This window comes from Rhinolophus sinicus, chromosome 3, assembly GCF_057876585.1.
Source record: "Rhinolophus sinicus isolate RSI-liver-muscle chromosome 3, RSI-T2T, whole genome shotgun sequence".
Lineage (NCBI taxonomy): Eukaryota > Metazoa > Chordata > Mammalia > Chiroptera > Rhinolophidae > Rhinolophus > Rhinolophus sinicus.
Genome location: NC_142503.1, coordinates 28,869,991 through 29,158,348, shown reverse-complemented (window position 1 = coordinate 29,158,348; position 288,358 = coordinate 28,869,991). Strand labels below are relative to the sequence as shown.

Here is a 288,358-nt window from a genome sequence, read left to right as displayed (position 1 = left end):
TGCTGGTGAGGATGTGGAGAAAAGGGATTCCTTGTGCACTGTTGGTGGGATTGCAAATTGGTCCAGCCACTATGGAAAACATTAATGAGGTTTCTCAAAAAACTAAAAATAGAACTACCTTATAACCTAGCAATTACACTTCTTCTGGGTATTTATCCTAAGAAATCCAAAACACTAATTAGAAAAGATATATGCATTCCTATGTTCATTGGAGTATTATTTACAATAGCCAAGATATGGAAGCAACCTACATTCCCATCAATAGATAATTGGATAAAGAAGATGTGGTACATTTACACAATGGAATATTACTCAGCCGTAAAAAAAGAATGAAATCTTACCATTTGCAACAACATGGATGGACCTACAGGGTACTATTAAGTGAAATAAGTCAGACAGAGAAAGACAAAGACCATATAATTTCACTTATATGTAGAATCTAAAGAACAAAATAAATGAACAAATAAAACAGAAACAGACTCATAGATACAGAGAAGAAATTGATGGTTGCCAAATGTGAGGAGATTGGAGGGCTAGATGAAAATGGTGAAGGGATTAAGAAGTACAAATTGGTAGTTACAAAATACAGCATAGAGAATGCAGCCAATGTTGTAATAACTACATATGATGCCAGGTGGGTACTAGACTAATCGAGGGATCACTTTGTAAATTATATAAATGTACAATCACTATTCTACGCACCAGAAATTAATACAAATAATATTGAATGTCAACTGTAATCGGGAAAAAAAAAAGACATTGCGTTAAAGAAAATGGAAAAAGAAATCATGTGTATCTCCAACGGCCAAATGAATAGGAAGAAGCAGGTATATGGATGATTCCAAACCTACTTTTGGCAATCCAAAAACCTACTTTAGGTGTGTTTTTTTCTTACTTGAATCAGCTTAATTATACTATTTCAAAAAGCTTAAAATAAAACAACCCTGTATATATAACTAGCCCTTTCATCTTCCCAGTACCCACTTTATATTCAAAATGGGCTAAACATTTGTCAAGCTGATATAAAAAATTTAGCAAACAATGTTCGTGATACTCTGAAAATTTGCTAATACACATCTTTCCTAAAGTAGGGAAATAGTTGCTTTTGTTTTAATGCTATTATTAAGATTTGGTAAACATGTTATATCCACTCAATACTTAAATATAGAAGGTGACAATACTTGGAAAGTTAAAAGCATTATTTGTACATATATACCAATAGATAAGTAAGGGTTGAGTGTATTTGTTTTTTCTGTAGATTGGCATACAGGACCTAAAAATAAAATGTGAGTAGGGAAATAAAAATACTGGAGAATAGCCTTTTTCCAGCTTTATTAAGGTATAATTGACAAATAAAATTGTATATATTTAAAGTGCATATGTGCATATATGTATACACTGTGAAAATGATTCCCACAATTTAGTTAATTAACCCATCCATCACCTCATATAGTTACCTTTTGGGGGAGAGGGAGAGGGGAGTGAGAACACTCAAAATCCATTCTCCTAGCAAATTTCAACTATACAAAACAGTTTTATTAACTATAGTCACCATGCTGTATATTAGAGCCCGAAAACTTACTCATTTTATAAGCTGAAAGTATGTAGCCTTAAACCAATATTTCCCCATTTTCCCCACACCCCAGCCCCTGGTAACCAGCATTCTACTCTCTGTTTCTATGAGTTCAAATTTTCAAAGTCCACATATAAGTAAGATCATACAATAGTGATCATTCTGCCCTCACTATATCCCCATACACACATATACGTTCATAACAACACTTCTGTTATGTGGTTCTGAAATAGAACAAATGCTGAAGATGAAACAATGTAATTGAAGTTGTATGGATGATGGGCTAATTTTATGGTTCACATTTTGTTATATGTCCAAGGGACCACTCAGTATGCAGAGGACAGGATTTCACCAAAGACAGATGATTTCAATCTGTCAGTCATTGGAATCTCACCAACAACAGATCCTGGAATTAGTTCATCACCACAGACAGAAACTGGAACCATGAGAAAAGTTTAGAACTATCTTTGGATTTTGGTCAAAATAGCATAAGATGATATTCTTATACTATTCTTATATGATAGTACCTTTGGGGGAGATAAAAGATTGTTACTTTGAAAACTAAGTTATGGAATGGAACAGGGTCTATGAGTCTTGGGAATAGTTAAAAATGGCAGACTCAGCAGACTGGTGCAGCCATTATGGGAGGCAGTTTGAAGGTTCCTCAAAAAATTATGGGGCTGGCCCGGTGGCTCAGGCGGTTAGAGCTCCATGCTGCTAACTCCGAAGGCTGCCGATTCGATTCCCACATGGGCCAGTGGGCTTTCAACCACAAGGTTGTCAGTTCAATTCCTCGAGTCCCGCAAGGGATGGTGGGCTCCACCCCCTGCAACTAAGATTGAACACGGCACCTTGAGCTGAGCTGCCTCCCGGATGGCTCAGTTGGTTGGAGTGCGGGCTCTCAACCACAAGGTTGCCAGTTTGATTCCTTGACTCCCGCAAGGGATGGTGGGCTGTACCCCCTGCAACTAGCAACAGCAACTGGACCTGGAGCTGAGCTGCGCCCTCCACAACTAAGACTAAAAGGACAACAACTTGAAGCTGAATGGCACCCTCCACAACTAAGATTGAAAGGACAACTTGACTTGGAAAAAAGTCCTGGAAGTACACACAGTTCCCCAATAAAATCTTTTAAAAAAACAATTATTGGCAGTTAATTAAAAAAAAAAAATTACAAATAGAATTACCATATGACCCAGCAATCCCTCTCCTGGGTATCTACCCAAAAAATCTGAAAACATTTATACATAAAGACACTTGTGCTCCAATGTTCACTGAAGCTTTGTTTACGGTGGCCAAGACATGGAAACAACCAAAATATCCTTCAATAGATGAATGGATAAAGAAGTTGTGGTATATATACACAATGGAATACTATTTGGCGGTAAGAAAAGATGATATAGGAACATTTGTGACAAGTAGGACGGATCTTGAGAGTATAATGCTAAGCGAAATAAGTCAGACAGAAAAAGCAGAGAACCATATGATTTCACTGATATGTGGTATATAAACCAAAAACAACAAAAGAACAAGACAAGCAAATGAGAAACAAAAACTCATAGACACAGGCAATAGTTTAGTGGTTACCATAGGATAAGGGGGGTAGGACGTGGGAAATGAGGGTAAGGGAGATCAAATATATGGTGATGGAAAGAGAACTGACTCTGGGTGGTGAACAAACAGTGGGATTTATAGATGATGTAATACAGAATTGTACACCTGAAATCTATGTAATTTTACTAACAATTGTCACCCCAATAAATTTTTTTAAAAAATGGCAGACTCAGAAAGCTGAATTATGTAAGTTTGACCAGTTTAAGTTTTCTCTATCATTTTATCTCTTTTTTTTCCTCCTAGAATTTCATAAAAATTATAATCTACCTAATCTGGGCTACAGAGAAAGCCAGGAGAAGGATTTTGGTCAAAGCCTTTTTTTTCTTAAATGAAAAGTAACATTTTATTTCCTTTTTTTTTTTTAAATTAAAAGGAAGCAGCAAACAAAGGAGACAACAAAGGATTGACACAAGGGCTCAGAGTAAGAGAACCTTGAGGAAATGGTAAGGTTGGGCTGGAAGGAAGGGAGGCCACTTACTTTCAAAAAGTGTAGATTAGATGATAATACTTTTAGTCTCTTATGGAACTTATCTTTAATTTTAGATAAATACCATGAAAAAACCACCATTAGAAAAAAAATATTTTTAATTAAAAATCATGAGCTTTCTAATAACTTAAGCAATTTTTTTTAAATATCTGATTTTAGAGAAGGATATGAAGCTCAAGATTCCAATTTACCACCAATATTTTAAATTATATACATGAAATGTCATACCTACTCAATTGGTGATTATGCAGAAAGTCCACTGGTATAATTATCAAAACCACCTATAGAACAGATGCAGATATTGAATGCTCTGAAAAATTTTATTTGGACATAGACATATTTTAATATGTAGAAATAGGCAAGAGGTATATAGATGATAGATGATAGATAGATAGATAGATAGATAGATAGATAGATAGATAGATAGATAGATAGCCTCTCAAATAAATATCTTTTTTATTGTGGAAAAAAAAACATAACATGAGATCTACTTTCTTAAAGCACAAAGTTGTACAACAGCTCTTCAAAGAGAATATCTTTAACACAGGTTGAACTCTTGTAGGACTAAGTGTATATATTTAATAATGAAATTTCTGGAAGCTAAGAAATTCAATTCTAATGCAGAACAGCTTTTTTTTAACTTTGTACCATGGTTGAAATTTCCCAAAAACCTAACTAGTGGAGATATTATACATGTACACATTTGTTTATTTATATATTTTATATATCTATGTATTATAAATAAATGTATATTGTATATTTCCCTTCCTAGTGGAAAAAGTAAAATACATTATTAAAGATTCATCTGATACAGTTAGACTACATTATGATTTAACAAGACTCATTTGGAATTCTAAATGAGTATACGAGGGTTGAGAACTTTCTGAAGTTTTTCTTTCAATGGAATAATAGTGCATTACTAAAAATTCAAAGCTCGTTGATTCCAAAAAGTTTCAAATATTTTTTAACCTCTGAAAGAGTTAGCCCTTTGCTCTGAGAATGAATACATCTTTCTTAGAATACAAATGGTAAATGATATAATGGTAACTATTTTACAGATTTAATGTCAGCATTTCTTAGAAAACAAATGGTAAGTGAAACAATTGTAACTATTTTTATAGATTTAATATCAGCATTTCTTGCTATTCTATCAGATTTTTTCACTTTTAAAATGTGTGCTATTTTGAAACCTGTTTTCACTGATTTTAGCTACATTTAGCTAGCAGTGTTGGCATATGAATTGGTTTAAATTCTCATTAGCTTTTAAGCCATTAGGTAACTCCTTCATTTTCCATGTCGCCTCTTAAGGCATTTTAAGATTAGAAGATTCAAAGCTAATTTTATCACCATGACTCCAAACGTTATGGATCTGTGTTTTCAGTTAGCTTCACATTTGAACATAAACTCTTCTGGGAGTAAGTTTCAATCTCAGAGAGAGCCTACAATATTGATAAGCTGCTTTACCCATTCAGTCCCTAATGACCATTTAATGCACTCAAGAGTCACATACTAAGAGAGTCTCTGTCAAATAAAACTGTCCCAAAGTCCCTAAATGAATTTCAGACCTTGATCATTTCAGGCTAATTAAATGGAAAGAAGGGATCTAGCAATCTAGGAAATTGAGCTTGCCGGACAGTCTTAGATATACAAATGATGTAATTGTAAAATTCCAACTATCAGTCTATAGACTCTAGAGAGTTCAAAACAGTTTGAAGCATTCTATCTTGAATCTGCTTTTGTAGTAAGAAAATTGCATTTTTTGTTTACTGTTCACCTTACCCGATAAATCATGCAGACTTTGTCTTTTAGGGAATGCTATCCACCTAGTTGATTACCAATACAGCATTCAATTTTCAATAGAACCTACCTTTTTGTATATACTCCTTTTGAAGAAATAATTACATATTTGGAAGTTAGAAATTGGTCCTTTATACCCACTTGACCTTTTTTAAATTTCTGACAGAGAGCCAGTAAGAACGAAGTGGCTAAACCATAATTTCTATTAATATCTGCAATTTTCTGAGTTTATTTAGCTTATTCTTACCTTCTTTCTTGAATAAAATTGTTAGAAGTCATAAAATGCCAAAGGAAAGGAAAATGAAAATCAAGTCGCCAAAGGCCAAATGGAGTAGAAGAGTGATTTTTCAGTATATTTAGATGTATCATTTATTTATTCATTCATTCATCAAATGTTTACTGAACACCCATTATGTCCAAAATTCTACCCTAGGTACTAACAATAAAAAGTAAGGAAGGTAGTAATGTAATCCCTACTCTAATGGAGAGGAGATAAACAACAACAAAACAAACAAACAAATAAATAAATGAACAAGATAACTCCAGATAAAATAGCTCCAATTGTTTAACATATCAATGCAAATAAAAATTTATACATAAACATAGAAACACATATCAACATATATATAAAGACAAACACATATAAAAGCTTGGCATCTGCCACTCTAAATGACTGGGATAGAATTTTTATCAAGCATTTGTAACCAAGGAAACGGTTCTCAGAAAAAGAGATATTTAAGGGAGATGTGCCAGCAAAGCGTTTTTAAAAAGAAGAAAAAGTAAACTGAGAATTTTTCTCCAGATCCTTTCAGTTCTTTGGATGATGAGAGAGAGAGAGAGAGAGAGAGAGAGAGAGAGAGAGAGAGAGAGAGAGAATATATATATATATATATATATATATATATATATATATATATATATATCCATTTGTAACACCAATCAACAAGGCATTGGCAATAGGCAATAACAGAAATATCACATCTGCTTGAAATACAACTTAATAGGTTCATTATTCACCCTCTTCTCTCTTGCCAACAGTTAGAGGAACAACCTTAATATAATTTAAGCTTATAAGTGTAAATGTTTTTGTAAATACTTATAAGTAAATAAGTGCCCAGATGCTGTTCTGAATGACAGTCTTCCATCCAGTGATATGCTAGAGCTGGCTCATACCAGCCCATGAAAGCCAATAGTTAAATTTTCAGGAATTTGGTCATCTGGCTGACATCATATTGGTAGCCTGAATCAGCCACAGTGGGATTGTTTATACCACAGAAATCGACAAACACTAACAATCAGAACTTCTTTTATTTTTCAGATCCAGTTATGAAATATTTATCACTTCTTCCAGTTAACAATAATAATAAATAATTGTAATATTAAAAGCTATCATTTTTCAAGCCTAACTTAAAAATTCATCATGTTACGACGTGTCAAGTATTGTACTAAGTACACATCCTAATTTAATCTTCACAATAATCATTTGAGGTGCAACTGTACTTGTGTATTCTTATGAATGATGATTAAATTTCATGCATACATAGAGTTAAGAACCAAATATGTGATATTAATTTAAATGACAAAAGTCCAACCCCCTCCACAACCATCAAGTGAAATAAATTTGTTCACTGCAACCAATCTAGTATATTCTAATTAGTATACTAATTAGTATATTCTAATTAGAAGCAAAATAGTCATATTAAGCCTTTAAAGTTATTAACAATTTATGTGAAGTTAGTTTATTAGATTAAATAACCAGCACAGCAACCAGAGAATGAGGCAGGTATATTTTTATGGAATAAGAAAATTTTAGCTATCTAACTAACACCAAGCTCATAAGTTGGCCAAGGGATATCCCTAGAAACACTCATAACCAGCACAATATAAGTTTTGAAAAGTGTAATGCCAAACTGATATTTCAATTACCTATATTTTTACATCAAGCTAAATTTTCATAGTTACTTCTTATAATAAAAATGTTTTCTGAGTAACAACATTTTTCCTTAAGAATAAGATTCATTATTTCTAACATTTTATGTGAATTATCTGGTATATCAAAGAAAACTGTCAAAAAGAGATGTCCAAAATGCCTTCTCAAGAACATTATTTTAAAATGTTAACATTGGTTGTCGCTGGGTCATTTTTCTTCCTTCCACATGATATTCTGCTATTTTTCCAAACTTTCCATAATTTCCAAATTAAATGAAGAAATTACTTTTAAAACAATTTCAAGGGAAATAATGTTGCATTTGCATTTATTTCTCTGCCCATTTGTGAGGCTACAGAAGAACGCTGAAGGATTTAAAAATTACAGATTCACTAGTAAAGTCAAATTTGCAAAGCACTTTACTAAAACAAATACATATTTATCTTTGAGCTGCAAACATAATTCAGTTTTTTTTAGATAGTAAATAAAAAGTGCCTTAGTTGCCCCTTATAATAGATTTTAAAACAGAATAGAATAGAATTTATTTTCCATCTTCAAGTCTAAAATGTGGTTTTGAACAATATTTTGTTAATTTCTTCCCCAAATCCCCTTTACCTTTAATCATGTAAAGCTTAACTTCAGAAAGAAATTCAAAACCTATTTTTCAGATGCTTTGATAGTTTATATCTGTCCCCTTCACAGCTTTTGGCTCCACATACCCCGACACATATAAATGGTACATGCTTTATTCAAATCTTTACTCTTTTAGAGCTTTAAGAAGATTATTCTTCAAAAGTGGTGCCATTGAGACTTGTCTACCAGGAAATAAGAATAATCCATATCCTTTATGTTTACTGAAAATTTTCAATTTGACTATTTAATTTGTGGTGAGTTCAAATCCTGATTTTTCTTCATTTACAAAGAAAAATTAGTAGCAGCCATTGGAAAGTACAATAGCATACCAATTCAAAACATTCTCACTCTTTATTCTTTGAGATTCATGAATTTTTCTTGCTAGGCGTCTCAAAATAATAAGAAATTTCAACATTTGGCTATAAGATACCAATTTTTAATTAGCTCTGAAGTGTGAAACACACTGCTTACCGATATTAACTACTAGTTGAAAATGAACTTTTACAATGTTCATTTTTACAACGTGAAGTCACAATGTTACTTTACATTTTTCAGCTCCCACAGAAATTATACACCAATAGACAGATTCACTGATGGGCAACATGGCAAGACTCATTTGACAATCATCTTTTACTAAGAACTCTTTTCACTGGTAGGAAATTAATATGAATATCTTTTTTATATTGCCAATATTACAACCACTAGCAAAAGCTGTCCATAATAGAAGATAACACACAGATAAACAGAGATAGAAATATAAGTTTTTCTCTGTCTTAGGGTTAAATCTTTAAACTGCTCTTTAAGTAAAATGATGTTATAAGTTTTTTTCTTCCTACAAGCCCATATTTACACTTTTACATCCCCCAGTGTCTAAGCATCAAATTTCAAGTCGTCTTATTTAAAGATACATGTGGGGTATACCACAGGCAAGTAATCATAAGCATTGAGATGTGAAATAAGGCCAGTGAAGTCGATAGACATGAGATGACTATGCAATATGACATTTAAAATATGTATTACTTATCAAAGTGAAATACAAATCAAAACCACAATGAGATACCAACTTTATACCACTAGAATGGGTGTAAAATCAAAACCACAATGAGATACCAACTTTACACCCACTAGAATGACTATTTTCAAAAAGATGGGCAATAAAAAGGGTTGGTGACAATGCAGAGAAAATGGAACTCTCATACATCCTTTGCAGGAATACAAAATGGTCCAGCTGCTTTAGATAATAGTTTGGCAGTTCTTTTAATTTTTTATTAAAAATGCAAACAATTAATTACTGCATGACAGAACAATTTCTCTCCCAGGTTATTATACCTAAAAGAACTGAAAACAAGGTCACAGAAAAACTTGCACACAGATGCTCATAGCAGCATAATTTGTAATAGCCAACAAGTGGAAAAAACTCAAATGTCTGCTAACTGGTGAAAGAATAAACAATATGTGGCACAACGATGCAATGAAATATTATTCAGTAATAAAAAGAAATGTACTGATGCATGCTACAACATGAATCAATATTGAAAATAAAAGGCTAAATGAAAAGAGCCAGATGCAAAAAGACACCAATTATATGATGTCTTTACATGAAATGTCCAGAATAAGCAAATCCACACAAATAGAATATAGCTGCAAAGGACTGGGATATGGGGATTGACTGCTAATTGGTACAGAATTTCTTTTTGTGGTGATGAAAATATTCTGGAATTAGATAGTGGTGATGGTTATACAAGTTTGTGAGTATACTAAAAACCACTGATTTATATACCTTTAAAAGGTGGGTTTTATGGTAAGTGAATTATTTCTCGATTAAATATTTTTTAATTTTTTTAGTTTACTAATCAAATATTTGGCATATACAACTAGTTCCCTAACCAATACCCACACTTTCCTCCCTCCTTTCCAAGATAACTCCTACTGGGGGGGGGGGGGGTGAAAGAGAGAAAAGATAGCAAGATTCCTATGTTTGTTTGTTTTGTTTATTTGTTTTTAATACATTAACCAGTATACGTTGCAGCTAGGAGTAACCTTGTGACAGTTAGTTCTGACTAGTGAAAGTTGACCAAGGTTTCTAGGAAAACTGAGTTGAGGCTTTCTGGGAAAGCTCTGCTTCTCTGATATAGATAAAACCCCCTTCCTGTATTTCCTCCTTATTCCTTCCTGGAACATGCGTTTGATGGCTGAGCTGCAGCAGCCAGTTCGTGACTGCGAAAGTAAAGCCAAGAGAATCATAGAGACCTCAGCCCTGATATCCTTGATCTGCTAAACCAAACCCAATAACTGCTTGTCCCTGAACTACTCATCACATAATAAAAGTAAAGTAACTATTTTGTTAAGTTACTATAGTTGGTTCTCAGAAGCCTAAAGCAAATTTTTACCAATAAAGAATATAAATTTTAAGGAGTTTTATTTCTCTTTAGTTGATAAGGTAATAAAATAAACACCTTTTTGAACTTTATAAAGTTTGCACCAGCTTAAAACTGTCCATTTTCCTAAGGCCATAATTTACTTAGCCAATAATTAAGACAAACAACCTATGTAAAAAATCACCATTTGAAGATGATTCCTGGAAACCTGCAACTGCCTTGTCCATTAGTTAATCAAGTCAAATGAGTTTCCAAACTATAAGTTTCCCCAAGAATTTTGTGCCATGTAAAAGCAGGTCTTCCCAGATAAATATCTATGCTTTTATTTACTAGACAATGAGAAATTTGTATAATCTGTCTTATTTCCCTCTTAGTCAACTGATAGGGAGTTAAATTTTGCTCTCATTACAATAATTATCTCACCTCAGGTACTTAAAAAAATTGCTTTTCAACTGCTTCTAAAACTGAGGTCTTCAGCAAGACTGTGCTGCATACAGGTTATGAATATCTTGAAATTTCATGTAAAACTGTTTTGGAATAAAGGCCCATCACTTTCACTGAAACCTCAAAGCAGCTTGTGACATCTCTCTCAAAATGTTACAAATCACTGCCCTATGTGGTTTTTAATGTCTTGATTTTCATTTCTTCTCAAATTCTCCTTTTTCCAGATAAAATTGATGTGTAAATTATTTCAAAATTCAGTAGCTTAAAACACTTCATCAAAAAGACAAGAGATAAATGCTGGCCTGAATGTGGAGAAAATGGAAACCTTGTGTACTGTTGGTGGGATTATAAATTGGAGCAGCCACTGTGGAAAATAGTATGGAGTTTCCTCAAAAAATTAAAAAACAGAACTACCATATGATCCAGCAATTCTACTTCTGGGAATATATCCAAAGGAAATGAAAACACAAACTCAAAAAGATATCTGCACCCCCATGTTTATAGTAGCATTATTTACAATAGCCAAGACATGGAAACCACCTAAGTGTCCACCGACAGATGAATAGATAAAGAAGTTGTGGTATATAAATACAATGGAATAATATTCAGCTATTTAAAAAAATAAGGAAATCCTATCATTTTGATGGAACTTGAAGGTATTATGCTGAGTGAAATAAGTCAGACAGAGAAAGATAAATAAATACTATATGATCTCACTTTTATGTGAAATCTAAAAATAAAAGAAACACTTACAGAGAGTTCAAACTTGTGGTTACCAGGGGCAGAGAGTGGGGAAGAAAGGCAGGAAGATGGTCAAAAGCTCCAAAATTCCAATTATAAGATAAATAAGTACTAGGGCTGTAATGTACAACATGATGAATATAGTTAACACCTCTGTACAATATACAGGAAAGTTGTTAAGAGATTAAATCCTAAAACTTCTCATAACAAGGAAAAAAATATTTTCCCTTTTTTCTCCTTTCTTTCTCTTACAGCTAAATGAGATGATGGATGTTAGCTAAAACTATTGTAATCATTTTACAATATATGTAAATCAAATCATCATTCTGTACGCCTTAAACCTATACAGTGATGTAAGTCAATTATTTCTAAATAAAGCTGGGGGGAAATTATTACCTCTCAAAGTTTCTTTGGGGGAGAATTCAGGAAGGGCGTGGCTTGGCAGTTCTGTCTCAGGGTCTCTTAGGTGGTTGCAGTGAGATGGTGGCTGAAGCCTGGACATCAGGAGGCTGGAGATCTGGGGGGTCACCAAGCATCTCTTTCTCTTCATGGATTCTTAGGGTCTCTCCATCCAGTTTTCCTACATGGTGAGTTTGAGCTTCTTCACAGCATGGTGGCCTCAAGGCAGTCAGAACTCCTGTCTGGCTGCTGAAAGCTTTGAGAATTAGTATTCAATGCACAAGGCAGCTATTTGATACTCTTTTGGTTGAAGCAGTCACTAAAGCCCACTCACTCAGATCTAAGGAGAGGGGACGGAGCTTCTACCTCTCAATGGGAAGAGAGACAAAATTTGTGGACATATTTTAAAGCCACCACACCTTGAATATGTGTGCATTATAAATTATTAGTAAGTTAGGTAACGGAAATTTTCTTTATAATTCAGAATCAAACAAAAAGCTCTTAGGATCCCACATTATGTCAAACAATAATATTATGCCTCATTGCTTTTCTTAAGTATAGTCTTCAATATCTGTGACTAACTTTCGTTTTTGGTTTGCAAATCTTTATATATAACAAATTATATACATAAATAATTCTGTAATTATTTTCATAAAATTGAAAGATCCTGCTCTAAGCAAGAACAAGCATACCATGACTTAGCTCATATATCCAGATTTTAACCATAAAGCTTGCTCAAAGCTGGATGTTCCTGTATCATAACTGAGAGTGTGGCACACTTTTGGCAAAATTTCTGGGTGAATGATTATGTTAATGTAAATTAAAATTTTTATTCATGAGTCATTAATTTGTTTATTGAAAATAAATGTAAAGTTTAGCAGATAATTAACAATTCTGAAATCCAACTTTCTGATATCCAAATCCAATCCAAATCCAGCCAAATTTCTGTGCTAACTTCAAACCATAAGAAAATGCTATATACAAGTATTTGGAAAATTAAGTCATTTATTCCTCAGATATAATACTTAACCTCAGCTCACTATGTCCAGCATGTAAACACATCTGTAGACAAAGAACAGATCACCACACAATATAATAGATACTATATATTAAGATGTAAAATATTGTAAACCTGACAATAAAAGCCAGTCCAAGAGAACATGAGAATTTGAATCAGGTCTGTGACCCATACAGCTTAGCTGTAACAAAAACAAAGTCAGTCCTAAAACAAAGTCATTTTCTCTGAAACACATTTTAGTCATTCAAACTTGCCTCAATGGCCCACTTACTACTTATTATACATTAATTTATTTTAAACTGTTATTAGTATATTTTCATTCTACAATTCTTTTTCTCTAAAATCTTACTGCTCTATTCATGGTACTATTCCTTTATATCCTAAAGTTTATCTCTTTCACTCTTCAAGGAGTTTCCCCACTTTTAAGATACTGAAATGTAGAAAAGCAGTAAACCTGCCACTGCCTACAAACCCACACCCACCTCACATTGACCCTCTTCAAGCATGGGCCCCCACTGAAACTGGTTTTAATCTTCCTAGCCCAGCGTCATAAATTTGTTTCCTCCCCATGTTCGTTCTTCCTAACTGATCTAATTGCTCCCTCCCCTTCCCACCACCATCTCCAACAGCATGACAGACCTCTGAAGGCTCAGAATTGAACAAGAACCATTTGGGACAGTGAGAAAGCATTTCCTATCTCTTTCTAAAACACTTTCAGCAAGTTTATAAATTAAATTTTCCATGGACTTTTAAATCTCAGTAGAATGGTATGGAATCAATGGCCAGGAAAGGACAGAAACAAGAGATTCATCAAGATACAGGTAATGTCCTGGTGCTCAGTTTAGACCAAGAAAACAGATGTCCCCACAGTTAGTTTTCCATTAGAGCTTTCCATTGCTAATCAATATCCTACTAAAGGTCTCGTTTTCTGGCAATAACTCATGGCCAGCTGCATGAATCCAGAGATACCTCTAGTAACATATTATTATACATGTGGATCTTGGAATATGACTGAAAAAAAAACAAGATAATTTTAAACAAGGTTTTTAGAACATATGCAGACACAGAGGAGACAGGTCTGTAGACCTTTTGGCAGGCCTATTGCCTTATTTATTTCTGTGTCTACTGCATCCAGGGTAACTCCAGGATTATCATGGCCCTCAAAACACATTGACTGTTGAATCTATTATTTATTAGACAATCCTACAATGTTATAACAAAAATAGGCCTTAAAAATCATCTAATCTAACCTCTTATTTTGCAATGAAGAAACTGAAATCTAGAGACTTTATCTTGGCAGAGCCTTGGGAACTTGCCCAAAATTTAATAGTTAGGTAGCTGACACAGCAATTAATCATTTTTCCATAACAGCATGTTTTATCTTACAAGTTTCCTAAAAACTCTTTTTGTTTATATAATACTTCAAAGACATAATTTTCCAAGGAATAAATATTCACACTGTACAACCTAAAAAATAGGCTCCCTTGACATAACAAGTTAATTTAGTTGACTATTTCCTCAGTCTCATACACGTTCTAATTGCTGACATTAAACTGGGCTTGTGTTCTCACCTCACCAAACTCCTGCCCCATCCAGATTCCTGAACAAACTCTACATAATCTGGCTTCATTGATTGAGTCTAATGTCATTATGCCCAGCTACTTTATGCACTGCTAATTATGTAATATATGAACACCAACGAGGCCACTGAAATATCATGATGTGAACTACAGTAGAAATTCATAAGCAGAGTATCTCCAAATCCACTGAGCCAAAGCCGTGGATCACTGTTTTGGGCAAAGATTCACATTCACTGCTATTATGTAGGTTTCCATGCAGATAATTATCTGCCTTAATAGAGAGTAACTTTGGGAACAATGAACTCAAACCACTTGAAAAAGTGAGATTCCACAGAGATTCATTTCAGTGCCTTCCATGAGTCTGGGTGTAGCTCTTACCCACTCCCACTAGCCTCATTGCCATTTGCTCCCCACTCAACTGGTCTCTTTCCTATGTGTTTCGACAAGAGGTGCCTGAGAGTAAAGACGATGTGGAACTATAAGCCCACAAAGGGAACTTAAATCCCTTGTCCTTTGCATACTGCTCCTGATCATAGTATCTGCAAACCACAATAACAACATCTGGGAAATAGAGTTAACAGCATTGAAAAAAGCCTCCAGATGTCACATAGCCCCATTTTTTGTACCCAAGTCAGACATTCTCTAATGATAACAAACAGTTAAACATCTCCAAGGAAAGAGCTGTTATAACTTCCTTTGATATCTATCATACTAACTATGATAAACTGATGGAGTGAATGTGGTATAAGCCACGTTCTCATAATCCAGATGGCTCTCTCTTATACAATGGAATTCTCCCTTAGATGTCAACAAGAATGTGGATGTCTTTGCAGAGTCATGTGCAAGAAAATACACAATCTGGCTTTTGCAAGAGTATTTAAGGGAGAAGAGAATACTAGGAAGAAATGGAGATGTGGGGAGAGAGGCTTTGCTTGGTTAAACATTCATTGTCCCATGACATCAATATTTAAAGACTATGTGCCCTTGCCTTGCTCAGCTAGCACTATTGGAAGACAACTATATAAAATGAAGAGAAAAATTGACCTTCGAGCACACACATTGCATCTGAGAGATGATGAATCACAACCAAACAAATCCCTTATATTCTGGCCATTTATTGGTAACACTCCAGAAATAAAATGAATCAATAGTTTCACTCTTCATACCAATGGATTCTGTCTACTTAAAGTTTTGAGGATTTAACCAATATGTTTTCTTAAAAGTGAAAAATAACTGTAAGTTTTTGTCAATGTGGCAATGAGGGTAGCTTCATCAATGGAAAATAGACAACTAAATGTAAAAATCAGGTAAATAAATAAATATATTAAGGTTGGTTTCCTTGACTATGAAAGGAGAAAACATTTATTGAGCGCTATTAATTTTATTATTATTATTATTGTTATTGTTATTATTTTCAGGTGTACAAAACAACATAGTGATTAGACATTTACACCCCTCACAAAGTGATAACCCCAACAAGTCTACTACCAATCTGACACTATAAATAGCTATTACAATACCATTGGCTATATCCCTTATGCTGTACTTTATATCCCGTGACTATAGGTTTTTTAATTATAGTTGACATTTAATATTATTTTACATATTAGTTTCAGGTGTACAGCATAATGGTTAGGCATTTATGTAATTTATAACGTGATTCTCCCAGATGAGTCTAATACCCATCTGATACTATACATAATTTTTACAATATTATTGACTATATTCCCCATACTGTATTTCACATCCCCATGACTCTTTTGTAACTATCAATTTGTACTTCGTAATCCCTTCACCTTTCTCACCTAGCCCCTTAAACCCTCTCAAATCTAGCAACCATCAGTTTGTTCTCTTTATCTATTAGTCTATTTCTCCTTTCTTTGTTCATTTATCCTGTTCTTTAGATTCCACATATAAATGAGATCATATTATATTTCTCTTTCTCAGTCTGACTTATTTCACTTAGCATGATACCCTCTAGGTCCCTCCATGTTGTCACAAATGGTAAGATTTCATTCGTTTTTAAGGCAGAGTAATACTCCATTGTGAGTGCTATTTATTTTTAAACTATGCAATTCTATGAGGCAAGTACTATTACAACTACTTTTACACACAGGAAAATTACACAGCTGGCAACTAAGAAACAGTGTCCAGATTAAAAATCTGGAGTATCTGCTTCTAAAACTACATGGTCTTTCAATTGGGCCACACAGAAAAATATAGTTGTCTTCTAATTTCTCCAGCAAACAAGAACAGAGTTGTTTTCTAGTAAGTAATAATTTTTACACTTTGTAGTTACTGGAAACTTACTTTTTAAAGGTGATTTATTAAATAAAGAAGCCAGGGTTTAGATTTTGTGATATTGAAATACATTATCTACATAAGTTGTGATTTTATGCCTTCTTAAGAGGATCTCTGAACTCTCTCTCCCCATGCTACCTCTCACATGGACTTTTGGAAAGATAATCCGCCCTGAAAAGAGAAGAGAATGGAGACAGAAATGTTCCTAGGTGAATTCCTACCATATGAGTAATGGATAGTTTGTACCACTTAACACTCTATCATATATTATAATCATTCAAATAAATGTCTTAGGTCTCATACTCTTCTGTAAGCCTTTTGTAAGCAGGAACCATAACTTAATCATTTATAGATTCCCATAGTAGGCACAAATAATCTTTTGCATGAATTCATTTCAGTCAGAAAACTCTACAAAGATTGGTTGAACATTGAAGGAAGACTTTTAACCAAATATATATTTGTTGACTCTAATCAAGTATCTTATTCAAAATACATTATTAAAGAGCTGCTGGTACCCTGGCATACAGAACTAAATATGCATGTTTCGACAATCAGCTTCCTCAGAGCCTTTCTGGAAAAAGGAAGACAATAACCAACAGTTGCAAAATATCAGTATTCAATGAATCCTTAAAGATAATCAACTACAACAACATATTTTACTAATGAGGAAACCTTGGTCTAAAGAGGTTAAATAATTTGCCTAATGTCACATAAGATCATGGCAAGCCAGTGCTAAAACCCAGGCCTCCCATTTAGCAACGAAGTACCCTGTCGTTCACGTGCATTGGATCATCCTTCTTCTCATATTTCTGAATGAATAAATAAACTGACAAGTCTTACCAAATATGCAAGTTACTGGACTAATACCATACTAAGGGCTAATAATATCACAGCCGGCCTTCATAAGAATATGAGTCTTGCTTCCCCAAAAGACATAATTAGATATGTACTATATAAATGGATGTTTATAATAAGTTAGAACAAAATTATACTGCATTCCCAACTCACCTTCATCTATTTCCATTACCACTGAGGTTCACTGAAGCAGTCCCCTTTTTCTTATTGAATTTGTTGTGTTCCTGCTTATATTTTTGAAGATGCTATGATGAAAAGTCAAATTTCAGTGAAGTTCTTGGAATGCTTCAGTACCCACGTCTCAAAATTAACAAACCCAAAAAATGTATTTTTCCTGCCTGCTTCTTCTGTCCTCCCATTCTGCAGGTTAGTTTACAACAAAAGGGCTACATGAATCATGATTCGGGATGGAAAATATGTGATCTCAAGACATTCTCAGTATTTTGTGGCTGCTGGGGAGAGAAAGCAACAAACCCTGGGAGAGGGGAAGCCTGGGGAAAAAGAGACTCCACTGATAATCTTCTGACTCCATTTATTTGTTAGCAAGAAACAAGAAGAAAACCACCAAAGCCATAATTTGCAGGTCTCCTTTGCCAGGGACACTCCCAAAGGCAGCACATCCCACTGCGGTCTCATCTCATGACTTTTGACTGAATTCTCTTGAAAGAATGGCACTTCAGAGCGCCACTGTGAGTGCCCCTGCTGTACCCGGAACTTCCATCCTCATCCTTCTTTTTAGCATTTATTTGTTGCTTCTTTTTTTAATGTTGTTTTTTCTTTTCATTCTTCTTCCTCTACTGGCTCCCTTAGGGTCCAGTTTAGGAAAAATATACTTCTCATTCCTACTTCAGTTCATCGTCTTTTTTATTATTATTATTTAAATCGAAGTAACTGATATAAGAAGCTTTGAGAGACGCAAGTGAGATAAACAGAAATTCAAAGCTGATAGAAAGAGGATTTACCAAAAAAAAAAAAAAAAAAGAGCTACTGAAATATGATACAAATGAGGCCCCCTGACAACCTGGAAAGAATAAGGCAATTTCACTGAAGATAATTGTTCTTGCATAGGTCATTTCCATTCCAAGGCGAAGATTGTTAATGGTTCACAAAAATCCATGTTCTTCCCTTTTTCCTGGCCACACAATTATAATAGATTTCATAGCTTTCCTCGCATTTGGGTCGGCAGTATATTGAATTCTAGAAAACAGAATATGAATGGAAGTGATATGTGCCACTTTGAGACCTAACCAAAATAAATATTAAATATCTTCCTCCACGTTTTTTTAGCCTCTGGCTGTCAGAGAAGGCAATAAACACAATGATCTTAAGAGACATGTACTGAAAATGCCAGACCCTCAGTGAATCTGAGTCCCTGAGCAAAGAGCCACCTTAAAATAAATAAATGTCTATTATTTTTCAGTGACTATACATTTTGCGTCTACTTGTCATAGCAGTTCGTGTCACCTTAACTAATACACATTTCTTTGCAGGGACTATAATCAAAGAACAGATATCAAGATACCTATAAATCACTCCAAACCTGCACTAAATATAGTTTTTACCTTAGATGAATTCCTGCACTTCTTTGTATCTCCTAATATTTGTTAGGAACAAAAGCAATAGAGGTTAATCAGAGTCATAGAACATTAGAATTAAAAGGTCACCTAGTCCAGCTTCATTATGACACAGATAACAAAACTGCCATCCAGAACAATGAGTCTGTGTGAACCAGATCTCACAATCACATACAGGCAAAGTTGGCATCAGAATCCAGGACTAATATTCCAGCCCAGGGCTCTTTTCTCTAAAAGTTTATCATGAAATGATCCCCCAAAAGGGATATTTCAATTAGCAGGGGAAATAATTCACAGATATGTTAACTGCCATTCATTCTATTTGTAGTGCTATAATTTAAAAAGTATCATTTGATTTTGTAAGACATAGTAAGACTCTATACATGGATTATATTGTGCCTAATGGGAGAACCTCTACTGCCTAAGAGATAAAAGACACTCAATGAATCACTGATTAACAATATCGACTCAAAACCAAGTTTTTAAAAGTTATATATATCAGGCAATAATGGCACAAGTGTATCAAATGCCAAGTTTTTCTTGCTATATCACTCCTGAATAATCAAATCCAAAATACTGGAGAACAAATAGTTGAGTCTGTAAACCATGCTCAATTTCTTGAAACCAATAATCTATTTCTCTGATGATTTATTCCCCAAATCTAGCAAAGTGTTTGACACAAGGAGCAACTTTGATAAATGTATGATAGAACTCATTACATTTATCCCAAAGTACTTTTATGCTATAAATTTTTACATCACTATTATTAACTACAGTAACCTATCCATTAATTATCTTTTAATATGTAATAACCTGCATTGCAAGCTTTTTTGGCAGAAAGTGCAACACGTGCTTACACCAAGAGGCGGAATAGTGTAGTGACCAAAAGCATGGAATGGCCAGACAGCCTAGATTTTAATCCTTATGCTACAGATGACCTTGGACCCTTTATTTAACTTCTCTGTATCTTATAAGTCAAGTACGGGTGCTGATAATAACAGACCATATCTTGTTTAGTATGAGTATTAGCAGGAAAACAATGGCACACTCAAACAGTGTTTCAGGAGAATGTAACGAAGGTACTATTTACAAATTTGTGGCAGGGAGTCAGAGCATCCCTGAGCTAGCAACAGCAAAGAGATTTTACCACCCCTCAGCCTAATGGATAAGAGGAGGAAGATTTTACCAGAATTCAGAGAGAGTGACTGTCAGGAAAGACCAAATAAACAGGAACTATGGTCTTTGAGAAATGGATGCAGCCAACCCATAGTGACCCAAAAGGGAGGGAACTAGGGTAAAAAGTATGATGTCCTCACTTTTCTTCTACCTTCTGATCTCATGCTGGAAACTCTCATTGGCCAAACACAACCAGAGACCATAAAGTAAAATGTTCAGTCCCAAAGGTTGGCCTGTCAAGGCCCAAAGCAGAGTGTGGAAGGATAGAGAGTGTCTGAGAGATAAATAGAAAATGAGCATACCTTGTAAAATGTTTGTGAAGACTAGAAGTGCTAACATACATAATGTTCTTACAGTAGTGTCTAGCACCAGGAAAGTACTTGCTATTATTCTTTTTTAGTAGATTAGCAGGATAGCAAATAACCTGAAACCACGCTGCCTGGAATCAAACTCCAGTTTTGCCTCTTACTAGGACCACGACCTTGAACAAGTTTCTTAATTTCTCTCTCCCTATTTCTACTTCTGTCATATGGGGATAAAAATAAAGCTCTCATGAAGTTATGTGATAATTAAGTGACTAATACATGTAAAACAGTTAGAAGCATGCAAAAATTTTTATTATTCTGTTCACTCAAGAAATGTTGACCTCAACAAGATTTTGGTTAATTCTGGTGCAACGAAACCTGGAAAAAAATACCTGTTCAGCTGAAGTAATTCCCTATTTATTCCAAGGAATTGCGTAGAAGGCTTGTCAATATATCCAGTGCTCTATAATCCAATATGTCAACTAAACACATACTTAGGGCACCCTCTAGGCAAGGATAAAGGAAATAAGAGAAGGAGAAAGGTTAAGAGAGTGAGAAAAGTTGAGTTTTGATTGACTTATCAGGAAATCTAGACAGAAGCCATCTTAATTTAGGCATACCTCTAAGTTTCAGATAGCTCAGCATTGGTTTACTTTGAATAATATACTAGGGGTAGGAGAAGATGAAAGACATAGTCTTCCCAGTACTTGAGGTCATTCCAGGTCTTCATTTAGTGCTGGGACACCACTATTGCTTTACCTGTGTGTGTGTGTGTGTGTGTGTGTGTGTGTGTGTGTGTCCATTTTAGAGATCATGTCATCTCTTTTCAAGATGAAATAAAAAAAACAGGGAGCTTAGATGGAAAATGGGATATAATAATTGGACACTTAGCATATAAAAGCCATTATGTTGGGCTCTGTCCAACATGTAGACCTTTATCAGAATTACTTTCATTTTTCATTTAGCAAACCTTCTAAATAATACAGTCTCTCACATTTAAATGCAACTTTAAAAACAGCTTCCCAAGAAAAAATATCTCACTCTTTCATCTTTCAGGAAAACTTCTACCCACACAAAAATGTTGAAATACTTTGTATTGCGAATGCTCAACAAACTAAGCATTTCAAAACCAACCATTTCATGGGTTTCTCTATTGAAAGAGGAAGTGTACACTTTTTTTTTAACTGGACATTGGCGTTCCCAGATATCACAGAATTTGATGGTGAGAGACAGTACAGCTTTTAATAGACTGGGGATGCTTGTGCTGCCACTGATCAGTGATGCTCCTGTCGTTGGCTAAGACTGAGAGCGGATAATGGGACTGGGGGGGTTGGGGAGGGAAGGGGTATTTAGAGGAGACAAAGTAACTGAAGAGTGGACCAACCAAACCAAGCCCATGCTTCACGTAACTTACCCATTTTGCCTGGAGCCCTGTCTTCAACCCAGTCAAACACAGAACCCAGAAGATTCCTATTCCTCTTTCTTATTTTTTGATACCACCAAGGACCATTTAAACCCCAACAGCCACATACCATTTCCAAAGGAGGAAAAGAACAGTCAGGTCCCCACACCTCCTGGAGTTAAAAATTTTTGAAATACATATTTTTAGTTCTTCAAAAAAAAGTTTAGTTTTCAAAAACACTGTTTATAATAAATCATATGTCTCTGTTTTTAAATTGTAATCAACTATAGGGTGAGAGCAGCTCTTTTATAAAAACTCTGAAATTAAAACAACCACTTAACACTCCAACCTAATGCCTGCAGTAAATCAAATGTCTTTGTTGTTTAGATTTTAGCTGAACAGGTCCATATAAAAAAGGAGTTTTAACACTATTTATAAGAAGAATTGTCTTTCCAAACCCATCCAACAATTTTTTCATTCTTTAGGTAAAAACTTCAGCAGGAACTTAAGTGGGGTATAGGCAGGCTACCAATAACTTTTTGTGCCAGAAGTTATATAGCAAGGTCAAATTTTAATGTACACACAAATATACAGCAGCTTAAAAGAAGCAGTTGTACAAAAAAAAAAGTATCCAATAAATCATTGCCAACAGGCTGGGAGAGCATGTGTGTTAAACCACAGCTCTGTCACTAGTATGCTGTGTGACCTTGGACATATCACTTAACCCCTCTGCTTCTCAGCTTCCTCCTATATGATCTCTCTACTACTGATCCTACTGTGTTTCCCAAAAAATAAGACCTAACTGGAAAATAAACCCTAGTATGATTTTTCAGGATGAAATCCCCTAAACATAAGCTTTATTGAGTCTTTTGGAGAAAACATTGATATAAGACCCAGTCTTATTTTGGGGGAAACACGGTATGTTTTTCCAGGTCCAACTAAGAACAGTCTGTGTTTTCCTTTACAGTCTCCCAAAAGGCATTGCTTCATCACTCTACAAACCTTTTTCTAAGAGGAGCATTACCCCATGGCTATTCTTCTATAGACAATACAGTTCAAATTCACTATAATAAGAGAAAAGCACATTTAAAATAAACTGAGATACTATCTTTTCTCTTATCAGACAGATAAATATTTGAAATCTTAACAATACATTTTGTTGGCCTGGCTACAAGGGGAAAGATCTTAGAAACCATAAACTCTAGTAACAATGAGCAGCATGGCTAGTGATCCCCCTTGTTTTCTAAATACCATTCCTTACTTAAAGGAAACGGAGCTCCTAAGGAAGTGGCTGATTTCAGGGATGTCAGGGAAAGTATAATGTGAGCCTGATATATCTTACTGGTGAAAAAAAAAAGTGCTCAAAAAATGATAAGAGCATATCAAAAGGACACTGGAACCCTTTGGGAGGACCCCAACTAGCCAAATGCATAACAATTTGAGCATGAAAAGAAATAAGGCTAGGGCCAGCCCAGTGGCTCAGGCGGTTGGAACTCTACGATCCTAACTCCGAAGGCTGCCGGTTCCATTCCCACATGGGCCAGTGGGCTCTCAACCACAAGGTTGCCAGTTTAATTCTTTGACTCCCACAAGGGATGGTGGGCAACACCCCCTGCAACTAAAATTGAACACGGCACCTTGAGCTGAGCTGCCACTGAGCTCATGGATGGCTCAGTTGGTTGGAGCGCGCCCTCTCAACCACAAGGTTGCCAGTTGGACTCCCGCAAGGGATGGTGGGCTGTGCCTCCTGCAACTAGCAATGGCAACTGGACCTGGAGCTGAGCTGCACCCTCCACAAATAAGACTGAAAGGACAACTACTTGAAGCTGAACAGCACCCTCCACAACTAAGATTGAAAGGACAACAACCTGACTTGGAAAAAAGTCCTGGAAGTACACACTGTTCCCCAATAAACTCCTGTTCCCCTTCCCAAAAAAAATCTTTAAAAAAAACAAAGAAAAGAAAGAAGGCTAAATAATATGTTACAACCTATTAAATAAAATAGGAATTCAAGAGTCAATACTGATAATAAAGAGATAAATAAATAGGGGCGTGAAGAGGGTTCTTCCTTACAGTAAAATTCCAAGTGATAAATGTGAAGGGAGAATAAGAGTTTAAAATCAGTGCTTGACAATCATCACAATAATAACTGGTACAGGTAACACTCATCAGTGGTTGCTAAATTTTAATGAGAAGGATATTTGCATGGTCCCCAAATGTCTCCTCTATTGCTTATTAGTTTTATGAGAGAAAATAGTAACTCTACAGTGGAGAAACCAGAGAACGCGACCAAACCAGGTCATCAAAAAGTGACCAAACGAGCTTATCAAAATTAACATCACCAATGAAAAGCGACCAAACATCATACACTTCACAAGTGATAGCCTGAGAAGGATACAACATCCTTGTGTAATATTCTGTCTAAGAATGCATAACCTGAATCAAATCATGATGAAACATTCAGACAAATTCAAATTAACAGACATTCTATAAAATACTTGGCCCATTTTCTTCACCAATATCAGTGCTCTTAAAGGCAAAAAAAATATTGCTGAAGAACTGTTTCAGATTAAGGGAGACTAAAGGATCACAGCAATTAAATGCAATAAGTGATTTTACACTGGATTCTCTATTGAAAGGGAAAAATAAGTTTAAAAGGACATCACTGGGCAGTGGGAAAAGTTGAAGTATATATTTCAGATTAAAGTATCATCTCAATGTTAAATTTCCTAAATTCGGTGTCTGTATTATGGTTATATAAGAGAATATCCTTTTCCTTAGGGTATACACAAGAAGATTTCAGGAACTAAAGAGGCATGATGTATGTAACCTATTCTTAAATTGTTTATGATAAAAAATAAATTATAATGTTTTTAATATACAATCTACCCCATACTAGAAAAGATAGAGTATGAGGTTTAAAGACAGATTTTGGTGCAAACCCTGTCCTCACCACTAACAGTAACTTGGCTTTTGGCTTTTGACAAGTTTTAACCAGTCAGAGCCTTAGCTACCTCACTTGTTAAACTGGAATAAAAGACCTGTCTTAGAGTAGGTTGTAAGTATGAACAGGACCATCTATGTCTCAACAAAGTGACTAACGGCATAGAAAATACTGAATAAACTACTAGCTTCCTCTTTCGGCCACCTCTCCCTTCTAACAAAATGCTAAGACATTTTAGAAACTCATTAACTCTTTTAGGCTGCTACGATCCAATGAAGTATGTGCAACTATATTTGTCATCAAATCAATAGAAGCAGCCTCAAACAGTAACACACAGTGCGTTGATCCAAGTTCTGTATTACTTTCTGTGAACAGTTTCATGAGGCAGTGGAATATTTGTGATGAATTTGGGGTGACCTGGATTTGAAAACCAGCTCTACCACTTAAGTAAGTGTTGACTTTCCAAACCTCAATTTTCTCACCTATAAATCATGCATAATATTACCTTGCATGATTGTTATAAGAACTAGAAAGAATATGTGGCAAACAGTTCCTGGCATTTAAAAAAGTGATACCATAAATAGCAAATATTACTATTATGGATACCAGTGAATGTCTACTGATTCAGTTTTATAATCCCTGACAAGAGTTTTGTTTGTTTTTTAGTATAAATGAATACACTTATGAGAAGAAAAATGTATGGTATAGAACTTATTAGAGTTTTTGTGCTCAATCCTTCACATTCCCTCGTTAGGGTTGCCAATCAAAGGCAGTACAGTAGTGCCCCTCCCCCATTATTCATGGTTTTGCTTTCCTCGGTTTCAGTTACACATGTCAAATGTGGTCCGAAAATATCTATGCCATTCACCTCACTTCACGGTACCCCATAGGCATTGTATCATCTCACATCATCACAAGAAGAAGAAGGATGAGTATAGTACAGTAAGATATTTTTAGAGAGAGCGAGAGAGGAACTGATTAAGAAAATTTTCAAAGTAAACCAAATTTCATTGAACACTGAAATACCATGAGCAAATCTGGCAAAACCACCAACCATGTAATATTAGGTTCAAAACAACTAAAGAAGTCAAATGCTTGAAATTGAACCCCAGAATCTTTGAAAGATCACATCCAAAGATGTCAATCATATTGATGCAGATAGTGGCACCATAATGAAGCAAGTCAAGTGTGACATGAAAGTCAACGTTGAAATTTTAAAAGTGCATTCACTTTCCAAACATCAGTATAAACATCCCAGATGTTGTTCCTCTTCCAATCCACATTTAGGATAGGCTTAATCCACTAGACCTGTTGGACTGAACCAATCTCAGCCAATCTAGAGGAGACTTCAGGAGAGTAGACTTTTGCCATTTCCTATACTATAGTTTCTTTCCAACAGTGATGCCAATTAGAAGATCAGGTAAAGCAATATGTATGCGATCTGACAATTAAATTTGCAAACTTGTTGCAACGATGTTGCTAAACTTTTTTGATATCAGAGGGATTATGAATTTGTACCAACTGGACAAACAGTTAACCAAGTTTACCATTTAGAGGTGCTGAAAAGGCTGCATGAGAAAGTTAGGCGACCTGAACTTTTCGCCAACAATTCATGGCTTTTGCATCACGACAATGCACCAGCTCACACAGCACTATCTGTGAGGGAGTTTTTAGCCAGTAAACAAATATCTATATTGGAACACACTCCCTGCTCACCTGATCTGGCCCCCAATGACTTCTTTCTTCATCCAAACATAAAAGAAATATTAAAAGGAAAACATTTTGATGACATTCAGGACATCAAGGGTAATATGACAACAACTCTGATGGCCATTCCAGAAAAATAGTTCCAAAATTGCTTTGAAGGGTGGAGTAGGCACTGGCATTGGTGCAAAGGTGACCATAGCGATATTCAGCAATGAGCTATGTAGCACTTTTTCTAGGATGAATTCACGAACTTAATTGTCCAACCTCATATATTCAGTTAATGGCATTATCTACTAAAATTAGATCAGTCAGCCAGAGAAGCCAAGAATGCCCCGATCAAGTAGGCTCTGTTTTGTATATTTTTATCAAACTGCCTCACATTTTACTCCTTTACTTTCTTTTCACTTGATCTAGATGCCTTCTTTATACTTCCTTTGAGAAAGTTATACAGGGTCACCCACCTTGGACATAATTAGGCCAGTTCTTCCAATTCTTTAGACCAGGAGTGTCCAAATTTTTTTCAACATTTTTTACCAAGGGCCATATGCGGTAAAATACACAAACAGCCAGGCCACTCACTCGAGGTGAAGTACGTATTGCCTCACCTGGTTTATTTAAGTAAACTAAATATATTTTTGGAATTTGTTGTGGGCCAATTAAAAATGGATCACGGGCCGCAGTTGACCCGTGGGCCGCAATTTGCACACCCCTGCTTTAGACTATCATTTTAATATAGGAGGGGTTTGGAGTCCCATTTGGTTAGGTACATATGTAGGCCTTTTTTGGTAGCAACAGTTAATAACCTTAAAGCCAATTTTTTTGGTCCATATATTATAATTCTCTGGTCAAAACTTTAGAAGAGCTTTGCATTATATCTTGAGATGCCAATTGGTATTAAGCTATTTCCACTGTCCTGTATTTTTGTCTTAGTTTCTTGGTGCAGGTCACTATTCTTAAATTATCCTTATACCTGTGTACTCATTTCTATCACATGGGACCTGCTTTTACATTTGATCTTACTTCCTGTCACATGGGACTTTCCCATGTCTTTGGTTGGTTAACATTGACCCTGGGTACACCAAGGTCCATGTTGAGCCAGTTAGAGAAACCAAAACAGTTTGTAATCAGACACAAGCTTCCAGGAGAGATTCAGAAAGGTAGAAATAAGTCACACTGACAAAGCATTGCTAAGAAGGGCCCTGAATTACATGCCCACTGTTTCACATACTTGAATTAGGCCTCAAGTAAACCATGACCATCTTTGTTTCCATCCAAGGCAACTGCATTATCCAAGAGAATCTAAAGATAAGAATTCCTTCTTGACTTTCTGGACCAAGAGATCATCATTCAAATAATGCTATACATACCAAAGAAACAGTCATAATAGTCATAAAATTCTAGAGATAAGAGAGAAGAAATTTACATTAGTGAGAAACAATTGAACCATCTGAAAAATGAGATATAAAGAAAATACCTTCTAAGTTATTTAATATAGCTGCTGACTCATGAAAAACACCACATCCAGAAGAAGCACATAAAAGAAAATAAAAGGAACTTCTAAGGCCCCAAGTTTCCAGCCAAAATCAGTAAGATAAACATGAAATAATCAGTAAGATAAACATGAAATAAAATGGCTATGGTATTTTAACCCTTTAGCAGTTTAGCTAGAAAGTGAATGATTCTGGAACAGAAAACCTCAGGCCTCCAGGTCATGTATTTGCTCCCACCTGTGAGCAAGGTATTGTCAGTTTCCTGGGAAACCGTTTATTTTAATTGTCAAATGTTTTCCTATAGTTCTTTGAGAAGATCATCACTATCCATGTTTTTCAAGCATATTTTTCCAAAAATATAATGGTTCTGAATTCATTTTTAGTTAAGCATACTGCTTTCCAATGGAGACTCTTTCCAACAAAAACTTTACCTTACTTTCATAGTCTACAGGTTCTCCTTATCGTTCTAGAACTTACTAATCGTCATTCCAAAGCCTACAGTGAATGAATGTGACAAAAGTGAAAAGCATAGACTACATTTGTACATAAGATACTCCCTAGGATGCTAACCATCAAAGCAATAACTCCTAGCCTTCTTCCCACAACTTCTTCCCAAAAATTCCACACAAATTTATCCCCCAAGATCTCTTATTCTTCAACCAGTTTGTCCACCAAACCTATGTTATCATGCCCTCATTCGATCCCTCCATCACTCATTACATAACAAACAGTGCAAAGATCGATCTTATGCTATTCCATAAGTTGAAGAAAATAAATTTCTGTTAACCAGACCAAGCATTACTGCTGAGTAGAATATGATTTTCTGCGGAGTAAAAGGTGTAGCTATATCCAGAACACTGTTTTTCACCTATCAAACTCTATACCTTTATCACAGATCTTTTATTATTATTCAACAAATACAAATGGTAGCAAAGCTTACATGTCCTTCAAGATCCAACCCATCTTCCATGCCACTTTGTTTGAGTTCTATCTTTCCAAGCAGGGTCATATCCCACCAACAGAGGATCATGTAAGAAAGCAGGAGTTCAGTTCCAGGGTGATCCAGGAGTATCTCTTCTCCCAGGTAAAACTAGGGGTGAATACCAGAAGTTAAATGTTGGGTCCTGTGTAAGAAACCCATTCTTCTCCCTGCACCCCCAACCTTGATCAGGCTGTAAGTTTTTCGTGGATAAATTGCAGCAAACTATGCTATTGTGGTTTATAATAAGAAATATATATTTGGTCTTCATCCCATTTCTGGCAGAGAGCTCCTAAAACCCTTGGAATTTCCTAAGTGATAAAAGCCACGAAGGTCCCTTTTGTTATGTTAGTAAGGTGACTTTGGATCCCCCTTAAAGATGGGGAGGTAGTTGCCAGGAAACCCAACCTTGTGATTAGAAGGTTGGAATTTGCAGTCCCACCCACCCATACCACCATATCCAAGGAGGGGAACAGGGCTGGAAGTTGAATCAAATACCAATGTCCAATGATATAATCAATCATTACTATGCAAAGAAACCTCCATAAAAACCCAAAGGGACAGGGCTTGGAGAGCTTCCCGGCTGGTGAATACATAGAGATTCGGGGAGAGTAACACACCTGGAAAGAAAATGGAAGCTCCTTGCCCTTTCCCCATACCTTGCCCTATGTACCTGTTGTCTGGCTGCTCCTGAGTTATATCCTTTCATAACAAAGTGATGACCTAATAAGTAAAATGTTTCTCTGAGTTCTGTGAGCCGCTCTGTCAAATTAATTGAACCCAAGGAGGGGAGTCCTAAGAACCTCTGATTTATAGCCAGTGGGTCAGAAACACAGGGAACAACCTGGGCTTGTGACCAGTATCTGAGTAGCGAGGGAGAGCGGTCTAGTAGGACTGAACCCCTAACCTGTGGAATCAGATGCTGTCTCAAGGTAGATAATGTCAGAATTGAGTTGAATTCTTGGACCTCCTGCTAGTGTTTGAGAATTGCTTGGTGCTGGGTAGGAAGCCCCTCCTAACTCACCCCCCAAAACCCTGCTGGTTGGAAATTGAATCTCAGAACACTAAAAGAAACCTGTACTCTTTAGTCCTCCTTTCCCTCGTATAGAAATAGAAATTCATAAAATTAAAAGATCCCCAAAAAAGGATGTGGTTAAGCTCACTCCAAGACAAAAACATTTTTAAAAAATAAAAGAGAAGTTAACCCTGTTCTGAAATTAACTGCTCAGAGTTTGAGAAAATGTCCCTCATGGCCTGTTTCCTTATGCCTGGCTAATGCCCCAAGTTAAAATCATAACATTGGCTCCGCCCAGCTACCTCACCTAAATCTCTGTACTAAACCCTGTCTGGGATCCCTGAATATATGTGCTTTCTCTGCTCCACCAGGCTGCTGCAGATGCTGAGTTATACAGCCTCTAACCGTGGACTTGCCTATAACCTCTGCTCTGTTTGAACCTCTGAATGTCCACCCCAAACTGTCTTATCAAAATCCAAAAGAAGCCCAGTTTGTCCTAACCTCTGAGGCTCCAACCTCCAAAGCATCCCTAAAACTCTCATTAATCCCTCCACCCTCGGCCCTGCCTCCTCTGGCCCTCCTTTCTCCTGACCTAACATTGTTGACTGCTTACCACTAAGTCCAGATGCTAACTTAGAAGATATCATGAAACTCTTCAGCCAATCCTTCAACTTAATGAAGAAATGATGAGAGGCCCAGAAATAGTTTCCATCAGTTCTCACGACAAGCAGAACAAGGACGTCAGCTGACTTTTCAAACAAGAGTTATAATTAAAGTGATTTGAGGAGGCAATTGACAGAACTATATTTTTTTGGCAAACAATTTTACCAGATTGCAAAGTTGGGGTTGTATTTTAATGATTCGAGGAGGGTCCCCTAGCCACACGTGTGTGCCACATGTGTATACACTTGTTGGAGTCAGGTTTTAATTGTTGTTGAATTATAAAGTGTCACTTTCACAAGAAAAATAAAAGTTAATCCTTTTAAGGGCATTGGCGTTACATAACCATCAAATATTTCAGCCTCATAGATAATTTAGGACAGTTTTTAAATCTTGCTACATTCTTCCACAGTTTTCTTCATTCCAATCTTAACGTCAAAGGTGAAATTCCTAAATGTGTAAGACTTAGATCTTCACATTCAGTTTTAGTAATACCTCTACACAACATCACTAAATCATTTCTTCCTTAGGGTTCACCACTGGTCATTTACTGTGTGAATAGTGAAATATGCAGTGTTTTTGAAAACGACACAATAATGCAGTAGAAGACATAATGCCTGGACCCCTCATTCCATCTGCCTCTGGTTTGTGTCAGGCTGACACTCTGTAGGTCAGTTCACTCATCCTTAATACGTTGTTTAAATATACAGTAAAAGCAATATTCATAGAGTGGTATAAATATCATACCCCAAAATGACAACAGTTTTATTTAAATACTTCCATCTTCTACAAAACTCATGGAGAGTTCAGCGTTTCCATAACTTGCGATTTAAACAGACCAAAAGAAATGCTCTGAGATGGATGATACAAAAGCAAGCTACAACAAGAGACATAGCGCTTTTTCTGTAAGTCTCCTTTTCAAACATCGTTGCTTGGCAACTTTGGGGGAGAGTGCTCATGAATATATGGATTATAAGGTGTTAAAATCTGTTCCATAAAATACTTCTCTTTATAAAACCCTTTCTCCATCCCCACTGAGGAAGTCGTTATAAAAAGAATAGATGTCAGTGTCAGCAACACTAGACTGCATTTGTCATTACGGCAACAAGACTAAGAATTAAACCTCTCCATGTAAGATGAAACTACAGAGACTATTAATTTGCTGTACTTAACTTCACACACAGGTGAATTATTATAACACACGACCAGAAAGTAACATATATTATCAACAATTTTGATGTCCCTACTGTCTGACTTTGCTGATATTTAAACAACTTGAAATTGACATTGGGTCTAGGAAGTGCTCTGAAAGGGGAAAAAAATCTTCATTTTTATCCCAAACAACTGCTAAATAAACGTGTGAGTTAGCTCAGAAATTAGAGAATAATTTGCTAAGACTCTTCTTTTAAGTGCTTATCAAAAATAACCCCAAATCTAGAAAGAGTAAGATATTACCTTACAACATGAGAATTTCTGAAACAAATACCTGCACTTCGGTTTCAAAAATTGTTATAATATTTATCATTATGCATAAAGAGAGTTGATGTCACTTGGAGAAAAATATAATCAAAACCAAAATAAATGTTAAACTTGATATTTCATTTGATCATTAGTACCACATATATTACCTCCTCTATTACGATGATTTAAATTAAAATGCTAAAATGAATACAAATAAATAAGCTTGGTTGAAACAAGGCACATCGAAATAATTTTTGTTTTGAGAAGAATACATGGCATATCTTAACAAATAGTTTCAGTAGATGAAGAGCTTCCTGACATGAAAGATGACAACAGATAGTCAATAACACCAAGGTAACACTGAGTCATAAACCAAAACTTTAGCTGAAAGCTTCAAAGACCCAAAGAATTACTGGTGAATAACATTTAAATCCATTGATATGAGAAGAATTTTAAGTATTTTTCAAATGCAGATGTCTGTAGAATAATGAATTCAGTGAATACTTGACTTTTATTGAGAACTTTTTTAAAGAAAACCCATCTACTGATGGCTCAGCAGCAAAATTCATTGAAATTCAATTGTTGTCAAGTGGGGCCCCCTTCCTCTGCTTTTTGTAATTGTGGGCAAATCTAGACACAACATTTGCCTGCAGTGTGAGCCAAAGCCCCAGAAGCCTGCCCAGATTCTATCCTTTCCAATTTACTTTGACATCCTCAGTTCCTGTCATAGGAAATGAACATTAGCCTCTTGTGCATCTCGCCTTTTTGGTGATGTCCCGTCTGAAAGACCATTGTCAGAAACCAGCCAGTTCTTACCTGACCCAGACACATAATTGAAATGCAGTTCTACAGGTGTTTGGCAGATGAACTAAAAGAGAAGCCTCTGCAATTTCCATTGTCATTCTATAACCCCACTGTCTGGTTCTTAAATCATGTTTCTCCTTCCTCTTCCTGAATTTAAGTGAATGTTAAAATTAGTTAATAACGTAAGACCACATTGTAATTTCTGTCACTGACTGAAATTGTCTAAGTTGGTGTACTGTTTTCATCATTTTGCGACCCATTCCACATTCTGGCAAGGATCTACTCCCAGTTTGACATGATTAACTGTGGCATTATTCATGGAACGATGAAGAACTTGTCCAATAGTCAATTCACTTGTAAGATGTAATACTTTGTAAGGTATTGCAAGGCCTCAGCCTACATACAGTCTTCAGGAAAACCAGAAAAAGAAAAAAAGTTACATGTTTGTTCCTTATACACAAGTTACTTCTGATAAAATTTTCTTACGAGATTGCTGGGAATTCTAGAAGAAAATGGACTATTTGTTCCTCAGCAGAAAATTTTAAAGCCACAGGATAATGGTTTCAAAGAAAGTAATGGAAAATGATGAAATAACAACAATGCTATTACCCTTTCAAGGAGAACTACCAGCACATTTCAACTGGGTGGTCTAATTATTACAAATGAGTATTTATTTTTTATTTGTTTGTTGATAGTATGACTTATTCCAAAAGGTTTTTAAAAACTTATATTACAGCAAGATAACTTTAAAATACATATGGGGGGGATCAAAGAAAAACTAAGGGGACAGAAAAATGAGAGGGAAAAATGATTTCAGTAAATAAAATTCATGTTATGTCATTGGTCTTACTAACAGTATATCACAGATTATTGCTATTTAACTAATTAATTATTAAGTTACTAAAACTACAAGTGACAAAAGCATTGCTTAAAGAATGAAGATATGATATTGAAGACCTCTCAAAGTTGTTCTTGAAATGAATATTGTAGAATTCTTTGTAGGGCAGCCAGCCATTGGTGTCACTAACAGTTGGACTTATTTTACATGGGAGGCAAAAATGCATGAGATGCTCTGTTGTACTTTTAGTCCCCAAGTTCCTAAATATTAAAGCTAACCTGAAAGAGTAGCTTTATTGTGAGTTTATATTTATCTGTTAGGGACCATGGCATGAAAATTTCCCACACATATAAGTATTCGTGATTTGAATCCTGAAAGCTGATGACAATTACAGATGAGCAGGGGCACCGTCAAACACTTAGAATCTGAGCCCAGCTCTCTGACTGTTGACTGGAAAGCAGTTTGTCCACATCTGTGGAAGAAAACTTACCACTGGATTAAGCAGTGGGGGGGAAATTATTCCCTTTCCCCAAAAAGCAGTCAATACTCTATGGTTTGGGGTGATTTATTACTCTGTACCGTGAAGTTGGCACCCACGAAACTGACTCACTCTTCACGGAAATATTCTATTCAAGAATCCTGTGCATGATATGTTCTGACACTAGTGATTTTTTACTAGTGCCTTTCCCTTTTCCCTCAAGTGGCAGAGATGAGAATTGCACTGGCTCCTCCCCCATTGCTGCTTTCTCTATTGCCAAACCAGGCATGTACAAAACTGAACATAAAGAGAAGTTCAACTGATTTTAAATGCCTCTTGAGGCCTTTTATGCCACTCTATCCTTTGAAGGCACCATGGACCTTTCTATACTGGCCAAAACATTAGCAACATTTTGAGCTAATGTTAAAATTTTCATCTTAAGTCACTGTTGGTTTTTACTGGCCTTTCTCTTGGCCCCAGTGGGGTAGGGTGTGATCATGTTCCAGCGAACATCAACATGCTGAGTAGTGTTGTTGGAAACACAATGCTTCATTTCACAGTGTGGAATTGAGAGTTCCAAAACTGCTTCAAGATTGGTTCCAGCCCAAAGTTAGAATATGTCACAAGAGATGGCCAAATTCTCCTTGCTATGAATGAAACACTCTGGTTATTGGGAGGTTAAGACATGTTGAAACATGCCTCCAGAACCTCTTACTTTCATTTCCAGAGGCCTCCTTGGTGTATCAAGGACCAGAATAACAACCGACCTTTCGGTAGTGCTCTTTCATACTACCTATCTCTTGAATCCAGGAAAGTAGAAATAACTTACATCAGTCTATCCAAAGCTAATTATCAAAACACTAAGAATAATAGCAGCAATTCCTACTTACAGAAGGCCTACTTATATGCCTGGCACCATACTAGATGCTTTATTATGTTATTTCATTTGGTCCTCATAACAGGTTTCTGAAATTGATTTTATTCCCCTCATGTTACAGAGCAGGAAACCAAAGTTAGAGAAATGAAGTAATTTGTCCAAAATTACCCAACTAGCAAGTGCTTAGGTTTAAAAAGTGTGAACCTATTGAAAAGTTCTTTCAACACCTTGGAGAAATGCATCATACAAATTATAAATTACTTGAAACTTATGAAAATTTTTTTCCACACCAGCCATGAATTATTCAGGAATATAATTAATAAAACATAGAAAGCCACGTGGACAGCACAAATTCTGCCTCCAGTCCAGACAAGCTGCCTAGCCCGGTACTATGTTCGTGAGTCTATTGCAATTTGCTATTTGTTAGCCTACGTAAATTAAATAATGGCCAACTAGTGTCAGTAAGCTTCAGGTCATCCCAGGAAGTTGGGGCTCATGGGGCATAGGCCACAGTCATTGGTTAACTCGTAGTGCACCCAGATATTCAAACTAGCTCAAGCTCCCTGAAAACACCCTATTTGTTTCAAGAAACCCAGCAAAATTCTATCCAACTGCGGGCTTAGAAAAATGCCTACAACTAATCCAAGGCCTGCGGGTTCATTGGGAGCTAGTTTGAGAGGTCAAAGCTTACACACAAGGGAAAACAAAACATGTGCGAATGTAGCTGAATCTTTCCTTCCAAAGCAATGCTGGAAAACTCATGTAAATATACAAATACGCTGAGCTGTATTGTGAAAGGAGCCATTTGTTTTACTAACACAAGTTGGTATGGTGCAAGATTTCTCTTGGCAAATAAACAGAACACAATGGAAAAATTTGTAAACAGTGGGGTTTTCTGGCAATTTTTTAAAAACTGAATGAACAGCGTTTCCAAAAGGTAAAAAACCTTTTCCTTTTCCTCAATCCCCCATGAGTTATTACTCACATATAATCACGTTAAAAGTCAAAGCAGATGAAGAAATACAGCTCAACGATCAGCAGAGCTTGTTAAAAGGACCATTTGGTCACTAGTGAGCTAAACTGCCAAATGCTCAACTTGGGAACTATGTAGGCCAAGCCATACTAGCCAGAATGAGAAGTCTCTCAATGACGGTCGCATGCTACAGTTCAGGAGGTGAAGAAATCACTCCTCTTCCCAGAATTCCTCTGACGTGTAGTTATTGCCACAGTGACGAAGGTTCAAATACAGAAATTGCTTTAATTACCAAATGTTGCTACGGAGACCAAATGTTCTTGCTTAAAGACAGGTTTCATTGAAAATGTGCTGGCTGAAGGTCAAAAATATGGAGGAGAAAAGTTCCCCAAAAATAAGGTATATGATGTCAGCTTAAGAAACCTCAGCCTAGTAGTCACGACTCTCTCCTGAGCAGATCCCAGACCAAATGGATGAAGTCTGTCTTTAGCAACCTTACATTTTTCTTTATACTTGGTCATTCAAAATGATTGAACACATACACACCATTTTTGGAGTCATTGTCTGACTCATTTCATTCTTTAACATGCTCAGAAGTACATTTACATTATGCATATTTTAAAGATGCAAATAACATTGTATTAAATCTTTTCTTAGATCAATTTATGTCCAAAACGTTTTTTTTCTTTTTTTTAATTATGTCCAAAACATTTTAAGTGAAAACTTTATATACTTTGCCATACATAGTTATACAAAACTACTCATAAAAGATATACATTGGGTTTTACTGCTAAGAATCCTTAATCACTTTGATAGGGCACAAATTCTGGTACAATTCTAGATCTTTTTCTCTGTATTCCATACTAGGTCTATTCCACCTGGTTTGTACTGGAATATATCCTTACTTCAAGGTTTCCGCCATCAAAGTTCATAGATGTTACTTAAGTACTTATAGTCTGTCTGCTCTCAACAAAGTAACCAATATCAATAATCTCTTAACAACCTGCGTGTATATTTTATACTCTTCTGCATGGTCATATATCCATATATAAGCATATCCGTATACGTATTTTATATATATATATATATATCATTTGATATATATGTGTGTATATATATGTAGATAGATGATATAGATATAGATAGATGATATAGATATAGATATAGATATAGATATAGATATAGATATAGATATAGATATAGACATAGATATAGATATAGACATAGATATATTTATATAATGTTGGGAATTTGATTTTTAAAAATGAGGCTACATACAGAATAAACTTTTTTTTCACTTAAGAGTATACCATGGAAATCTCTCCAAGTATTAATTTAGCTCATTCCTTTTAATGTTGTTTAATAGCTCATAGTAAGTATTTGCGACAATCTAATCATTTCTCTGTTGGAGATTCATTTTGTTGCCCCTCTTTTCCTATTAATGCAGTACTATCCAATTAGAAGTAAAACACAATGGGATATATATAAAGGCTTATTCTGTATAGCTAGAGTGCATGAGGTCTACTCCATATAGAACACAAAGAGGATTATTCACACATACTTTCTATTCCTTTGTCCACAGGCAACTAAGTCCTACATGACCTGGTCCTTGGCCACCTCTCCAACCTCATCACGAGACATTCTCCCCATACTCACCCCACTAACCAAATTCCCTTTATGGTTATCCCTTAACTGCACCAAGAACCCTCCAACCACCGACCTTTGCACTTGGTGTTCTTTATGCCTGAATACTCTTCCCCAGAAGTCGTTGGCTCCCTCCTTCAGTTTATTCAAGCCTCTGCTTAAATGTCCTCTCCTCAGAGAAACCTTCTTTAATTATCATATTTAAAATAGCCATGTAACTTGCTATATTTGTCTTTGAATCCCTGATCACTACCTGACATTATATTACACAATTATATAATTATCTCTTTTCCTCCATTAGAATGTAGCTCCATGCCTTTTCTTCCACAGTACCCCACCCCAGACTCTAGAAGAGTGCATAGCATATAGTAGGTGCTAAATAAATATTTGTTGAAAAAACGAATGAAAAAATAAATGAATGAAAGGGGTTAAAAAGGGAACACTATGATTTAGATACAATACATGTAGACTTTGAGTCTTTTAGGAGAGCTGTAATTGGAGGCATTTTGCCTGAATTGACTCTAGCATGCACTTCATCTTGTATTAGTACTTTATGTTACTAAATCTTCTGCACAAGCATAGACAGTTAAAATTTTATATGAAGATAGGCAATTGGATAATGGCCCTAAAGATTCACTGTGCCATTTGTACTACCATACACAGTTGCCTGAGCTCCCATTTAATTTCACTCTTTGTGATCCTTTTGAGCATAAACTGCTCGGTTATTAGTGGAGACAAATGACAACACTGAAGAAAAACATATCCCTACATGTGAAGGGTGTTCTGTTTCACTTTTAAGCATAATAAAAAAAAAAAGAACAATGGAAAATGGGTGCTGAGTTGTATTGTTTCTCATTTTCCTTTGAGTCCAATATAATCCAAAAGATAGACACTCTCAATATCTCCTATTTCAAACACTCATACTTTGCATATAAATTTGAGCTTCAGTTAAAAAAAAAAAAAAAAAAAGAGCTAGTTAACTGGTAAGGAACAAGCACTCTATGAAGTGGAAGTAGTCGAAGATTCCATTAAGCAAAATATTAGTAGACAGAGTTAAATCTATTTTTAATGGAACAGCTGACTTGTCATAATTTTACTGTTTTTTTCTGCTTCTGGGGCTTTCTATCAGAGGGAGCAAATTGAGCTCATTGCCTCCACCACAAGCTTTGTGAAATTCTACTTCTTGTACTGGGCAGACTCAGAGAAATTTTCCAGCAGATGGAAGGAAGTAGATTGACCAGATGGTGGAGTGACATGGGATTCATTGAGAAAAATCTGCCTGTGAATCCCTCCATCATTATTACAGAAGTGTAGTGGAGCTGTGCCTTTCCTAGTTTGGGTTTTCTCCCTTCATCCCCACATCTACTGGAAGGCATCTTTGGTGACAATTTTCGTTTAACTTCATCTGAACCACGATGCTGACTGCGCGGACGAGTGGTTAGAGCACAAGCTCTGGGCAAAGGGGCTGCCGGTTCGATTCCCACATGGGCCAGCTGCACCCTCTGCAACTAAAATGAAGTTAATGAGCTCAGCTCCCAGGTGGCCAGATGGCTCAGTTGGTTGGAGCGCGGGCTCTCAACCACAAGGTTGTCAGTTGGACTCCTCGACTCCCACAAGGGATGGTGGGCTCCTCCCCCTGCAACTAACAATGGCAACTGGAACTGGACCTGAGCTGAACAACCAAGATTGAAACGACAACAGACAACAACTTGACTAAGAAAAGTCCCGAAAGTACACACTGTTCCCCAATAAAGTCCTGTTCCCCTTCCCCAATAAAATCTTTAAAAAAAAAAAAAAAAAAAAAGACACTGACAAAGACAGCAAAGTGGAGCACATACTTTTTCTTTTTAATTTATCAATGAGTTCTATAGCCGACTATTTGTCAGACATTGCTCTAAGCATTTAAAAAGATACCTCATTTAATCTTCATGTCAACCTTATTAGTTCAATGGTATGATTAATCGGTTAATTGATTTGTCCAAGTCACATAGCCAGAGACTAGCAGACCCAGGATTTGACCCTAGCAGTGTAACTAGAGAGTCCACACTTATAACCACAACTATGCTGCCCTGCACACCACTTGCCTCTGACAGAGTGAAGAGAGCAAAGTCTTATCTACAATTTTTTTTCTTTTTAACAGAAAAAGCTGTTTGGAAAAACTGTCAATTGAAAAATGGAATAGCAACAAAAATCAACCACAATTTTCTGTTTTAAAGCATATCTACTACTTTAGCAACACCCAGCTTAAGAAGGAAACTTTGTTTATGAAGAAAAATAAGTAAAATATTAATATTTAGTGTCCTGGATTTAGGTCACACCACAATTTTTGCCAATGGTAATTTCACTTGCATTGATCATTTAAAAACTTGTTTCAGAAAGAGGTTCTATTCCACAGGAATACTCATTTATAAGCCTTGTAATCTGTGGTTAATTCATATAGGATTTCATTTACTCAATTTGTAAAAACAAAGTTAGGCTAGGTTTGTGTTGTATATACATTTGATTGTATGTAATTAAGACTATATGAGCTCAGTTTTCCTATTATATCTAATAATATTTGACAGCAATTTTTCAGAATGTTCTATACTGTGGGGAATTTGTCTCATGCCATGTGATATGAGACAGGGATTGAGAAAGAGATTATATGCTTTGAGAGAGGAAAATGTTAAGAAGAAATTATTTAAAAAATATATTAACTAAGAATGATGAATTGAAGAATATCATCCCATTACTTTGCATTTTATAGTTCCTCTCATCCCACAATCTTAGGTCTCAAATAAGATCTGCTCTCTTTATTCCAAAAAGGAAAATTTGGTTACAGATTAATCAGTGGCCAGTTTGTGATAAAATAAGCACTCAAATTTTCCACTGATTTTAAAAAATCAATAAGAAATATTTCCTGCCCTCTCAAAACAGCAATAATCCAAAGCATATTATTAAAGCAGGTTAGAAGAAAAGTACAAAACCTGTTTGAGAAAAATTATAAAATTCTTTGAAACTCACACAAGTAGAACAAATGAAAAGACATACCATGTTCTTGAAGAGAACCCCACATCATATAGATGTCTTTTCTCCCTACATTTATTTATAAATCAATGAAATCCAAATAAACATAGATTTTTTTCAAAAACTAGGCAAATTTCTTATAAAGTTTGAAAGAAGAAATCAGATAAGCAATAACATTAAGCAATAATCTTAAAACAAGAGCAATGAGAAGGAGTGGTCTTACAGACATTAAATATATTTTAAAGTCCCGATAATTAAAATTGTATGATATTGGCTCATGAATAAACAGACCAATAAAATAGAAAATCTAGAAATAGACCAAAGTGTACATAGAAATTTAACATATAATAAATACAGCATCACAAATAGTTGGGGGAAATTAGTTCTTAAAAAGTGGTTTGAAGACAACTAAAGAGGCATGTAGAGGGGAAATAAACATACCCAGATCTCACACTAAGTGAATTAGGGATCTAAATGTAGAAAAAAAAAACATAAAGGTACTAGATAAAAGCATGGCCAAATTTATGAATAAGCTGAGAGTGAGAAAAACTTTCCTAACTTGACTCAAAACCCAGAATCAATAAAAGAAAAAGACTGATATATTTGAGTACATTTTCACAAATTTAAAAATAAGAATAATATAATAGCCCCACTTATCCATGAAGAATATGTTCTAAGACCTCACTGGCCAAATTTCTGAATAAACTGGGAGTGAGAAAAACAGGAAAATTATAACAATATACTGTAATAAAAGTTATACAAATGTAGTCTCTCTCAGCAAACAAGCACAAATTTATTTTTCCTTCACAATTTCACAGATAGATTTGTTCTTACCATAGAGCTTAGCAATCTCGTCATGTGAGTTTTTTTCTTATTAAGTGGAGAACTTTCACCTTTTCACTTAAAGGAGGCACTTCACGACTTCTCTTTGGAATATCAGATTTGCCAGCATCACTACTCTTAAATTTGGGGGCCCTTATTAACTAAAACAAGGGTTACGTGAACACAAGCACTGCGATACCTTGCCAGTAAACTGGAAGTGTACACAGCACGGAGATGCTGGAAAAAGACACGATTCACTTCTGGGTGGGACGGAGCAGGATTCACGAGATTTCATCACACTACTAAGAACGGTACCCAATTTAAAACTTAGGAATTATTTCTGAAATTCTCCACCTAATATTTTTGGACCACAGTTGACTGCCAGTAACTGAAACCTCGGAAAGTGAAACCACGAATAAGGGGGAACTACTGTAATTTTTGCAAGGCAAAAAACTCCATAAGCAAAGTAAAACCGCAAATGACAAACTAGGAAGATTATTTGAAATTTCTATCGCAAAGGATTCACGCCTTTAAGATAAAAGGATTATATTCATCAAAGTAAGTTAGACTTTGCTGTAGTAACAAACAATCCGAAACATTTTAGTGACATAGTAAAGCAACATTATTTCTCACACTGTATGTTCAGCAGGGAGCTCTATAATCATTTTGCCTCAGGGACCAAACTGATGGAGGCTTCATCTCAATACATGCTTCGACTTGGCAGAGGCAGGGGGAAAAGGGTATGTCCAGGTTCTTTAAGCAGCTCCTGAGAAGGCACTTCAATTTGGCCAAAGCAAGTCTCATGAAGATGCAGAGTTCTATAGGTGGGAGTATTAATTTTTGTGAACAGTGGTAATAAACCCTACAGAGTTTCTAGCAATTTGGAAAAAATAGGAAACAAACCTATATATGCAAAATGACCGATAGATACATTTACTGTAGGGTTTTTGAATGGTAGCACTATTGACATTTTCAGCCAGATAATCCTTTGTTTGGGACTGCTGTCTCATAAATTATGAGATGTTGAACAGCTCCACTGGCACCTATCCATAAAATGCTAGCAGAACTACCCTCCAGTTGTGCCAACCAAAAAAATGTGTCTAGATACTGTCAAATGTCCCCTAGGAGTAAAATCACCTGCAATTGAGAACCAATGGTTTCAGAAAATGAAATGCAATTGACTCTTAAACATATGGTATCTACTCAATCGCACCCACAATACGAGAAATGTAAATCAAAACTACAACATACCATTTACCACTCCTAAGATCAACATAATCTCTTCACAAGGCTATGCAGAAACTCCAAAATAAATGGAAAAAGCAAGGTATAGGAAAGTGTTTAAAGTATGAACTTTTATCCAGAAAAGGAAGAAATACAAATGTATTTGTATTTATTTATATTTTTGAAAAGAAACCATAGCAGAATAAACTAAAAAGGATCACCTATAAGTGGAGGTTGGGGAAAGAAATGGGAAGAGTACAAGAGTGCAAGTCAGACTTCCCTAAATATACCTTATTTTATGGTTTTGATTTTGGACATGTTAATGTTCTACATAATCAAGAAACAACATGTTTTTTTTTAAAAAAAAAAAAGAAAAGCAATTGCGTAAATTGAAAAATAAATAAACCTAACTGAATACAAAGTTGATGGTATAACCACATAAAGAAGAATTATTTCAAATATTTTAAAATACAGCATTTGTATTATACATCAATAGTGGACTATATCCTAGGGATGCAAAGTACCACACACAAATAAATTTTAAACTACCTTTAAATGTCTTATTGTTAGCAGTGATATCATTGTTATTTTGAAACTATTATATATAACTCCAATATTATATATAATATATAACTCCAATATTATATATATATAGTAAATAAATAATATATTAATGTCATTAGGAATCAAGATTCATTGTAAAAGAGGAATACCTGTAAAATTACAGTGATTAAATGAAAATCCTGTAATCTTACATTTGAATATGAAATATCACAATAAATTCATGATTTACTTTTCTATTTCTAAAAAACAAATATTTGTAAAGTAGTTCTGGGAACAATGACAACACAGTAAAAATGAGCATACCTAACATCCAGATCTCTAAACGCCACTTGTTGGGAAAGTACTATACAAGATGAGCCTAAGAACTTGTCATGCCAGAAATCAAGAAAACTACCAGAGACCACCAGGGTCATGCCATAAGGACAGAGAAACCAACTTGAATGAGCTCACTAGCTGAAGAGGGCTCTTGCAGAGCAAAGAAATTTTTAGCATTAAATAAATAAATAGGGCCTGCCCAGTGGCTCAGGTAGTTGGAGCGCCATGCTCCTAACCCCGAGGTTGACAGCATGGGCCAGTAAGCTGACACCCTCTACAGCTAAGATTGTGAACAATGGCTCTCCCTAGAGCTGGGCAGCTGTGAGCAGCGGGAGGTTGTCGTGGGCTGCCATGGGCTGTCGCGGGCAGCTGTGTGCTGCTGTGAGCTACAGTGTGCTGCCAGTAGTAGCCGGTGGCCAGCGTGAGTAGCCGGCCGCCAGCGAGAGCTCCATAAGCTGCTGTGAGCAGCCAACCGACAATCAGCAACCAACTGCCTCAGCCATGGGGAGCACAAGGCTCATAACACCAGCATGGGCCAGAGAGCTATGTCCTACACAACAAGACTGAGAAACAACCGGTTTGAACTGGAGTGGGGGCGGGGACCGAAGAAGGAGAAAAAAATGAATAAATAAATAAAATAACACATCAAATATATGAAAATCCATGAGTTTATCAAGACTGAAGAAAGAACCTACAACCACCACCTCTTTGGTCACCATTGAACTTACAAGGTACCAACTCATTCTGAAATAATAAACTAATAAAGGAAAATAACTATCTTGTCTTTTCTACGTAAACTCTACTTGAGGGCAACCAATTTGTTGATGAGGGTAAGAAGAATTCCAACTTTAATGTGGAAGGAATAATAAAACTACGCAATCATCATAAATGGCTGCTAAAACCACTAGGTAAAGGTTGTTGGGAACCTTTAAAATAGGGGTCAGGCTGAAAACACCTGGGCCCATTAATCAGTGTTAACATTGTTAAAAGTGAGATAACTTGAGGTTATATGTCTCCTGATAGGATACAATTAGAAGTACACAATACCTCTTATGAAGTAGTCTCAAAAAAAATTTAATTTGAATATAATGTCTCTAAATTTAACAACCAATTTATAGGAAGTATGTGAGATAAAGGAACAAACTAAATGATGTCATAAAGACGCTATCAGCCAAATTCAGAGTGAGGGACATTCATTAGCACAAATGACTTGATTTCTTCCACAAATTAATGGCATTAAGGAAAAAGGGGATAGAGGGGCAGAGAACCTGTTATGGACTGAAGAAAATTTAAGAGACATCAATTAAACATAAATTAAGCCTATTTCAATCTTGCTTCTAATAAGCCATCTGGAAAAAAAAAAAAAATGGGAAATTTTTAAATGGCCATAGATTTTATATTAAGGAATTGTGATATTTTTATGAGGTATAACAATGGTGTTGTGACTATACTTTTAAGCTCTTATCTGTTAGCAATACCCACTAAAGTATTTATAGATGAAATGATATAAATTCTGGGATTTGCTCCCAGTCGTTTGTGGGGAAGGAAAGAAAGCTGAGGCATGGGGGCAGAGAGAAAATAAAATTGGCAAAGTGCTGGCAATTGTTGAAGCTAAGTGATGGATATATTGGAGTTCAGTATACTAATTATTTTTGCTTCTATGGATGTTTGAAAAGTTCCATAATAAAAAGATTTTTTTAACTTTTGGTCGAGTTCAGGTATGATATTGTCAATTATCAACACCTCCTCCCAGAACCTTTCTAACAAATCTTCCCTCATATGTCTAAGAAGCATATAGCTCATGTTTTTGACACACTTATATTATGTTCTATTCAGCTTCCATCCTCCTTACTCATTAAATATCCAAATTCTACATTTCCCCCAGGCCAAGGAAATAAGGGATTTAATACAGACCTAGAAAATAATAGACAACGTGCATCAGCTGCTTCCACAAGCTAGTAACATCATAAATGCATTGTTTGAGGGCCAGCCTGGTTTAGCGTAATATTGGGTTTACTTTGACAGATGAGAAGTGTATTTGTCAGGATCCTTAATGCAGATGTTCCAAAACAAAGACAATATTTAGATATCAAAGCTAAATGAAAAAATGAAACAGTCCCAAGATACATAAACTGGATTTACAACTCCTCTTTGGCACCACTGCTTCTCTGTGGACCACACCACAGAAGGGTCTCATTAGAAATATAATACATAGACAGGGTATGTGACAACTTTGTGATCCTCTGATGCTTCAGGACTAGTGGGCTGGATGTGCAAGCAACAATATTGAATAATCCCCAAACAACATTTTAAATCCCTTTAGGAAATATTTGGTGCTATTGAAAAAGAAAATTTTGACACAAAGAGCAGCTAGCTGTAAGAACACTGTTATACCATTTTAAATGATAAAAATTAAACTTCTGAAAAAATACTTCCCTGTTGTAGAAAGCACACTGATTTGGGGGTCAGGCAAAGCTGCATTCAAATCTTATTTCCATCACTTGCCCAGGTGTGTATTTCCATGGGCAGGCTGTTCAACTTCTCTGAGCTTCACTTTCTTAATCTGTCAAGCGGATATGAAAAAGGCTTATTTAACGAAGCTGTTATAAGGATTAAAGAATATCTAACATACACACACTTATACATACAAACACACAAGTGTTTAGTAAAACACATAATCAGGACTACATAAATAATAGCTGTTATAGAATTAACAAAATGTTCTAGCCATTTAAGATGGAAGGCTCTAAAACTACTTTGCTACAAATTAGAAAAAGAAGAATACAACAAACCATTTTAAAGACTATTTCAGATGCATAATACTTTATGGATCATTTATCAATGCTGAATACATGTCTCCTCTGATGTGGTAGGAACAGATATCTAACTCTATGTACATTTTAAAAAAATAAAAAGCCAAGGTTCCAGTCAAGAAGGCAGAGTAGGTAAATGCTGTGCTTACCTCCTCTCAGGATCATATCAAAATTACAACTAAACTACAGAACAACCATCATTGAAAATCACCTGAAATTTAGCTAAACAGGAAGTCCTACAACTACAGACACACAGAAGAAGCCACCTCGAGACTGGTAGGAAGGGCAGAGACACGGAACAGGCCAGTCCCACATACATGGGTGACCATTAAAAATTAGGAGGGATATCTCAGCTGCAGAGGTCCCCGTTGGAGGAGCAAGGGATCCCAGCCTCACATTAGGCTCCCCAGACAGGGTTTCAGTGCCAGGGAAAGAAATCCCCATAACTTCTGGCTGTGAAAACCAGTGAAGATTGTGGCTGAGTGAGACTAGGGCAGCTGAAGTACTAGGAGTTCATCTTAAAAGACCCACACACAGCCTTACTTGCTTATAGACTCAATCACTCTGAGTTCCAGTGTTGGGGCAGCAGCTCAAAAGGCGTCAGGGACATACGGGGAGGAACTGAAATATCTGGCTTCAAAGCGAGGATTGGAAGAGCGGCTTTGAACAGAGGAGCTGGTGGAAGCCATTATTTCTTTGTTGAGCCCTCCCCCATCCGAGCATGCAAACACAGGTGGCAGCCATATCTGAGTCTCCATCAATCTGGCTAACATCATTCCATCGCCCTAATTCCCTGAGACCCTGCCCCACCCAACTTTGAGGCATACCAAAGCAGCTTCCAGTGGCTTTTCCATGTAAATGGCTTGTCTTGGCTCATGTTGTGGACTTTCCTAAAATCTCTCAAAGGTTCACAAAACCCAAACATGTAGTATCTGGCTTCAGCATGTCCCATTCATTTGGCTGAGCATCCTTAAACCCGGCACTAGCAACAGCTGGCCTCAGTTCATGGCTTGGTTTCTAGAGGCACCTCCAAGCCCAACATGGGTGGTGGTCATCTACGGATTGTTTTGTGGCTCATGCCAGGTGGCCTCGGCCAGGGCACAGGCTTTGGCTGAACTTGGCCTGAGGTGGGGCCCCTCCCATGAAGCCCTGGGGCTGGCATGCCCAGTGGCTAGCTTCAGATTCCACCAGAGCATCACCCAGCTCCCTCCAGGGATGACACACCCACAGGGCATGCTGGGCAGACACCAGATCCCTGCTAAAGTGAATCCTGCACTGTAGGGTCAGCCCCTGCACAACAGCTCTTCCACTGTAGTCACGGCCAATCTTCACAAACAATCAGCCTGAGGGTCAATCCCTCCCATTGGCAAACAGCAACCAAGCTCAACTACAACAGGAGAGCCCATACAACCCATAAAAGGCACACAGCTGTAGCACCTGGCTCGGGTGACCAGAAACACTGCACCACTGAGCCCTACATCACACCTACTACATGAGGTCACTCTACTGTCTAATACATAGAAACAAACACATAGAGGCAGGCAAAATGGGGAGACAAAGAAACATGTCCCAAAGAGAAGAACTGAACAAATCTCCAGAGAAAGAACTAAATAAAATGGAGACAAGCAATCTACCAGAGGCATTGTTCAAAACACTGGTTATAAGGATGCTCAATGAATTCAGGGAAAACTTCAATAAAAAGATAGGAAATATAAAAATGGAGATAAAAAACAACCAGCCAGAAATAAATAACACAATAACTGAATTGAAGAACACATTAGAGGGAATCAACAGTATATCCATGAAGCAGAGAATCAAATCAGCGGCTTAGAAGATAAGATAGCAGGAAATACCCAATCAGAACCACAAAAAGAAAAAATAATCCAAAAAAATAAGGACAGTTTAAGGGGCCTCTGGTACAACATCAAGTGTACCAACAATCACATCATAGGGGTACCAGAGGAGAAGAGAGAGAGCAAGAACTTGAAAACCTAGTTGAAGAAATAATGATGGAAAACACTCTAACCTGGTGAAGGAAATAAATATGCAATCCCAGAAGTACAGACTCCCAAACGAGGTGAACCCAGAGAGACCCACACCAAGATACATCATAATTAAAATGCCAAAGATTAAAGACAAAGAAAGAATCTTAAAAGCAGCAAGAGAAGGAGTTAGTTACCTACAAAGGGAGCTTCCATAAGACTGTCAGCTAATTTCTCAACAGAAACTTTGCAGGCCAGGAGGGATTGGCACAAAATATTCAACATGATGAAAAGCAAGTACCTACAATCATGATTACTCTATCCAGCAAAGTTATCATTTAGAATTGAAGGACAGATAAAGAGCTTCTCAGACAAGAAAAAGTTAGAGTTCATCATCACCAAACTGGAATTTTAAAGGGACTTCTTTAAGATGAAAAAATAAATTAAAAATATGAATGATAAAATGGTAATAACTACACATTTATCAACAATTACTTTGAATGTGAATGGATCAAATGCTCCAATCAAAAGATAGGGTGGCTGAATGAGTAAGAAAACAAGCACCTTACATATACCCTACAAGAGACTCACTTCAGATTGAAAGACACACAGAATGAAAGTAACGGGATGGAAAAAGATATTTCATGAAAATGGAAACAAACAAACAAAAAAGCTGGTGTAGCAATATTTACGCCAGACAAAATAGACTTTAAAACAAAGGCTATAACAAGAGATTAAAAAAAGGAGCCAGTAATCCCACTTCTGAGTGTTTATGCAAAGAAACCCAAAATGCTACTTCGAGGGGATATGTGCATCTATATGTTCATTGCAGTATTCTTTGCAATGTCTAAGATGTGGAGGCAGCCTGGGTGTCTATAGATGGATGAATGGATAAAGAGGAGGCGGTACATATATACAGTGGAATATTGCTCAGCCAGGGAAGGGCATGGGTTCTTGCCATCTGCAGAGGCATGGATGGACCTGGAGGGTATTGTACTGAGTGGAGTATGTCAGATAGAGAAAGACAGATGCAATGTGATTTCACTTATAAGTGGATTCTAAAAATAAACAAACAAAACAGAAACAAACTCATAGATTCAGAGAACTTTCTGATGGTTGCCAGACGGGAGGGGATATTGGGGAAATGGGTGAAAAAAGGGGAAGTGATTAAGTATAAATTGGTAGTTACAAAATAGTCACAGGGATGTAAAGTACAGCATAGGGAATATAGTCAATAATATTGTGATAACTATGTATGGTGTCAGATGGATACTAGATTTATTGGGGTGATAGATGGGAGGGAGTATGGGGGACAAGGTGAAAAAGTTGAAGGCATTAAGAAGTACAAATTGGTAGTTACAAAATGGTAATGGGGATGTAAAGTAAAACATAAGGAATATAGTCGATATTCTATGGTAATAACTATGTACAGTGCCAGGTGATTACTAGATTAGTCAGCGGGATCACTTCTTAAATTATATAAATGTCTAACCACTATGCTGTATACACCTGATATTAATACAAAATAATCGAATGTTAACTGTAATTGAAAAATTAAAAATGGGGGGAAAAGGTGAAGGGAAATAAGAGATTCAAATTTCCAGGTATAAAACAAATAAGTCATGGGGATGTAATGTACAGCATAGGGAATATAGTCAGTAACATTGTGATAGCGTGGTACAGTGTCAGATGGTTGCAGGACTTACCATGGTGATCACTTCTTTAGGTATAATAATGTTGAATAACAGTATGTACACCTAAAACGAATATAATATTGTATGTTAGGTATATTTTAATAAAAATCTTTTTGTTAAAAAAGCCAAAATTACATTATGGAAAATGCCTTGGGTAAAGAGAATAATGGATCAGTGGAAATCTCAGTTCTCTACTTCCTGTTGCCACTCATGAAATTTCCATCAATCCATTGGCCACATCATGTTGTTTCTCATTGATTCCTGCCCAGCCTGGTGTACAATTCCTATGGCTATGCCCACCTTGTGTGCTTATCCATTATCTAGCCTCTAAAATGCATTTACCTTTTTTCTTTGTCATGTAAATATTTTATTGTCCATTTTTTATAGTATAACTTCACCAATTTATTAGTAAGGTCATTTCTAATGTATGATAACTTGGGTAGGCTAATTTTCACCCCTTGTTTTGCAAACTTACCATTTATGGAACAAACTAATAGTGTCAACATGCCATCAGTCAGTTGCTCCTTCTTTGGCATTTGCAAAACACTGTATTCATTTGTATTGATAATAATAATAGCTAATCTTTTTTGAGTACTCATTATGTGCTAATAACTCTACTGTGTCTAAAATGCATTAAATAGTATAATCCTAATAACAACCCTATAAAGATGGTACTATTATCTCCCTTGTATAAATGGAAACTGAGGCTTAGAAAAGTTAATTACTTTCTGCAATTCACATAGCTAGTATATGGAGGAATTGAAACTAAAGCTCAATAAGTCAGATTCCAGGACCCTTCTTATTATTACTATTACATATTAGTATTTAGGATTCTGTCTTGTAATTATTGTATAAGCTCTTAATACTACTTATCAAATAATAAGGATACAACTCCAAGCCAGTAATGATCATGTCTCATTCATCTATGTGTCCCCAGATGACCCTGGTACATATGTAGACAATCAGTCTTTGAAGAATAAAGAAATCAATTGATAGCACACAAAAATACAAAGTCTTCAGTAAAGTTGTTAAATTCTGCTTTGTTTTGTTTTTTAAGCAGATCTGAAAAATTTACTATTACCCATTTACCAACAGAAGAACATTTTAAGTTAAAAAAAATTCTGATCTATTAATTTAATACCAAACCCCTGAGAACTTTACATAAGCAATATTTTAGGAGGCTAGTATTTTTTATGTACTTCAAAGTCAACTCGCTTGGCCCTCGCGTAGATTCCTAATTCTACTAAAATCCACCTCTCTGCCTACTCTGTGCATAGCCTGAGAAATTCAGCGTGGCTAGAGAAAAGCAAACCACCATACACTTTACATTTATTTCCAGTTACCTAAAAAGGGCTCTTGATGCTGCCTGGCAATTCTCATTCCCCTACTCCATTCACTGTCCTACCCGCCTAGAAATGGATTTTACACTTCTCTATACGAACTGCAAACACCTGTGCCTCCTCCCTATCATCTCTAAGCCTTAGTTTGAATTTCAGTGAGAAAACAGAAGCCATAAGAAGTGTAACTTCCACGTGTTCCCCCCACCACATCTACTACTCTCTGTACCTTGCCTTCCTCTCTGTTAGAAATGGTGAACTTGCCATCTTCTGTCCATGTGTATGCACTTCCCATCTGCTCTCACTGAATCAAGCTCATGCCTTCTGCAGTTGTTCCTACTCTCTTCTACATCACCAGTTTTACTCCCAACTGGATCCGCAGAATTATTTTCTTCTTGAAACATTTCCTGCCCTTGGCTTATAAGACATCACTCCCTCTTGATTCTTTTTCGTCTTCAGGAGCTGCTCTTATGTAGTAGTCTCCTTTGCTGATTTTTCCTTATCTGCCAAAACTTTAAATGTTGGTGTACTAAGACCTCTTCTGTTCTCTATCTATACTCACTCCTAGGTTATCTCAAGTCTATGCTTAATATGGAATTAATGAGTTAGGCATTGAAGACATACGAACTCCAAAAGGAAACTTTCTGCTTGATGTATCAGAATGTCTGGTAGAAAATTGTAAGTAGATGACATTCTCACCATTTGAGTCTACGTTATTTAATGACATGTATGTATCACCTGCATTATCTTGTTTAGCTTGTGGTATGTGCTCCACCCTTTGTGAAACAGTGGTTTAATGGCTGGTCAGACACCTAACAAAATCAGGTCTACTATTCTGATGTCTCAATCTCCACAGTAGATACACCAGCAGAAGCGTCCATGGACCTGACAGGACCCATTTTATACCTGATCAATGCTGAGATGGAAATCATCAACAGTTGTTCCTGACTTTATTTCTATGTTTCCAAGCCTTATTCTAATGGACAAATTTTTTCTTTGAGTATGGTTATCCTTTTATCAGGAAATAGTCAAAACTTTTAAACCAAGAAACAATTTGATCTCTTCAAGGTAACTTTGTAAATCTCTAATCTGATATAGTATGTGTTTATCATCCATTTTAACTCTTAGAAAACAATCTTATTTCCTTCCTTTTCATATTTTTAGAAGGTCATTTACTATTTCATCTGTGTTCTACCTATAATACTATGGCAATCTGTTGGAGCAGAAGTGCGTAGGTATATGAGCAATGGCCAGATCTAATGCCATAGAAGAGGCAGCATTAGAGCTCAAGCTATAAAAATTAATTTGCTTTCTCTAGGCGGAGAGAGGAAGCAAAGTTAATCCAGGCAGAAGGAACAGCATGTGCAAGGGCACAGAATTATGAAAATATAAAATACATCCAGGGATTGATAAATACTCAAATACAGTCCGGGAAGATATGATTCAGTTTAAACAGTGGATTATCAGAGGACACAGCTCCTGCATAAATAACAGAAACCAAAATTCAGACAGTAGTAATTAGTATGACACAGAGGTCAAAGACATCAGAATTTGGAGTCAGATTTGTGCTATCACCTCAGCTTCAGAAATTATTCTTTGTATTACCCGGGGCAAATCACTTAACATTATAAGCCTCCATCTTCCTACCTCTAAAATGGGAAATAATAAAGAATTCTACCTATCTCATAGAGTTATTATGAGGATTAAATTAGATAATATCGTAGGCGAGTGGTTCTCAACTGGGGGTAATTTTGCCCTCCCCTCCCCAGGGACATTTAGTATGTCTGGAGATAGTTTTGGTTGTCACTACTGGAGGATAGGAGGAGGCTGCTACTGGCGTTTAGTAGATAAAGGTCAGGGTGCTACTTAATATCCTGCAATACACAGGACAGCCCCTTATACCAAAAGCTTCCTTGGACCAAAATATTAAAGGTGCTGAGGCTGAGAAACCTTTACTTGCCTGATGCCTAGCTTATAGTACGCAGTCAGTAAATGTTATCCAGAAAAAGGAGGGAGGACCAATACTGCTGTACGAAGGAGATGAGTTCACTGCAGCTGCTTTCTGTTATGGTGAATGTCAAGCCACCATGACCTGCTGCCATCAAGTGCACCCCCTCACCCCAGTACCAGCTGTCTTTCTACCCAGACAACTGGTCATAGGGTGCCTAGATAAGAGTCACGGACTGGTGGGCCCTGCAAGAGCAGTCAAGCATCCCACCACAATGCAATTTTATAAAACAAGGAGAGGAACCAAACCTCCTTATAACTAACACACAGCCACCATCTCCTGTCCCATGACTAAGTATCTCCGGCCTGAGAACAACCAATGGCAAGATCCGGTAACCATGGTTGGCAGTTCATTTGATCCACTATCCTTGAAATAGTGAATCATCATAACTCAGGTCTAGTGGAACAGACATGTATTTTAAAAGGCCCACAGCATACTATTTAAACAGGTCTTGCATATAAAACCTGGGAGGCCAAAAGACTTCTGATGATCCCTCAATCCAAAAGATGATGTGTCAAGGCTAAGAATGGCTGGGGACAAGAACGGAGGATGCCCTGACGAGTATATGCTAAGCTTCAGCTAACAACACTTTGGCAGAACAAAATACAGAAGCAAGGCTCTGCCAACAGAAGCTTGAGCCACAAACCAAAAAGCAATCTGCATGTATATATGATGTGGAAAGAACTGCTTGTCAGATGTTGGTTTTTCTCAGCCACAGCCTCACATGCAGTGGTATCATCTTCAAATTGTGAAGGACAGTTTGATTCTTTAACTACCCAGGCATGAGGGAAACTAATGAAGGCTGATGCCCTATGTTGACAAGTTAATGTCTCAGCAGGGAAGACCAATTAGGAAATGTGTCATTTAGGGCGCTGCCTATACTTTCAGAATCAACTCAAACAATGTCTTTGTTTGAACTGACATCTCGGAGTAATGGATAAATGCTGAGGCTCTGGAGTCAGACAGAACTGGGTTTGAATGCTAGCTGCACCGATCACTGATGATGTAATATTTCCTCAATGCTAGAATGAGGATGATAATAATGGCTATTTTGTGGAGTTGTAGTGAGGATTAAAGGTGATATTTCAGGTAGAATTCCTACCACCACGCCCAGCGCAGAGTAACTTTTGGTTAAATACCTGCTGCCTCATGGCTGTTAGTGTCCATCAAAGAAAGCACCTTATTTTCACATATTATCTCCTATCTTTGAGAGCAAAGGACACAAGCCCTGTCAATTATGTCACATGTTGACCTGTGAATTGGGACACAGGGGTCCATGTACACTAAATATAGAACTGTAAATAAAAACTGTGACTCGTGAGTTTATAATTCTTCTTAGATGAGAACATAACCTTTCTTCCGGTTTGATATATCAACTCAAATATTTGTCCTTCTATATTCTTTTTTACATCCATATTGCCACCATTTTGAGAAGAAAAAAAAGTTTATTTCTTCCTCATACACTTTTCTTTCTTTGCCATGATATTGGCCAATAATTGTGGCAATCTTCAGATATATCCATCAGCAACAGAATTCCATGGGGAGAAGTTTGCTATCAGTCACTGCAATCGTTAAATCTCAGGAACTATAATGAGAAAACAAAAACATCTTTTCCTAAAATTCAGAAGTAGCTAAGTTCTCCCAAATACCACATATTAGAACATAAATGTTTCTACCAAACTTTAAGAGACAGTTTGCTCCCTAAAGAAATACTTGGTAAAATATGTCAGTTTCATAGATACAAGCAGAGTAGTAATAGGTTAGAATATTAGAATGAGCAAAAGAAAGGAAAGAAGCATGAACTTAATTAAATTGGTATTTCCCATAGCTGTTTTGTGACGAACATATCAGTCTTCATTAGTATGTGAAACATAGTAAGAAATGACATGAAAGTTAACTTTTTTTTTTAGAGCTTACTATGTGTCAGGCACTGTTCTACTTCTTTTGCACATATTGTCACAACGATGGTATGAGATGGAAACTATGACATCCACGTTATTCAAGATAAGGAAAGGAAAGGTTAGAGAGATCAAGTGTCAAAATCACACAGCTAGAAATGGGCAGATATGGGATTTAAACTCAAGCAGTATGAATCCAGAGCCTTCCCTTTCAATGTCTACACTTTAATGCCTCTGAATAAAAGTAAAGGAATATTGCCTATCAGACACCATTTAATAGCTGTACAACAACCCGTTTCACAAATAACATTATGAAATGAAACAACACTCTCATCATGTAACAATTTAAATTGTTTTGCTTCCAGACAGAGATTCATGTTGTATTTTAAGGAAAGTAAAGAAAATGTTTTAATTCACTACCCTTCATCAGTAAGTCTACAAAACACTCAGAATTTGGTGACTGTAATGGTCTTAATGAGCTTTTTTTTTCTTCCAAGTGTTTAACATATTTACCAGAAAGAAAGATGAAACTTTCTCCAAGTAGTCTAACAACTATAAAGGGCTGTCTTAAATTTTTCTGATTTTTTTCATTGCCTCATTTTTTTTAATTCACAAATTTCCCTTGTTTCACTTAAGTGAATAAACCATAGATTCAAATTTTCTTCTGATTGACTCACAAGCACCATCTAGTGAAGAAACAGAATAATTACAGCACCATTCCCACTGGTGACCACGATGTAATCTGTATTAAATGAAGCCAGAATGAGCACCATTTTACCATTGTTCTGAAACAGAATAAGATTTGTTCAATGCACATATTATGGACATGGTATAAAATATTCCATATTTCAAGTTCTGTTATGGTTTTGAACGTTTAGAAATTGAGAATTAGCTTGCTATTTCCTACTCCCACTGGCTGTCCTGTTTCCAATGACTGTGGGTTCTCAGACAGCATTTTAAGTAGCACATTTCACTATACTATTATCTCGGGGGTTTTTTTTAAGTTTGGTTTTCTATATCAGCCCAAACTGCTTTCTTCCTCTTCTTTCTCATTTATCACACTAAAAAAAAATGTTTAATATATTCACCTAGCAATTTATCAAGGACAATCTCTGCCCTCAGGAAGCTCACAATCCAGTAGATGTAGACTTTAAGGAAATAAAGTATTACAGGTGTTATGATAGTGTAGAGTAGAAGTAATCAATTTTAATTAGAAGAGTCAGAAAGAATTGGCTACCATTTTGCAATTTCATCACAGGGCAAGGAGCACATGTTTTTCTATAGTAGGAGTCCTCTTAGTCAATCTCCATTTAACCAACTCACCACATTAACTGAAGTTCTCCATTACATCTGTAAAACATATTGATTCGTGCCCACTTCTCACTGAGTATTTAGAACTAGAAAGTTACTCTAAAACACTCATGAACTTCTGTTCCTACCAGTTGAGTAGAATGCTTACCAAGAGGCAATTGGATTTTGTTCCCAAATACATTTATGCCAGTTTTAGTTGTAGTTACACAATATTAATTACACAATTTAAGTAAATACTATAGCAATCAATCAAATATGTTTAAAAAATAATGTCAAATTAGGTGGGAGTGAGACAAGTACAGAAATCACAAAAATCTGGAAGGATTCTGCATTCAGATAGGTTTGAAGGTGTTTTTCTTGCTCTAATTTTTTTAAAAAACCTGGAAATCTTAGTGTATGCTTATAGATACGTTTTATGCAAGAACAACAATGCACAGCATTCCTAGAACTTCAAACTTTAAAAGGAAGTGAACAAATGATAATAAAAGGAATAATTACCAAGAATAATATTAAAAAGTGGCATAGAGGTTTAAGAAGAGTGACAAAGCCAAAGTACAGAATGAGCTCAAGACTTAGAAACATAGAACAATAAACTGGGCTCTTTAAATTGTTTTTAGAGAAAAATGAGAGCACAAAACGGACAAGTCTTTAGACTATGGTAAACAATGTGATAATAACAAGCAACAGAGAGAGAGTCGATTTCCTCAAACTTTATTTTCCTTTTTTGTAAAGTAGAATGAACTTTAGCTGGAAAAGGTAGAAGAGAGGTCTTTATAAACAACATCCTAACCCCTCTAAAATGTGCCCAAATGAGATTTGTACATGCTATTTCCAAGTATAACTCCAGAACATTCCTTGAGATTGCTGAATCTGTTGTCAGTCATCTTTGAGGAATCAAGACAAGCAGGAGAAATGTTAAAAGATTGCTAGTGGGCAAATATATTCCTGGCCTTCCAAACATGGCAAGAAGTAAAGATTGCAAATGATGGACTAGAAATATGCTAGTCATTCTCAACTACATTTTGAAAAATTATTAAAACCTCAGGCCATAAGTACTTGAAAAGGGAACAATGTTGAGTGTGAATCACGATTAGTTCATAGGAAACAATTCCTACCAAAACTAACTCATTTGTTTTTGTATGTTTATTAGGCTAGTCAATTTCTTATTTCTGTATATTTTTAAAAGACATTTAACAAAGCTTTTAAAGATACCCTTCTGAACAAACAGTGAAGAAATGTGAAAAATAGATTTATTGCTTTTTGTATCTAAATTGTCCTGATTTAGCAGATCAAAGTCAGCCTTGGAGAGTAGTCTGTGGCATTCGTTGTCCAGTTTCATCCTAAACCCTGCAAAATAAAGACATTATTTTTTTCTCCATGAATTCAATGAGAAAATTGATGCCATGCTTGCCGGTGACATAAAGCTAGAAAGACTAGTCAACACATTGGATGGCAGAGTCAGGATCCTTCCTGATCCCAAAGGATAGAAAATGGTCCCAAATGAGTCAAGGTTAAAAAAAAATTACAGCGTGTAAATGGGACAAAAATTAATTATCAGCAGCATGTGCAGAAAAAGAGTTAAGTATTTTAGTTTAAGTCCTAAAAATGTTTTCTTAAAAAAGTGTCAAAGAGGTAATGTACTTACAAACTGTATTAAATATAGTAGAGAGGACATATTTTCCACAGTGGCTAGTCAGTGGTGTCAAATGTTACAGAGATGTCCAAGAAAATGAGTTCTGAGATTTACATCTGGTGATAAGGAGGTCATTATTGACTTTCAAGAGAGTCGTTTCAGCTAAATAATTAGAATAGAATCCAATGAAAAAAGTTTTTGAGTGCAGAGAGTGTGAGCAAAAATAAACTACCCATTTGAGAGCTTCGATTGGTAAAGGAAATAGCTTTTAAGTAAAGAAGATAAACAAATATCGGATTAATATTGAGCTATCTTGCTTTAGAAAACTTTGGTAATTTTTATGCAATTGAAAGCAAAAACAAAACTATAATTAAAACTCAAGAGCTATATTTGAGTGCCTTAGATTATTATCCAGCTTCAGCTCTACTCTGCCTCTAACAATCCATAAGTTTTTGTATTTTATATTAGTTTTACATTTATCATATAAATAAGTGTATCAGAAAGACTAGCTCTGGGGTAATATAGAGGAATTAGAGTAGAGTTTAGCAGAATTATTGGGCTACAGTAGTAAAAAGGAGAGAGGAGTCTAAAACTGTAAGCAACTGCCGACAGAAAGACCGTTTTCTACAAAAACACAAACAGCTCTACTGTAAAGAAGCAGTGTCTGCAGGGAACATGGGACCAGCATGAGACAAAGAAGAAGGTCCGAAGATGATGAAGAATCCAGATGATGACAAAGAGGACCAGAGATAGAGGCAGCATAAAGATACTACCTACACCAGACTGGACTACAGGCTTTGTAACTGTCTAGTAAGGAAGGAGTGGTAGTTAACACCAGAACCGTGATGGGGTTTGTAGTTGAATTATTTGTAGCTTGTTGCGTGGATCTGTATGCTTAAGTATATAACGGTCTTTTTTAGCTACACCACTAAAAAAGAAAAAGAGAAACGGAAAACTCAAACGCGGCCTGCACTTGAAAATGAGTAGTTCCTCCTAGGAGTGAAGCACATGATCCTTTCATGGCACCTCACCAAAAGGACAGATTCTGTATTTCTAAAAGATGAAGAAATCTTTCAGAAAAATTGACTCTGCCAAACACATGCATGAAGTTAAGCAAATGTCAAATTGGTACATTAAGCTGTACTTCTTTGCTTCTTTGTTTAGCAACCCGAACAGTTCACAAATTACAAGTAGTTCCCAATTTACCAAGAAGTTGTTTTCTAAAAGTGTGTTGGCAAGTCAGTTCTGTGACAGCATAGTATTGTGGTTCAGAGTGGAGCCAGACCGCCCAGGTTCAAATCCTGACTCTACCACCTACTTAATTAATTGGACTCTGTCTTCCACAGCTATAAAATGGGATAGCTACTCAAAGGATTGTTCTGTGGTGACTAATGAGTTATTACATTGAAAGCTCTTAGAATTGTGCCTGGCATGTAGTGACTATTCAACAAATGTTCACTTATTATAATTAGCACACTTCTAGGAGGGACACAGTAAGTAGTTCCTAGAACAGGAGGATCAGAGGATCAGAGAAGGCTGTAGTTATGGGAAGGGACAAGAGAGAAATATGTCACCATGGATTTGGTAAATGTCTGTACGTCTTCAGATACATGAAAGGAGACTTCTCTCTATGTTACATTTCCCAAAGGGTTTATCAAAACACATTTCAATTCCAAAGAGCATGTTAAGCAAAAATAAAGAAATATGCTTAATTAAATTTAAAAAGTCAGTAAGTAATCAGATGACAATGGGAAATGCTGTATATTATGTCCTTTTTTTCTTAGAGAGTTACAGTGTGCATTATCAATCCTGTGATTAAAAAGAGAAAAATACTGTTCAATTTTGATTAATCCAGCATTTCCTAAACTTTTGTGACCATAGAACCCATTTTTCTCTTACCTGCCATTAGGACCACATTTTGAGAAGTACTTCTCCAGGTCAGTTTATTTCCCATAGACTCTAAATTCAAGAACAAACAGCAGTTATCCCTAAGGAAATAAAAAAGCAGGCTTTGACTCACAACTCTCAGAGAATTATAAAAATGCTATTCATAATTTCAATATTGATTAAACCATGATTGCTATTCTTGCTCAACCCATCCAAAGTCAGAATAGCAATGTCAAAATAAAACATAAAATGCCAACACTTCCTTTTCTCTGCTCATTTTAGTAAAACCATTATAATTTTTCTATTTAATTATTGCAGACTTTAATGAAGATAACTCTTATAATTGTAAAGTGTATTAAAGCATTATAGTTCTTCCTTAATAAATCCAAAATTGTTTAATTATAAAGAAAGGGAAGCTTTTAACTATTATTGCATGGAGTAACAGAAATAATGTTTATGGCAGCCTAGTGATGCTTTTACAATGCATGCTAGTGCTCATGTTAGCTCTTCCTAGTTTTCTTCCTTCTGGGTATGTCTTTATCCATGGGTTTAAATGCATCAGGCATTGTAAGGGAGCCCACATTGCTCTGATAAGTCTTAATTTCAGCACAGCTTTAATTTCCCTTCTTGAAACATCTCACAGAGCTTTTAGAATGCCATGTGCCTGTTTTCTTGCCCACAATAGTAATAAAACACTCAGTCCAGGCATAAAAATTTCTAACATAAGAAGGTAAGAGAAAATTTAATTGTTCAGAATTTCAGTTTGTTCATTCATTCATTCAGTCACTTAGCAAATATGTATTGAATACATTCCATGTGTCAGAGTATGTGCTAAGTATTTAGAACACTACAGTGAAAAAAATAGACAAGATCTCTATCCCCTTGGAGCTTATAGTCCCAGGGAGTGTAAATATAATATAATTACATATAAAAAAGGCTGAAGTGGAAACTACTCTGAAGAAGAGATATTTAGTTCTATGAGCACCTATAACAGAAGAATTGATTTAATCAGGGGGGTCTGGGACACGTCCCTAAGAAAGTATTAATGCATTCAAAAGTTGGAGGAAGAACAGTAGTTAACTGGATGACAAAATAGGGAGAATGGCTAGCAGGAAGAAGCAAATCTGTGGGCAAGGCCCTCTGGCAAGTAAGGCCCTGGTACCTGTCCCCCTCAGGTACCCATTTCCTAGGAAAGAAAACACACTAATCCTGGCTTAATGATGAATAACAAAAAATAGTTTTGTGACCAGGGATCGTTGATGTTCGTTCATGTGACCAGGGATCATTGCATGGAAATTCTTAGCTTGGGGGGGCGGGGAATTTATTATTTAAATAATGTTCAAGTTTTACGTACAAAAAGAGGATGATAAGGAAGATATTCTGAAGTGAGCAGAGTTTCCCAGTGTCTCCCAACTCACACTGCCAAGAAGAATGACTATGCATTTTCCCATGGGAAAGAGGGAAGTGGGGACAATGGAAAGAACTAATAAGGAATCTAAGAAAGGGGCAAAAAGAGAAATAATCAGAACTAAGTTAATGCATAGTTTTTAAAAAAGACAGAACAAAGCTTGTTATTAAAGCTCTTCCATTGCTGTGTAACAAACCACCCCTAAACAACAATTTATTTCTCAGAAATCTGTTTGTTACCAATTCTGGCAAGGTTCAGCTTGTGGTTTTTCTGCTCTTTGGATGTTGCGCATGCAGTTGCTTTCAGCTCATAAATCCAGGACAAACTCTGATCCTACAGCACTCTCTCCAGGTTGCTTCTTTATAGCATGGCAACAGGCTCCCAAATGGGAACTGTCCAAAAGCCACTCCCCAATACACAAGCACTAATCAAGCCTCAGGCTGCACCCCATTGCTAACACCCCATTGGCCAAAGCAAATTACCCGGTCAAGCCCAGAGTCAAAGGAGGACTGAGTCACATGTGCAAGAACAAGTTCTCTTGGAAATTTCTAAAAATGGTGTAAGTCTTTCTGTTTGTGTGCATATACTATCACCAAAGTATCATTAAAAATATTTAGCCTCCTCCTTTTATCATATCTACAAATATTCTCCACACATACTCCCTGCCACAAAGAAGGTAAATTTTACAAGTGTCCTAAAGTCCCTCATGGCATTAAATTGTGCTCTTTAGAAAAAGCAATCATTTAGATGGAAGAATCAACAACTGAATTCATCATTCAGTTCATTTGTAAAAGGCAGTGAAATGTGAGTCACCAATTTTTCCTATTTGTTAGGAGAAATGGTTGAAATTATTAAACAAGACCCTTTTTTTGTAATTTGACTAGTTTTATTGTTCTTGTTTAAATAAGACATTTGATCACCTGTGATTTCAATGACTTACGCCATCCCCATTCTTTATCACCACTAATAACCATAAATTGGCTATGTTAGAATTCATGATGTGTTGTAAGGGAACTGTACCAGTTATGGTTCAATCAGGGAAGCAGAACCACTATAAGTGATAGGAAAAAAAAGAGATTTACTAAGAATTGAATTTTACGCAATTGTGGATGCTGGTGAAGGCTGTGAAAGGCTATGGGCTCTGAGTCTGGTGGTAGGTGTGAAATGACTATAGGAAAGCAGGGCTGACAGCCGGACAGGAAGTGGGGGAATGAAGACAAAGTGGAACCTTTTGTGTCTGTCTCGCACAATCACCCACACAGGTGACCTGCAGAAGCTAGCGTCCTTCACCACGGAGCTGCACACACGCCTTGCCCAGGATGTCAGAAACTAAAAAAAGAGATCCAGCAGAAGCGAGAGGAGCTGGGTCCCAGCTGGGGTGCATGGCCAACATGTGCGCCTGGAGCTGAGTCACAACGTGCACAGAGCTGCAATGGTGCCTCGGACTCTGAACAGACCTTCACAGTGAAATGGCGGCTGCTTCGCTTCATCTCCCAATCTTACTCAGTTTCTCTAGGGCTAACCTACAATCAGACAGGCAAGGAAATTCTAAGGAAATTCTGGGAAATGTACTTCCAGCTTAGCTAAGATGACACAAAACTATAATCACTATGCTTACCACCCATCAGAAACAGGGCTGCTTCTTACCTGATAGACTGATCTGAGATGAACCCAGAAGGTAAAGAATACCCCCACACTTTGGAAAAAGGCAGAGAAACTACTAATACTGCTGGAGAGCTCCTGCCCAGTTTCAATTGACTCAATATTTTCTTGGTAACTTGAGCCTTCTGTAATACAAAGAATGGAGTTCCTCCTTCCTTCATGCTCTGATAAAAATGGGGGAAGGAACAGATTATGAAAAATACTAGAGACATTATTTTTTATTTTACTTTTGATTGAGAGCAGCATAAGGAAAGGGAAATTAGCCAATACTAAAATTGACAAATGACTATTAAAAGGCATTTTTTTTAAATATGACTATTCTAAGTCATGACCCCCAGCCTGCTCCCCACAATAACATTAAAAATGGTAGTCCCATAGCAAAAGAATTTTATTTAAAATATTAATAACTATTAATTTAAAAAATCAATACTGTGCTACATACTTGAAGAGAATTACTTCCTTTGAAATATCTTTATTTCGTGAATTTTCACATGCTTTCTCCTCCATTTCAATGCCTGTTTCTTCTTTGTCTGATTAACCATCTCTTATTCATCTTCCAGAACCCTACTCTGCAAAAGTGCCCCAGAATTCCCTACTCTTACCTCGGGCAACAATAACCAATCTCTTCTGTGAGCTCCCTCTATAACTTAAAAATCGTTTAATTTTTGCACTTACACCAAACTATAATTTTATTGTCCTTAAATGCATTCCATATTACACTGCAAGGGACCATGTCACAAGTACCTGCACAGCACATGGCACACAATAAATTGTTGTTCTTGTCATTGCTACTTGACCATATATTTTATAGATGGAAGACCAAACCAAGTCAACGGTGGAGGGAACAGAATTCAAAACATTTCAAATATAAGCAATTTCTCACATCATCTTATAATCTAGGAAATGTAACTTACTACTGCCATTAGCTCTTTTAGGGCTTCTTCTCCTTTGAATTGCAACTCCTCACTCCATATCCCTTCCCAAATTCTTGTGCCAAAAGTCCTGATTTTCCACCCCTTTGACATCTCCTACCTCCATTTGGAATCAAAAATTACCACCATTTGGACTTTACCAATCTCATGAATGCTCCTTTGGTCCCTCTTTTTCCAGGGGCTTTTCCTCCCATAACATGGGAAGTGAATGTTCCCCCATGATTGGTAATGGACGCTTCACTCTTCTCCCCTTGGGTTCCACCTTGACAAGGCCCTCTCATCCGACAGGCTCATACATCGGGAGAACCTACTATGCTAAGTTCTACCTTATTGCCCCACGTTCTCCCTTGCAATCAATTCTAATTTCATGTTCAGGTAATGCGAGGAAAATATTATATCACAGCAGTTTTAAACATGTTTATCTTCTTTGTTCCATTCTGCTCACTTTCCTTTGTTTCTATGGGGGAAAAATATTATTCCAGAGGAGCAAAAACTTATGCATAAAATATGAAACATGACATTTATTGAAATGACCAAGCACTTGTAATTTAAGAAAGAAATATAATTAATTGGCAGAAGATATGGTTCTTGTTCTATCTGCCACAGGGTAATTATGGGAAGATTATGATGTTTATGTTCCAATTTCTCCAGTGAAAATTACAATAATAACATATACAGAAATCACTATTTAAAACATATACATATATTACATGACTACAAAAAAATTAGATGGGCTAGAAATGCAAACCTGTATTCTTAAAAAGCCAATAATTATCAAAAGAGCTGTGTTGTGACCTTTCTGTCTTTGTTTTAGATGTGCTCCAACTGTGAATGAATGGTTCTTTTCAACCTTTGGCTATAGATTTAATACCAAAGCACTGCTGATAAACTAGTAGATTTAGATAGTAGAACATTTTACATTCCTCATAGGGCAGACAGAAAAAAGAAACCCTTCCCCAAAATCACTCAATGTCTCACTAAATTTTTAAAAATACAGCTATCTGAAGCAATTCATTTAGTCTCAAGAGAATAGTTAAATGGCTCCTCAAAATTTCTTTACTTGAAGCATTTGGATCAATTCCATTTTACATTATTTAAATAATAGAGCACTTTCTACTCTCTTTTGGAAATAACATTAATATTCCATTCTCATACAATAGCTTTAAAAAGTTTCACCCCAAGTATAAATTGTGGTAATAGGATAAATTTACCAAAATATGTTGAGATTATCATACTCTCCACCTTATGAATTTCTTCCTTCCTATTCCATATTGCTTTAAACCTTTTAACTTCTTTTATTTCATTTAGACCAAAAGCGAATTAGAGGATGACAATGTGCAAAGATATCAGTAACCAAGACAAGACAGGACAATATACACCTCAGAGGATACCAGACTGGACAGATGAAGACCAAGAACCCAACTCAAACTTTGATGCCGTATAATTCACCTTGCTCTCCACCCTACTTTGCCTCTGAATGAAGATGTGTTGCCAGGAGTCAGAGAAAGAGAAGGAAACATCCTGAACTAAGGTCAAGTTTCCATCACCAGGGAAAAATGGAAGCTCGAAAGAGGAATTAAGTTCAGTTATAGAAAAACGAAACCATATTTTGGCACATCTGAGTTTGTGGCCTGGGAGATGAAAATTCACGGCAAAAAGCTTTGACCTGACTGTCAGGTTGGAAAGTGTCAGATGTCAAAGCAGACGAGGAGGTTGAGCAGGTATGGTCCTGGAAAGCAAAACCCAGAAAGATAGTGGGTTTTGCTATCTACTGCAAAGCCTCCTTTATTCTGCTCCTGAGTAGGAAGCATCCACAGGATTTAGGCTGTTGTGTATGTGGCAAAAATGGCAGCATCTGCTTAAAGAGAGGATAGGCGGAAGGCCAAAACAAACCATGACTGGATTACCAGCAACTTTTGTAGTAATATATCAAAGCAGCAGTTTCTTGTTTCCTCTATGAAGGCATTACTTTTTCTTTCTGTCATTTTGTAAGTTGTTGGCATCTTATTGCTGACATTTTAACTGGGTTAGAAAATATAAATAGTTTAGTGTAATGTGGCTCTTCCCTTTCATGCATAGCATCATTTCCTTTAGCTGTTTCAAACAGACATCAACAAAGTACTTAAGTGGACCTTGCTATCAGCCAGATCTGAATTTGTCTCACTCTGCCTTTTTCTGTTGTAGGATGCCCTGAAAACCTACAGGATGCATGGATATGACGTTTCACACAAAATGAGTACTCATTAGCAGCTACTGTTACTATTACCAACCCACTGAGGTACTAAAATGAATGAGGGGCAGAGTCTTCCCATCTAGAGCTTTTAAAAAGCTAAGATAAACTTTCAGATGAGCACTGAATATATATGGTCAACTAGAATATACATAATAATGCATTCCTCTTCCTCTACCCTGCATGGCAATATATTTATTAAAATGCCTTTATGCTTATTTTATCAAAAGGTGACATACTCTAGAAATGTAAGCATGACCAAAAGTGATTCACTACGTAGAAAACAGTAACACCTTCATATTGATGCCATTATCCAACTACTCATCCTGGGCTCATCACTAAATTCACCCTTTGGTGCTGCTTGTACAGACAATATTCTGGGTAAGATGCATTACAGCAAGGACCAAAGCCAGTATAGGTACTGTGAAATTCTTACATGTAAGAATTTGTTATAGTCTTTGAATGTTCTACTGGTCTCATTTACAATGATGATTCTAATTCCAATACGACCATGTTTCCAAGTTAGTATAATTATACGCAACACTAATGAAGCAGTGATCCCCAATCAGACATAAGGGTGTGGATCTGAAGTATGTGTGAACTGCCATGCCCATTTATATCCCAACGGGACAAAATCACAAAGCTAGCTATAATTTGCAAGAACAAAATTTTCCTTGAATCAGTAAAGTCCTGAAAGCTTTAAAAGGCCTTTTCTAGAAGGAGTAATTTCTGAAGTATAGTGTTCTAGTAAACTGAAAGAGTGTAATAGCTCCCCCTTATCCAAGAGAGATATGTTCCAAGACCCCCAATAGATGCCTGGAACTGCATATAGTACCAAACCCTGTATATACTGTTTTTCCTATACATATATATCTTTTTACTTAAAAGAAGCACTTTACAGCTTCTCTTTGGCATATCCGAATCACTGGCATTGCTACTCTTGGGCTCTGGGGCACTATTAAGTAAAATAAGGGTTACTTGAACACAATATCAACCTGATAACCAGAACAGCTACTCAGTGACTAACAGTTGGGGAGCTTATATAGCACGGAGACACTGGACAAACGGATGATTTACATCCAGGGCAGGCCAGAGCAGGACTCACGAGAATTCATCACGCTACTCAGAACAGCATATAGTTTAAAACTCATCAATTGTGCATTTCTAGAATTTTCCATTTAATATTTTCAGACCACATTTGACCGTGGCTAACTGAATCTTTGGAAAGCAAAACTGAGTGATAAGGGGGGACTGCTGTAGTGACAAAACATTCTAAAGATAAAACTATGACATTCTGTTTTATCCCTCTGGGGAAGAAATCATCTCCCTCTGACATAATAAACAGGAGTTATTTAGTCACATTTTCTCCCATTTCCCTGGAGAGTTTTAGATGTGATCTTTCAATTCTAACCCAGTGCTGCTGCTATCTGTGTGTGTGTGGCAGGGGGCTAGAATCACAACGTGTGAATAGAATTAATCAGGCACAGCCCCTGCTGTACAGTTTAAGTACTGTATTCTTGTGGAAAGTTCACTCCCTAACTGGGAGAAAGAAAGGGGGTTGGCGGGGACAAGGTTGGCTGATAGCAACTCATTGGCTTTTGGAAAATCAGTTCCAGAAAAGGACTGGTTTAGGTAAAAGTTGACTAACTAAATCTAATTCTAGACCTTATTGTAGAAGTTTCCAAGTACTGCTTTTTCTAAAGTAAACCAAAAACAACGTAGGAGAAAAAGGGAAGAAAAAAAAAGAAGGCCTTATTTCAATTTCTAAATGGTCCATTTGCATGGGTTTTTACTATTCCCTACATCGTATCACATTGCTGCTGTGTGTTTTTTCATCTTCCTAAATGCAACAGGAAGGAGAATAAGAAAAATTTTATTAGATCTTCATATTCTACCCTTACAATAGGGGAAATAGAAGCACCTCCGACCCCCTGCTCTGAATCCTCACTTCCCTCTTCCCTTCTCTCCATTGTGGGGGTAAGGAACTAGCCATTATCATCCCATGTGTCACCTGCGTACCCCAAATCCACATTCCCTCCTCAATTCTTCCCAAAGCCCAAGACAACCACTTCTACTCTCTGCCATTTTATTGCTGCCATGTATACTTCCCTCCAGAACTCAGTGACCTTAGGCGAGCTACATAACTTTCACCCTCTCCATTCCAGTACCCTCATGGCATAGCAATGACCCAAACAATGCCACCCAAGAACCCAGCTCTCTGAAGCTCTGGTTTGATCAATGGGTGAAATTTGAAATATCCAGGGGTAAACTGAACTCCATATCCTTGAGGCAATCTGTTAGTATTCTTCTTCACAAATAGGCTTGTGGAAAGAACTGGAATGCAGAGTTCAAGGCTGTATGTAATCTTTGGCAAGAATATGAAGTGCAAATATACTTTATATAGAACAAGGCAGTCATGTTTTGACAATCAACATGACAGAGATATAATCTCTATTACTTAGGGTTCCAGTTTTTAAAGTTCTTAATAATCATAAACTGACCTTTCTCTACCTATCCAATATGATTTTCCACTCTTGCCCCAAATAAATTATCTACTATGATCTCACTAATTTTTCCTTCCACTATCCTAATCATTATATGTAAGAGTTTCAATATTGGTCACTCTAATTACTGTCTCATCACCTACATCACTATTTTGCCAGCATCCAAAAGATTTCCATCCAGAATTACAGTGCACCACATTAAATGTCTATAATCACTTAAATAGTGAAGGAAACAGTTCAATTCCTTAGCGCAGTATGTAACTTCGAAGAGATAAGAATTTAAGAACAGCAATCTTGAGTGCTTCAAAATTCAAACATTACCATTTCTACTGCTTTACCAAATCAACATTTTAAAAGTTTCACTTAAGAGGATCTAATACCAATTCTGCACAAACTCTTCCAAAAAATTGAAGAGACAGTACTCCCTAACTCATTTTATGAGGCCAACATTACCCTGATACCAAAACCTGGTAAGGACAGCACAAAAAAAGAAAACTACAGACCAATATCTCTGATGAATACCGATGCAAAAATCCTAAATAAAATTCTAGCAAATCGAAAAAAAAAAAAAAAAATGTTAGTGCCGATCACATTTGTATAGTAATGAAATGTCTACACGCGTATTCCTGACAGCTCATCTCCAGAAACCAGATCTCATGACCATGTGTACCCCCAACCCTTCATTAGCGCTTAGCACATCAGAGATATTCTAAAAGTATGTGTTGGATACATTGAGTCTCTCAAAATGTGGAATAAGGTGAGGAAAGGTACCTGGCTGAGATGAAAACCAATCTCTGAGTAATAAGCAGTCCTCTCCAGAAACAGCCCTTCCGAAGACATGACATGAAATTATGTTCCTGAGGAAACATGGAAATCACCTAAGTTCAACCAGAGTAACTGCACGTCCTCAGATATCTAATGGGACCCAGGACAGTCAAGGGTTTATCTATTGAATTGAAACTGGACATTCTGAGGGAAGGTATTATTAATATGTTAATAGATCCATGTGGTTTGCATGGAGATAAAAATTTGTCAAGATCAGTAGCATAGTCCAAGGAACAAGAAGAAACCAATCTCATGCTTTTTATGTCCTAGAGATGGGGACTTCCACATTTGGAGTGCCAGGAAATCCCACTTAATCCCCACAATAATCCTTAAAGCAGAAATCATTACTCCCTTTATAATGGAATAAAACACTGAGGTCCAGAGAGAATGAGAAAATTGCTCTAAGTCTTGCTATAACTGAGAATCAAATCCTGATCTTTCTATCCCCCCAAACCTGGGCTTTTTCTACTTCTCTATACAGAGTCCAAAACAGCATTTAAAGGATATTTTGAGTCTACTGCCTTTGTTCAGTAAATAATGCCATCAGTAAGATACCTCTTGACTTTCCTTGGGAGCTTCCCCACAGGGGAAAATAAGACAACAAGAACTTTTTCACTCCCATTATAGTTATATTCTCTGTATTTCATTCAAAAATGGAGGCTGGCCTCGTAATCCGTATCTGACTATATTGATTAGTCATTAGGATTGTACTCCCTTCTTGATGGATGGGAAAGATAAATAAATACCTAAAAGCCCAAAGTTGGCCCATGGTGATCCCATCTGCAGACAGTTCTGCCACCATGAACAGCGCATGTAGAAGCCCAGGCCAGGAATGCTTGGTACGCATTTATCAGCCATCATTTGTAAAATAATACCATCAAAGCAGCACCGTGACACTGAGAGGTACAGTTCTAGGAGAGTCAACTTTTATTCAATACAAGAAAAAACATTTCCACTTCCTTTGTGATAAAGTGGGTCAGTGAGTCTGATGCAATGTTGTATTGGAATTCGATGATGGTGGATCATGTTCTAAGCTTAGACGGTGGTGATTGCTTAAGTCCCACAGGCAGGAAAGGCAAATCCAGACCCAAATATTGTGTCTGTTCCTAAGAGAAAAATCCATTGATCCACCCAGAACGAAAAGAGCCTGAGGTGGTTAGCTTGCAACCAGGTGGCCAACTGGTCTTCACAAGGATTGATACTGTACCAGGGTTGAAGTATAACATTGCCTGCTGAGATGGTATAGTTGAAGGAGCATGAGTTATGAAGTAAAAAGACATTGGAATTCCAGCTGAGCCACTTACAAGCTGTTGTACCTTCAGCAATTTACTTAACACACATGAGGATTTTTTTTCTGCATCTGAGCAGATGGCTAGTGGTCTATTCACATACTGGTACATCTCTTTTTCTTCTTTTTCATTTCCCCACTTACACTCTTTGAAATAAGCTAGCCCAAAATGTGTTGGTAATTTTTGCATGAAGTCATCTCTCTTCGTGGCATACAGAGATACTCACAGTGTTCTAATGACTCCAGTTCTTTATTCCATGGATTTAGCTAAATTTTATGGAAGAATAACATACATACAGAAAAGTGCACAAATGACAAACGTTTATCTTAATGAATTTTCACAAACTGATCAACCTGTGTAACCGGCATCCATATTACAAAGTTGAATATTATCAGCATTCCAGAGTCCCCTGTACACTCTTCTGGTCACTACAACCAACAGGTAACTACGATCCTTATTCATAACACCAATAAGAGTACTGTAGAGATTCTTTTGCTTGGGGCTTCTTTCATTAAACTCCATGTTAATCTCCATGTTAAATTAATGTTGTTAACTACAGTTTTACTCTTCATTCCCATTGCTATATAATATCTCATCATGTGAATATACAATTTGTTTATCCATCCCTCTGTGGACAAGTATATAGATTATTCCAGTTTGGGACTACAATAAATAGTGTCGCTGTCAAAAAAAAAATAAAAATAAAAAATAAAAAATAAATAAAAGTTTCACTTAGAAAAGTGGTGGGTTTTTTTTTCTCCTTGCTAATTAATTTTGCCGCGATGGTTGGATATAGCCAAATGAATATTTCCATCCACTGACTGCGGATGGAAACTTCCAGAAAGGAAGTTTAGGAAAGCGGATGTACATTTTTCTGTGTTTTTGTGTTATCCAAGAATGAATAACAATAGGAAAATTTTTATGCATAAAAATGCCACTTATATACAAAGCAGCTCAAATTGTTATTATAAAATGCAAATCTAGTCAAAATGTCAACTTTTTGGTTTTGTGGATTTCTGACACATTTTGAAAAAAAAACTTCAAATCCACGCAATGAAAGAGTTAACTTAATTCTTCTTTCCTTTGAGAATCTAAAGAGCAGCAGCTGGATCATACATGTTGCTGCCACTGGAGTAAAGAGTTTGAGGTTTATTTTTTTGTTGTTATTTTTTTTTTTTTTTTTACCATTCTGACCCAATAACATTTGTTGGCAAAGACTCTCAAAAACTGGCAAGAGCCATAAATTAGATATTTGAACTATTTTCCCTAGCGATACAAAAGAGCTGTCCAACTTTCCAGGACTAAAATGCTTTTAATTCACAAGACTTATGCCTTAGGGGACTAGAAAATTTGCCTCTAGTCAGATGAATACATGGGTTAGGAGTTATTAATTATACAGAATCAGGCTATGGGATCAGATAAATTGAACTAAACCCTAAAGCTGACTGATACATAATCTATCCCATATTTGCATTGGACAAGAAAACAGCAAAATCTAAAAATTAGGGTCATGACTTGGAAGAAATAAGAAAGGCGTAGGCCCACTTTCCATATTCATTACCAAATACATAACTATATCCCACGACTCAGTGAAGGTCTGAAAGCCTACTGCATGAACAGATTAGTCCTATTAGTCCTCTCTATTTCAATCCCTAGGAAAAAAGAGGATATAAAATGATTTTTAAAAAAATGCATATACCAGAAAACTGTCCAAAGTTAGATATAGACATAAATATGCATAATGTATACTCGCAAAAGCTTATGCATTTACTTACATACACTTTTTTCTTAGATGAGTAACTTAAACACAAACTCCCAACTTAAGACAATCAAGAAAAAATAAAGGATGGTTCATAAGGCCTAAAAGACAAATCAACATTAGCATTTCACTGCCTAAGTGTGATTCTTTTCTTGGTATCAGACTGTAAGATGCAATGGATTTAAAAAAAGAAATTATTTATATTTGAATATGAAAAGATATAGTGGGGGCCGGCCTGGTGGCTCAGGCGGTTGGAGCTCCGTGCTCCTAACTCTGAAGGCTGCCGGTTCGATTCCCACAAGTTTGCCAGTGGTTCAACTCCTCGAGTCCCGCGAGGGATGGTGGGCTCCACCCCCCGCAACTAAGATTGAACACGGCACCTTGAGCTGAACTCCTGGATGGCTCAGTTGGTTGAAGCACGTCCTCTCAACCACAAGATTGCCAGTTTGACTCCCACAAGGGCTGTGCCCCCTGCAACTAGCAATGGCAACTGGACCTGGAGCTGAGCTGCACCCTCCACAACTAAGATTGAAAGGACAACTTGACTTGGAAAAAAGTCCTGGTAGTACACACTGGTCCCCAATAAAGTCCTGCTCCCCTTCTCCAATAAAATCTTAAAAAAAAAAAAAGAGAGAAATATATAGTGAACAATACAATAAAAAGTCATATATACCAATTGTATGACTTATCAGAAAAGGAGGAATAATAAAATAGGTCGGATGAAAATTATTTTTTTGATTTTAGACTTCATCATAAGTAATAACACAAGACTATCAAGCTTTTGGAATAATGTAAGAAATTATGTTTCAACAATATCCTTTAATATCCTAACCAAAAAGTAAAAAAAAAAAAAAAAAAAATACAGAAGCATGAATTTTTAAATCAACTAGCATAACTAGATGACAAAGGATTAGTGAGTATCAAAGAATGAGATCATCCAGGGTGGCCGGTTAGCTCAGTTGGTTGGAGCGCGGTGCTGATAACACCAAGGTTGCTGGTTTGATCCTGCATAGGCCACTGTGAGCTGTGCCCTCCTTTAAAAACAAAAAATCCTAAATTTTAAAAATATAGAAAAATATTCAGCAAAAGTGAAAATAAATTAATAAATCTAAGTATATTTATACTGTTTAAACTGAATGCAGCAATTACCTCAAAAAAAAAAAAAAATCCCAGTTGCTGCTTTCCAGATGTATCTATTTACAACTACTTTGAGAAAGTAAACAGGCATGAGTAAAGATACTGTCTATTTTCTTCTAATATTACTAATTCAGTCTTGAGGTTATTTATAACCTGAGATCTACTAATAAATCACATTTGTCACTTAAAAATTAAAAAGGAGTCTTTCCTGCTTTCAAACACTCAAACACACACACATACACAATCTTAATTTCAGACACAGCAAAACAGAAACTGTTTAGCAAACCAACAGATAATGTGAGTTGTAAACTCAGTAAACATGAGCATTAGCATTAGTGTAAAAAATTTTGTACCAGTTCTTTTTCTGGTTTAGAGATAGTTTTTATGTGTTAATAATTGTTTCAACAAACTCAATGCCAAATTAATTATATATAGAGAGAAAGATATTCTAAGTAGTCATCACACATTTGACCTATGGAAAGCTTTTTACACTGTAGCAAAGTCACAAAGAAAATCTATACTTTTACTGCAAAAGAAGACATGTTCTTTACTGGTACTTAAACAAAGAGATAGCTTTAAAAAAAAAAAGTGCCAGTGAGAAACATGGCATCGTGAGGGGTCCCCCTTGATCTCTCCCCTTGATGTTACAAGTTGAATACCTATTATTCCAATGAAGGATTCCCTGAGCAACACATAAACATGTCTGAGAGATCCACACATCGAAACATCTGAAGGGGAGGCGAGTAGGGAGAAGAACAGAGACTGGAGCACAGATGCAGCCCAGAGCTCACTGCAGTCCTGGGACAGGGGAGGATACAGGCTGCAGGTGCATTCCCTGTGGCCCCAGCTTTTCTGCCTGAGTGACCAGCATATGACATAGCTGAAACCAGCTACTGGCGCAGAGAATAAATACAGAAGTGTGAGAGCTGTGATCTAGCAGCCACAATTACAAGGTAGAAAATAGTCAGAGTCTGGTTTCTTCCCCTAATCCTTCCAGAGGCAGCAGTAGGTCCCAGAAAAAAACTGTAGCAGTCATAGGTTCAAGAGCAGAATATCTACAACCCCGAGAACTGGAGAGATAGTTCCTGAGCAGCAGATACATACTGAGGCTAACCCCAGTGAAAAGAGTGGAGATATAGGGGCAAGGCAGCTGTGGTCTGAAAGCTGCCCTTACTTGGATAAAAAGGCCACAACACACCAGCGGCCTCTCCCAGCCCAACCCACCCCCACCTTTCACAAATGATCCAAGCAGGGGCACCCAAGTCTGCCCAGTGAGTGCAGCTCTGCATCGGCTGCAGGAACAGCACTGGGATTTCAGAGGCTCAGAACCTCATCACCCACCACATCCTCCCACAGGGGTGGTGCGCTGAGAAAGAGGCAACTTGGTCATAGAGATGCCCACCTCCCCAGGAAATCTTCCACTGTGAGAAGCTGGAACAACGCAAGAGAGAAAATAAAACATTCCAGCACTACCTACTGGAAAACAAAAAAAAGACCTCTTCCTGTCAACCTGCTGAATTCATTCCAGTAAGAGAAATAATTCATGCATAACCAAGGTAACAAGGCAATTCAGAAAGAAAATGAGAAATTTCCAAAAAAATAAACTTAAAGACATGGAAATATGTGACTTAAATGACAGAGAATGCAAGATTGCAGTTCTGAAAAAAATCAACGAAATCCAAGAAAACGCAGATAGGCAATTTAATAAACTCAGAAATAAAATCAATGAACAAAATGAATACTTTGCTAAAGAGACTGACATTTTTTAAAAAGAATCAAATAAAAATTCTGGAGCTGACGAACTCAATAAAGAAATTAAGAATGAAATTGCAAGCTTAGGAAATAGAGTTTACCAGATAGAGGGAAGAATTAGTGATAACGAAGATAGAAATCAGGAAATGACACAAATGGAAGAAGAGAGACTTGATAATTAAAAGAAATGAAAGAACTCGAGAAGAACCATCTGACTCCATCAGAAAGAGCAATATAAAAATAGTGAGTATATAAGGAGAGGGAGAAGGCACAGAGATCCTATTCAAACAAATAGTCAATGAGAACTTCCCAAACCTATGGAAAGAACTCGATCCACAACACCTAATTACCTCAATCCTAACAGGCCTTCTCCAAGGCACATTATATTAAAACTGTCAAAAATTAAGACAAAGAAAGAATTCTCAAGGCAGCCAGGGAAAAGAAGACAGTAACCTACAAAGGAAAGCCCAGTCGATTATTATCAGACTTTTCAGCAGAAATTCTACGAATCAGAAGGCAGTGGAATCAATTATTCAAACTATTGAAAGAGAGAAATTACCGGCCAAGAATAATATATCCAGCAAAGTCATCCTTTAGATATGAAGAAGGAATAAAGACCTTTCCACATATATATAAGCTGAGGGAATTTTCCACCACAAGGCCTGCATTACAGAAAATACTGAAGGAGGTTATTCTACCTGAAACAAAAAGACAAAAAGATACAAGCTAACAGACAGACAGAAGCAAGAAATGACAACCCCTACACAGAATAGGGCACTATACACTTAAACATAACATAAAGGGTAAAGGAGATAAAAACAAAAAAAGGGAAGAACACAATTTGCTACTGAAACTCACAAATAAACTCACAGCATCAATAGAGATAATTTGCTACAACAAAAACATAAAAGAAGAGGGGGTAAAAGTCTGAATTTGCAAAGGGGAGTGGAGATAAGATGCATGCTGAAGAAAAAGGACTACCAGGCGGCCAGATGGCTCAGTCGGTTAGAGTGCGAGCTCAGAACAACAGGGTTGCCGGTTCGATTCCCACATGGGCCAGTGAACTGCACCCTCCACAACTAGATTGACGATAATGAGCTGCCATTGAGCTTCCAGTATGGCATCCAGATGGCTCAGTTGGTTAGAGCACAAGCTCTCAACAACAAGGTTGCCAGTTTAATTCCCACATGGGATGGTGGCTGTTCCCCCCCTCCCCCTACAACTAGACTGAAAACAAGGACTGGACTTGGGGCTGAGCTGTGCCCTCCACTAGACTGAAGGACAACTTGACTTGGAGCTGATGGGTCCTGGAAAAAACACAGTTACCCAATTAAAAAAAGGAAAAAGAAAAAAAAAGGACTACCGTATATAAAAAAAAAAAAAAAATCCATACCTGAGACACATACCATAAAAGAGTAAACAGAGGGGGAAAATCACCACCAAACTAAAATACCAGACAGGCACACAAAGGGAAAGAAACAATGGAGGCACTGAGCTACCAGAAAACAAGAGATAAAATGGCTATAGGTAATGGCCTCATATATCAATAACCCTAAATGTAAATGGACAGAATTCACCAATAAAAAGGCACAGAGTAGCAGATTGGATCAAAAACAAAACCCAACTATACAGCCTCCAAGAGACACATCTCAACTACAAGGACAAATATAGACTCAAAGTGAAAGAGTGGAAAATGATACTCCAAGCAAATGGCATCCAGAGAAAAGCGGGTGTATCAATAATTATATATGATAAAACAGACTTCAGGATAAAAAAGGTAACAAGAGACAAAGATGGACATTTCATAATGATAAAGGGGACAATACAACAAGAAGACATAACATTTATCAATATACCAGGGGGCCACAAAAATGTATACAAGTAAACACTGGTCAACCTTGCTCAAGCAGTAGTTTGCCCTAATCAGAAGTGTCTGGATGCTGATGGTAACCACTTTGAGCACCTCTTGTAACTGCAGAAGTCAAATGTGATCTGTATTCATCTTTTGTTATCAGTATATATTTAGTATTACAATTTGAATAGTTTTCCATTCTTAAAATGTGTATACATTTTTTTGGTACCCTCTGTATATGTTCCCAATCAGAGAGCACCAAAGTATATAAAGCAACTACCAACAGAACTAAGGGGAGAAACTGACAAAAACACAATTATAATTTGGGATGTAATTACACCTTTGACAGCTATGAATAGATCATCCAAAAAGAAAATCAATAAGGAAATATCAGCCTTAAATGACCCATTAGAACAAACGGACATAAACGACATTTAGGAACTTTTCATCCCAGAACACCAGATTATACCTTCTACTCTAGTGCATACAAAACATTCTCAAGGATAGCCCATATGTTGAGACACAAAACTAGCCTCAACAAATTTAAAAAGATTCAACTCCTATCAAGCATATTCTCCAACCACAATGCTTTGAAATTGCAGATCAACTGTAAAAATAAAGTGGGAAAAACCAGAAATGTGTGAAGATCAAACAATATGCTACTAAAGAACAATTGGGTCAAAGAAGAAATAAAAATAGAGATCAAAAGATACATAGAAACAAATGAGAATGAAAAGACATCTCAAAATTATTGGGATGCTGCCAAAGCAGTAATAAGAGGGAAATTTATATCATTACAGGCCTATCTCAAGAAACAACAAATATCCCAAATAACCAACCTAAAATTACATCTGAAAGAACTAGAAAAAGAGAAACAAATGAAACCCAAAGTCAGTAGAAGGAAGGAAATAATAAAAATTAGAGACGAATTAAATTAAATAAAGAACAAAAAGACTAGAAAAAAAATCAATGCAATACAAACCTGATTCTTTGGAAAAATTACTAAAACTGACAACCCCCTGAATACACTCACTAAAGAAAAAAGAAAAGATACAAATAAAGAAAATCAGAAATGAAAGAGAAGTTACGACTGATCATACAAGAATACTATGAAGGACTATGTGCCACAAATTCAATAATCTAGAAAAAATGGACAAATTCTTAGAAATATGTAACATTCTAAAACTGAATCATGAAGAACTGAAAAATCTAAATAAACCAATTAACAGTAAGGAAATAGAAACGATCATCCAAAACCTCCCCAAAAGCAAAAGTCCAGGAGCAGATGGTGTCACTACTGAATTCTACCAAACATTCAAAGATTATTTAATACCTGTCCTCCTCAAACTCTTCCAAAAAATTGAAAACGAGAAAACACTTCCCAACTTACTTTATGAGGCCAACATTAACTTAATACGAAAACCTGGTAAGAATAACACAAAAAAAGAAAACTACAGACCAACATCTCTGATAAATACAGATTCAAAAAATCCTAAACAAAATACTGGCATATCAAATACAATACATTAAAAATACTATACATAATGACCAAGTGGGGTTCATTGCAGGGGTGCAACAATAGTTCAACATATGCAAATCGATCAATGTGATATACCACATAAACAAATTAAAGATAAAATCACATGATCATATCAATAGATGCACAGAAAGCATTTGACAAGATACAACATCAATTTATGGTTAAAACACTTAATAAAATGTGTATAGAAGAAAAGTACCTCAACATAATAAAGCCACACACAACAAACCCTCAGCTATTATCATACTCAATGAAAAACTGAAAGCTTTCCCTCTACGGTCAGAAATAACACAATGATGCCCCCTCTCACCACTGTTATTCAACGTAGTATTGGAAGTTCAAGCCAGAGCAATCAGACAAGAAAAAGAAATAAAAGGCATCCAAATTGGGAATGAAAAGTCAAACTGTCACTTTTTACAGATGACACAATTCTTTATATACAAAACCCTAAAGACTCCACAAAAAAACTATTAGAAACAATAAACAAATAAAGTTGCAGAATACAAAATCAATGTACAAAAATCCATTGCATTCCTATATACTAACAATGCAATTTCATAAAAAGAAATGAAAAAAAAAATTACTTTGCAATTGCAACAAAAAAGAATAAAATACCTAGGAATAAACTTAACAAAGGATGTGAAGGACCTATACACTGAAAACTATAAGACATTACTAAAAGAAATTCAGGAAGACTCAAAGAAATGGAAAGATATTTCATGTTCATGGATTGGAAGAATCAACATAGTTAAGATGGTCATATTACCCCAAAGCAATATATGAATTTAATGCAATCCCCATCAAAATCCCAATGGTATTTTTCAAAGAAATAGAACAAAAAAGTCATAAGATTTGTATGGAATCACAAGACACTGAATAGCCAAAGCAATCCTGAGAGAAAAGAACAAGGCCGGAGGTATCACTTTGACTTCAAATTATACTACAAAGCCACAATCAAAACAACATGGTATTGGCAGAAAAACAGACACACAGACCAATGAAATAGAACTGAAACACAGAGGGCTGGTCCGGTAGCTCAGGCGGTTAGGAGTCCATGCTCCTAACTCCGAAGGCTGCCGGTTTGATTCCCACATGGGCCAGTGGGCTCTCACCACAAGGTTGCCAGTTCAATTCCTCGAGTCCCGCAAGTGATGGTTGCCCCCTGCAACTAGCAATGGAAACTGGACCTGGAGTTGAACTGCGCCCTCCACAACTAAGACTGAAAGGACAACAACTTGAAGCTGAACCGCACCCTCCACAAATAAGACTGAAAGGACAATAACTTAACTTGGAAAAAAGTCCTGTAAGTACACATTGTTTCCCAATTAAGTCCTGTTCCCCTCCCCCAATAAAATCTTAAAAAAAAAAAAAAAAGAACTGAAACACAGAAATAAACCTACATATATATGGGCAGATAATTTTCGACAAAGGAGCCAAAAATATACAACAGGGAAATGACAGCTTCTTCAATATATGGTGCTAGGAAAACTGGAAAGCCACATGCAACTGTGTGTTGCACTGCTACACTGCTACCGTGTTTCCCTGAAAATAAGACCTAGCCATACCATCAGCTCTAATGCGTTTTTTGGAGCAAAAATTAATATAAGGCCAGGTATATATTATATTATATTATATTATATTATATTATATTATATTATATTATATTATATTACATTATGTTACATTATACCTGGTCTTATAGTAAAATAAGACCAGGTCTGATATTAATTTTTGCTCCAAAAGACGCATTAGAGCTGATGGTCTGAATAGGTCTTATTTTCGGGGAAACGTGGAACCTGTCAGCAGTTACCAAAATTAACTCAAAATGGATCAAAGACCTAAATATAGGACCTGAAACAATAAATTCCATAGAAGAAAGAATGGGTACTAAACTTATGGACCTTGGGTTCAAAGAGCGTTTTATGAATTTGACTCCAAAGGCAATGGAAGTAAAAGCTAAAATAAACTAATGGGACTATGTGAAACTTAATAGCTTCTGCACAGCAAAAGAAACCATCGACAAAATAAAGAGGCAACCAACTGAATGGGAGAAGATTTTTGCAAACAGTGCGTCCGATAAAGGGCTAATATCCAAAATATACAAGGAACTCATGCAACTCAACAACAAAAAAACAAACAACCCAACTGAAAAATGGGCAGACGACCTGAAGAGACATTTCTCCAAAGAGGACATACAAATAGCAAATAGACATATGAAAAAATGCTCAACATCACTAATCATCAGAGAAACGCAAATAAAAACCACAATGAGATATCACCTCACCCCAGTCAGAATGGCTATCATCAACAAGACAAATAGTAACAAGTGTTGGAGAGGCTGTGGAGAAAAAGGAACCCTCATACACTGTTGGTGGGAATGCAGACTGGTGCAGCCGCTATGGAAGGCAGTGTGGATGTTCCTCAAAAAATTACGAATAGAATTACCATATGACCCAGCAATCCCTCTCCTGGGTATCTACCCAAAAAATCTGAAAACATTTATACATAAAGACACGTGTGCTCCAATGTTCATTGCAGCTTTGTTAACGGTGGCCAAGACATGGAAACAACCAAAATATCCTTCGATAGATGAATGGATAAACAAGTTGTGGTATATACACACAATGGAATACTATTCGGCGGTAAGAAAAGATGATATAGGAACATTTGAGACAACATGGATGGATCTTGAGAGTATAACACTAAGCGAAATAAGTCAGACAGAAAAAGCAGAGAACCATATGATTTCACTGATATGTGGTATATAAACCAAAAACAACAAAAGAACAAGACAAACAAATGAGAAACAAAAACTCATAGACACAGACAATAGATTAGTGGTTACCAGAGGTTAAAGGGGTGTGGGGTGGGAGATGAGGGTAAGGGGGATCAAATATATGGTGATGGAAGGAGAACTGACTCTGGGTGGTAAACACACAATGGGATTTATAGATGATGTAATACAGAATTGTACACCTGAAATCTATGTAATTTCACTAACAATTGTCACCTCAATAAATTTTTTTTAAAAAGGCAGATATTATGAACTGAAAAAAAAAAAAAAAAATGGGCAGAGGGCCTGAACAGACCCTTCTCCTAAGAAGACACACAAATGGCCAACAGATACACGAAAAAATGCTCAACGTAACTAGCTATTAGGGAAATGCAAATCAATACAATGATTCGCAAATCAAAACAATGAGATACCACCTCACATCTGGTCGAATAGCTGTTATCAATAAGACAAGTAATAACAAGTTTTGAAGAGGCTGTGGAGAAGAAGGAAACCTCATACACTGTTGGTGGGAATGTAAATTGGTACAGCCACTATGCAAAACAGTATGGAGTTTCCTCAAAAAATTAAGAATAGTATTACCACATGACCCAGCAATCCCTCTTACGGGTATCTACCCAAAAAATCTGAAAACATTTATCCATAAAGATATATGAACCCCTGTGTTCATTGCAGCATTATTCACGGTGGCCAAGACATGGAAACAACCAAAGTGTCCTTCGATAGACTACTGGATAAAAAAGATGTGGTACATATATACAATGGAATATTACTCAGCCATAAGAAAAGATGAAATACTGCCATTTGTGACAACATGGTTGGATCTTGAGATTATCATGCTATGCAAAATAAGTCAGAAAAAGTCGAGACTCATGTGATTTCACTCATATGTGGGATATAAAACTGAAAGCAACAAACAAGACAAACAAAAACTCATAGACACAGACAACAGTTGAGTGGTTACCAGAGGGTAAGGGGAGAGAGGTGTGGTAGAAAAGGGAAAAGGGAGTCAAGTATATGTGATAGAAGGAGAATTCACTCTGGGTGGTGAATACACAGTGCAATATACAGTTGATGTGTTATAGACATGTACACATGAAATCGATATAATTTTACTAACCAATGTCACCCCAATAATTTTAACAAAAATTATTTTTTCAAAAAGTGACACCAATTCTCCCAAATGGGATCAATTACATAAGATCTCAAACACACTCTGATTTGGAAAAAGAAAATCTTGTAAACAATTAAGACAGATTAAGTTCATCTATTTTATAGTAGCAAGTCTTCCCCAGATGTTAATAATAGGCAGAGCTATTCGATTTTAGCCTTTTGTCGCCAGAGACAATTGCTACATCACTGTGCAAACATAATGAACTCATTTTATTAGGCAAATAGTTGAATTCCATTCAAGTGCACTTAGTACAGTATTACACATTATAAATTGACAGCAATTAAACAGATCTCCAATTAGAAATGGGGTTTTTAAAAATACAACTAATACTTATTTCAAAGTATATGTTTCACTAGTGTCCTAATGAAACATACAAAGCAAAAGATTTAAATGTTTCCAGCATCTCTGGAAGATTATCCCGTCCTTTAATGTATTAAAATAGAAGTGAGAAAAATATACCCCTGAAATCTAGAATTGAAAAGTACAGTTTGAAAAATTGAAACCAATTTGATATGACTGATTTTGATCATGGTTAAATGTTAAGAGGACAGCTCAGGAGTCGATAAAAGTTTAAAATTAGTCACATTTGCTGAACAAACATAAATGCAGGTGCCTGTAAAGTTTACACTGTGCCAGATTTTTCAGATCCATGTGTAGTCAGTCTTAAAATCCTAAAGACTTACGTTTTTTAAAACATTACTGGCTAATGAGGAGGAATTTTTTAAAAATCCAAATGGATTACATCTAAAATGAGGCTGTTCTTTCTCCTTTTATAAAATACTTTTAATTCATAACACAAAAGATATGCACAGAAAGACATTTAGAATGCTCAATCCTTTTTTAAAATTGAGGGATCACTGCTCTGGAAAATCTCCCTGTATTTCCTTTGCTTTCTTCAGAGTCTTCCTTTTCTTCCAAGAGCTTTGTTACAGATGTACATAAGCTGTACATATTGATACTTTATTTGCCTGTTCCCACAGCTGAAGAGGTGGCTCTGTTAGACAACACCTTCGTCTTTAAAATTTACTTCTGGTAGGATTCTCTAACTTTTGCCTGCAGTGCATCACATGTCTTCTTCGCGTCTCCTAGAAGCATGGCCGTGTTAGGTTTGTAGAAGATTGGATTGTCCACTGCAGCATAGCCAACACCCAAGGACCTCTTCATAACAATGACCTACAAAGCAAAAGTAAGTGAGAGAGTGTATTTAACAGATCTTGCTAGGACGTCTTCAGCACACAAACATTGCCCTGCCCTAACTCTGAACAAGGCACATACCACTACTAATTCTTTAGTATAGAGACATTAAAAATATACAAGGAGTATTTTTAAATGCATATTTACATTGCATTAACTTTAATTTTTTAAATGTGTCCATACTCTTACACCCATGAGAAAAAAAGTCATGTTAACAATAGTTTATCTGAGTGATAAGATTATTAAGTGATTTTTTCCTTAGTGTTTTTCTCTATAAAAGACTATGTATAACATTTTCTAGTCAGAAAAATAAGCATCTTCTGAATATGCTAAAGAGAACAAAAACAGTGTAAAAGCTTCTACTACAAATCCTAAGATGAATGTAGCTGAGTGGGAAAATGGTAAGTTTCCTATTCCATCACTTTAAGGTCAAATATATCAGAAAGTTCTAACACAAAAACCCAAGAACAATCTAGCTTGTCACAAGGAGAGTGCTGATAACTAATACAATGCTCCTACACAGCAAAATGGAAGGGGTACACCCATCTCTAATACTGATGTCGCAGAAACATATACAATTACACAGGTCATGGATGTCGCTGCCCTGGTGCATAGCAAGTCAGTTCTTACTGAAATGAAAAGCCTTCCTATGGTTTCCTAGGACATGTAATCTATCCCAAAATGGCAGCAGTACAAATATGTTCATGCTTCCAATAGCATTAGTACAATAATGTACTCTGCAAACTCTCAAATATTAACGACCAGTACAATATTTGTTCATATACACACAAACAAGTATATGGTATATCTACTCAATCATCACAAATACTAAGTTTGAAACTCACATATTTATAATAAAGAGAAACAAGATTAAAAGGGAAATGTAAATTATGTGATTATGGTTCTGAAAATGCAGATATGACTTCGGAATGGTAAAGAGAGGTGCCCACTGCTGGGGTAAAGGAAAATGGATGAGCCTCTGAATTCTCTGCAATCTAGCAACTAGCTTTTTCAGAAGTAATGTGCATGTACAGAGCTTGCTTCCTTATGCCATGTTGCTGTTTGGATTTCCAAATCACCTTCCTTCTAGACACCCCATAACAACATACAAATTCCCTTTCAAAACAACTAAATGAAAAAATGTGCTCGTCTTCATATATGAAGGCGACGATACTGGTTCTCTGTCCCAGAGAGAAGCCATCTGCTTCACTGGACTTGACCTGGACTTTGGCCAGACTCATTCCAAAAGCTCACAGCTCTTTTTTCAGCTGTAGTTACAGATTTTGTTAATCTATCCACATAATCTCATCTAGTTCTACTCATGATCAGGGCACTCATTCAGATTCTCTGGTGACCACAGAACCGACAGAAGCTGCCTAGAGAGAACTGGACCCTAAACATACTCTAACTCCTGGGCCTCCTAAAAAATTGTCATTTCTCATCAAGTGACCAAGGCAAGTGCTGTATATGTATTTTAAGAGACCTCTGATTACTGGAATGAAACACAAGTCAGAAACTTTACCTGCTTTGATTTCCAGACCTCAAGAACTGGCATGCCTGCAATAATAGAGTTGGGGTCTTCTTGAGCAGCTGAATTAACAGTGTCATTAGCTCCAATTACAAGGACTAAATCAGTGTCTGCATAATGAAAGAAAAAAAGATAAAACATGAAACTCAAAGAACTCACTTTCACTTCTTTTGAGGCAAATTAGAGAGGTCTGATGACTTTACAAACATAATAATAACAAAACCTAATATTTATAGAATCCACACTTGTCCCAGGAACTGTACAAAGAGCTTTATCAGAGAGGTTCCGTAACTTAACTAAAGTCAAACAGCTAAAAAGCAATAGCTCCTGCATCTGAACCTGAGCATCCTGACTAGAGCTTGCATTATTATGCTTTACCTCCCCACAATGGATCTACCTAATGTGACTTTATAGTTCTTTATTATCACAACATGATCTTGCCAGTTACATTATTTTATAATATCTGCATTCCATTTTCAACTTCTAAAATGACCACTTAAAATGCAATTTGATATCTAAAAGAAAATGGTCTAAGAGCCTGTACTATATTAAAACTGTGTCCATAATTCCTGGAACTGGCAGGTTTCACACATAATTTAGCAACAGTGATATCTGAAAGAGGACACAAAATTAAAATGGCCAAAATTCCCTCTTTAAAGATTATAATATAAACTACATTAGAAATTTACCAAAAATGCCAGGTGAGTCTAGAAATACACACGATTTCATTATTTTTCTCTAATAAACAGTATTTTCACATTTACAGTGCATACTTGTCAGAGGAAACTGGTTTAATTATAACAAACATGATCTTGGGCCAAATGTCCTTAGCATTCAGCATCTACCCAATGACAGCCAGAAAGTACAGCACCTTACCTAGTGAAGTCCTAGTACTTCCAGAAAACAGAAAACGACTTTACTGACCATGAATTGATACAACTGGAAACCAGTAAACACTGCCAGAATCAGGCACTAAATTATCAAAGGAAGCAATTTTATAAATGAGGAACCTAAGGTTGAGTACCTGGTTCAAGGTTACAAATGAGTGAGAGTCAGGACCTGAATTCTAAAGGCAGGTCTGTTCAGAGTCCCTCGGCAATGCGCTCCGCTGCACTGCCTCCCAGGGCTTTCACCATCCCTCAGCTCTCCTCAGAGGAACGAAATGACTCGTGCTACTTACAAATCTGGGGCCCCTTATTCAGTACTGCTTTTCATTTATTTAATTTCAACTTGTACCTACTAGGAACAGCTTACTCTTCATTTGACTGTAGGTCTTCAGTGAGCCCACAGTTTATGTCTTAAGACTGGCATTGTTTTCTTCACACGAAGATTATTTAAATGTCACCAGCACACCCATGACTTACCTGGGAAATCCTGGTTGATCTCGTCCATTTCCAGCACGATATCATATGGCACCCCAGCCTCAGCCAGCAGCACATTAAGCTGACCAGGCATGCGGCCTGCAACTGGGTGAATTCCAAACCTAGACATGAAACAAATGAACAGCTGGCCTTACTTAATGGGCCAAAATGTACGGAGATCCCAATATCACCTCCAAATCTGCACACTTTGTTCTTGGCACCTCTGCTTCTCCTGGTACTATCTGATCTCCACAAGCAGGAATAGAATTAGCCCAGATATGTAGGCAATCTATAAATATTGAAGTTGGAGATTTAATATCTCAGTATCTCAGTATACACAAACCATAACTCTTCTCAAAAAAATAAGAGTAACTTTAGAACCTGACTCTTCTATATATGTTTTAAGTACAATGAACTTCCAACAACATTAATATATAATATCACCTTACATTTAATAAGCACTGTGTTCTCTCATTATACTTTCTGATAAATCTTGAATCTTTAAAACCTTCTGTAAGTCAGCATGGAATTAAACATTTGCCATGAAAAATCAACATTATTCCATCAAAAGGTAGACTCTACATTCAACTGTAACCTCTATGTTCAAAGGCAGGAAAATAAAATATTGTCACGTACATAAATTAACAGACTACAATCTCTTAGAGAATGATACTGAAGCATTACTCCACGTCACAAAAGAAATAGGATAGTAACACTCTGGAGTGTTTGAGAGACAGAGTAATACACAAATCAGAGCTCCATACTCTACTAAGGCAAAAGAAACTGACTCATCAAGCAATTTCTTTCAGCCACAGCCATAATGGCATTTTTAAAGTCATTTAATCCAACCTCTTACCCACTGTATTGATCTTTGTCTCCTGAGCAGTGGGCACAATGCCTGGCCCATAGGAAGGACTCAATAAAAAGCGAGTGAGTGAATGAATCCAGTGAAGAAATGCATTTTATAGTATGTCTTGGCAGGGATCCATCCAATCTCAGCTTAGATACCTTCAGTGACCAGAAACTTACCCCTTCCTAAGGTCTATTCCATTACTAGACAATCCTGATAATTTTATCACACACACACACACACATACACACACACATTATATTAAGCCCAAGAGAACCCCTATCTCATCACTTTCCAAGGTCTGTAGTTTTGCCATCTGGAGCCATGAGTTTGCTCCCTCCTTCATAACGTAGATTCCTTTCAGCTATCCTAGGATGCCTGCTAAGCAAGACATTCTCAATTTAACTATTCAATGACTGACAAGGTGTCCAGATCCATTGCTGTCCTAGTTGCCTCTTCCTACACTAGCAATGCCCAGCTCAAACCTCAGTCCCCCAAACAATATGCTGGATGTGATCTAGATGCATAAGGCACAGCAAGAAAATCACATCCTCAGATCATTCATTGATGAAACCTAAGTCGGCATTAGCATTTACAGCTAGCCCAACACATTGCTGTCTCAACAAAACTTGTGGTCATTTAAGATGCCCTGTTACTTTTCACAGGAACTGTTTCCAAGCCAGGCTTCCCTCCCCACTTTCAATACAGGTCCTGTTAGGAACAGATTAAAGAAGCATAAGAATCGACACCTCCCAAAAGCAGACCTGAAAAAAGCTATAAAATGGCTATTTATGTTGTCCAGATAATTGACAAATGGTTTTCTACACCATTACAACTGATCGTGAAGAGTCTGAATTGTTGAGTCTTGTAATTGGGAAAGAAAAAAGAAAAAAAGACATCAAGTGACAGGTGTTTTCTTTTATCAAATGCTCCTTTATATAATCTTCCTTCTGGGATCACTGCATGTTCCTAAATAACCAATTTATGTTTAAAAAAGACAAAACTCAGGGCTAAAAAGAAAGAAAACAGTTATCTCTAGGTGGTTGTACAACAGATAACTTTATTTCTGATTTTTTACAATTTAGGGCAGCTGAAACAAACTCAGTACTTTAGTTAAATTGAGTTTTAGAGCTGCATTCCTATATTTAAAAAAAAAAAGAAATGATGCATCTTCTTTGCAGAGGGGCTGCTGACATATATTTTGACATAATGGCTAATACTGACTCTAGAATGTGCTAGGCAATTTGCACAACTTTTTTAGTAAATAGTTAAAAGCTGGGATTCAAACTCAGATCCTTCTGCCTCAAAGTCTGAACTTTTACCTACTATACAATATAGTCAGGAGAATCAAGCCATTTAAGAGACGTTTTTGTTTAGATAACAGCTCAGGTTAACCAGTTGTGTGATGTTATGTTAGGCAAGTTTACTTAATGACTCGCTGTCAGTTTTCCCACAGAGTAGTAACCAGCTGTTATTATAAGCTCACATCATGCCAAGGGCTCCATAAAACTGTGTAGAAGATGTCTGAGAAATACGTATTTATCTCTGCTTGAATAGATGAAATATGGAGTTACAAGAACCCAATGTATAGTGTGCTTTAAGAAAAACTGAGAGCCAAGAAATTTTCATCAGTGCTACAAATTATAAAATAAACATTAAATACTTGCATGGACAAATAGACAGAGGAGAAAAAAATGTCTCAGTACAGCAAGGTAAAACATTTATCAGCACTTCTTCAGTGCTGGCGATGTGGATCTTGAAAAAATTACTGGGAGTAGAAGGTAGAAATGAACTGCATAGAATGAACTATTAACAATCTATGATTCTTTTAGAAGGAATTCATCATCTCTTCCCTTGGTGAGCTATCTGTAGTTTTAATTTAGTGAGAATAAAATTAAGGGCCGTTATCATTTACTCTATCTAGACAGTGGTCACCCTCCCTCACCACCTCATAAGGTTTTAAGTTCTTCAACCACACATGTTCCTATCATTTTTGTGAATATAATAGTTCAACACTTGAGTAAAAATTGTTAAATGTTCTCTAAAAACAAGATTGCTTTTTTTTTAACTAGACATTACTATCCTATTGTCATCTTCTGTACCACACCAGAGTTTTTGATTGCTCCTGAAAACAAATGAGGCAAAATACTGTCAATTTATGTTCACACTCTTCATATAGTAATACAAGCTATATTCAGCACTACTGCAGCTGTTTTCAAACTGTCTCAGAGAAAGCATTTCCAAAATGTTCCACAGACTCCTTGATTGAAATAGCTACCTTAAAATTTTAATATTTTTACAGTGGCAATAAGATAAAACATTTGCAAAAAAAGTTGTCCAGGCATCAAAGTATATGCTCATTAAATGGGAGTTATTGCTAAACCTCAAATCTAAAAACAAATATCATTTTAAAATTTTAATAATAATACGGCATTTTAAGCATGAATACAAAAAGACTTGGAAAGAAAATGCATTATATGGAAATAACCAAAATATACTCTTAAGCTTACTGATTGCCATGAATTTTGAAAAAGACAAAATGAATGGAAGTTTCAAAGTGCCTGATTTTGTGAACAAGCGTCACAAGTTTTTAGTTCAGGACTTTGAATCTTTTTTCTATGATGAGGATGGCTAAATAATCAACCCTTAGATTCATGGGCAATAACAGAATCAGTAAGAAAAAGATACTACCAGGCACAGAGAAGGTGAAGTTCACTTAAGTGTAATAAACAATTCAAATTTCAAAAAAGAGGAAAGACTGAATTTGTGTAATCCTTGCATAAAGTGAGAATAGAAGGCAGAGCACAAAACAAAATGCACATGAGAGTGACATGGAACGTGTGGCTTTAAAGGCACACATGAGACTAAAGTATGAAACATCAGAAAGTAATTTGAATATCAAAATAAATAAGGATAGTAATAGATTATAAACCACTGGCGAAAATGGGAATTCATAAGTCAAGACTGATAACAGACTCATAAGTCAAAGGAAAGAACAAAGGGAAGGAGGAAGGGAGGGAGAGAGAAAGGAAAGAAGGGAGGAAAGAAGGCATACTCTCCCCACAATGGTAGACTATCAACTGATAACTGTGGTATAAAACCACCATTTTGCAACCATCATAATAAAAACTGGTTCAGATGAAAATCATCAGCACATGTTCAACCTCGGGAGTAGAGTTTGATGAAGTGCAGGATATTTGTAAGGTCTTAAAGAGAGCTCAAAGCAGTTTGCCCGTCCCTTACTCTTACTTCAACAGAAAAAGAAAAAAAATGTTAAAGACTTTCATTGCTTTCTCTGAGAGCTACTTTATTGAAAATGAGTAATAATAAGAATGAGTAGTTGTTAGAAATAGTAACCATCTATACTTTTTGCTCAACAGGCATTTGATTAAAGGACAGAGTCCATATTTCTCTTTCTTCCCAGCTAATAATTCCTTCTAAATACCTAACAAAATAGATTACCAAGATTAACAAACCAAATCTCAGTCAAGAAGAATTTAAATTGAAACTGTAATTTCTTACGTATTTTAATGCACTGTTTGGTATACATGGGTACTGACAGAATATTTTAACTCAACGTCCTTCTAAATAATTTGTGGGAGAACTAAAGGCAAATAGAACGTGCCCCAACAAAGGCAGACACCATGTAATTAAATGTTAGGATCCTGATGTGTCAGTTTTTAAATAATGATGGAACAAACTAATTTCCAAAAGAACATAGCTTAAAATCAAAAATTTTAGTTTGAAAAAAAGGTCATTCTGCTTTACAGAGAGGTTCTTACTAATGCATCGAACGTATTATTAATCAGCTGACTTTCATTCAAAATTAATGCTAATTTGTATTTCAAATGTGTCCATTTCAAGTCAACATTCCAAATTAACACAGGCTTGTTTTCCCACATTCAGGAAAAGATACTGTAACTTCTATCACTGACGAGACCCAGTGCTTAAAAGGATCAGAGGGTGCTTGGATAAGGTTCAAGAGAAACACAAAATATCTAACCACTTAGAAAATAACACACTCTGCGTGAAAAAAAATCAACTGGCTAGAAAAACAGGCAAAACTTTATTTTTAAGCAGATTAAATAAAACAGAAGTTCACCAACTAGTCCTCATTTTCATACAACAGAATAAAAAAGAAAATGGTCTTAAAATGCAAAAGAAAGAATTGGAATTAAATTTTGAAAACAAAGACTCCCTCTTAATTTTAAACAAATTTCCCAGTTTCAGCCTTCTTTTCTGTAGATCGGGGAGACAAAGGCTCATGAATCTGAGCTGATGTACTAACCACCTGTTCAGTACAAAATGGACTCAAAAGTATTCCACATATAAATGAGAAGGATGGTTGATTGGCAGTGGACGTAACAAAGACAGTTACGACAGCTGAGATATCACTTTCATGGATGGGAGGAGGGGGAGGGATCAACCAATGGTCTTAACACCATTAGTAAGAGAGAGGAGCAGCATAGGTGGGACTCAGAATTTCCAGAACTATAAGACATTGCTCTACCTCACTCCTATAGTAATATTTGCCATGAATTACTCATTTGTACTCTTTGGAGATGTTAACAGTAATCTCGGACACCAAAAAATGTCTCTTCCTCTCCCAATCCTCCTGATCACCAATTAGTATTTCCTGCCAACCCTTCGCCCCGCACCCTCTCCCCCCCCCCCCCCCCCCCCGCCCTTTCCTCTTCTCCAAACCTGATTGGTGAGATTTTTTTTTAAAAGAGTCACTGTAGTTCATGACATCAGGGTCTGTATTAGTTTCCTATTGCTGCTGTTAACAAATTACCACAAATTCAGTACCTTAAAACAATACAAATTGATTCTCTTATAGTTCTGAAGGTGAGAAGTCCAAAATCAGTTTCTCTGCACTAAAATCAAGCACTTGGCAGGGCTGCATTTTTTCTAGAGGCCGTAAGGGGAAATCCATCCCTTGCCTTTTCCAGTTCCAGGAGGCTGCCACCATTCCTTCTGACCCTCCTTCCTCTCTCTTATAAGGACCCTGATGACATGAACCCACCCGAATAATCCAGGATAATCTCCCTACCTCAAAATCCTCGTTTTAAATCTACAAAATCCCTTTTGCCATGTAAAGTAACATATTCATAGATTTTTAAGGATTAGGAGGTGAATATATCTTTGGGGGCCATTATTCACCCTACTACAAACTGCCTTTCAAGTCCTCAAATTCCAGCTAATAGGGCCTCTATTAGATGAATAAGCACTGAATATACACTTTGAGATTTACTTCTGGATTTCAATTTGGTATCCCTTCTTGATTTTAGTATTTTTTGTTTAATTTTTATTTATTTGTTTGTTTTTAATACTGCCTTTGCTTATTTTTCAATTAATCCATCTGGCTATCATCATTAGGAGGTGTCTTGGACCAAATTAGAAATCGAAGACCTCCAAATGTATTAGTTATTATTGTAATATTTGATTAGCTGCAGACTTCATAAAGACAGTGTTTCTTTTGAGCTAGTTGGGAAGAGTAAATAATAACAAAGCTAACCAACATGTTATGCTGAATATCCCAAAGGACAGATCACTTTACATCTGTTTGCATAATAATCTATTATACCAAACTTTACAACTCTAAGATTGGAGAAAAACACATACAAGGCTATTACAAGAGAATGCCAATGTTTTGAGAGAAATAACAGAACACGCTAAATTTGTAGAAATATGTATGTGCATGTTGAGTCAGTGTGAGTTTATAACAATTCTGGCCCATGGAACTGGCTAATCTCCAAAGTATGTATTAATGTTAATTATATCCGACATTGGTTGGCCATGACCGGCAATTTCCAGGAACTGACGGCCAAAGCTCATCAATGTTCCATCATCACATGAAGAATATCCAGAATTCCAAAATGCAAAGCCTACTAGCCTTTTAGTTCTTCCCTTTGAACTATGAAAATTATTTTTATTGCGTACATACTTAACAAAACAGAGTCAGCTGTCCCTGACCACAAGATTCTACAGAAGGGAAATAACTACTAAAATGAGATCACAGAAAGATCTTTCATGCTCCCGGACCTCTTTGTTTATATACCTACTCCTTACGATGCACTGGATCATAACAACTGGTTGATATGACTGTGCTCTCCAGACTGGGAGCTCCTTGAGTACAGGAACCATGTCTTATTTATTTATCAGTTCCCACAATACCCAGCATTCTATTATATGTACTCAATTAACATGGGGGGATGAATGGAAGGGGTTTTAAACAATATAGTGTGCTCAATAAGGTATGCTGACTACATAAACTTTCTGTCTCTTTTTAGAAAAAGAATTTAGGGAAGTAGTATAGAGTAGCAGTTAAAAAGCTCTACACTTGTCTTATGAGGGAGACCACTTCAGGGACGGTGTAGATGCCTGACCACTGTGCTATATACACCTGAAGCTGAGGCTGAATAATAATGAATGTCAACTATAATTTAATATATATATAGTCACAGGATGTGGAGTACAGCATAGAGAACAGAGTCAGTGGAATTGTAACAGCTATATACAATGTTAAAGAGGTAGTAGATTGGGGAGTTACCACTTTGTAGAGGGGGGTTATCACTTTGTGAGGGGTGTAAATGTTAACTATTACATTGTTTTGTACACCTGAAACTAATTTAAAAAAAGAAAAAGAAAAAGCTCTAGAGTCCCACTGCCTGAGTTTAAAACATTTGGACAATTTACTTCTATGTGCCTCACTTTCCTCACATGTACAATGGGATTAATAATAAAATCCCGTCAGAGGATTATTGTAAGATTTAAGTGAGACAGTTCATGTAGAGAGCTTTTTATATGAAGCACTTTAGACCAATGCCTGGCACACATAAGCCTTTAATCAATGTAACCTGCAACTATGATATTCTATTCAAATACTCTTTTTGTAATATAAATGTTCTGAATTTTTCAGATAAATGCACATTTTAATGATCATTTATATAAAAAGAAATGCACATTTTTACATTAAAACAAATGCTGGTTTGATATCAACATTTTCTAAGTTGGTTTTCTAATTATTATCTTGAAATCTCAGTAAACATCAATATAGTCCAATAAAAGCCAGAAATTCTTTGTACTCACAACTACATCAAAACACTAGAGAAACTATATAATTAATACAGATTGAGGCAAATAACTGAATACTGAACTCTTTGGTCATAACTAATATTCAAATACAGATTTACTTTGATAAGAGTCAAATTTCAAACTGCCGTATTTAACCTTTCCACCGATAATATTAGACACTTTTTGCCCTGACAACAAATATCACCAAGTCAGAGCAATCTCTTCAATTATCTTGAAGCGAGAAAAATTTTAACATTTTTTGTTACTTTCTCTCTCATACCGTGTTTCCCCGAAAATAAGACCTAGCCGGACAATCAGCTCTAAAGCGTCTTTTGGAGCAAAAACTAATTTAAGACCGGGTCTTATTTTACTATAAGACCCAGTCTTATTATATAATATAAGACTGAGTCTTCAATTAATTTTTGCTCCAAAAGACGCATTAGAGCTGATTGTCTGGCTAGGTCTTATTTTCGGGGAAACACGGTATATGAAAATGATAAAGTTTTTCAAGGAACACTGTAAAATAAAAGCTAAGACCTCAGTCACCAATTAAAAATAGACGCAGGCACAGTTAAAAAAAAAAAAAAAAAAAAAGTTTAATAATCTACTCAAATGAAAAACCTAATCTTCAGAGCCTTTTAAATTAACTAAGAAATAATAAAGCATATAAGCTATTCATGAATACCACATGAACTGGGTAAATTGTGGTAAGGGAGCAATTCAAAAAAACACCATAATTTTTTAAGCCTGGTTTTTAATACATGATGACAAAAACCCCACTGTTAGACTTTTTTAAAACCTCACATTTGATTTCAGATACCACATGTTTTAAAGGGGACACAACAACAAGAACTCCCATGATCATGGACCATGGAGACAATATGTCCTGACCAGGACACATTATAGCAGTGGTTCTTGGACATGAGGGGCTATGAAAGGGTATAAAACATTCACCACATGGATCCTACCACAACTGTTCAAATAAGCTACATTCTCCTTCTTGCATTATGGAAATATCCAGATTTAGTTCAGCAATAAACCATGAAGAAGAGCCATGTACCCCAAGTCAAGATAAGACAAAGAAACTACAGGGACAACTGTGCGCTGGTTCTAAAGTATTTAGAGTGTTTTCTCCATTTTGCAAACTCTTGTTATTATAAATAGTGAAAAGGATCTCCAGATTTTAAAATACATATATATATATATATATATATATATATATATATATATATATATATATATATATATCTTTAAACCCTCAACTATTTGGTTAAATGTTTTGGGAGTCGTTGTGCAAAATCTATTTTCATACTCAAGATATTCAAAGGGTTAATTTCTTTTCTTTCACTGTGTTTTATATTTTAAAGTCAAACTGCATATAGGACAATGTACATTGGTAGCATTTTGGAATTAGGTCTTCCCAATAACATCATCCCACAATTCATCTAAATATGTTATTCTCAATTCCTAGGAGAAAGACAAATTAACTAGGAAAAAGACATAACAAAGGGAAAATTTTAAAAAGCGTTAGTTTATTAAAAGCTTACTTATTCTTCCTGTTTTCAAACATAAATATTTATCAATCAGTAAACCTTAAGAGTTAAAATAGACCTTAAAGATTCTCCAATGCAACTGCTTCCTACGGCAGGAATCCTTCATTTAGAATTACACTACAATGTTCAGTCACAAAACAGGTTAGGAGTTCCACTGTAGATGTCATACGTAATAGAGTCCCTGGTATGGGCTACACATATTAAGGACCTTTATATTCTATGTTTGCATGTGGCAGTGTTCCATTCTGAGGAGCGTCCATGAAGGTAATAAAAAGTTGTGTGACTATATTCAATTTTTTTTTTAATTGTGCATTTCACCTGTGAAAAATATGATGGGATTTGAAACAGAGGTTTCTTTGGTTTATCACTTTCTGATCAGAATGTCTAATTGAGTTACAGGTCACTTATTAAAAGCACAAGAAAAAGTTATTTTTTAAAATAACTACAATAAATGTTTAGAATAAAACCTCATAAGACATCAAGCAGGGTAAATGTGACACAAATTTCACCCTTGCTGGTGAAAAGGTTGGGACCAACTGGGTAGAATTAGCCTATCCATCTGAAGAAAAACATGGTTATGAAGCGGAAATAAAATCTTCCTAACAAGGCAGACGCTGCCCACAAAAACTAATTAATGAAAAAGGCTGTGGAATCAACTTTCTGGCAAAGCTTCTTAGGCAAAAGGATAGACACCCAGCTTTCTAAAATTGTGAAAGTCCTTCTTAGAAGCAGTGGTTCAGACGAACTCACTCATACAAGTCCAAATGAAAAAAAAATTGTTCATTAAATTTCCTAGGCCTGTCCAACAGCCAGAACTGGAGAATGTTATGTACCTTTCTTTGTTTTTGTGAAGGCAAATAAGGGCTGATCTGCTACCCTGATCTGAAATCTGGTGTTCATCCATGGTCTGCCTTTCTTCAGGAAGAAAATGATGAATGTTAAAGAGCTTACAAAAATGTCTCAGGGTCACAATTTTTCTAATACAGAATTTAGAACCTGTTCTATGACGTGGATGAGGAAATGCCTGACAAAAGCCAATGGTCATATTTTCCATGTGTACATGCGACCTGTGGCACTGAGGCCATCCAAAGAATGAGAAGTCATCAAAGGAGGATCAGATAAGGGGATCCAGTACAAACACAACGGAGTCCTCTGCAGAACCATGTCTCAACCTGTTTTCCATTCTGAGGAGATCATTAAAGATTGTGTCCAAATATGGCTTTTCCATCACTAAACCAAATCCAGCTACCAAACCCAGAATAGAAATTGTATGACTACTGACAGTTTTCATTTCAAAATAACCAATAAGACTATGAAGAATGATATCAAAGAAAAAATTAAAATTATAATTTGCCACTAATGTTCTGATTATAAACTGGCACATTGCAGAGATTTAGTAAAAATTATGCATAATTTCATCTTTCTGTCTGAATAACTCTAATGATGTTGTTGAATGCAATGGTTAGTGAGCTCCATAAAATGCAAATTATAAGATACTGAGGAATCTGAACATGAAATGAGAAGGTTTATATTTACTTATACCCTGCCATGTTTACATGAACCTTATTGAAGAAAATCAGCTCAGAGTTTATTATGACTAATACTAGAACTAAGGGCCAAAAATCACCCTGATGATCAGAGGCAGTGGTTTCATCAATTGTGCGAGTTTCTCCCTCAGACCACTGAATTGTCTGTGACAGGGTTTCCAAGGAATAAGTCCTCCAATAGTACAGCTGACAGAGGTTTTACAAATTACCGAAATCACAGACAGGCGTTTAACATAGTCTTCTGTTCTTTCCACCACACCAATATGCTGTGGACGGTATAAAGCCAAATGTAGTGTGGTCAACATTCGGAATCTGGGAGGAAGATGGCCACTTCCTAGGAGCACAACAGACACCTTTGATCTGAGAGGTTACTGGCAAGTCAATGCATAGGCTGAACACAGATGTGACTGAACACATATACTTTCTTCGGTTTCCCTCTTTTCCACCAAAAGTTTCACTCATTTGACCAAATACACAAATAACTCCCATCACACCCACCTTCCTGCCACCACATTTCTCAAGAAAGCAGGCTCGGTGCAAAGACACCATATTCTCTCAGAAAATCAGAACACTGGCTAATTCATCACCAAACAGTGCCATTTGTAACTCTGAAAGTCTGACACAATAGCCTGTGCTATAGCTGTTCATCATTTCAACTAGCATCTGAATTGGAAACACAATGGGGGTATAAGTTTTTCATAATTCAGGATATCTTAAAGCCTATTAACTATCCTCCCAGTGAATGTAAATTCCGCAGGGTCAGTTGTTTTTATCTGTGTATTCACTGATGTATTCTCAAGAACTAGAACAGTACCTGGCACAAAGCACTATCTAATTATTTGTTCAGTGAATGGTCACTACCATAAACAGTCGTGTCTAAAAAGGAGGTATTACAAAGCTGGCGTGAAACTGCTAAATAATGCCTATTTCTTTACTCAGATACAATACTGGATCTTTCATTTGGTCTAATTTCTATTCTCCTCAGAAACATGAACCTTTATTGCTTTACAAATTTGCATGTCCTAGCTCTTCCTACACCCCAAAACATAACAAATCCAAGAAGTATAAACTGTTTATTTGAATTACATTTAATCCATGAAAAACAGGAAAATCCAGTTAGTTCGAAAAAATATTTCATCTTCACGTTATCTTCAAAGAATAAAAGATTTCTTAGCAAAAATAACATATATTTAAACTTATAACCATGTCATACAAAACTACAAAACACTATTAAATTGTAAATACCATTGGCAGCCAAATGTGTTTAGACAGAGAATGAAAAAAATTTAATATTTATCTTTAAAAACCTGCAAAAATTTTCATGTTATGAGTAGTATAAGAAGTTTGAAATGTCCCCTGGACAATTTGCCTCTCCTTTGTATTCCTCCCCTAATTCTACTCTACTTTTCTTAGCATACTATCACATTAAATGAAATTCACTCATTGATTCATTCATGTATTTGTTTTCTTTATAACTGCCGTATTTTCCCGTGTATAATGCACACTTTTTTACCCAAATTTGTGAGGGAACAATAAGGAGCATTATATATGGGTAGTACTAATTCTGTACCGATATAAATGCTTTTAATTCTTTTATTTATGCTTGTGAGTTAAAAGTGTAGCTCTAGAAATCAATAACGATAGCTGTATGCAAAATAATACCCTGGAATACAGTAATCGGTTTTGTTGAACTTCCAACAGACTTGCAATGACGAAGAGTTCTTGGCCTACTACGATGAGTACATATCATAAATTTGTTACTGGTACGTAAAATTTATTGTACCTTGTATTTGTTCTTGTGTTTTGTAATTATTTGTTACATTAAATTTCTTATACCATAATATGTAAAAAAATAAATGCTAAAATTCTTTTATAATACAAAAAACAAGTACCTAAATGTAAACAAATAAAAATTTGAATTAAAAAATTAAAATGAAAGATTTTTTTCCCTGAAAGTTTGGGCTAAAAATATGGGTGCACATTACACACAGCAAAATACTGTGTAAACTTTTGAAAGTTGGAACTGGGCTTATGCATCCTTGCATTGTCACTACCTAGTCATAAATGTCTATCAAATTATTAATAAAAAGATACAGCTGAACATTAACATGAAAGCAATATATAACATCACTTAGTTAATCAAAGAAGCTGATATGTGGTTTCTTAAATTCAAAAAACTTCTGTGATAATCCAAGCAATAATGCGTTTATGAAAAAAAAGAATTACACCTCTTTCTAAGAATTATTCACCGGGAATACTATCTCTTCTTTATAATGAAAAGCCTATCATATCAATCCAAAGACTGGGAAATAAAGAGAAAAAATGTCTGTCCTCTTGTATCCCAAGATTTTTGCAATAAAATGCTTTTAGAAATCAAGCCTAAGTTAGGTAAGTTACAGAGGCATTCTGAGCAACTGGGAAGCAACAATATCCCAGCCAGTAAAGAAAGTCTACGTCAGTGAACTTTCACGATGTTCCAAAATGAGCTCTTGTCATGAAACGTCACATGCTTCATTTTATAATCTCAGCTCTCTGTGAGCATGTTATGACTATGGCCAAAGTAAAGGAAAACAGGAGTGTCTCTAAATCAATCATGGGCCATGAAGCCAGACAGACTGTATGACAGATGCAATTTTTCTTGGCACCACTTGGGCATAACTAACTGATGACAATCGTATGTCCACACTGGCACATGTCCACGGGGGATGTGTGCGAGTATGTCACCACATCTGGATGTTAGGCATGCTGGGGTCCTGAGGCTCAGAGATCTACCAAAACCAGAGGCCCAGCAGCTGTGCTCAATGAACACCGTGGGAGCTCCACAGAGTGATGAAAGGACTAAATTACCGCAAACTGTAAATACAGATTTATTTCATTAACATACGAGGTAACTGCTGCAGCCATCTCTTGTTCACAGACATTTGTCTCTTTAAAAAAAGTTGTTATCTATATACATATACATATTCCTAACTTCATAAAGAAATTTTGCATTTCTCCTATGAAAAGACGACACACTCAAAGCAAAATCCATAAAGTTTCTATGATTCCCTTTAAATAAAAAAAAAAATCTTCACACAGAAACAAGGAAAAATATGATAATCTACTGTCATCATGTTAGCAAGGATAGTTCTCTTCCCTTTAATTCAAATGAGATTTACATAATTTGTTACAAAGCCCATGTTGAAAATTCGACATACTATACTTTTTAAAAACTATAGTATACTAATATATAATTTCATCTTTAATATGAAATATTTAGATCAAGATAAATGACTAATTTTTCCTAACTCACAAACAGCAAAATCAGACTGAACAATAATTTTATTCTGATCCTATATAATAAATTAATAAATTTATTTTTATTAATAAATTATTTGAACTATGACAATTATGTGAAACGATAAAAAGCTCTCATGAAAAGTCTATGTTCTAGTCACAAAATTAGTTCAATAAAAAACAAATTATAACTAAGAAACTATTCACACATGTTTAATTAAATATCTCCCATAAATCTTAAGTCAAATAATTACTTTTCTCATGCAGTGTGACAGAATTCATCCTAAAACAGCAGTTTATATTATGTCCTCATGGATAAAATTCAAATTTTAATCAGATCAGAAACTAAAATTTCATTTGTCTTATTCCTTTTCTTTTCAGAACATTTTTTTCCATCCCTCTTATTCCTTTCCTTTCACATCCTGCCTTCCATCAAGCTGCCCAACTCTTACAATGCTCTCCAACTTTGCATCTACCTATCTAACACTGGACTGTTTTTCCAAGATGTCTGGTTAATATAGGCTGATCAATAGGTAACAAAGGAGGTATGTCAAATTAATCATTCCCTTCCCTAAGTATAATTAAGACATAAAAGCCATCTTTCTCTATTTTATTATGATTGCCACTCATCTCCTAAACATTTATGTGGTGATAGAAGGCATTACTAATATACTCGACTTTTCACATGTGGATTGAATATAGAAAAACAATTTCATTTTAGAAAAATCATAGATTTTTTAGCACATCCTTTCCACTTATAGGTCTGCAAATGCTTTAAGTGGCAAAACAATGACTAAATTGGAAGCATAGTTTAATACCCTATATGAAAATAGGAAAAAGTTACGAAAATGAGACTTAAGTGAAAATTAAAAAACAAAATCAATGAGTTTTCTCATCGTCTATCTTCAATTAATCTAAGAATATACTAAACATCGGAACCATGTATATCACAGAAATGCTGGTCCTAACACAAAACAGTATTTTAACTCTATGTGTTTGAAAAACACAGATTTATAGACCACAGGAAGGTAGAGATTAGGGGAAAGAGTGAAAGAAGAAAGTGAAGGAAGGGAAGGGAAGGAGGGAAAGGAGGGAGAGGGGAAGGATGGAGGGAAGGAGGAAGGAGGGAAGAAAATGCAGCTGACAGTAAAACATTTTAGATAACCTATGATTTCATCATTTAAGTTTCTTTTAACACTAATAATAGCTGCGATACTTAAGCTGAAGATAAGGATTCTGCATCCAGTCTGGCCTGATACTCTCACCAGTTCTAGGCAAACTGTGTGGCTTATTTTTTTATCATCTGCCCACAGACAAAAGTGTAAGATGGGCATCTAAAAGGAATGTTTGTTAACAGACATTAACAGTTATGTCAATATACATTAACATCCTGGTGGACAAACTAATTTTACTTAATAATAGTTACCTTGTCTCTGTTACTTATGGTACTATATCAGTGAAACTGCTAGTGAAGCAGCTTCCCCGTAAAACAGACAGCAGTTATCCTCCCACAGAGAACTCCAGCCAATCCTGCCACGGACTCCCAACAGCAGAGTTCCAGAATAGAGATCCAAAGGTGTACAGGACAGATGCAAAGTACGGCCAGGGTCATCACCCACTGGCCCCATTTTTACATGCCTCAAACCCTCTGTCCAAGGTCAGGAGGAATAATCTAGAAATAAAGAGTCCTCAGCTTTGCCATTCTGTTTACTTTGCCATCCTCCCAAGAGCAGAGTCCAGAGCCCAAATGGCAAGTGACAGGAACAGCTGTTGCTCTAACTCATATTTGAAAAAGTGTATGGTTTTAGAAAAAGAAAATTTTCAGCAGTCTTTTCCACCCTGAGAGTGTGAGAACTAAATCAAACAGTAACCAGCCCACACGTTGACCACTGGGTCTCACTCTTCACAGACCTCTCGCTTCATTGTTTTTCTTCAGTGTGAACAACAGAAACCAAACAGACACAACTTGATGTGGTTCAAATGCTTTCCTTGACCTCCTTCCGCAAATCAAACAAACCACAGAGAAACAGGACTTCTGTTTTACCCCATTAATAAATATCTTGCAGTTTAGTATAACAAAATTTCCCTTTCTAAAATGAGCCTATATTTAGGTTTGATGCTATTAGACAGAGGGCGAAAACTAAGTAGAAAGACTAAGGCTAGAATAGGATTTTTTACCACTTAGTTTCCTCACCTAAGATTACATATTTAAAACTCCACTTTAAGATACCAATGCACTATACACCTGAAGCTGAAGTAGAATAATATAGAACATCAACTATAATTAAGTGGATATTACATATATATATATATATATATATATATATATATATATATGTATATAAAATATATCCACAAGATGTAGAGTAAAGCATAGGAGGATAGTGAATGGTATAGTAACAGCTATATACCATGTCAGAGGGGTAGTACACTGGGGGGGGTTATCACTTTGTGAAAGGTGTAAATGTCTAACTATTATGTTTGTACACCTGAAACTAATAACAAACAAATAAACAAAATTTAAAACATAAATAAATAAAACTCCACTTTAAGGAATAGTCATAAATGTCTGACCACTATGCTGTACACCTGAAACTAATATAATATTGAATGTCAACTATAATTGAAAATTTTTTTTATTTTAATTCAGTTTCTCAGTTTAAGGCTATTAAGTGCTCGCTAGCCACATGAGGTAAGTGGCTACCATATTGGAAGAGTGCAGGTATAGAACATTTCCATTTTCACAGAAAGTTCTATAGGACAATGTTGGTATATACTGTGACCTGCTCAACTCAGGCCTCGTGAACAGTATCTGAGCCCATCTCCGGTTCTCACCACTCAAAACAAATGACAGAAAGACTAGTACTTTCAGGGATCATTTCTATAGTTGTTACGGGAGGAGTTTCTCTGAACATGCAGAGCACCAGAAATAGAGGGCAGCTTGCTGTTGACCGAGTACAAAGTAACAGTTATGTAAGAAGCGTTCTTACCACATAAAATAAATTTTTAAGTGGTAGTAAATAGGCCAAACTGCTAATAGTAGTTGTCTCTGGGCAACGGGACTATAATTACTTTTTTCTTTTTCCTATTTATGTGTTCTTGGATTTTATTCAATAAGCACAATATTCTTTTCTTAATTAACAGAAATTACATGTAAGATTTTTTAAAAAAGAAATGCTCATCTAAAAAAAAGTCATCTGTTTTCCTTTTCTTTCACACACACACTGCAAGCCTCTCACTGGAAGCACTTACCTGACTTTTTTGCCCTGTTCAGAGAGCATCTTTACCAAATCGGCGATAGGGTACTGAGCTTTGGCCGCACAGAGACCATAGCCTACGAGGAATGTTAAGAACACAGAAGAATATGGTTTTTATTTTGAAATTTTATGAACATAATTTTATGCCCAAAAGGCAATCAGTTAACAGGACTAGAAATGAAAGCAAACCTATAATATGGAGTTTTTAAAATACTGGATTGAATTTCAAATTCAAAATCTAATGGTTCCCTCCTCAATCTTCTGTAGTGCCTGATACTGCTGGCCACGCCTCCCCACACACCACACCACACATACACCTGTGTCTCTCTCTCTCTCACTCACACACTTTCACTCTTGCTCTCACTCATTCTCTCTCTGTCTCTCTCATAAATGTTTTTAAATTAGCTTCACACTTGGCTTTAATAACACTGCAGTCCCTGGTTCCCCTCCTAACTTTGTTCCCATTCTTCCTCAATTTCTGTGACTAGATCTCCTTCTGTTCTCCCCCTTACACAATGAAGGTCCCCCAGGGCTTTAACTCTGCCACTCACACTCTCCTTGGGAAATCTCAGCCCAACCCATGGCTTCAAAAACCATATGACGACTCCTAATCTGTCTCCAGGCTCAGTTGTCTGTTATTTGAGCGCCAGTACAGCATGTCCATTGTCCCATCTCCACCTCAAACTTAATGTCTCCAAAAAAGAACTTAGAAACTAACAATTTAAAAAAAAAATTTTTTTAATAAAAAAATAAAGGGGAAACTCTTTTTCTCGAAAACAAAACTTCCCCTCTGACAAAGGAAAAACAGAAAACATTTCTAATGTTTTTACAGGTATGACTAAAAACTTCATACGTCTTCCTTCTCCTTAAACCCCCTACAATTCTGCCCATTCTCCTTGTAAAATGAATCGCACATCTATCCCCAACTTTTCTACCCCCACTTTTCCAAATACCAAGTCTCTTCTCAAGCTATTGCCTCTGCCTTCCCCCACCCCCAATACCACCCATCCTCTAAGGCCCAAAACAAATCCTTACCTCCCGACAATCTTTCTTAGGTTCCCCATGATAGAAAAATTGTCTACACAGTCCAACTTGGCCCTTATCATAACCCACCTTACTTTATTTATCAATCTGACTTCTTCACTAGATGGAAAATGCCCAAAGGCAAAAGAGTGTGTCCTTTACATCTTTCCACCTTTATACTCTAGTGCCATGTTTCTCAACAGGTAACACTAATGCCACTTTGGCTGGAACAATTCTTCATGCAGGAATGTCCCAGGTATTATAGCATATTTATAGCTTATCTGCTCCCTCACAATAACTGACAGTAGCAGTTTTCTCTTTGAGACAACCAAAATCCCAAGTCCACATTTTCAAATGTCTCCAGAAAATGACATTTTACCCAATTGAGAAGGCTTGCATCTGAACATTCAGTTCTGCTAATGTTTGTTATTTGTATCTTATAACCAATCAAAAAAACTACCACATATCAACAGATTTTCTTTACAGAAAACTCCTATGATATTGAATGATAGAGTTAAAATCTTAATTTGAAGCCAATGTATTGCTTGTAACATCAGCATTCTGTGATCACAATGAAGAAGAACTGAACTAAACCTCGAAAAAGAAGGACACCGAGGCCTGGAAAGATTATACAACTTGGTCAATGTCATGTCGACTGTTAGAAGCAAAACTAAGAACCAAAGTAAGATGCTATGACTCCCAGACCAAGCTTTTTCTCCTAGGCCATGTGACCTCATCTTGTTGGCAACCACAGGTTTCTCTATGATTTTTAAATATTTCCTTCTGAAAAGAAAGAGATTATCATTTACTAACATTTACTGAGCAAGTCTAATGAGTGAGCTAGACACTTTCATATACTATACTTAACTTAATCCTGACAATAGGCTCAAAAATTATCAATGAGAAATAAATAACCAAGATTCAAAGATGACTTAAACATTTGTACAAAATCACAGAATGACACTGCTAGGACCATTACATCAATTTGTAGACTCTCTATGTGATCTCCAAAATATTAACCTAACCTGGGAACGCTCATTATTTTTCATTTAGTAATGATAGGATTGCTTCTAAGTTTCCAAAAATGAAGAAGTTCCCATTAGAATTTTTTCCTATTATAAGAAACTGTTTTGATATAATCAATTACAACAGGTATTAAAGGTTGCTTGCTTTTTTTTTTAATTTGGTTTTTTTACCTGGAGTAATAATAATGCTATTAGCTTCTCGAATCATGTCAATTGCATTCTCAAGGTTGATTTCTGTATGTGTGCCAGAAATTTCCATGGGTTTTCCACCAGCTGTTGAAGTGGTACCATAGCCTCCAAGAATCACATTAGCCAGGGAGCGATTCATTGCCTGGAACACAAAATTATTAGCTGTGAGAGTTTAATCCATGTAACTTTTTGAAAATAATAAGAATCCTTATGTATATGATATTCAGAATCATTTAAAGAGGTTTATGTAATCATCTAAAACATTTTAATCGGATAAATTTGATCTAGCTTCTGAAAATTATTTCAAAAATTTAAATGAAAAGACATCTGGGAAATCAAAGCATTTTTTCTATAAAATCTACTGTATACTGACATATTTTCAGTAAAGGAGCAATTATAAAAGCATTTAACAGAACGTTACTAATAACAATAAGAAATTAATGAAAAATTCAGATCTAGTTATTATTATCTGTATACTGAGTTCTGCCTCCACATTCACGTGTATTTCATAAGAGTAAAACAGAAAGACAGGAATAAGAAATTTTATAAGGTGACCCTACAGATCTCTCAGGTGAATTCTGCTACCAGCTGCAAGCTGTCAAGAGGCAACCAGGAGGAATCAAAAGGGATTCATTTCATTTAGAACTCTGCTGCCCTCTGCCGTCAAGAAACAAAGAAATGTGGAGGCTGATACCGTCTGATTTTCCAAATCAGCTCCATGAAGCTATTAGTAGAAGTGACTGGATTCATTACTAGACTCCTAAAATACTTCGCTTACAAAAAGATAGATGAGTGAGTTTATATGTACTGTTTCATTATAATTTACACCTACCCTTTTAATCAGAAAAACAATCTTGGGGAAAAAACAATAGGAAGGCACTTTTCATTGCATGTTCAGTTACTATCACCCGACAATGTATCGTACAAACACCACAACGAAAATGTGACAATAACTGATCCGGTTTTGAAAACAGTTCATTTGAAGACCTCTGGGAGGTGAGGTGATAAAAGGAAAGAAAAAAGACAAGAAGCTAGACGTTCTGCGTAATCAAATGCATTGCAAGAATTCAAATCACTGTACATGATCAAAGCAGTCATTCTACATAATTACAACTGAATTTATCACTTCAGAAAAAATTCCAAAAAATTATTAAACCCTATTTTAAGGGTGGTGATAAACATACCATTGACCCATTGTTTATACCATTTAAAGGTTACGTGTCAATCTATTATGTAAAAACAAAAAAGACAACATTTTATTATTAAAAGTACATGGGGATTTTACAGTGAAAATCACCTTAGGCAAAAAACATTACCACCATCCAAAGACAGCCCATCCTGGTACCACCTTAGGGGAGACAAGTACATATATTGCTGAGGAGGGACAGAGGTAAAGGAAAGGAGGAAAAGGAGTAGAGAAGATAAGCTGAGAGCCACATTTGACTAAAGGCAACATATCAATAACTTAAGTTTCAAATGTGGACCAAATGTTGTCAGAATTTAACTTGTTCTTTTGACCTAAGCTGATTGATCAGATACAACATTCACATTTTACAGAGCCTAAAATCTAGTAAACTTGTGTAAGATTATTACATATAAAATAAAGCCCAGAATATCTTTATATATATTATTAACAGACAAGAGGGTCAGAGAAAAATTAAAGTAATGCTTTTAAATAAATTCATAGTCCCAATCTGACATGAAGTTTTAAGTTCTTATTACAACCTCCTCTACTTAAATCCAAGGTTTAATGAAAATCTAAATAGCCACCCTGAGACTTCCCAAATATTCAACATCTATTGATTTTGATATATTCTTTCTAGTTTTGAATTACAGAATTCTGAAATTACCAAAAATATGTTCCACCAAATTTTTGCACTTAAAAACTGATTCAAAGGACTATTTCAGACATTAAGATATTTCTGTCATAGATAACTTAAACACAAACAAACACACACACACACACACACCCATTCCATGACCTGCAATCCTGTAGAGGAACAGACAACAGAAGGCCGTGATGTAGAGACAGATGTAGAGCATATAACCACTTTATTCTGACTTGACTTAAAAGGAACCATTCTTTACTTCCTATAAAACTGAATGAAGGAGAAGGAAAGAACTTCTGAGGACACATAATTAATGTGTACCCACTTCTGATGGCATCTTAGGAAGAAAAAAAAAGGGAACCACACAGTAGTTTAACAATCAAAGTCAACTTGTTAAACACGTATCCACAATTATATCACCATTAAACTAATTCCATGTGGTCTCTTAAAAACAATTATTTTTCATCTCTGAATTTACCATTGCAACATCATATTTTCAACAAATGTTTAGGGTTTAAGGATTTGTTTTGTTTCTTTTTTTTTTTTTTTTTTTTGGCTTGCTTAAGTGATTAATGAGACTATCCTGTGACCACTGATCCACAGATTGAAGAGTTCCCAGCTTCCAAGACAAAGTATTTGCAACACTGTCCAACACTGTTCCTTTTAAGTTACTAAGCTCTATAATGAAAATTGTATGCTACATTAAAGAAAGCCTTAATTCACATACTTCTAAGGAAAATGTTTAAAAAAAAATCTGAACACAAAGGAAAGGTCATAAAATAGACAAAAACCAAAGCAATAATCACATGTATCCATCTACTAGCATCTCTCATTTCAATGCTTTGTAGGTACTAATTAATTGGTGGTAAGACAAAAAAAAATTTTCTTTTTTTTTGGTTTGGATTTGATCCACTTCATTCTGTTCTATTTTCATGTGGAAACAAGCGACAAAGTGCAAAAATCAAAAAAATTGGTCTAAAAATGTTCCGTTTTTGCAAGCCCTCTATTTCCCAGGACACTATCTCAAGCAAATGGACTATAAAATCATAAAGAGGTTAATGTCTAATGACATTTGGATATAAAGCAAACCATTCATTTAAGCTGGTTGTTGGACACTGTTGACATTTTACAATACCGGATCTGTGTAACCACATTAGGCTCGGAGGACACCCAAAAGAATTTTTTGTCAGAATAAAAATTTAGTTTTAGGGATGCTAATTAGCCACTTGGGGTGCATTCCATTCCCTCTCACATAACAAAACCACTCTATTCTGGTTTGGACTTGCATGTTTCCTTCAATAAATAATTAAATAATGGAGGTAAAATACTGGTAATATTAATGTATATTGATATATGATAGCATATCTGCTACCAGAACCTATTCAAAAAGGATATCAAACTGTGAAATTAGCTAACAAACAAAATATTCATCTAATGTTCATTCAAAAATTATTATATTCATTTGAATGTACTAGGTGCTAGGTCAAGCTCCATAAATACAAAAGAGAATAATAAATGACATCTTAAAATAGCTTCCTTGTAAAATGAGAATATTTCCTACCTCCAGAATTAGTGTGGGTATTAAATGAGCTAATATTTGTAAAGTACCAAATATAATGCCAGCAGTATTGTACTTCACCCAATTACGAGCAGCTGTTTCATTTTTATTAGTAATATGAACCACTCCGTGCTGCTAAGCACCAGCCATGAAGAAACAGTTTCTTATAAGAAACAAGCACAGGCTAAGAATCAACGAAGATCAATGTGAAAAGTCAGAAGCCAGGAAAATTTAGAAGGAAAGAAAATTTCTATCTTCAAAATTGAAAAATATGGCAGGCTTGTTTTGTTGTTGTTGTTGTCTTGTTTGTTTTCTAATAAGTATGCAGTAAAACAAGCACTTCACACATCACTGGTGAAAGATTGACTACAGAATTATTTGTGGAAATCAATTTATCAATATCAACAGCCAACAAGATCTTACTCCCTTTGTCCAAGTTCATTGTACTTATAAAAATTTGACCTAAGGAAATAATCAAAGATGCACAAGGAGAATGTACTGCAGAGAAAGAAAGTTCAAAACAATTAATAATATGGACTTGGATAAATACTGTTACATCTAGGTGATATAGTAACATCTCAGTAGACACTAAAAATTATTAGAAAACTGTTAGAAACTGAAACAAGATAGAATGTGTTTAAACATATGCAAGTAAAAAGATCAGAATTAGAATACTAAATGTTAACAGTTAAGTGATAATAGGATTATAGATTATTTTATATTCTTATTTATCCTTGTCTATTTTCTTCCAAATTTCCCACATTAAACATCTTTTATTTTTATAATTGAATAATTTTTAAAAATTAAAGCTTCAACTGTCCTTGAATCTACATTAATACAATTTCCTATTACAAATAGAGTATCAATCTGACCTAGTGTGACACGTATGGTCAGACAGCTATAAGAATACCTTGTTAGCCTTATGCACAGTATAGAAATAAAAAATATCTGCGGTATCCCAACAATAAATAGCAGCAGTGGAAATAGAAAGAAACAGAAAAACGAGACAAAACAGTTAAAGAAATATGAAAGAATAGAAAAAAGATAAGAGAAAGATATAATGAAAGAACTACACATAGAAAAGAATACTTTCAATTAGAGCCTCTTACTGTCTTATTCTAGGTACTGTTACAGAACTGCTACAGTAAAAGTTACTGTAGTTACTATAACCAATAATAATATAAGCAACTAAATAAAGAAGGCACAGGAGATGAAATAAAAGAGACATAGACACACAGAAATTTGGGGAATACTATTAATAAATTTAAGAACCTAAAGAAAACCATTTAAGAAAAAAAAAGATAAAGGCAAGAAGGTACCCATGATGACACTTCAAGAACTAGGTACAAGACTTTCTGTCCTCTCCCCATATCAATAAGCCACTAACTTTGTTAAAATTCAAATCTTCCCATTTAATTTTAAAATCAGCATTTTGATCAACCACAAGGACTAATGAAAATCTGCTGCCCCCTGCTGGTCGTTCAAATTCACCAAATGAACGAAGTCAAACTAAGGGTTAAAAGCTCATTTTTAGAAAAAACTATTTCTAATACAATTGAATAATTTTTTTCTTCTTCATAAACATTTGTTTTTGAAAACCCCAAATGACACTTTTCAAATAGGAGACACAAACTTCCGCCTTTCCAAATTCCCTGAACAACTTGGGGGATCTAATTTCAAAACCTCTTAGCTTGTTTTGAACTTGGGCTATCAAATCCTTTATTTTGCAATAGGACCAAAGAAAACTAATTTTTATTATAAAAAATAAATCAGCACTTAATTTACAGGGAGTTTTTCAATTAAAATATAAGAGAAATTCTGAATTGTAAAATAAGTGTGTTTTTTTAATATTGTAATGAAAGAGTGAAGGTGGGGTAAGTATCCTTTTCCTGAATTATTAATCAGTGTAAAGTTCACATTCTGATTTCACTCAGTTTCATGTTTGTCCTTTCACAGTCATTTAAAACTATTATTTAGAGAATAATATCCATAATTAGAAAAAGGTTTCTAGTCAAACTTTTAATTATTTGCAGGATATCTTCTTGCCATCAAGAGAATTAAAAACAAAAAGGAGGCTAGAAAGTATTTGTCTTGTTAATTTTTTTTCTTTTTTTTTTAAATCATGCTGACCACAAAACTTCAAGAAAGGCACTCTCACAGATGACCAGTGGGAGTGTAAAGTGCAGCATGCTTTCTGGAAACAACACAGCACTAAGCAGAAAGAGCCCATAAAATGAGCACATCCTTTTGCTTCTAGGAATCAATCGTAAGACAAAAATCAGAAGATGTATCTATCTACAAAGAGAAACAAAAATCAAACAACCTAACAGGTACAGCATTAAGGAAAAAGCAAATAAATTTTGTACATCCATATGATGGATTACTTCTGAAGTCCCTTGAAATAATATTTGAAAAGCATTTTTAATAAGAAAATGGAAAGTAGTTTGTAAGATTTTTAAAAATTCAATGTGAAACAGTGTACTATATGATCAGACAAGTAAAATACACCAATAAGTAATACACAAAGAAAAAGAATAGAAGGAAATAACCCCAAATCTGAAGTGTTTATCTCCAGATGGAGGGAGTCAGAAGATTTTTCTTTTTACGTTCAATTTTCCTAATCATGTACACTTGAGTACTTCAAAAAGCAGTCTTGCAAATGTATTCCAACAATACAGTCTGATAGTTCTGCTGAAGAGAATAAAAGCGGACACAGTTGTTTTTACTGTAAATAAGAGAAATGACAGACACATATTTGCAGAACACCATTTCCTTTTCTTTCAGACACGTGCTTCTTACCACACACATGATGTAGGACAGGATAGCACCAGAGGAGCCAATGAGCGCGCCCACGATGGTCAGCAGGTTGTTGTTGAGCAGGAAACCCTCCGCACACAGGGCCCAGCCTGAGTAGCTGTTCAGCACCGTGATGACCACTGGCATGTCCGCACCCCCGATAGCAGCCGTCAAAGTCACCCCCTAGGACGGAAAGCAAAGTGTAACTCAAAATTATTAAAACATCTGACATTGAACATACTGGTTCTTAATCACTACTGTTTTCCAATTAGTATCTTTACATACACATTCCACTGCTGGTGCCTCCTATCAGACCAACTTCCACAGATATAACAAATGTAAACACTGAATCACCTCCCCCACCAAAAAATAAATCCCTAAATCTCTAAAAGACCGTGGTGAAAAGCATGCAGAAACTGGAGAGGGGTCTACACTTGGAAAAAAAGTTAACCGTACTGAGTGAATTTCCCAGGGGTGTTGGCCTAAGGGCAGGCCTTTATGGGTGCCAAGTGAAACAACTAAAACTTAAATTTAAGTCCACAGTCTTACTAGTTTGAAGATCTAAGGTTATGGCTTAGGGTGACTAAGGCAGTTAGAGAGTGAAAAGGGAAATTCTGCAAAGGAGTAGGCTAGAGAAAGAAAGCCCCAATTCCTATGTATAAACACTGCCCAAATCTCTGACTCCTGAACTAGGCACATGTGGTCATATTCCAAGCAATTCTGTTAAGGATAGAATAGCGATAGATTACAGCTGCCCACCATCCTAGGGGAGCCAGAATTTGAAATTTGGATCCAGCCATGTGAGCTGCCTACAAAAATAAATGAATAAAAAATTACAATCAATACACTTTAAAGGAATACAACAGAATCCAAAGTCTCTATAATATATCATTCACGATGTCCATAATGCAACCCAAAATCACTAAACACGGAAAAGGAAAGGGATGGTGGGGAGAAAAAGTTTTGTTTTTTATTCCACATATTTCTATGTATTTTGAGTTTGTTACAATATAAATGTACTCATGTATTACTTAAGTAAGCCAAACGCAATGAAATTCGTCTGCAAAACATTTTATCTTACTCATTCTCACAGAGTCATTACGTATCTTTTAAATATCAAATTCACCTCTTCTCAAAAATAACAATTCTTGAAGTTTTAACATTGAAATGCTACAGGTTTGATTTTGAGATTTTTTTTTACCTCTTCTGCCCTATTAGACAGAAAATATCAAAACTATTTTTCTTTTGTTTAAAATAAAACAAAAGTCAGTGCTAAATAAGTCAGAATAAAATTAGATGATCAGTAGTCATATAAACATAGAATTTTAAGTTACTTTTCAGTGTTATAAAGGTTCTGTGCTGAAATTATGGCCTAACACTTAAATATTACATAAAAATCAGTATCATTGTAACACTGTAAATCTTGTATTTCTGAACCGAGCAGCCAATAAGTGTTTATAAGCAATTACTCTATGTCTAACTTTGTGCTAAGCACTGTAAATTATTTTTTAAAAACTTAAAACATATAAACTTTGCCTACAAAGTATACACTAGAGTAGATAAACATAAATCAATTAGTTAGTAACACAGAGCTATATGCAACAGCATTATTCACTGATATAACAAAATGCTAAATTGTAAAATATAGACAACTAAAGAATACCGTATGTATCAATATACTAAATGCAAAAAGCAGAAAGAGGACCAACCTATCATGAAAGGCTTTACTGAACTCCCTCACTGAACACAAGAGTTTATTAACTGCATTTCATTTTATATAATTATTTGACTTGGAGTCATAGCTTCCAATGAACGTGAGAGCAACTAATGGGCAGGAACTATCTTACACTTATCACATAAACCTCAAAGCACTACTGTGTAGGCCTTGTCACATAGCAGGCACATAATAAGTGGAATTTACATGCTTGGCTTTTTTAAAGTCCTTTTCACCAACACATTGATTCATTGAAAAGATGCCAGAGCAATAAATATGTTACATGTGACAACTTGAAAGGAACAATTAAGTGGAGAGAAAGAGTGACTTTCTTCTTATACTTTTCTATTTTCTCCAGATACTAAGATAAACAATAAGATCATTTTAAAACATATTTATTTATTCCATCAGTCGTTCTGAAGAGAGAGAAATATGATTAGACTGTAATCTAACAAAATAGTCCCCGTTCCTCGCTAAGTGTCTCCTTTCCATCCCTGACTCTTACCATGATGGCAGAGAGAGCCGACACAGAGCCCAGACAGAGAATGCCAGTGGTGAAGCTGGGGTCTATCATGTATGGGATCATCCCACCCACACTAGCAGTCAGCAGGCCTGCATTGAGTAAGTGCCTTCCAGGGAGCAGGAGAGGGGCAGAATTCAGGATACCTAGAACCAAGCACATGGCAGTCAGAACCTAGAACATGTAATAAGAAACTCCCACACACATACTCCTAAGTGTATGTCATTTAATTCTAAAGTACCAAAATGTAACCTTAGAATTAAAACATGGTATTTAAAATATCACGTTATATCACCAGAGACCGAAACATAAAAGCAAATTAGAGTTCTTACACATAACAAATATTAACGGAAGTAAGAAAAGTATGGCTCAACTTTTCTTTGATCACACACCTTTCTTTCCTCTCTGCCATGGAATCTTGAAGAGTCACTTTTTTCCCATAGGACCAACACGGAAGTTGTTAAGAGTGGTTTTATTTATGTAAAACTTCAAAACAAAGTCCTAGCACACTAGCATTTCTGATTCTATCAACTGAGCCCAAGTGAGAAGAACCTGGTTTGCTAGTTGTTTCTGACGACAGAGCATGAGACAAGGTCGTTGTAGGTTTGAGGTTCTTTTTGTGATTTTTAAACTTCATGGAAGTTCATTTAATTTTAAAGACTTGATTACTAAGAGGCAAGACCAGAGTTATAAATCACAACTAGTTTCTCTAGAGACTCACTTTTTCATGAAAACACTGAAAGTGGCCCATGTGACGGTTTTTTGGTCCTATTTTCATGACTTGCTTTAGCAGTAGCAAAAGTTGCCAAACTAGAGCCCTAAGATGTGCATTTGTTTTCAAGATAAGTACTGTATACTAATCACATGAACTTACTCAACAAGCTTCTCTCTATTTTGGAAAATACATAAAGTTCATTTCTGTGAACTCTGCACAGGCATCTCTAACCAAGGATTATGAAGATGTTATTTTGTTGATATGTATTATCAAATGTCAACTAGTCCCTCTGTGCAAATTTCTGCATACCAGTTTCCTCCACTAGCTGCCCTCAGAAGAAACAGCTTCAAAGCTTTATGAGTATGAGATTCACAAGGAACAATAAAGGGAAGCCATCTTTATAGAGAGAAAAGAGCATTTATATACTTCTGAGTGCTATACAAACTCTTCACCTAACAAGTTCTACTGTTGAGCTATTTTCTGAAATTGAAATGGAGCCCTAAACCCCCGAAACAATAGAAATTTACCTCTACGTTATGTTGAATCACTTACCCTGCAATTTTCCGTAGGCAACAAGAGACCCACTAAACGTGACACCACCGATGTAAGTACCGAGGTAGGCCACAATCTTGGTGAGATTTGCTGCTGGATCCACAGCAAAATGTGGATATTCTACAATATACTCAGCTATGCAAGTAAGCACAGCGGCCAAGCCCACTAAACTGTGGAAAGCAGCAACTAACTGAGGTAAGTCGGAAATCTGGATACGTTTGGCAATTGTCAATCCTGTTGGGAAATGAAGGTCAAAGAGAAATTAAAATTTAACGGATCCTGGAGAAGTAACCACAATAAAGACCACACTTTCATCCTTGTCACCAATAAATATCTGCTTCCAAGTATGGGCTAGAGTCTATAGGGACTATACAGGAGGTACGGACACTGGCTATACTTGTATATACCTTTTCAAAAATAGCAGGTTTTCTCAACACATCTAACCAAGGCCCAACTCTAAAACATCCAAACACATAGCATCATCACGTGCCTCTTCCCCTTGCAACTTTCGAACACGCCCCTGGCCTACCCCATCTTCAGATTACTTAACACTCCAATTAAATCCCCTTAAATTCTCCCCACAGCATGAATAACCCAGGCCCTCTTCTCTATAAGCCAACACTCGCTCCTGAAACAGCTGGAATATGAAGAAGACCTAGGTTTTCAGGTGGGTGGGTGGGAGCCAAGGCCAAAGGTAAAGAAATGTAAATATGTAGTGGATGGGAGGGAAAAGGGTGGAAAGAAATGCAAATATCTGTATAGTAAATGTCCAAATTAGGAGATTCTAAAGGAGTTGCATAGCTCTAGATAGGTGATATAGAAGGAGTGGGGCTCAGAATATTTGCTAAGATAATGTCTAAAAGGTCTCCTGCCATGAACCCACAGCCAGGCATTTATCTTCAAGTACCTTTCTAGGCACTGTCAAGAGAGGACCCAAAGCTTTCCTGGGGAATTATAAAAGGGGGCCAAAAGCTAATGTTGTCCTGGAAAATATTTAACCACCAGCTCCTCAGGATAAAAACAGTTGTGTGTATACATATACACATGATTCTTTACTGATATACAGGTATGTACACACAATTTTCAAATAATAATAAAATATGCAATACTCTTTATTGTAAATTCCACATAGCCAACTGATTTTCACAAAATGCTTTGGTTAATTTTTGCCAAACTCTTGTATCTGTACCCAACCTAGTATTTGCAACTGATGAATGAGTGTAGTTCCCACATGAATGTTGGAAAGTATTTTTGTTTACATTAACAAGTCAGATGAAAGTGAAAGAAGATATGTATGTGAAAACTTCACTGTCAACCATGTGAGTGAAGTCATCACTCACAGTTTTCAAATACTGGAAGAATATTTGCTCAATCTTTTGTGCTATTCACAATGTAACGGCTAGACACAACACACTTTGAAGTTTAAGCTGCATTATTAAAATTTTCTCCATCACTTTCCTAGGTCTGGACAATCAACAGAACAATACATGAAACCCAGATTTGTAGCATTTGTTGATTTCCATGGTGTAAATACAACTACCCTGGCCAATTTCAAGCTACCAATGTGATGTCAATAAATACGGAGTTGGGAAGAGAGGCACAGTAGCCCACTATTACATAGTATTTCTACCATCCAGATACAATAAACATGAATGACCTCGAGAGCAAAGATAATAAAATCTAATAAATTAATCAGAAAGTTATAGATAGTATTATTACTTTTGTTTCTAATATAATTTATCTATTTTATTTTGGTGGACAGTCATCACAATTAGTATAATTCTCATTCAAATATAAACATTTTAAAACATTTAATTGAGCAGGTACATCAACTGAGTCAAAAGAGTGGGCTAAAAAGTTGGGCATGGGCATTCACATAAAGGTAGAAACCCACAAGTGCTTACCAATGGTACCGCCCAAAGCCATTGCTCCAGACATCTGAGTTAACAACTCTGGGCTCGGGTTTAGGCCTCCCAGGGTGGCTGCCAGGCCTCCAGACACCCCAATCATGCCCAGTGCATTGCCAAGACGAGCTGTTCCCTGGGTGGAAAGGCCGGCCAGGGCACCAACACAGCACAGACCTGAGCCCAGGTACATGATCTTTCCAAAGGAAACGGAAGAGAGAGAGAGAAGCTATCAAAATTTTCAGTCCATTAGCAGGAGGACCTCTCTTGAGGAAACATGACTCTCTGAGGACAATTTTAAATTCGGACAATAGAGGGATTGATATGAGCTCTTTCAGTATCTCTATACTTTCCTGTCCATTAGGGATATTAAATACCTGAAAATGATACTTGCAAAAATATGATTTATGAAAACGGGGTTCTTCCGGATTTGATAGCATGCACAAATGCATACAAAGTACCCAAATTTAAACTGAGTTATTGAGAGATCTAGACGTGACCAAATGCTATTAGTATAGAGGTGCCAACTGCTGATGTTGTGTCAGGTACCACGCCATACGCTTTACATATGTTGTAACTCAGTCCCATGAGATTCACAGGAGAAAAGAATCATCACCCTCATTTTACAGAAGGAAAAACCAAAGTCTAAAGAGGTTACACAGTCTTTCCAAGGTCAAATGATCAGTAAATAGCCAATCTGGGTCAGACATGGTCTGACTCACCGCTCCAACTCTTCTCAAAAAAAGACTGTTCATTCAACAAATGCTCCATGTTGGAAACAGGGGAAACCAAGAAAGACATGATTTTCCTGCTGTCAGAGAGGTTGTAATGATAACGATAGTTATCGAAAAGAAATGGAAAATACTGAGTTCAAAGTTGAGTCTCTATTATAATTACATGTAGACATAGAACTTTCAGAAGTTCAACTTGATCATTTCTTTTTCTACACAGTGTTAATTTTTAACCAATCTTTTTTAAATTAATTGGCATAACATCTAGTAACGAGATGATGCACTGGATTTATAGGGGAGAAAAAGTAAGAAAAGGAATAATATTTAATAATAGACATTTTTCTGATTATTTCATTGCGTCCCTACAACTATCCAGCCAGGTCTATAAAGAGGATACTAATAACCTTTTTACATGTGGAAAAACTGAGGGAGAAACAGGTAAACCCACATTTGCGCATTCCGTTAGCAAGTAAATCTGTCTCAACAATCCAGGGTCCTAATTCTTAGGGGATGAGAACGCTTTATTTGACCAGGATGTTTCTAGAGTTATTGTTGTATTTGCTTGATAGAGTTTACATATTGGTAATGACAATGTTAAATACAATTGGGGGAAAAGCCCAGCAGCAAAAAATAAAAACTTTCAAAAGAGCTTCTTACTTGTTCAATATTATAACCACTGGAGAGGGCAGCTAAATATCCTCCAACGAAGGTACCAGCAGGCAGCAGATACAGATAATTGTATTCTGGGGGATCAGTGGGACGCTTGAACATATCCAGCATTCTCTGAGTCACCAGAAAGCCACCTTATCAAAGCAGATATAAAACAGAGAGAGGTTATCTCTTTGAGCAACATGATTTTTTAAAGTGTTGCAATTTTTCTATTTTAAGCAGACCTATACCATCTATGGATAAGCATTTTAAATAACATTTTAGACCCTCAAAATCAAAAGTTATTCTATTATTCTAGCCAGTTCCACTGAAGGGGGAAAAAAATCTGAACTTGCTATCAAGGCAGAACCAACTATTTCTGCATAACTGAAAGTAAACAGTCATTCAAACAGCTTGGGAATGTAAATGACCAAAAGCCAGGATTTATTTTCTAATAGGTTATTCTGTTTGTTAAACCTTATAATAAATGATAAAAGAAAAAAATTCCATTTTAACAGGCACCAGGTTTCTTGGACCCATTAAAGAATTTTTAGCTACAAAATAGCATCAGACAAGCTTTCTGCACAAATGATGCACTAAGCTTCCAATTTTTAGAAACACACACAGGCCAGGGTAAGGAAAAAGGCTAAACTTTTATCTAAAATTATACTCATTTAGAGATGTTATGGTGATAGCTCTAAGTCAACTTAATTCCAAACTATGCATTCAATAATTTTCCAATTAACTTGTAGCAAGATATCAGTTTGTTTGTTTGTTTTAGGGCTCTGGGGAGTGGTTTTTATAAAACGAGTTTCTAAAAATTACAGATGGGCAAAATAACTAATTTTCCTTCACTGAGAGCATTTATGGTCTGAGTGCAACTATTTCTTAAAGGTACAAAGTCTTAAAATCAGAATGTCTATCTTACATTGACTTATATTTGCTTTTCATGTCTCTATTAAATACAGTACTCTGGATTCTTTTACCGTCATCATACCTGCAATGTTGACTGAGGATATGAATGTAGCAAGAGCAGCTAGGCCCTCAGGAGTTGTGGAAGGATACAAGTGTCCTCCCATCAGTGCCAACCCACCAACTGCAGTCAACCCTAGGAAGAAAGCATCAATATGGTCAATAGTTACAGTGACAGCGCCAAATCACATGTCATAGCTGAAGGACCTCACGTGAACAGAGTCATAAAGAAGAAAGTTCTCACACACTATTCTCACTGATGTACTATTGTGGGCAGAGAGTTAACAAAACTTTTTCTCATTTTGCCTAAGAAGTTGAGCTTCCTTTAACTTTCTATCTCTGTTCCCCTGCTAAAGATATAAGTCAATAAGGATATTAGAAAACATTGTTGATGGTAAAAAGGGACCCCTGGTGAATAAACTGCATCTAAACGGGAAGGAACTGTTGATGAACTATCATACAAGATGGTGAAGCCATAGATTTGGGCTTTCCTAAGGACAGTACTCTTTGGGATTGGACACGCTCCCTGTGGAGATCCTGGAAGCTATGCCTATGGCAATGTTACAAGAAATGCCCACTGGAGCCAGGAAGCTTCTGTGCAGGGCAGCTCCATATCTGTCCAATGTCGGTCTCAATCCTCCAATCTGAGCTCTCGCTGGGGGCCAAAGAGAACAGCTCCTGGGCAGCAGTGTGGACTGCTGCATACACTGCTAGAAAGACTCAAACGGAAAAACGCCTGATGTGCCCCGCTGGCCAGCTGTGTTTCCTGTCCCATAAGCTACAGTGTGAACGTGATGCCAGGTGTGGTCTACTGTAGACTTGCTAGACTGATTGTTTTGCTGAATTTCAGAGCCCCTAAGGGATGCTGCAACTATTATTCTATGAAACACTGGTTTCCAAATTCTATCACAGGAGTCCTTTCTTTAAAGGAAACCATTAGCAAAAGAAATAACAATGACTCTGCACTGCTTGAAATGGAAGCAGCCTAAAGCTTGACCCGCTCCCTCAGCCTCTTACTTCCAACCCCACCCCCATACCCGCTGGGAGCCCAAGTCACCACAACCACCACCTCAGATACAAACATACAATTTGAAAAGACAGACTTTATGAACCTCATTGAAACTGCTCCTAGAAGCCCATGAAAACCTAAGATGAGAGAAAACAAGAGAGGACAAACCTGAGATTGCATTAGTCACAGACATCAGTGGTGAGTGGAGGGCAGGGGTCACCCCCCAGACAGTGTGGTAGCCCACAATGCCAGCCAGGCCAAAGGTGGTCACCATCTGGGAAAAGGCTAAATTGGGAGCTGCAATGCCCAAACCCAGCATCCCAGTGAGACCTAGAGAAAGAAAGGAAAAAGTGTCATCTGACATCCAATTACCTCGGGAAGATTAAAAGCACACATATACGTACACATAAACAAACATGTGAAATAGTCAATGCTTTTAAATTCCACACCCTTGCCAATATCATGCAGATTTTTTTAGACATTTCATAATTGGGAAGGGGGTTAAAGAAATTTTGAACAAATCTCAATTTCCTGACCACCACCCCCAAAATAAAATAAACTGTAAAGATCTAGTAAAATTGATGAGTCACCTTAATAACAATTTGCAAGTTTTCCTTTGTATAGCTTCCCTGTTTTAAGTGTCACTGACAATGCCACATGTGTTTATATAAGCGTTTTTATTCCAGAATTACAGGCCTATGGAGGAGCTACCAAAGTAACTTCAACTTGGGCAAGACACCTTTATAAGACAGGATATTTGTAAGGCCAACTTTATGTCACTCTCAGATTTGGCTGAGGAAGAGGGATTTGAAAAGAGTAGGAAGGATTTCATTCACTCCAGCACCTCCCCAAAACATATGGCTTCCACCCACCCCGGACAGAAATTTTGCAATTGCTCCTGAATCTGGACTGGACTGCTGGCCAGGGTAGTCAGCTCCAGCCTCAACACCAGGTCATCAAACAGGATTTTACAAAGAAGAGGGGGAAAAAAATACAATTAAGAATGTGCAGAATACAAACAGTCAGCTGGGAACATACATCTTTAATTATCACCTTCCCTAATAGCAAACACGTGGACGGCTGTTCCGCAACAGAAGAAAGGGTTACCCAGTGGTCAGTAAAAACAGAATACTAATGGGTGACCAGGGAGCTGGAACTTAACTTCCCTGAATTGGGTACTTTTTTTCCTTGATATGAACTATTTCTTTATGAATGGTACAGCTGGAACATCTAGGAATTTACATTAACTTTACCTTAAGTCATTCAATAAAACTGTAGTTTCAATTTATACTTTCCCACCCACATGTAAGATTTCCAGTATTCCAGTGCATGGCCTGTTAACCAACGGGAGGGAGAGTTAGAGAGAATGTTGTTCTGTGTTCCGGTTAGCCATTAAAGAAGCCCCGCAGGGCTGTGGTTAAGTTCCTGTTCTTAAGCCAGGCTGCCTGGTTCAAGTCTTGGTTCTACAGCTTGGGAGCTGTGTGACCTCAGGCAAGCACCATCAGCTATAAAATTATTAACCCTTTCTGTCCTCACCTGGAAAAAGAACTCACACATCCGATGGTTTTCTTACCAACTATTTAACAAACATGTCTTTTCTAGAATACATGTAATGATGTCAAATGTGCTATTTCTATAGTTTGCATAACAAGAAAAAGAAGAGAAAGGCAGAGAAAAAAGAAAGAAAAGTGGAAAAAAGCAAATGACATTCTTTGAAAAATGCTATCAAACAGATTCCTAACACATAATCAAGAAAAATACTTGTTTTTATTATAAAGGAAGAAGTTCAAGGTAAAGAAAAACAAATAGAAGACCATCTTTTTAGTCACTGGAATATGTTACTGTCATATCTATTAAAAGGCAATAAACTTTGACTTAAAGAAAAACTTAGAAAAGTAAATCATCACACATGCCTCGCTGTAGTTCCTAATGAATCTCAAAGAGAAATGGAAACTTACAATCCTGCTGATAATGTATTTCTCCACGTACAATACAATAATCTGGTCTCTTTTTTATAAGTAAGTACAAGTAGGGACGCTGCCCCATCTATTCACCATGTTCACAATGAGAGGCTTTTTGGTCATTTTGCTGAGACTTGCTCTTTATTCAAGGAGAGTTACATACTTAGCTTTAAAACATCTGGACTCACATGGGAATTAGGAGAATGCTGAGGCTACAAGAATTCTCTGTGCCTGGTGCTGGTCCTTAATTCTTTACAGTTTGCTTTTGTTTTGGCTCTAAGCAGATCTAAACATTTTAATTCATTCTATGAAAAAGAAACCAATTTAAAATCAAATATCTAAATGTCAGACTCAAACAGTTCATAGCCAGAATGAATTATTTACCCATATTTTACAATAATTCTTTAGTGTTTTCATGAAAATGAATTTAAAAACAAAGAATTTATGCTAAAGTGTAAAGAAGAGATTAACATTTAAAAACTGAATTTTGTTGTTTACTAGGTGAATAACTGAGAAAGTTAGTCAAACGCTCAAAGGCTTTACCTGTATTACAGAGCTTATTCTTCAACGTAAACGTTTGGCTCCCCAGTCTTACCCAGCTGTGCAGATAATCACAACTGATGTTTTATAAACCACAAAATAAATAAATAAACAAACAAACAATCACATTCACTTAACACCAGTACAATCTGACGTACATCACAACTTAATCTATTTGATGTAGATAAAAATATTAAAATATATTTTCAATGTTTTTATAAAAGGAAACGTATTAACAGCCTGTATATTATTTCATACACATTCATTCCTGTATTTAGCACAATGCCTCTATCTCTTGGGGGAGGCAATCAACACAATCTCCAATTCCTCAGAGGTGGGACAGGTACCATATTTATGAAAAACTACTTCTATCAGGCCCAATTCCTAATGGAATCCAAAGGACAACAGTATTTCATTTACAAATTTTGACAATTAATACATTACTTCCAAAATTCAAACATTCAGGACTAATCCTACTAAATGGGATCCTCACCAGCTGTATATGCAGAAGCCGTTGTCATCGTTCTCGTAAAGGGTGAGATAGTAGCTGCTTTTTCAGCTTCCAGCTCAGCCACTGTCTTCTGTTTTACTGGGGCGCCTTGAGGAATATTTTTTGGTGTGGGAGCAGGGAAAATCACTTCACCATCCTAACAAGAATTAGAAGAATAGTGCTGTTTTAAAAAGTCAATCCAGTGTTTCAAAAACACAGAAGATAGCAATAATGCTGGGGAAAAAGGTTCACTTAAAAATAATTTTACACAAATTCATATAATTTATAACTTACTTTATATAAATATATGATGTTTGTATTACACATACATGCATAGATGTAATTTGTATGTGCATAGAAGACATGGAAGACTAAAGATCAAACCCTTAAAAGCAGATAGGTTGGAGAAACATTTTTTACTTTATTCAATTCTGATTTTTTGCTTTATTTATTTCTGTTTTTCAAAAGCAATGCATATTTTAGGTGAGTCATATAATAAATATATACATATTTAGTTGTGTATGTAAGTCTTTGGAATATATTTATTTAAATCATTCTGTATTTTAAACAATTTTTGTTGACATAAACCCAACACATCAATACTTTATTACAATATATCCCAATTTCAAATAGGATTCTTCCATGAACAGAAATCCTAAAATAAATTTAAAATGAAAACAGAGGAAGGAACAGAAGATCTCTTTACTTACCTTCATCACTACCGTTCCTCTAATGACATGACCCATTGTACCAAAGTCAAAGTCATCTTTCACTTCATAATAAAAATTATCTTTGTCGGGGCTGATGGCCTTCAGGAGCTTGATGATGTTGTTGGAATACAGGGTGCTGGCCTGAGTGGCCATTCGGCTGGGAAGGTCTGTGTAGCCTATGTGAGTAATTCCCTAAATGAATAAAAATACAGTCAGAAAGCTCTATTATCGTATGCTCACCTTCTTTCTAGGACAATTCTCAGTCACAGTCTAGGCTAAGTTTTGAAGTTTTCTATCTTTATAAATATATACACATACTGACAAACAAATATATATTTCAAAAGGAGCTTTGAAATATGCCTGTTTCTGTTTCTAAAAATTTCAGGCCTCAGTTTTTCTAAATATTTAAAGGAATAAACACTATCGCACAAATCACTAAAGATGTGGGAGTTGGTGCATACATAGAAGAAGATTTTTGATATACCTTATGAACATACAACTCTCCTGGCCTAGTGGTTTCAAAGTTTCCGCCAGCCTCAGCAGCTAAATCCACAACAACTGAGCCTTCCTTCATTGACTCGATCATTTCTTTCTTAAATAGAATTGGAGCTTTTTTACCTAATAAAAATCAAAGAAATCAGTACAAATTATAATTTTTATTTTTTAAAGATAATCACTGTTAACATTTTATTAAATAAAAGCATTATATTTATCAAGTTTACTTAAATTTATCAGCAAAAAAGTTTTAAAGAAAAATAAGAACTTGTTGACTTTCAGAGGGTCTTGATCTGCTCCTTCTGGTTGTGCATGGCCTGGATATTGGGGTCCAGCTCCAGGGGGCTCAACAGGCTCTGGTTCACTTGGACAGCTGTAATGGTCCCCAAACTCCCAACACCACCCTAACACCTCAGCCAGATTCAAGTTGATGCCCAGGCGAGCCCAGTAGCTGCCGCCCGCCCGAAAAGGCCAAACTGCTGATGTGGGAGCCAGTAGCATTCGCGTGTGAGCAGCTGCTGAAGGCCTGGGGGCCAGAAGTGCACACCTCGTAAGTCGTCTGGGTCACCCTTGTGGACATGGTGGAGGCTGGAGTGGAAGCGAGGAAGCAGAACGACACAGAGACTTGAGAAGGAGCCAAAAAGCTGCTTTGTGCTTGTTTTCTTAAATGAATAATAATAAGCAACTAAGGAAACTATGTGCACCCAAATTGGACAATGCATGAAGATCATAAATGTCAATGGAACATTCAATAGTAATTTATGAATTACAAAATAGAACATTTCTAATCATCTTAACAAATGTCACCATATTTTCCTACATGCTATATTAATCTACCTTACTTTAACATGGGATAACTTCGAGGAGAGTCAAGGAAATGCCATGAAATGAAATCAGTGTAATCCCACAACTCCGAAAGGCTTAGGAACACTCATACACTTTAATCCCACTCAACAACTATTTATTCCCACTCAACAACTATTTATTCTACACCTCTGGTAAGTCAAATCCTATTCCTGGTTGCTGGAAATATACTGGTATATAAACAAAAGATCCCTGTTCTCATGGAACATTCTCCTCATGAGACATTTCACATTTTAAATTCATTCACTAATTCTTACATAGAAGATAAAGCACCAAATATAAGGCTTTTGCAAGCTTACATACATCTATATGTTCAATGGGACCCACACTGTCAGTATATTATCGAGCTCAAGTTTACTAAAACAATGTAAGTACCTAACTCAATGGAAAAAGGAAATAAACTTGTGATATTGGTAGCAGGAAAGCAAAGAATTAATAGCCTAATTGTCTTTCTCTCTTCTTTTAAAAGTTTTCCACTCTCTGTTTAGAAAATTTTAGTAGAAACTGTCAATTTTATAAACGGTCAATTTTAGTAAAAACAGTCAATTTTATTAAAATTTGCATGCAATCTGTTTTTCAATCTACTTGATTGGAATAAATATTATTCAAAAAAGAAAAATAACTTTTATAGCACGTGAAAATATTCAAAAAAGAAAAATAACTTTTATAGCACGTGAAAAAAAGTTGTAAAGATACAAGTGGGTGTTTATATGATACCTCCTTCCTTCTCGATGCAAACTTTTACTTCCAGGATAAAGTCCAAATCCTAAGCCTCCTTTTACAGAAGGTCTTTGTCCCTGGGTTGAAGCACTCTTTTGAACACTCCCTCTCATTACTGCCCCACTCGAGCTTCTTGCTCCAGCCACACCGGGCTGGCTGCCACATAGTTTGTCAGATGATCTCTGGGTCTCTCTTATGAGTCTCCACAAAGAGTGAGAATGAAGGGATATTCTCCCCAGAGACTATCAGGACTTCGCCCCTGAAGTCCTGATAGTTTCACCACTTCGCAAAATTCTCTGGAAGCATTCCCTTCCTCTACCCTCCCCACTATAGTCCAACAAAGGCATCTTGAATATTTAACTAAACTTTAGTCAAGCGTGAAAATTTAGGGATGCAAATCACATATATCTGAGGACTCTTCCCTAAATAAAGGTTATGCTGTTCAGCTCTGCAGTGATTCAAAACTATGGGTCATGTGGTTGATTCCACATGAAGTGGCAAATTGAAAGAGCTAACCTATACTTTCCAGGTATTTACTGCCATCACCCTCCCTCTTCATGGGTCCAGAGCCACTTCTCTATTAACCAGCCTCTTGTTTGTTACAGCTTTTCCTCCTACTTTACTTGTACCCTCTCATCTTCGGTTGACATGGCTTAAACTACTCTTGGCTATATCCAACTGGGATCCAGGTCCACCCCTTTTGTCTTTCAAAGGCACCAACCAGGCCATCGACCTTACAAATTTGATTTGGTATCTAACTAATTTCTCCTGCCCTTGAAATTCTGAATTCTTTCTTTCTTCTGACCAATCATCTAAGCTAAGGATTCATCCTGGATGGTAACGCTACCCACACACTTCACCAGACATGAAGTGGCCAAAACCATTGAAGCTCCTTAGAAAACATGTGAGGTCCCATCTATTTGTCCTCTTTGATTTTACTCATTCAGCCTTCACAAAACAATTATGTAGCTGCTGACACAACTTTAAGCGTGCGCGCACGCGCGCGCACACACACACACACACACACACACACACAACTTGCATCTTAACAGAGGTAACAGATAGTCTGTCCATATTCTCACTCTGAAATTCAATCACTTTTGAAAGAATAGCAGCCTTTCACATAACTTACTTAGTGTCTAGTCAAATAACTGGAGTTAAAAATTTTTACTTAAGTAACAGAGGAATATTTAAAAGACATGGAATTATTATAAGTAAAAAGCACACAACACAATAGTAGAGGATGCTCCCATTCAGTAAAAATGAAATTTATATATACATATATGAGTTTCACACATATGTATATTTATACATACATAAAATATTACATATACTATAGAGTTTCTATGAAATTTCATATAGTATAATGTTTAACCAGGATATCTTTGAGTGGTGAGACTAAGAATAATTTATTTTCTACTTTGTGCTTTCCTTATCTCTCAAATTTTCTGAGAGCTTGTTTTAATTTTATAATTTTAAAAAACTTCAATAAAAGGGGGAGGCCAGATAGCTCAGTTGGTGAAAGCATGGGGCTCTTAACAAGTTGCCGGTTCGATCCCCACATGGGCCACTGTGAGCTGCACCCTCCACAACTAGATTGAAACAACTACCTGACTTGGAGCTGATAGGTCCTGGAAAAACACACATAAATAAATAAACAAACAAAAAAATTCAGTAAGAGCTACAGGGAATACAATGATGAATGTAACAGGGAAGCTGCCTTTAAGCACTCACATGTGGATTAATTTTTTGAAAATGATGAAAAGTACAGAGATAAAAATTAAAAACAGAAGGGAAAAGAATAGAGCCAAAAAAAAGCAGCAGGGTAGTATATAAAAAGTTCCAAATGAGCAAATCGTCAAAAGAATAGGTCAAGAGAGGAAAAAAGACTGAGAAGGCATTTTCAAAATACTATCTTACCCTGGCAGCCTACTGTGATAAAAATGTACTGTATGATAAGTGAAACATCACAAAATGGAAGGAACAAAGAAGTGAGATGATTAGTTAGGTATTGCGGAAAAAAATCTACCCAAACTTAATATCATACTTCAACCTAAACTCCACACTGTATAGGTCAAAATTAATTATAAAAGAAGAGAACCAACCCACAAAGAAAAAGAAAAGGAAAAAAAAACCCTTGGTAAATAGCTTTCCAGCCTTTGGATTAAAAAGCACTTACTAAACTTAAAGCAACAGAGAAAAATTACAAAGGAAAATATCAATAGATTTTAATATGAAATATGTATATCATAATCCTCAAAAAAAACACAAATATGACAAAAAAGAATAATATAATAAAAAGCTCACAGAAATTTAAATAAAACAAAACACTAAGATCCTAAAAGATAAATGAACAATACAAATGGTCATTTCAAAGAGAAATGGTAACAACCAACTAAAAAAATATGTCTAACCTCAGTAAGAACCAAAGAAATGTGAGTACAATAAGTGAGATACTTTCTTTTTTGCCTAACTGAAAGAATCAAAACATAACAATGTTGAAATGAAACAAATAACTGGACGGTCTATTGATGAGAGTATGAACTGCACAATCTTTCAGGAAAGCGTTGCTTATCACGCAGGCATCAACTGGCCACAAATGTTGATACCTTTCATCCAGTAATTCTAGTTCTAAGATTTGATTAATTCTGGGGAAATTAATAAAAATACAAACACAAGAATAATGCAGAAAAAAATGTCCGATCATTATTTTCAACTGACAAAACCTGGAAATAAAAATAAATGAAAAGCCCAACTTTGGGAGAACAGTTAAATAAAATACAGTACTTCAAACAAGAAAATTCTACAAAACCATTAAAATATATTTACCAAGAGTTCTTAATAACTCATCATATTATATTAAGGGGAAATTTTTATAAGATGTTAAATGGGAAATAAAAGACATTGTATTTTGATCTAATATGATAAAAATGCATGGGAAAAAAGGCCGAACGGCAATGGTAAATGCTTTGTTTTTTCCACGATGGTGGATCCTTTGTTCTGTATTATGTTTTACCAACCAAAGTAGCTTGTCACAAAGAATCATGGTCAAGGCACAAAAGTAAAAGGAGACAAGGCCTGTTGAGGAGGTAAGAGGAACTGAAATGCCCTCAATAAACTCCAATTTCTCGTCCCAATCTTCTGTGAACCCGATTACCCAAGCAGTAGATACTAGTCCAAGTCAGTTTACCTTGTTTTGACAACATATGTATGTACCCTACAGGTTATTATTTGGGCCTAACATTAAATCATTTACATTCTCTGACAGGGGAAATGGCAAATAGTGAACATGACAGCAAACAAGCAAGAGACGGGCTCTCGCGAACACCAGTTCCAGGCGGACGTAGTAAAAAGTTAATAGTGTTTTTCACTAAGTAGAGCAATCACAGATGATCTTTATTGTCTACTTTGTACTTTATTGCGTTTCCAACGAAAGTCACATACTATTTTTATAAAATAAAGTCCTCCTGCATAATCACAACCAGTTTCTGCTTTAAGTTGAAGACATAAAGAGTTGTACTGGAAGAATTGAAGTAACTTAGAAATGCCATTAGACCAATCTATTTACTTACCAATTGAAAAGGCTTAACTCAAAGTCATCTGCCCTGCCCACTACAGCACAAGAAGCTATAGTTTGAACAGCTTATAAAGAGTGCGCCAAAACACTTAAAAGGAGGGAGAGACAAAACTGAGGATGGATAACAAACAGGGAGATGTGTACAGATTTTTTTTTTTACAATACATAACACAGAAAAGAATATATACAATGTTTGATGCAAACCCTTCAAATATAAAGAGACATCCTATATACCCCAGAGAAAGCCAGGTGAAGATCTGAGATACAAGGATAAAAGATAGTGAGCATATCAGATTTCAAGACATAACTATAGAAGAAGTCAGAAGAGTTCATAAAAAGAAAGGCAGATAAGAGCAGGGTTTTTTTAGAGGCACAATTGGGCTTTCCCTTTTTGAGTGCTCATTTCTGTTAATTTTATCATTTAGCTAAAAAAGATGAAATGTACAAAAAAACCAAGATTGTGACATTTCCTCAACCCACCTCCCTAAAAAATAAAACCACGATAATAGAAAAAAATTAACAAGGAAAGAAAATTTTTTTAAATATATTTCCTGCTACAATACAAACTGTGGATGAAAGGCATGGCATGATGTTCAACTTCACGACATATTGCTTGGTTCCTTTTGGTTCATGGACATTAAGTTCCCTAAAAAGATTACTCAATTTTCCTCCCAGTTGGGAGTTTACGTCCATACTTTTGCCAAGACAATGGTGGGATATCATGCACTCACCACCATCATTCAAATATTCATTCATTCATTGACTTAGTTAGTACTTATTTAGTGCCTACCAGGTACAGGCTAGACAGGGAAGGAAATTTTTACTTATAGCTCTGAGGTCTAATATTTTAGGCCTGAAAGAGGCTGCATTCAAAGGTTAGTGAAGAGCTTTATTACTGGAATATCTGAGATATTTAAAGCACTCATCTGAAAATTTTAATTACAGAGTTTCCCAATTGGTTGGCCATTATTTGGGGTGAGTATGGATGCCATAGGTTAGTGTTCCGTATCTTTGAATCTCTGTGAGCACCAAGAATTGACTATAGACTAAAAAAATTACTCACATATGTGCAATTTCTAAATATATGCATGCATGTATAGCTGTGATTCATACAAATTCACTCTTAAATGTGATTTAATTCATAGTATCTTTTTACACTTATGTATTTTCTCATTAATCAAATACTAAGAATGCAGTTATAAAAGTATTAAAATTAGAAACCTCTAGAAAAATTACTCATTTCTAAAAATAGCTTTAACAACTTATTGCTATGTAGCAAAAGAATATATCATTGGCCTGTCTACAACACTAAATTTAAAAAAAAGTGATTTAGCTTAAATCAAATACCAACAGCTAACGATTTACCAGAAAGTTTTGCAATTATACCCATCTGAATGAATCAGGCCTAACATTATCATCTGAAATCAGTAAATTCTCAGATTCTATCTTACTGGGAAAAGAATCAAGACCTCACAGACAACTCTAATGATAGATAAAAAAAAAAAAAAAGAAATTAAGAGGAAATTACTAAATATATTCAGAACAAGAAGACACCAAGATGAAACGGGTTTCTTACAAAATTTTATAATGATTCCAAAGAGCATTTAGCATTACTTACTGGAATTATTCAATGGCATGTAATCAGATGGGGAAATTACTAACTTCCTGGCCTGTAAGGCGTCAAATTAGACCACTTAAGAAAAACTTTCTGCTTTAACAAGAACACAGCACATTTAACAACTCAGTAGCAAAGAGATTACTAATATAAATTATAGAATACATTTATCCAAACCAAAATAGATTTCTCATAAAAACTAGGAAGACAAGGATAATTTTTAATCTAATGCAATACAGCACACTGACTAAATGCCAAATAGAGCATGTACAGACTTTTCTGAACTACAGTATTTACACATTAAGAAATGTCATTATAAGAACACAGTTTTGCACTGAGCATTGTTGGTGTTTAGCCGGCATCCATTTCCTCCTTCTGATTTCCATTTTCTCCACATTCCATGAGCTTTAGGGGAAATGACCTCAGAAACTGCGCCAGAGGTGGGCCTGGCTGGCCTGAGGGTAATCTCATCAACTTATTAGTGACTGGTTCAGAAATCCAGGTGGAAGCCAAGGAGCATCTCACTGCCCTGCCAGCAAGGATGGTTCAGGAACGGGCAATAAGTACAAGGGAAAGTTTGCTAAGGGCTTCTGAAAAAGAAGTTTCCTTGCTCTTCAAGAGCGAGCCATCAGAACTGGCCTGTGTTGTCCTCTGGATGTTGTGTTGTGCAAACTGGAGGCATGAAACATTGTTGTTTTCTACTCCTGAGGATGGAGCCAGCTCAAAGAAGAGGACAAAGCTAAAGACAATACAAAGGAGCACAGCTAGAGCCCCATGCTGCACACCTGTCCATGGTTACAGCTGGACGTTTTTCAGTTACATAACCCTTGAAACTATTCTTATTTAAGGCAGAGTGTGCTGAAACTTCTTCCGGCAGGCAAGGGCATCCTAATTGTTACACACTAAGGGCTCTTTTGGAACTTCAAAATCACAGATGGAGTTCAAGTATTGGGTCTTAAGCCATAAAAATGGTACACATAAGGACAAAAGGGATTTTATACATATATGTATACATATGAGAAAAAGATGATTATGTAATAGACAGGACAGGTGGCAAGAAAGTGCGGAACATTTGATCCATGGATCCATTATTTCATGGGTCTCTGATTTAGCCAGCCTCATGGTACATAGAGCAATGTACCAATGCAATTCCTCCATCGCTGTCAGAAATCACTAGAGGCTAACACAGCTGTGTTCATGAATATAAAGAGATTCTGACCCAAGCTTAAATAGTCAAGCAAAGTACTTTATATGTGGGAACTATGGGAAATTTTTCTCTGCATAATTAGTTATTTGTATAAGGAACCAGACAGAAAGTCAGGCTAGCAAAAACTTGGCTTTTACAAATTGGATGCCTTGAGATATTTCTAAACGCAATGCCTACAAAATATGATTGGTCAAGAGCATATTTTAGTAGATTGCAGAAATCCCTAAAGATTTATGGAACCTAAAAATAAGCTTTTACCTATTAAAGAACACATTTATAAAAAAATTTAAGGATTATCTTAATAATTTACCTCTCACAGCTACAAAATTCTGTACAGATAAAAATCAAAGTTAATAAAGATTTTACCATGGCTTTATAATCTATGGAAGTTCTCACAAAACAATCTACCAACTTAAATGGTAGCACAAATAAGAAAATGCATAATACTCTTACATAAACTATAACATGCTTTATGTTCCCTCCAACCCATGTTTAGATGTACATTAGCTGCCAAAATCCCTAAAAAATTAATCAATGAATATTTACTATACATTCTGATTTTACTAGTTAATATAAAATAGTCAAAAGGTTATCTTTAAAAATAGAAATAATACTGTTTATTTCCCATGTCATGCAACTTAGTCCAGAATGAGCCTTAATAAAATGGCTATCTTCAGAAAATTCAAATAAAAAAACAACTCATGTTTTCCACAGGAAAACCCATGCCAGATTGTTATTTAATGGGTGCTGGGTTTGTAACTTCATGAGTACATCCATAGCCTGACGATCTCAGGGACTATCTTCGACACCCCACATAATCCTTGAGAATATCTGGACTTTTTGTTGCAAAAGTCAATAAGGGTTTTAGTCCTGAATACCATTTGCAAGACCAGGCGTCATCAATGGAAGAAAGGAGAATTATGTTAATGTCCTATATGCCAGGCCCTACCCTGGGTTTGTTGTTCATCTACTCCTCAAAACAACTCTGCAAGGTAGAAATTTTATCCCCCACTCAGAGATGAGGAATCTGAGAGAGACACACCAGCTATTAAATAGTAGTACTGGCAATCTGAATCTACTCTGTCTCTAAATCTATGATCTGATTCCCAATGAAGAAACTAAACATAAGCAGATAAAATTACAAAGTAGGGAAGAGGAAAGAGGTTGCTAGCTATTCACCAAAATCCACATTTGTTATGGGCTGAATTATGGTCCCCAGAAAATTCATATGTTGAAGCCCTAACCACCAGCACCTCAGAATGTGACTGCACTTGGAGATAGCGACGTTAAAGAAGTGATGAAGGGGTGGCCGCTTAGCTCAGCTGGTTAGAGCATGATGCTAATAACACCAGGTTGTCGGTTCGATCACTGCATGGGCCACTGTGAGCTGCACCCTCCTTAAGATAGATAGATGATAGATAGATAGATAGATAGATAGATAGATAGATAGATAGATAGATAGATAGATAGATAGATAGATAGACAGATGATAGAGATAGATAGATAGATGATTGATAGATAGATAGATAGATAGATAGATAGATAGATAGATAGATGATAGATAGATAGATAGATAGATAGATAGATAGATAGATAGATAGATAGATAGATAAAGTTAAAATGAGGCCATTAGGATGGGCTTTAATCCAATCTGACTGGTCCTCTTAAAACAAGAAGAAATGTGGACACAAAAAGAGACACCAAGATCATGTGAGGACACAGCAAGAAGAGGACCATCTACAAGCCAAGGAGAGAGGCCTTGGAAGAAATCAAACCCACTGACACCTTGACTGTGGACTTCTAGCCTCCAAATTGTGAGAAAATAAAGTTTTGTTGTTTAGGCCACCCAGTCTGTGATATTTTGTTATAGCAGCCCTAGCAGGATATAAATTGTTCTATTCCAGAGCACATAGCTAGGCAGTCATTCTCAGCTTCTTTCTGTTAGGTCTGACTACGTGACTAAGTCGTAGCAAAATAAACGTGAGTGGGACTGGTGTGTGGCCACTTCTATGCATCGAACACACAGTCCTCGATGGCCCTTTCCCTGTGGCTGGCTGGAATACAGACAGTGCCCAGAGTGACTTTCACAGCTTCATATGAATAATGGCAGCATTGTTATATCTGAATTCCCCAGATGATCACATGAAGGAGAGTTGCCCACCAGTGTGTCAACCATCCATTACTGTTAAATCAGCAAGTAAATTTCTATAATGCCTGAGCCATTATACACTTTTGGGTTAATCTGTTATAGCAGCTAAACCACCCTAACTAATACTATGGCACAAGAAAGGATAGGGAAAGTAGAACGAAGAAGACACAGAAATGCATATGGTGGGAAATACTAGTTGTTAGCAGTAACTCTATCAGGTGTTGTTTCACCAAAACGCCTCAGCTTACCAATCCTTTTCAACTCAGGAACTACCAGCAGGAAAGCACAGTGCTTCCCAATCTTGCAACATACTTCTGGAGAAATAACAGACCAAAAAAGAATATAATTCTGTGCCATAAATTTTCCTAACAGAACATTTGTTAAATTTAGCCCAGTTACTCACTAAATGTGTTCAAACACACTCTACGAAGTCAAGATTGATAAATGGCAATGGAAAGCTCCACATTTTGGCATCCTCCTCTTGATGACAAGTTGTCCCGTCGGTGATGAAAGCTATCAAGAGGTGTGTAGACAGCCTGTGGTTACCAACCCTTGGTAATGATGTTGCAACATTTAAGTACTTCTCTCTGCCCTTTAAAATTCTCAAAACAGATGAAACTTTGTAGAAGTGGTATTACAAAATTCCGTATAACCATTCTCTATACAACAATACATTTAAGGGAGAGGAGGATGGATGGATGATTTCTCATTAAATATGTTAAATAATTCCAAAACTGCTGGAAATTACTGATCTATATAGTTTTGTCCTACAAGAAAAAGGAAAAGAACAATCTGAAAAATAAACCTTCACTTTAGGGAAAAACTCTGTCTAGTCACCAAAACAATATTATCTTTGTGAAATTTCAAAAATGGACACTACATCATTCTAATCAATTATTCTCTTGCCTAAAAGAACAAGTTTGAAAATTATTATGGAAAGTTATTCTTTCCTACTATATTTCTACTCCATGTGAAAGATGAATTCAGAGACAAGTAGCATCAGATGGAGAACTGATACTGACTTTCCAGGAGATTGTGAAATCCCTCATGTTAAATCTCATATTTATAAGGCCTTCATATATCAGGGAAAAACACACCCTGCCCCAATTCCCAGAGTCATGTAAAATTACCAAAAGGGTCCTTTGAGGGTTCTATTCTACAGATCCTAACTGGTATAGATAAAAAACCAAAGTACTATTACTTTCTTAGGTAATACAGATTACGCCTAAAAAAAAGTCTAAGTATATATGGCCTAAGATATAACAATTTATAATGAAGCAATGAATATCTTCCTTCCTAACTGGATAGAATACTTTTTAACTCCTAAACACATCTTCCACAACTTCCTAATTCTATCCCCTGAAAAATCTAAGTAAGTACCTCATATTGCAAATTGGGCAAGTGTCCTAGTTTTAATAATCTAAGCAAGTTAGGTTCCCAGTCTTTTTTTAAAATTAAAGTATAGTTGGCATAAAATATTATATTAGTTTCAGGTGTACAACATAGTGATTCAACGTTTATATACCTTACAACGTGATCACCTCACTAAGTTTAATAACCATCTGTTACCATGCTTAGTTATCACGCTATTATTGATTATATTTCCCTTCACCTTTTTCACCCATCCCTCCCCCTCACAACTCCCCTCTGGCAAGTAAGGGTTTGTTCATTGTTCCTGTGAGTCTGCTATGTTTTGTTTGTTCTTTTGATTTTTTTAATTCCATATATAAGTAGAATCATGCGGTATTTGTGTTTCTCTGACTTAATTCACTTAGCATAACTCTCTAGGTCCATCCAGGTTATCAAAATAGCAGGATTTCATTCTTTTTTTATTGCTAAGTAATATTCCATTGTGTGTGTTTGTATGTATGTTCACTCTCTCTCTCTCACACACACACACACACACACACACGAGGTACCAAAAAATATATATACACATTTTAAGAGATGGTATCTATGTATTATTACTTTTTGAAGTTGAATTGAATTACAGTAGCAGTACGTAGTATGACATTCACTCAAAAGATGGCGTTAATCAAATGAATGCTAGCGTCACCATGTGACAGGCAGCACAGTCAAAGAAAATGGAGGAAGCACAGCTGTCATTGGGGGAGCACAAGAGTATTTTGAAGTGGTACTTGAAATTTGAGAACACTGTGGAAGTATGACGACAATGAAGGCGTGAGTATGCAACAGAATCTCCAACACGCCTAACAATTGCACGCATTCATGATAAAGTTTGAGACACATGGTACTGTGTGTGATGTGCACCAGGGAAGATCGGGGAGGCCTCACACAGCAACATGTCAAGCAGTAGTCCACTGTAATCAGAAGTGTCTGGACACTGAGCACCTCTTGTAATTGCAGAAGTGAAACGTGACTTGTAGTCATCTTTTTTGTTATTGGTATATATTATTACAATTTTAATACAGTTTTTTCCTTTCAAATAAATTTTTTTGGCACCCTCTGTATATCACATTTTCTTTATCTATCCATCTACCAATGGACACCTAGGTTGCTTCCATATCTTGGCTATTGTAAGTAATGCTGCAATGAACACAGGGGTGCATATCTTTTCAAATTACTGTTTTTTCCAGATAAATACAATAATGAATGATCAGGAGGAAAAGTTAAGAAAGTCACATTTATAACTGCTTCAAGAATAAAATACCTAGGAATAAATTTAACCATGGAGGTGAGACACCTGTACTCTGAAAACCATAAGACATTAAAGAAATAAACTGAAGAGGACACAAATAAATAGAAGAACATACAATGCTCATAGATTGAAAGAATTAATATTGTTAAGATGTCCATACTACCCAAAGCCATCTATAGGTTCAATGGAATCCGTATCAAAATACCAATGGCATTCTTCTCAGAACTGCAACAAATAATCCTAAAATATATATGGAATCACAAAAGACCCCAAATAGACAAAGCAATCTTGAGAAGAAAGAACAAAGTTGGAGGTATCACACTCCCTGATTTCAAGCTATAATAAAACATAATGGTACTGGCATAAAAATAGATACAGAGATCAATGGAAAAGAATAGAGAGCCCAGAAATAAACTCTCACTCATATGGTCAATTAACCTACGACAAAGAAGGTAAGAATATACAATGGAGAAATGACAGTCTCTTTAACAGTGTTGATGGGTAAACTGGATACATGCAAAAAATGAAACTGAACCACTCTCTTACACCATATACAAAAATAAACTCAAAATGGATTTAAGACTTAAATGTATGACCTGAAACCATAAAACTCCTAGAAGAAAACACAGGTAATAACCATTTGACATCAGATCTAGTAGTATCTTTTTGGATATATTCCCTCAAGCACGGGGGAGGGGGAGGAAGCAAAAATAAATAAATGAGACCATCAAACTGAAAACTTTCTGCATAGTGAAGGAAACCATCAACAAAACAAAAAAACATCCTACTGAATGGGAGAAGATATTTGCAAATGATATATCGGATAAGGGATTGATATCCAAAATACATAAGGAACTCATACAACTCAATAACAAAAAAAATAATAAATAATCCAATCAAAAATGGGCAGAGGACATGAAGAGACTTTCTCCAAAGAAGACATGCAAATGGCCAAGACTTATGAAAAGATGCTCAACATCACTAATTATCAGGGAAATGCAAACCAAAAACACAATGAGATATCACCTCACACCAGCTAGAATGGCTATCACCAAAGTCAACAAATAACAAGTGTTGGTGGGGATGTGGAGAAATGAAAACCCTTGCTGGTGGGATTGCAAATTGGTACAGCCACATGCAAAACAGTATGGAGATTCCTCAAAAAACTAAAAATAGAACTACCACATGACTCAGCAATTCCATTTCCTGGTATCTATTTATGTGATGAAAATGAAAGTGCCAGGTTCCCAGTCTTAAATTAGCCTCTGCGGGGGAGTGGCCAATTAGCTCAGTTGGTTAGAGCATGGTGCTGATAAGACCAAGGTTGCCGGTTCGATCCCCGCATGGGCCACTGTGAGTTGTGTCATTCTTAAAAAAAAAGTTAGCCTTTACAGTATTCCTATCCAAAACTGAGCCAATAGAATATTGCATCTTTCCTTGGATAGCACTGGAAAGATAAAAGGGATTGTACCAACAAAGACCTAAGGAAGACACCCAGAATTATTAGCTCAGCAACATTTGCTGAGCCACTGTTGTGTATAAGGCCCTATGCTAAGCACATGCCATGACAGAAATAAACCAAACACTCCTGCTGCACACACAGGGAGACAGGGCAACTAAGGGGCAATGAGACTGAGAACTACTGGAATCTGAGGTACAGGCCAAATGCTATAAATGCAAAAAAAAAAAAAAAGGAGTGTTTACTACTGAGGAGACAGCAGAAACTAGAGAAAGTGGTAACTGAGTTGAATGGGATTTCAAAAGGCAGGGACAGTTTTGCAAAAAAGGAATATATTTGTGTAAAAGGCCTGAAAGTCCTTGGCCTATTTACAGAGATCATAGCAGCCAGCATGACTGAAATCAGACCCAGAGAGTAATAAATTAGTTTCACATAAGGCCCGAAAGCTAAATCAGGACTAGACACTGAAAGGTAATGAATGCCTTACCAAGGAGTACAATCTTTATAGCATAGGTTATGGGGTGGGAGGTTAATGGGATCCAATCCTGATCATTGTAGATGGCTTCATCTCATGATGCTGGGAACCCGAGTGGTCAGAAAGACTGTCACCATACTAAACAAAACCCCAGGCTTTCCAATAGCTATGGTTCAATTACAAAATAAGAGCAAGACCTGAGGTGCCAGATGACCACATGATGCTTATGATTTTCTTCATAAGATGGTCATCAGGAAAGGTTTTTAACAGAAAAGGTTGTTTCTGTCGGGGTATCCTTAGTGTGTGCTCCTCGGTACTCTTAATTCTCACTGGAGTTTAGGTGAAATTTGCCTAACACACAATCAGTGCTGAACCACTATGATTCCACCTCGCCCCACCCCAACATCCCCCTCCCTAACTTAACTGATCAGATTTCCGACCTGATTCAGCCTCTTCCTGATTAAATATTCCAAGTCTATACAAAGTCTTTCTAAAAGGGTTCCAGAACAATAGGGATGCTGAAAATGTCGTGTCTCAAAAGATGTAGTAAAAAAGATTATGAGCACAGCATCCACATTACCAGAGAGTGGGTGGCCTTATTTTTCAATAGTAATCCCAAAGGTCAAACAGCTGGAAAGGAAGGTTGGGAGCTTTCCCTTGCGTGCATAGCACGACATAATGGAACTGTCACCTAGGATCTATCCTGAAGTTAACTACGTTAAGGGAAATTCTAGCCTTTAACCCATCACTCAACCCAATCTAGGGGGTCTAGATGATGGCACAAGTATTTGGTACAAAATACCTGGCAGAGTAATAACTAGCTGGCTACAAACATATTTCATTCCACGTATAATCTACATAGGTACAAGATTACTGTTTTTCAAGTCCACTGACTGATGTGCACCTAAGAGAAATGAAAATTAACCAACTTCCAAAACTTGCTATCTGAAACTAGCTAATAACCTGTGTCCTTCTCTCAACATCCTTATCCATGCCAGGTCTTCGGTACAGCCCTGAGGATCACGGTCTAAGGAATCTCAACTTGGAGAACTTCTGACATTTGACTTAATCCCCTTTGGATCCAACTCAAGAAAAACTTTAGAACAACTTCTGCTCTAAGAGTCTTTCAAGAGCTAGACACACCATCAGGTGACCCATGCAGGGTCAGGACATAAACCTGTAAAGGTATAATGCCAGAGACACTGTTTTTCAAAGGGCATTTGTACCTTTTTAATAATCTTTCAATCTTTTTTTAAATGCTGATGCTTTCAGGTTTCAGTCCTCCAGAGATAGGAAAGTTCTTTAAAAAGATCATCTTCTTCCTTATAATGTTCTAATTAACTTTTCTTTTCTTGGTTTTCAAGAAAAGTACTGGAAAAGTATTTTTCAGACCAGTCTTCTGAGTGCACACTCTGGACCAATCCACTGGTCTCTGTGTAAGTTTAATGTGCTCATAGCGTCAGAAAAGGCTGAAAGCAGGAAAGGCTCAGTGGAACAGATTAATAAAACCTCTTCAACAAGTCTTCTTTAAGACTATTATACATTTTGACTTTTTACTAAAGTATACTTACTATAAGCTATTTATAAAAGAAAATAGGGGGGAGACCCTAAAAGTCAGTATTTTATTTAAGAAATCTTGAATCCTATCACTCATTTCAAGCTTTATGATCAATAATTCTATATACTATGTGCAAACTATCCTCAGTTCTTTAGTAAGAGTCTGACTTGACTAAAACTAGCTTCATGTTCTCATCATTTACTCCGTGAGTAAATGTTTTAGCACCCTCTACTGGCCACTTGTTATATCTAGTCAGCTCATAACTCCTCTCCCCAGCATGCATCTCTTTCGTAGGTCAGATGGTGGCATACATAGCAAAGGCCACCCTGTCCCTCCTCAAAAGCCACCTGTGCAAACAGCTGAGCCAGGAGCCACTGCTGCAAAAGGAAAGGACGAATCCTCAAGTGCTCTCTTACCACTGATTGTTCTTGAGTCCTATCCTCACTGGCAGATTTCACAAACACCACCCTGGGCTCCTGGCTTGCCTGACATGCATCCACCTCCAGTAACCAACCCTGGCTTCATTTCTATGCTCACAGACTCTTCTATGGGCTGAGCCCATATTGCCCTCCTGCCTGTCTGCTTCACTCAGTCAGCTCTGGTGGGACGGGGTATCTGGAAACCAGCTCACCTATCAGGTATCACCTGGGTAAACAGGATAGAAAGTTTGGGAGGCACGTTTTCCCCTACACGCTCATAGTTATGATGCCAATCAATTTCATACCCTTGGGTATATAATAGCCATATTTTGGGGAGGGGGGTGACAGAAGAGAATTTCACCTCTCCCACGATCTCATGACAAAGCAACTTCTCCTAATTTTCCACAGTCCCCTAGAGAAGCAAGGCTCCTTTAGTAGGATCTAACACAAGCAACCATGAGCCCTGTAAGCTCCCATTATCTGGTCCAATTTCTTTCAAAAAGGAAAAAAATGAGAGTCAGCATACTATTCATTATTCAATAACAGAAGGAAAGGACAGGAGAAGGAAAGAGGTAAGAATATAAAAGGTAGAGAGTTTCTTCACTCCCAAATCTCTAGATCAGGCTAGTGTCTACGGAACAATAAGTACTTCTTGGTTTGACATCAATCATCTATTGAGTAAAATATGTTCTTTAGGAGAGGATGTTGTAACGGACTGGAAAGTAATTCCTGCCATCAAAAGAGCTCGCAATTTGGTTGCAAAGAGCAAACATGTTAAAGGAAATTAGAAAATGACAAACTGCCATATCTTTTAGTAAAAAAATATGTACTAGAAATTCCATAAACACACACATCTCCCCCCTGGTTCTATCTCATGTATGAAAAAATGGTCATCAGAATATTAATAATGGTCATCTCTGGTGGAACTTCCGATCTGTCCTTTTTTCTCCATATTTTTCAGTACTGTTTAAATTTCCTAGAGTAAGAATGTAGCATCTTAACAAAGAGAACAGAAATAAATTACAAACCAACTTATCAACGGTGTATACAGAGGAAACTGCTTACAAATATAATCTTGCACATAAGAGATGATCTAGGAATACAGAAAAACACACACAAAAACAAACTGGAAGAAAATGTACCAAAATATACCAAGATATTAACGACCGTTTTTCTCGAGGGGCTGCAGTGATTTTGTCTTTTCTGCTTTTCATGTGCTTTCTCATTTTCTGGAAAGTAAATCAATCTTTACTTGAAGAAACTCAAATGTGAAGCAATTATTCACCCTCATTTTAAAATATTATTAGCAGAGGTGCTGTGCCGGTAACCTAATGACATACCTGGAATAAGTGCTGTGCTGATAAGTATATCCACCTCCTTGCACTGCTGAGCAAAGAGCTTCATTTCAGCTTCAATGAACTCTTTGGACATCTCTTTCGCATATCCACCTTGCCCCTCGCCGGATTCCTTCAAGTCTACCTCTAAGGGCTCGGCACCAAGAGACTTGAATTGCTCCAAAGCTGCGGCTCTAGTAATTATTAAAGGGAAAACAGCGGTTATTTCAGACCCTTAATACAGAAATCAAGATCATTATTTACGTATACATTTGTAAAAAGAAAAAATGTCTACACTCAAAAGTGGAGACTTTCTTTTGATGTCTGACTAGACTGTTTCAATTTTTTTCTGAACGGAGGTAACAATAATTTTTTTTTTCTTAAAAAAAAAAAAGATAACTATAGAGAATTCCATTGTCTACTTAGTAAAGTCACAAAAGGAATTTCACTGTTGCCAGCTCCAGGAACCCATTATGGTTCTTGTGGCCCCACGGTCAATGATGATGTGAGCTCTGACCTACATTAAGATTTGACTTCGTTCAAATCACTCAAGTCGAGGTTTTCATTTGTAAATGTTCTGACTTATGGGGACTTTACTCACATAACTGACTCTTACAAATATTTTAATGAGTAATTTTTGCCCCGAATACCCATTAAATTACGTTTGAAAAAAGTAACTTGTAAATGGTATGAACGGTAAATGTGAAGATCCAACACATTCCGATTATGTAAAAATACACTCACTTTAAAGAAAATAAATGCTGGCCAAACATTGTGTACTGGTTAGAAAACCAGAGCCAACGAAGATCTCAGCTCTGTGGTGGACACTGTGTTTAGTTCACAAACACCCATCCCACTAGAGTGAATCCCAAACTTCCCTCGTGACACCAATCACTCCAGGTACCTGTTAAAAATTCAAATTCCCAGGCCCCTTCCCAGACCCACTGAGTTATAATCTCCGGCAGAGAGGCCAGAAGCTATATTTTCAGCAAGACCTACAGGTAATTCTTGCCATCAGGGAAGTTTGGGCAACTGTGGTCTAAGCGCATCAGTCCCTGGCAACTGTCATGGTCAGGGAGGGGACCCAAATGGTAGGACGTAAAAGGCAGGACAGAAAGGGTAAGGCATGGTTGAGCAACACATTCTCTCCCCTTCTGCTGGCTTGAACAAGGAAGCTTGTGCTCAACTTGTGACCACAAGGGGTATCAGCCAAGGCTGAGGACAGCAGAAAGACCCTGGTCAGGGCTGGCACCAATGAGCTGCAGACTCCAGTGTGAAAAGGGAGTCCTTCCCATTGAATCTCACATAGGAGAAATAATGCATTTTCTCATAGTTTAATCCATTTTGATTTGGTATTTTCTACTCCTTTATACCCAACGGGACACAGCTCTTTAAAAAGCTTTAGAAATCTCTACTATTTTTAATGAAATAAGATGAATTCAAAATGATGTATGTGTGCGTGTGCGTTTAAATGTATATAAAATGATGCCAATTTTGTTCAAAAGGTATCTACATTAAAAAAACCTATCAGAAATTACACCAAAAAACCATTAGCTATTATAGCTAGCTGGTACTTAAAATAAAAATAAAAGGTATTTTTATTTTCTTCCTTATGTTGCTCTATATTTCCAATAATGAACATGTATAATTAGAAACACAATGCTATTTCGGAATCTTTGCCCTCAAAATAATCTCATCATTTAAAAATATTACATCAAAATTTAAGATGTGAGTATCTTTGGACCCAAAAATTCCATTTCTAGGCATTTATCCTAAAGAAATGAGGTATCTCCAAATACATGTTATACATGTTACATATATATACACAATGTTATTTAAATATAGTAAAAATGTTCACTTATAGAGAACTAATTAAATCACTACTTCTAGACAATGAAATGTTCTACAGCCATTAAAAATATTTATAGGTAAAGACCTTCACGATCTACTGTTAAGTTAAAAAAGTTATATAGTACTATTAGTAAAATTACATTTTTAATTAATGTGTAGAAAAGAGAACATATACTAGAAGGTTAATAGTCATCTCTAGGTTGCAGGATTGTATTTTCATTTTTTTGTATTTTTTTGTATTTTTCTGAATTAGAGGAATAAGCATGTATTTTTTTATGATCAGAAAGAACAAAGTATATAGCACAATGTCTGGAAGAGAGTAAACATTTAATACAGGAGTCTGAAAGCAACAGCTCTTAACCTGCCAATTATTTTTGTAAATGAAGCTTTATTGGAACGCGCGCGCACACACACACACACACACACAAATAAAAAAGAAAGTAAAGCTTTTATATTTCTAAACTTTGTAATACAGGCATTAGGCAAGATACTCACTATTGTCATAAGGGGCATCTCCTAGTTATTTGAAAGAATTCAAAAAAATCACACTCTATTAATATTACTGGGCAATGAGTTGTCCTTAGGTTTTTGGATGTTTAACTAAAAAATATACACCACTCGGGCTTCCAAAAAGAATTTATAATGAAGTGTGCTTTCTAACACATTTGGATTACATATTTATATGATACCAAACCCCAGTCTCAAATCAGTTATTAATGAGCTCTATACTTAGAAATTATATCAGTTCAGCTACATCTTTCTTCACTGTAAACTTGAGCTATCTTAATAAAGCAACAGCTATGTTCTACCTGTTTACTCTATACAAAATCTAAACCAATGATATTAACTTAATAAATTCTCAGTAGTTATTCCAACACCGAGTTTCAAATTGTCTCTAACTCAAATATTGTATATGTTTCCACCTCAAGGCTACTGTCCACTACAATGAAAATCTGAACAACTTGCTTTCTCTAGGTTTGTAAGTCTTCAAAAACTTCACATCAGCAACCTTAAAAATTAAAAGATAAGACTAATGGCATTCTTAACTCTGGCTTTCCTTGGCTTGTGTCCTGGTTACTTCAGAAATACCTTTTCTCATTTTAGCAAAACAGCTTTTTATCAGTACGTCACATCCCTAAACTCCAGGAAAGCACTGTTAACACTATTCTATGGAACATCCTTTACTCTGAAAAGTCATATATCTCCCAACCAATGCTAATCCACATGCAGAAATAAAACTGAGTATGAGTTGTTAGTTTCCAACTTTTTTGCTGTTGGTTATAATTATTTCTGTTGTATTGAGTCTAGGTCCTTAAATTTTTTCCACTAAGTAATACCTTTTCACTTTGAGTTGACTTTGAAAAAGTGGAAACATTTTTAAATGGAAAGAGCTTATAGAGCAGTTCTCAATGTGCTACTTCAATTTATAAATTCTACGCAAAGCATAACATCGTGTTTTGCTTGATAAAAACAACGTGTTTTTATCTTAACAGTAATCACTAGTAAGGCACTCACCTCGTGTCAAATCCTCGAACAATTGCACCCATCGACTTGGCTGCACCTGCAGAGGCCAGCCCAGCAACGCCGCCACCAACAATCAGAATCTAGGAAAAAAGACAGAACCAGTATGTTTTCAATAAAGTTCATTATCAACTGATTATGAAAAATCATCAGCTAACGACTATCTGTGCTCGTACACAATTAGCACCCGATACTACACCAGGTGGTACTGGTGGTGATGATCAGCCCTCACTGAATGCACTGAATGGATAGACTATTCTTTAACTGAGCGGCCAGTGTTTTTTAAAATTTATCAAAGTTACAACTGCTGGCAAAGGCCAACAACCATCACTAAAAATAGCCTGACAATCAGCTTCTCAGTGTAAAAGCTACATACAACATAATCAGTGTTTATGTTACGTTAAAGATTAACAGGTTTTTTCAGTGTATAAAAGCTGCTTCTACTAACATTCCTAGTGGAGCCTTGTAGCTACCCTTCCCCTCTTAAATGTTAAGGTTTTACTGTGTTCACAAAATATCAAAATAAGTTTCAAAGATGGGTATAACTTTGGTGAAACATCTACTCCAACCTCTATTTTGAGCTCACACACTTCTGAAAGGAAGAGCAGGTGGCCAACCACATAATTTTGAATCATTTTGAATGAACTCTACCCAAAATCCAAAGCAATGTATTTAATCTCTCTAACCATGGAAGGATCAGAGCCAAGAAAACCAAAGAATTCCTCAGAAACAAGAGTCCAACCCGCCTTCTAAAAAACAGAATAAGAACAATGTTGTCTCCAGTCTGGAATGGGAGACCATCAAAGTCCTATTGTACTTCCCAGTCAATTGAAGGCAACTCCTTGTTGCTGTTTAAAAAAAAAAAAAAAAAAAAGCCACCCACAGAAACAGTAAAGTTTATAAATTCCTACCCACCCATAATACTCACACCTCCTTCTGCCTCTTTAAGACTGTGCCCCAGTGACCCCCTCCCCTACCACAGGCAGTGTCTCAGAAATCCTATTAAGTGCTCTTGATGGTGATGGTTTGTTTGGGGGTAAAGGAGAGGGGCCAAAGGGATCAACGCAGGCTCTGGGCTCCAAGGCACTGTCACCCTCCGCACACTGAGCCAGACCAGTGCTAAAACAATGAAATAAGTAAAAGCACAGGACTAGGAATCAAGAAATAACAGAAGACCCCAGAATTTAAATGATAGTGTGGGGACAAAACCCCGGAGAGCAGTTTCCAGGCTCTCGGCCTCACGTGGAGGGGTGCTGGCTCAGGTAGTAGATGGCCGTAGGCTGTGGCTAGTTGGCCGTCAGCTGTAGCCGGTTAGCCAATTGGCCACTGATATAACTGCCGTGGCTGCACTGGGGAGTGGGAGTCGGTTGGTTGGTAGAAAAGCGGACAGCAGGTCGCACGTCATGTGAATCCAGCCTCCAGTGAGACTGTAGTGGTAAGATTCCCCTACCTATGGCTCCGTGGGCGTTCCTTTTTGGCCTAGCCACATCCTGTGTTCTTATGTGGGAAGCGGGAGCAGAGACCCCACAGGCTACCCCGCACGACAGATGGAATGGCACAAGAATAAAGCAATGTCATTTTACAAAGGAACTTACTCTTTCTCTGCAACATAGTATGAAGAAAAAGATACAGAGATTAAGAGTCATAGAGCTTAGGTTCAAATCCAGACTCTACTACCGACTAGTTCTAAGAGAGACCTTCAGCAAGCCACATAGCAACTGCAAAAAAGCAGTCAAAACACCTACCCGGAAGGTTGTCACATTAAATGATGGAATCAAAAGGAGTGGCTGCTAACTGTCACACTGGAGACAAGTACTCAAAAATGAGTAGGGGAAAGGTCAAGGGAAAGAAACTACCATTAGAATGTTCTCGATTTCCAGTCAGGTAACCTGGTCCTCCTCTTGGCTTCCCTATCTCAGTAAAGGGCACTAACTGGGCACACAATCGTTCAGGCTAAAACAAGGAGGTCATCCTGAATCCTCCCTTTACACATATCCCTTCCTCCAACCCATCAGCAAGTACTATTGGTGTTAACCCCCAAAGATCTCCCAATCCAGCCCCTTCTCTACATCTCTACTGCCACCACCTACCCAGGGCACTATTTTTGCAACCAATTCTTGATTCACTCTTCTCCCTACTATCCATCTCCCACAAAACCGCCAGATGATTCTTTTAAACTTTTGTGAGATAACGGAAATACATGTATATATTGGTCTCTGCCCCCAGTTCCTGACACAGAATTCCCCAAACCCTTGTAATTTCCTAAGTGATAAAAGCACCAGGAGCATCTTCTGTTCTAATGTTTGATCTTTGACCCCCGTTCCCGACACAGAGTTCCTAAATCCCTTGGAATTTCCTGGGTGACAGCAGTGTCTTTACTTTTAATGAGGCAACTGTTGGTTATCTCTTAGATGGGAGCTGATCACCAGAAAGACTATACCATGATTAGAAGCTTGGAATTTTCAGCCCCACCTCCCATTCTCCAGATAGGGGAGAAGGGCTGGAAATCAGTTAATGATGAAGCCACCATAAGAATTCCAAGAGTACAGGGTTCAGAGAACTTCCAGGTTGGTGATTACATGCAGGTATGGGGAGCATGGTACCCACATACCCTGCCTTACACATCTCTTCCATATGGGTGTTCATCTGCATCCTTTATCATATACTCTTATAATAAACTGGTGAACAGTAAGTAAATTGTTTCCTGAGTTCTGTGAGTTGCTCTAACAAATTAATCAAACAAAAGGAGAGAATCGTGGGAACCTCCAACTTACAGCCAATCTGTCAGAAGCACAGGTGAAAACCTGGACTTGCAACTGGCATCTGAAGTAGAGGAAGGACAGTCTTGTGGGATTGGACCCTTAATGTATGGGATCTGACACTATCTCCATATAAATAGTGTTAAAATTGGGTTAAACTGTTCAACACCCAGATGGTATCACAGAATTGCTTGGTATGGAGAAAAAACCCACACATTTGGTATTAGAAGAGAAGTGTTTTGGATGAAAGGAGGGACATGGGAGCAAGAGTGGGGTTTTTCCAAAACAATCCTAAATCAGACGTTTTCCCCATTTGCAAGAAAAGATGAACTCTATACCATGACCCATAAGAGAGGCCCCACATCATCCAGCCCCACCTACCTTTCCCACATCATCTCAGATCACTCTCCACCTTGCTCTCCATACTCCAAGACCAATGGCATTCTTTATTCTTCTAGAACACACTGAACTCTTTCCCATCTCAGAGCTTTTATATGTGCTGTTCCCTTTGCCTTGAATCCTAAACTTCTGGTTTCCTTCTTCCCATATTTTAGGTCTCAGCTCTAAAGTCAGAGGAACCTTTCCCACTGAAGAAACTTGTTGCCAATACTCGCTATCATACATTACGGTCACTTCTTTTATATCCAAAATTATCTATTTATTTGATTGTTTACCTCTCACTGTGTCCCCTACTAGAATGTACGTTTCATGTGGCAGACACCTTATTTGCCTTACTCATGCCATATCCCCAGCTCCTGGAACAGTGCCTGGCATATCATAAGTCTGCAACTGATTGATTTTAGATCATTCTAGACAAGTAAGAACATTCCATGTTTAAAGGAGACCAAAATAAAATATTATGCAATCTGCCTTGATGAACCCAACTAGCATCTAATTCTTCAGTATCAGAAAAAACATTTCTGACGTGTAACCCAATCCCTTAAGCTGCAATTTAAATTCTCAGTAAAGACAGTCACTTCTCCTTCCTTTAAGCCTCTTGCCTTTTGTTTCACTTTTTAATCTCTTATATTCACAGCTTTCCACTCAACTTGCACATATTTCAAGGAAAATTCTAACCAAAAGTGAGTAGTGGATTTGTACAGCCAGTTTAAGAACAGCTTCCAACGTCTGGCCACCACGAGTGCCCGACCTTGTCCTACGACCCCGAGCAAGTCAAAACGTAATCACTTCACATACCATAGCTCCGTGTTGTTGGCTCATACTTTTGTTACGTACCAGTACTCTGGTTTTCACTTGAACCACCTGTCATTTTCTTCACCTAACCTGTTTTTAAAGCAATTAACAGGATTTCTCAAAGCTGCTATTAGCGTTGTTTTATTTTTCTAGGTGATTTATTTTGTGTGAGAACTCTGGGTTTATAATGACTTAAAAGCAGGAAGCACCAAGTAAACCTGTCTCCTACAGACAGAGTACACTGTGCAGGTAGATGACAACAGTTACAAGTCCTGCTTCCTATACTTTGCCGATGTGCTTACATTGTCATTTCGTGTAGGTAGTTTGGAGGGGTGACAACATAGTCTACTCTTTCACCTAGCCATCCTTATCTTTCTTCAAATGCTCCCGTCTGCTCTCCATATAGATTAAAGAAACTGTACCCTTTCCCCCTGACAAATATCCTGATTACGCCATCTCCCATTTTCTGTCCTCTTGACCCAAAATTTCACAAGAAGTGAGAAAACCGAAACAATCTTTTCTATGAACCAATATGTTGCAATCATTAGGAAACTTAAAATTTGTTCAATGGGATCTTGAAACTTTTTTAAAAAATTAGCAATAAACAGACTACACAGAACAAGTTATCCAAAATCCCTTTAAAAATTCAAAAAAGACTAGAATGTCCAGAAATGTCAATTTTTTTCTTCAAGCAATCTTAAGCATCTTTGAGGTTCCACCACATATTTGTACATGCCACATAAGTCGTCAGTGTGAAGCTAACACATAACATTTTTAAATGCTGTATCTTAAGACCATATATATCCTTGCTTTTAATTAATTCATATTACAATCAAATAGAAGCTTTACCTACCTTAGCTGGAGGAACTTTTCCAGCAGCTGTGATCTGACCAGTGAAAAACCGTCCAAAATGATTTGCTGCAAGTACAACAGCCTTATAACTTAAAAAAAATAAATAATAAACATATAAATAAATAATTCCATAAAATGAAAGCTTAGGCTTATAGATCATAAGTCATCAATTACACTTTAATCATCAAAGAATAACATTTATATAGTACCTACTATGTGTCAAAAACAGTTCTAAGTGCTATATATGTACTTATGCCTTTAAGTACATAAGACATTTATGTACTTCTTCACAACTTCACAACAATCCTATGGATAGATGCAATTATTGTCTTCATTTTTATAAGTGAGGAAACTGAGACGGAGAGATGAAGAGATTTGCCCAAGGTCTCTCAGCTAGTAAATAGCAGAACCAACCAGAAGTCTAACCCTGGTATCCTGCCTATAGAGACACACTCTTATCCATGTTTCCTGGACTCTTTGTAACAAATACTACAGAAAATCAGTTGTAATTTAAAAAGAAATGAAGGAAAGACAAGAAAATGCTAAGAATGGTTTTCTTTGGGCACTGGGACTACAGATACTTCAAACTTTCTATTTTACTATATTGTCCAAATTTTCCTTTATGACAATACAGTATTTGTATAATAGGGGGAAAACTTTAAAATTTAAAAACTAGATTACTTATATACCTTGTACACGATAAAATTCCAACCTCAGAAAAAAAATAATTTCCCTTGATCTTTACTGGCTGAAAGCATGGGATTTTAAGACAGATTGAACTCAGTTCAAGTCCTAGTTTTACCACTAACTAGATATGTGACGTTGGGCAAATTTCTTTAATTCTCTAATCCGTAGTTTCCTCATGTATAAAGTGGGGACAAAAAGAGCATCTCTAAGTGTTGTTGTCAGAACCAAATGAGATAACACAGGTAAAGGGCTTACCTAAAGACTGTCATAAGCGCTTGGTAAATCTTAGTGTTTTGGGCTAAAGAAACATTCTATGCAACAAAAACTAGTGAAATATACCATCTTTAATAGAATATTTTTAACATATTAGCTAATTTCATTTTCTTATCATTTTATACTTAAAAAACACTTTTGCACAGTCTCACTCGGTAATATACACTCTACCTTAATATTATAATACAACTACTTAATGATAAGATCTACCTGCTTGCTGACATTAACCCCTTTCCCTGATCACTTTTTAATAAAACAATACTTGATATAATATTTGGTACAAAAGCATTAAACAGTTACTACTATTACTTTAAGTTAAAAAAAAAACCGGAGCAGGAAAACAAAATTTTAGAGGTTACATGATTTGTTAGTCTTATTTCTGAATCCAAGGGATAGAAATGTTCAAAGAACAAACAGGACAAAGATTCAAAGGCCAGTGTAAGAAATTAATTTGGGAATTAACGTTTTAAAATATTCAGTTGCAAAAAAAAAAATGCAAATAAAAATAAAAGAGAGATAAAGAAAAAAAATATTCAGTTGCTATACTGAAAAAAATAACAAACTAGAACTGGTTATACAGGAAATGTACAAGAAAACACTTGTGGGGAAAAAGTGGGCCTTTTATTATGACAGCAAAAAAGCTAAGAATGAACATAAACGAACTAGAAGGAGCACATCTTCATTGTAATCTGTGTGTATGAATTCAAATTTCAGCCACCTCTGGGGCCACACTAGGCAGGGTAGAAAATAGACATGTTTCTGCACACCCCTCCATGCCTCAGTTTTACTAAGGCCACTCTGCTCTTAGTCGGTTTGTTTGTATTTCCTGGTAATATTTCATTTGCTCAAAAAGATTCTGCAGCTAAAAACCACTGGTCTACAGCTACTGGTTTTGATAACCTTTCACATATGTGCATTTCACACGACAAAACCAACAGCACTCTCAAAAGTTAACATTGTACATTTTCTGTATAAAATTTTAAGTCCCACACTGCATAATATAATTCTTCTACAAACTAAATACAGCAAAAATTTATTTTGTCCCTTGTATGTAATTTATGTGACACAAAAACAAAATCTTCAAACCAACCATTTGCCATATTACATTGACAACAAAATGTGTTTTCACCTTGTCATTTTTGTTTATTGCTCATCTCATTTATATCCAGAGTGAACAGCTGAAACCCAAAGTACAATCTTTTGCCTATTTAATATGTTCTACCTGAGATACAAACCTAACAAAACTTTCAGCTCATGTGTCAGGCCATAAAAGGCTTTATTTAAGTTAGTCTTTTTTCATGCACTATTTTATGTTTTTAAATGTTTTCATTTGTTGGTGCCTCATTCATATTAGCAAATGTCACTACTAATTGTTTTTTGGGCTAAAAATCTAATTCAACCCCAATAAATTTTCATTTTTAAAACTCGAATTCAACTAGCTTTTTAAATTAGCTGATTTCACAAGCATTATCTGATTTCCAGATTTTTCCCACTCTCTAGGCACAGTCAGCAACACACTGCAAACATATCACTATTTCTATCCCTCCCCTGAGGCAGGCTCGATTACTCAATCATAGCCACATTCCCCAGAGCAAAATGAGCCTTAGAATTGTTCCCAGGGTAGCATCCCAGGCAATAAAGAGGGAATGCATTACTGCTAGCGGGTAAATGAAGTTTATTGCCATCTTGGCCTTAAAGGTAAGAGGACGCAGTCAGTCCTCAGTTATCAATATAGGTTTTGACACCAGATAAAACTTCTTCAAGCGCAGACATTTTCCCTATTCATTAAATATTTTATGAGTTTACCTAAGCAAAACCTAATTAAAATGGCAAATCTGCTAATATGTGTATATTAGACTGAATCATATGAAACTGCCATTATCCAACCATTTTTGACCTATAAAAACAGCAATTAATGTTAACTAAACTTGTTGTTTAGTTAACCATTTCAAAATATATACACATATCAAATCTTTATATTTATACAATGTTATGTCAATTACATCTCAATAAAAACTGGGGGGAAAAACAGCAATTTCAACCTAATATGGACACATACACACACATATAAATGAAATACAGTATATTCCTCATACAAACAATCTGGCAGTCATTTCCTACTACTTCTACCCATAAAGATTAAAAAAGAGCATACAACAGAGTGCAATATGAAGAACTATTTCCTATCTGATGACTGTGAAATAATGAGTCTTAAAAATAATTTAAGTGCACTCTCAAACAGCTGCAACCTCCAACAATTATCACAAAATCATTGTAAGAGAGAAGAGCTACAGTGAGCATGTTTCTGCCGTACCATTCATTGTTCTTTTGTTGAACTTAAATAGAAAAGAACCTACCCAGCAATGTTGGCCATAGAGCTTAGCGCGTCATATCCCTGAGCAATGGTGACTCTTGGAACCTGGTCCATCGCCAAAACTGTAGTTTTTCTTTTGGAAAGTTTATTTAGCAAGTCTGGATTTTGAGCTGGATAAATAAAACTAATCAGTGTTCCAGATGTCTTTAAAAGGTCAGCTTCATGACTATCTAACGTTGGATTAAGCATGGGGGCTCGCACCTAAGAGAAAAGTTAGGTCACCGATTAAAAATGTAAATTCCTTTACCACATTTTTACATAAACAGGACAATTTCAATAATATGCCATCGTTGAAATAATACTCCAGAAGTAATCTTTCAGCAATAAATTTCTGACTAAAGTCCTAAACAGGGTAAGGCACACAAAGATCTATGCCATCTGTCCTCTGATGAGCTATGCACTGACTGGTCTGAGTAAAGTGCACACACAACTGAAAATAATGTCGGGATGGGTTTGACAATGACCTGTAGAGCACTGGAAAAAACACGTAGGTTCTGTAACAAATCTGTCCTCCCAAAACCTATTACTCTGGTACAATGAAGAGACATTAGAATAAACAGGCGGGAAGTTTTTGTTGTGTATTCAAAGATTCCACTTGCTAATTTTGATAAGCACGAACATTTGGAGTGCTGAGAAGAATATTATAAACTAAAATTTCCATGGTTGTATGTATAGATTTACGTCACCTTAAAATTCCAGATGAATATTCATAGATGAACACAATCATAGCAGTAGCCTTGCTGAATTGCTTTTAAGCAAAAAGCTACAATACACTGTTAAGTACCAAGTCAGTCAATGAATACACACTTCACATGCTTTAAAGTTTCAAATGTCCATATTTTAAAGCCAAATTTTAAAAATTCCACTGTAAAAGTGTTTTAAAATGTGTTTTATATCAAAGTTTAAAGTAGTCTTCAATGAAAGTATATCATTTCATTAGCTCCCAGTTCACAGTAGTGCTTTTAGGCAAGTAAGCACAGAAAACAAACAGCTCTGGGACTTAAGTTTTAAAAGGAAATACAAACACTTGGTCAATACTTTCATTTCACAGCATTTCATCTCAATTTCCCTATGAGACACCGTTATCTGTTATTCCCATTTCGGTTGTTGATCTGGTGATGCATGTGATTTTAGGTTCTGGATTTTATTTAAGACTCTCTGATAAGATCTACCTTTACTCAGTCAGAATCTCTAATAGAGTTAATAAAAATTAGAGGACCACTTTGACTTGATTCTACTGGCCCCTATCGAATGCTCAGCTAAGACTGTCATCATCTGAGTGAGCTAAGCCAATAGAATGTTTCCCTGTACTTTTTAGATAATTACCGTGTTTCCCCGAAAATAAGACCTAGCCGGCCCATCAGCTCTAATGCACCTTTTGGAGCAAAAATTAATATAAGACCCAGTCTTATTTTAATATAACATGAAACTTGGTCTTATATTAATTTTTGCTCCAAAAGACGCATTAGAGCTAATGGTCCGGCTAGGTCTTATTTTCAGGGAAACACGGTAGTTCCTCAGTATATTAATAAGCTTGACTCAAAAGAGGCCCCAAGGTCAAGTAATTTATTAATGCAAGTACATAAGCTTCTATATTACAGAATTTCCCAGTGCCTTTAACATGCTCACACACATTATAAATCTCTAAAAGAACACAGAGCATTTTGAAAACTTTTGTGCACCCTACTAACCCTTTTTAATGTGACATCTCAAAAGGTTTTGATCCCTAAAACATACATTGGAATAGGTTATACTTATTTTTCTATTTTCACTAACTCTTACTCTACCAAGTTATATCACCAAGTATCTGTATACCCAAACACTTTAAAAGTTCTAGGTAAATTATAATTTATCTCCATACCACAAATTTTACTATTAATTTTATATAGCAAAAAAAACGGTTTTACGTCTTCACCAAAAACCACTATTTAAGACCCTATCAAAATATTCAGTGGACTCTATGTTTAAAAAAAAAAAAAAAAAAAAAAAAAAACCTATGTAACTGATTCCCGAAAAATTAACACAAGAAAAAGATGATGTCTCCAAAAAAAAGTGAGCTTATTTTAACCTGATAATCATGCTTATATAACCCATACTTCCCTGTCTGCCTTGGTTGCAGAAGGCTTAGGATTTAAGTTAATGTTCAACTCCAGTAATTATCTATGCTAGACTTACGATAGTCTCTCTTCCTTTCCCTACATAATTTTTTACTGGAGATTTATTCCTAAAGTTCTTCAGCATACAGATTTCTATTATATATTAAGACCTTTCATTAAAGTAGGTAAGGCTACTTGCCATTCAGCCCAATGCTGCTTTCTCCAGAATAGTCCTGCCCTCTCTAAAAATAGCACTTACGTCAGTTAAATCACTCTTCTTTGTAGGTATCAAAAGATCATTGTACATTCAGTCCCAGGAGGAGTTGCACGCTTTCTTTCTATTTTAGTAGCAATTAAATACTCAACCTGTGGGTATTTTGGATACATATGAACCATGCAGTCCAAATTTTCCCTAAGCAATTAAAACAAATTTCCACATGTGAAAAGGAAGATCTCTTTTTCTCTTCTCATGGTTACACAAAGAACACATGGCCTGAAAAGGTTCTATTGGAATGTGAAGAATATTCACAAAAAGCAATCATTTCTTTGAGAAAAAAAGCATCATTTGAAAATATAAAAGCTATAACAATGACATTTAACTATTCTATGAAAACATTTTGAAAAGTCATAAACAAGAGGGGGAAAGGAATAATTACTTTGACCACCAAATCAGAAGCCAGCACTTCCTTCGCCCCTTGGATTTGGGCACCTGCTGCTCTATAGTGATCATCTGAGAACTTGGAAGCTTCGCCAGCACCCGATTCCACAACAACATTAAAACCCTGCTTGACCAAGGCCTGAACGCCAGCAGGAGACAATGCCACTCGCTTCTCATTTTGGAAAATCTCCTTGGGGACTCCAACAGTCAGTTGCTTATATGGAATTCCTACAAACAAAGGCAAAAAAAAAAAAAAAAAAAGAACATTTGGTTTAAAAAAAAGCTTTAATAACAAAGTTCAGATAATGGAAATGGGCCATCTGTTCAAAATATACTGCACATACAAGTTACTGTTCAAAATGATGATTCTGATTCATAATCATAATTCTTGACTATTTTTTGATAAAGTTTTTATACCCACTGTCCTGAAAATTCTAAATATTTTAATTAATCAAATGGCTCTCTTCAAAGCACATGACTAGCTTAGTTTACTCTTAGGGGAAAAAAAATGCTTTGAGAGATCACTCAACATGCTAACCCCATTCTTCAAACTAACCCTCTTGGGTTTATGTTCTCCTTGTCCTTACTTTTAAGGAAGACAGGAGTAATAGCTGTTTTGAAGAATACACCTACATTACATACTCTAATAGCCTGCCACACCCAAAGTCCCCTTCGTGGCAATTTGGCCTCATAGATTTCCAAGTATTAAATTTTGAGACCTTACATTCTCGGCCACAACTAATTAAACCAGGGATTAGCAGCAAGGCCAAAAATAAAAATCTACAGGCCAGACATGAGGAAAACCAGCAGCCTATGAGATGAGTTACATAGGAATTTTGCCCAAGGACACTCTATGTTGGCCAGTGACTACCCAACCCAGTCAGGTTCTCTCTCAGGAAGTCTGAATGGGAGACCCACAGAAAGAATAGGACAGAGAAAGGAGCATGGTGCAGCAGCTGTGTGTAAGCATAACCATAAGGTAATCAAAGGGAGATCAGCAAGCCACAGTAATGGAGATGCAAGGAGAAAAGATGAGTCATAGCTCTGAAATCCAGAACAGCATTCCACTCCTCCAAGAAGTAGGTGAAGGGTTTCTTGGGCTCTCATGCTTCCCAAAATAAGCCCATACAATAAGCCCTCATCACAAAATATAACCTGATGTGATTCTGTTCCTAGCAACCTAAAAAAGCCTGTCCAATAGAGTTAAAGTATTTATACACGGTACAGACCAGCTTTAGCTAAAGTACATTACTTTCTTCTGTTGTTTTACTCAAAAAGTGGACATAAACAGGTTTTTTTAATAAAAAGGATCTGCTTCTATATAAGTTTTACTAACATTTAGGAAATCTACTCTAGCAACATAAACCCTGGATGTATATTATAAAAAAAAGAAATAAGATTATCTCTAGAGTAAACTTACTGAGACCTTAGAGAGAGTGCATCAACCTAAAAATATCACCTTTAAAGTCTTAGATCCCACACTACTTAAGCAGTAAAAGTTGACAGTAAGCCAAAAGCAAATATATACTGAATCTTACTCTATACTTGAAGGAGAGGGAGGAAAATGATAGAAAGTTAGCAAATATTTCGGACTGATGTACAAAGTAAATCACATACACTTAACTGGAGTTCACTTACCTAACAACCTCAGATTATCTGGGCCTACATACCATATGCCAAGGAAAGTTACAAAGACAAATGAAGTCACATCAAAAGGACTTAGAAGGCCACCTGAAAGGGCTTCCACTAGACAACTCTGAGACAATTTGAGCATCAAAAAAAATAATAATTGGAGTCAGCCGGTTAGCTCAGTTGGTTAGAGCGGTGCTTTTAACAACAAGGCTGCCAGCTTGATCCCCACATGGGCCACTGTGAGCTGTGCCCTCCACAACTAGATTGAAACAACTACTTGACTTGGAGATGACGGGTTCTGGAAAAACATACTTAAATACATAAAATGTTAAAAAAAAAAAAAAAAAAAGAAAATAACAATTAATTGCAATGTAGTAAAATACATCCAAGGATGTTAAAATTCATGAGTTCATGATGTCACTCAAAAAATAAATAAATATTTTTTAATAGCTTCATTGGTCAACTTTGGCGGAAGTAATGTGTGGTATGCAGAATAATGGTCTCTCAAAGATATCCATGTCCTAATCCTCAGAACTTGTGAATATGTTACAATACATGGCAAAGACGAATTAAGATTACAGATAGAATTAAGATTGCTTATCAGATGACCTTGAAATAGGGAGATTATCCTGGATTATCCGGATGGGCCCAATGTAACCACAAATTGTCCTTAAGGGTGAAACAAGGCGGCAGAAGAGTCAGAGTCAAAGAGTAATTTAAAGATGCTACACGGTTGACTTTGAAGATGGAAGAAGGGGCCAGCCATAAGCCAAGAAAGTAGATGGTCTCCAGAAATTGGAAAAGGCAAGGAAACAGATTTTCCTCTAGAGCCTCTGGAAGGAATACGACTCTGCCAACACCTTGATTTAAGGCTAGTAAGAGCCACTTCACACTCTGACTTCCAGAAGGGTAAGACAATAAATTTGTGTCGTAAGAAGGTAATAAGACTGTAGTCATTTGTTACAGCTGGAATAAATACATAAGGGAACCAACTGATTATTACCAAAACTAGTAAACAACAGAAAAGAATGAAACATTTTTACATTTCCAGTACACTCTGAGGGTAACTGAATAGAGGGAAAGTTTTTTTTATAGAAAAATTGTAGCGAATAAATTAAGATAGAATGATAGATATCACCAATTTAAAACCCCTGAGAATCATGGATTTAGTTAATGATAATCAAATTGCTGCTATAGCCTTTGAGTGAAAAACTGATGGGAACTTTATAATAGATGGATCACATGGGCAACATCTAAACTCACCGATCAATCTTCTTGATATAATGCAATAGATACTACAGAGCATCACCTATGAAGTATTCTTGTCAAAAAAAAATTAAACCTGACTCTGATGAAGCCTCTAGATCTAGCTAAATGTTACAGAAAATACAAGAGACAGAGAAACTGGTTTAAAAATACCAAGGGAATTCAGCCAGGCAAACCCAGAATGTGAGAAATTCTACAAGGCAACAACTAAATTCTTCAACAAATAAATTAAACAGAAAAAAGAGGAGGGGAACATATAGCTCAAAAGAGATCTCAAGACACAGCAAGGAAATACAACACGTGGACCTTGTGTGGATCATTATTTGAACAAAGCAACTGTAAAAAAGAAAAAAAGTAGAAAAATTTGAGAAAATACGAATACTGACTGGAATTACTTTTCATGCTGTTCAGTGTGATAATGAAATTGTGGTTTAATTAAGGAAAAATAGAATCCTTATCTTTTTTTAATTAGTTTCTGTTGATTAGACATTTATACACTTCACAGTGATAACCCCAACAAGCCTACCACCCATCTGACACTTGACATAGCTATTCCACTACCACTGACTATGTTCCCTATGCTGTGCTTTACATCCTATGGCTATATACGGCTTTATTAATTATAGTTGACATTCAATATTATGTCAGTTTCAGGTATACAGCACAGTGGTTAGGCATTTATTTATGAAGTGATTCCCCCATTAAGTCTAGAACCCATCTGACACCACACATAGTTTTCACAACATTATGGACTATCTTCTCCGAATCCTTATCTTTTAAAGATAAAAAAACAATTCCCTACGAAATAGGCCAGAATCAGAAATTAAACAAAAAGTCTTAAACATCGTTAATATAGAGAGCCTGGTGCCCATACATTTATTCACAAGGACAACAATCGTGTCCTCAATGTATTTACTTGTATTACACAATTTTATCACACTGGGTAATCTGGCTTTCTAGAAAATTTTTTAATCTGAAGAAAAAGTTGAGGGCTCTCAGGGGCAGGTACCCTGCCAATACTGACTTGTCACGTGAGAAGAAGAAAAGGGGCTGTGAAATCTACTAAAGGCAGACATAAGAATTCAAAAAGCCTAGCAGGTTAGGGGTCCTTAATACACAACAAACAGTCCTACAAACTTACATTTTAAAGGGCATTATACCATGTGGCAAACACTTCTGACTGCCCCTCAAATGTGCATCTTGTTCCTCCCCCTTAGTAACAATGCCATTTTTAGTTGAATATATTGTCACCTGGAATAAATGACTAAATGGCTAAGTCTCCCTTATAGCTACATATGGCCACCTGTGTGCGTTCTGACCAATGAGGTATAGACAGAGTTCGAGGGGGTCTATGGGCAAGATGCTTAAAGGGATGTGACTCAGCTTAGAAGGGCCCCTTTTAGCCTCTCCTCCTTCTGGCATGCACCTTAGAACAGAGAAGCAAGGACGGGGGCGGGGGGAGTCCTAGCAGGGAAGACCTTACAGTCCACTGAAAGATTTCAGCTCTTATTCTATATGAGCTAGGAAACTAGTGGCAAATTTTGAGTAGATGAGTGACATGATCTTTCATTTTAAAAAGATGATTCTCACTATTGCATACAGAACAGACTGTAAAGGGACAGAGGTAGAAAGCATAGAGATCATTTATAAGACTAATACAGTAGTCCAGGTGACAGACGATGGTGTTTGGACCAGGATAACAGTGGTGATGATGAGAAGAGGACAGATTCTAGATATAAGGTAGAACTGACCTCCACCTACTGTGAGGATCTAAGATGCCTCCAAGGTTTCTGAACTGAGCAACTAAGAAGCTGCCATTTACTAAATTGAGAAGCATTACTGCAGATTACTTAATACACTTAGTTCCTTATTCTTGAGCATAGATGATCCATATATGGTACAATTCCCCAGTACCGACTAGGAAAGAGGAAATAGTTATTCTGAGCAGTAGTTTCCAGGGAACAACTCAACTGGTGCACCACTTTTCTTTTTCTATTATCTTTTATTCTCTATTAGCTCTGATAAACAAGAACTTCTATACATGGAAAATGTTAAAAAAAAATCCTCATTAGCTTTTTTTATTCAAAATGATCACTCACAAGCACCAGGCTGTAAAACTATGTGGCTTTTCCTTTTATCAATCATCAGGAGATCTATTAGTTCCTATGACTTGAAGGTTTGCTTTACACACATTGAAGTGAGACTTTACCTGGTTTTACAGAGGATTTACACCGCAGCGCCTGATGAGTATGAAATGTTCGTAAAAAATCCTTCTTCCCAGGTAGAACCTTACAGGGCCCCAAACTGCTAAGTAAAGGACACGAACAGCCAGTCACCACTGTTTTCAGTAGGTTCGCCATGTTCCTAGGAGTTCCCAACTTTCTGAATCCCCAATTTTCTCGAAGGTAAATCACTAAGAGGAAAGAGAATAAAATAGTTACGTGCAGAGAAAAACATACTTTGTCTTTCGAACATCAAAAACATAAAAACATACTAATAAAAACAAAGGGCTTGGAATATAACGGTTATATGTGGACATCTACAATAAACTTATTTGCAAAGTCTTTTACCTACAGAAGATGCTTCAAAAGTTTGTTTCCAATTCAGGTATTTAAAAATTGGAATCCATTTTCCCACTTAAATTGTAGTTATCAATTCACTATTCAACTCCAAGCCTAGATCACATAAACCCAATTGATCCTTAATGCAGCTGGAAAGTTAAAAAAAAAAAAATTGCTATAGTCCTGTCATATCTTACATGAAAGTTAAGTCTGCATGTCCAGCAAAAATTTTACATCATCAAAGTTACCCTTGGATTTTCCTTAAACTGTCTAAAATACTTTACAGTACAGTAGTTTAGATGCCATGTTGTACAGAAAACACTGGCATCCTATTCAGCACGGCATCCTGTGAGACCCCCCAAACTGAGACCTCCACTGTTTTCCGTACCAGATCCCAGGGGCTCATGGAAGGTACCCCACCATCCCCAGGATTCCTAATGTTCTTCCATCCTTCTTTCCTGTCCTTCTAAATTGGGAAGAGGCAGAGGACCTGGAATTCTATCAGTCAGGTATGGCTAATTCCGCCACCTATGCCTTTATACTCTGCCCCATCATGTGTGCCCCCACGGGGCCCAGCACCTAATCCCAGCAGACTCCATAAACAGTCTTCCAGCCTCCAGAGGAAGAAGGGTCTAGCTCATTTTTAATTTCGGAACTGCCGCCACAACTCCCTGAAGCTACTTCTTGCAAACAGCAGAATACAACACTGGAAACGGAAATCCTCGATCCAGGTGGTGCTGATTCTTAAGATGCCCTTTAATTCAACAACCATGTATGGAGGGCTGCCTCAGAGGCACAGCCATTAGGAGCATCTGTAGAATCAAATTGGAATAGGTCACACGCTTGGACATAAGACAAATCAACAAGTAATAACACTACAAAGCAGAGTAAGGCAAGTCCAAAGTTGTTGGAGGGATCAAAGGAGATCATATCCTCCTACAGGGCTCAAGACAGAAGGAGAAAGGCGTGTGAGATGGAGAGAGTAATATGAACAAAAGCTAAAGAAGAGGGAGCATGCAAGATGTGTTCAGGCATGCAACCAAAAAGGAGTATAAATAATTCTTTGCATTTAAATAGAAGATTTGATGTTTTCAAAGTATTTCCACATGTCATTTCATTTCAGTCCTAAAGCATGCCTGAGTCCCAAAAATACTCTCACTCATTCATGGGTCACTTCTAGGGTTATTCATGGCTGAGAATAGAAAACAAATGAGTTCAATTTCAGCCACTCATTCAAAACATTCACTGAATCTATGCTAAGAACCAAGGGAGATACAAAGATAAAGATAATTCTTGTCTTGAGGGAGATTTTGTCCTACCATTACCAATGACCTAGTCCTCTCCTAATCTCCCCACTTACCCTAGTTTCTCTTCTTGGGTCATCCCAGCTCCCCAACAACCACCATTGTCTTGGCGCTGATGAGGGTTACTCAGCTCTCATCAGCAAAAATAAATAAATAAATAAAATAAAGCTAGCTATCATAGCATCTATGTATTGCCTAAGTCTGCCACTCACTCACTGTTTGAGCTGATCCTGTGCCTTAGTCTGATCCTCTATAAAAGAAGCATAGGAAAGCTCATTTGTTAGGCTCTAGAAATGTCATGATTAGGTGAGATTTTGCAATGCTTTGCAAAGCTGAAGTCCTATGTCTTAGCCAGGAGTCTGGAAAATTTGCTCTGCCTACTTGGAAAATGGTCATTTGATGTTGAGCAGATCCCTGGCATCAGATGTCAACATGGCCAAGGCCTTCAGAGGTGAATTGCTCCCAAAAGTTCCACTTGATTCAAGCTGTGAACGTACAGGACAGTAATCAGGAAGTAGTTTATTGACAAGAGCAGTACCGATCACCAAGCTTCAATCAAATACAAAACATCCTGAAAGATATTCAGAGAATATTTGAACCTATCACAAGCCAGCACTTGTTACCAAAGATAGTATTCCATCTTAATTGTCACCTTCTCCCCTATCTTCACTTTAAAGCTTTCTGCTGTTTTACTATCCATGTGCTTCTATGGCTTTGAAACAACAGGGGAAAACCTGACAACTCAAAATTGGGGGGTAAAAAAAAAAACATTTGTTTTTTAGTATGGCATTCATACCGCCATTTAATGTAAGTTATTTGGGTAACTTTCTCCCCTAAAACATATTTAAATCCTTGAGGGCGAGCACTTAAGAGGATAACATAGACGCTAATAGGGTGAACTGTGAGTTGGAAGCCCCTACTCTGCAATGCATTAGTTGTGTGACCTTGGCAAGTCAGTCACTTAACTTCTCTGTACCTAATTTCCTCATCTTTAAAATGGAAATAATAGCACCTACCTTACAGGATTGTTGTGAGGATTAAAAGGATACAATATCTTTACTCCTATTATAATTCACTTTGGTATTACCTCTGGCCCAGTGCTTTGCACAAAATAGTGGAAATCAACAAGTATTTTTTGACGGAAAGAATAACTAGAGCTAGATAACCTGAAGCCTGGGTATCTATGGTACCCATACTCCAAGGAGTTTCAGGAAGTTTCCTCTGAAAATGAAATGCTGTGTAGCCTTGTGGAAAACTAATTCCATCAGCAAAGGTAAGCGGCCAGGGCACACTTGCTGATAAGAAAGTAATCCTAAACTGTTTATTCAATTAAAAAAAAACAGCCAAAGTTTGCAAATAAAAGGGGCGAGACGGAGAAGAGAAAAGCATTTTAAATAAAAGTAGGCAAGCAAGCCTCACCTTTCCAATAAAGCCTGTCCTACAAGGCTCCTTAAAAACGGGTCGCTTAAGGACTGCCCTGCATCACAGGGTAAATAAAGGACAGCCCGCAACCGTAAACAAGTCATGCGTTTAAAGCGAGACATACCAACCAAGGACGCAACAACCTACAGAAGCTTAGGCTGGCAGGCAGCCCAAACCCACCGGCACCACCCCTACCTCTGCAACTAAACTGGCATCAGCTGGCATCTGCCAGGGACCGCTATTTATAACCTTCCCCGAAAGCCGATTGGAGGAGGCTGCATAATACTCATTCCGCATCCAAAGTTCGAATCCCCCTCTTGCCCCTCCGCTGTCTCCTCCCCCTCGCCAGCCCCGGCCCGCTAGAAGCTTAGCGGGACCACCACCACAAGCCTGCTCCGACAGGCACTCACAACTTTGGTTCGCCACGTCCTATGAGTCCAGCCAGTTCCCCACCCCGAATCCCATCATGGTTGAAGCACAACTTCGGGGCGTCCCGCCGCCACCTCTCTGGATGCACCCCCTTATCGAGAGTCTTCTCTGACCTCCCTTCTTCCCCCCCGTACCACTCCCGCCGTACCCCTCAAAGCTCCAAGACCGGTACCTGCACAGCTGCCGCCTCGTTCCCGCTCTCTGCGGAGACCCAGTTCCTGAATCCACGCGCCCACTCCTTTCCACGTCGCCCCAGCAAGAGACAAGAAAGGACCCCGCGCCAGGTCCCTACCGACCCCGCCCCCTTCTCCTTGACAGGTCTCCTTCCCGGCGGGGGCCTGGAATGTCGCCGCAAGCCCTGCGCCCCTTCCCTGCTGCGCCCCAGGCTGCCCTTGCCGCCGGCGCCGCCACGCTCACCTGGGCGGGGAGGCCGGGCAGTACTGGGCTGCGCGCAAGGGGCAACGAGGGAACGCCGCGCTGGCAGACCCGGGTTGGGGCCCCGCGGCACAGCGCCTCCAACCCGGAAGAACAGCCCCAAACCGGCAGCAGCGGCCACGTGATGGCGACGCAGCCCCCACCTCGGCCCCGAGCCCCCTCCTTGCCAGGCCCTTCTTCCCGCCCGGGCCCCTCCGCTCTCCCGCCTGCCCTCTCACGGTACGGCAAAGCGACCTCACGAAATGCCCCCTCAGAGCGCAAAGGCCAGTTACCCTAAGGGGTCCTTCACTCTCCGCGGTGGCAGCCAAAACCTCTTTGTCTCGGGCTCGACCCGCGGCCCCCCGCCCCGCCTCCGCGCTTTCTCTGGGCCCGTCCTTGTCAATCAAACCTGGAGCCAAACCCCGGCCCTGAAGTTTTCAGGGCTACATTTGATCTCTTCCCCTGGAGAGGCAGTTAGAAAGTGTGATTTCTTCTCCTGTATCCCACCTGATCAAGTAAGAGACTAATATAGCTCCACTCCTTGTACCTGACTTTCCTCTAGCTCTCTAGGAAAAATCAGAATGTCTGTAACAGGAGAGGACCAAAAAGAAAGTGGGAAGGAAGGCAGGGGGTGGTGAAGGGCGGGAATGGGGGCGTTGTTTTTCCATTCTTGTGGGAGAGGTGGAGTTAAGTTCCTCAGGAAACGTTATCTAGACCCGAAAATTAACACACATCTGCGTACTCGTCTTCCAATGGCTGGCCCAAAGCCGTGTGCTAATGTTAGTATTTACACCCAGTGGCTGGAGAGCGTCCTTGGTGGATGTTAATGTCCTGACCAGGCCTAGGCTGATTTCAGCAAAACTATTAAAGGAATCCAAAACATAATGACCTTGTTGTTCTTTGCAAATAGTTCCATTAATTAGTATGCAGGTGTCTTCTGATTAAAAGTGGGAGGAATAAAATATAGAGTATAAAATGGCTCCTTTACCCAAAGCTGAATCATCGTGAAGTGTCAGTATAGTCACTGCTTTTTACTTTAAAATGAATAAAAGAATTATGAATCTAAAAGACATATGGCCAAACAGGTATTCCATATTCTTAAAAAGAAATAAGTTGCAGAGAAACCCTTAATTGAGAACATTTCTTGTGTTTAACCAGCACAAAAGGTTATTCAACTATTGGACTCAGACTGACAGCCAAACAAGGTAAAACACTATTCCTGTCCTGGAAGAGTTCCCAAATGGGAAAGGACAGGAAAGGACGCAGCCACCTTTTAAAATGAAATGAACCATGATTAAGTGCAACGGTAGGGACAGGTTCAAGATACTGCAAATACAGTGAGTCAGGAGTAATTGATAAGGATTGAAACTAAGCTGTTTTTTACAATATACCGGAGGTGCCTAAAAACATGGTCAACATGGCTCAAGCAGTAGTTCACAGTAATCGGAAGTGTCTGGATGCTGATGGCAATTGGGCACCTCTTGTAATTGCAGAAGTCAAATGTGACTTGTATTCATCTTTTGTTATTTGTATATATTATTATAATTTTAATAGTTTTTTTTTCCTTCCTTAAAATGTGTATACATTTTTTGGCACCCTCTGTATGTAAGTCTAGTCATGCTATATAACGTAAACATATACAGTGCTTTATGTCAATTATATCTCAATAAAACTGGGGGGGGGGAACTAAGCCCTAGTTTTAAAACAACTGGAAGGTGTAGGGGGCAGGGTATGTAGGTGTGTTTGCTTCTTTTCTCTTTCAAGGCTTAAATATCAGTGGTTCCCAGCTGAGGACAATTTTGTCCCAAGGTGTCTAGAGACATTTTGGTGGTCATGAGACAGGATAGTTAGCATGTCCCTAGGTAGACAGGGAGGTCCCTGGTGGAATAAACAAAAGACAGCCATATCCTAAAACTCTAGGTTTTGAATCACTCCTTCCGCTCCAGGACATACTGTAACAAGGCCTTGAGATTAATCATAAAATTCCTTTAAGAGTGGGTTACTTTGCTAATTCCTTTAGGATGGGCAAGCAGAACAAACCTGGTAGATGAATTTCATTAGAAGGTGCCAGTTCCCTTCTTCAAACTGTTCCTTCTTCAAACAACTCCCCTTTCCCAAACAGGCAAGGGAAGGTATAAAAGTGAGAGCTTTTGCTTCAGTCACGGGACACCCCCATTCGGGACCCCCTCCCACTCAGGAGCTCTGACTCTTTGCTTTCAATAAACTACCTTCTTTTTAAAACTCTTTGCCTCTCCTCAGTCCGTGTTTCCATTTTTCGGTCTCACGAGACACTAACCCATCCGACACCCAGAAACTGCCGGCAGATCCAACATCATCTACATCATTTGGGGACTCACAGGAAAATAATCCTCCATCAGTCACAACTGAAAAAGAGAGGCATTAACAGAGGCCAGGGATGCTGCTAAATACACTGCATTACACAGGACCATCCTTTACAACAAAGGTTTATCCAGCCCCAAACTTCAATAGTTGTAAGATCCAGAAACACTGGCTTAAATAAATACTTAATGGGTTATTTAATTTGACTTGCTTATGATTATAACACATGAGAACAAATCCAAAGAGAACACACAACTTTTCACTTTTTCTGTTAAATGGTAAGCATATGGTAATTTTTTAAATTTATTCTGATTATTTGTCTGACATAATTTGGGTACTATTGTTCCAGATGAAAACATTTATCATTTGGAAGGTTCTGTTTTAGGCCTTAAACTTCTTCATAGTGATTACAATGTATTCATAGGAGTCCCAAAGAAAATTGGATTAAGTTCCAAAAGTTTGTAAGTTAGTTGCTTCTCAATCTTAGACACTGAAATTTTTGAAATTTTTGTGGCTTCCTCCACCTCCAAACCCCATTTCCAACAGTAACTCTCACATGTGTGCAAGTTTTAATTACAGATTGTTCTATGATTGGATACTTAAATTTTAAATATATTTTAAAATTAGAATACACAGCAAAATTTAAACCCTCTGAAATTTAGCAGACTTTGTACCCACAAATGCACAAATATAGTATAATCTATATTTAATATTTAGAGTCCTAATCTATCAAAAGCAAAATAGATGAAATCTTTAGAAAAGTGTAACACACTATTATGATCTGCGTTGATGCCTCAAACCAGAAAGGTGCCCAATACCCAAAAATCAAAATGTAGACTGAGCCTGAGAAGATATGTGATCAAAAACTGAACTAATTGTATTTATTATGTTAAATAGTTATTAGCAGTTTATTGTTTCAAGTTTCCCTTTTATAATTATTAACTAAGTGAACAATTCCAATGAGATAGTATTCTTAGACACCAGGGATTTTCAATAATACAGACACTTGATAGGTTTTAAGACAACCATCACTAACCTCAGTCTTAGCTCCCTTTTCCTAGGCAGACCAGTCAAGTATGTGGTTGATCTTAGGAAACAAATATTAACCAACTAAATGAACTTACATGAATCAACATTAATTAGTTCATTAATTAGAGATTCAATGATAACTGACATTAAACAGTCAATACAGGGGGGCCAGCGGTTGGCGCTCCATGCTTCTAACTCCGAAGGCTGCCGGTTCGATTCCCACATGGGCCAGTGGGCTCTCAACCACAAGGTTGCCAGTTCAACTCCTGGAGTCCCGCAAGGGATGGTGGGCTCCGCCCTCTGCAACTAAGGTTGAACACGGCACCTTGAGCTGAGCTGCCGCTGAGCTCCCGGATGGCTCAGTTGGTTGGAGCATGGGCTCTCAACCACAAGGTTGCCAGTTCGACTCCCACAAGGGATGGTGGGCTGCGCCCCCTGCAACTAGCAACTAGCAATGCAACTGGACCTGGAGCTGAGTTGCGCCCTCCTCAACTAAAACTGAAAGGACAACAACTTGAAGCTGAACGGCACCCTCCACAACTAAGATTGAAAGGACAACAACTTGACTTGGAAAAAAGTCCTGGAAGAATACACTGTTCCCCAATAAAGTCCTGTTCCCCTTCCCCAATAAAACCTAAAAAAAAAAAAAAAAAAAAAAAGCAGTCAATAGAAAGTTAAACAATTGGCGATTTAAGTTATTTAAATAAAATCGGTTTGTATTTAGAACTGTTATGACCATTTAAAAAACTAGCTCTTTAGTATACATTTGTGGATATTTTTCTCTCCATATAGTAAGTACCAATGATAAAAATCTGTTTTTATAAATATAAAAATTATTTATTTAATGATACTTTGGGGGGCCTGAGAAGATGGTGAGGAATAGGGACTGTATTCATTTCCTAGGGATGCTGTAATAAATTACCACAAACTGGGTGGCTTAAAACAACAGAAATATATTCTCACAGTTCTGGAGGCCAGAAGTCTAAAGTCAAGGTGTCAGCAGGGTTGATTCCTCCGGAGACCCTGAAGGAGAAACTGCCCCATGCCTCTCCTAACTTCTGGAGAAAGCTTCTGGTTGTCAGCAATCCTTGGTGTGCCTTGGTTTGTAGACACAATCCCTCCAATCTCTGCCTCTTCACATTACCATCTTCTCTTTGTGACTCTCTAGTCCAAATCTCCCTCTTCTTTCTCTTTTAAAGACACCAGTCAGTGGATTTAAGTTTCTCTCTAAATCCAGGATTATTTCATCCTGAGATCCTTAACTAATTATATCTGCAAAGACTGAATTTCCAAATAAGGGCGGTCATGAATTTTGTGGGAATACTATTCAACCCACTACAAGAGAATTCTGTGGTTTTTGTTTTGTTTTGTTATTTCTAAGTTTTTTTTTCAGTATTTTCTGATTTTTTTTTTTTTTTAATTATTGGGGCACAGTGCATTTCTCCAGGGCCCATCAGCTCAAGTCGTTGTCCTTCAATCTAGTTGTGGAGGGTGCAGCTCAGCTCCGAGTCCAGTTGCTGTTTTCAATCTTCAGTTGCTGGGGGTATAGCCCACCATCCCATGCGGGAATTGAACTGACAACCTTGTTAAGAGCTCACGCTCTAACTAACTGAACATCCGGCCACCCGGGCATTCTGTTTTTAAGGATACTACAAGTAAAGAGGGTTTTTTAAATAAAACATGAGTAGATTTACCAGTTTTTGCGTTTAACATGAAAATCCAAATTACTTGGGAGGAAAATTCAGGTGAAAAGTCCTTTTGCATTAATAATTAGAAGAATTTCCCTATATACTTGTTTTGCTTTCTTACTACTCAATTCTAACTGAATTCTTCCTTGAATTTTTTAAACATATGTAATTAGATATAGTTATCATCATTATGAAACTACTTATTATAAAACTCCATAAAAGTATTTACCATGTCTATATTTAACTTTTTAAATATTGCATGTGATGAAAACTTTAATTCAAATACTTTTTAAATAGTTTTATGAAACATCATCTCTTCATAGATATTTTTTAAACTATAGGTTACCCATAACAGAAAAGCAAAATCCAGAATTTCTCACCTCCACTGGTCTTTGTCATTCCACTCTCCTATCTCCTCCTTCTTTAACCATTCATTCTCAGTTCTTTCACCACCTAAATATGCAAATGATTCAAATGTTCCCTTGGCCCTCTTTCCTTTTAACTCTAATATTTCCTCCTGGCAGTCCAATGTCAACTGTGCTATGACAACTCCCAAAGCTTAAGGTCCAGCCTAAATTTTTCTCCTGAGCTCCAGACTCAAGCAGCCAACTGCCTGTTTGTCGTTTCCACTGAGATAACCACAATATCTTCTTGTCTGAGGGCCAGAGAAACTTTTTTCTTACCTCTAGTTCTTCTGTGTGATCAAATAATTCAAATGCAGATTACCAGGAGAAACTCAAATTTTAATACATGTGCACAGGGAATTCACATATGCATGAAAACTCCAAAGATAGTATGGCAAAATGAGGTGCATATGTCATTTTGGACTAAGGAAGGGGAGGTAGGCAATTCACAGGCAGATGAGAAAGAGCAAACAGTTAGTAAACAAATTTTTGCAGGACCACCCAGAAACAATGGGACACAAAGGAAAATCTAGCAGACAGATTTTTACTTAGATCCTCCAATCGGCCTAAGGAGGTTTTTCTATCTGCAGAAAAGGGGGAGAAAAAAGAAGAAAGAAAGAAAGAAAGGAAGGAAGGAAGGAAGGAAGGAAGGAAGGAAGGAAGGAAGGAAGGAAGAAAGAAAGAAAGAAAGAAAGAAAGAAAGAAAGAAAGAAAGAAAGAAAGAAAGAAAGAAAGAAAGAAAGAAAGAAAGACAAAAAACCTCTTCTTGAATTTGTTGGGATTTGTTTTCAGCTCAAAATAATCTGCATGCCAGGTTGGCACTTTCTGGGGAGACTTGTTCCTGACCCCCACAAACTCAACATGAGAAAATTCACACCTGCTTTCCTGTTTTTAACAATAACAAAATATTTACTGTTTCCTAAATGTATGAAGCTGTTCTATTCCCCTACCCTTTTTACGTGCTTTTCCTTCAATCTGGAATGCTCTCCCTGCCTTTCCTCTTCTTCTCTGGTTTATGCTCATCCTCAAGGTTGGGCTTTTGTCTCTTCCTCTGCAAAGCATTCCATGAAGCCTTATTTGCCTCTTAGTTCCTTGAGCTTAGCACAAACACTTTTTAAACAGTTTTGTGAAACATCGTCTCTTCATAGATCTTTTTTTAAACTAGAGGTTACGGATAACAGAACAGATGCTAAATAATTATTTCTCAGGTTGTTGTAAAGAAGAGAACAAAACTTGTATAAAGAAGGGTCTGGCACATAATAGATTTTCGAAAGTGTGCCCAGTTCAATTTTGTCAAACATGCAAAAAGAATTCAATGGAGGAAAGATAGCCACTTAAACAAATGGTGCTGAAGTAATTGGACAGCCATAGAAAAAGAAAGAATGAATCTCAATCTAAGTCTAACAGTTTATACAATAATTAAATCAGAATGAAATACAGACTTTAGGGCAAAACCATAAAATTTTCAGAAAAAAAAATAAGAGAAAAATCTTCAGGACCTAAGGCTAAGCTTGACACCAATAGTATGACTTATAAAAGAAAAAAATTGATAAATTGAACGTCATCAAAATAAAAACCTTTGGTTCTGCAAAAGACTTGGTTAAGAGGATAAAAAGATAAGCTACAAATTGGGAGAAAATATTTGCAAAACACATAAATACAAAGGACATGTGTTTAGAATATGTAAGAACTCTCAATATGCGAAGTTAAAAAAAATCCAAATAGAAAATGGACAAAAAGTATATTTTACCACAGAGGGATATTAGCATATGAAAAAATGTTCAATATCATTAGCTATTAAGGAAATGAAAATTAAAACCACAATGAGACATTACTACATATCTATAAAAATGTCTAAAATAAGAAATAGTGACAATACCAAATGCTGGCAATGATGGGGAGAAGCTGGACTGCTCACACATTGCTGATGGGAATGTAAAATGGCACGAGTTACTCTAGAAAACAGTTTGGTGATTTCTTAAAACACTAAACATGCAACTACCATGTGACCCAGTAATTATTGTACTGGGCATTTATCCTTAAGAAATGAAAATGTGTGTTCATACAAAAACCTGTATGCCTGTACCTGAATGTTTATAATAGCCAAAAACTGGAAGCAAGCTAGATGTCCTTCAACAGCTGAATGGTTGAATAAAAGGTTACATCCTTACCATGGAATACTCAGCAATGAAAAGAAATGAATCGCTGATACACCAACTACTTGGATGACTCTCCAGAGAATTATGCTGACAGAAAAAAAGCTAATCTCAAAAGATTGCATACTATATGATTCGATTTATAACATTCCTGAAACAACAAAATTATGGAAATAGAAAACAGATTAGTAGTTTCTAGAGTTTAAGGTGAGGGTGGATGTTACCATAAAAGGGCAACATGAGGGATCCTTGTAATAATGGAAATGTTTTATATCTTGACTTTATCAATGTCAGTATCCTGGTTGTGATAATATACTATGGTTTTGCAAGATGATGCCATTGGAGGAAATAAGGTAAAAAGTACAGATGTTCTCTCTGTATTATTTCTTACAAACTGCATGTGAATCAACAATTATCTCAAAATAAAATAGTTAATTTAAAAAATACACCTGGCAGGTGTCATAAAATAATGATGGTATATAATCTAGGTGGTAGGTATACAGGTGAGTGTATAAAGTGCTTTTGAATTAGCTGTAGTTTTTAAATTTTTCTTAGTAAAATTAAGAAAAAAATTTTAATGTTAACTATTGTAATTATATTGAGACAAAATCTGCCCACTCCCATAATCTAAAGGATAAAGGTAATATAGATTCAATTCATTAGAGGTATTCCTACATGCCTCTTACCCTGTAGCATAAGTTTGTCAAATGAGTTTGCCCACTGAACAAGAAACCAATTCCATGAAATGGTTTTTCATTAGTGGGGCTTTTCTGAAGTAGAGGAAGCAAATATTAATGGTTTAAGAGGTCATCCTAAATTTGCGGTGAAAGATGTTTTTTTATCCTGCCCCTCACCTTTATTCAGCATTTCCAGTATTTATTAGGCCTGCTATCAAATTCCCCTCTCTACTGATTTTTTTATCCATAGAATGGCTAAGGTACTCTAAGGATTGCATTGCTCACTGTACTGCTAGGTGATGCTTTAGCTGCCACATCTTCTTTGTGGTGGCTTTTGAGTAGAGGATCAATTCCAATAATTTATGGCATTAACTCAAACATTTTAAGTAACTTCAGTGAATAATTCACTTCAGATCTTCAACTGGACAGACCTGAAAAGTACCTATAAATCTGGAGTAATGATTAAGGATTCTTAGTTTTTTAATCTCCTTAATGAGCTCAAGAGTACAAAAGCAAACAGTATGCATGCCACCTTAGGACACTGAGAATAGTAAAATCTATGTAATGTTTTACAGTTTATACAGCATTTCACATGTGTTACCTCATTTGACCATTTCAGTAACTGAAGTAGGTATTGTTATTCCTGTTTTAAGATAAAACCTGGCTTGAGGTTAACTGACACACTTAGTCACATCAATAAGAGATGTTGCTGAGACTTAAATGTAGATCTTCTGGTTCTGTGATTCCTGGTGGGCAAAGTGTCCTCTACACAGGGCATGACTGGCCTGTGGAAATGAAGGTACCAAGAGAAGCAAGGAAAACAGAGGCCCCTTCAGAGAGAAAGATGCCTCTGTGACTGTCAAGAGCCCCTTTTATTTTCCCCTCCCCATTCATTTGCCTGGATTATACCTACTACCGTATTTCATTTGAGATGAGATCCTCTCACAGAAGCCTCTTCTGACTACCCAAGATTGACTAGGGTACCCTCCTATGAAGACCCAAGTTTTAACAAAATTATAGTGTTTATCATTCTGTATTATTATTATTATTGCCTATCTGATTGCTGCACTTAAGCTTCCTAAGGATAGATATTTTGTCTTATCCATTGATGTGCCATCAACACCTAACAGACTGGTTTTATTAGGCAGTCAACAAATATTTGTTAAAAGGAAGAAAAACATGGTAAGTACACTGTAGGAGTTGAAACAGAAAGAAGATACTGGCTTTTTACCCCATGCCAACAGAAATGGCAATGAATAATAGACTGTGCCAGAGAGACAGGGAAACAGAAAGTGCCAGTAGCAAAAGACCTCTTACTTGACATTTATCCATTAAATATTGATGTCTTTTGAATGCCAAATTTGGACTATGAAAATAGCATTTCCAACTACCGTATTACATTACCTTGCTGCTGGCCAGCAAGTACTTCAGTTCAATTAGTTGAATTGTGCAATTAGTAGAATATTGCCTGTTGTAATTATTCATCCAGAACTGAAATGTTTAACTCTGGTATCTTCAGCTCTGACCACTTTTTTTCTTTCCAACTCCCTTATTTCTGTCTCTTGCTCCCCTTTTTCGTCCAATCTACAATTTATCTTTCATCTTCAACCCTTTGTCTACCAAGCTTAAACCATGGACAGCCTCTCAGCCTCTTCTGTTGTTATTCTTCTGCCTTAACTGTATAATGAAATTTCACTCCCACTAACAAGCTTCTCAGTTCCTACATCAGGTTGTCAAGAGTTACTAGAGAAAAATCACAAAATTGTTCAGTGTTGCCTCTGCAAATTCTTGTCTCCAACCTCAGCCAGACCTTCGTACCACCCAGCAGCTCTTTTCCGAACAACTCCCTCTTTCTTAGCTTCCTCTCCCAAAGCAGCTTTTGCAGCGGTCACCACTTTCCTCAAGCTCCCTCATTTTATGTTTCCCACCCTCACAGCAAAGACATTTCCTCCTTTTATACTGAGGACATAGAGACCTTCTTAAGGTTCCAGTACCTTTCCTTCTCCTACAATGTATCTGCATCTGTTTACATTTCTTAGTGAAATAGATTTCACCCAACCCAAGTTATTCCTGCCACCTGTACTCTGAATTTGGGAGCTGCCACCTGCTCTGTTCCTTTATTCCCTCAATTTCCCCATTTTCCCTGATGTGTTCCTTTGTCTTGTTGTCTTTAGCTAACAAACACACTTTTCTCTCTTTAAAAAAGAAAAAAAAAACTATAATAGCAATAAAACATCTTTATTTTCCTTGCAAACTTCCGGTATCTCTCCCACTTATTTCAGAGTCAAGCTCAGAGCTGTCTACAATTTCTAATACAGACAGTTGCTTGCACCCAAGTCACTCACAAATCTATATTATTCCAATAATATTATTGGAATGCCTATGTATTAATTTATAATGAGAAATATAACTCAAACAGAATAAAATGTTTGCATCAGTATGCTCCACTTATTCTGGAGACAAAGTGTAGTATATCGTTTTAGCTTGTGGACTCTGGACTTAACAGAACTGCTCACTATTTATGTAATTTTAGGCAAGTTAATTAGCCTCTCTAAATCTCAGTGTTTTTATCTATAAAATGGGTTCAGTAATAGTACCTACCTCACAGGATTGTTTTAAAGATTAGATGAGATAATTAAATGAGAAAACCCATGTAAAGTGTTTACTTGAAACAGTAGGTGCTAAATATTAGCTATTATTATTGTTCCTCTTAAAATGCAAATTTAGACAGATGTCAAATTATAATCAGAAGACTGCTTGATGAAGGGGACTTGGTTCCCAGAGGCGTTTGTTCATTCAGGCAGGACACACCCTCCAAGGTGACTAGAGTGTGTAAACTCGGGGAAACACTACACTTTTATGGATTCGTTAGAATCCTATTTTTATTTGATATCTCTACAACATTTGACACTCTTGGGTTCTCCCTTTTTGACCTTCTATTCCCCACCGGTTTCTCTCAGTTTTAGTTCGTGAACAGATTCTTCCTTTTCAACCCAGCCATTAAATTTGGTGCTTCTCTTTCCTCTTCTGCCTTTGTACCCTTTTCCTAAGTGATCTCATTTCTTCCCATGGCTTCAGCTATCAAATCTCTAATCCTAGGCAACATTCCTCTGAACTCCAGCTCCACAACTTAGCTGTCCACTAACAATTCCACTTGGATGTCCTAGGTGCCAAATGAAACATCCAAAATGGAATTAGTAAGAGTCCCCTCTTTAGAAGAGTCTGCTCCCCTCTGGTATTCCCAATTCTTAGGAATTTAGGTACCAAAGCTAGAATCCTGAGAGTCATCCTTATCTCTGGCCTCTCATTAAGCCTCACACACATCTGTCAACTTTTTCCTAACCATCTCTAACTTGGCCCATCTCTCCAACCCCACTACCACTACTTTAGCAGCCATCATCATTTCTCTCCAGAATTTCCGCTACAGCCACCAAACAGTCTTCCAGCTTCTAGTCTCATACAGTTCACAGCTATTAATGTCACACCCCTGCGTATCCTCAGCACTTAGAACAGCGTCTGGCACAGAGTAGGCATGCAATAAATATTTACTGAATAAATGAAGAAGTGAATTCCTACTTTCATGGAGTTTACAGTCCAGCTAAGAGATCAACATTAAACAAGTAAGTGTACTAGATATTGGGGTGATCCCAAACAGCATTCCTGGCTATCTCAGACTCAAAGATGTATTGGATGGCAGGGCCGGTGGCTCAGGCAGTTAGAGCTCCATGCTCCTAACTTCGAAGGCTGCCGGTTCGATTCCCACATGGGACAGTGAGCTCTCAACCACAAGGTTGCTGGCTCAACTCCTCGAGTCCCGCAAGGGATGGTGGTGGGCAGCACCCCCTGCAACTAAGATTGAACACGGCACCTTGAGCTGAGCTGCCGCTGAGCAACGGGATGGCTCAGTTGGTTGGAATGTGTTCTCTCAACCACAAAGTTGCTGGTTCTACTCCCACAAGGGCTGGTGGGCTGTGCCCCCTGCAACTAGCAACTGGACCTGGAGCTGAGCTGCGCCCTCCACAACTAAGACTGAAATGACAACAACTTGACTTGGAAAAAATGCCTGTAACCACACTGTTCCCCAATAAAGTCCTGTTCCCCTTCCCCAATAAAAAAAATCTAAAAAGAGAAAAAAAAAGGAAAAAAAATTAAAGAGATAATTTAAAAAAAAAAAAAAAAAAGATGTATTGGAGCCCTAATCCAGATGGGTGTTGACTGGCTGGGGCTGCATTTCATACCCAAGTCTCAAACCCAAGAGACTACACTAGAGGAAGATAATTTACACAAAAAAGACCCAAGAGAACAAACACAACTGCTAATTGTCTCTTTTAATGATGCCCCACTAATTTATATTGATATGTAAATTGACATGATGATTTGGGCAGAGAGGAGTGAACTGAAAGATCTAGGAAAGAGTTGGGAGTGATGGAATAAGATGGAATAAGGTTTATTTATGTTTGGTCTTTAAAACTTTTTATTTACAGATAATTATAGATTCACATGCAGTTATAAGAAATAATACAAAGAGATCTCCTTTACCCTTCACTCAGTTTTCCACAATGGTTACATCTTGCATAACTATAATACAACATCACATCCAAATTATTGACAATATATAATTCACCTACCTTAGTTTAACATGCATTCATGTGTGTGCGCACACATGTGTTTAGTTCTACGCAATTTTATATATTCTTGTGACCATGACCATAGTCAGAATACGTACTTCCATCACAAAGACTCCTCCTGGTACCTACCCTACCACACCTACTTCCCTCCAAACTCCACCCCTTTTTAATCTCTGGCATACACTAATCTGTTTTCCATCTTTATAAATTTGTCATTTCAAGGTCGTATAAGTGGAATCACACAATTACCTTTAAAAAAAAACACCATTTATTTATTTACATGTGTTTTTCCAGGACCCATCAGCTCCAAGTCAAGCAATTGTTTCAACCTAGTTGTGGAGGGCTCAGCTCACAGTGGCCCATGTGGGGATCGAACCGGCAACCTGGTTAAGAGAACCACACTCTAACTAACTGAGGGGCTCTAACCAACTAAGATAACCAGCCGTCCCCACAATTACCTTTTGAGATGGGCTTTTTTTTTTTTTACTCAGCATAATTCCCTTGAAAGCCATCAAAGTTGTTGTGTCTATCAGTAGTTATTCCTTTTTCTTGCTGAGTAGTATTCTATGGTTTGAATGCACCACAGTTAAGCTATTCATTTATTAAAGAACATCTGGGTTGTTTCTAGTTTGGGGCTATGATGGATGAAGCTGCTATAAAAATGTAAGTACAGGTTTTTGTGTGAAAATAAAGTTGCATTCCTCTGGATAAATCTTAGTTTGGGCTGCTGTAACAAAAATACCATAAGAATAGGTAGCTTAAACTACGAATTTATGTCTAGAGGCTGTGAAGTCCAAGATCAAGGCACCAGCATGGTCAGGTTCTGGTGAGAACCCTCTTCCTGGTTTGTAAATGGCCATCTTCATGCTGTGTCCTCACATGGCACAAAGAGAGAGGGACCTGGTATCTTCCTCTTCTTGTAAAGGCACAAATCCCATTATGGCAGCTCCATCCTCAAGGCCTCATCTAACCTAATTACCTCCCAAAGACCCCACCTCCAAATACTATCATATTGGGGATTAGGACTTCCACATATGAATTTGGAGGGGACGCAAACATTCAGTCTATAGCATTCTGCTCCTGGCCCCTGAAAATTTATGTCGTTCAGACATGCAAAATACATTCATTCCATCCCAACAGCCCCAGGAGTCTTAACTCATTCCAGAATCAACTCTAAATTCTAAAGTCCAAAGTCTCATCTAAATATCATCCAGATCAAATATGGATGACAGTCAAAGTACAATTCAAACTGAGGCAAAATTCCTCTCCAGTTGTGAACCTGTGAAACTCGTTAAGTTAGGTACATGCTTCTAAAACACAATGGTGGGACAGGTATAGGATAGACATTCCTATTCCAAAAGGAAGGAATAGGAAAGAAGGAAGGGGTAGCAGGTCCCAAGTAAATCCAAAATCTAGCAGGGCAAATACCATAATATCTTAAGGTTTGAGAAATCATCCTTGGCTCTATGATCCGCCCGCTAGGCCCACTGCAGTGACAAAGGATGCCACTCTACATCTATGTGAGTCTACATGAGGTTTTCTGTGGGGGTAGTACCCCAGGGCTCTGTTGGGCAGGAGATCACCCCCAGAACTCTGGGTGGCATTGCCCCACAGCTTTGGTTCGAGGTTATCTGGCCTGTTGAAACTGAGATGGTGCCCCTGATGATCTCTGAATTGCTTTTGGGAGCCATTCTTCCCTTTTCTTGAAGAATAGTGCAAATTCACAAATAGCTTTATCATCCTGTCCTGTAGAATCAAAAAGTCAATAGCCTTCCTTCATTCTGTCCTATCTCAGTCCCCTTCAGTTCACCTGGCAGTGTTCCTGCTGGCGTGGCTGATTAGATCCGCAGTTCATATCCATATTAATCTCCTTATCAAGTGATTGGTCAGTCCTACCCTTGGTATTCTCTTCTAGACATGCTTTTTCATTCTTTTCAATAGGAACAGGCTGAGAATTTTCTAAATCTCTACATTCTAGTTACTTTTTGTTTTACAATTCCTTCTTCAATTAATTTCTCTCTTCTCACATTTTCCCATAAGTCAGGAGGCATAAAGCTGCTCCTTCAATACTTTGCTTAAAATTTTCCTCAGCTAAATATCCAATTTATTGCTTACAAGATCCACCTTCCATAAATCACTATAACATGAACACAGTTTGGCCAAAATCTTTGTCACTTTATAATGAGTATTGCCTTTTCTCCATTGTCCAACAACACGTGCCTCATTTCTATCTGAGACCTCATCAGAAATGCCTTTACCATCCATATTTCTACCAACATTCTATACATGATTATTTGTATTTTCTAAGAAGATGGAAGTGTTCTCTTCAGATTTCCTATTTCTTTTCTGAGCCCTCATAAGATTTACCTTTAACAGTCCCTTCATGGTTTTGTTGGCTTTTTCTAGCACTCACCCGCAAAAATTACCAGCCTCTCCCCACTAACCAGTTCCAAAGTCACTTCCAAATTTTTTAGGCATTTGTTGTAGTAGTAGCATTCTACTTCTCAGCACCAATTTCTGTCGTAGTCAGGGTTCTCCAGAGAAACAGAACTAATAGGATATACATGCTTTACTATAAGAAATTCGCTCACGGGCCGGCCCGGTGGCTCAGGCGGTTAGAGCTCTGTGCTCCTAACTCTGAAGGCTGCCAGTTCGATTCCCACATGGGCCAGTGGGCTCCCAACCACAAGGTTGCCAGTTCAATTCCTCGAGTCCCGCAAGGGATGGTGGGCTCTGCCCCCTGCAACTAAGGTTGAACACGGCACCTTGAGCTGAGCTGCCTCCCGGATGGCTCAGTTGGTTGGAGCGCAGGCTCTCAACCACAGGGTTGCCAGTTCAATTCCTCGAGTCCCGCAAGGGATGGTGGGCAGCGCCCCCTGCAACTAAAATTGAACACGGCACCTTGAGCTGAGCTGCCGCTGAGCTCCCAGATGGCTCAGTTTGTTGGAGCGCATCCTCTCAACCACAAGGTTGCCGGTTCGACTCCCGCAAGGGATGGTGGGCTGTGCCCCCTGCAACTAGCAACGGCAACTGGACCTGGAGCTGAGCTGCGCCCTCCACAACTAAGACTGAAAGAACAACTTGAAGCTGAACAGAACCCTCCACAACTAAGATTGTAAGGACAACAACTTGACTTGGAAAAAAAAAGGCCTGGAAGTACACACTGTTCCCCAATAAAGTCCTGTTAAAAAAAAAAAAAAAAAAGAAATTCGCTCACATGATTAGGGAGGCTGAGAAGTCCCATGATTTACTGTCTGCAAGCTGGAGACCCAGGAAAGCTAGAGGTGTAGTTCCAGTTCAAGTCTGAAGACCTAGAACCAGAGCAACAATGATGTACGTCCTAGACCAAGACCAGGAGAAGACCATATCCCAACTTAAACAATCATTTCAGGGAGATGGAATTCTCCCTTCCTCCTCCTTTCAGTTTTCTTCAGGCCCTCAGTGGATAGGATGGTGCTCACCCACCTTGGGGAGATGCATCTGGTTTACTCAGTCTACGGATTCAAATGCCAATCTCTTCCAGGGATACCCTCACAGGCACACCCAAAAGTAATGTTTAACCAGATATCTGGGCATCCCATGGCCCAGTCAAGTTGACATATAAAATTAACCATCATAGGGGATGGACGGATGGCTCAGTTGGTTAGAGCTTGAGCTCTGAACAACAGGGTTGGTGGTTCAATTCCCGCATGGGATGGTGGGCTGCGCTCCCTGCAACTAAGATTGAAAACGGTGGCTGGACTGGGAGCTGAGCTGCACCCTCCACAACTAGATTTAAGGACAACGACTTGGAGCTGATGGGCCCTGGAGAAACACACTGTTCCCCAATATTCCCCAATTAAAAAAAATTAACCATCATAAATGCTCAGGAATGTAGCTGCTGGGTTATAAAGTAGTTATATGTATAAAGATATGTTCTAGATACAAATCTTCTGTCAGATATGTGGTGTACAAATTTTTTCTCCCCCATATTTATAATAACTTTCTCCCATTAGCTGGACTTGAAAAGCTGCACTATTTACTCCCGTATAGTCCAATGATGATCTTGAAGTCAATTAAATTCTGCTAGGTTTCTGAAAACTGGCTTTCTGTACCGTCATTATACTGGTGACTCAAAGGAAAACAGGACTGTTGCAGCTGAGTCCTATTACTGTTAAAAGCCTGTTATGTACCAAGTAGTACTGGGCTGGAATCTAAGGGCGCAGATTAAAAGGTGTCCTCTGCTTTCAGACGGCTAGTTTAGTGGAGGAGACAGTAAAATAAACCAAAGATTAACAATCCAGCATGCCAAGTGCCAAAACAGAGTTTTCCCAGGGTTAAACTATCACAAAGGAGGGAATCTAACATTAGCCAACTTGTCAAGTTCTTCCTGAAAAACCTCTTTCAAACCCAGCTGAAGGAAATAAATCTTTTTCCATAGTTCATCGCAGGCCTCTCCGCATATTACAACATATTTTGCAACCTCTCTGAATTTAGTCCTCCTACTCTCTTTTCACCATAAACCCATAAGAAAGGCATAAATATGGAGGAGGAGCATTTTTGATGATTCTCTTCAGAGTCCTATATAGTGCTCACTTGTGTGTGTGTGTGTGTGTGTGTGTGTGTGTGTGTAGCCTCTTGGCAATTTGCGATAACTAGCACCTGCCAGTTAGCCCTAAAACAGTCCCCAGATGAATTTGAGCCTTCATAATATCTCGGCACCTTTTCTGTAAAATGGGGATGATTGGAATGTCTACCTCATGGGATGTGAGGATTAAATAAAATGATACAAGTAAAGTTCTTGGAACAGTGACTGGCACATAATAAACATTCAATAAGTGTTAACTATTGTTATTATCATGAAGCTAATTCCATTCATGTTACCCCCAAGTCCACCTTTCATATATCATAAGAATAGGGCTAAAGTTACATCATAGTAAATAGGAAGAAAGTCAAGTATAACATCTCAATTATCTAACTTATCTAACTAAGGGAGGCTATAAAGATACCGATGTCACCATGGATGCTAAGAAAATCTCAGGTGTAGAAAAGGTGCAATACATGATAAAAGTTCTAAGGGGAACAAAAGGGTAATCAATGCAAACAAAAGACTGGGACAGGACTGGGGCATGTACTTTAGCAGAACATATAGGATAACTCACAGTTTTCAAGTGAAAGAGAGCAGACTATGCCTCCCCAAATCATGCCACTGTGGTATACTGATTATTTTGAATTAAAGTTATTAAAAAATAGCCAGTGCAAGGACACTCTGACCCTCCTTTGTCCTCTGGAAACAGGAAATAAATGTCCCATGTGAAGGTACCCACCCTGTACCAGGAGGGTAGAAGGCATCTTTATTGCCAGAGATAGGGAATTCAGGGCTGAGAAGATTGTGTAAATAAACCTTATTACTTCTTCACCAATTTGCTACCCCAAGTTCAAACCCCTTTGTCAATTCTTCACAAACTTATTGTTTCTTTATCTAAAAGGTATAAAAGCTGGCTGCTTTGGTCACTTTAGGGCGTTTCATATTTTTATGGGCTTCTGCATGTACAAAATTCAACTTGTTTTTCTCTTGCTGATCTGACTTAGTCAATTCAGTTATTAGACCAGCCAATGAATCTAGAAGGGGAGAAAGGAAAAGTTTTCCATCCCTGCACGAGCATACAGTTTATGGGTCTTTCCTGTATAATAGAAAGTCCAGGCAAGAAGTGACTGACAACGATAATATGATAAAACAATGGATTTTAATGTTATGAGCATTACCTCATCTAATTTTTAAATTGTAATCTTGTCTTTGTAAAATATGTTTAATACTGCAATATACTTACTTTATATATGAGGAAACTGAGGCTCAGAGAAGTTAAATCCTTTACTTACCCAAGATTAGAGAGACATTGATGGTCAAGGCAAGGACCCAAACCAAGCTCTGGCCTACTGGTATTTTTAACCCTACATTCTTTCTCAGCATCAGGGAACCACACGTTTTGCTGGTTTCCTTCCCTGACTTCATTATTGTCAACAATCAACAGCACAAATCATTTATTCATGATTGCTCTCACTTAAAGCCATTTTTCTCATTCACTTAGGTGAAGATGTTAGAGAAAAAGGTTAACATAACTTTTTGTTCCAAATTGAAATGATTTTCAAGATGACAAGATTGAAAAACATTAAGTCCTGCTTAAACTACAGGGCTACAATCAATTTGTGCAGATGCTTCAAACTAAAAGAAATTCTTTTTCTCCTTTTCTTTACTTATAGTCACCCTTCATTTGGCTTTAACATTGTCAGTCCTAAAACAATAATTTACACATAATGTCCAGAACTTTGCTGTACAATGTGGTAGCCACTAGCCACATGTGACTATTGAGCACTTCAAATGTGCCTAATCCCAACTGGTATACTCACTGTGAAATACATTGAATTTTGATTACTATGAAAAAAAAGAAAAGATCTTATTAATTTTTTATATTAATTGCATGTTAAAATAATACCATTTTGTAAATATTGGGTTAAGTAAAACACTTAACCCAATTACAATTAATCTCACTTGTTTCTTTCTACTAATTTAATGTGGTTTCTAGAAAATGTATGATTACATTAAGTGGCTTGCATTTGTGGCTCGCACTATGTATTAGACAGCACTCGTAGAAGACGAAAAAGGGGAGTTTCCTTCTAAGGTCGTCTATTTCCTTAAAATTTCAGGAGGTGAAGAGAAAAGGGAAGAGATTGAAGCTGGATCACAATAGGTGTGATTTACTGTGATAACTAACCACTTTGAAACTGAAAAAGGCAGGGGGTGGGATTGAGCGTATTTTTATTCTCTTTTTACTCCCCGTGGCCCTGCAAACCAAGCAGGTGGCAGAGCTTCTTCCAGAAGCTCTGGTTCAGGACTAGGCCTCCGGGCTCTGTGGCGGTCATTGAACACACCTGCGCGCCACGGAGGAGCGCGTCCGCGAATCCTGGCGCTGGCTTCACGCCCCCTCCCCCCGTATTTTTATTTTCCTGGCATCAACCGTCAGTCTTGCACTTCTCTCCTGAGAACCACCGCATAGGTCGGGCCCGCCTGGGGTAAGCGTCCCTCTTTCCACCCAGCCCCGCCCCGGGACCCGAGGTGTCCCCGCCGGGCCCCCGCGGCGGACAGGACGACCAGCAGCCGAGACCCCGCTGGCCGGGCGGCCTGCTGTGCGGCTGCTGGCAGCCCGCTGCGAAACCGGAGGAGCCACGGCAGACGCGCCCGGGGCCTCCGGGCCGCGGGGGGCCGCTGTGACCTGCCTTCACCCCCAGTGCGCCGAAGGCGGGGTAGCGGGGCTTTAGGGGAGAATTGGAAAGCGGAGGGTAGCGGTGAGGGGCGGGTGCTCCAGCTGCTGTCCGCTCCGCCTGAAGCGCTGAGGAGCCGAGCAGGGGCCGGCCGCCCTCCTCCTCCATGAGGGACGAGTGAGCGCAGCGGCGACAGCCGGCCCGTGGCGCCTCCCCCCGCGTCCTCTCCAGAGCGCAGCGGCAGCGGCAGCGGCCCCCGGAGGAGGAGGAGGAGGAGCATGTCGGACGGTTTCGATCGGGCTCCAGGTGCTGGTCGGGGCCGGAGCCGGGGCCTGGGCCGCGGAGGGGGCGGGCCTGAGGGCGTCGGTTTCCCGAACGGAGCGGGGCCTGCTGAGCGGCCGCGGCACCAGCCGCCGCCTCAGCCCAAAGCCCCGGGCATCCTGCAGCCGCCGCCGCTGCGCCAGCCCAGGACGGCCCCGCCGCCAGGGGCCCAGTGCGAGTTCCCCGCCGGCCCCCAGCGGCCTCCCCGGCCCGGGGCGCTCCCAGGTATGGAGCAGCTCTAGGGGACTCGGTCCTTCAGGGCCAACGCTTCCCCGCGGCCCTCCGCTCGCGTCGAGAGCCGGCGCGCTGTCTCCTCCTTTCCCGGTTCCCCGAAAGCAGTCCCCGAGGGGCCGGGTTGTTACGGGGTGGGGACGGGCCCGGAACGGGGTTTGGAAGGTGGCTGCTGGAATCCTTTGTGCGCCCCGGCGGGGGGAGGGGCCCAGTGCGCGGTCTCCGAGTTCTGCTGTCCCGGGAGGAAGTAAAAATCACCTCCCCTTCCCCAGCCCTCGAAGGGGAGATCTTAGGTGAGCAACCACCTTTTTTCAGCCGACTCTTTTAAAGAGAAAAAAGCTCTCAAGCATTCATTTAGGAGGCAAGTAGGTACCTAAAGGAGCTTTAAAGCAAGTCTATTGTTCCGTTTCGCTGGCTCTCTACACGTATCCTGGCGATAACCTTAAATTTCGTGATGGTTCTTGTTTAACTCTTAAAAACCAGCCCTTCTCAGATAACTTTTCATTGTGTAGTAAGTTGTTATACAAAGGAATGAACGCATCTAACATCTACCCCCCTTCTTTTCCTTTCTCAGAACAAACGAAACCCCAGAGAGCTCCACCTAGTTCACAGGATAACATCCCACAGCAGAACTCGGAGTCCGTGATGGCTAAACCCCAGGTGGTCGTAGCTCCTGTGTTAATGTCGAAGCTGTCTGTTAACGCCCCTGAATTTTACCCATCAGGTTATTCTTCTAATTATACAGTAAGTGCACCCTTTTACTACAACTCTAGGTTGATATTACTGAAATAATATGGTTATCCATTAATCAGTATGCTGGTGCTTTCTGTACAACACATAAAAACATGAATTCATTGAACTCAAGAATATAGTATATTCCTCAAGTATATTCCCGACTCAGGAATATATTTTTTGGTTATTATAGTCAGGGTATCAGAGTGTCGGCTTGAGAGCAGGCATTCTTGTCTGTTTTGTTAACTGCCCTATTCCCAGCATCTATAGAGTATCTCTAGGCGGTTAAACTTGATGTGGCAACGAGCTCTTCAATATATAAACCTGAAATCTTTGTCCATACTTCTGGACAGCCTATAGAATAGTGGCCTGGTAAAATTGACTTTTAATTTGATTTTAGCAAGATAGCTGAATATTCATTGGTTGCTTTAGGGTAAATCAAAAGTGATTTTCATGCAGACTAATTCATGTAGGTGTTTGAATGTTGAGAAGTACACATGGGCTCTGTTAGGTTAAAATAGTGTTTCTGATGCTAATTATTATGCAGAAATGTAGAAGTTTTGATAAAGTACAACCACTATTTTGCCTTTATAATAGTTTTGCCTCGTTTCAAAGTTTATATAAATGGAATCATACAGAATGTTATTTTTGTTTTTCACTTTCATTCAACATCAAAATCCATATTGTAGCATGTGATTGGAAGTGATTTATTCTCATGCCATTCCATTGTGTGACTAAACCATAGTCCCATTTGTCTATTGAACATTTGGGTAGCTTCCACTTTGGGGCTATTATGAATAGGGCTGATATTCTTGGCCATGTCTTAGTGGCTATGTGCCCTTGTTTCTATGTGGTATATACCTAGGAATGGAATTGCTGGGACATAGGGTAGCCAGCTTTAGTGGAGACTGCCTCATAGTTTTCCTAAGACACTGTTCCAATGTATACTTGGAGTAGTATGTGATTTCCAGTTGCTCTACTTCCTTGCCCACACTTAGTATTTTCTGTTTTTTTTAAGTGTAGCCATTCTGTTGGGTGTGTGGTATCTAGTTGTGGTTTTAATATATGTATTTACCTTATAACTAATGGTGGGACACCTTTTTTACTTCTTTTTTTTTTTTTTTTTTGGCTTCCATATTTGGTAGAAAGTATGGAAAAGCTGTATTCCATAATTTATAAACTATGCATCTTAGACTGCATTAGGGAAAAGCTTTGGGGATGGAAGGAGGGAAATATATGCATAGTAGGAAGAGCAGTTGATTTGGGTTGAAATGGGCCATCAATCATTAAAGTAGAAGAAGTAGAAGCAGCTTGGGTTCTTGCCAGAAAATTGTATTTGGCTCATAGAGGAAAGGAATCATTGGAGAGCTGTGAGTAGTTGAAAAAACTCTTAAGGGTACTTACCTTCTAACAGCTACAGTTCCCCATTTGTTTGTCTCCCTATGGACGGGCTATTTTATAAGATGGATGTAATTTTTTTCAGTTCTGTATCAACTAGTTTTACATAGATCAAATGACTCCTGGGCTGTATAGAGCAGTGTATAAAGCTATGTTAGTTCACTTACTTTGAGGCATTGTCATCTTTTAGGCATTTCTTGATATCCTTTAGTAGCTCGATCCCTTCTATGCTCAGTTCTCCAGAATGAATTGCATACTGGAAACTTGTGGCCCTGTTTTTCTTTTCTTTTTTTTTTTAAAGGCTTTTTAATAAGTTACCAACACTTAAATTAGATATTGCAAATCTAAATTTTCTGGTTTCTCTTGAAATCATAAGATCCAGCCATACTGGACTGTTATCTTGATAAAAATTGGCTGAATAGAGGCAGCCCCTTTAGATGGATGGGAGTGTGTGAGCTCTAGTTTGCTCAGTGGCTCACTTACTTCATGTGTTTGTAATCCACCTGGATTCTATAAGCATTCAAGTTTGCTACCCCTGCACTGGTACATTCTCAAGCCTTACTTGTTAACCCTTTAGCCCTCTGTCAAGGCTAAGGAGTTTTCACAATGCCGTAGTCACAGAATAGCAGTATCCTTGTCTTTCCCTTGAACATTCAACAAATAGTTGAACACTTACCATGAGTCAAGCACTGGGGGTACATCACTGAACAAAGTGGACAAAAATTCCTACCTTTGTAGAGCCTCTATTCTAGTGGTCTTGGTTTGGTCTCCAGAAACTCCTTGAGTCTGCTTTTGTTAGACACATGAAAATCTATTGCTTGGTATCCTTGAGCTAGATCTGCTCTCAAGAATGCATGCTTTTCCTAAAAGCCTTTATATTAGTCATATGCTGTGCTTTCTTTACCCTTCCAAAACTCTAAGCTCTTTTATCTTTAGTCCTTCTAATCCCATTGCTAGAAATTCCTGCTTTCTATGCCCACTTACCAGTGAGTTACTGTATCCATCTATTACTGGCATTGCGCTTCTCAGATAAACCATTACGTCTTGAATATTTAATCATTTATGAGAACCAAAATTTTCACAGAGAAATTCATAAAGCGTTTATTAAGAGACACAATTCCCCCAACACACACACAAAAAAATCCCAGCTTTTTTCTAAGAACATCCCCTTTTTAGTTACTGCCCAGTTTTTCTTCTGCCTTTCAGTAGTGACATTCTCCAACATGTAAAATTATTCACTGTCAGTACTACAGCTCACTGACCAAACTGCTGCAAACTGATCCCCCTAATTGTACTAAAACTATTCTTGCAACATTTACTGATGTTCCAGGTTTTAAAATCTATTGTCCTCTTAACCCTCGTCGTGGACTTTATTGACTAGAGGATAATCTGTAAAGTTTAACAAGTCAGGTTTAATGTGCCCGTGCTAGGTACCAAGGATTTTCAGTCTTAGAAAAGTTCTTTTTTTAAGAACTGAATATTTAAGGTAATAATTTTTTATTTTAATTTTCCTTCTCTGTTCATCGTCTCCTTTGTTTCCAAGACTCTGCGATTATTCTCTCAGATTTCAACCCATAAAATTCTGTAGCATTAGATATTATGAGCACCTCTTCTCATTTACCTTTTTTTCTTTTTTTTTAGCTTCTGTGGCAGTATTCTTTCTTTATCTTCACAACTTGCAGCTTATTCCTTCTTCCCTCAGACTGTAGTCTTGGAGATTGTTTTTTCCATTGTCTTACCTCCCTTGGTGATCCTACCTATCCCTTAGACTCTAACCATTGCTTATCTGCCTGCTCATAACTCTGAAATCTAATTCTTTCTCTGAACTCCAGGCTTGTGTTTCCATTTGTTTTGACCTCTTCGTGAGGATCTCATGTTTAAATTCAAGTACAAAAACATGTATCTCCTCAAACTTCATATGATTTTATATCCTAACTAGCTGTTCAGGCTAAAATCTTGGTGGTATATCAGTTCACCTTTCTCTTTCATACTCTTGCCCCCCTTCAATCCAGCTAACTAAAGTACAGTTCACCCATGAACAAATTGGGGGTTAAGGCACCAACCCTGGCTCAGTCAAAAATCCACGTATAACTTCTGACTCTCCAAAAACTTAGTTGTCCCTCAGTATCCACAGGGGATTGGTTCCAGGACTCCTGGGAATACCAAAATCCACAGTTGCTAGAATCCCCTATATAAAATGGCATACATCAATGCATATAGTCGGCCCTCCTCATCCATGGCCTCAACCACAGATTGACAACAGTGCAGGTATGTATTGAAAAAAGTCCACCTATAAGTGGACCCGCGCAGTTCAAACCCATGTTGTTTAAGGGTCAGCTGTAGTCTTGACTATTCCACTAAGTGTCTGATTAGTTTCCTTTTATTCCCACTGCTTTGGATTAGGTTCTCATCTTGACAATGTATTTAACGTACCTACTGTGAAAAATGAATTTTCTAATTGCTGTCCCCCCTAAGCTCTTGTCAAAGAATTATTTCCAAGAAAAATAAAACTTAAATATTCCTCAGTTTGGAAGCCATTTAATTAATTCCACATTGAAGACTGAAGAAATGTATACTTTAAAAAAATCTGGTACTAGAGAACTAACACACAAGCTTTGATTCAAACATGTCGGAGTGCTTGTTTATTCAGAATATTTTTGCTTTTTTTGCTTAAAATGACAGGCTCTGAATCCCCTGTTCTGCTATGTTCAAAGTGGCTTTACTTTCTGCTTTTACCTTCAGAATTCAGATTTTTGTAAGAGTTTTGCTAATATAAAAAAAAAGACTGAAATCAGTGTTTTAAACTACAGTTTGCCATAATGAATGACATTTGATAGAGATCGTTAGGAAATTAATACCTTCAGCTGCAACCTATAGACTTCCTGCTTTTTATTATTAATGGTAGGATACTACAAGTCTGTAAAACTGTATCAAAACTTAAACTTAATTTTTAAATGTAAAATTCACACATTTATGTGGTTAATATTAAGTATATTATTTATGTATGCATTTATAATAATTGCTTTCACAATTTTATAATAAATGGTCAATATTTATAATATGAACATTTCTCCATTGGTAACTACTATTATCCCTTGTTTATCTTTCCAAAATTTTCATTGTGTGTAAGTCTCTTTTTAAAAAAACAAAGTTGTACTAAATTATGGTTCTGTATGCTCTTTAAATTTAACACTATATTGGTGATATTTCTGTATTGATAATGTAAATATATCTTAAGGGGATACATAATATTCCATTATATGGTTATAAGGTAATATATTTAACCAATTCCTTGTTGATGGATTGTTGGATGAGGTTTTGGCAATGAGTATCCTTGTATATAAGTTGAAGTTGGCATTTAAGCTTCTTTGTTGGTTATTTGGAATATAGCATAGAGGTTAAAGTATAGGCTTTGTTCTATACTCCTTTTTTCTAACTAGCTATGGGACTGTGCAAATGACATGGTCCTTGGTACATGGTCCTTCCTTGATCAAACCCACCCTAACCTGCTCCCCACCCACCCTGGTTTTCCCACTATCTTTCCAGGCACTCTCCTTAGTGTGTTCCCCATCACCCTACAGTGTTTCCCTATCTGCCTCATTGATCTCATTAGCCACCACCCACCCTCAGTTTCTGTGTTCTGGCCTTTCCTACAGGCCTCAGGCAAACACCTGTCTCCTTGAGGCCTATATGCTTCTTGTACCCACTGCATAGAATATCTTTCCTCAGATATTTGTATGGCTGGATATTTTTCCCCCTCTTTTTCCATCTCAGTTTAGATGTAAACTGTTTAGGATCCTTCCCTGACCACATTTTTCACAGGGCATCTCACTATTTGAATAATGTCTTCCATCATGGAAGGTTGGCTCCTAAGGAGGAGGAGTTTTTCTCCATTATTCACAGCACAACAGCACATAGAACAGCCTTTGGCACTTAGTAGATACTCTACACTCAAATGGTGGGTTCTTTTTGTTTGTTTTTTTAAGGAGGGTGCAGCTCACAGTGCCCCATGTGGAGATTGAACAGGCAACCTTGGTGTTATTAGCAGCATGCTCTAACCAACTGAGCTAACCGACCAGCCCTCAAATGGTTTTGAGTAGATTACATACTGGTTATTATTAATGAGTTAATCAGTTAGAATACCATCCTAGGTACCAAGAAATACAGCTTTTAATCATTCTACTTTTTGGGTGCTTTTTATGCTTTAACCCTTTCAGGCATGAGAACATGACTGTCGCATTTGGAATACGTTTCGCTCTTTTCCTAGAAATTTAAAAATTTATTTGTTGAACACTTAGTGCCTTACTATGTGCTAGTCACTGGTCCAGGGGTATTTACTCATTAACTTGCTTAACTCATTAACTCATTTCATCCTCAATTACACAGCTGTAATGTTTATGATTCATGGTTTGAATTTCATCAACATTAATGAAAGTCATGGATTCAATTGTGTGATCAGACAAACATTTAATACATGAGAGGTTACCCGCTCTTGTCAGTGAATGCTGTATGCACACGATCTGGGCATATGAATCTGCTGTCCTGCAGCTGGTGTTTCCTGAGTGCCTCTCGTACATACAGTATATGCAACTTCTCATGTAATGTGTCACTTTAATGTCTAGAGAGAAATAAAAATTATGCAATATGGCTTCTGAATGGTGGTTAGCTGAAGAAATAGTGGTCAGCACCAACAATGGAGGAAAAATTGGCTGTGTTAGTCTTTTAAGATTGTATGTCCTTCTCCAAGATGGAGTTTTCCTAAGGGGAATTTTGACTAGGTGTGACTTTTTTTTTCCTTTATGCAGTCACTGACTTTAGAACCTAACCCTTTCATAAAGTTCTTCTATACTGTAGTCATAATTCTAATTCTTTCATATTGGTTTCTCATTTGACTCCTTTTAGAAAGGTAAATTTCATCAAGCAATATGGTTATTATAAGATCACAACTGTTATGTAAACTTCAAGATGCTTTGGGTGGTATTCTAGACATTGAAAGTGTAAGCTGGTGCACTGATCTATTATCATTGGCAATATTCACCTGGCTTATTCTCTTGCCATTAATTAAAAGGTTGGGAACTTCCAAAGGTGGTAGTGGTGGAGATATTAATTGGAAACTACTATTATCAAGGTTGGCTAGAAACCTGGATATAGCAGCCAGAAAGTCTCCTGCCACAGTACACTATGATGAAATTTTTTAGTCACTAAACTATATATATTTCCCTCTCCTTGGGGATTAACAGCCGAATGACAAACCTTACTAGTGTCTCTCAATATAGAAATTGTCAAATACTATAATAATATAGAAAATGGTATAGTGAATCGCCATGGCCTCGTCACTTAGCTGCATGTGGCCATTCTTGATTCTATATTCCTGACCCTTCCTCCCTTCCCATTTTGAAGCAAATCCTAGATCTTATTGTATCCATAAATAGGTCAACATTTTATTGGTTTAAACTATTTCTCAACCATCTTGTGAATCTATCAGATGAGAAGACAATTCCCTACCCAGCTAGATGGAGCCCTTCTGTTAAAACATTTTGACCATTGGGCATGAAAGAAGGATTCCTTAGTGGACTTAATTTTATTAAAGAAAATAACAAATTTTATCATGTGAAGGGTCCCTAAAAATCATTTGTGCTAGAGACATTTCAACCTAAAGCTGCATCATGTTTACTTTAGCCAGTTGCATGGATTAATAATTTTTAAACTTTTTATCTATAGGAATCCTATGAGGATGGTTGTGAGGATTATCCCACTCTAGCAGAATATGTTCAGGATTTCTTGAATCATCTTACAGAGCAGCCTGGCAGTTTTGAAACTGAAATTGAACAGTTTGCAGAGACCCTGAATGGGTGGGTTACAACAGATGATGCTTTGCAAGAACTTGTGGAACTCATCTATCAACAGGTATGTTGGCTGATGGGTGATTATCAGATAGTTTACTTGAAGCTCAAGGATGGTAACTGCTCTTTGAGGGAGGCCAGGTTCATGTTCACCTGCCTCACTCATTAACTTTATGGCTTATGGGAGCTTTCACGTGTCTGTTGGATAAAATTCTATAGTTAGTCATCCATAGCTAGAGCCAGACTGCAAATGCACCTGTGTAGCCAAGGCTCTATACAAGCAGTTGTAAGGAGCTTTGGCCATTTATGAGGAAGGCTACATGAGTCATACCTTTTTTACACACACACACACATGCACACACGCTTTGCTTTATAGGATTTGTAATTAACAATAGTTTAAAAAGACTAATTCTTTTCTATGTTGAATTATATAGCATTATTAGAGTAGGGAATAAACAAATCATGGAAGAACTTTGTTGTCTCATAAATGAGTCTTTAAAAAACCCAGACCACAAAGCACTGTATCTTAAGTTTTAACATTTCTGCTTATTTTTACTTTATTTAAATTTTCAAGGATACATCTTAATTCCTTAATTCCTTGAAAGTCTGATGTCAGTCTAGATTGTTTCTTCACATAAAGTTTAGTTTTGATCCTAGCATATTGGTCATTGACAAACTAATGTTATTTTAAGGAGGAAAAAATAGATAACACTGGATTTTGAAGACATTTGAGTGTGTGAGACTGGCCAAAACAGAATAGTAGATGAACAGAAATATAACTTTTAGTGTTCTTTAAGTCATTGCTGAGTAAACAACTTAGACTTGGAATATATGGAAGGGTGATTATGATAGCAGGTTGACTTTTTTTTTTTTTTTTTGTATCCCATCTAGTGTCTGATTTGACTACATTTCCAATTTGTTGTCGATTATTTCTGGACCCCTGCCGGATTACCTAGCCAACTTTCAGGTTTCCGGAAATGCCTGAAATTTTAGGAAAATAGAAATACTCTGTTTGTTCTGAAAAGTGCTTTTGGCCTCTAAATGGATTGAGGAGGAATGTGAGATAAGAAAATGGAAGAATTATACTTATTTCTTAATTCTTTTTTGGTTTCTCTTCTATTTAGTTTCAGCTCTTCAATAGTCTGCCTGATTATACTTCTTTAGGGCTGAACAGAAGGATATGACCTGACAGACTACAATTTCTTTGCTTGGCTTAAAGCTAGTTCCTCAAATATGTTCTCAGCGTTCTTTTAAGTTTTAACATTCTGTGGTCAGTGATACACAGATTTACCAACAGTTCTTTAAATTTCATTGAAGGAATTAACTCATAGCAACTAACAAAAGAAGACCTGTTGTTAAAAAACAAAACAAAACAAAACACCAGGTTAAACATACATATTCAACTTTGATTCCTCACCAAATACCATTAAAATGACAGTATGGGGATTTTTAAAAGCCAGAATCCCATAAGTACTGAGATGGGAAAAGGATATAGAAGTATCACTTTGGGAGACTAGAAAGCAGGTGGGTGAGTGGTAACTGACATGGCAGATCTAAAAAAGTTGAATTCCAAGCCGGTGAGGAAAGCTGAGAAGCTCCCTGATTTACAATGCAGAATCGCCAAAAATTTCTAAGGATAGAATGGGGATAAAAAAATTGCTTGAAAAACAAAACAAAAACTAGACCCTCTAGATATTCTTGCATTCTAGCAAAAAGCGACTAAGACATGGGCACTAGGAAATGGGGAATTTTATAGGAGATGCTAAGTGTGTTATTAAGTGATGATGAAAGGAGATCCATCCTAAGACATTAGCCATGAGCATAGCAGTCCTGGAGGAGCTAGGTGTCACTGGAATAGGGCAGAAGGCTCCGGGAAAGATTTTCCTGGTGAGACCAGCCCAGGTGCACTTAGAAGATATTAAGAAATTTACAAAGTAGTGAGTTTAAGAATAAAGCAATGAGAAGTATATAAAAAAGAAAATACTAGAAAAAAATGAGTAAGTCTAGGGAAAAGAAAGTCGTACAAGAAAGAAATCAGTATAAGACGTGGTTTAGCTGTAAATGGAAACAAAAGTAATGAATGATATCATGGTATAACCATAATGGTAGGTGGAAGGATTGTGAAATAGTGGAATGGAGTGGGGTTAAGCAGGGTGAAAACTAAATGCTCATCTTCCACGGTGAGAAGAAATAATGTCTAAACTGAAAAATCACAGATCATGCAGATACAGAGGTTAAATTCTTAGCTGAAAGAATTGAAAGTGGTTGTCTATGGGAATAAAATCGAGGTGCAGCAGGGAAGCAGGAAACTTTAATAACCAGCCTGTAGAACTAGTCTTTAAAGTGTGTGATAATTTTAAAAGTAAACTAAAAAAAAAACAGGCAACACCAATAATCGGAAAAGTATAAATTTTGAATCTCAAGTCTTTTTTGGTACCAGATACATCATAAACACATGTGATGTCAGGAGAAACCAGTCTTGATGAGAAATGTACAGGATCCTGGTTGAGCAAGGAAATAATTAGAAATAAAAAGATCTAATTATAAAGTATTTACTCCATGCCAGACAAAGCTGAACACTTGACTTGTAGTTAACTCATTTAATCCTCAGTAGTTGAGTGATGCTTTTACCCCCATTTTATATGTATCTTAACAGAGAAGCTAAATGACTTATCTGAGGTTACCACAGCTAATAAGTAGACCCAAAATAGGGTTGAAAGGACATTTGTTAGATCTAGACTCGGGTTAATACTACCTTTGTAACTTTGGCCGAGTCCCATAACCTCTTAATGTGTGTTTTTCGTACCTAATATTAGGTAGTAAACTATTAATGTGTTCTCTACAGTCTTTAAAAACTACAATGAAAGTTTAACTTCCTGAGTACTGCTTTGTCTATATCACACAGTCTTTGATATGTGGTGTTCCATCACTGTCTTATTTTCTTTAAATGGCTTACCTGCTTTGATTTCCTCTTTACCCCAAGAATTTTTGGACTGTTCTTGAAGTGTTAATCTCTTGCACCAGGTACTATTAAGCACCTCTTTAGGAATCAAACTGAAGCTCAGAGAGGTTTAGTGATGTCCAAAGTCACAGATCAGAAGGCTTGGGAATCCTGTTTCTGGACTGCTAGATGCCAAAGTCAGTGCTGTCCTAGTCTTGAGAAGCACCACATATCAATAGTTTGGCAAATATTCTTGTAATGGGCACTATGCAAGTGGGTTCATTTACATATTTTGCCCAAAAATGGGTTAGTATAAAGCAATAGTGTCTGTTTGCTTTCTGGTAATCTCAGATAAATGATTGGGAGAACTTCCCTTAAATACTTTTCTTTGTACCTGTTCTGGTTCTTGGTATAAGGTTGGGAGAGAGTTAACTTAATTTTCTTATGCCTAGCAATTACAAAAGATTTGTACATTTTTCTGTACAATATGGTTGTTTTTGGGAGTAGAAATGTTTTTTCCTCTCTAGAATGTTGCTGTTAAGTGTTTGCAGTAATGACAACTTATCTGTGTCCTACAACACTTTTTTCTTTTTGAAAGGCCACATCTATTCCAAATTTCTCTTACATGGGAGCTCGCCTGTGTAATTACCTGTCCCATCATCTGACAATCAGCCCACAGAGTGGCAACTTCCGCCAATTGCTACTTCAAAGGTTAGTGTGACTATATGAAATTAAAGGAAAACTTCTAAAGGTACTAGAATTTTACCATTCTTTTTTTTTATATAAAGACTGTATATTATAGAAAGTTGCAGGGGAGACTAGGTGGACTGTTCTTATTTGTACAGTATTAAAAATTTATAGTCACATGGCTATTTTTTTCTGTAATGGTCTCTGCCTTTGGTTTTGTGCTTAAAAAAGACTTTCCCAAGATCTTAAAAATGATCACTTACATATTTCTTAGTACTTTTGTACTTTGGGTTTGAGCTTGGATCTAATTTATTTATTGCCACATGTTTAACCAGTTTTTCCCATACCACTTTTTTGAATGATCCATTTCCTTATTGAGTTGAACTGCTACCTTTATCACACTATATCCTTATATTTGGGTATTGATTCTGGACTTTCATTATATTCCATTCATCACTGGTTCTATTCCTGTTTTATTACCCTACTATTAAAAAGCTCTTAATTTTTTAATATCTAGTTAGTTCCCCACTTTTGTTGTGTGGAATTTTCTTTGCTCTTCTTGCATGCTTGTTTTCTCCAATGAATTTTAGAATCAGCATGTGAAATTATACAAATCTTGTTGGTATTTATTAGATATTTTTGGGATGACATTTAACTAATTTAGGGAACTTTCTTATAATTGGAGTTATTTCAATAATAAGGTTGTGTTTGAGTTTATTATAGTTGGCACCTTAGTTCTTTAAAGATACATTTAATGGTTGCAAAATACTCCCGTCATGTGGTTACACTACACTGGAACAAAATAAAAATTCCAAAAGCACACTTCAGAGACACTTAAAAATTAAACTTTTGATAAAGGTGATACTTCAGATACATATGTACAAGATAAATTGTGCTGCTGACACAACTGGCTAGTCATTTGGGGGGAAAACAAAACAAAGATGGGCTCCTGTCTCAGTCTTCCCACCAAAATATATTTCAGATATATTAAAGACTTAAATAAAAGGACAACAGTAAATGCTAGGGGAAAAATTGACAATTAAACAAAACTCTTATGTTGGTAAAGCCCTTTTAAGCAAGACATGACACCCTCAGTCTCTAAAAAGAGATTATTTAAATTTAATTACATACAGGTTATAATATTTGGGGGGAGTCATAAATTTATATGAACTGAAAAGTAAAAATAAGGAAATATGTAACATATGGTAATGAGCTCATTTATTCAATATGGAAAGAGGGGCCTCTTAGGAATGAGTAAGAAAAAGACCAGTATTTTAATAGAAATATTTGGAATGGCTTTGAATAGGAACAATTTGGAAAACTATAAATGAGAGAAAGATCTAACCTTAACTTATAATTGAGGAAATGAAAATCATAGCTTCTGGAAAGATGTGAAAGCAGGCACCTCTAGTGGGTAGGGTGGCAGAAGGGCTTGCTTATCTTCCCCAGTGCTGCTTACCCCTGGCTATGCCTTAAAATAGGGCTGAGACCCTGCCCCCACTCTTGGAAATTCTAACGTAATGGACTGAAGTGGAGCCTGGGCATGGTTCTTTAAAGCTTCCGAAGTGATTCTACCGTGTAGCCATGGTTTAGAACCACTGTTCTGACTCGACCCCTTGTATGCTTCTGTAGTTTTGTGGTACTGTCAAGGATATTAACATGGAGAAATGCTAATCATATAACAATGAAGAGCAGGGAATAATTCTATTACCTGACTTAAAAATATATACATACTTGGAAAAGACCTAAGTTACCTTCACAGCAGTTATCTCGGGGTTGCAGTGATTTTTCTCTGCTTTGTTTTTTCTCTGTTCTTTGTTTTTCTTGGCATTAACCTTTCTGAAATAAGCATGTGTTGTTTTTATAATTGAACTCTTTACCCTAAAAAGGTTTTGGGTCTTTCTTCTCACCTAGATAATCAACCATGTACGGGGGAGAGATTTGCTTTTGCACATACATTGACATAATGTATAATAGTCATAACATTTATAAAACAAAAAGATCATTTCATCAAAGCTCTTACCTGCAAAATCGTAAAAGAAAGGACAGAGAAAGAGCAGCCAACATGGTGCTTGGATAACTGAATTGGCATTAATTAACTGGTCCTTTCCATTATTAACCAGAATGTTCTATTTATAGATATCCCAACTTTTTTTCTGATGAGGAATTAATATGGATGAGAAGGTAACAAATATCTTCTGTGTCTGACTCATGCACAAGATGTTGTTCATTTAACATAGCTTGTAAACACTGGAATCAGTCACGTAGGCACAAGTTATCCTGGTTTATGGTTGATTCACAAATTGACCCACAGGAAATTCTTGAAGTGACTTCTTTTTTCTTTTCAAACAATTTTTTTACAAAGCAACCTAAACTGGTCCCTCATGTATGAAAGCCACTAAGTCTCCATAAGCTCCTCCCTTGATCTTTAAAAGAACTATCAAAATTAGTTTTATAAAACACATGACGTTCCTAGAGTTTTCTCACCATCTTTTCAATAAAGATAGGAAAAAAATATTTAACACCCAAATGGTAAACATTTAAAGACCATTTAAAAAAATTCATTTTAGTGACAATAGCCAAACACCGTAATTCATTGACGCAGGCAAGGACAAGTTTATTGTCATTATTTTAGAAATCTTGTAGGAACTATGTCTGTAAGCTCCAAGAAGAGGATTTCTTTTGTTAACTTGTGTAAGGCCACTGGGCCAAGTTGGGGGAAAATAAGGTATTGAACTCCTTCAATCTCTTGGAAATAGAAACCAAATTAATCGCTTCCTATGTGTCTGCTCTACTGGGGACTTATCCCCTCGTTTCTTTTCTCTGATTTATATAATGGAAATAATAAGGATAATAGAGTTGATAAGAATTCATTTTATTTTCATCTTAGTTGGAGGCCAGTAATATATTTTTAAAGATATATTTCAAAAGTTCATATTCAGAAAGAGTAGAACATTTTACAGAGAGAATCTGGATAATAACAGTGCTTTTTTAAACAGAAATGCTTATAAGATAAATAAGGTGAGGCATTTTTTTTCCTTCTTTTTAGTGCCAGTATACAGCAGACCTCATGAAACCTATATTGTTTAAACTTACTACAGCTTGATCTGATAGGTTTATTTTCAACTATTATTAGTTTCTTAAAACTAGGAACCCTAGAATGAAAGAGACTGTTTTCTGTTCTCTACAATGGACAGGAACTTTTTATTATAGAATGTCAGAAAGTTGGTACATTGTACTTGCCTCTGTATTGCTTGTGGACAACCAAACCGACAAATGGTTATCTTCTTTGACTATTTAAAAAAATAATGTGTATGGAAAAACACACTGTTCCCCAATATTCCCCAATTAAAAAAAAAAGTCGTGTGATTATAAAAGGCATATCTTTATTAGATGTCGGACTGAATATGAAGTTAAAGATCAAGCTGCAAAAGGGGATGAAGTGACTCGAAAACGATTCCATGCGTTTGTACTCTTTCTGGGAGAACTTTATCTTAACCTGGAGGTGAGGAGAAATTTTTCTTTTGCTATGTACTGACAAAGCCTGAGAATACAAATTGATCTTAATGAGGGTTTTGTGTTTACATGATACTTTTATAACATTATGAGTGAAATGGGAGAGGGAGAATGGGAGAGAAAGAAAATAATACCCACTTATGGGTCTTAATACCCACTCATGGCGGTGTCTGAAATTTAATGGAATGTGAGTAACATTTGTTTTCCTGTTCATGGGCAAGGTGTTGGGAAGTAGTTACTGAGCATTTTAAAGTCTTTGTGTCCTTTTGGAAAGCCATGGTTTACATGCATCTTTAAGCTTTTGCAATACAGACATTTATACCTTTTTCAATGCTTTCATCAGAAACATTAATATTAAACATACGTTTAATAAAGCTTTGCATGACGAGAGGAGAGACTAGAGTTTCTGATTTTTTTCACCTAATTCACACAGATTAGTGCTTCTTGGTCCTATTTTACAAATCTTCCACATAAAATGCATTTATGCAAGGTGTACAGCTAAACTTGCTTCTAAATTGGTGGTATACTTCAATATATGCTTGTTAATAAGCAACATAAGTGCTGAATATTACTTAGTAATGGATTTGCTTAATTTTTTTTTTTTGACTAGTCCTAGATATAGGTATATTTCTTAAACTCTGAATTGAGGACTTAGTATCATAAACACCACTGGAAAAACACATAAATCCACTATCAAATATGCATCTCAGTGCATTTAAAAGGTCTTTGTCTAGTCTGGTGCCTCATTTGCTATTCCTTTTTATCACAGGTGGACTTAATTTTTTTTAATCTCATGTCTTAATCTTTTTCGGTTTTTTATATAAGCCAAGATAAGAGCACCAATCTAAAATGTGCTTTTAATGAGGAGCCATTTTAAGAATGCTGTTGAGTTTCCTATGTGCAAGTACTGATGCCGTGTCTGTGGGGAACACAAAGATGAGGCATGGCTCCTAATTCTTGTAGCCAGAGAGCTAAGATATGTATACAATTCTAATGCAAAACAGTATTTTTAATCAGTATAAGAAGCAGAAAAAAGTGCTATGTATTCCCAAAAAAGGGCGTAGCTTAATAGACTAGAAAATGCTTTATGAAGCAGTAACATTCAAGGAGGCTTAAATTCCGTGACCATATGTTATGTGTGGCAAATGAAAACTTACCTATAGTTTACCAGTTTTATTACTGGTCTTAGTTACATGTAAAGTAAGTCTAATTTTGTGACGATACCAGAGTGTGTTCCTATGATTTTGGTATATTTTTAATGTAAAACACTTTATTTTGCCAACACTTTGTTAGGGCATTTACATATATGTATTATATTTTGGTATAGTTGCTTTTCATTTTCTTTTGTCCCAAAAGATCAAAGGAACAAATGGACAGGTTACAAGAGCAGATATTCTTCAGGTTGGTCTACGGGAGTTGCTGAATGCCCTCCTCTCTAATCCTATGGATGACAACTTAATTTGTGCAGTAAAATTACTGAAGGTAGGTTTTACTAATTTTTTTTAATGTAACAGTTCTATCCCTTTAGTGTACAATTTGGAGAAAAGAAAGTATGTATGATACACAAATGAATTCAAAATTATTACTTTAAATGCTGACATTTTACAATTTGGAGAAAAGAAAGTATGTATGATACACAAATGAATTCAAAATTATTACTTTAAATGCTGACATTTTACTTTGCTCTCAAATTTTTTAAATTTTTGAAAAGCAATATGTACTTAAGCAAAATTTAGAAGTGAAAAAATGGAAGTCTTTCACTCTACCGCCATCTATAAATTCCCTTTCCTTCCTTTCCCATGTCTATATGTATGCTCTCGTAAATAAGATCTTAATATCTTTGCATGACACATAGATTTACTTCTTTCTTCAGTAGCTTCCTAGCATTCCAGTGTATGTTTGCACATTGTTTTTCCATTCTATTGTCAAACAGTTGGGTTTTCTCAGTTTAGTTACTGCAGCACTGTCGGTAATCTTTCACCATGTCTTTACATGTGCAGTTGTTTAGATAGGTTAAATTCCTACGTACAAATTTGGTGGATCACAGAGTATGTGTACTTAAATTTGGTAAGGACACATGCTCCTTGACCTATGAAGGGGTTGCATCCCAGTACACTCATTGGAAGCTGAAAATATTGTAAGTCAACAATGCGTTTAATACACCTAACCTACTAAACGTCATAGCTTAGCCTAGCCTACCTTAAACATGCTCGGAACACTTATGTTAGGCTACAGTTGGGCTAATCATCTAACACAACGAATACACTGTTGAGTGTTCATTGTTTGCCCTCGTGATTGTATGTCTCACTGGGAGTTGCAACTCGCTGCCACTGCTGCCCAGCATCACGAGAGAGTATCATACCACATGTTGCTAGCCCAGGAAATGACCAAAGTTCAAAATTTGAATTACAGTTTCCATTGTATGCTTATTGCATTTGAACCATTGACAAGTCAGAATATTTTAAGTCAAACCCTCATAAGCTGGGGACCTTCTGTAATGCTGAATTTCCATTCCAAATGCTCAACCGGAGTCTGTTCCCACCAACAGTGAATGATACACCTTTCTCCCCAAATCCTTATCAGTGATGGATATAATCAATCCTGGGTTTTGTTTGGTCATAGGTGATGTGTAAAAACAAAAATCTCATTTCAATTTGTATTTTTCTGATCATTAGTGAATTTCTTCATGTTTATTAGACTTTTTTTTTTAGTTTCTGTGAATTACCTATTTATATCCTTAACTCATTTTTTCCGATGAAGTTTGTATTTTTTAATTCAAAGCTTCAGTGTTTATTGTATGTTGCATATTTCAAAAAATATATTGATTAAAATTTTACAGCCTGTTTGAGACATACAGGTAGTATATCATATGATCATTGACACATAAAACCTATGATTAAAATTCTGCTATAGGTCATTCCTTTAGGTTCTCTCAATCAAGAAAAACATAGAAGGTATAGAGATCCCTGAATATCAGATGATAGAGAAGTACGGGGAATATTTAACTTGCTAAATTCATCTTGTTCAAAGAATGCTTAAAGTGCTACTAATATATTTTTAGAATATACTTTATTGAATTCTTTATTTTGATACCTGTTTGCTTGCTTGTTTATTTTAGTTGACAGGGTCAGTTTTGGAAGATGCCTGGAAGGAAAAAGGAAAGACTGATATGGTAGAAATTATTCAGAGAATTGAAAATGTTGTCCTAGATGCAAATTGCAGCAGGTAAGAAATGAAGTAATGTAGACAGCCAGTAGGTCTCAATTCCTTGCTTTTTCTTTGGGGGTTGTTTTTAAATCTGTTTTTAAATCTATACTTCATCAGAATAATTGAAATCTATGGATTTATCTACAGAAACATTTTCTTTAAAGGCATCATATTTTACCTATGGCTTCTGCTCACCTAGCCAATTTTCTAGCCATTGTCCAATAAATATCTGGGTAAAATACTAGTATAAGTCCGGTTGGAGGCATAAAAATGTTTGTAGGATAGCCACTGCCTTTAAGAACCATATAGTTAGTTACATGGAACAAATTTCAAGGCTTTTTTTTTTAAAATGTAAACTTGTGTCATTGTAGGAAATGTCTAGAAAAAGCAATGAATGTACATGTTAAATTTATGAACTAGTTTTAGAAATCTGTGGTATCTTAGAGCCTGGCAACTCTTATGGTTGATATACTTTTAACTCTTTTTCAACTTTTGTTTGCAGAGACGTAAAACAGATGCTCTTGAAGCTTGTAGAACTCCGGTCAAGTAACTGGGGTAGAGTCCATGTAACCTCAACATACAGAGAAGCAACACCTGAAAATGATCCTAACTATTTCATGGTATGCCAATGTTTACATTTTAAATTTTGCTTATTGCTTGAATTTTCCCATTCAATTTTGGAAATTTCTAGATGAGCTATATAAAGCTGTTCTCAGAATTTAATGCCTGTTGCTCGCTTAGGGTCACATGGCAGCAAGCACATGGTAAATGAAAGAAACATGGAATCCGCTAGTGAATGGGTGGGCTAGAGAAAGATCCATCCAATGGCAAGGGAAATTAATAAGGCTTGGACTTGGGTGAACATAGGGATTCCAGGAAGCAGTTTTTCCAGGGAATTCATAACCAAAGGCCTGCATCTCAAACCTTTACTTTGCATGTTGTAGTAAAGTAAATCAAGAAAATAAAAACAGTCACCAGACCAATGATGCTCAGAAGCTCCCAACGTGACCAAACATAAAGTAACTATGGACGAATGCTCCTACAACCCCAGTCTGGAAATTCTTGGAGGAAAAAATGATAGGGGGGAAGGAACCACAACTAAAAATGAGCTGACACTAAATCATAGTGTACAGCAGAACAATTCACCATGAGTGTGACAGACAATAGACTGCAGTGTTAGAACAAGAACTTGAGATAATAAAATAGAAATCTGAAAACCATAGACTTTCTCAATAAAATGAAAATGGCTACTAGGAGGTTAGTGTTTTGTTTGCTTTTGCGTTATCAGGTGCAGATGAATGACATCAGCCATGCTTCATTAATCATGTGCTTTTTAAAAATGAGTTCTGAAATGATAACATTTTTATCACTTTGACTCATCCTAGAATGAACCAACATTTTATACATCTGATGGTGTTCCTTTCACTGCAGCTGATCCAGGTATGTTGTGCCAGTCATTTTCTCCCCATTTTTTGGTAGGATAGTAAATTACAGAAAAACCATAACCTCACCAGCACAAAGCTGTAGCTTTTTGAAGTGTTCACATCAGTCTAAAATGCAGAGTAAAGGCTTGTCTCTCATGGAATATTCTTTTTTTTTTATTATTTTGAAAGTATTGTTTTTTTAATTGGGGGAGGGGAACAGGACTTTATTGGGGAGCAGTGTATACTTCAAGGACTTTTTCCAAGTCAAGTTGTTGTTCTTTCAATCTTAGTTGTGGAGGGCGCAGCTCAGTTCCAGGTCCAGTTGCTGCTGTTAGTTGAAGGGGGCGCTGCCCACCATCCCTTGCGGGAGTCGAACCGGCAACCTTGTGGTTGAGAGGACTCGCTCCAACCAACTGAGCCATCCGGGAGCTCAGCGGCAGCTCAGCTCAAGGTGCCGTGTTCAATCTTAGTTGCAGGGGGCACTGCCCACCATCCCTTGCAGGAGTCAAGGAGTCGAATCGGCAACTTTGTGGTTGGAGCACAGAGCTCCAACCGCCTGAGCCACCAGGCCGGCCCTCTCATGGAATATTCTTTACAATGGTTAGTTACACTTGGAACCATTTCAGATGGGACATCTGACTCAGTATATAGTGTCTTGTCACCCTAACAATGAAGAATTGGAAGAATACCTCAATTAAATGCAGCAATTTTTATTTTGTATTTCCTCTATTTTGTTTTTATACTCTAAACTTTCCAGGTGGTTGAATGGAAAGAAAAGATGGTTCTAGTTCACTACATAGTCAGCAACTTTCATTAATATGGGTTAATATTCACAGGTACTAAGAATTATGGATTTCATTAATGCTTGGTGGGTCAAAGTTAATTAAAATCTAAGTCTCTTCACACTTGCTCTTCCAGAAAAGGACATTTATAAAAAGATTGCTGTAATTGTGATAAATGGGACTACAGTGTGAGCAAGAGAGACATTTTTCCCATTTGGTACAACTACAACCAGCTTATCGTTGGAATTTTCCCTTTTGTTTCCTCTGGATAGCAGGCACTAACTGTCCTGTGCCTGTACTGTAGCACAAAGGAGGTAAAAGAAGGACTGATTAACTTTCAACTTAAATTTTTTGAATGTTTCATAATTTAAAAAACCACAGAAAACTGACCTGTTGATTCCCAGACAAGATAAAACCACTCAGTCAACATTGAACCAAGTTCGGGGTGGCCAGTTGCTCAGTTGGTTAGAGCGTGGTGCTGATAACACCAAGGTTGCCTGTTCCATCTTCACATGGGCCACTATGAGCTGTGCCCTCCTTTAAAAAAAAAAATTAGTTACGATGGCAAATGTTTAAAAAAAAAAAAAAAGATTAAACCAAGTTCATTGATTATGGCAATGTCATTTGCCATATTAACATATACTGTGGGTCTTTTTAGAGACAAAAACCCAATAGATACTACTAAAACCATTATCTGTCCTGTAATTGATACCCTCCTCCCCAAGTTCAGTCCTTCTATTACTTCTCACCCCGAGGTAATTACTGTCCTTTACATTTGTGTTACTATAGTGTCTTTTTACTTTATGTGAGTCTGTAAACAATAGGTATTATCACATAGTAGTATTAATGTAAATGGTATCTTATAGTGCACATCCTTTTGCAACTTAGTTTTCATTCAGTATTATTTTTGGTATTTATTCATGTTGAAATATATACATTTGGTTCATTCATTTTAAATGCCAAATAATACTCAGAGTGTTTATATAAGAACTTGGTTTGCTTTTCTATTTTTCCTTCTTGGCAATAGTTAATTGTTACCAGACCTAGTTTTTTTGTCAGTCTGATTGTATGAAATTGTACATTTTTATTTTCCTACTAATGATAGTGAATTTCTTTTCATGTTTCTGTTGATCTTTTGATTTCTTCTTTTGAGAATTGCCTGTTTGTGTCCTTTGTCCATATTTCTAGTGGACCATTTATCTTTCTTACTGATCTGTAATTCTTTGCATAGCCTAGAAAGTGATCCTTAGTTTTTCCCAGGATGTGCTGTCCTACTATTTGTTTATGTCTGAGCATTTAGAAGCTTTGAGTTTTCATGTAAACTAAATGTATCTGTCTTGTTTGTGCTCTCTGGGACAGTCTCCTTCCTACTATTAAATTCCATTTTCTTCTAAAAAGTCTTACTTTGTTGTTTTTTATATTTAGGTCTTCAATTTGTCTGGCTACTTTTTATATATGGGGTATACTTTTTCCATCATCTCTCATCGCAGCAATAAGTGTTGAATCATCCTTCCTCTTTTAGATAAAATGTTCCTCTGTTGGGTACCATGTAACTCCTCTGTAAGCTTGTGTCTTATTCCTCTGTCAATGTATGTAGATCTTTCTTTTGTTTGTATGTCTTGACACCAATACCACATTCTTAATTATTCTCATTATACATCTTGCTGTCTGATAAAACAAATTTTTCTTCCCTTATTCTTCAATGTTACCTTGATTCCTTTTGGTTCTTTGTTCTTCGTCTTTGTCTAATCTGTTGATCCTATTTAATTGTTAATTTCTAGTGACTATTTTTTATAGAAATTCAGTTTGGTTTTTCAAACTGAATTTGTTTTTGTATTTTGTTCAAAGTATCTTGATCTTTTCTCAAAGTTTTGAGTCCTTTTTTCTCATCATTCTAAACATACTTATTTTTGCTTCGTGTTTTTGTTCTACCTTTTAATTCCAATCCTGCTGTTCTTTCAGATTATTACACCCAAAATTGTTTATATGTTATGATCTTTTTTATTGCAATCTCAACCATCTTTCTTAAACTTTTCCAGAAATGATTTCAAACTTATAGAAAAGTTACAAATGTAAAAATTGTACAAAGAACATCCATTTACCCTTTACTCAGACATACCTTTTGTTAAGTTTACTCTGTTTATCATTTGTTGTCTCCACACTCATTCTTTTTTCTAAATCATTTGCAGTTGGGGTGGCCGGTTAGCTCAGCTGGTTAAAGTGTGGCACTGATAACACCAATGTTGCCAGTTTGATCCCAGCATGGGCCACTGTGAGCTGCACCCTCCTTAAAAAAAAACACACAAAAAAAGAATCATTTGCAGTTAAGTTACATATGTTATAGCCTTTTGAGATTGCTCCAGTGTTTTAACTGCCTTGTGATTATCTGCATGAACGTTCCTTGTGGCTCGGATTGCTGGAACATCTGTCCAAAGTGGGTTTTCTGTTTGCTCCTGCCAGGAGCCACAGGATAACAGTGACTTGGGACAAGTTTTTAATGTCTTGTCATGGTGGCTCCAGGCCCATTGTTACAAATTCTCTGGGTAATCAGTTTCTTCAGAGTACTACCAAATCCAGGCAGAGACAACCAAACTTCTTTGCTAGCTCCCTTTCACTGAGGTGTTTTTCATTTTGCTTTTCTCCCATCCATCTTTTGCTTGAGATAATCTGTCCTTTGAATGTCCTGGGTTTGTGAAGGTTAGATGGTTGTGGAGCATAAATTCCATCTCCCTGTTTCACATGGGCCCAAGACCTTCCTTTCTGAACTTCCGTGTGTTTTAAAATCCAAGGCTATTTGTTACCACATGGTTTACCAGCCTCCCAGCTGCAGTAATTATGTATGACTTTCGGTTCCCTTCCATTTCTGTCATCAGATGACATGATGTTTTTTGTCACCCATACATTTAAAAGAATATCTTACCTGTTATCTCAAGTATTTGTTGCAGGAAGGTTTTACACCTAAAATGGTCCCCAAATTGCCAGAATTGAATGTTAAGATATCACTAATCCTTTAAGCTCCAATTAGAGTTATAGAGACTGACAATCTTGGGAACATGGTCTTTATCCAATCTAATGTCATTATATTATTCTCTTAAAATTTGAGGTAATGTTGTTCATAGAAAACTAATTTTATTAAAACTAGTTTTAATATACACTGATCTATTTTACTATTCAAAGGCAAGGACTCCATACAGACATGCTAATCTTATAAGATACTTAGTAACTCTAAGACATTTGGCAGATGGAGAGCTATATCATATGTATTGCCTTAGAAAGTTGGTATAGCTGAAACATTTATTAGGTCGCTACCTTCCAGCTGTCTTTAAGTAGAGGGAAGAAACGAAAATCCCCTATGCTCAGAACCTATGCTTGGTTAGCTTCCTCTGATTGAGAAACATGGACCAATGGCTGTTACCTGCTAACCAGATAGATAGCTCACTTTACCTCCTTGGGGAGGAATAATGGGGAAGCCGGAAGCCAGGATGTTTGATTGAAATCTCTCCTTGTGAAAGGAAAAATAGGTATAGAAAAAACACATTCTTCCCTAACAAATTATATATCCAATATTTTGTCCAATGGAAAGAAGCAGTAAAAAAATGTAAACAGCATGCACATAGGCTGTGAAACGTACTCTGGTATATTCACAGTGGTTTTGATTTCTAACATATTTAGAGGAATATTATATATAATTTGTGAGCATGTGGGAGGCAAAAGCAAACCAATCAGAAAATAAGATTTGTAAAAGCTGTTCTTAAATACATAATTAAGCTTACTTAATAACAAGTAAGTTAAAATAGCTTACTGCTATTTGTACTTTGGATCTACTTAAAAAGTCATAATACTAAAATTTCTTAGGGATAACTGGCCATTTCTTACGAATTTTTTTCAGCTTTTAAATTTTTTTATTTTATTTTTGTAGATTACCAAGAGAAATATCAAGAGTTACTTGAAAGAGAAGACTTTTTTCCAGATTATGAAGAAAATGGAACAGATTTATCGGGGGCTGGTGATCCGTAAGTTCTCTTTAGCTACTAACTTTATTTGTGAAATTTCTGTGGCCACGGTTTGTAGGTAGAGTTTAGACCAGGAAAAAAGTAGCTAATGAGAATGTGCATTTTGATTTGATGATATATAGTGGTATATATATATAGTAGTTATCAAAAATTTTCAGACAACCATGTGAAAAACAGTATAATTTTGTCACACATGTAGGTGTAAAGGGTTATTGGGAGATGGGGAGACATATAGTCAGTGTCTTGTTGTGGAGGAAAAGTGTAGAAAAGGGAAAAGATCTGGAGTCAAATTCTGCCTCTGCCACATACTTAGCAAATCTTATGTTAATCTCCTGGAGTTTTTTTGTTTGTTTGTTTTTCAATCTCTAAAATGAAGATTATAGTAGTACCTATCTTTTTAAGGTGACTGTGGGAATTCGGTAAAAAATGTGTATATTAAGCCCTTCACAGGGTACTTTAAACTTTTTACTTAACTATGGAAAGCCTTGTTTTCCATCATTTTAAACCACTGAATAGGTGGGAAAATTCTGAAATAGATGATCTTGAAAGTAACATTTTGCTATGAAAGCCTGATTCCAAATGGAATCTGACTAAATTGTCATTGTAGGAATACCATTTCTGATGTTAAGTAGACATAAAATATTAACGCAGCATTAGAGGTGAAGAGCACATCTGAACTTACGTTCTAATTATAGTATAAATGTTGATAAGATAAATTTATGAAATTCAGTTGTGAGCCCCCGAGTTTATACGTAAAGCGTTTGATTTAACTTTTAGATTAGGTTAAAGAATTTAATGTATGTCTAAATATATAAGAGAATCTTAACTTCGAAGACAAGAGACTCAAAATCCAGTGTAAAATTTAACTCATATTAAGCAGTTGTTGTCTGAGGACTGCCAATTAATGTAATTCTAAACAGTTACTGCTTGCATTCTATCACAGCTCAGTCACTTTTTCTCATGGTTTAGCATCTTAGACCTTTTCTGAACTGAAAAATATGAAACGTCTGAGTCATCTTTGCTCCTTTCACAGATACTTCGATGATATCGATGATGAGATGGACCCTGAGATAGAAGAAGCATATGAGAAGTTTTGTTTGGAATCAGAGCGCAAACGAAAACAGTAAAGCTCAATGTCAGCATAATCAGTTTTATAAAGCAGTTTAGGTTATGATGATTTAGCAGAACATAGAAAGCAAGAAATTGTGTCACACTTATACCAAATTAAGGATGTTAAGTTACATTACTAATGTATACAACTTTTGTTTAACACTGTCTGCCAAAATAAACTTTATTCCCTATAACTTAAAATGTGTATATATATATAATAGTTTATTATGTACAGTTAATTCCACTGTTTTGGCTGCAATAAAATCGATTTTGAAATAAATAAAATGTTGAAAGTAAATTTTGCTAGCTGGTTAGAAGCTTATCCTTTAAATTCAGTTTTTCTTGAAGGAAAAGGTCTTAGCCTGGAAATACATATTACTGCAAAAATGTAGCACTCTTTTTTTTAGATATAAGTATATAGCGTTCATTTAGTTTTACATTTAGTGTCTCAATAAATTGGGTTTCAAGTATGATTCACAATTACGAAAATCTTTAGCACTCAAGTCTTAGACTATATCGTTAACTGATTTACATATCCATATGCTGTTTGATACCAAGGGCTGTTAAAATGTCATTAAATAAAAAAAGAAAAAAGGAGTTAGAACTCCAAACTAAACAACCAAGATTCTTCACTGAGGATTTATTGCAGTCCTAGAATTTTTTTTTTTTTTTTCCATCTATCTTCATTACTTTACCTAGAAGCCTGGAGTATTTTTCTGCTTCATTTATATGGCTTTCTCATTTTTATTTTGTGGCATGAGTTGCATTGACTTTTTTACTAGAGAATTTTGCTAGGTCTTTGTCACTCAAGTTTTCATCTGCTTTATAATTGATACACCTTGAAGATCACTTTTCTAATACTTTTACTATAATGTAGTACCACCTCAGCCCTATTTTTACCTAATGTCAAAAAATCTTTTTCCAACTAACTAAAACTTATGTACAAAGGGATTGCTTGTAAATATGCATGTAAATAGTTCTGTTAATAACCCACTGTTTTACATTTGGTACATCTGTGTCTGCTAATACAGTTAGTTTTCTCACTTTTCTGCTTGTTTGTTCAGTCTGGATTAAAATTAGACTTTGAAAATAAAATTGAAATAGTTTTGTTTTCTCTAACTTTTTGGAGCAGTATCCTGGTATTTTAAAGAATTTCTGTTGAACTTTTTTACATGACATAAAATTATGGTTTGAAATCAGAGAAACTATTAGAAGATATTCTATTTAATACCTGTTGAATAAGAATTCAGTTCAATGACAAGTCTAGTTGGAAAAACTAGTAAATATAAAACATTATAACTTTTAGATTCCTTATTGTAAAAGGGAAGTATATATGCAACTGGATTTTTTTGGAAATTGTAATAGAACTTTTTTTCAAAATGGTAGCTATTACCTTAATCTGCAGTTCTCTAAAGATTGTGCTCACTGTAAATCTCAGGGGCAGGGCATTAGACCAGGGGCCAAGTCTATGCTAACTGAATATACTTGAAACTTCCAGCAGTTGCTCTATGAATAACCATCCACTTTTGTCTACTAGCTCATTGTTACCTCCCACTGTTCTACTCATAACAGCTTCTAAGCAACAAGATCAGTATATGTTCCCATTTTAAGTTCCCATTACTTAAAAATCCACCCAAATTTAGTGTCTTTATATAATAAGCATTGTTATGTTCGTGGTGTCTGTGTCTCAGGAATTTGGACAGGCAGAATAGGGCTGGCTTTATTCTGCAACATTTGGGGCCTCAGCTGGGAAAACTAAAGACTTGGTGACTTGCACAGCTAGGTGCTGTAATCACCTGGAGTCTTCTTCACTCTCATGGCTGATGACTGGAGATGACTTGAAAGTATCACTCAGCCAGAACCACCTACACATAGCCTGTCTACATGGCTTAGAATTCTCACAACATGGCAGCTGGATTTGGGGGTGGGCATTCCAAAAGACCCAGAAAGAGGTTGCATTCAGAAGCTGCAGGAACATTCCTGCCACTACAGTCTCTGAGTTGTTAACGCCATATCAGGAGGCCATCGAGGAATGTGTGGACATGTTTTGAAACTGCAACAGTACATAAAGGGAAATACGGTTCTGTGCTGCTGTTGTTGGCCTTTAGGATGGCCATACCTTCCACAGAAATATGCATCGTTAAGTCTTAAGTAAGGATTATTAGTACAAGTCTTCAAGGATCAAGGACACAAAGGTGCCAGTGAATGTCGCTGGCAATAAAGTGCAAATACTGGTCTGAACCTGGCAGTCCTGTCATCTCAGACCCTCTGTGTTGTTTAGTGCCCTCCAGCCAAAGATTACCAGGAACAGCTGTCCTTGAACCTTGCAATAAGGCAGAATATATACCGTGGGGAAGCAGGGGTGTAGCAACTAAGGTGTTAGAAACAACCTATTACAGGATTTGGGCTTTGGTTGGTAATTCGGGAGAGGGTCTAAGAAACTGGAGGTTTACTTTAGATTGGATGTCAGAAAGCAGGGGCAAATCTATGATTAGGTATTTCATGAAATCTTATCGAGGGACAGATAGGGGCATGGATTAAGTTATAACTTACTTTAAAAAAGTAAGTCACACTTAGTGAGAGGAGGATGCTTGGTATAAAAGTCAAAACTCATCCAGGACTAAAGGACTGAAAATCAGTTCAAAGTGTGTGTGTGGGGGGGGGGGGGGGAGCAGCCCTGCCATTAATCAGGATGGCAGGATGGACAGATGAAGCCAGCTGCAAAGTTGATAGGAAACATTGTTTCTTCCAAGGTCATGTTGCAGCTATAAAATGTCATGACTCCTCTGTGTGACAACTCCAGACTTCTTTGCTATCCCCACCCATCTATTACTGGGGATACCCAGTTGCTAAACTGCCCTCGCTCACAGCAGCACCCAACCCCTAGTTAATCCCTGCCTCTCCTAATCCTGCTTCAGAAACAGCATCCAACCCAGAACTGGTCTCCCTTCCCTTAGAACTTCCTCAGAATTCTTCAGAAGGAACCCAAACCTCACCAAAGATGGTGCCCTCTTCCTCCCTGTGTTGAATACCATTCATGGTTCCTCTGGAGTGTGCTCCCTTGCTTTCAAGTCACTAAATATGATTTTGTCGGACTACAGGCCTGAGTTTAGTGGCCTTTGGCTGACTAGACAGCAGATGTAAGTCATTTAAAATCATGTAAGCTATTGCCAGTGTATCAGTCCGGCAAGACGCCAACCCTGGATGAACCCAGTGCTGATGCTGCATCCAGACAGCTGGAGGTCATATTGCTGGTAGGTTTGTACCACTGTAAATTCAGTCATCACGTTCAATTTGGCTGTCAGCACTGCCAATAATCTTACTGTGTTTCTTCTTTCTTTCAACTATTTTAAACCCTATACTCAATCTGCTCCTCCATCCCGTGAATTGCTTCAAAGGAAAAATTAAAAAAAAACACACGAATATGTATACAAACATTCACTTCATCCCTCCTCTTCCTATAAATGATTTATTGCTCCTCCTATTAAAGGCCAACTATTCAACATGTGCTCAAATCCTATCCTCTCTCACGCTCTTATGAGCTCTATTATTACTTGGTCGGTACTTTTTATGTCTTTCCATTGGCTCTTTGTATGAGCTGTTGAACATGCCTCATATTTCTCTCCAACTATAGTCCTATCTCTGCTTCCTAGTCAGATTTCTCAAGTGCTGTCCCATTTTTCCATTTCCTTCTATTTGCTCTTCAAATCCACTATAGCTTCTGCCTCCACTGTCTACAACTCTCACTAGAATTACGAAGATCTCCATGTCACTATGAAATCTAGTAGTTCCTTCCTTAGCTTGCTCTCTAGGCAGTATCGGACAGTATTGTGACACCAAAATTGAAAACCTCTAAGCATCTTGAACACAATCACTTGCTTTCTAGCTTCATGCTGTTCCTCAATGTCTTTGTGTGATTCTCTTCCTTAATCTGTAAGTATCGGTGTTCCCCAAAGCTTAGTTCTAAGCATTCTTTTCTCATGTCACAATATCCTTGGACTATTTCATCCTCTCCTATAGCTTCAATTAACAGCTATCAGGCATTGACTTCCAGGTTTGTTTCTAATCTGATACTAGACCTTTACTAACTTGTCATTTCCACCAGGAGGACTTAATTTAAATCATGCTATTCCCTAAATTTGATCTTATACTCCAGCCCCTGCCCCCCAATTGATGGCACTGCCACCTACTCACTTGCACCAACCAGAAAACCTGGAACTGTTTAACTCTTACCACCCCTTCATTCAATCATTACCAAGACTGTAGTCTTGAAATATATCTCCTATGTCTTGGAGCTGTGCTCTCCATCCTCACTTCCCAATCTGTCTGAACTGCCATTATCTGTCTTGTTGCTTTTTCAGAAGACTTCTATTGGGTTCCCACATATGCCCTTGCATCCTACAATCCATTCTCTACTTAGCAGTTCCAGAAATCTTTCCAAAGTACAAATAGCATCACAAAAACCTTCAGTAGTAAACAGAATTTATATATACCGTATTTCCCTGAAAATAAGACTGGGTCTTATATTAAGGTTTGCTCCAAAAGACGCATTAGGGCTTATGTTCAGGGGATGTCATCCTGAAAAACATGCATAGGGCTTATTTTCCGGTTAGGTCTTACTTTGGGGGAAACACAGCAGGAGGTTTTTAGACATTGGAAGGGAAAAGGTGGGAGTGCGATAAGACCTAAGTTAGCACTATATAATACAAACCGATACTACAAATCAATGAAAATATGGTTGTCTAAGGATGCTTTTATTATACTTTATATAAGGTTGAAGTCAATTTGCATATCAGACTTTTAAAAATGGAGATGAATTTAAGGAGTCAGATTTCTCCCCATATCTGGTGCTGCCATTTTTGCTTACAGCCTTTGTGATAAGTTCACCATTGCTTTTAAGATAAGCCCACAATCCATACGTTGATAATGATCATGCCCTGCCTACCTTACAGCTCCATTTCAGGCTTCTCTGCTCTAAAGTCCTCTCTTTTTCATTTAATCATTCTCAAACCAAACTGGCTTTCTTTCAGCCCTTTTAAGGGCAAGATCTTTCCTTTGGGCCTCAGGGTTTTAACGCAGACTGTTACCCAGTCTTGAAACACCTTTCTTCTCTACCTAAAAACTATTTATCCTTTCAGTGGAAATATTTCCTGAGCCTAGGTTAGGCCTGTCCACTATGTGCTCTCACAAACCTCTTTTATTTTAGAAAGAACACTTACTACAACTGGGATCAAATTATTGTCTAATTGTTTCTTTCCAGTTAATCTCTAGTTTCCATCTTTGACCCTGGGTCTCAGTCTCTGCTTTAATCCCCAGCGTGCCTAGCACATAGCAGGCACTCCACAAATACTTGCTTAATGGCAATAAATAAATATAGCACACACATTATATTTAGAAAAAATAAAGGTGCAGATACATAGTTGAAAGACCTATTTTCCGATACCAAATTAGGAAGAAGTGTCTATATTTGGCCGAGTTCTTTTTTAACAGCTTTATTGAAGTATAACGGTCGTTAGATATTTAAATAAGCATCACTCCACTAAAACCCACCCGTGCAGTTAGCTTGGCTGGACCGTCAGGACGCCGGTCCTCACAAGCTTTGTCACAAGCAGGGCGCACAGGTTACGAATGGATACCGGAAGTAAACACGGAAGAGTCCTCCAGTAGATTCCGGACTGAGAGCTCCCTAACCATTTGCACTTCCGGTCGCGCCTATCGCTGGGAGTGCGATGGGGCGTGGCTCAGCGGAGGCGCGGTCAGGGCGGGACTTCCGGTATTTGTATTTCCGGAGAGGAACGCCGCTTCCCCAGGGTGCGGGAAGGTTTGAATATTTGTTGTTTGCCTGTGTTTTTTTTTCTCCTAGATCGTCGCTGCTGTTGCCGCTGCCGCTACTCCCGCAGCTCAAACTTGACGGACGTGTCGGCCAAAACACTCTCCCTGTGGCCTTACTCCTCTGTGGTTGTGATTGTTTTCTTTCATCAAGAAACATCACTTGTTGGTAACTTGTCAAATTCAAGAAATATTTCTCGAGAAGCAGTCTGTGGGCAGACGTAGACGTTGCAGCTTCGAGCATTTTGGCAAATTAAAGCACGTGAGCCGTTGATTGGTCTCATTTCCACGACTTGTCAGTTCAGAACTGCTGTGTGAATTCAAGACGTTGGTTGTTTTGGTGAGGCTTTTTCTGTAACTAGATATCGCATTTTGAAAAATTAGGTTCCCGTTGATGTCAACAACAGATTTGCGGCTTTTTGATCGTTAAACATATTCATACGTAATGCGCTGGGTGGTGAAAACACAGGCAGACTATAGAGTTGTTGCTGGAGACGTGGATTGGGGCCGGATTATGATATGTCAGGATCTTTAGACATTCTACTCTTTCTTGTGTATGCTTCTTACTTAAACAACAAATATACGTCAATAAACTGTTTATTAAAAAATTGAAAACCTAGCCAAAGAGAGACCTTTTCCTAAATGGTATCAGAAAATATAAGTTTTCCACCTGTGTATAGGCACCTTTTTTTTTTTTTCTGAAATGGCAAGTAGACATCATATGGCCAAGAATATTTACTGCCATTTAACAAGTATGTAAACTAGTGATGTAAAGTGGTTAGTATGGTCTGGGTTGTGCAAATTTACCTATGACAGCAATGCTAGAAATGAATTGAAGAAAGAAGCTGGAAAAAGGCCCCAGATAGTTACAGGAATTGAGAGTTGATGGCCTGAAATAGAAAAGGAGGAGCCAGGTTCCTGAGAGAGACTTACAAAATCAACAGGACTTGTTACAAGAGTGTGGAGGGAAACAGAGTGAGAAGTCAACTATTGCTAACATTGAGATGTCATTAACTCAAATTGCAAATTCAAGAAAAGCAAGAATTTAAAATTTTACTTATTCTTTCATTAGGTAAGTGTTTATTGCATCCTTATTATTTGTCAAGTATTGTTTTAGATGCCAGAGATATAATTGTTAATAAGATGAAGTCTGCTCTGATTGAGTTTATATCCTAATGGGAAAAGACAAAAAGTGAGTACATAAATAGAATCAGTTTTTTAAATTAATTAATTAAGAATCAGTTTTAATAGTAATAGAGGCCATGAAGAAAAAAGGTGGCATGAATAAAAAAGTGATTGGAAGATGGTTGGGAGCATCTTTTTTTATTTTTTATTTATTTTTTATTTTATTAGTTTCAGGTGCACAAGACAAAGCAATACTTAGACATTTATCATTTATATCCCTCACACTGTGTGAACCCCCCTCCGCCCCATCCACCAGCCCTCTGACATCGCACAGAGCAATTACATTTGGTTGGGAGTATCTTTAACTGAGATGGTCAAGCCAGGCCTTTGAAGAAGTGACATTTGTGTGAGATTTTAATGTTGAAAAAGAGCCAGCCATGTGATGAGCTAGGGAAAAGGACACGCTAGGCAAAAAGAACACTGTAAAGGTTCTGAGATGGGCAAGAGCTTGTTTAAAAAACATTAAAAAGGCCAGTGGAGCTAAAGGGTCCTGAACAAGGAGGTGAGAGTTAGGAGATGACATTTTGAGAGGTAGAGGGGGCCAGATTGTAGGACTTTTATAGGCCATGGTTAGGAATTTGGATTTTATTCTAAATGTGAATGAATGGTAGGTTGTGAGCCAAGGAGTGATAAATCTCATTTTTATTTTAAAAGATCCCTCTGGCTACTGTATGGAGACTGAACTTGAGGGAGGTAAGAGTGAAAGTGAAATTTGGGGATATTTACAGGGGGTAGTTTTTGGTGGGAGTGATTAAGTTCCACGTTGCATGTGATTTATCTGTGGTACAGGGACATGAAGAGAGTCTAGCAGGCAACTGGATGCTCTGGAGAAATGTCTGGTCAATTTGGAGATTCTTTAGAGAAAATAAAGTCGTGTGAATCTCTTCAGGTGATACCATATGGTTTAATATATCCTGACATATTCCACAAGTGATTATAGGCCAATCACATGTGCCTGATTACATACATTGAAATGGGGTAAGATTTAAGAAAAAAAGCAAGGGTGGGCATAAAACCAATTTGACTATATATAGTAAGAAGAGATGAAATGGAGACTAAGGTCAGGTCTTGAAGAATCCTTGATTTCAGAGGATGATGAAGAATGATTATACTGAAAACAGAAGTAGATGTAGGGGAGAAGCCCTGGTGGCCTGTTTTTGTTTTTGTTTTAAATAAACGGCAGAGGAAGACTGTTTGCTGCAGGAGAAGGTGGACAATGTTGTCAAAGGTTTACTAGTTTAGTAGGATGAAGATTGAAGTCACTGGATGTAGGGAAACATTAGTGACCATTGTGAGACAATTTCAAGAGAGAGGTGGAGGAGAAAGCTGGATTGTAATAGATTGAAGATTAATGGAAGAGAAAGTGGACGTTGACTGGGTACTACGCTTGAAAGGTTTATTGGTAGGAAATAGGGGTAAACTGGGGAAGAGGTATCTATGGAAAGTTATTTTTTTTTTCTGTCGGATGGATCTTGGTCACCTGAGTGGTAGAAGGAGATAATGTCCTAGAAGGGGATGGGGGTTAGAAAGAATAATGTCCTAGAAGGAGACGCCATTAGTGTTAGAAAGGAATCATGTTTATTGAGCTCCTACAAGGTGACATTCACAATATTAGGTATTGCCATATGTGTTGTCTCATTTAATCCTCACAACAATCCTTTTACTATCCCCATTTTACAAATAAGGAAACAAATGACTTGAAGCTTATAGCTAGTAAACGGTGGGTATGAATGCAACCCAACCCTTTAATTCCACTCCTAGCATTCCTATCTGGAAAGCATAGGTGAAGATACAGAATCATTTTCGAAGTGTAGAAGAAGAAATTGAAATCAGTGAGAGGAGGATGAATCTAAGACACTAGGAGATTAGCTTGCTCAGCAGTGAAATGAAACTATTTCCTTAATGCCATGCTAGGGACAAGAATCCAGGTGTTGTTCTCTTTTAGGCCTAATAGTTACTTTTGATTTGCCTTTTGCATATATTACAATGATATGCTATATTCGTATTGTTATTTGAAATAACATACTGAGCATATAATTTTCAGAAATTAAATTTAAGAAGAAGTAAAGCTACTGAAATTATAAAGGCAGTTATAACTTGGTGGGCTATCTTTTCCATCTAGGTTATGTTCCCACACTGGAGCAAAGCATTAAGGAGTTACTCAAGGCATTCTGTTGAGGATGTTAATTTCAGATTATTTAACTGTATGTAGTAAGATAATCACTTTTCCTCCAACAAAAGTAAATGCAATGGCAGTGTGTTTTTACTTATGTTCTTAGATTATGCATCTGTTTATTCTGATAGAACTTTTGTACATTAAGAGAACTATTTGTGCTACTGTTTCCTTTTTCCTTTAGTCTTCCCCTTGGAAGGACGTTTTATCCAGTCATAGTAATGGCGGCTGAAGTGCAAATGGTACTTTATGAAGATGATTCAATGCATATACAGTATGTTGATGGGTCCAGACTGCAGCTTTCTCCCTGTGGCTCTGAATTTTTATTTGAAAAGGCACCCCTTGTTTCAGCACATCCTTTAGAACAACCAGAAAGAATTCGTCAAAGGACACACTTTGTTATTAGCACTTACCGAGTAAGTAAAAATGACACAAAAACTACTCTTTTTAATACCAAAATATTGTTGAGATGGCCAGAATGTGGAAAGTAATTTGAATTCTGGATTACTGTCATTCAAAATTGATTTTCAAATCATTTTTTAAGATTACGTTTCTATCTTTTTTGTAGGAGCAACTACAGAGAGCCCTAGATTTTCGAAATTCTTTTGCCACGTGCCCTTTTTTATCTGAAAACATTATACCTCCTGAGAGAAAAAAGGTAATTTTTGTAAATCTCATTTTTATAAGTAATATTTGAGGACAAGTAATTAGAAACAGGTGTTTAATATTTAGTCTTTTTCCTTGTGACACTTGAAAATAGACAGGCTGCTATAGAATACATAGGCCTTTGTATTTCACTAGACTTGGGAGTCTTGATATTTTGTATATTGATTGAGACACAGAAAGTACATAGTTCATCTCTTTGCCTTCTTCTTCTTCTTCTTCTTTTTTTTTTTTTTAAGCCAACGATTATACTCAGAACTTTTCAGATTGGTAACTTCTTTTAGTATATGGCGAATCAATTTCCATATACTAAATGGTGAATCAATTTCTTTGAATTCTCAGAGACATCAAAATTAAGAAATTGTGTGGCCATTTTTAATAGTTTATGTGTACTTATTTGATAATATGTAGTAGATGTGTAGTTACTTATGAGTATACAATTTTTATTCTTTGTTTATATTCTATTTTGAACTTTTAGGAATAATTGTAACTGTCATTTATTGAGGGTATACTATGTGCTAAGAACTAGGAATATTAAAAATATTTACTGAGTTCGCATGGTTTGAGAGGGACTGACCTCTCCTTTTAGCTCCAGGCCTGGTCACTGTGCTTTGTTCTGGGATGTCCAAATGGCACCCCTGCCAGTGAGATTCCACCCTCAGACATCTGCTGGATCTTCTAGGACAAAGGGGAATCCTTCCTTGGAGTGGCTAAGCTGGTAACCCATCAGCCTGGAGCCATTGGTAGCTGTCTCTGTCACCACGCTGGGAGGGCATGGCCGAGACTGAAGCTCCCATAGAGGAAAGCAAAACCAAGAGTTGGAAAAAGATTGCTTATGACATTGAATCAGATATAACTCTTGGCTCTTCCATCATGCTAATAAATTTCCTCTTTTCTTAAAAAAAAAAAAAAATTACTAGCACTAGAATGCCTTGGGTACCTACTGATCAAAATGGGTATCCAACCTGTCAGCAAAGGTATATTGAATGGATATTAGCCCCTTTTTACAGGTGAGAGAACTAAATGTCAGAGTTACCTAACTTGTCCATGGAAATTTTCTGAGTGGCAACGTCAGGATTTGAACCCAATTTGTTTGACTCTGAAGACTGTGTCTTTTAACCACTTTCTGCTGTTGTCATGATGCTTGCCTGCCTACTGAGTAATTTTCTATTATATTGTCTTATGGCAAAAGAGCCGTGAAAAATTTTAAGCTGTATTTAGTCTACAAGGATAATTTTCCCACTGTAACTTTTTAATAACTTTATTCATTAAAACTGCATAGTTTGCTGCTGATGCTACAGTGGGATTATTAGATAGTCTAATTCTAGAAGAGAGAACTTAACTGATCACCCTTATATACCAGGTTTGCCATCAATGCATACTGCCTTTAATTTTAGTGTACTAACATCTGTACACACAAATAGCATTGTAAATTTAAGAGGATTTCTTGACAATAGTTTTTGTAAATTTAAGACTTTACATAAATGGAAGTTGAAATGTTTAGCTGTTGACAAGATTAATTGATTAAAAACTGTTATATGACTCACAATTTTTATCTTATATGAAAAGATGTATCAGGCACTGTTACCTGTTACAAGTGTGTTTTTGCTATTGGTCAGGATCAATTTACCATTGAATAATTCAACTTTAAAAATGTTATTCTTTAAGCCATCTGGAATTTCTTTTAGTATATGGTGTGCCAGGTGCTTATCTAGGACATATACTTTGTATATGTTATCTGTTCTTAGTCTGGGTGACTAATTCCAGTACCATTTATTAAATAATTTTCCCTTTCCCCTGCTTGTCTTGAAAAGCTTATATTATCTCATGTAACATTCTAAGATATGATTAAGTCTGCCCCTGAATTCTCTGAGTTGTTTTGGCAATGATTTTTATGCTTAAATCATAACCATTTAAGTTGTGATTGCTTTTAATATAGTACATCATAGTGCTGGTCTTCCCTCATTTATATTATTTTTCAGAGTAGACTTTTGGGAGGGGCTGAAAATCTATTGATCTCTAATTCATTGTACATTTTAAACAAAAATGTCTAATACGAAATATAATCAGGATGATTTTTTTCTTCTTTTCTATCAATTTTTGTCAGTGTGTGTGTGTGTGTGTGTTTTACTTCTTTTTCTAAAAAGATAATTTTAACAGTATCAAATATTCTGTGGAAAACCATATATAGGCTGACACCTGACTCTCCTTTATCATGTTCTCTAGGTAGTAAAACAAAACTTTAAGAGTTTTCTTACACAATACATAAGTATCAAATGTGTGGAAAAATTGGTGTGTTAACAAAAAATACTTATCTCTTTTTCTCCTCTCAACTCAGCATATCTTCATTGACATCTCAGAAGTGAGATGGCCCAGTCTGGATACGGATGATGGCATGATATGCATGCAGAATGGCACCGTGAAGATATCATCCTTAGATGGCCATGCATACCTTTGCCTGCCCACATCTCAACATGAATTCACAGTACATTTTTTGTGTAAAACAAGCCAGAAGCCAGACTCATCTATAGTATTGTCAGAAAAAAATAATCAAGCCAAAAAGGACAAACTAGTTGAAAAAACAGGCAAAATCTATACATATGAAAGTTTATCAGGACAGAGACTGAAGAAGAAAGATAATGCACTTCACTGTCAGATTATGAAATCCAAAGAACCTTTAGAGAAGAAGAGCTGTGTAAACAGAAGTGAAGGGAGTGAGGCACTGCCTTCGCTTAGCACGAAGCACACATATGTGTACACGTGGGTAAAACAGCGCTGGTGTGTGGCCTCCTGTCCAGACGAATGGAAATACCCTTTGTCTTTAGCACTTCATTTTCATAGTAAAATCAGCAATGTATCTGGAATTGATGTAAACATCACCCAGAATAGAATTTTAACTTCTGATGTTTCAGAAGAAAGAGGAAAAGAGGTCTCCGTTCTTCCCAGGGCCTTGTTACTCAGCTGTCCTGTCCCACACCTGCACAGGTAATGGAAGAAGGACTTATTTTGTCAGCACCAGTCCTAAGGATAATTTTTTTTTCTAATCTGATACCAGTTATGAGGAGAGCTCATTCAGTTAATCCAGAACTTTGCTTAAAACTGATAGTAAATTTCCCTAGCAAATGTATTGCTTATGTTTCTTACCCTATGTCCATGGATTGAATGCTTCTGGAAGACTGACTACACTGATGGTTTGTTAAGCACAGAGACTATAGAGATGACTAGGACACAATCTAAGCTTTCTAGGAGCTTAGAGTCTAGTGAGGGTCATTGTCGCTGAAAAGATTATTAAAATGTGGAAAGGGATGGCCCGGGTTTCTGCACGGGACTCTGTGGGAGCAAGTACAGGGGAGCAGGAGGTGCCACGCAGTGGAGCCTATTACCTCCGTTGTTGGAGCACAGATCTGACAAGTATGGTCACAGGTTCCTTCTTTTGTACCTTGAGACACAGAAATATTAAATAACCTGAGCAAAGTCACACAGCTACGCATAGTACCTGTAGAATTGCGATTTGATCCTAGGTATTCTCTGAGTACATATTTGTTACTTAAACAAAATATGGAAATGATTTTCAGTCTTGTCATGATTATCTAATTAAAATAGGAAATTCCAGTATTATAAGTATGCATCAAAAGAGATTTATGCCCCTAAATTAACACTTTTTCATAACTTACCTCTGGTTTTAGACTGAAATCCATTGCCCTTAAACATGGCTTCACAGGCCTTCCATTATCTGGTCGCTTCCAGTGTCTGTGATCCTCCACTCTGTCACCACCCTTGCCCTTGGCTTTCTCTACTCTTGCTAAACTGGACTTCTTGCAATCCCTAGAATGCCTGCTCAGGCTTTCTTTCACCACTTGCATTTGCTCTTCTTCCAGGAACACTCCCTTTATCTCTTTCAGCTCCCTAAGTTATGCTCATCTCCAGGTCTCCAGTAAGCCTCACTGAGGCTGTTATCCTGAAGTCCCTAGAGAGGAGGTTCTTATACATCCAGTCATTCTACTTTCTTTCTGCTCAGTATTTACTATATAACATCTAGACAGGGATTTCCATTGAGGACAGTGATGTTTGCTCTTTGGTTGGTGCAAAAGTAATTGCGGTTTTAAAGGTTAAAAATTGCAAAAACCACAATTAGTTTCACACCAGCCTAATATATTACCAGTGTATATACAGTGCCTAGCCCACCATAGATACTTCAGTAAATAGTTGTTGCTTGAATCTTAAATTTTAAAAATTAGTAAAATTGTTAATTTGTGTAATTGTGCTGAGATTCAATAATGAGATTATTAAAAATTCATGGAAAAATAACTCATTTTTAAATTAATATACTTTCATATTAATTTTTACTTTTTTTATCTAATAAATTAAGAAATAAATCTAGTTACAGAAACACTATTTTGTTGACTTTTCGAGGTAATTATGTTGAGCAACCAGAATCAATAGCTTGTATTTTATTCTTCACAGGTGGAATTTTTGTGATTCACTTTCACAGAGACCGTCTGATGAAGAAGAATATTCCTATCCTGAACTAGTGAAAGTGGTTTGGTATAAGGGTATTACATACAGGTAAGGCACCTGTGTTGGAGTTAGAGCTATGAGTATTTAGTGATGTCACAGAGGGGACAGGACTAACCTTGCCAATACACTCGTGCAACAGTTTTGTGGGAGCCACCATGCTCTTGTGTTTGGTCTTGAGGTTTACAGGTATCAAAACTTAATTACATTAGGGTACACGGATTTTGTTGCTAATTCACATTAACCATTTTCACAAGCTTTTTTGTGACAACTCCAAAGCCAGTGAGGGATTAGTTTCGCTAGTGAATGAAATACTTGTGTCAGCTATTTATACACCCCTTCCAAGCATCGGGATCCAGTTGTCTGAATTAGTTATATCAGAAGATTGCCCACTGAGCATGGAATTAGAGAAGTTAGGAGCCTAAGGGTGATTTCAGCTTTCATTCACTCAGCAAATTCTCATTGAGTGGCTGCTCTGTGCCTGCAGTATTCCATTGAATTACCCCTACCTCACTACTAAGTAGATCTCCCTAGTGACGGGATTACTAGTGTGGCCAGATCTAGGGGTTCACTTTTGTAAATAATGCTGGAAGAGTACTGCGAAATGTTTGTTCTTTGGGCTCCTTTCCCTGCATGAGGACCCACTTGCTTCTGACAACATATCCTTCATATATGTTTCAATAAAATTGACTTGGCTCAAGTTTTTATATATTATATACCCAATACCTTGATTGTACCTGGTTACTCCAGGTACAATCAATCATTTTCTCTTAGGGATGGTTCCTTCTACACATGGCTAATCATCCATCAGGCATTGATTCAACTAGTTTCATTATTCAAGAATAATCTTATTTTCAGGTTCTAGAGTGTTATATTTATCTCCTAGGCAATGGGTATTGCTTTGGTGGTATTATGTGCCAGCCACTGTGATTGGCAGTGGGGATACCAGTGTGATAAGACAAGATGCCTGACTTCCAAAAGCTGAGTTTAGTTGTTGAAAAAGATACTTTAACCAATTCTGTGTGCTCCACTATTTTTTGCAAACAAATTAATTTAGTTGGTTAGGGGTATAGAGTCTGAAATTATACATTTGCTAGATAGGTAAAAACTCATACTTCTTTGCTTTTTTTTTTTTATAATTGCCTTTAATCTCAATTAGAAAGAAAATTTAAGTGATTATTTCTTTTCCTTAGACTTACCCATAAAAATATGAACTCAATAGAGATTTATCCTGGAGATGGATCTGTTTTCAAATCAGAAGGAGCTTATTTCGGGAACTATTTTACATACTACTCTATTCGAGAAGGATCAGGAGAGGTAAGCTGACAATGAGGTCTCAGCTCAAGAAAATTTTTGGTGTATAGCTATTTCCAAATAATTCTGAATGTATATATGGGAAATTTTATCTTTATATAACATTGCTTGCAACTACTTAGTCTGGACAATTAATATAACCTTACTGCCAGCATCGGCATAATAATTATTTACCACCTTATTTTTACTGTATTCTCATACTGTATTCTGTCTTCCATTTGCCTAAGCAATTTGTGTTTAAATCAGAGGTTAAATTTCTTCTTTCATAGAATTTATCAATGGGAAACACTAAAATCAGCAGTATTACTTTGAATCAATATACTTCTTTGAATTAATATTTGCACTTTAAAAAGCACATTGTTTTTGCCCCAGCCATGTATTGTTTGCATATTTTAAATACCTCTTAACTCCTAAATCTTTACGTACAACTAGAAAGTTGAACAAGATTGTTTTCTGTTGTTGAAAACAGTGAAACATGACATGATCTATTTAACATATCAGATCAAAATGTAATAAAGTGAATATTTTGTTAATAAGTCTTAATTTGCTTGTTCCAAATCCTACATTTGACATCCACCCTTTAACAGGGATCACCGTTGTATCACACGGCTTTGTCTTGCAGGATGGAACATAATAAATGTATTTTCTTTCTCTCTTACAGAGTAGTGTTGTTGTTTTTTTCCAGAATAGAGTATTTAAGTGATAAGATTATCAGAGATGCTAGGGAAAAGAGTTAAAAATAGAACAGATTTTTTTTAACTGTGCAGTTTCAAACATATACAAAAGTAGAAAGAGAAGTGTAGCAGACCTTCATGTACCCATCACCCAGCTTGTTTCATCTATACTTCTGCCCCCCCCCTCTATTTAGCTTTTAAGTAAATCACAAATATTATTTCATTCATAACTATTTTCGTATATATTGGAACAGATTCTCTGGTGAGTTCTATTTGTAGGAAAGTATTCATTTGTTCAATAAATATTAATTGAACATTCCCAGACAGGAGCTGTATTAAGCAGTAGGTAAAGATGAAGAGTTCCTGCCCTCAAGGTTCAAAGTCCAGTAGTCAGATAAGCTAATAAGCAACTGAAATGAAAATGTGACCAGTAATACGTGTGTGTGTGTGTGTGTGTGTGTGTGTGTGTGTAGTGCATGCGACAAGTAAAAAGCAAATAGAGCGAGTATGCATTTCTACTGCTGACTGCTATGTAACAGGAGTTTGCAAAACTACAAGATGAATACAGTACATCTTCCTGGAGGTTCAGCTTTACTCAAAGGTGTCAGAGGGAGGGGGTGATGATTTTTATACTGAAGGAAACATATGGAGTAGAAGCATGAGCTTTGGGGATAAAACACAAAACTTCCAAACAAGTTGTGCCTTTGTGGTAGACTGCATTAGGTTTCACTCTTAGACCTCTGTATGCCGCACTTTCACTCTCCTCTGTCTACTTGAGGGAAAAGATCTAGAAGCAATTGGCTCTCTTTTTGGGATAAAATTGTTTGCTCCTTACTTTCACTCATACTCCAAAATAAATTCCAGATGGATTAAAGGGCTAAATGTAAGAAATCAAATTTTATAATTGTTAAAATAAAATATAGAAGAAGAATGTTTATAATCTTGGGGTAGGGGAGCCCTTCTTAAGTACGATACGAAACACCAGAAGGCAAAAAAGAAAAGTTTGATCAGCTTAAAAATTTTCAATCTTGTGTTAAATTTTAAATATTTAAAGAGAGAAAGTTAAATGAGATAAAGTCAAAAAGGCAGGCAAAGGTGTGGAAGAAAATAATCTATACTGTAAATCTATAATAAAAAGATCCCTGCCCCAAAAATCCTAATAGAAAAATGAGTAAAGGACAAGAATAGTTATAAGAATACAAAAAACAATATGTATACCCCATAATATTTGCAAACATGTTCAACTTCACTACTTGCATCAGGGAAATGCAAATTAAAGTAATGACATAAGATTTTTCACTCAACTTGTCAAAAACTTAAAAGGTTGATACTATCTACTACCAGCAAGGGCGTGGGAAAAGAGGCGCTTTCGTAGTATTTGTTAAGAGTGTAAATGGTTCATGGAGGCCAATTTGATAGTATCAAGCAAAACTGGCCAGCTATTCTGCTTCTAGGTATGTATCCCAGAAAAATATTAGCACATATATACAAAGAAGCATGGCCAAAGCTGTAGATTGTGTCATTGTAGTATCAAAATGCTGGAAGCAATCTAAATGTTCATCAATAGGGAAATGTAGGAAGCTTTAGTGATCAGATATGGGAATGCTGTGCAGCTGTTCAAAAGAATGGGGAAAATGGAGGTGCATAAGAGAGACAGATATTGCAAGATCTCCAAGACACTGTTGAGTTAAAAATGAAAGTTCCATAAGAACATACACAATGATATCTTTTGTGTAAACAACAAAAAACAAACCCCAGACCTGTACTGTATATAATACACATGTAAATGCACAGGGAAAGATCTGGGCAGATATACTCTGAAGTGGTTACTTTTGGGGAGGAATCTGCGATATTGTGAGGGAGGAGGATCAGGAGGGATTAAATCTTGTATTCTTGGAACTTTTTTTTCAAGAAAAACATAGTAATGTATTATTACTTGTATAATTAAAATTTTAAAAAGGAAAGATTGACAAGTACTCACAATGTAAGTGCTCCTGTAAAGAGAAGATCTTGTTTTGGGACCACATAAGGGGGGCACCTGACCCAGTCTTGGCAACTCCAGAAAAACCTGGAGGACAACATGGCGAATCTAGGATCTGTAATTCTAAAGGACAGTTATACAAAAGAGGAGCATATAGCTCAGGGAACACTTTACTTGCTCAACTCTTTGCGTAGCTGGCTTCTTGTCATCGAAGTTTCTATTTAAATGTCACCTTCTCAAAGAGGCTCTTCCTGAGTATCCAAATTAATAAAGAAGCTACCATGTCACTCCCGACCATGGTGTACTCATCTTTTTTTTCTTCATAGCACTTTATGCTGTGTGAGCTTTTCTTATGGATCAGTGTTTGTTTAGTTACTCGCCCACACTTGAGGTAAGCCCTGGCTTGGTTAACATACTATTATTGCTAGTCTGTACAACAGTAGATAAATGTCACCTAACTGGAGGCTAGAGCCTGGGGCGAGTGTGAAGTGTTGAAAGAAATGAAAATGCTGTTGTTCAGTAGGCTAGAACAGAGGGAGAATGTGGGGGGTGTCCAGAGAAGAGGCTAGACCACTAAGGTGGGCTAATTCATAAGTGGGTATGAGAAACCCTATTGCATTTGGGGAGCCACTGAAGGATTTAAGAAGGGAAGTGATATCAGATTTTTGTTAGATCATTTCAGAAGATGAACTGGAGTGGGGAAGAGGTGGAACTTCAAGCTGTAGGACCAGTTAGAAGACATTTACAGTAGTCACAGGAAGAAAGTATGATGGCCAGGCAGTGGTAATGAGAATGAAAAGTTAGGACTGGACACACAAAAAATATTAAGGAGACAGAACTGATGACTGACTAGATTTTGAGGATGAGGAAGGAGTTGAAAATGATGCCAAATTATTGAATAAATATCATTGACTGGTGGTACCAGGCACTGTATTAAACCAAAATTTTATCAAATCTTAATTGTTTCGATGATGGCCATTGGTTGATATTACCAGGATGAGTCAATAGATTTAAACTCTATTATATCTCAAACCCCATTTGCCTAATACTGATTGTAAGACGCTCTTATTATAAAATGATTCCAGATTTCAGAGAGGTTAAATTGTGAAAAATAAGCATTTTAGAATTGATGAAGTAGGGTAGTAGAAGAAACAAGAACGCTCAGGGAACTCAGTATCCAACATAAATAATTAAAATGGGAAAAAACATAAATAATTAAAATGTGACATTTTGAGTGCCTACTATGTGGTAAGCACTGTGCTAATAAATGCTGGGGATGCAGAGGGTAGCAAAACAAATACAGCCCCTACCTTTGTGAAGAACCATTCTAGTGGGGAAGACAGACATTAAGTAAAAACGTATTAAATTGAAATTATAATGAAAACCAAAAAGCAGTAGAGGGTACTGTGCTTGTGGACATCACTAGGGGATTTTACCCTGTCCGTGGGGCCTCCATAATGGCTTTCTTGAAACTGAAGGAAAAGCAAGAGTCAGATACAAAGAGATGATGGAGGAGGAAACCAAGTAGAGGAAACAGCATGTGATAATTGACACACCAGAGGTACATACAAAGTAGAGAAGGAGAAATGCAAATTTTGAAATGAAGATAATTCCCTTTTTGACTTGTTGAAGTTGAGATGTCTCAGATATCCAGGGGGAAAGCCAAGTAGAGATTTAGAATTAAAGTCTACAGTCCAGGATAAAATGGCAAAAACTGTTTTTTGAGTACCTGCTATATACTAAATTCTGTCCCACGTTTTATAGTGATTGGAATCCAGATCTGTCTGACTTCAAAGCCTGTCTTCTCTCACTGATGGTGAAGTGTGGGCTGCACTCTCTTGTGTTCAAAACAGATCTCTACTAATTCTTAGCCCTTAAGCCTCAGTTTCCTCATCTAAAAATAGGCATTAATAATTTTTATCTTTCATAATTATTTTGAGAAATGAAATCATCCATGTGAACTGCATAGCACAGCACCTAGCACATACGTATTCAATAAATGTTAGTTGTTGCTCTAATGATAATTATGACTATAGCTTTGAACCCTGTGGAAATAACCCAAGAAGAAATCAGGAAGCCAGAAGAGAAGGCTGGAGGCAGAGTGCTGGGAAACACAAGCATTAAAGAGTCTGAGAAAGACGAAATACAGAAGGAATAACAAAATAATTTTTAAAAAAATTCAAGAACCCAAGGCTGTAAATAATGTCATCTTCCACAAACTATACCAAGTTACTCCATTAATAAAGTGTAATAAAATGATATGTTCATTCAATTAAAATAGTTTTTTGATGTGTAGGGTTGTTTGTTTTGTTTTGTTTTGTCTAAAGGAAAAAGCTTATGTGATACGTTTCCTGCTAATGTGTAGGAAAATTAGTTTGTAACCATGTTAAGTATAGTCAGGATTTAAATTGAACAGTAAGTTATAGGCTATGAAACTATAACTTTTGAATAGATAGGGGAAATGGAAAAGTATCATAAAATACCTTTAAAAATATACCTTTTATGGTCTTTAGATTAAGTTAAAATAACTGCATGCTTTGTCACTATGTAAATACATATTTCAAGAAAAAAAATAGCTAAGTGATAATGGCCCGTATTTATTATTGAGATTTTTCATTTTCAATTAATTTTCAGAGAGAAGAGAAAACATATTCAGTAAATAACCTTCCTCCAGATAGACCCGGAAGTCTGTTTTCTTTGTGTTCTCTAATTAAACAGGCAACCAGGTAAGTTCTTTATATTCAACTGAATCGTGTAATGAGAACCTTGATACCTTTTCTAATGGTCAAAATTAAGAATTGGTAGATAGAATGGAAATACATTGTCTTTGGTAAAATCTGTCAACTTTTCTGGTCTCATCATTTATAAAATAAGGTAATAACTATATCATTAAAAGAGTATTTCCATCTTTGAAATGTGAAGTTAAATATGGGGAAACATCCATACATGGTAAGTGCTAGTAGAAAACAGGTGGCTTCTCTGGGTAAGTTTGGCATCATTATGGTTCCTTGGAATCAAGTTGAGGATTTGATGATACATTTAAGATTTTCATACTTATTTATCATAGTAATAAATATTTCTGAGAGTGTACAGAAGATGAAATGTAGTTTCATTCTTGGGTTAATATGTTTTTAAAGTTTTTAATCTCTAGTGCACTTAGAAGAATGAAAGTAGATTGCTGGATTAAATTATGTTTATAAATGATGTTTAAGCAACTTCCAAAGTAGATTTGAAGGAGATTTGTAATTTGATTTCCTAGGGACAGTTGATTTATATCCACTCTATGCTAAACCTTTTAGGCACTGTGAATCTGTCACCTCTTATAAAGGAACACCTGAAAATTCTATTTGGAGTCATTTCATTGCTAAAAATTAGAAGAATAACCTTAACTAGGTAAGATTAGCACAAAGGGAAACAACAGTGGTAGTTTCCTTAGGGCATAAGGATTTCTGAAGAAGAGGTCTGCACATATTTCAGTGGAAATGAACTACTTGCCTAAAATGCCATATGGCATTGAGAATGGTTTGCTAGAATTGGAAAAATGCCATCATTTGCAAATGTTTAAGTAGTGTTTTTCATCTTCACAGGATTCTTCAGCATTGTGCCAAGATGAGGCTTTCATTAAGCCATAATTATCGTATATGGTGCTGGAAAATGGTATCTTAAAATTATTTCAAAAGCAATATATTTTTTAATTGTTTTATTGTTTATACACAGACATACTCCTGAGTTCAAATTACTTTCATCTAAGTCATGAGAGAAATTCTTTGTAACATAATATTGGTTTATTCAGAAAAATATCCACTTAACAAACACTGCAAAATCAGGCTTTTATGTTATATTTTTATTCTATATAGTTTTTGGGTTTTTTTTAAATGAAGGGGGAAGGGCAGGGGAATTGATTGGATTTGTATGTAAAAACATAGTTATTGTAAACATTGATATTATAGTATTTACTCTTTCCATAACTATAAAAGTAAATTCTGTAATGCCGACTTGGAGGAATTAATTCTCAGACTTTGATTTTTGTATCTGCACTAATTTGATTATAAACTTATATGTTGCTGCAGTTCCTAATTTTTCCTGTTTTATGTAAAGTTCAGAGCAGAATGGTGACTTTCCTAAGACATTAGAACTTAAACTGTTTCTAATAGACTGTTTTGGGTATCCACTTCTGGAAAAGTTAAGACTTTTACATAAGGATTCTACAATATTCAACTTCTGCATAAGAATCTGCAAGTTGCCTCCGAGTTCATTAATCATTTAAATCTTATTAACGGATAACTCTACTTCTTGCTCCTTTTTATTTACTTGGTTTTAGGTACCTGGGATAAATGATAACAGTATACTGCCTTTTCTTTTGAGAGAATCAGTCATACCCAGCGTGGGAAGATTTCTTGTATACTCTGATGACAAAGTACATGTGATTTTTTTAAATGGTGTTACTCTAACCCTAAATTGGAATTTTGGCTCTTTTATCGAAAAGAGACATGTGAGTATATTTCAGACTGAAATGTATTTTTTATTGTTTTTTTATCTGTGGAAATACTGTGGTACTTTCTTTGTTCTATCTCAATTTGTATTTTGGAGAATAAAAATCTGTCAAGAGGCTTTACTGATCTCATTGGATTCCTACCAAATATTAGATAGGTGTGGCAAATAGTCTTTTTTATAAAGATAACTCATTATACAGAGAGGGACTAGTATTTTTGTTCTTCTGATAATTATATGAGTGGTGGTTACGTATTACCTGTATTTCATGTAAAATATAACTTTTAAATTAGTCAGATAAATTTTTATTTTTTATTTTTTTTTATTTTTTTTTTTAAATTAAATTTATTGCGGTGACAATTGTCAGTAATCAGATAAATTTTTAATGATTTATATACTTTTTTTTTAAACAGGACTTTATTGGGGGAACAGTGTGTACTTCCAGGTCTTTTTTTCAAGTCAAGTTGTTGTCCTTTCAGTCTTAGTTGTGGAGGGTGCTGTTCAGCTTCAAGTTGTCCTTTCAGTCTTAGTTGTGGAGGGTGCGCACCAGCTCAGCTCCAGGTCCAGTTGCTAGTTGCAGGGGGCACAGCCCACCATCCCTTGCGGGAGTTGAACCGGCAACCTTGTGGTTGAGAGGATGTGCTCCAACCAATTGAGCCATCTGGGAGCTCAGCGACAGCTCAGCGACAGCTCAGCGACAGCTCAGCGACAGCTCAGCGACAGCTCAGCTCAAGGTGCCGTGTTCAATCTTAGTTGCAGGGGGCAGAGCCCACCATCCCTTGCAGGACTTGAGGAATTGAACTGGAAACCTTATGGTTGAGAGCCCACTGGGAAGTGAACCGGCAGCCTTCGGAGTCAGGAGCATGGAGCTCTAACCACCTGAGCCACCAGGCCCGCCCCTGATTTCTATACTTTTTTATATTATTAAGTTAGAAGAGGTTTTTGTTTTTTTTTGTTTTTGTTTTTTCAGTTTTATAATGATAAAACTTACCTTTCCTCCTTGCTTCTTAAGGTAAATCAAGGTCTCAACTTAGGTTGGTGTAAGTTAACTTTTCCTGATGGACATGATCAGTTAATTCAGATTGAACATCCTGGACCATATGAAAGGTACTGAAAAAATTTTTAAAAATTATTTACATGTTACTAAATAACTTTTAATTGACAGAGAGGAAACATGAACATTGTTTACATGTTATATATTGTTTTAGTTTTTACATGTGGACAATGTGATCGAAGTCATTTCAACAGGTTCCAGAGTTTACAATCATATTGGCATCTAGCATAACTAAACAGATCAGGCCAGGTTTAATCACTTCCATTTGTATTCAAGTGATTTTTCAAAATGAATGTGTTATAGATATAACTGGCTTGCTGTGGAGGTTGTGGTCAACTGTGTTAACCAGTTAATCCCCTAACCAATTTTAAATAAAGTTTGCAAACACAAATAACTAAACTTCTGTGTGTTTTTATAAAGTGGAAAAAATTAATTAGCTGATGGTTATTCTTAAAATGGAGAAGATTCTTGAAATCAGCTTTTTATGAATATGCTTCTTTTGGTTTATATAGTTTGTTATTATAAACATTGTACTTGTGATATTCATGACATGTTGATGATTTTACTTTGAGAATGTTCACAAAAGAATTGCTTTTTTACCTCTTGAATTTATTTTTTTGTTGGGATTTATTGCATTTTGGTCTAAATACTCCAACATTCATTGATAGTTTGAATAATTTGCCTCAAATAGTGTTTTTAGCAAACATTACTATTTGTTTCAGCCAGTCACTTCAGAATATTCATCTTATTAAACTTGATACTTGTTTTGTATACTGTATACTCAGTGTGTTATATATACTTATACGTATATGTATATATGTGTGTACATGTATGTATTTATGTATTAAATTTTAAAAAGCAAATGTTCACTTAGTCTTATGGGTAAACACCTTTACATGGTAACATTTAATGAAACTCATTTTTCTTTGAAAAACTAAGAATTTAGACATTTGAATTTGAACGAAATCCAAGTATCCACTTTGTTCTGACTCTTAAATCTCATCTTTTTAAATCATGAATGTGAGTGAATAATTTTTTTCTGAATGAATAATGAGAAAAAATTGCCTTTTCTATTTCCAATGAAAAAATATTCAGAGAATTGCCCCGTAAATGCCTCACTTTAGAATATTTTCTTTATCCTTTTTACCCAAATTGTTTTAATGACTTTGTTTTCATTTTTTGAATTTATAAATATTATACAAGTTTATTTTCCAAATATTTCTTTTAATGTATTCAATCTAGATATGTGACAACAGTAATATCATGGTGCAGAAGACTGACCCGGACTAGTGAGAGAGAGGCGCCCACACATCCTTCATCTTCTTTTCTTGAAGAAAATTGGTATTTATATTTCTTTTAAATTTAATCTGTGTAGAAGAGTCAACTAGTACTCAAAAATTAAAATGTCAAATGGTAAACTCTAAGATGTTTTTCCCAAGAAAACCTTTTCTTAGTTAAGTGTATTTAACTCTATAATGTTTATGACAGCTTAAGATTAAAAATACTATATCTTTAATTTTACATCTAATTTATTGCAATTCATATTATATTTCATCTGAAGTTCAGAAAACTGCATGTCAAAATGGGTGACTCTTTCAATGTGAGAAATTCATCCTGAAAACTTTATGGAAAATTTTAAAGGTTTTTTTTTTTTTTAAACAGTAATTTTAAAGGAAATAAAATGTTGACTAACATAATAAGCTTTCAGAAAAAGTTGGTTTTTAAAATAATTTCTATCATATTGACCTCCACAAAATTAATGGGCAAATCAACAAATAAAGCGAGTATTTTAGTCCCTCTTGTGTGCCTTTCAGTGTGCAGGGGACTAGATCCGGGCTTCAAAGGAATATTTAGGGAACTTAAGACATTTTAGGGAGGAAGCAAGGACAGAGGTAAGAAAGGATATTTTGGACTGTGGAGATAGTAGAAGATAGTTTTTATGGAGCAGATGCTCTTTGTTGGCTACCGTATGAGTTTTGAATGGATGCTGTAATCAATAAAGGAATTCAGACTTGATGATTACAAGTTCCTAAATGGAAAAAAAGGACCGTAGGAAGGTTAGTATCACTGAGATGTAATCTGAATATATTGGAGAAAAAAGGATACCAGGAATAATTTAGGAAGCTTTAAAGTAAGTTGTAAGGTGTTTGAGCACAGCATGAAAATAATATAAACATTAAGACTGATTCTTATCACCTTTTCTGCAGTTACTTAGAGAAAGAGGTACAAATCAAATCCGTAGATGTTATTTGAATATCTCAGGTCTAAGGATTCAGCTTTCCAGATCCCTCCTTCTTCAACTACAGACTTTGGGAGCAGAAACGTTGTCCAGGTAGCTAGCAAAAGACATAGTTGCAAAGAAAGGGAAATTGTACACAGCTATAAAATTAGTCACTTCATCATTGCCCAATTGGTACAGTTTGTAAAATGCCTTTTTGTATGAAAGCTTAGAAGAGGATAACTGTCGAGACATATAAAAAAGTGAGGGAGTAGAGAAGTGCAGATTGGTGATAGCAGCTATGGGTAGAAGCAATGAGGAACAGCAGAGAGACCAAGGAATTGAGGAGGTGTAGGGAGAGGAGATACAGCCACCTGCCATAGGTCCATTTCCTTTGCAAAGCCTAAGACATCTCCAACTGTAAATTTTTTTCTTGTCAAAGAGAGTAGGTTGGAGACAGATTGCACAATAAACAGCTACCTAAATTGTACGTCAGTATTTCTATTTCCAACTCATCTATTGTTAGCTCACTGATTCAACTTTTTAATAGTGATGCTAGTCAAAAAATAGTATAGAAGATCTTTTATAAGAAGTTGATTCATCATATGAGCAACAGCATTAAGGGTAGTTTGTATTGTTGCTTATGACCAGAAAAATGTGTCTTATGTAAAAAAATAATAATAAAAAAGATGGTGTTTTGCGATGAAGAATCATCAGGCCTAAAGTGAATCCAAGTCTTTGCCACAGATGCTTAAAATGATGAATGTTCTCCTTCATTCTTCATCCATAGGCTAGAGTACAAGAGTGTAAGCAGAAAGGAAGGTACATGTGGTCCACTTTGTAAAGCCAGTAAAGTAGACAAGTCACATACCCTATTGTGAACTGTGAAGAAGACTTTCCTAGTGACTTGAATAAAGAGATCTTTTAGACATTAATGTCCTCATTAATTTTTTAGAGAGCTAGATGAGTTATGCTATTTTTTAGTTGTGTGCCACTGCTCATATTTTATTGATGAGGAAAAAGAGAAAGAACACACAAGAGGTTCTGCTGGAGTTGTATACATCCCTCTACTCCATACCAGTTGCCCCAAAATCTGTTTCTGTGAAACATGGTAAGAGCCAATGTTAATGTTAATGCTTCAAGTCAAGAAGAGCATGTTTAGTATACAGACTGTGCTTAAGAAAACAATGAAATGAGTAGGTAGTCTATTCCAGAAGGAATTTAATAGAAAATATGTATGTTTTGCAACCTAGTTCAACTGTGTAAAAAGTTGGCCCTCCAAAACCATCCATTCCCTAAGAGTTCCATATCAATGAAGTCTTACTGTGTGTGCAGAATATAGAATAAGAAAAGATCCATTTTCCTGAAAGAGACAATCTAGGTATGAAGATCAGAAAATAAAATAGTTCAATAGAAGACATTACAAGTAAGTATATGATTAATTAAAATAATTGACAGGAATTCAGGGAACGAGAGATCACTTCAAGGAAGATCACTTCTTTTACAAAAAGTGATGGGATATTAGTAGGTTTTAAAAATTTAAGTAAACTTCAAAGAGGAAAATAGAGGGTATGCCAGATTAGTACTAAGAAGTTGTAGCAGGAAGGCCATTACCTTCAAGCATCAATACTTGATTAAAAAGTCCTTGAGGGCCGGCCGGTGGTTAAAGCTCCATGCTCCTAACTCCGAAGGCTGCCGGTTCAATTCCCACATGGGCCAGTGGGCTCTCAACCACAAGGTTGCCAGTTTAATCCCTCGAGTCCCGCAAGGGATGGTGGGCTCTGCCCCCTGCAACTAAGATTGAACACAGCACCTTGAGCTGAGCTGCCGCTGAGCTCCTGGATGGCTCAGTTGGTTGGAATACATTCTCTCAACCACAAGGTTGCTGGTTCAACTCCCGCAAGGGATGGTGGGCTGTGCCCCCTGCAACTAGAAAACGGCAACTGGACCTGGAGCTGAGCTGCGCCCTCCACAACTAAGACTGAAAGGACAACAACTTGAGGCTGAATGGCACCCTCCACAACTAAGATTGAAAAGACAACAACTTGACTTGGGAAAAAAAAAAAAAGGCCTGGAAGTACACACTGTTCCCCAATAAAGTCCTGTTCCCCTTCCCCAAAAATATCTTAAAAACAAAAACAAAAACAGAAAAAGTCCTTGAGGGGTGGCCGGATGGCTCAGTTGGTTAGAGCGCAAGCTCTGAACAACAGGCTTGCCAGTTCGATTCCCACATGGGCCAGTGAGCTGTGTCCTCCACAACTAGATTGAAGAGAATGAGCTGCCGCTGAGCTTCTGGAGGGACGGGCAGATGGCTCAGTTGGTTAGAGCGCAAGCTCTCAACAACAAGGTTGCCAGTTCAATTCCCGCATGGGATGGTGGGCTGTGCCCCCTGCAACTAAATATTGAAAATGGTGACTCGACTTGGAGCTGAGCTGCGCCTTCCACAACTAGATTGAAGGACAATAATTTGGAGTTGATGGGCCCTGGAGAAAAACACTATCCCCCACCCCCAAGAAAAAAAAAAGTCCTTGAGGTGGGAACTTTTATTCACTTAGCTTACTCATTAAAAGCACTCAGTATCAGTTGAATCAAGTTGATATGTTGATAAATAAAGCCAATATAAAGAGAATTCTTAACTTTTAGGTTCTTATAAAATTCTAACATTAAAAAGAAAATCAAGAGTGCTTATTTTAAATATTGTGGATAAAAAAGAACCAAGACAACTAGCATGAACTTAACTTTTCTTTTCCCCACAGGTGTGTGGCTTCTGAACTTGAAAAGATACAGAAGTTTAACTGTATCCTTTAAACACAATGTATTCTCCTGCATAATTATTCCCTTTCCATTCTAGGCTTAATTCATTACTGTAGTTTATATGAATCGACATATATTGCGGAGCTTCACTGAATAATATTTAAGATATTCAGGATATATCTTGTCTGTAGAAGGTACATCATGTTGAGGATTTTCACATCTATGTTCATCAGGGATATAGGCCTACAATTTTCTTTTCTTGTAGTATCTTTGTCTGGTTGTTGTTGTCAGGGTAATGCTGGCCTCATAAAATGGTTTGAAAAGTGTTCCCTCCTCTTCTATTTTTTGGAGGAGTTTAAGGATTGGTTGGTATTCTTTAAATGTTTGGTAGGATTCACCAGTGAAACCATCTGGTCCTGGGCTTCTGTATGTGGGAGGTTTTTGATTACGGATTCAATCTCCTTACTAGTATTCAGTCTGTTTAGACTTTCTATTAATTCGTGATTCAGTCTTGGTAAATTGTATGTTTTTAGGAATTTATCCATTTCTTCTAGGTTGTCCAATTTGTTGGTGTATAATTGTTCATAATAGTCTCTTAAGAGCCTTTGTATTGTGTGATATCAGTTGTGTTATCTCCTTTTTCACTTCCAATTTTATTTGAGTCCTCTCTCTTTTTCTCTTGGTAAATCTACCTAAAGGTTTGCTGAGATTTTTATTCTTTCATTTACTCCCTATGAACAAATCACCATCCAAACACACATACATACTTTCTTTTCCCCCTCTCTTGTACTCTAGTTTCTACATCTATAAGGGATAGACTTCATGAGTTCTGAAGTCCCAACTCTGTGATGTATCCAAGAGGTCTTCCTCCCAATGGGGAGAAATCATATTTTAATATGAAGGCCAGGCTTTCTGAAATTAAAAATACTTACATAATGAAAAATGTGGGCAAAAGTTCCTTAACTAAGCAACTCAGTGTTATTGGAGAATAGTGGTGTCTTAAACCAGATTTCTAACAAAAAAAATGAACAGTCTTCTGATAATTACAAACCAAAATATTCAGAAATCTTGCTAGAAGAAGATAATGAAAACAGAGTATCGGTGGCACTGAAAAAAACCTCTGAAATTCTTCAGGATATTGACTGTCTTCTATCAAACTCTAAAAAGTGAAAAATGGAATTATTGCAATATATTATTAAACCTTAACGATGTTGTTTCAAGTGCTTGGTATAAAATTACTAGAAAGCCAAAAAATTGTATATATGACTTCTGCACAGTGATTATATGGGAAGTGACATTTAATTTTGGAGGTACTTTATCTAACCTATAAACTTAAAAATATGTATTTATAATATACTTTATTAATAAATAACTTGAAGTTTTGAACAATTTCTTATTTCAGATTTATGAAAATTTTTTTATAAAATAAGAGTTATTTTATTTTATAGAGCATTCACTATTAATCTTCAAGGTTTATTTTGTTTTTCAATGTGCAATATTGTGTGCATTTGGTCATTTGCTATTTAGTCTCTCTATTCCAAGTATTTTTCAATAGAAGTATGAAAAGAGAATTAAATCTTTAAAAAAAGAATGTAGGTAATATTGCTTCAGGCTAAGAATCAAGTACTTCAGCAATGACTAAATTTTATCTGAACTGTCTCGTGAACCAGATTTGTTCATTTCTTTTGAACATCTAAAAAGATCTATGCTACAAAGTGTGTGAAACTAAGAGAAATGAGCTCACCAAAAGTGCTATTTATTACACCTTGTCTATTGGGAAAGAACAAAACCATATATCTAAAAAGACTTCACTATTATACCAAATATAACCAGAAATGTTCTAAATTAACTTCTGATTTCTAGAAAAGACCCTCTTCATATAACGTGTTTCCCTGAAAATAAGACCTAGCCTGACCATCAGCTCTAATGTGTCTTTTGGAGCAAAATTTAATATAAGACCTGGTATTATATTACATTATGTTTATTATATTATTATAAAGACCCGGTCTTATAGTAAAATAAGGCCAGGTCTTATATTAATTTTTGCTCCAAAAGACTCATTAGAGCTCATGGTCCACCTAGGTCTTATTTTCGGGGAAACACGGTAAAAGGGAAGCAACAGAGGAAAAAAGGAGAAAAACTGAGAGCAAAGCAAGTAGAGCATAGGAGATTAGGATTGATAATGTCAGCTATTTCAGTGGGCACAGTGCTTTCTTTAGCTCCTTTCATGCAGGGTCCCTTGCCACCTTCAGGTGTCAGAACAAATATCACTTCTTCAGAGGTCCCTCTCTGACTACCGTATCTAAAGTTGGCCTCCCTTAGTTATTCTCTACTACATCACCCTATTTATATACTTTACAGCACATATTCCAATCATCCAACTTTGTTGTGGTCTCTATCCCCCACTAGAACTTGAGCTCCATTAAATTATTCTATAACCAAACACAATGCCTGCCATATTGAGAACACTCAGTAAGTTTTGTATAAATGAATCAGTGCCTTTGGGCAGTAGATGGACTACAGACAAACTGTAGGTTCTGTTTTGGTAGCAGGAAGCCATCTACATCGTATGTTGTTCCTCACTAGCTCTGGAAAGCCTATACTATATAATAAGACATACCATGCGGCCATGTGGGTAATGCCAAATTGTTATTACAGAAAAAAATGTGTCCTTAACATGACTGAAAACACCCAGTATTGTGGTTAATGTATTCGGTGCTATTTTTAATCAGCTTTTATGCTGTGTGGATAAAATTTGTAATCCTTCCCCTCCCCTGTTAAACCAAGAGTGTGACAAGCAATGAAAAGTTCTATAACGGAGATACTGAGCCACACTTGAAAGTTCTGTGAGAAACCTGTGAGTTTGCCTGAGGTTGAAGATTCCAATTTTCTATGGTCTCTTTCAGCTTTGTAAGTATAATCCCACTACTGCCTTGCTTTCCCCCTGACACTTGTTTTGAGAAACTTTAGGTAGAAAGGAGGAGTGTTGCTCTTTGAGCCTCCCCTTTTGGGCCAGTACTGCCTAGAGCCAAATGTCAAGCTAGATGTCCTCTGGGTGATGAGAGCACCCACTACCCGGAGGCAGGGTGACGGGAATGGGAACAGACCACAGTACCGGTAAACAGGCTGCATCTTGTCAGTCCAGTTAATCAAGCTACCCTCTATGCAGTTGCTTTTTCGGCTCTTGGGCATTTAGAAGTCATGATAAACTGTTCTAGCCAAGTCACTGCTGTTCACATGTACGCCCGCATAGTAACGAATAATTATCAAGAAATCCCCCAGGGGGCGGTGAAGCGCTACGGAGGAGCGTCAGGTCTGCAAGGTCGCGCGGTCTCTCCGTCTCGCGACAAACTCTGACACCCAACCTGAAGGATCCATTGAAGGAAGTCGGAACTATTTCTACACCTTTGGGATCCACGATGGCCTGTGGCTCCTAGTTCAAGCGTCTGGGCATAAGGCCTGTGCATGTGACATTCGGTGAGGTTAATTCTGCGTCCCCAGCTTCCCCGCCGCCACTTGGGTGCGTTGTGGGTATGTCAGCGGCCACATCTGTGGCCCGGCGCCGGGTAAATCCAGGACGAATTCTCAGGTTTGACAGAAGTAAACCAACAAGGCGCTTTTCACTTCTTACCCTGTTGTCCCAAAGGTCTCCCTTTTGGGGCAGGACTGGGAAGAAATCTCCACCCGCTCGACCAAAGAGCATTCAAATACCGGTTCCTGTCGACTCAGAGTGGAGCCAGTATCCCGTCGTCCTCTGGCCCGGCTCTGCGAGCTGGAGCCACTCTGGCCAGCGGCCGGCATCTCTATGGTACGGACGGACGGGAGGGAGGGGAGTGGCCGCGGTTCGCGCCTTGGGCCTCAGCTGGGAGAGCGGAGGGTGGGTGGGGCTGAGCTGTAGCGAGGGACTGGGCGGGAGGAGAACGTAACGGAAAATGCTTCCTGAGGTGGAATGCTGGATGCAGGGGTCGACACCTGAGCCCGAAGTATGGGAGATCCAGGTCCCAGATGGGGAGGGCGTGCAGGGGTGGCAGGCACGCGGGACCCGAGAGCACGCGGGGTGTGCTTGACCCGTGGACGGGCACTGTCCGGTGGTCCTGGGATCTGCGCGAAGCCCCGGCACCGCCCTCTGGCTTCTCGCGCCGTCTAGATCCCCTAGGCGCCCAGCCCTCGCCGAGGTTCCCCGCCCTTGGCGTTTCCCTGAACCAGGGCGGAGTGCCGGGGGTCTTGATAGAATTGCCTATTTTCATCGTTACCAGGCATCAGAACTCTTAGGCGACCCGGAGGCGTGAATGCGATGAGTGTGACGTGGTCCATTCTTTACAGACGCCAGGGCTTCCTACCTTTTCGTAATCGACATTTTAAAAATGACTGCATCACACCAGTGTGACGAAAGAATGACTTTGGGAATCTGCTGAGACTTGAGACATGTTGAAATTCCGAATTGTATGTTTTATCGGTAATAGTCATAGGAATTAAACATATTCCGGCTATAAAAAGTTTCCATGAAAAGCAGCAAGATATGTTTCCTTTCTTTGCAGATTAGCTACATTCGATTTGGCTTCTGCTTTGGGTATTGTAGCATTAAAGAAATTAGATACAAGTTTTGCAGCAATTACAGTTCAGTGACGAGGACGTTGATAAAACATAAAGGCAAATTTCAGATTTTAGACAGTGCTTTTTGTAAATGTGATGAGGGGGAGAAGGGAGGGAAGAGGGTGAAGTAGAAGATGACATTTACACTGGGAATTTGTTAGTTCTGATTTGTTTTGGCGGAAGTAATGTCTAAGTGGTTAAACAATGCATAATAGTGTATAATTAAAGTAACTAATTATGTGTTTGTGGACTTGAGGAAAGGGAAGATTACTGCTGTGTATACTTTGAAGGCCCCATAGTTGATGGCATTTTAGTGGGGATGGGTTGCAGCAGAGTTTGGCCGTTGCAGAAAGTGGCTCCTGCAAGTCATAGAAGTTTATGATCTGGGTAACTGGCTACTATGGCAGAGAATTCATTCCACGTATATCTTTAGTGTATAATACGCTGAGGATTGCTTTCCTGCTTACCCCTATTATTTGTATAATGAAATATTTATTAAACACCTGAGTACAGGTTTAAAAGAAAATTATAATCACTACTCTTAAGGAACCTGCCCTCAAAAAGTGAATGTGTAAAATAAACGTAAAGCTCTTTTACAGTGTAGGAGGTTCCTGAGTCCATTCTATTTGTAGGGAGAGGAGCAGGAAGTGGAAAAGGGAAGAAAAGGGTGAGAAGAAAAATAGGTACACTTATGTGTCCTAGTCAGAGACAACAAATAAGAGGAAGTATACTTATTAAATTTCTTATCTCGTACTCAGAATCTAATCTAAATATGTGCACCAATTGTTGGAATGGAATAGATGTCAGAACTGTGTTTCTGGGACCATAGTTACACCTTTCTTGAAAAATAGAAACTAATATTTTAGTTATCTATTGCTGCATAACAAATTACCCCAAAACTTAGAAGCTTAAAACAGTGCATGTTTCCTTTTGTCCCAATCTGCCTCTTTATAGTGAAATTTAATACATTCACATTTATTGTGGTATTGTGTTTGATCCCTATTGCTTTTTGGGGAGGGGAGTAAAATTTTCTTCTATTGCTTTTTCCCCCCCTTTTCCATTTTGCTGCATTGATCAAGTTTTCTTTATTCCTCTCCCCTCCCCCTAGAGATTTAGAAGTCCTGCTCCTCAATTCTTCCCCCCCCCCCAGAAATCATATATAAGTATTATAATTTCTAAGGCAAAACTCCTAAAATTCACTACTGTCACACAGTTCCCACAATTTAGTTATGTTTAGATTCCTATAGTAATGACCTTTTTTCTCAGAGCTCTGTACACCATAATATTTTGGTACTTAATGTTGATGTTAATCACATTCTCTTTATTTTGCAGATAACTTTTTTCGAGGGGGGGGACTTGAATACTCTTCAAGATTTTCTCTTTATATTTTAAATTATTTTTTTTCTTCTGTGTCCAACTCCTTGTTCTTCTTTGCCTCATCAAGCTTTGGGAAAATTCTTTGAAAATGTTCGTATTCACTTGTGACTTTTGAAGCATTCATTTTACTACATATTGCTTCTGTTAACCTTGTATTTGGGCAATCAGGCTTTTCATCTGCATAATCTCTTTCTTTTTTTCAGATTGCTCCTTTTACATGAAAGTCTGCAGTTGTTATTGACAATAAAGTATATTTTTTAACTTTTTAATATCTTTGTTAGAGTGTAATTGACGTGATAAACTGTACATATTTAAAATGTACAATTTGACACATTTTGATGTATGTATGAAACTATCACCACAATCAAGATACTGAATATATCTGGCCCGCAAAGTTTCCTTATGCTCCTTTTTTATCTTTCCTGCCGTCTTGTGCCCAGGCAGCCAGTGGTCTGTATTCTGTCACTTAAAGTAGTTCGCATGTTCTAGAATATTTTGTAAATTGAATCATATTACGTGCTCTTTTGAAAACATTTCTAAATGAAAATTTCAAACATACCGAAAGATAGAAGATAAGTATAATGAACTACAGTATATCCATTACCTAAATTTAACAATTATAAGATTTCCCCATAATTTCTTCATTTATTTACTTTTTTAAATTAATAGACTATTTTTTATAGTAGTTTTAGGTTTATAGAAAAGTTAAGCAGATAGTACAGTGTTCCCATATACAGTTGACCCTTGAACAATGTGGTGTTAGGGGTGCTGACACCCTGCACAGTCAAGAATCCACATATAACTTTTGACTCCCCAAAAACTTAACTACTAATAGCCTACTATTGGCCAGAACCCTTACCAATAACATAAAAAAATTAACACATATTTTGTATGTTATATGCATTATATACTGTATTCTTACAATAAATTAAGCAATAGAAAAAATGTTAAGAAAATCATAAGGAAAATACATTTACAGTAGTTACTGAAAAATATTCACGTGTGAGTGGACATGTGTAGTTCAAACCCGTGTTCATGGGTCAGCTTTATTTACTCTCCCTCTGCACATATTTCTGTTACTAACATTTTTCATTAGTATGGTGGGTATATTGCAATTAATGAACCAATATTGATACATTATTATTGACTAAAGTCTACAATTTAAGGTTCATTTTTTGTGTTGTACAATTCTATGGATTTTGACTATGTACTCTTTTCTTTTTTTGGAGGGGGTCTGCCTTAGTATGATTTTTGAGGTTCATCCATGGTTTTGTATGTATCACTTTTTTCTTTTTCTTTTTTGTTCCACATTTTGTTTTCGTACATAACACTTATTTTTCTTTTTATTGTTTTTTATTCCACGTTTTAGTTATCCAGTTGGGTTGTTTCCAATTTGGAGCTAATGTAGATAAAACTGCTGTTAACGTTTATGTACAAGTCTTTGTGCAAATGTAGGCTTTCATTTCTCTGAGGTAAATACCTAGGAGTGGAATGACTGAGTCATATATGGTAGGAGTAACTGGAAAGTGAGAAATGAGTGGCTGTGCCATTTTACGTTTCCACCAGCAGTATACAAGAGTTCTGGTTGCTCTACATCTTGTCAACATTTGGGATGGTCAGTCTTTACTTTTAGCCATTCCAATAGGTATGTTTGGTATTTCATTGTGGTTTTAATTTACATTTCCATAGAAATTAATGATGTTGAGCATATTTCATATGCTTACTGGCCATCTGTATATTATCTTTGTAAAGTACCTTTTCAAGTGGCCATTTTTGTATTGTTTGTTTTTCTGTTATTGTGTTTTGAGAATTTTTTGTTCTGGATAGAAATCCTTTATCAAATATGAGCTATGCAAATGTTTTTTCCTAGTCTGTGGCTTGTTTTTTCATTCTCTTAACATTGTATTTCAAAGAGCAAAAGTTCTTAATTTTGATGAAGTTCAGTTTATCAATTTTTAAAACAGATCAAGCTTTTGATGTTGCATGTAAGAACTCTTTATATAACCCAAGAACACACAAATATTTTCCTGTGTTTTCTTCCAAAAGTTTTATAGTTTTGTGTTACTTTTAGGTCTCTGATCCATTTTGAGTTAATTTTTGTTTATGGAGTAAAGTACGGATTGAAGTTCATTAATTTCACATATGGATATCCAGTTGTTCCAGCACCATTTGTTGAAAGGAATATCTTTTCTTCATTGACTTGCCTTTGCATGTTTGTCAAAAATGACCATGTATGTGTAGTGATCTATTTTTGATCTCACTCTCTAGTTGTTCCATTGATCTATTTGCGTATCTTTATACTATTACCACACTGTCTTGATTGTTGTTAAGCTTAATCAGACTTGTAATCAGATGACATAGTTCTTCAAATTAATTCCTTTTTTTCAAAATTGTTTTCCTGTTCTAGGTCTTTTGCATTTCTCTATAAATTTTAGAATATATATGTGTGTGTGTGTGTGTGTGTGTGTGTGTGTGTGTGTGTGTGTGTGTGTGTGTATATATATATATATATATAATGAGCTAGGTATAGTTTTTATTACAAAATGGAAGTTTAATAATTCTCAATGAATCATTAAGTTATTCTTTAGTCTCAGAATTAAAACAAAATAATACAAAACAAAAACTTCAGGTATCACACAATATTGATAACTTTAACTGGATAAGTGATTTCAATATTCTATGCCAAGTAAGCACTCAGCATAGAGCTATGATTGCTTTTTTATATCAGTTAAGGTTCTTTGGTTAAAGGCAACAGAAAGGAAAAGGGAATTTATTGGAAAAAATGCTGACAAGGCTCAGAGAAATGAAGGGCAGCTCTGAGAACCTTAGAGTTGGATCTGAGAATTTGATGTTGTTATGATTCTTTTTTCATAGGTTGTTCCATGTAGTGGAGCACATAGTCTCTTAGAAGAAAAGGAACTTTCCCCACCCACTGAACAGGAAAATTCTGGAAAGAACTCTGATTGGCCCAACCTGGGTCACCTTCATCACTAGATTAATCACAACTAATCTAATCACTACTGGAAAATGATTACTAATTAGTAATTACTAATTAATCACTACTACTAATAGGGGAGACAGGAAATTGTAATTGGTCAGCTCTGGAGTTAGGGTATTGTGATGAGCAGTTTTCCCAAAGGAAGGGGATGCTGTTTTCAGAAGTGTGGAAAGTAGTGGCTGGATACATATTAGACACAATGGATGCCCACTACCATGTAGTAAACGTTGCTGAGGGATAGAACTATTTGATGACCTCAAAGTAATAGGTTACAGTTAGTGGGCTTTCTTAAATGTCCCTTGATGCATATTACCATCTGAAGTGTTTTTCTTACAAAGTTATACTCTTGGGCCACATGGCATATTGTGTATAACATGTATACTTGAAAGTTGTTAAGAGAATAGATCTTAAATGTTCTCACCACACACAAGAAAAGGTGACTATGTGAGATGCTGGATGTGTTAACTAACCTTATTATGATACTGATTTCACAATATATATGTATATCAAATCATCACATTTTACACTTTAAACTTACACAGTGTTATATATTGATTATGTCTCCATAAAGCTAGGAAAAGTAAACTTACAACAGTTTAAAAATAACCAGTTTTTACAATTTGGTTTTATATTTGTGAAATTATTGCTGATAATATTTTGTTTAAGTATTATATGGCAGCCCATAATCATGAATATTTTTCTCTGCTTTCTATTTTAGGATGACTAGGAATGTAAAGAAGGATAAGCTGTTTCCTGATGGCTTTTAGTATATACTGACTGACATATTGTTTGTGATGGCATCCGAGACTGAGAAGACACATGCTTTACTCCAGTCTTGTAGCACTGAATCTCTTATTTCCAGCCTTGGTCTGGGGATATTTTGCCTAGTAGCTGACAGACTACTACTACAGTTTTCCATAATTCAGCAAAATGACTGGCTTCGTGCCCTCTCAGATAATGCAGTGCATGGTGTGATTGGCATGTGGTCATGGGCCATAGTCATTGGAATCAAGAAGAAGACTGACTTGAGAGAAATCATTTTAGCTGGATTTTTAGCCTCTGTTATTGACGTAGACCACTTTTTTCTAGCCGGATCCTTGTCGTTAAAGGTAAGAAGCATATATGTTGAATTTTTCTGGTCTTTGATTTCTTTAGCACCATTTTATTGATCTTCACAGCATAATTTTAGTTAGCACTGGAGAAGATTAGCCTTATTTTAAAATAAGGAAGCCCATTCATCCAACGTTTCTGAGCGCTTAGTACTTCCCTGAAGGTGCTCGCGGACATGTTGCTCATCAAGCTATTTGGCATCACAGAGTATGTGGATGCACACAGAGCCCAGACTCACGAATTGTACCTGAGGAGTTCCGGGCTGGCTTTACAGAGGATGTGTTTAGCCAACTCTTGATGGGAGAAACTGGTTTAAAGTAAAGGGTGTCATTCTCAGGGCTGTCCTCGTTCTTTTTGTATTAGTGGTCTTTCTTCAGAACCACACTTAAATTTGCCCCTATATTCCTTATATTTTATAGTTAGTATGCAGCTCCTAAGTACTCTATAACAGTTGAATTGCTTTAAGATGATTCCCAGTCTTGGGAAATGACTTTAAAGGAAGTCCCTCTTGGAGCCAAAGGTGTGCATTTCAATGGGCTGATTAGGACACAGTCTCTGGAGGAGAAATTGAGGCATTTCATTGAGGCATCAGTGGTTTACTATACAGTGACCTATTAGCCTTGCAAAATAAGCTGAAAGTGACCGTTCAGAGAATATTTTCCAAGTGTCAACAAATTTGCCTATCTTTTACCTGTTTATGATCTGTACACATTCAAGGAAAGAAATACAGCTTTACAGAGCAAGGACTTTGCTTTGTTCCCCGCTGGCCTAAAACAGTGCCTGGCTCACCTAGGAGGTATGCAGTAAATATTTGTTCAAAGAAAGAGAAATGATCGCTGCTTTTTCCTTTTACCTGTCAAGTACTAGACCAGATATTTCTCAGAGATTGTCTTAGTTAGAAGCTTAACAGGTATGGAATCAGCAATTCCTGATTAGAGATAAATTTTAATTTTTTTTGCTGTAAGTGGAGGCAGCAGCATCACGTTACTGTTTAAGATTGGAATCAAAACCTGAGTTTGAATCCTAGCCTGTAGTGTTAGCAGACCCCTTTTCTTCTTTTAAGTCTCCATTTCCTCATCTGTAAATGTGGGTTACAACATGACTTATCATAGGGTTGTTGTGAGGATTAAAAGAGCATATTAAGTGAAACACCCTGGCAAATAATTAACAATATATTGTATCTTAGTGGAGAGTGGGATAATCTATAAAGCAAAAGAATGTGGTTCATAAGTGCATTCATCTAGAATTTATCCTGTTGTAATATTTAAAAACATTTGGGCTGTGAACTGTATTTATTCTTTTTTGTTTTGTTTTGTTTTGTTTCTTAAGGAGGGCACAGCTGACAGGGGATAGAACTGGCAACATTGGTGTTATTAGCACCATACTCTAACCTACTGAGCTAACCAGCAACCCCCGGTATTTATTCTTTGTTTCACTGAGAAGCAGTGTTAAGAATAGGAGCCATAGATTCAGACAGACCCCATATCAAATCCCCGCTCTGCCACTTAATAACTGCACAACATGGGGAAATTACTTAGGCTCTCTTAGTCTGTTTCCTCCTCTCTACAAGAATCCCTAACTCATAGGAGTGCTGTAAGGATTCAATGAGATAGTGCGCATGAAGTATAGCTTAGTGTTGGTACTGATCCTTATTTTTTTAAAGATTTTTATTGAAATATAGCTAAAATTCAATATTATATCAGTTTCACGTGTACACCATAGTTATTCAACAGTATCCACCTAGCACTATACAGAGTTATTACCACATTATTGATTATATTCCCTATGCTAAAGAAGTAATCACCATGGGAAGTCCAGCAACTATCTGACACTGTACCACGCTATCACAATATTATTGATCTTCCCCCCCCTTTTTAAATGTTTCAATTAGAGTTGACATTCAGTATTAGTTTACATTAGTTTCAAGTGTGTGGCAAAGTAGTTAGACATTTATATAATTTGGGAAGTGATATGCCTGACTAGTACCACCTGACACTATACATAGTTATTACCATATTATTGATTATATTCCCTATCCTTTATATCCCCATGACTATTTTGTAACTCCAATGTGTATTTCTTAATCCCTTCATCTTTTGCACTCTGCCCCCAACCCTCCCGTCTATTACCGTGATAGATCTAGTACCATCTGACACCATACATAGTTATTACAATATTATTGACTATATTCCTTATGCTGTATCCTACATCCCCATGACTACTGTTTAACAACCAATTTGTACTTCTTAATCCCTTCCCCTTTTCACCTACCCCTAAACCCCCTCCCATCTGGCAACCATCAAAATGTTCTCCGTAGCTATGAGTTTGTTTCTGTTTCGTTTGTTTATTTTGTTCTTTAGATTCCACTTACAAGTGAAATCGTGTGATACTTGTGCTTTGCTGTCTGACTTACTACCCTCAGCACAATAACCTCTAGGTACATCCCTGTTGTCACAGATGGCAAGATTTCCTTCTTTTTTTTTTTTTTTGATGAGTAATATTCCATTGTATATATGTACCACCTCTTGTTTATCCATTCATTCATTCAGGGACACCCAGGCTACCTCCACCTCTTGGCTATTGTAAACAATGCTTCAGTGAACATATGGATGAACACATCCCCTTGAAGTAGTGTTTTGGGTTTCTTCAGATAAATACCCAAAGTAGGATTATTAGGCCCTTCTTTGTCTCTTGCTATAGTCTTTGTTTTAAGTGATCCTTATTTTTGAATGATGTATTAAATTTTTTTTGCATTCACCATACTCATGAATCATTCAGGGTTTAAGACTAAAATTTTCATTTGTTTAGGTATTGATTACATTTTTTTGCAACAATTTAGGAACTTAAGTTTATTTAACTCAACTTTAGAATATTTACTTAAAATAATATAATCTTTCTAAATGTTGTAAATAAATTCTGAAAGTATTCAAGGCTAATATAAAGTGGTTTCAAGAAATATATTCCCCTTCTGTGCCTTTATTAATTGAAGAATATCTTACTCGGTTGTGAGATTTTTTTCAACACTGTTAGGGGCCCCAGACAATTCTTTAAAACTCCAAATTTACACAAACCATACATTTAGGATATAAATTACATTCATATTGTGATTTTTCTAAGCAAATAATAGGAAACTTTAAAAACTTAATCACCATGTTCTTGAGATCTTGATTTCATTTTTAATGCAAAAGATATCCTTTTTTGTCTTCTTTGCCTATACATAATAGATACAATGCATGTATTTGGAGGTGGCATAGAAAATGATGCCCTCACATTTCCAATAGACTCCTGGAAAATATTTTAGAATATTAAGAAGTATCTATAAAATTTTGTTTGCCAAAAAGGAAATGATATAGCTATTGCTTACCCCCCACAGGCTGCTCTGACTCTTCCACGAAGACCATTCCTTCATTGTTCTACTGTGATACCCATTGTGGTTCTGACCCTGAAGTTTGCTATGCACCTTTTCAAGCTCAAAGACTCATGGTGCTTTCTTCCCTGGATGTTATTTATATCCTGGACCTCACACCATATCCGAGATGGCATTCGTCATGGCTTGTGGATATGCCCATTTGGAAAAACTTCTCCTTTGCCATTCTGGCTTTACGTAATAATCACATCATCTTTACCTCACATCTGTTCGTTGGTTATGTATTTAACAGGGACCAGACAAATGATGTCTTCAAAACATGGAATTTATATTGATGTCTGAAGTAACCATATGGCAGTCTTAGGGAATCAAATGATTCAGACAATGATAATTAAGGGTAGCCAACATTAAAGTGAACTGTAAAAAAACATATTAGGTACTAATAGTAATTATTATAATTCCTGAATCCTTTTGCTCAGGAGGCATGTACAATTTTTTTTAAATTATACCTTTGTTGTAATTAATTCTACTTCTCACTTCTATAACACTAGTGCAATATTGCAGTTTCATTTATTCAGTGATATTTGTTTTTATTGTTTCTTCTGTTTATCTGGCTTTACTAATAGCTCTACTAGAGTAACATCCAATTAAGTTTGGAAATACAGCTTTAAGGTAGTCCATTTCCTTATGAAAATCAGTTGAAATTTTAGGGTGACTGATTTGTGGAAAGTTAACATTGTGTTTGGATCCACATTTTCCTGAGATAGTGACACAGTAAAATGGCCAAAATAAATGAGATCATGAATAAGATATACAGTGAATGCTAACATTTCTTTATGGCATTTATGTTGATTCCGACTGAAATTTAATTTGCCAAGTGGTTTAATGAGTTGTAATTACTGGCAGAATCTGCTCCAGTGCACTTGTGAGAAATCATTACAATATTCATAAAAGACAATGACTGGGGGCGGCTGGGTGGCTCAGTTGGTTAGAGTGCGAGCTCTGAACAACAGGGTTGCCTGTTCGATTCCCACATGGGGCAGTGAGCTGCGCCCTCCACAAGTAGATTGAAGACAACGAGCTGCCGCTGAGCTTCAGGAGGGGCAGCCAGATGGCTCAGTTGGTTAGAGCGTGAGCTCTTAACAACAAGGTTGCCGGTTCAATTCCTGCATGGGATGGTGGGCTGTGCCCCCTGCAACCAAAGATTGAAAACGGTGACTGGACTTCGAACTGAGCTGCGCCCTCCACAACTAGATTGAAGGACAATAACTTGAATCTGATGGGCCCTGGAGAAACATACTCTTCCTCAATATTCCCCAATAAAATTAATTAAAAAAAAGACAATAACTAACATTAGATCTAGGTTATTGTTTCAGAAATCACTTTAGGAAATTATTGTAATATGTTGACTATAGTAACATCTTCCTGAAGTATTAGTTTTACAGTATCTTTGCCCCAAAATCTCATGTGTTAGGGTTTTAACTCTTTTGGAAAACATAGCTAAATTTAACAAAATATTTGTTGAAAATTAACTAACAAAATACTGATAGTTGGCTCATAACCATAGAATTTGAATTCATACAAAAAAGACTTTCCAGTAATGTTATTTAGAATATAAACTCCTGAATGTGCCATTAAAGTGGTTTTAGTTTTTGTCAATTTGCTTACATACTATTCTAAAATATTATACCTGTTAAATCATTTTGTAAAAACCTGCCTGATACTGAGAGACAAAACATTTTCTTTTTCAAAATAAAGTACTTCTAGAAAATTTAATTTTTCCTTTGTTTTTTCATGTTGATCTTCTGTTGAAAATGATTAGTCTTTATTAGAGAAGGAAATTAAGTTGCTGTAAAGTTTATATTTGTACAGTATAATGTTACTTTGATGTAAAAGTCAATGCCCCAAGGCACCTACTTTTGTTTGTAGCATGTGTACTGTCTGCTCTCTTCAGATTTTCTTACACATTTGTGATTTATAATGTTAGTGATTGTGTGCCTTATTCTCTGAGAAATGACACAACAATGCCTTATCCAAAGCAGAGTTTTCTTACTTATGAAGGGAAACAGAGTTCTGTAAATTGTTCTAAAGGTTCAAGCTCTTCAATTTTTTATTTTAAGCAACTGGTTTCAATCTATTATATTTTACAATCTATTAGGTTTTATAATTTGTTGTCTTTTGAGAGCAATTATTATGTCAGTTTGGTTGGTTTAATAGTAAATATTATATAGTGAGCGGTAAATTTGATTAAGGTAGAGATTTTTAAAAGGCATATGAAATCAGGAATCTGTGGAAATAAAGCATATATCTTATTTCTGACTAAATTATAAAACTCTACTTTTTTCTTTCTCCATACATCATGAAAACATAGGGCCTTAATTAAGAATGTCACATTGGGGGCCGGACCGGCGGCTCAGGCGGTTAGAGCTCCATGCTCCCAACTCCGAAGGCTGCTGGTTCAATTCCCACATGGGCCAGTGAGCTCTCAACCACAAGGTTGCCGGTTCAACTCCTCGAGTCCCACAAGGCATGGTGGGCTCAGCCCCCTGCAACTAAGATTGGACACAGCACCTTGAGCTGAGCTGCCACTGAGCTCCCCTATGGCTCAGTTGGTTGGAGTGCGTCCTCTCAACCACAAGGTTGCTGGTTTGACTCCCGCAAGGGATGGTGGGCTGTGGCCCCTGCAACTAAGACTGAACGGACAACAACTTGAAGCTGAACGGCACCCTCCACAACTAAGATTGAAAGGACAACAACTTGACTTGGAAAAAAAGGCTCGAAAGTACACACTGTTCCCCAATAAAGTCCTGTTCCCCTTCCCCAATTAAAAAAAAAAGAAAAAAAGTCAGGCTGGCCTGGCTTTGAAATGCAAAAAAAAAAAAAAAAAAGTCACATTGGGATTTGGGCATTGTCTTAACTTTCTTTATTAGATTGGAACTTCATTTTGACTATGACTCTTTGCTTAAACAACAACTGCAATTTTTTTTTTGTTTTGCAAGAAAGCAAAAGCAACTTATTGAAAAAGAAAGTACACACTTGAGAGGAAAGTGCAGGCAAACTCAGAACCAGTTGCAACAACTGCAATTTTTAAGTGTGGGTTTATCTTTGTTCCTACCTCTACCATCAGAAATGTTCCTTGTCTTCTAAGTGGTCTCTGAAAAATGTGGTTGTAACCTCTAGAAATATAACAACCAACTTCCTATGCGACCATTTTGTTCCTTTTCTTTTGGGTTTGTGTCAATACATTATATCGAAAGTTGGATGGTATCTTGTTGGCATGTGTGTGTTGTCTCCGTCCTCTAGATGTCCTCCATTCACTTAGTGTTTCTGTCGACTGTTCTGCTGATCTGACCTCCCAATCTACTGTTTTCTTGAGCCATGTTTGTTATGCTGGCTACTCAGGAGAACTTCCACCACTGAACTATTTTCTACTCACAGCCAAGCCTAGTTTTCTTTAGTGGAGGGCTAAGAACCCCTGTTGCATATGGGTTAAAATTCCCATTTATCCTCATCTCCTTTCTTTTCCTTAGACCTTTGTTCTCCTAGGCAGCCCCCCACCCCAACCCAATCAGCAGATTCTTCCTGGCTCCTTTTTCTTTTGGCTGGTGGAACAATAACTTAAGTTTTTTTTCCATTTTCCCTTCTGAAGGGAATGAGGAATAGGGGCTATTCTGGTCCTTGCTCAGCATTGTCACAGCTAGAACTTTCATCCATCATAGTTCTCACTTTTCTTCATTTGATAGCTCATATTACTCCAAATCCTCACCCTCACATGCTACCTTCTAAGACTCATTTTTCCCTTTGATGATATGAGCACCTGGATCCCTTTTCATTTTTTATTTGAACCTTTGGTTTTATCCTTAGTCATCAGACGACCTGCCTGAAATCTGGACTTCAATATTCCCCTCTTCTGCACCATTGACTCATTGCCTCAGCACATCAGCCATCAACCAGTATAACGGGCCTCTGTACCTCATTTTTAGGTGACACTGTTCATCTCTGAGATCTCAAACTTAGTTTCCTTTTTCTAGACCAGTGGTTCTGAAACTCGCTTATATCAGAGTGACCTGTAAGGCTTGTTAGGGACCTACCTGCTGAGTCCTGACTTGGTAGGTCCTGAGAATGTGTTTCCAACAAGTTCCCAATTAATATTGCTGCTGCTGTTCAGGAATCATACTTTATTAAGAACCACTGCTCTAGACCCATCCTGCATCATTAACTTCATTTCCCTCCCTTCCCCTCTCTTCATTGAGCCAACTCTTTGCTTTCCCATAGCTTAAAACCAATAAGGCTTTTATGACTTAACCTTGGATGAAAGAGGCACCACCAAATTGGCTGCAAAAGATATAGCTCCCCCAAGATCCAGAGCCACCCCAAAGACAGCCTAAGTAAGCAAAAACCTCCATTATCACAGGTGACTATGAAACTCTGATCTCCCACAGAAGTGAGATATGATAAGCCACAGATCCACTAATCTGTGTTACTGGAAAGGCAATACTGGGATGGGAATTTTCCCAGCACACACTAGCCAATGAAGGGAAAGATGACAGGCCTCTTTACAGACTGGGACCCCTGATTAATACAAACTCCCCTGAGAGCTGCTATGTTGAGATAAAGAGAATGCTGCTTGTCATTTCATATGTCAGGCTCCTAGCCAGCTGGCTAGCCACCTGACTCAAGCTCAATAATCTGTGCCCCACAACTGGAAGAAACTTGAAAATATTCTCACTGGTTACAAACCCAAGCTCTCAGGACATGCAAGCAAGATGAAAGAGAATCTCATGATTTTCCTTGTTATGACAAATGACAAACAGGAGATGATAACCTTCTGGAAGGCTTAGGATCAATAACCAATGGATACCCCAAACCAAATTCATAAGAGTCACAATTCAAAGGACTAATTCCAACTGGAGATATACTGGATTGAAAGAAGTTCTGTTTACTGATGCATCATTTGGCAGGCAGTGTCCATTGTTTTGTGTGTTTCATGCTCTCTTCTAGATGTTATTACACATTGATGCAGGGCAGACAGAGGAATCTAATGGGGTTTTACCAGTGTGCCAGTGCACCCAGCAAAATGTCTATTGTGTTGTATGATCCCTGATGTACTAACTGTGAAATACATATGGCGCCTATCAGTGAATAACGTAGCTACCAAATGTGCAGATAGGTTTCTGTTTGTTTTCCCATGGTTCCTCCTCTGGACTCAAATCATGAAGCTATAGCCCTTAAGGAATTTCTTTTCCTAATTACTAATTTCCTCCTCTCATATGGGGCTTACCAAACACAAAATTGTACTCTCACAGGACCTCATAGAAATCTATTATTTTGCCTTGAGGCAGGATATCTTATAAACCATTCCACATTGATGAATATTCTTAGACAGGATCTTCTGAGGAAAGCTGTTTGACACTTCTTTGCACAAACTGTTATTGTATTTTTAAGTGTGTGTTTTCTCCGTCCTCTAGATGAATTTTTAATGTCTGTTTCATATGATAAAAGACATGCTGAATTTAATTCTAATGAAATCTATAGATGTGGTAAGAGGTTGATTTTGATCTAGTCTTGTTACGAATTTATAAGATACTATTTTGTTGGGGTACTTTTTACCTCTTAGTTACATCAAGAAATGCTTATTTCTAATTATTGCAAATTGTAATTGCTATGTTGTAGAAATAAACTTTTATTTAAATCCCAAAATATAGAATCTAATTTAAATGTAAGATAAAATAGCAATGAGTCTTTCTGATTCTGTTTGGCAAATTTTAGAAAGATTGATAACACTCAGGGTTGGCAGGAAGTGTAAGCGAATGGGTATTGTTGGTATGAAACAATAAATTCACTTTTTTGTCAGAGGGAATTTGGTAATATGTTTTTAAAGTATAAGTCATTTTACCCAGAAATATCAAATTCCAATTCTAGGAATTTATTTTAAAGAACTAAACAAGGTAGAATACAAAGGAAAAATATTTCTGTTAGTTGCTTAAATGGAAAAAAGAAAACACCTAGAAACCACCTAAAAGTCTGTAGAGAATTCGTATCCTAATTATTGTACAAACAATGGAATACTAGCAAATGAAGTTGACCCATGTAATGATATGCAAAAATATCCATATGAAACATTTAAAAAATAAAGACCAGTGATAGAACAGTATGATTCCATTTTTGTAAAACAAGCACGTATCATGTTTCCCCGAATATAAAACCTTGTTGGATCATCAGTTCTAACGCATCTTTTGGAGCAAAAATTAATATAAGACCTGGTATTTTTTAATTATAATATGAGACTGGATATAGTATAATATAATAAATATAATATAATATAATATAATATAATATAATATAATATAATATAATATAATATAATATGATACCGGGTCTTATATTAATTTTTGCTCCAAAAGACACATTAGAGCTGATGGTCCGGCTAGGTCTTATTTTTGGGGAAACATGGTATACATGTAGAAAACAATTTGAAATTTAGTTACCAAGCAGTTAACTAACAATGGCCATCTTGGAAGTAAGGGGGTCATAAAGAACTTTTACTTTTCCTCGGTACTTACTTATTACATATTTTTTTTACAATAGGCATGTATACTTTTATATTAAATAAAGGTATTTCCATTTTTTTATCATAAGTGCAGTTCTCAGGCTGTGGGGCAGGTCTGGTCGAACACCAGCATCTGACACTCGCTGTTCCTCCGAGGCTCACACAATAGATTGGTACTAATTGTCCCGGTGGGTCAGCAAGCTGTTGACATGCTCCGCTGTTTTCACATTGGATTCACCACCTCAGTGAGAACCATGTAGCTTTGACTGTTACTTAATTTATTATTTCATCAGCTTCTAGCACTATTTCCCACAGTTACTTTGCACTTCGCATAAATCCAAGGCATTGCCACATGTGTCCCCATGGCATTTCTTTACTTCCCAGGAATAATGATAATAATTAAAGGGTTTCTGAAGCATTTTACCCTTTTGACTGACCTTGCAAGGAGTTATTGGGCTTATATACCCGGGAGCACTAAATAATGTTACTTTGAGGTCTGGGCAGCTGTCCAATCCCATCAGCCCCATAACTGCCTAAACAGGGGGGACTAAATGTCAGAGTGGTGCTCTAACACACATTCTAATTTTCCTCAGACTTCTGAGGAAGATGAAAGCACCCACCTGAATTCACACACGCTTATTCATTAATATTGATTTGACTTAAGTACTGCCCAAGTTCCCAGGTCAGTGATATTGACACCATGCACATAAAGTAGAAAGCAGGGAGAAAATTTTCCTGAAATATCTGTGTGATGCTAAATAAAGAATAAAATGTGGGATGGTGCTTACATTACAGACCGCAGGCAGTGTAACATATCCAAATGACAGCGGTCATACCTCGCTACCTTCAGCTATTTCACGCAATCACAGGGAGTGGCTGGAACTTTTCAAAGTATTCATAAGAGACCCCGCTATAAGGACCACATTGTAAGCTGTGAGGCCTGCTATTCTTGGAGAGCCGTGTATAAATACCACACTTCCTTCTTCCTGGACCTTCACGGCTGTTTGCCCAGAGTCTGTAACAATAGTCTCTCAGTGTTAGGCCTAGTTCCCTGGCCAGCAGAGACTCTGATGCTTCTCTAGATTCTAAATAGAGTGGCACAGGGGTTCTTTTGGTCAATCCAGGCTCACAAAGAGTGGCATGGGCCCTAGACCAATCCTTCTGGAAAGGGCTTTGCCATTCCTAGTGTGTGAAACCCAGAGCAAAACATTCTGTAAGCCTCATGCTCCCATCTTGACATATCAATCCAAGTGAGATGGAATTAAAATAAACGTCAGGGGATCTTTGAAAGGATAAAAATACTGTAAAAGAGTGAGAAGAAAGTATGGAAGAGAGATGGGAAGCTGTTTGCCCTGCATAGGGGTCATAGAGTGTGTGTGTGTGTGTGTGTGTGTATGTGTGTGTGTGTACCCTATATTACTCTTCTGCTGCTATGCCAAATTACCATAAACTCAGTGGTTTAAAACAAGACACATGTATTATGTTACAGTTCTGTATGTCAGAAATCCAACACAGGTCTCACCGGGTTACAATTAGGATCAGCAGGGAGGAGTTCTATCTGGAGGCTCGAGGGGAGAATCTGTTCCCTTGCCTCTTTCAGCATCTAGATGCCACCTGCATTCCTTGGCTCCTGGCACCCTTTTCCCATTTGCAAAGCCAGCAATGGTCAGGGCAGTTTCCTTTCCACATTGCGTTTCTCTGACCCCCCTTTCATAGTCACATCTACATCTGCCCACAGCTGGGGAACATGTGATATTTTGGGCCCACTTGGATAATCCAGGATAAGCTCTTCATCTCAAGGTACTTAATCACATTTGCAAAGCCTCTTTTGCCACATAAGGTAACACATTCACAGGTTCCAGGGATTAAATGTGGAGATCACTGGGGGCATTATTCTGCTTACCCTTAAATATTTTTAATTTTTGTTCTGTTGGTGGTGGCTTTGTTCGTTTAATATGAGCTGACAAGCGACCCCACCCCACCCCACCCTCCACATACCGGAGACCATTCTTTTGAATCCTGAGCCCTGGACCAGAATCTAACCCTAGTGTTTTTGGACAAGTCACTCATCCTTTTTGAGTTAATGAGGACTAGGCCAGATGCTTTCCAAGGCTTCCCTCCCCCTCTAACTTTCTATAATTCCTAGCTCCTTGTCCTAGTGTAGGTGGGCTCCTCAAATTCTAGGGAAATGACCTCCAACTTGCCTTGCCAGAGTTAAGTTTGATCTTGGGATAATAATGTCCTTCTTTTTCCCCATGCTATTAATACTTATGGTTGTATTTCTCCTCTATTTTCTCCATGTAGAACTACTGAATTTTTATACAAACCCCTTCTCTATTCTCCATTTTAAAAAGTAAAGATTTAAATTCATAAAAGCTTTGGCCAGTTAAACATTCATTGAATACAATACCTGCCTTCACATAACATTGGTTCAGTCAGCCACTGAACAAATGTTTAACATGTTCTTACTATGTAGCAGGCCTTGTATTAAAAATTAATGTTCTAATAATGATAAAAGAAGACATAGTCCCTTAAAAGAACTCCTAGGTTAGTTGTGGAGACATACAGGAGACAGAATATTTCGTGGTAAGTGCTGCAATGAGAGCAAACACAGAGACTCTGAAGTCTCTCTAGGGAAGAAAGGGGAGGTCCCTGAAAACTAAGAGAAAAGTAGGAGGGCTCTAGTGAAGGTGAGAGTGAGGTGATGGGAGGAGGGTGGGAAGATCCCTGAAGACAGAGAGAACAGCATTAACAAATGAGGGCTCTTAGGTGGCATGCAGGTAATTCAGCATTGCTGGAGCAGAGTGAGGTGGGAGAGAGTGGTGAGGGAATTTATCCTGTGGAAGCACTGAAAGGTTTAAGCCTGAGGCTGGAAGGATCAGGTTTGTCTTTCTTCCTGGAGGCTACAACTGGGAGTTGAATCTTAGAGCTGCTGCATTTTATTTTTATTTATTTATTTTTAAAGATTTTATTGGGGAAGGGGAACAGGACTTTATTGGGGAACAGTGTGTACTTCCAGGACTTTTTTCCAAGTCAAGTTGTTGTCCTTTCAGTCTTAGTTGTGGAGGGCGCAGCTCAGCTCCAGGTCCAGTTGCTGTTGTTAGTTGGGGGGGGGGGGGGGGGGGGGCGCTGCCCACCATCCGTTGCCGGAGTCAAACCGGCAACCTTGTGGTTGAGAGGACGCGCTCCAACCAACTGAGCCATCCGGGAGGCAGCTCAGCTCAAGGTGCCGTTTTCAATCTTAGTTGCAGGGGGAGTCGAGGAGTTGAACCGGCAACCTTGTGGTTGAAGCACGGAGCTCCAACTGCCTGAGCCACCAGGCCGGCCCCAGAGCTGCTGAATTTTAATTGATGTCACCTAGCCATGTGGCCTTCCCGTCAAGAACTTTGTAGGTTAGAGGCATAGCAGCAATAAGTAACCTATCTATTCAGAACCAGTTACTTCTGAATTTGGGCTACTTACAGTCTAAGAATAAAGCACTAGATATAATATCTAAGCAAGATCACTATTAGTCATGGCCAGAGGAATGAGTCGTGGGAGACCAAAATTCGTCTGTTAGAATTTACTTGGCGTGTTTGAGCTGTAGGAGGTCAGGCTAGAAAAGACCATAACCTCCCAGAGCAAAGAGGGGTATGGAGTTTTATAGGAGGGGGTATACGAGGCTGTTCCAGGCCTGAACACAAGCCCCTAGGAGATAAAGCAAGACAGAATCAAGACAAGATGGTTTTTAAGATAAGATTAAAAGCCTAAATATGGCTTAACAAATGCCCCCTCTGGGTTTGGTAACTATTCTTAGGAAAAGGGGCGGTGATCAGTTTTCTGTAACTGCTTCCTGCTGAGCAGAGGTGTGATCAGAGTCCCTAATTAGAGTTTTGGGTGAGGGGGCTGTAATGGTGGTCTTGTAAGAGCATGGTGAGATAAAGTTAATAAGCAGAAGAGCAAGAAGGGGCCAAAGAGTAAGAGCAGCAAGAAGGTGATCAGGGGGCCTATGAGTGGGAGCAACCAAAGGGAGGGCTCCGGTGTCAGGAGGATGTAGGATGGAGGGGAGATACCTAGGATGGAAGAGAGGTTTTGGAGCCTGCATTGTAAGGGAGTTAGTCGGAAGCAAAGGGGTAGGTTACGTTCTCAAAAGAACCCTCAAGGAAGAGGGGGGGCCTCTTGTCCTGGAGGGAGGAGTTCAGAGCTTGGCAGTTAAAATGCAAGAGGCATTAATGAAAAAAATTGTCTTCCCAGTCCCCGTGTCCAGGGGAGGGGAGATAGCAGAGAAGGGTGGGGTAAAGGATAGGTGGCAAAAGGGGTTAAAGTCTGGACCCTCTTAATCACCCAGAGAACAAGGGGACACGGCAGGGCGTCCTGCTGTGGGTTTCCTCAGGTCCGGGGGAGGGGAAGGGTGCAGACTGGGGCAGGCGTCCCTGCTGATGGCCGACGCAGGGGCCTGGCCCCGGGACACGGTCAGGCCTAGCGCTAGGTCTTGTATCCAACGGCAAATCTGACCGAGTCCGGAGGGTGAAAGAGGGAAGACTTACTTAAGTAAGGTAGCAAAAGGGGCTGAGGAAAGTTGGAACGCGGAGGGGGGGGGCAGTGGGGAGGCAGGAAAGGGCAACAGGGAGGAGGGACGTGGGTAGGGGCAGTTTTCCGGGGAGGTAAGCCGGGGGCCCTCCCAAATGGCTCCCTGATTGGTAACAGGCTCTCGAGAGCCGTGGAGGATGGCCCAGCGTGCCTCCCTAGCAGCCTTGTTGTTACCAATGACAACAAGGCCAGAGGCCCTTTGGTGGCCCCTGCAGTGTATAAGGGAAGTAAGGGGAAGAAGTGGGGTGGAAAATTTAAAAGGATGTCCGTCTAGGGAACATAAAAGGGGTGGGGTAGCCAGGGGGTGAGAAAGTATCCCATCGACCCCCACAATCAAGACGAGAGAGGGAGAGAGCTTGCCCTAAAATTCCGGGCGTGAGGAGTAAGTGCCCCCATGTTTAGAAGGAAAGAAATGGTCTTACCGGCAACTAGGAGTGTTACCTGCGGTTCTCTCATGCGTATGGTGAAGCGGGAGGCTTGTGACGAGACTGGGCCCCTTCATTCTTCATCATCACCCCTACCCAAAGCAAACCAAGTCCTTCTCCCCTTGATCATTGCCTTTTGGGATCAAATCTGGCCTCTTTGCATGGAGCATTGGGTTACCTGCTGTGGCTGGAACTGAGCACGTTGTGCACACGCTGTTCCCACTGGCTGGAAAGCTTTTCCTTCCCCACTTACGTGTCTGGGTGTCTCTTACTCTCCCTTCAAGACTCACCTCAAGTGTGTCTTGTCTATAAATCATTTTAAACCTGTCAACCCAGCTCCAGTGTAGAGCTAGGGCTCCTCTTCAGTGCAGTCTTTTGCGTCCTTCTGTTTTGTGGTTATTACAGTGTGATGTGGTGACAAGGGCTAACTGCTCTGCTGTCCTCTCCTTATTCAGCCACTTCAGCCCCCAACCCAACACAAAGGCCAGGGGAGAAGCCTTGAAATTAGAACACACTTGGGCATTTCCCATTTCCCATTAATTAATGCAGAATGCTAGGTCGAGGCAAATGTTATCTTAGTATAGTAGCCCCAGAATATTAGTTAACAAGAAACCAGTGCAAAGATATGTTAACAAAAGGAATAGGACTTTCTCATCTCATCAGGGGTTCAAATGGACATTAATCTTGGGATGCCGAAGCAACCATAGCCCTTCACAATTTCTTCCCTACCCTTACCTCTTGTTGAGGAGCAGAAGAGGAAAAAACAGGAAGGTAAAATTTGCAAGTTACCAGAAGGCACTGGTGAGGATTGAGACTTGGTTATTTCCTAGAGAGGTGCCAGAGACTGGGTGAAGGAACCCTGAAAACTGGGGAGTGCTAAGGGGAGAAGACTTTGGGAAGGGAGGCAGACGGGCAGAGAGATTGGCAATAATGCCCACCTGAGGGTGTCCTCTAAAGTCCTGGGAGAAGACCCTCCAGGAGGCCCAGGTGATAAGGCCTTGCCCCAGAGAAAGAATGGCTGGGTATATGTTCACTTTGGAGAAAAACATAAGAAAATGTCAGGAAAATTGATATATGAATTACTCTAGAAGTTCCCAAACTTTCTTGGCTTATAGTTGGTGTTCTTAATGTCTCAGTAATTTTTTCATTGTAGCACTAGGCCAAAAGAAATACCAAATAGTTCCTGTTATTTAGTTAGATCCAAATGACTCAATTGTGGTAGTTGTGTGGTATCCAACAGATGTCCTGTGTTTCCCTCAATAATTTAGAACATCCCACCGCATCCTAAGAGTTTGTTTCAGCACCCTCGGGTGGCTCGGCACACAGTTTGGGAACTGCATTACTAATTTTAATGCAATGGCAGCCTTCTTTATGAGGACTTGGGTGTTAGGCAGTGTGGGGACAGAGTCCCAGAGAGCAGTTTCCAAGCTCTTGGCCTCACATGGAAAGGTGCTGGCTCGGTTATTAAATGGCCATCAGCTGTAACCAGTTAGCCATTAGCCACTAATATAACTGCAATAGCTAGGGTAGGGGGGTTGTTTGGTTGGTTGGTTGGTGTTGTTGGTGGTGGTGGGTTGATTGGCAGAGAAGTAGACGGCAGGTTGCGGATCATATGGCTCCTGCTTCCTGTGTCTCCAACCCAGCCGCCAGCGAGAATATTGTGGTATGAACCCCTTATCCATGGCTCCATGGGTGTTCCTTTTTGGCCTCACCATGTCCTGCATTCTTGTGTGTGGAGCGGGAGCTGAGACCCCGCATGACAGGCAGCATCAATCCCAGATAAGACAAAGACCCAGATGAGGAACTATAAAGGCAGTTGTCTTCATTTTCTCCACTTCAGAGAGTAACCAAGGAACAGAAAACAGTGGACCCTACTACAGGAATTATTATAACATTGAAATTGTTGGTCTCTTTCTCTCTCCACCAGCATGTGTTCCCTGAGGGCAGATACAAGGTCTCTACCTCTTACTCTTTCAATAGAGCTGTGCTCAGTGCAAGGTGTGGGACTCAATACATTTTTGATGAATGAATGAATGATTATATCTATTTCACCCTTCCTTGTTTTCTTAGAACATAGGAGCTGACATGTACTAGGTAGTCCTAACTCAGGTTTCTTCCCAGAAGTGTCAGCCAAAAGAAAGAAAACATAACTGCCCAGGTTTAAAGCCAGCAGCAAACACCTGATGGGAGCTAATAATTTATTCGTTCTTCACCCTACAGGAAATGTAAGAGGAAAGACAGATGGACATTACTTTGATGTCTTATTATTTAAGAACATGAGGCCTTTTTCTTCAGGCTTTTAAAGAAAATAATAAGTAAATGATTGGGATGGTTTGGATACAGGCTAACGCTGCGATAGAGGAATAAATTGATTAAGCTTTTTGAGGCAGATTGACAGCAATATTTCAGGTTCTCATGCTCTTCCAGAACCTTGCACTCTCCATTGAGAAGTGAAATCTGCTTCCCCTCCCTTTCAACCTGGGTAGGAGGACTTTGTGACAATCCTGAATGATCAAATGCAGTAGAACTGAATCTGTATAAATTTCCAAGACAGGTCATAAAAGGCAATATAGCTTGTATCTATTTCTCACTCTCTCACCCACGAGATACTCGCCAGCCCCATGTTGTGAGGAAGACAAATTAGTCACAGGGGAGGCTCATGTGAAGAGCGACTGAGGTCCCCCGCTGACAGCCAGTGTCAACTGCCAGACATGGGAGGGAGCCTGTCGACCTGATTCCTCTCCTAGCCTTCAAACCATTCCAGCTGATGTTGAATGCAGCAGACATGAGTCATCCCCTGCCTAAAGTGCAGATATATGAGCGAAATAAATGCTGTGATTGTTTAAGCCACAAGTGTTCGCATATTTGTTATATAGCTTCAGTCACTGGAACACTTTAAAAAGATGCTTTTACCACCATATCTGAAAAATGTATATGTAGTATAATAAGGAACACAGAACTCTGAACATAGACTGCCTGGATTCTAATGCTGTCTCCAACACTTAGAGGTTCTACAACCTTGAACAAATTGCTTAAACTCATGCCTCTATTTCCTTACTGTAAAATAAGAGTCCCTACTTCATAGAATTGTTCTGACCAATAAGTAACTTAATATATGCCAAATGTTTGGAACAGTGCTTACTACAAAATAAGCTCTCTCTAAGTATTGAATGTTACTGTGGTGGTGATGGTGGGTTTACAGTTGGTAATATTGGTGTGGTCGGCAGAATTCTAAGGAGGCCCAGGTGACTCCTGCTTCTTGCTATCTGCACCATTGTGTAGACCCCTGGCCTTGAGTGCAGGTGGAACCCATGATTTGCTAATACCGATAGACTATCCAAAGGTGAAGGAATTTTTCAGAAGAAATTAAAGTCCCTAAAAGTTGACATTAAGTGAATCAAAAGGGAGATTCTCCAGATGGACCAGTCCTGATTAGGTGAGCCCTTTAAAAGAGCATCAAGAGATCAGAGATTCTCTCTTCTGCTGGTCTTGAGAAAGCAAGCCTCCATGAAGTCAACAACTGTGAAGAAATGAATACCACCTGCCACAGGAGCTCGCAAAGGACTTCAAGCCTCAGATGAAACAGCAGCCCCTGCTGACCCTTTACAGCCTGGTGAGATCCCGGGCAGAGGACCCAAGTAAGTCACACTGAACTCCTGACCTGTAGAAACAGTGAGCTAATAAGTAGGTGGTTTTTTTTAAACCAGCTTTAAAAAAAAAACTTTTATTTAAGTGTGTTTTTTTCAGGACCCATGAGCTCCAAGTCAAGTAGTTGTTTCAATCTGCCATGTTTCCCCAAAAATAAGACCAGGTCTTATATTAAGTCTTGCTCCAAAAGACACATTATGGCTTATGTTCAGGGGATGTCATCCTGAAAAATCATGCTAGGGCTTATTTTCTGGTTAGGTCTTATTTTCGGGAAAACACGGTAGTTGTGGAGGGTGCAGCTCACAGTGGCCCATGTGGCGATCGAACCAGTAACCTTGTTGTTAAGAGCACCACGCTCTAACCAACTGAGCTAACTGGCCACCCCGAGTAGGCGTTTTAAGTCATTAAGTTTGTGTTCATTTATAATCCAACGATAGAAAACGAGATAACTAGTAAAAATTCAAATTATAAAAATGTATATACATTGAAAAGGAGATTTTTCTCCCATTCCAGGCCTTCACCCTCCTCAGCGGCAACCACGATAAAGGAATGCTTCATCATTCCAGAAATCTATGCATATATAAGTATTTATATACATGTGTGCGTGTGCTTATCTTTATGCATACATTATATATATGGATATATGGATACATATCTTTGAACAAGGGCCAAGGGCAGTGAGTATCTGTGTGATATTTCAGACATCTGTATTGTTTAGAAACAAGACACAACATCCTCCAGCTCAAATGGTTTTTAGAGGAGCCTGGCTAAGTCCCTTTCAGTACCGTGGTTTCATGATTTACGCTCTGTAATGACATGTGTGACGGGGCTGGGCACCAGGTGTGCCAGAGTAAACAGAGAGGAAAGAACTATAAGCAGTACTATAGATTTTCCCACTGCTTTGCACCTTGTTTTGTCTTTTCACTTAGAGATCAGAGATCTTTTCTCACAACACATTATTATCATTTTTCTTACTGTTGAATTATAGTCCATTGTGTGGGGGTGCCATAGATTATTTTTCTGATACCCTATACATAGAGCTACAGGTTGTTTTTAATCATTTGCTCTTAAAAACAATGCTACAGTGTGATTCTTATACGTAGCATCTTTGCATACATGTGTCTGAATCTGTACTATAAATTCTAGTAGTGAAACTTTTAAGTCACAGGATATCTTCATTTTAAATTACTAGGTATTGCCACATTAACCAACTAAGAATTAGCATCAATTTACACTCCTACTAACCACATATGAGTAAATACTTGCTAACACCAGGTAACATGAGACACTTTGATCTTTGACCGTCTGGTAGGTGAGAATATATCTCACTCTGTTTTGCTTTTATTTGTGTTTAAATAATTTAGAATAATATCAAGCATTTTTAAAATGTTCATAAACCTTTAGTTCTGTTCATATCCATAGCTCATTTTTCTGTTGAGTTATTGGACACTTCCTTACTGATATACAAGATCTCTTTACACAGCAACCTTCTGTCTATTGTCTTACAAATGCCCTCCCACCCCCAACCACACATATAACTTTTTGCTATTTGTCTTTTATTGAGTTTTATTTTTCCATGATAGAGTTTCACTTTATTGTATGGTCATTCTTTTCTTTGTGGCTTCTGAAACTTGTTTTATCCTTAGAAAGTCCTTCCCTGCTCCAAAATTAAAAAAAAAAAAAAAAAAATCTTCCATATTTCCTTTGGATAATTTTGTATTTTAAATGTTTACATGAAATATTTAATACAGCTGGAATTTAAAGCTTCAACTTTTAATCCATGTGGTTAACCAGTGATTTCAAAACCATTCATTGAATGACCCAAAGTTTTCCCTGATATAAATGCTAACTTTACTACGTATTAAATTCACACAATCATTAATTATATCTTCTGGATTTATGCATCTGTGTCTAGTGTCTACTTTTAGTTACAGTAGATATACAATATATTTTAATCCAGAAAGATCCCTCATTGCTCTTCTTTTTCAGATTTTCCTGACAGCATTCTTTTCGCTTTTATTAACTTGAGATACTGCTCTGCTCCATGATTCCCAATTTATTTATGTGAAGCAAGTCACTGAACTTCTGTGCCTTAGCATCATAATAAAAGTGATAGAGATGATATTGGAGTGAATTTGGATTATTTACATACCTGGAAAGCATGAAAGTTACAAGAAAAAGAAACAGAAAAGAGTTACAAATTTAAGTCTAGAAAGGAAACCAAAGTGTTAACCAGGAATAAGAAATTCAGTATGAGGGAAATTCCCTCCTCTGGCCCTGGGTTCAAACTCTGTTTCCACTGATAAGTTTCGCATTCTTTCCTCTCTGTTTACTTTGGCATACCTAGTGCCCTACCCCATCACACATGTAATTACAGAGTGTACATCATGAAACCAGGGCACTGAAAGGGACCAAGCCTGGCTCTCCTGCCATCTCAGCTGAAAGATGTTCTATCTTGTTTTCAAAGAATATGGATTTCTGAAATAGCATACACACTCACCCACTGCCCTTGTACCTTCTTTCAAGCCTATAAATCCCCCCTGGTGATATATATATATATATATATATATATATATATATATATATATATATATATATATATATATGTGTGTGTGTGTGTGTGTGTGTGTGTGTGTGTGTGTGTGTGTGTGTGTTTCTTAACCATCCTCCATGCTTTAAGAAAAACTCAATGTGTAATTTTTTTGTTTTCTGTATGGTATAGAAAACAATTCCTTCTGTGAAATGAACATTTAAAATATTATTACCAATTAGGCTATAGATATTCAGCAGAGGCCAAGAGTAACAATTGTAGACTTCTGTGACTACATTGGCAAGATTTTGGCCATCTAATGAGTGTCTGCTTATTTGACTAATTCAATTCCTTATTCATTCAACAAACATTAAACATCTCTTATTTGTTGAGCACTGAACTAGGCATTGGATGTATAATGATGAATAAGATGCAGGTCCTGCCCTCACTGAGCCCCACTCTATAGGGGGATAGAGGCACACACATATATATTTATAATAATATGAGATAACTTGGTAATATATATTAAAAATGATTTGGGGGACTTCCCGGTGTCTCCGGTGGTTAGAGCGCCATTCTCCTAATGCTGAGGTCGCTGGTTCGATTCCCACATGTGCCAGTGAGCTGTGCCCTCTACAGTCTATAGCTTAGATTGTAAACAATGGCTCTCCCTGGAGCTGGACAGCTATGAGCAGCTGAAGGCTGCCATGAGTGGCCAGTGGCCAGCATGACTGGCCGGCAGCTGGTGAGAGCTGCCGTGATTGGCCAACCTTCGACCAGCGACTGACTGCCTCAGTCCCCAGGGAGCGCAAGGCTTATAATACCAGCATGGGCCAGGGAGCTGTGTCCTACACAACTAGACTGAGAAACAATGGCTTGAACCAGAGTGGGGTGGGGGAGGCGGAAGAAGGGGGAAAAAAATGATTTGAGTGGGCATATACTTTGAGAAGTTCCATGTTTAAGAATTTATTTAAGAAAATATTGAGAAATGTGAGCAAAGTGTTTAAGACTGATTATCATAGTATTTCCATAATAAACACCAGAAAGGAACACCCAACTACCTAAATATCTAGGAGTGGAAGAAATTAAGTAAGTAAACGATGGCAAAACCATGTGATTGAATACTGTTAATCCCTTGGAAGAGAAAACCAATACAGATCTATGGGTATGGCTATGGATGGCTATTTCTCATCGATTAACTGAAAAAGTCACAGAACAAATAGTGTTATATGACTCTATTTTGGTAAAAATAAAATATAGTTACAAACAAATGAAAAAAATCTAAAAGGATACACATCCAAATGGTAAAGAAGAATTCACATTTGATTGGCTGTTTGGTTATAAATGACTTTTATATTGTCATATAATTTATCGTGATGAATATAATTGTATATTAATATAAATAAATACTATATTTTATATTCATATAAGTATTTTACATAAAACTTTTTTAGTCAGAATAAAAGTTTTTAAAAATATAAGGTAGTGAGTACAATAACAGTGATTCAGCGGGCATCTTTCATAAATGTGAGTGAAGCACCTTCTGTGTATCCAGCCTGAGCTGTACTTGAGGAGGAAAAGCTAATTAGAAGAGTTTCCTGGGCTGGGGCCGAGGGCGCGGGGTCCCGAACAGTGAAGACTTAATTCCAAGGGCATGGCAAACCATCTGAAGTTCATTGCCAGGACGGTGATGGTACAGGAAGGGAACGTGGAAGGTGGACCCTAAACAGAATCCTCACTCAGCAGGATGGGCTCATTGAGGACATCAAGCGACGATGGTACTACGAGAAGCCTTGCCGCCGGCGACAGAGGGAAAGCTATGAAACCTGCCAGCGCATCTACAACATGGAAATGACTCGCAAGATCAACTTTCTGATGCGAAAAGAATCGGGCGGATCCATGGCAGGGCTGCTGAGGCCTGTGGGTAGTGGGCCCAGTATGAAAAGCCCTGTCCAATGGTGTCTCCACCTCTTTTCTTTCTCCAACCCAATTTTATCTTTCTTGCAATAAACTCAATCACAGATATATAAGAAGGCCTGCATATATAGAAGCAGTTCCTCTAGTCAGTTATTAAGGGAAAGAGAAACTGAGCCAAAAAGTAGTCTAGGAGTAGAGTGGTGATTGCCAAGAGCTGAGTGGGGGTGGAGGGGAATGAGGAATTACTGTTTAATGGGTACAGCGTGAGTTTGGCAAGATGAAAAAGTTCTGCAGATGGGTGGTGGTGATAGTTGCATAACAATGTGAATGTACTTAATGCCACTGAATTGTACACCTTAAATGATTAAAATGGTAAATTTTATGTATATTTTACTATGATTTTAAAAAAATAGTCTAGGAAAGCTGAGGACATTTTTTTAAATGTTGTAGAATATACCATTTCTTACCCAATTTTTATGAAACACAAAGCAAGATCTTATCATTGGAAAGCATGTTACTCTTTACTTGCACTGCCCTCAACTGTTAAATAAAAGGAGAGGAAGCAAAAAGAAAAAAAAAAAAGAAGAGTTTCCTGCTCTCAAGGCACAGCTTGAAAGTTCTGAGAAAAGAGGGGGGCCTACCAGAGGCTGTGGAAGCAAAGAAGGAGGGCAAGGGGACGCACAGAGTGACAATGGCGCTGTGCCTTTAAAGAATGCGTAGGAGTTTTCTAGATGAGATGGAAGAGGCTGGGAAGATGGTTCAGACCAGGTCACCCAGATCAGCGAAGAAACAGGAAGATCGGGGCTGCTGTGGACAGTCGTCCAGTTTGTGCACTACAGAAGGCTAACCGCTGAGGGAGGAGTGTGTGTGTGTGTGTGTGTGTGTGTGTGTGTGTGTGTGTGTGTCGGGGAGGGGGGGGGCGGTGAAAATGCTCGCATGTCAAGTCGGATACGCTGGTGGCATCTTCCCAGAGGAAGTGGCACCCTCTCCCCCACCCTTTTTTAATAGAGAAGAGGGGCTTTTTTCTTCTGCAAGCACCTTCTGCTTGTTAAGCTGTGGGTCTTGAGGCTGTGTCCGCCCAGAGAGGGACTTCATTCCCTATTTACATGAGGTGCACTGAGGGCATCGAAGGCCCTGCACAAGAAAGTCCTTAAATCCTGATTTGGGAAATAGATCTTCAGAGGACGGAAGGGCCCTGCCATGTGAAAAATATGGAAACTGTTGAAGAAAAAAACTGTTGGTAAAATATTCAGCTTAACAGTCTGAATATGTATCAAAAGGCTTTCAACTAACCATATCCTTTAACTTTTCAATTATGCTTTTCAAAATGTATTCTAAAGAATGAGCATAAAGGTATGAATTATATAAGTGATACATTGAAGAATTATGTGTAACAGTGAAAAAAATCCACAGTCTAAAATTCAGTAATAAGAGGCGAGTTCTAAAACACAATATCTTTGTGTTATGCAATACTAATCTAGGCAGCGGTTTAAAAGCATGTTTCAGATCTGGTTCACTATCAGACTAGGGGGAAAACCCTGCTATTAGTGCCCTAAGTGTTGTATTTCCCTGCGCTGGCACTTATTAGATTTTATTGTTATGGCTTGCTTAATTGTCTTTTCTCCCTGCAGTAAGGACTATGGCCTCTTTGCTCACCATTTGTCTAACACAACATTGTTCAAACAATATATCCCTAATAAAGAGCTTTGCAATGACTGAATGACTACATATGCACAGAAAAAAGACTGGAGGAATATGCACCAAAATGTTCAGAAAGCATATTTTTGGATATTTAAACATTTATCTCTTACTTGTTTGCATGTTCCAAATTTTTTACAATGGGCCCAATATAATTTTGTAATCAAAAGAGAACATACTATATTTAACTCAGAGCCTATCATAAAGTATTTGAAGCCCAGTGTTGACTAGGAGACCCCCATTGGGCTCTGCTCTGCTTCAACAAATCCATTATCTACAAATCAGAACTCAAATGTCATACAGGTTAAAAGGTGATCATTCTCAACATCAAAAGACTCAGGGAAGCGGTCCATTAAATTGTAAATTCTTCCAGGACATTTAAATGTTGGCATGATTTTCAAAATAGTCCATCTACGTATGAATAGTCAAGACAAATCTTCAAGGGAAATTCACTGGCTTAATTTTATTTTGTGAAAGCTCTTATACCATTTTGAAATCTTCATCCCCCTAATTCAAACCAGTCATTAGATCAAGAACATGGAGGACATCAAATATTTTTATGACAGTCTGAGGTTTACACTTTACTTCTCTTTAAAGTGAAAACGATTTCATTTTTCCTGGTAGATATATATATATTTGTGTCCTGGTATTCTTCACCAGGGACATTTCACAATGAAAAACACAAAACCATACAGTTTTAGGTAGTCTTCCAAACTGTTTCATTCATTCAATGGCTCTCCCCTCCCACTATCTCTTTAGTCCCTAAAGGCACATATTTTACAGGCTCCTCCTCATTTTGTTTAGGCCCAAGTCCAGATAAAAATATTTAAATAATCAAAGTTGCTCTCATTCCACTCTTTGGAGGGTCCTTCCTAGTTAGTTCTGGTCCATTCCACCTAGTGAACACCCTGTCACACACAGACACACACACACCTCATAATTATAGCTTGCACCATGTTCTCTCCAGACAAAAATCCCTATCATTCAGTTTCGCTCGTTCAAAACTGGTCAGCCCAGCACTCTTCTCCTTCATGTCTTGTTATATAACGATATGGCATAAGTTTTCCAATGGTTTATTGGTTCCTGCTGATGATTGTCAGGTTTGTTTTTGAACACCATGCTGACATAGCGCCCTGATCCAAGGCTGTCATTCTAATGGTGGACATTTCATGAGTGCAGGCTTTAATGCTTTTAGTTCCACAGGTCATACCAACTGTCTTCCAGTAACTGCTGTCCAACCCACCATCTCATTCCAGTGGTCCCCAAGAAGGAGTGGGAAGGAGAGGGAAAATGCTAATAACCTGTGACAACTCTAGGACAATCCCCTAAGCTTTTCAAGTCTTTGGATTCTGTCCCTTGCTTTCTTCTTGGCAGGTCCATGGTGACATTTCCTAACAGAAGAAATAGGCACAACAGTGAAAAGGGAGCTGTCCTGTCAAACAGAGAAGGAAATAAGAGTGCACAAGTAAGTACACAGCGTCTATCTAATCCCAGGCTCATCAAAATTGAGCCCAGCCTTCTTGTTGGATTAAAATTCACTCCTCTTCCCCGATAGTCACCCTTCATTTCATCTGAACAGAGGCTTTTTTCTACTGCAGAGAAGCTTTCCTCAGGAAGGACTCTTAGGGAGGGAATTTCACGCACAGTGGCAGACGGATGAATGCATGCTTAGGCTCATGTTATTTTTGTAAATCAAAGTAGTTTTGTAAAATTTTGTAAATCATAGTATTTTTTAAAATGTGGCTGTTTCAGAATATAATTTTTATGCAGCTTCCTGGCTCTTACCTTCAGAGCACACTGCTTGGTCCAGAGAGGCTGTTGTGGTTGTGGCAGGTGCACACGGATTCACATGCTTGACAGTCACCTCCACAGGTTCTCTGAGCTCTATTACTGAGAACTGTGGCAAGGTCCCTTTGATTAGTGGGAAAGTGGGACTGCTGCTCTTCGTGACTGGGTCTTCTCCTTCAGGAGGCCACCATCTTTGCTTAGCCCCATGCCCTCCACAGCTCCCATTTCCTATTTTTATTGCACCTCTAATTCTTGATAGTAAAATTGGAGCTTGGCAAAGTACCACAACTTGACAGCTGGAGGACAATTCTGACCTCCAGCTCTTCCCCTTACAAAGCAGCACTGCCCAATGCAACTAAAATGTAAGTTACATGTGCTATTTAAAATTTTCTGAGTAGTCACATGAAAAAAGTAAAAAGAAACAGGTAAAATTAATTTTAATAATCTATCTTATTCAAATCAATATATTTAAATATCACTTCAGCATGTAATCAATATGACAATTATTAAGATACTTTATATTTTTTTGTTCTAAGTCTTTGAAATAAGGTGTGTTTTTTCACACAGCACATCTGAATTTGGACTAGCACATTTCAAATGCTCAAGGGCCACGTGTGGACAAGAGGCTACCTCATGAGACAGCGCAGATTGAGAGGAAGCAGAGCAGGACTTGGGAAGATTGTCCCTCCTGACTCCTTACTTACTGAAAAGTTAAGTACGTTTTCTGAGCTTATGCAACCAGTTAGTAGAAAAGGCAAGATTAGAATCCAATTATCCTCACCCTACCCTATAGCTTTGTTCACAAAGCTGATTAACAGCAAAGTTGGACTGGACCCTGTACCTCCACAGGCCTGTTCTGGGCTCTCTTCTCTACCAGGCACAGCCTAGAGGGAAGAGGCCACTCTACATATCTTGCCTTTTTTCTAAATAAACTAACAGCTTCACTGGAAACAATTTGGCTGCAAACCAAAACCAGAGTGGGGTCAAATTTTTCCATATCTTTCCTCCAGATAATAATGTTTTTTATGACTTGTCACCCTTGTCCCCAGAAACTTAGTTTCAACAAGCTACTTAAAAACTGATTTCTTTATGCAATGGTTCTCATTAGGGGTACCCATCAGAATCACCTATGGAGCTTTTTTTTTTTTTCTTGGAGCTTTTAAAAAGTTCAAATTAATGGTCTCCTATTCCAAAATTCCGATTTGCAGGTCCATGGAGGAATTCTTATAGATAGCTATTTTTTTTAACAGTTTCCAAGGGATTCTGATGCACACCCCCAACTCACAATGACCTCACCAGCTGCTGCCAGATCACCACTGACATCGCCTGACCCCCAGATGGTTGAACACAGGTCTGATCTTAAGAAAGAACCTGGTTTCCAGGAAAGAAACTTGAGAAATAGGTACCCCAGCGCCTCCCAGGGCGGAGCTTCCTGGTTTACTTTTCCTCCACGCTTTTTCTCTGCAGCCAAGGACACCTTTAGCCTCATTTCCTGATTTTACAGCTTCACCTACAGTGCTGTCTGAGCTGGTGGGGTAGGCGGGAATGCAGCTGACATTATTCACTCTCGTGGCCTTGGCTGCCTGTGTGGCACTTCACACCTCTGAAGGTGAGTGAGGGCACCTGCTTGCTAAGCCTTCAGTAGACGGAGGGGGGTGGGGGGGGCTGCCTCCCCAGATGGAGCTGGAAGAGGTGAAGGACTGCCAGCAATTTGGAGCAGGAATTTGATCTCTTCAGGTAGGAACTTCTAATTACCTACAAAAGAATGGTATAGGTTTAAATTCCTGATCTCCAAGAAGAATTTTCAGAAAGGCACCTCATTTGAACAGGAATATTAATAATTTGCCACCTGGTAAATGAGGCCCTTCCACACCAGTGCAACTTAGAGCTGCATTTCCTTTTCTGATGACAGCATCTTAGAAAAATCCCCAGGTAGAGATTGGAGGAGAGATGCTATTATTCATCTGTCTGTCCCCTCCTTCCAACCTGCTAAACTGTCTGGATGCAAGTGTGCATATTCCTGGAAGAAAGACAGACTTGACCTTCTGGGTTAGGGTTTGGTAAGTTGCCACAAGTTTTCTGAACAAAGTCAGCTCTGTGGCTACTAAAAACCAAAACTTCAATCTGACCCTAAAAAGGATGCAGGATAAAGGTGACTAAACTATACAAATGATACCAAAGAAAACTTAAACTGTGAGCTGCTACGTAGCATATATATGGGGATTATAACTGCATTTGGATTGGATGTAATCATTTGTACCATATTTAGAAACCGTACCTATAAGTACTTTAATACTTGACTGATTTGATTCTTCCACCATCTTCTTTTCTGAAACTTTACCCTGAAAAAATTATCTAAATCCAGAACAGAGTGAAATATAAGTTTTGTTTAGTCTGCTCTTTTAAAAATTAAGCCAACATTTAAAAACTGACAGATTTCACGTACACATACTCATATATACACACATAAAAATTAGATTTTAAAGCTTCTCTTGAAAAATCAGATCTGACAACAATGGTTCCCTGTTCCCTGGCAAGAACTGGCTGGAGCAGACAAACCTCTGTCCTTCTCTGAAGTTGGCTGTCATCCTATTAACTGTAGGCATTTGTGTAGGGACCCTAATTTAGTGTACCAATGCACTGGGTTTATATTACTGAGCACGGGAAAAATCTGGATAATCTCGTCTTCATTTTTATGAATCTATTTTATTATGACAAAGACAAATGTTTTTCATTGTATGTGTTTCTGTAAAATTCTTCGGAAAAATACACCATTGAAATTTTAGGATTCACTTTCACTGTTTCTCAAAGGTCTACTTACCAAGGCTTTATTCCTAGTTTTGGCAATGCAAACATTTTGTTTTCTCATCAAGCTTTGAAATAAAGTTTCCTGACCTGTTTCTAGCTGTCCCTACAGCAGCAGCTGCAGCAGCAGCAGCAGCTGCAGCAGCAGCAGCAGCTGCAGCAGCAGCAGCAGCAGCAGCAGCAGCAGCAGCAGCAGCAGCAGCAGCAGCAGCAGCAGCGGCAGCCCTCTGTAGGAGAGAAGGGAGGGGGAGGGAAGGGCAGGCGAAAAGAACAAAGGTAATGAGGGAAACCCTACCAGGCCTAAGACCAAGTTTTTTCTGGGAATGAGTCCAGGCAGAGAGGGTGGAACAGCAAAATCGAAGGGTTTGAAAAGGAACGGTTGGTGATAAGAAAGAAAGGGAGCTGAGGAGACCCAACAGTAGCCTTTTGGGTTAATCTCAGGTCTTTTCCTAAGGCAGTTACATTGTCTGAGAAGCCCCAACGATCCCCGCATGGGCCGCTGTGACCTGTGCCCTCCTTAAAAAAAAAAAAAGAAAAAAGGAAAAAAGTGATGTTAGGTTAAAATACATAAGAGTAGGCCTGAGAACTGTGGTGGAACTGAATGGGGTAACCCCATTGCTTTCCGTAGCAAACTTCCATTCAAGTGTCTGTGTCCCAGGTGCCCTGTGGGAGTCTCTAAAGGATTCAGGCTGGATGGGATGGGATGGGGAGGGGGAGGAGGAAGGTAGGTGGGGAAGGAGACTGGGAGGGAGGTGGGGAATACTGAGTACTACAAGGAAGCAGGTATCTGGTGGCCTTGGCAATTGTTGCAGGCTGGGGGAGGGAATCAGGAAGTGGCCTGTGCCAGTTTGGGACTTTGGGAAATACATTTTGTTCTTCCAGGCATTAACTTTTAATTACCTGAATGGCTGAATTGATGTGATGGCTCAGTAGTTGGCATCCTGAAAGTATTCTGCATAAATCAGGAAGCAGCTGACTTACCCATAATTAAAAGCCTTGGATTCTACCCAAAGACAGGGTTTGAGCACACCCCACATCTGCTGACATGGTTCCCAGAACTCAATCCTGAGTCCATAAAAATGTCTATTATCCACTCTCCGTGGCCCTGAGCCAGATTGTGTAAAGCCACAATCTGGGGCTTTGTGGGCCTGGCTGTTTTTATTATACACTAAGACTAAGTTCCACTGTGTCCAGCACATGCCCATCAGGGGGCTTTGCTTCATTGAGTCCCAAATTGGCTTCCTTCCGACTGACAGTCTACTTTCTCAGAGTAGGATGGTTCCTTATTACACCAGTAGTTGCTAGGGACTCGTTTCATCCTAAAGGAAAACTATCTTTTGTTTGTTTTAATTAAAAGAGACTCACTAGGGAGGGTTACCAAGAATACACATTTGTGCTTGAAAGTTGTTCTGCACAGTTGGGACTCTCCATGTCACCAGAAGTGGTCCCCGGGAGACCAGACATGATGTGCCTGGGACTCTGCCCTTCAGTTTCTCTCCAGGTGTGCCCTTTAGTTACAACAGTACATCCCGGTGCCTCAATACCATTGTTAGATGAAGTGTCTAGATTTTGGTTCAAAAACCCAGTCATCATATCTATAATGTAGTTTAGAGTTTTATAAATGTCCTTTTCTATGTGTAAAGAAGCAGAGTGATATAATTGCAATCGTCTCAAATTTGAATCATATATGGGTTCTTTTAAAGGAAAACATTCTTTATACTCTCAGTAATGACTTTTAAATTATTTTGCTATATTACTTGATGTATAAACATAAAATCAGGTATAAACCGCTAGTGTATATATCTCATCTGCAATTATAAAACCAAAATAAATCTCAGATTTAAATAAAAACACAACTACAAAGCCGAAAAGACTTCAATGTAACATTAACTTAATGTAACAGCTACTGTTTGGCCAAAACTAAAATCACTATTCCAAACATGAATGCAACATTGATTCTTGAGGTGCAGGTTTTGAGTGTTGTGTGCATATACTACCATGTTCAGAATGAGAAGTATTTTTCCCCCCACCACTTTTTTCTATTTGAACCACAGTGATATAATTCGGCCCTCTTTTAGCATGAATGCATTATGAAATTCTACTCTGTTATTTTCTGATTGGCCTGGGACAATTAAGGTAGGATCTAACTTGGTAACAACTAGCATAAACATAAGCAAAATTCAAATGTCTGGAAAGGGCTCTTTTAAGATGGTCTTCAAAAGAAGCTCCAGAACATATCTATTTAAAGATTATCATTGAAATGACATGCTAAAATTTAAGAACTGTTTGGAGAACTCCTGAACCCTAGAACAGCACATCTGTGGGCTACCTGGGATGGTAATTTTAATTTAAAATTAAATTAAATTAATTAAATTAATTAAATTGATTTAATTTAAAATTAAAAAGTCACAAATTAAAAGAATTTAATTCCTAAAAATACAAAAATTATAAAGGTAACAAATACTAAGTGTAAACTTTTTAAATAATAAAATATAGAATTAAAAGAAATAAACATCCCCCTTCTCCATTCCTTTAATTTCTCCCTGCTCTAGAAGTAATAACCCTTCTGGTTCTATGTATCCTTCTAGAATTTCCTCTATGCATTTATAAGTATGCAGGCACAGACATTTATGGCAAATCAGCCGTTCCACTTACTACTGTAAACAACAATGATAACAACACAGAACCAACAGAATCAATAGCAATAATACTATAATTAATAAGACAAATAGTAATGCTTTTAATGAGATACTAATAACATCATTAAAATATTAAATATAATGGACAAATGATTTCATATTTAGTTGACCCCTAATTACCTTAAGGTACAGGAATGGTATGTTTCTTAAAAGCACGATGTAATTTTAGAACATTTGTGACATGAGACCTTCACCAAAAACTGATAATCTTGTTTCCTTTAAAAAAATAAAAAGAAAAAACATTTTAATGGAACTAAAAGCCTTAAAACAAGATAAAATGAAACATGATATAGAATTACAACAGAATTTAGTTCCGCTCAAGAGACATTTATTTAGCACTAATGCCAGGTACTGTCAGTGGTGTGGGTAGAAAGATACCCTGAGGGAGCTCACAGACAAAAGACAAAGTCATATAAACACTTAATTTTATATATGGTAAAGACAGGAAAGCACAGGGTGCTTTACGTGCAGATTTACAGATTGACGTGCAGAATGGCCAAGACTAAGAGACAGGAGGCAACTGGGAGGCTCAGTAGGCCAGGAGCCAATTAATGAGGTCTTGAACTTGGGCAATAAACTTGAATTTGGGTAAGAGGGATGAAAAGGGAGAGACAAATCTGAAAAATGTCAGGGGAGTAAATCGTACAGAAGTTTGTGATTGGCTGTGGGGAGTGCAGGAGGATGGAATGACACCTGGGTTTTTGGCTTGGGTAACTAAATGATAGTTAAATGAGGTGAGAAAAGGAGTAAATTTAAAGCAGCAGGAGATGATGCCTTCAGTTGGGTATTTATTGAGTTAGGGGTGCCTGTGGGACATCCAAGTGCATGTTCAACAGCAGTTGGAGATATATCGGGATATTGGGTTAGAGGTTAAAGTAGACAAAGATATTTTGAAGTTACTGACATTGGTAGTAATGTAAAACAGAGAAGATGTAGATGGAAAGAAAAGAGTGGAAGGTCAAGAAGAGAACTTTGAGGAATGCTACCCAGTGAGGAAAGGACTAAGGAAGAGTTCAAGAGGCAGAGAAGATAATTTCTCAGTATTAGGAGAATCAGGAGAGATTAGTGTCTTACAAACCAGGGATATGGAAAGTTTTTAGGAAGGAAGGGGTAACAATGTCACAATCAGTAGTCAGGTCTTGAGAGCTAATGTTAGAAAAATATCTACTATGGTAGGCAGCCTGAGGGCAGCTAGAGTGACTTACTAATGTTTGTATATAATACTTAGTGCCTGGAACAATGACTGACACAGGTAGGCGCTCAGTAAGTGTTTATGGAATTTTATTGATGTGACAGTCGCTTTCATTAGTAAAATAATACACTTATGAGATAGTATTGATATTTTCCCAAGGACTTTTTTTTTACCTAACCCAGCCTAAATTTTCAGTAAGTAAATAAATAAATAAAACAAAATAAAGGAAATGTAGAAAACTTAATCCAATAGAAGGAAAGGGGGAGGGGAAAACAGAGAAACAGGATGATTAAAAAAAAAAACCACACAAAATAAGGTGGATATATTTAACCAAAAATTTAGTGTTGCACATTTAATATCAGAAAAATAGAATTTAAGCAGAAAGCTGCAATAGGACTAGAGGAATCTTATTTAATAGGAAGGATAAAAAAAAAAGATTAAGTTCACCAAGAAGGTACACCCAGGAGCTGAGTACAGGGTGAGGCAAGTGAGGTGATTTGGTGAGTTGTGCAGATGCAGGGTCAGATGTTGTTTTTATTTAAACTTGTGATGTTTTATTCATCAAAGATGTCATACATTAATTTTTATTCTAAAATATATTACATTAAAACGTGATTTATCTTTGATCACTGGGTTTGGGGCGCCCCTTTAAAATTTGCACCCAAGGCTGGTACCTCACTCCAATCCCGGCTGTGGGCCAGCAGGTCTGTGTGCATCTGACAATATAACCCCAAGCAATATATTGCAAAAGTGGACAGACTCACAAGAAAAAAAATCTGACATAATCCCAACAATAGTGTAAGATGTTTAACATACCGACATCAAACAGACCGAATCAGAAACCTAAGGGACAGGAGGGCCTGACATCTATCTGTAGCTTAAAAAGCCCTCCCAATGATTCTGAGGCACGTTCAAGTCTGAAAACCATTGCCCTAGAGATATTCTCACACAAGCCTTAAGGAGGCATAGAAGAGCAAGGAACGCATAGCCCAATTGTTTAAAAAAGTGCCAGACTGTCTGGATTCCAATTTTAGCCCAACCATTTCTTAGCCCTTTGACCTGGAAAAGTCAGGTAACTTTTCTCTGTAGCAGCTATCCATCTATGCAGTGTAGATAATATAGTAACTTCTGCATATCGTTGCTGTGAAGGAATTATTTCACATGGGGCAGTTACATTAGTGCCTGGCACAGAGTAAGCACTCAATAAATGTAACTTCTTACTATTAGGATGTTCATTACAGCCTTCCTTATAATAGTAAGTATTGGTAAAAGATTTCTTAAAAATAAGACTGGAAGCAAACATGGAAAAAAGATTAAAATTAATAAAACGTGGGTGGTGGGTATATAGGGGTTTTTATTATTCTTGCTACTTTTTCCCTGTGTTAAGATATTTCACAAGCAAAGAATAGTAATGAAGTCATCAATTATCTATTCACATTCAGATTTCCACAGAGAGTATTAGTTTGCATAAATCATCATGTCTTGATTAAATATGTTTCCACAGAAAGAGGTTACTAAACTTTTGTTCTTGGCATAAAATACAAGGCTGTCTGGTCCCAACATACTTTTCATGCCTTCCTCTTACAACTTGCACTCATTAATTCTATAATTCTAACCAATTTGCATATGTTCTATCTTTTTCCACTTTTGTATCTTTACACCCATTGTCTCCTCTACATTTACTGTCCTTTTAAAATCCTATCCATCTTTCAAGTCTCCAGTTCAAATACCACTCCTTGATAGAGATGTGTCTGAATCTCTGTTATAATTTATCTCTTCTGCCGCTCAAGGTTCCAGACACTCATTCTATTTATCACATAGCAATTGACACATTCTGCCTTATGTTGTATATGTTTTCCCCTATTTTATGTCACACTTCTACACAAGAGTAAACCATCCTTTATAATGGAGGAAAGATTGATACAATCTCAAAAAACATTTGACCAATGATTCAAACATTAACTTCAATTCACTGAATACAAACATCAGATGCTACACATGGAAACTGCATGGTCTGGACTTCACTGGCTGGTGAATAGAAATTGTGATGTTTTGGGTCGCCCCCACTCTGTCTTGCCTCACAGTCATTATAGATT

At 37.2% G+C, this 288,358-nt stretch overlaps 5 protein-coding genes and 2 pseudogenes across 31 annotated transcripts in view; 6 read left to right on the top strand and 1 right to left on the bottom strand.

The window, feature by feature from the left end:
- Window positions 1–83,614: 83,614 nt before the first annotated feature.
- Window positions 83,615–168,357, bottom strand: NNT (nicotinamide nucleotide transhydrogenase). 14 transcript variants are annotated; one of them, XM_019736217.3, is made up of 25 exons: window positions 167,538–167,629; window positions 165,896–165,999; window positions 164,790–165,022; window positions 164,220–164,359; window positions 163,859–164,062; window positions 158,750–158,979; window positions 155,981–156,198; window positions 152,665–152,752; window positions 147,853–147,941; window positions 144,493–144,680; window positions 126,440–126,573; window positions 125,956–126,147; window positions 125,249–125,402; window positions 122,423–122,584; window positions 121,271–121,381; window positions 120,283–120,428; window positions 118,895–119,090; window positions 116,991–117,224; window positions 115,709–115,869; window positions 113,493–113,672; window positions 107,289–107,448; window positions 105,065–105,146; window positions 87,513–87,631; window positions 86,143–86,258; window positions 83,615–84,599 (listed from the first exon to the last, which is right to left on the bottom strand). In XM_019736217.3, the coding sequence occupies exons 5-25, from the start codon at window positions 164,007–164,009 to the stop codon at window positions 84,450–84,452; spliced, it is 3,261 nt and encodes a 1,086-aa protein (XP_019591776.2). In that variant the 5' UTR covers window positions 164,010–164,062; window positions 164,220–164,359; window positions 164,790–165,022; window positions 165,896–165,999; window positions 167,538–167,629; the 3' UTR covers window positions 83,615–84,449. The 14 variants fall into 14 exon arrangements, with proteins under 14 accessions (XP_019591776.2, XP_019591777.2, XP_019591779.2 ...); XM_019736218.3 differs by lacking the exons at window positions 164,790–165,022; window positions 165,896–165,999 and having other exon boundaries at window positions 167,538–168,357; XM_019736220.3 differs by lacking the exons at window positions 164,790–165,022; window positions 165,896–165,999; window positions 167,538–167,629 and adding an exon at window positions 167,783–168,357.
- Window positions 104,668–104,801, top strand: LOC148758472 (small nucleolar RNA U3; annotated as a pseudogene).
- Window positions 168,358–187,533: 19,176 nt separating the features above from the next.
- Window positions 187,534–215,264, top strand: PAIP1 (poly(A) binding protein interacting protein 1). 3 transcript variants are annotated; one of them, XM_019736231.3, is made up of 11 exons: window positions 187,534–187,751; window positions 189,067–189,236; window positions 196,344–196,529; window positions 200,005–200,117; window positions 203,487–203,598; window positions 204,966–205,091; window positions 206,728–206,834; window positions 207,319–207,436; window positions 208,202–208,256; window positions 212,942–213,035; window positions 214,069–215,264. In XM_019736231.3, exons 2-11 carry the CDS (start codon window positions 189,138–189,140, stop codon window positions 214,160–214,162), a joined length of 1,104 nt encoding a protein of 367 aa, XP_019591790.2. In that variant the 5' UTR covers window positions 187,534–187,751; window positions 189,067–189,137; the 3' UTR covers window positions 214,163–215,264. The 3 variants fall into 3 exon arrangements, with proteins under 3 accessions (XP_019591790.2, XP_019591789.2, XP_019591788.2); XM_019736230.3 differs by lacking the exon at window positions 187,534–187,751 and adding an exon at window positions 188,113–188,246; XM_019736229.3 differs by lacking the exon at window positions 187,534–187,751 and adding an exon at window positions 188,217–188,486.
- Window positions 215,265–219,933: 4,669 nt separating this feature from the next.
- On the top strand, window positions 219,934–244,387 carry C3H5orf34 (chromosome 3 C5orf34 homolog). Of its 9 annotated transcripts, none has more exons than XM_088796505.1 (14): window positions 219,934–220,314; window positions 221,814–221,852; window positions 221,949–223,748; window positions 223,901–223,990; window positions 226,334–226,980; window positions 228,460–228,561; window positions 229,704–229,827; window positions 235,114–235,205; window positions 236,067–236,136; window positions 236,801–236,971; window positions 237,983–238,077; window positions 239,267–239,365; window positions 242,999–243,039; window positions 243,973–244,387. In XM_088796505.1, exons 3-14 carry the CDS (start codon window positions 223,554–223,556, stop codon window positions 244,164–244,166), a joined length of 1,920 nt encoding a protein of 639 aa, XP_088652631.1. In that variant the 5' UTR covers window positions 219,934–220,314; window positions 221,814–221,852; window positions 221,949–223,553; the 3' UTR covers window positions 244,167–244,387. The 9 variants fall into 9 exon arrangements, with proteins under 9 accessions (XP_088652631.1, XP_088652629.1, XP_088652633.1 ...); XM_088796503.1 differs by having other exon boundaries at window positions 219,934–221,852; window positions 221,949–222,048; window positions 223,517–223,748; XM_088796507.1 differs by lacking the exon at window positions 221,814–221,852 and having other exon boundaries at window positions 219,934–220,143; window positions 223,517–223,748.
- A 1,553-nt stretch (window positions 244,388–245,940) lies between these two features.
- On the top strand, window positions 245,941–258,217 carry TMEM267 (transmembrane protein 267). Of its 4 annotated transcripts, none has more exons than XM_019736258.3 (3): window positions 245,941–246,473; window positions 252,683–253,073; window positions 256,448–258,217. In XM_019736258.3, exons 2-3 carry the CDS (start codon window positions 252,759–252,761, stop codon window positions 256,781–256,783), a joined length of 651 nt encoding a protein of 216 aa, XP_019591817.2. In that variant the 5' UTR covers window positions 245,941–246,473; window positions 252,683–252,758; the 3' UTR covers window positions 256,784–258,217. The 4 variants fall into 4 exon arrangements, with proteins under 4 accessions (XP_019591817.2, XP_019591809.2, XP_019591814.2 ...); XM_019736250.3 differs by having other exon boundaries at window positions 245,943–246,804; XM_019736255.3 differs by lacking the exon at window positions 245,941–246,473 and adding an exon at window positions 246,884–246,979.
- Window positions 258,218–275,770: 17,553 nt separating this feature from the next.
- LOC141570432 (small ribosomal subunit protein bS21m pseudogene) lies at window positions 275,771–276,468 on the top strand (annotated as a pseudogene).
- A 4,567-nt stretch (window positions 276,469–281,035) lies between these two features.
- CCL28 (C-C motif chemokine ligand 28) overlaps window positions 281,036–288,358 on the top strand; it is a 16,753-nt gene continuing 9,430 nt past the window's right edge. Inside the window, exon 1 of the mRNA XM_019736209.3 lies at window positions 281,036–281,175. Coding sequence (XP_019591768.2) covers window positions 281,112–281,175 — 64 coding nt within the window. The 5' untranslated portion in view covers window positions 281,036–281,111. The remainder of the gene's footprint in view (window positions 281,176–288,358) is intronic.

What these genes read in the sequence shown, in the direction of transcription:
- NNT (XM_088796508.1), bottom strand. Translation starts at nt 165,935, where the DNA reads ATGCCAGGGATCTGCTCAACATCAAATGACCATTTTCCAA. An exon ending in GAGGAACGGTAGTGATGAAG is followed by an intron (nt 125,403 to 125,955) that starts GTAAGTAAAGAG and finishes AATTCTTGTTAG; the next exon opens with GATGGTGAAGTGATTTTCCC. An exon ending in GAACAGGGCAAAAAAGTCAG is followed by an intron (nt 87,632 to 105,064) that starts GTAAGTGCTTCC and finishes TTTCATGTCTAG; the next exon opens with GTTTGGAATTCACCCAGTTG.
- PAIP1 (XM_019736229.3), top strand. Translation starts at nt 188,219, where the DNA reads ATGTCGGACGGTTTCGATCGGGCTCCAGGTGCTGGTCGGGGCCGGAGC. An exon ending in AACTTTATCTTAACCTGGAG is followed by an intron (nt 203,599 to 204,965) that starts GTGAGGAGAAAT and finishes TTGTCCCAAAAG; the next exon opens with ATCAAAGGAACAAATGGACA. An exon ending in TTTCACTGCAGCTGATCCAG is followed by an intron (nt 208,257 to 212,941) that starts GTATGTTGTGCC and finishes TTATTTTTGTAG; the next exon opens with ATTACCAAGAGAAATATCAA.
- TMEM267 (XM_019736258.3), top strand. Translation starts at nt 252,759, where the DNA reads ATGGCATCCGAGACTGAGAAGACACATGCTTTACTCCAGTCTTGTAGC. An exon ending in CCGGATCCTTGTCGTTAAAG is followed by an intron (nt 253,074 to 256,447) that starts GTAAGAAGCATA and finishes TACCCCCCACAG; the next exon opens with GCTGCTCTGACTCTTCCACG.
- C3H5orf34 (XM_088796507.1), top strand. Translation starts at nt 223,554, where the DNA reads ATGGCGGCTGAAGTGCAAATGGTACTTTATGAAGATGATTCAATGCAT. An exon ending in TTCGAGAAGGATCAGGAGAG is followed by an intron (nt 229,828 to 235,113) that starts GTAAGCTGACAA and finishes ATTAATTTTCAG; the next exon opens with AGAGAAGAGAAAACATATTC. An exon ending in AAAGATACAGAAGTTTAACT is followed by an intron (nt 243,040 to 243,972) that starts GTATCCTTTAAA and finishes TAAGCAACTCAG; the next exon opens with TGTTATTGGAGAATAGTGGT.